The sequence below is a fragment of the Hyaena hyaena genome, unplaced genomic scaffold (genome assembly GCF_003009895.1).
Source record: "Hyaena hyaena isolate Hyena2069 unplaced genomic scaffold, ASM300989v1 scaffold_70, whole genome shotgun sequence".
In the NCBI taxonomy this organism is placed as follows: Eukaryota; Metazoa; Chordata; class Mammalia; order Carnivora; family Hyaenidae; genus Hyaena; species Hyaena hyaena.
The window spans coordinates 1,505,624-1,767,088 of record NW_024080701.1 but is presented as its reverse complement, the minus strand read 5'-3'; the positions used below and the strand labels follow the sequence as shown (position 1 = coordinate 1,767,088).

The 261,465-nt window shown below is 44.1% G+C and overlaps 6 protein-coding genes across 14 annotated transcripts in view; 2 read left to right on the top strand and 4 right to left on the bottom strand.

The window, feature by feature from the left end:
- Positions 1 to 18,454: 18,454 nt before the first annotated feature.
- Positions 18,455 to 149,980, top strand: INO80 (INO80 complex ATPase subunit). 4 transcript variants are annotated; one of them, XM_039232833.1, is made up of 37 exons: positions 18,455 to 18,675; positions 45,235 to 45,420; positions 45,656 to 45,825; positions 45,919 to 45,986; positions 47,894 to 48,076; positions 52,764 to 52,884; positions 53,973 to 54,187; positions 61,752 to 61,805; positions 62,622 to 62,825; positions 64,844 to 65,039; positions 66,148 to 66,215; positions 66,835 to 67,044; positions 67,562 to 67,642; positions 68,439 to 68,534; positions 74,659 to 74,718; positions 75,604 to 75,746; positions 77,305 to 77,389; positions 78,412 to 78,529; positions 79,462 to 79,547; positions 82,703 to 82,870; positions 83,090 to 83,223; positions 84,452 to 84,519; positions 85,212 to 85,305; positions 86,068 to 86,239; positions 103,397 to 103,537; positions 109,950 to 110,175; positions 114,205 to 114,332; positions 126,318 to 126,412; positions 133,186 to 133,258; positions 141,059 to 141,217; positions 141,841 to 141,943; positions 142,740 to 142,828; positions 144,967 to 145,119; positions 145,421 to 145,580; positions 146,262 to 146,477; positions 148,380 to 148,593; positions 149,227 to 149,980. In XM_039232833.1, exons 2-37 carry the CDS (start codon positions 45,278 to 45,280, stop codon positions 149,288 to 149,290), a joined length of 4,758 nt encoding a protein of 1,585 aa, XP_039088764.1. In that variant the 5' UTR covers positions 18,455 to 18,675; positions 45,235 to 45,277; the 3' UTR covers positions 149,291 to 149,980. The 4 variants fall into 4 exon arrangements, with proteins under 4 accessions (XP_039088764.1, XP_039088762.1, XP_039088765.1 ...); XM_039232831.1 differs by having other exon boundaries at positions 144,964 to 145,119; XM_039232834.1 differs by having other exon boundaries at positions 144,964 to 145,119; positions 148,380 to 149,980.
- A 19,293-nt stretch (positions 149,981 to 169,273) lies between these two features.
- CHAC1 (ChaC glutathione specific gamma-glutamylcyclotransferase 1) lies at positions 169,274 to 171,562 on the bottom strand. The gene is made up of 3 exons (XM_039232859.1): positions 171,209 to 171,562; positions 170,779 to 170,814; positions 169,274 to 170,326 (listed from the first exon to the last, which is right to left on the bottom strand). Exons 1-3 carry the CDS (start codon positions 171,449 to 171,451, stop codon positions 169,925 to 169,927), a joined length of 681 nt encoding a protein of 226 aa, XP_039088790.1. The 5' UTR covers positions 171,452 to 171,562; the 3' UTR covers positions 169,274 to 169,924.
- A 10,743-nt stretch (positions 171,563 to 182,305) lies between these two features.
- DLL4 (delta like canonical Notch ligand 4) lies at positions 182,306 to 192,996 on the bottom strand. The gene is made up of 11 exons (XM_039232702.1): positions 191,970 to 192,996; positions 191,589 to 191,858; positions 191,031 to 191,088; positions 189,936 to 190,199; positions 189,461 to 189,521; positions 189,244 to 189,374; positions 187,556 to 187,725; positions 187,163 to 187,382; positions 185,261 to 185,963; positions 184,639 to 184,747; positions 182,306 to 184,139 (listed from the first exon to the last, which is right to left on the bottom strand). The coding sequence occupies exons 1-11, from the start codon at positions 192,033 to 192,035 to the stop codon at positions 184,134 to 184,136; spliced, it is 2,058 nt and encodes a 685-aa protein (XP_039088633.1). The 5' UTR covers positions 192,036 to 192,996; the 3' UTR covers positions 182,306 to 184,133.
- Positions 192,997 to 215,375: 22,379 nt separating this feature from the next.
- On the bottom strand, positions 215,376 to 223,950 carry VPS18 (VPS18 core subunit of CORVET and HOPS complexes). Its single transcript, XM_039232906.1, has 5 exons — positions 223,532 to 223,950; positions 222,401 to 222,542; positions 219,714 to 219,805; positions 217,678 to 219,548; positions 215,376 to 216,653 (listed from the first exon to the last, which is right to left on the bottom strand). Exons 1-5 carry the CDS (start codon positions 223,620 to 223,622, stop codon positions 215,928 to 215,930), a joined length of 2,922 nt encoding a protein of 973 aa, XP_039088837.1. The 5' UTR covers positions 223,623 to 223,950; the 3' UTR covers positions 215,376 to 215,927.
- A 21,016-nt stretch (positions 223,951 to 244,966) lies between these two features.
- Positions 244,967 to 246,880, top strand: RHOV (ras homolog family member V). Its single transcript, XM_039232881.1, has 3 exons — positions 244,967 to 245,189; positions 245,386 to 245,444; positions 245,611 to 246,880. The coding sequence occupies exons 1-3, from the start codon at positions 244,982 to 244,984 to the stop codon at positions 246,052 to 246,054; spliced, it is 711 nt and encodes a 236-aa protein (XP_039088812.1). The 5' UTR covers positions 244,967 to 244,981; the 3' UTR covers positions 246,055 to 246,880.
- Positions 246,881 to 259,541: 12,661 nt separating this feature from the next.
- SPINT1 (serine peptidase inhibitor, Kunitz type 1) overlaps positions 259,542 to 261,465 on the bottom strand; it is a 12,601-nt gene continuing 10,677 nt past the window's right edge. For all 6 annotated transcript variants that reach the window (XM_039232895.1, XM_039232894.1, XM_039232896.1 and 3 more), the window contains 3 exons: positions 261,038 to 261,208; positions 260,765 to 260,812; positions 259,542 to 260,402 (listed from right to left, as the gene is read on the bottom strand). In XM_039232895.1, the coding sequence (XP_039088826.1) occupies positions 260,191 to 260,402; positions 260,765 to 260,812; positions 261,038 to 261,208 (431 nt within the window). In that variant the 3' untranslated portion in view covers positions 259,542 to 260,190. The remainder of the gene's footprint in view (positions 260,403 to 260,764; positions 260,813 to 261,037; positions 261,209 to 261,465) is intronic.

Genomic DNA, 261,465 nt, shown 5'->3' with positions numbered 1-261,465 from the left:
AAAAATAAAAAAAAAAAAAAAAGTTTTCATTTTATTTTTGAGAGAATGAGAGTATGATCGGGGGGGGGGGAGGGGGGAGGTCAGAGAGAAAGGGAGACACAGAATCTGAAACCGGTTCCAGACTCTTGAGCTGTCAGCACAGAGCCCAACATGGAGCTTGAATTCACAGACCATAGGATCATGACCTGAGCCAAAGTAGGATGCTTAACCGACTGAGCCACCCAGACACCCCCAAATTTCCAACTTTTCAAGGCAAACTGTTCCCCCTTTTAGATAGTTCTGTTTATTTAATTGTTCTTCCTATTTTGAGTTGAAATTCATTGTACTGCATTTTCTATCTGTTGATCCTCCCATGGTACAATGGAGAATAAATCCTTTCCTTTCCCAAGTGGTAGCTCTTTATTCCTCCAGCCTAGGTGTAGATGAGCATTCTTGCTGTTGATAATCTCTGGACCACCTCACCATCCACTGTTAAATTCCTCTCTCCTCCATCAGCTGTGTAATTAATTTGCGGTGTTAAATTTCCTCTGTTCCAAATACTTAAGAGTGTTTTCTGTATACCAGTTAATACTCACTGATATAGGGGTATACCACATAATTTTTGAGATCTGTCATAAGAGGGTACCTGCAGGGCTTGCCGCAAGCATGTGTGATTTCTCCCAGAAACAGGAAATGTATCATATGGATATACGTTGTATTATCTGTGCTCTGCCAGCCATGTCATGGCTGAGGATATAAAGAAACCTTATTTTCAGAGATGCAGTTGGAATTCAATGAGGAAAGCTTGAAATGATGATGTATTAGAAAATGGTATATTAGTGAGTTCTAACTGTTGGAAATGAAGTGGTCTTTGGAATGATATCCTATAAATGAGATTAGAAGAAACTTGGTAACTGGAGAGAAATTACAAAGTGAAATTCAAGTAGATGACTGAAAAGCTGAATGTACTTTGAAACTCTCCCTTCAGTAAGAAGAAAAAAGGGCCCAGTCATGATGGAAGGCAAACACTAATAATATTATATGACTTATTGCTTATATTTAAAGAACAACAGAGAAATCAAACATCGTCCATTTGTAGCACTTCTTATCATATGATATCAGTTAAATATAAAATTATAATTTTGGGGGGCAGCTGGGTGGCTCAGTTGTTTAAGCATCCTACTTTGGCTCAGGTCATGATCTTATAGTTCATGGGTTCCATGAACCCGCGTTTGAGCTCTGTGCTGACAGCTCAGAGCCTGGAACCTGCTTTGGATTCTGTGTCTCCCTCTCTCTCTGCTCCTCCTCTGCTCATACTCTGTCTCTGTCTGTGTCTCAAAAATGAAATAACATTTAAAAAGTTAAAAAAAAATAAAAAGTTGTAATTTTTCTAAAATCTTAACAATATATCATTTTTAATTTCATTCATCTCTATACTGCAGGTGCTGAATGAAAAATAGGAATCAGGGAAAAATGAGGAATAAATACATGAATTTCAAAAAATGTTTCTGGAAATTACCATCATGCAACTATGATCTCAACACTCCATAAAATAGTGGAATAAATATTTTAAAAGAAAAATATGTAGCCTCTAAAGGATGAAGGAATTCTGACTAATCAACAACAGTGATGAATTATAAATAGTGGACCTTGCCAGATTGGTGTGAGTGGTTTTCTGGGGGGTTTTTGGATTATGAATTCCAGGAACAAGAGAAGAGAAGTGTTAGATAGTCTAGATTGGGCTATCAGAAAAGCATTTTGATCTAGTGTCTTGTGAAATCTCAATTACGAAATTAACTTATAGTGATTTCCAGGTGAGAGGGGTAACTGGAAAATTTCAAAGAAGACTTAGAGGAACAAATGAGCAATGACAGGGAATTTTTAAAAACTTTTTTGTTGTGAAATATACATAGAAGTTTACATAATGAAAACTCACCATTTAAAGTAAAACCTAAAATGAACACCCAGTTTGAGAACTAGAACATTTTCAGGACCATAGAATCTTACGTTGTAACTGTTTTCTATCACAATGCCCTTTACAAACCCACCCCCAGAGGTAACCATTATCCTGACTTTTATGGCAATCACATCCTTGTTTTTCTTTACAGGTTCACTATCTGCCTATGAGTTCTCCAATAGGCAAGTAGCTTTGCCTGGTTTTGAATTTATATGCATAGAATCATAAAGTATATGTTCTTTTGTATTGGCCTCTTTTCATGCAATATTCTTCTGTTATATGTTGTCAGTGGCTATGTCTCATTAATTTTCACTGCTGTACAATAGTTCATTTTTGGTGTATACCACAGTTTATCTATTGTTGTATCTGTGATGATACCAGTCAGGAGGGAATGACAGGAATTTCTATGGGTGAAAAGATGATTTCTCAAGTCTGTGTTTTTCAGAGTCTGTCCCAGACCTGCCAGCATCACAACCACTATGTGCCAATTTATAATCCAGATTCTGGGGTTCCTCTCAAGCCCTTCTGAATCAGTCTCTGGAGCTGAGCTCAAGGAATCTGCCCTTGAAAAGCTAACGTAAGCCTTTTGTAGCAATTTGCTCCACAATCAGTTTAGGGTGAATCCTGAGAATATATGTAGTTATAAGGTAGGTGCAAGTCCAACAAGCACAGTGTATATTTGGACATACCACGTTGTCCAGTGTGACTGGCAATGAGAACTTTTTTCCCAAGCAATTTATGAAGATATTCATGGAACCCTCTCATTTATTCTATATTTGACTAGTCTATTATTTATTTATGCTATGCAAATAGTATGCTAAGTATTATAAGAAGTGGGAAGATAAATTAGACATAGCTTTCATGTTTAAGGCTTAAATTTTTAATTAATTAAGTAGTTAATTAATTATTAAATCTCTGTACCCGACTTGAGGCTTGAACTCACAACTTTAAGATCAAGAGTTGCATGCTCTTCCAAGTGGGCCAGCCAGGTGCCCCTATGTTTATGGCTTTTACAATTGGAAAGATAAGATGTGTGGAAATAATTGTAATGAAATGGCTTTCAGATTCACATGTTGGGACCTTGTAGGAAGGACCTTAGAATAGGGGAGACCAGGATGAAACATGGTGGGCTAGGATGAAGTTCCACCATTGAGTGAGTCCAAATAAAATCATTTTGAGGTCAGTCTCTGAAGGTCCCAAAGTGAAGGTTTCAGGACATGGTTACAGGATTTCTCATCAGCAGATACTGGCCAACAAGTAGAAGAGAAGGAATCATATGAGTCAGTGTAAGTAATGCTGCATCAAGGGATAGTTAGAAACTTTGTAAGGGGTCAGAGCGTGACTGAAAAATATGTTGCTGGGGCAGGATGCAACCCTGGAAGGAAACTGGAATGAGAACCAGGGACCCATTCCAGAGTCTTTGTCTAGACTGGTCATGCACATTGGAGGGGTAAACAGGAAGACTCAATTCAGTGTTCCTGCAGACATCCAACACTATTCACACCAGGTCAAGGGCATTAGACTATATCCTTACTAGAGGAAAAGGAAGAGGAATCATGCCAAGAAAGGTCCTCATTAGTTTGGGGCTGATGGTGCCGAATTTGTAGGTAGCAGACTCTGAGTGCCTACAAATATGTGGGACAGGGTCTGGAATAAGCAAGAAGCAGTTCATAAGAATTTTTGATTTGATCTAGTTTGGCTAGAGTTAACAAGAGAGAAGAAGGATTTAGGAAAATTTCATGGAAGAGTGAGAATTTGAAAAGAGCTTGAGAAATCAATGCTAAGAGGGAAAATGAAATTTACTGGTCAGAATTAACGAGGTCACTTCTGGAGCCCTTCTCAGGATTAGGAATTATGTAGCAATTCATCAAAATCTTGGCTCGGTGACAAAGTTAAATATTTTTAATATTTGTATGCAGTTGAATCCTAGAATTTTTTTCAGAAATCTGGAACGTATGCCATTTGATTCCTGTGACTTTTTTCCCGGTATCTTATTATAAACATGTCAAACATACACACAAAGTATTTTACAGTGAACACTACATCCACCATCTAGATTCTACAATTGCTATCTTATTGTTTGATGTTTTTTAGAGTAAGTTAGAGACAGTAGAACACTTTGCCTAAACATTTGAGCATACATAATATTAAATAGCATTCAGTATTTATGGGTTTTTTAAAGATAAAATTTACATATCATGAAATGTATAATCATAAATGTACCATTTATGTCATACAGTGAGTTATGACAAATGTTCATAATTGTATAACATCAAACCTCAGTGAAGTTTCAGAAGATCCTGAACAAGCTAGAAAAGTTCTCTATGCCTTTTCTAAGACATATTGCCCCACCTTCCAGAGGCAAACTCTGTTCTGATTTTTTCCATCATAGATTAATTTCGCCTATCCTAGAACATCATACAAACATATTGTACAACATGTACTCTTTTGAGTATGTCTTCTTTCATTTATGTAATGTTTTTGAGATTTATCCATATTGTTCCATGTAATTCTTTTTTGTTGAAGAATAGCATTTCATTGTATGGTTATACCATAGTTTGTTTATGTTTTTTTATTTGAATGGTTTTTGACATAATTTTAGATTATAGAAAACTTAGAAGAATAGCAAAGAGAGTTCTGGTGAACCTTCACACAAGTTCTCCAAATGTTAACATTTACCTACACTTGCTTTCTCTCTTTTCCCCTCTCTACTTTTTTTCTGAATTATGTCAAGTAGCATACTTGATGCCCCTTTCGTCCTTAATACTTCAGTGTATATTACGTAAAACAAACAAGAAATTCTCTCATATTACCAGAGTATATTTAACAAAATCAAGAGCTGAAAAAGATACAATACTATTTATAATATTCAGGCTTTGTTCAGATTTTCCTAATTGTCTCAGTAATATCCTTTTTTTTTAAATATTTATTTCTGAGAGAGAGAGAGAGAGAGAGACAGTGTGAGCGGGGGAGAGGGGCAGAGAGAGAGGGAGACACAGAATCTGAAGCAGGCTCCAGGCTCTGAGCTAGCTGTCAGCACAGAGCCCGACGCGGGGCTTGAACCCACGAACCGCGAGATCATGACCTAAGCGAAAGTCAGACGCTTAATCGACTGAGCCACCCAGGCACCCCCATGTCTCAGTAATATCCTTGATAGCAAAAGAAAATCCAAAAATATGAGTTGTCATGTCTTCTTTATTCTAGATTAGCTCCTAAAACTTTATATATATATATATATATACATACATTTATTTATATATATATATATATATTTTTTTTTTTTTTTTAACCTGTTCATTCACAGGGGACCTGGGTGGTTTAGTCAGTTAAGCCGCCAACTTCAGCTCAGGTCAGGTCATGATCTCTGTGGGTTTGAGCCCTGCATCAGGCTCTGTGCTGACAGCTCAGAGCCTGGATCCTGCTTCGGATTCTGTGTCTCCCTCCCTCTCTATTGCTGTCCCACTTGCGTGCTCTCTCTCTTCCTCTCAAAAAAGGAATAAACATTAAAAAAAATAATAAAATAAAACATCCATTCATTTAATCCATAACAACCTGGTAGATCGAGCACAATTTTATTATTATTATTATTAAGTTTATATACTTATTTTTTTTAGTAATCTCTAAACCCAACGTGGGGCTCAGACCCATGAGCCTGAGATCAAGAGCTTCATGCTCTTTTGATTTTTTTTTTAAAATATTTTGTTTATTTCTAGGAGAGAGAGAGAGAGACAGCGTGAGCAGGGGAGGGTCAGAGAGAGAGGGGGTCACAGACTCTGAAACAGGCTCCAGGCTCTGAGCTGGCAGTCAGCACAGAGCCCGACGCGGGGCTCGAACCCACGAACCGCGAGATCATGACCTAAGCGAAAGTCGGACGCTTAACCGACTAAGCCACCCAGGCGCCCCAAGAGCTTCAGGCTCTTTTGACTGAGCCAGCCTGGAATCCCTGTTTATATTGCATGACATTGACATTTCTTTAAGAATATGGGCAAGTGGGGCACCTGGGTGGCTCAGTTGGTTAACCCTCCGACTTTGGCCGAGGTCATGATGTCACAGTTTGTGGGTTTGAGCCCTGCGTCAAGCTCTGTTCTGTCAGCTAGCTCAGAGCCTGGAGCCTGCTTCTGATTCTGTGTCTCCCTCTCTCACTGGCCCTCCCCTGCTCATGCTATCTCTCTCTCTTAGAAATAAATAAAAAACATTAAAAATTTTTAAAAAAGAATATGAGCAAGTTATTTGTTTATATATATATTTTTTAATATTTTATTTTTAAGTATTCTCTATACCCAACATAGGGCTCGAACTCACAACTCTGAGATCAAGAGTTGCATGCTTTACTGAAATTGCCAGCCAGGCATCTTTTTTTTTTTTTTTAAGTTTTTTTTAAGTTTTTAGGTTCAATGGCCAATGGGGATTTGAACTCATGACCCCAAGATCAAGAGTCACATACTCTAACAACAGAGCCAGCCAGATGCCCTTAGGCAAGTTAATATTTTTTTAAGTTTAGTTATTTATTTTGAGAGAGAGAGAGAGAGTGTGTGTGTGTGTGTGTGTGTGTGTGTATGGGAACTCATGTGAGTGGGGGAGGGGCAGAGAGAGACAGAGAGACAGAGACAGAATCCCAAGCAGGCCTTGTCCTATCAGTGCAGAGCCCGATGTGGGGCTTGAACTCATAAACCTGATATGATCTGAGCCAAAGTCAGACATTTAATTTATTGAGCCACCCATACACCCCCTAGGCAAGTTATTTTTTAATTAAGCTTTTAATGTGAGGCAATTGTAGAGTTACATGCAGTTGTAAGGACTACTACAGAGAAATCTCGCATACTCTTTACCCAGTTTGTCCCATTGGTAATATCTTGCAAAACTATAGCAAAATATCAAAACCAGGATGTTGATATTGATACAGTCAAGATAAGGAACATTTCCATCACCAGAAAGATCCTTCATGTTGCCCTCTTATAGCCACCTTAATTTCACTCCCACCCCTATATTTTCCTTAGCCCTGGAAAGCAGTACTCTGTTCTCTATTTCTATAATTTTGTTATGTCAAGAAATTATATAAATAGAACCATACAGCATGTAACCTTTTGGATTAGCTTTTTTCTCACTCAACACAATTCTCTGGAGATTCATGTAGGTTGTTGCATGCAGCTATAGTTCCTTCTTGCTGAATAATATTTCATGGTATGGATCTGATGAAAGACATCTGGGTTGTCTTCAATTTTTTACAGTTATGCATAAAGCCATTATAAACATTTGTATACAGTTTTCCTGTGATTGTAAATCTTTATTTCTCTGGGAGAAATGCCCAGGAGTGCAATTGCTGGGTCTTATGATAGTTCCCTGTTTAGTTTTTAAAGAAACTGTCATAGTATTTTTGAAAGTGGCTATACCATTTTGCATTCCTAGCAGCAATGTTATGAGTAAACTATTTTCTTCAAATCTTCAGTAACACTTGGTATTGTATTTTTTTATTTTAGCAGTGTGAGTTGGGTGAGGTGGCATCTCATTATGATTTTATTTTGCATTTCCCTAATGGCTAACGATGCTGAGTATCTTTTCATGTGCTTGTTTGCTATTGGTATATCTTCCTTGTAGAAATGTCTCTTCATGTCTTTTGTCCATGGATTCTTTGCTTTTGGATTGCTTGCTATTTATATTGTTTCTTATTGAGGGGCGCCTGGCTGGCTCAGTTAGAAGAGCATGCCACTTGTGATCTTGGGGTCATGAGTTCAAGCCCTATGGTGGGTGTAGATATTACTTAAATAAACTTTAAAAAAAAGATTATTTCCTATTTACTGTTTAGTTTGTTGTTCTTGTTGTCTCTGTTGTTTAAAGTATGAAGAGCTGGCATTGTTTCTCTGTTCATTTGTTTTGTCACTAGATGTCTTGGATGAGGCATTCAAGGAATATTCCTTAGTCAAACTTGATGTAGCCTATCCTTTTGCGTGCTGATGCAAACATTGGTGACACTTAACTGAGACCTTATTTCCAGACCGCATCATGCAGATTTGAGCAAAGGGGGCAAGAGTAAGAACTTTGGCTGAATTTTCATGAGTGGCTTCAATAGAACTGCTGGTGAGCCATCTTGCTTTCATAGACGCAACAAGGCAAAAGGCTACTAATGAGCTTTGAGAATTGTTAATATATTTTAGATACCTGTCCTTTGTCAGATACGTGGTTTGCGAATATATTCTTCTAGTCTGTAGTGTCTTTTCATCCTCTTAACATGGTGTTTCAGAGCTTATTTAATCAATTTGGTTTTTTTTTCCATGTTTATTTAATTTTTAGAGAGATAGAGTGAGCAGGACTGGGGCAGAGAGTGGGGAGACAGAGAATCCAAAGCAGGCTCCACGATGTCATTGCAGAGTCTGATGCAGGGCTCAAACCCAAGCACCATAAGATCAAGACCTGAGACAAAGTCAGATGCCTAACCAAATGAGCCACCTAGGCACCCCTCATCAGTTTATTTTTATGGATAATGCTTTTGGTTTCAAGTCTAAAAACTCTTTGCCCAGTCCTATATCCCAAAGATTTTCTGCTATAGTTTTCCCTGAGAGTTTTGTAGTTTTACCATTTACATTTAAGTCCACGATCCACTTTGAGTTATTTCATTATGTAGTGTGAGACTTAGGTCAAGGTTCATTTTTCTGCCTATGGACATCTAGTTACTCTAGCACCATTGGTTGAAAAGGTTACTTTCTTATATTGATTTGCTTTTGTAGTTCAGCTGTTCATTGTGACCTTGGATTAAGCAGTGGTTGCCTAGATATCACATCAAAAGCACAAATCACAGAAGAAAAAATATATATGAACTGGACTTCATCAAAATTAAAACTTTTTGTGCTTTATAGGACATAATGCTAGATTTATACCTAAGTATTTTTTTCTTGAGTGATTTAAATGGTAGTGTATTTTAAATTTTTAAAAATGTTTATTTATTTAAAAAGTTTTTATAATGTTTATTCTTGAGAGAGACAAAGTGTGAGTGGGGGGAGGGGCAGAGAGAGAAGGAGACAGAATTTGAAGTAGGCTCCAGGCTCTGAGCTGTCAGCACAGAGCCTGACGTGGGCCAACTCATGAACATGAGATCATGAGCAGAGCTCAAGTCGGATGGTCAACCAGCTGAACTGCCCAGGTGCCCCTGTTTATTTATTTTTGAGAGAGAGACACATACGGAGTGTGAACAGGGGAGGGGAGAGAGAGAGAGAGAGACAAAGAATTCGAAGCAGGTACCAGGCTCTGAGCTGTCAGCACAGAGAGTGACCTGGGGCTTGAATCCACAAACTGTGAGATCATGACCTGAGCCCGAGTCAGAAGCTTAACCGACTGAGCCATCCAGGCCCCACTAAGTGGTATTGTATTTTAATTTCAGTGTCTACATGGTCAATGCTAGTATATAAAAGTGCCATTTATTTATTTATTTATTTAAATGTTTTTTATTAATTTGTGAGAGAGAGATTTTCTCTTTCTATTTCTCTCTCTCTGTCACTCCCCTGCTGATGTTCTCTCTCTGTCTTTCAAAATAAATAAATTAATAAACTTAAAAAATTAAAAAAGATAAAAAACATTGGAAAAAACACGTAATAGTATGTAAAGTGGTATAATAAACTCCCAGGTACCTATAATTATACGTGCAGAATTGTTAACATTCTATAATTCTTGTTTCATATTTTTATTTTTTACTGAATAATTTTTTAAAATTTATTTTTTGAGAGAGACAGAGAGAGTGCAGGGGAGGGGCAAAGAGAGAAGGAGAGAGAGAATCAAATCGTCAGCATGGAGCCCGATGCAGGGCTCAAACTCACGAACCGTGAGATCATGACCTGAGCTGAAACCAAGAGTTGGACGCTTAACCGATTGAACCACCCAGCTGCCCCTGAATAATTTTAAAACAAATCCTAGGTCATATAATTTCTCCCATAAATATTTCAGTATATATCTCTAACAAATAAGGACTTAAAAATAATCACCCAAATTCTTTCATAGAATGAAGACACAAATCATTTTCTGAAGCCAACATTACCTTGATATGAAAATCTGAAAAGGACATTGCAAGAAAAGAAAAATACAGACTGATATTCCAAGCTCACCAATCCGCCTATTCTTTGAGAGAGTAGCCTGGTATTTTATCAGCAGCAGTAATCAGAACAGCAATGTCAGCCTGATATGTTCCTTAATGATGTTTTCTATGAGGATCTTGTCACCTGGGTTATTAAATAAAGTCCTCAAATTTCATGAGGGAGATATTGATGATTGTGTCATGTTCATGCTCAGCCTTCAGTTTCTACACCAAGGTGTCTCCACATCACCAGCCTCCTTCTCCAGCTCTCAATGGTTCCCTCCTTTCACCACATTTGTAACCGAAGAGGTGGTTGCCCTATCTAAATCTACTTCCCTAATGACTTTGATATTGATGTGGTTCTCATTTCCCACTTGGTTTTTTGGGTGGCAAACCCATGGCAAAAAAATCACTCCTCTTCTGTAATGAATCAGCTCAATTATCTCCTCTGAAAACTCTTCTGATAAGTCTGTTGGCAATTACTGATGCCTCCTCTCAGCTTCCCAAGAACAAACTTCTTTTCCTCTATTAGCCATGTATTGCTGTGATTATTTAATCTGATGTTCCCCTTATTAGACTATATAGCCAGTGTTTGGCACGTTGCTTGGCAAAAAGCAGTTAGCTCAGTAAACATGAATGAAGAAGAATACAAAGCTAGAGGGATGGATACCTGTGTGGCTCAGTTGGTTAAGCCTCTGACTTTGGCTCAGGTCATGATCTCGCAGTTCAAGAGTTCGAGCCCTGTGTTGGGCTCTGTGCTGACAGCTTAGAGCCTGGAGCCTGCTTCTGATTCTGTGTTTCCCTCTCTACCCTTCCTCTGCTCATGCCCTGTCTCTCTCTTTCTGAAAAATAAACAAACATTAAAGAAATATAGTAAATTAGGCATAGTAAGAGATTAACAACAATAAAAAAATAGAACAATTATAATAATATACTGTAATAAAAGTTATATGGATTTGGTCTCTCTCTAAATACTATACTGTCCTCACCCTCTTGTGATGATGTGAGATGATAAATTGCCTACCTAATGAAATAAAGTGAAGTGAATGATGTAGGCATTGTGAAATCCATAGTTAGGCTTACTATTATAGACCTTCTGAAAATGTGTCAGGAAGATCTTCGGCTTCTGGATTGCAGTTGACCTTGGGTAACTAAAACAATAGAAAGTGGGGGGCGCCTGGATGGCTCAGTTGGTTAAGCAGCTGACTTTGGCTCAGGTCATGATCTCACGGTTCATGGGTTTGAGCCCCGCATCGGGCTCTATGCTGACAGCTAGCTCAGAGCCTGGAGCCTTCTTCAGATTCTGTGTTTCCCTCTCTCTCTGACCCACCCCTGCTCATGCTCTCTCTCTCTCTCTCTCTCTCAGAAATAAATAAAACATTAAAAAAATTTTTTTAAAAAGTGAAATTGTGGACAAAAGGGGACTATTGTATAATTGTTTTTTAAATTATAAAGTGTAGTAATAGATACTTAAGAAAACCTCAAACACACCAGATATGTTAAAGTAATAAATAAGAGTCCTTTAAAAAGATGCTGCCAAGAGGAACCTGGATGGCTCAGTCGGTTGACTTATGATCTGGGTCATGATCTCTTGGTTTGTGAGTTTGAGCCCTTCATTTAGCTCCCTGTTGATGGTGTGGAGCCTGCTTAACATAATCTCTCTCCCTCTCTCTTTGTTCCTCCACTGCTTGTGCTCTCTGTCTCTCTCAAAAAAATAAATGATGCTTCCAATTTAGACTTTTTAGTGTATAGTTGTGCCTATATCCCCTCAGCCTTAATCTTTGGTTATTAGTTAAGTGAAAAATAGTATTTCAATTTTTTTTATTTTTTTTTATTTTTTTTATTTTTTATTTATTTATTTTTTTTTTAATTTTTTTTTTAATGTTTTATTTATTTCTAGGAGAGAGAGAGAGAGAGAGAGAGAGAGAGACAGCGTGAGCAGGGGAGGGTCAGAGAGAGAGGGAGTTACAGACTCTGAAACAAGCTCCAGGCTCTGAGCTGGCAGTCAGCACAGAGCCTGACGCGGGGCTCAAACCCACGAACCGCGAGATCATGACCTAAGAGAAAGTCGGACGCTTAACCGACTAAGCCACCCAGGCGCCCCAGTATTTCAATTTTTTAAAAAGTATTTGCTTGCTTTTAAGTGAGGTTGAGAATCTTTTGATATATTTATCAACCTTTGATATTTTCTTTGTTGTTGTTTTAATTTTTTTAACATTTATTATTGAAAGAGAGAGAGAGACAGAGCATGAGCAGGGGATGGGCAGAGAGAGGGGGAGACACAGAATCTGAAGCAGGCTCCAGGCTCTGAGATGTTAGTACAGAGCCTGACGCAGGGCTTGAACTCACAAACCACGAGATCATGACCTGAGCTGAAGTCAAACGCTTAACCAACTGAGCCACCCAGGTGCCCCTAAAGATTTTATTTTTAAGTAATCTCTATACCCATTGTGGTCCTTGAACTCACAACCCCAAGATCAAGCGTTGCATGCTCTACCAACTGAGCCAGTCAGGCCCCCCTTCTTTTTCTTTTTTAGTTACTTTTTAAAAAAGTTTATTCATTTATTTTAAGAGAGCGAGAGAGCTAGTGTGTGAGGGAGGTGCAGATAGAGAGGGAGAGAGAGAATCCCAAGCAGGCTCTGCACGGTCAGCATAGAGCGTGAAGTGGGGCTTGATCTCATGAACTGCGAGAACATAACCTGAGCTGAAATCAAGAGTTGGATGCTTAACTGACTGAGCCACCCAGACACTCCTTTAATTACTATTTTTTAAATTATATATGTATATTTTTAAGTGGACTCCACACTAGGTATGGAGGCTTGAACCAACATGGGGCTTGAAACAGGTTCCTGAGATCAAGACCTACACTGAGATCTAAAGATAGATGCTTACTGACTGAACCACCCAGATACCCCATTAATTATTTTTTTAAAATTGCGTGTGTGTGTGTGTGTGTGTGTGTGTGTGTGTGTGTGTGTGAAGTAGGATCTATACCCAGTGTGAAGCTTGAACTCAGGACCCTGAGATCAAGATTTGCATGCTCTAAGGACTGAGCCAGTCAGGCACTCCTTTTTGTTGTTTTTTGCAAAGCCACATCTCCAGTGCCTAGAACCATGCCTTGCAAACATTCAGCATTCAGCAAACACTCAACAAATGAATGAATGGTTTTCTTCTTTGTCTCCTCTCCTATTAGGCTGTTACTTTCTAAAATTTGGTATGAAAATGCTCCTTGTATATTAAAGAAATGGTCTTCTTTACATGACTCATTGTGATTTTTAGGTTGGGTTATATTGTTTGTTATATTTATCAGCATTTTTATTTTATGACTTCTTTATGTCATGCTTTTATGGCAGGCTTAAAAGGAATCCTTCACTTTAAGGTTAAAAAACTTAATCAGTGCTTTCTTCTAGCACCTTTATGGTTTTATTTCGCCATTTGACACTTATTGTTTTGGCTACCTAGAGGAGCACCCCACACCTTTGGATACTTGTTTTTCCCCTCTACAATTTGATGGTTCTGGTAGTGCCTGTCTGTTGTAACCACTGCTCCTTGTACATGTATAGGAATCTTACCCGGCATACTGTATGTTTTATTATTGATGTTTAGCTTGATCACTTGGTTAAGGTGGTTCTGCCAAGTTTCACCATTGTAAATTTACCACCTTTCTCGTTTGTGCTAAAAATGTATCTTGGGTGAGACACTCTGATTCTATGTAAATCCTTTAATTTTCACCCACTAATTTAGCATCCACCAGTGGATTTTGTCTGCAACAGTTACTACTGCAGTGTTTGCTTAATAGGAATCTTTGTTCTCTCTCTTACCATATACAGTTAGTAAATGGAATTCTTCTCTAAGAAACAGCTGGCTTGGGGTGGCTCACTGGTTCAGTCAGAAGACTGTGTGACCCTTGATCTCAAGCCCCACATTGGCTGTAGAAATTACTAAGTAAATATGAAAGAGCTACCTCTTTTCCCCTTATTCATTTAAGTAATCAGTTTTTGGGGTGCCTGGGTGGCTCAGTCGGTTGAGCATCTAAGACTTCATTTCAGCTCAGGATTGTGAAATCGGGCCCCATGTCATGCTCTGCAGTGAGTATGGAGCCTGCTTGAGCCTCTCTCTCTCTCTCTCTCTCTCTCTCCCCCTCTCTGTCCCTCTCCCTCAACACGCTCTCTCTTTAAAAATAATAAATAAAATAGGGGCACCTGGGTGGCTCAGTCTGTTAAGCAACCAATTTCGGCTCAGGTCATGATCTCATAGTTCGTGGGTTTGAGCCCTGAGTCTGGCTCTGTGTGGACAGATTGGAGCCTGGGGCCTGCTTCAGATTCTGTGTCTCCTTCTTTCTCTGCACCTCCCCTGCATGCACTCTGTCTCTCTCTCAAAAATAAACATTAGAAAAAAACCAAAATTTTAAAACCCCAATTATTTTCAGTTTGGATGCATGAATACTAAAAATAAATATCTATAGGACAGAATGCAATATTACTATGTATCTTCTGTTTTGGCGTTTAAGAGCTCTTTGAGATTGGCTCCTGTTTTTGTGATGTCCTTTTTTGAGCATTGTTTTCTGGTACAACAAGATATTCTAGGCTCATCTTGAATCAGTCATTTCTCTAAGGTTTTCCTTGTTCTTTTTATTGGAGAATGGTGTTTAGAAATCAGTAGCTGTGTACTAGGTATCCTTATTGCTTGTAGATACTCTCAGCAGACAGAACCAGCAAATGTATTTATTTAAACTTTTTCAAGTATATTTATATTAATCCATCCAAACCCACTAATCCATATTTCTGACCTTGTACATATATTAAAAAACATAAACTTGGGGCGCCTGGGTGGCTCAGTCAGTTAAGTGTACGACTTCGGCTCAGGTCATGATCTCACAGTCTGTGGATTCGAGCCCCGTGTCTGGCTCTGTGCTGACAGCTCAGAGCCTGGAGTCTGCTTCAGATTCTGTCTCCCTCTCTCTTTGCCCTTCCCCTGCTCGCTCTCTGTCTCTGTCGCTCAAAATGAAATAAAGACATTTAAAAAACAAAAACAAAAACACCCCCCCCAAAAAACATAAACTTATAGTAATAACTCAGATTCCAACTATCCACCACAGGCTTAATTTCAGTTTTGCCCTTTTTCTTACTTAATAACTTTTTCTCTAATATTGAGACATTCAGCTCATGATCTACACTATATTTAATTCTAACGCACACATTAGTTTCAAATTGCTTATCTACCTCCCACATCTCTGTGAAAAATACTATGTGGACCAGAGCATTTATGTACAGTTCATTTGGTCTTATTCTTTTTCTTTTTTAAATATTTTAAGTAATTTCTACACCCAACATGGGGCTTAAACTCATGACCCTGAGATCAAGAGTTGCATACTCTTCCAACTAAGCTAGCCAGGCACCCCCAACTTGGTCTTACTCTTTGGTATCCAGTCAAGATACTATTCACCTCCAGTACTTAGGCAAGTTCTTTTCTTCCCTATCTCCTGAGAATGGCTATGTTACTCATTTATAATACAGCTTATTTCTTAGTATATTTAGTTTGGGTCTCATCTTAAACCCACATTGATTTATTATCAGGAATAAAATATATATCCTAAATCACCTGCACAAAGTTTCCTGAGAATGATCATTTAAAAATATTTTGTATATTTTCAGGGGCCTGCCTAGCTCAGTTGGTAGAGCCTGTGACTCCTAACCTCAGGGTCATGAGTTCAAGCCCTACATTGGGCATGGAGCGTACTTAATTTAAAAAAATATTCTGTATGTTTTATTTTCTAATGTATTTTATTTTTTATTCATTTTATTTTTATAAGTTTTTTTAAACATTTATTTATTATTGAGAAACAGACAGAGACAGAGAATGAGCATGGGAGGTTAAGAGAGAGGGGGAGACACAGAATCCAAAGCAGGCTCAAGAACCCACAAGCGGTGAGATCATGACCTAAGCCAAAGTTGGACACTCAACCAACTGAGCCACTCAGGTGCCCCTCTAGTGTATTTTAACCATTACCCTAATAAAATTAAATACTGCATATTGAATGATTATGAAAAACATTAAAGCCAAAAGAGTCTTTTCTATTTGGATGGTAAATAAAATGTTACAATAAATAGTAACAGAAAATCAAGATATTTCTGGAAAATATTAAATCTCAATTCAAATCCAAATTACCAAGAAATCGTGGATTAAATTTTATACGATGTATTAAATTTGAGGCAAATAATGTACATACTTTTAATCAAGAATGTAAGACTGTAGGGGTGCCTGGTTGGCTCAGTTGGAAAAGCATGTGACTTTTGACGTTGGCATTGTGAGTTTGAGCCCCAGTTTGGGTGCAGAGATTACTAAAACAAACAAATAAAAAAAAACTATTAAAAAAAGAATGTAAGACTGTATTAGAGATTGGAAAAAGCTGGACTTTAGTGTGAAAATCACAGCTGAAAACAGAGTTGTACCTTCACAAATCTTAGGACAGATGCAGGGAACAGAATAATGTCCTCTCCTCAAGGATGTCCACAGAACCTGTGAATGTTAGGTTCCATTGCAAAGGGGAATTAAGGTTGCAGGTGAATTTACGGTTGTTAGTCATTTTATTTTAAAATAGGGAAGTTATCCTGGATTATCTGGGTGGGCCTGATATAATCACAAGGATCCTGAAAAAGGGTAAGAGTTGCCTGGATATGATGTGAGAAGGGCCTAACCTGCCATTGCTGGCTCGGTGAATGGAGGCTTTGGAACTGGAATCCAAAGAATGGGAGCAGCCTCTGGAATCTGGAAAAGGAAATAATTCTTCCATAGAGCTTCCAGGAATTAAGGCAGCCCTGCCAACATCTTGAGATTTTAGCCCAGTTTGAGACCTCTGTCAGTCTTCTGATCTATAGAACTGTAAGGAAGTTTGTGTTATTTTAGGCCACTGCATATGTGGTAATTAGCTCAGCAATAGAAACGAAATAAAAGTCAACCTACAGTTGAACTTTAAGACTCTTCTACCTACATCTTGGTCCCTCTAGGGGATTACTGACTTTATCCCCTTTTTCTTTTCCTTTTGGTCTATGCCAGGGTCAGCTTATTGTTAGTTGGTTTCAGGTGTTTGAGTTTTGGGGTATGTGAAACATAACTATGGTTTTAAGAATCAGTCCTTTACAACACTTGCCATGCCCTCCTCAATCCTGCTACCATGTTCCCATTCCTCCCTTATTCCTACCCTCCTCAGGTAAAACACCAATCACTTTAAGTTCTAGTTTATTAGCTCCACCTCCCATCCCCACCTCCAGCTGAGCAGATATGTTTCCTTGTGTCCCCTTTCTTACAAAAAGGGTACTATACTTTTGCCTTTAAGCAAAATTAACTTTTTTTTCAAAATTAACTTTTTAGAAGTGCAGTGAGTTTAGCACATGTAGAAGACTACTTAATGACTTTAAGGAAATGCTGTTCTGCTTAGACGCTAAGGGCCAGATCTAAAGGATCTAAAGCATTCAATGTAAAGGAACTTAAATACTGTAGGATAGTTCACTTTTAGGAAAACCTAATCCTTATCTTCAGTTAGGCTTTACTAGGTACTTCTAATCACAGATCCTGTTAACTGAATCTAACCTCAGTGAACGTGGCTAGCAGGGGGCTTGCACTGCGGAGTTCGCACAGACACATCAGGCTCATTGGGTGGATATGAGAACAGAAGGACATTTCCGACAGGTTTATGTGTTCCCAGGTCCTTTAATCCTAAAGCCCTCACTTAGGTATTTATCTAACTATGCCACAGCATCGTGGTCTTGGTGCCGAAGTCTTAAAGGGAAGCCCAAAACTGTACTGTATATAACGAGTGGCTCTACATAGCAGGCAATTTCCCAAGCCGCCTAAAGTGGCTACAAACAGGATTAAATATCACACCCGAGCCTAACCTTTCCCTCAAGTGATCTCAGTGTTCCGTGGCTTCTAACAAACTATCATAAGCACTTTGCCAACTCTTGCCTGCGGAAACAAACATTCCCAGGATCCCAAGCCGTTTCGATTGACGTTACTTCCGGGGAAAGTAACCTTTCTCCGGCGGTTGCTGGGCTGGAGAGGTCTCGCGACATTTGCTCCCGCGAGATCTGCTTGCTCACTCTACCGATGACATCCTCCTCCTCCTCCCCGCCGCCTTTCGGCAATCTTCGCCAGTCCCAGCCCCGACCAATCTGCACTCAGATGGCATGGATCAGGGTCTTCCCCCCGAACCCCAGTCCGCTCTGGGCGTCAGGCGGCAGCGGCGGGGTGCGAGCTGCACGAGGTCGACGGCAGCGGCACTGCGGGAAGCCACCGGCTGGAGAGGAACAGTGAGCGTGGGCGGGGCGGGGGTAAGCTAACTGAGTAGCGGCTCGATTGTTCTGGCCTGGCTATGGCGCCTCTCCTCCCCCCCGCCATGGCTCCCCGTGTCCCTGCTCCGCTCCTCTCAGTGAGTGAAAGTGGCCGCCGCCGCCGCCGGCCCAGCGCCCGCAGCCGCCTCAGCGCCGCCGCCATCTTGGGGTCCCAGGAGCCGCCGAGGGAGCGAGCTAGGAGCGTCCACGCCCAACGCAGTCACCGTCCCACAGCCTCAGAGAGCGAACCGCGGCTCCACCGTCGGCGGGGCGACCCCCCCCTTCGGACCCCGCCCGCACCCCGCCCCCCCCTCCGCCGCCGCCGCGGCGGCGGGGCCCGGCGGCCCGAGGTGAGGCGACTTGACGTGGGCGGGCGAACTGAGGGGGATGTGTGTAGGCCCCGTTGCGCCCCTCTCTGCGGGCGACGACTGGGCCGCGTCTTAAAGGGGCCGTCGCCCCCAGCCCTTGGATTTGTTGGGTTTAGTGGGGAGGATGGGTGTGGACACTCCCCATAGGGTTGGGACCTCAGGGACCTGGGCCTTATCCTTTCCCCTTTCATACCTCTAGAGACCTGGGGTCACACGGTGACCTCAGATAGCCGAGGAAGCCCGTGGGGCGCCCACACGTGGGGAGTGTGTTAGACCAGGTGCACGTGGGACCCGGTGGGGCGGTGTCGGGTGAACACGTGTGTGGGTTTGGGGGTGGGGTGGGTCATGGTGGGGGGCTGAGCTCGAGTGGGAACCCCGTGAGGGCTTTATTTGCTCTCTTAAACAACTGAGATCTGAGAGCTTGATAGTGTGTCAGCTTATGGGGAGCAAGTTGGGATATGGGGGAATGGTGTATGATGCTGTTGGTGTTAGGTGGGGACAGCTTAACACGTGCACATACTTAGGAGTGTGTAGGGGACACCTATTGTGATCTTTTAGGCTTTTGTAGGGCTTCTAGGCAAGTGTCATCTTATTTTGACATTGCTTCTTGAGCTCGCTGATGAAAACTACTACTTCCGTAATCAGCGAGGGTGGAAGCCCCCTACAGTTTAGGAGTGATAGAGCCTAAGAAGTCACTCACTATTTTAGTTTGCAGCCAACTGTACCCAGATTCTTTGATTCATATATACACTGCCTCGTTTCATGTTCCAGTACTTGTTGGTAGTAATGGGAGATGGGATTAGCGGGTTACTTGTTGAGAGAGGAATGGGAGGAAATTAGGAGGTTGATCTCACTAAAATTACAGGTAACCAGTTTGCCAGTCAGGGACTTTCATGATTTACTTTCCCAAGGAGATTTTCACTGTGGTTTGCTAGTAGTGGCGTTTTGTTTATTTTCAGGTAACAGCTTTATTCCAATGTAATTCACATACCAAAAGACTCCCCCTTTTTAAGGTACACTTCCGAGATTTTTAATACACTCAGAGTTAATTGTACAGATTTCAGCACTATGTAATTCATCACCCCAAAAAGCCATCTTAGCGGTACTCAGCCCCTAGGAACCACTAATCTATTTTCTGTCTTTGTAGATTTGTCTGTTCTGGATATTGAGTATAAAGGGAATCATACAATATGTGTCTTTTTGTGACCAACTTCTTTCACTTAACATGCTCTCAGGGGTCATCCATGTTGTAACATGTATCAGGACTTTGTTCCCTTTTGCTGTCAAATAATATTCCATTCCCTTTGTGTTTTATGCTTGAAATTCTCAATCTCTTCCTATAAATCAACAATTTGAGATTGAGACTACTAGATAATAAAATAAATTTGTGTTTTTAAGGGTTAAATTCTGTTATTTTAGTTACTGTATTTTCCTCTTTATTTTGTTTCGGAAGAATCCAAACTAATTTTCAGAGATCTGTGTCTTTTAATAGGAAATAACTGTAAAGAGCACAAATGTGATTAGATGAACTTATGACTAATAAAAAACAATTTTGAGTATATCAAGGTGGATATTTGATTAAGTCTAAGCAAAGACCATAAACTATGGTGTTATGATTTCATGTAATAAGAGTTTGTCATTATACTACCAAGAAAAGGTATCATAGCAGCTTTTGACTGTTGTTGCTTGTGTAGACATAGGGCTAGAGGGAATAATAGACACCTCCTTGCTGCCCTCAAGAAGATTAAAATGGGCTTGGAGATTTAAGTTGTCAACATACAAGTTCACACAAAATGTAAATGCTGGGGTGCAGGGAACTTTTGAGAGTTCAGAATGGGCTAGGGGTAATAGGAAACTGAACTTGTGTGGGAAAATAAGTGAAGCTGATGACAAATTTTAAAGTTGAATCTTAAGCATAGCCTTTTGATATGATACGCTGTAGCATACAGAAAATGAGAAAAGCATAGTTGCTAATGCTTACTAAACACTTATTATGGGTACTAATACTAATCTTAAGGGCTCTTGTCCCACCTAATACTATCATCTTTGGAGTTAGGATTTAAACATATGATGGTGGGGGGATGGTCACAAACATTCAGACTGTGGCTGTACATAAGTTAGAAATTCACTTATAGAAGCATTGGATTCGCTTGCTAATATGGTAGCTTTGTCAGGGTTGAAAAGATCACAAAGCTTAATGCCAGGATTTGATAAGTACATAAGAAAGATTTCCATATATGGTAGGTCAGAAGTAGGGGATCAGTAATTGTAAATGTAATTGACAAATTAGATATTAAAAAAATCATTGGAGGGGAGCCTGGGTGGCTCAGTCTGTTGAGCGTCAGACTTTGCTTCAGGTCATGACCTCACGGTTCATGGGTGAGCCCTGCATTGGGCTTACTGTTGTCAGCACAGAGCCCGCTTTAGATCCTCTGTCCCCATCTCTGTCCCTCCCCTCCTTGTGTGCATACTCGCGTTCTCTCTCTCTTTCTCTCAAAAACAAACATTAAAAAATAAATAAAAATAAATAATTCATTGGAACTAAATGCTGTCCTTTTTTTTTTTAATGCTGTCCATATTTTTAAGGGACTAAAAGACTGAATCAACTGTGACATGATTTTATAAACCTACACTACCAAGGATTGACAGCCTATGTGATGGTCTGTTGAGCAGGATACTTAACATTTTTTATGTGCTCTGGACCACTTTGCAGTCTAAAAAAGCCTGTGGACACTTTCTCAGAATATGACATTTAAATGTATAAAATATAGTTCACATATTTATGATGTAAGAAACACACTTTTTATTACTGAAATAAATAGTAAAAGTTGGGGTGTGCTGCTTACATTCAGAATTGAAGGAAATGCTATTTTCAGTTTAGCAAAAGTAGGAGTGTAATCTTTTCTCCATCCAAGTTTATGAATCCTAGTTTAAGAGCCTTTGCCCTAGAGAGGCCTGGTCGCATAGGTAAGTGATTTCATATGGGGCAAACCAGTGGATTCCATAACAAGAAGCAGGATGCAGACTCTTAAATTCATGTTCAGAGGAACATGACTTCTTATGGGAAGAGCAAGTGATAGTTTAGCTAAGGAGAAACCTGGTAGTGTGATGGAAAGAATCGTTTTTATACTAAAATAAGATTTGAGTTTGAGTCCCACTTAACCACTCAGTAAGCTACTCAACATTTTTGAGTGCCAGTTTTCCTTATCTGTAAAATGGGAATAATTTTCACTTCTGAGATTAAATGACATGTTAACTATAAGACAGCATATTGAGGAATGTTGGTTTATTTTTGACTTGAGGAAATAAATATATTTCTTAAAAAATTTTTTTAATGTTTATTTTTGAGAGAGAGAGAGACAGAGTGCGAGTGGTAGAAGGGCAGAAAGAAGGGGAGACACAGGGTCGGAAGCAGGATCCAGGCTCTGAGCTGTCAGCACAGAGCCTGATGTGTGACTAGAATTCATGAACCGTGAGATCATGACCTGAGCTGAAATTGGACGCTTAACCCACTGAGCCACCCAGGTACCCCATACATTTATTTAAAAAAAATTTTTTTAAAGGTTATTTATTTTGAGAGAGAGAGAGAGAGGGAGCCCATGAGCACGAGCAGGGAAGGGGCAGAGAGAAAGGGAGAGAGAGAATCCCAAGCAGGCTTCTCCATGCTATCATTGTGGAGCCTGACTTGGGGCTTGAATCATGAATCATGACCTTAGCCAAAATCAAGAGTCAAACACTCAACTGACTGAACCATGTTGACGTACCTATGACATACATTTAGTTTTGATTTGGGAGAAGGGAAACTATTTGTTATGTATTAGGAACAACCTATATGGTATATAGGATTATCTCTGGGTATTCAAGTACAGAGTCATTTTATGGTAATGGTACTAAGGTTATTCTTGTAAAAGAACAAATAAGGTGCCTTTGGGTTTGCACATGGCATATAGCTCTTCTTCTCTATGAGAGTTTAGTAGTTAAGTAGAATAAACTGGATAAATCTTTCATAGTTTTGTGTAAAACAGAAATGGCTAGTGAATATCAATATGGTAAGAGTGTTTAGGTGCTCAGTTTATTCCTGAGAATGTTGCCTGAGTGTTGTCAGAAAGGCCTACACAACGTTAGTCATTCCCTGGAAAGGCATGAAAAAAAAAATGGACTGCGTATCTTGGTACAAAACCACAGTACATCTACTCTTAGACTGTAGGATGGATTTCAGTTATTGTGCTTCAGGAAATAATAAAGAGGCACCTAACTGGCTCAGTTGGAGGAGCATGTGACTCTTGATCTCAGGGTTGTGAGTTCAAGTTCCACATTGGGTTTAGAGATTACTTAAAAATAAAATCTTAGAATAAGTTAAACAGGAGAGAAGTTTCCAGAAAATGGCAGTATAAATGGTGAATGCAATAGCAAGGCTTTCATGTGAAGATAAAGAAATTTGACTCCTTGGGGCGCCTGGGTGGCTTAGTCGGTTAAGCGTCCCACTTTCGCTTAGGTCATGATCTCACGGTTCGTGGGTTCGAGCCCCGCGTCGGGCTCTGTGCTGACTACCGGCCCAGAGCCTGGAGCCTGTTTCAGTCTGTGACTCCCTCTCTCTCTGACCCTCCCCTGCTCACGCTGTCTCTCTCTCTCCTAGAAATAAATAAAACATGAAAAAAAAATTTAAAAAAAAAAAAAAAGAAATTTGACTCCTTGATGAAATGATGAAGACTGGGATGGACTATGATTAAATTAAATTGAATTAGGTAAAAACATGAATTATAATCCTAGAAAATTAGTTTGAAGGATGAGTATTGTTTGACAGGGGTATAATGAGTGGTTTGTTTATGAAACTTATTAGCACAGAAGATGGTTAAGGCTTAAGAACACACCAGACACGATGTAATGGTTACAAAGCCAGAGACTTCTATGATCCAGTTCTAGTTCATTTCAGATCAACAAACGATTTAATAATGTGCACACTTAATGGTTTTTGAAAATCCTTATTTTGTTCATTCAATAAATATAATTGAAAAACATCTAATATGTGCTTTTTGACCCTCCCAGCAATTTGTTGAGCATCTGCCACACTCAAAGGACTATGGTAGATTCTGGGGATGTACAAGAGAATTAATCCAGTTGTATGTATATGTAGGGAGAGTACAGAGGGGCTCTGCCAAGATAAACACACAGTTATGCAAGCTCTTGGTGCCATAGAGTAGTATAAGCCTAAAGATTTCTTTTGAGTTGTTGATATGAATTAGTAGTACTTAGTTTTTGTCTTTTTAAAAAAATATATAGGGACATTCTTTTCTTATGTGTAAAGGCCCTGATCTCCTTTGATAACAGAAGCATTGTAATCCAGTGGCACTGTATTATAGCTGACTCTCTTCTAGATCGGTTAAGCGTCCGACTTCGGCTCAGGTCATGATCTCATGGTTCATGGGTTCGAGCCCCGCGTCAGGATCTGTGCTGACAGCTAGCTCAGAGCCTGGAGCCTGTTTCAGATTCTGTGTCTCCCTCTCTCTCCGACCCTCCCCTGCTCACGCTCGCGCTCTCTCTCTCTCTCTCTCTCTCTCTCTCAGGAAAAAAAAAAAAGAACAGTAGATCAGACTCTAGGGCAGGGCTAAGGAAAGTTTTTCTAAAGGGCCAAATAAATCATATGCTTTGCTGGTCATACTTTCTCTGTTGGAGCCATTCAACTCTGCCCTTCTGCAATGTGAAAGCAGGCACAGTCAATATGTAAGTGAATGAGTGAGGCTATGTTCCAATGAAACTTTTATTTATGGGCACTGAAATTTTAATTTCATAGAAATTTCATGTGTCATGAAATAATGATTTTCTTCCTCCACTTATTTAAAAGTGTAAAAAACATTCTCATCTATCAGGAAAAAAAAAATGGGTAGTGGGCTGGATTGGACATGCGAGCCATACTGCCCCAACTCCTGTTCTAGAGTCTTTACAACTCTCTGGCTAGGAGATCTTGTGCAAGTTAATATAAGATGGCAAGTTAATGCCATCTTATAAATGGGGATAAAAATAGTATCTACTTTATATGGTTGTTAGAAATAAATAAGATAACCTGTTAAGTGTTTAGCACCATCCTTGACTCATAGTGTTAATAAATGCTATATTTTATCATCTAAGCGAACTCCTTCGTTTTATAATGAAGCTGTTGGGACCCTGAGAAGATAACTGATAGTCCTAAAGTCTATCTGTTGCTTATTGATAGCATTAAACTTGCAGCTCTTGACTTCAGCTTCTCTACTTAACCATGCTGCTTCCTTAGAGGATTGCAGTACCTTGTAATTTATTTTTAAAGTAGGCTCCATGCCCTATGTGGGGCTTGAACCCACTACCCTGAGCTCAGGAGTTGCGTATTTTGCTGACAAAGCCAACCAGGCACCCCTGTAGTTAAAATGCTGTTTGATAAAACTATTATTTTGGATACTGTAATGGTAGATACAGGACATTATCCATTTTTCACATCCCATAGGGCTTTACAGCGCAAAGTAAACTTTATGTGTACAAATAAAACAAAAATCATTTTGGAGGTAGATAGATCCCAGGAAGGAGTGCAGACTGTGACAAGAGAATCTAATTGTGTTTTTTTTTTTTTTTAATGTTTTATTTATTTCTGAGAGAGACCGAGAGAGACACTGTGATCAGGGGAGGGTCAGAGAGAGAGGGAGATACAGAATCCAAAACAGGCTCCAGGCTCTGAGCTGGCTGTTAGCACAGAGCCCGATGCGGGGCTCGAACCCATGAACAGTGAGATCATGACCTGAACTGAAGTTGGACGCTTAACCTACTGAGCCACCCAGGCGCCCCAAGAGAATCTAATTGTGTTAGAAATGTATGAAACAGCCTTACTAAAAAGGGAAGAAGGGAGGTGCTGACCTAAATAACCTTGGAAATAAGTGGAATCTAAGACAAAACGGAATTACACATAAGCAATGTAGTTTAATTGATAAAGTTGTAACCCATGAAGGTGCAGGTTAATTCTGATACTGATATACGTTTATATTGCAGTTGAACAATTAAGTAAATGGATGGCAAGAGACAGGCTTCTTCTCACTGGTAGAGTGTGAATTTACAGATAAGCAAGGGGAGGAGGCTAGAATGATTCATGTGGTTATAGATTGGAGTTGAGAACATCAGCATGAACTTACATTTAGCTTAACACAGGTGGTTACATATTGAAATAGTCATATATGTGTGTGTATACATGCTTGGGTTTATACCCACATATATTTCTGTGCTGTGTCAGCTGAGAAGTTTGAAAGAAACTCACTAGTAACACCTAGTACCTAGATCTTCATTTCCTATACCATTTAAAAAAGTTTTTTATAGTTTATTTTGAGACAGAGACAGAGCACGAGTAGGGGAGGGTTAGAGAGAGAGGGAGACACAGAATCTGGAATAGGCTCCAGGCTCTGAGCTATCAGCACAGAACCCGATGCAGGGCTCGAACCCACAAACCATGAGATCATGACCTGAGCCTTGAACCCAGCAAACTGTGAGATCATGACCTGAGCCGAAGTTGGACGCTTAACTGACTGAACCTCCCAGGTGCCCCTCCAATACCATTTTTTAAAAAGATTTTTTTAAAAGTGTATTTCTGAGAGATAGGAAGAGGGAGAGGAAGGGAGAAAGGGAGAGAAAGAGAGAGAACAAGAGTGGGAGGGGCAGAGAGAGAGGGAAACAGGATCTGAAGCAGATTCTGTGATGACAACAGAGAACCTCATGTAGGGCTTCAACTCTCAAACCTTGAGATCATAACCTGAACTGAAGTCGGATGCTTCACTGACTGAGCTACCTAGGTGCCCTGAACCCCCACCCCCCTATAATTGAAATCTTAATTGAAATTGCATTGACTCCATAGATGAATTTTGAATAATATTATTATTTACTACAATAATAATAATATTGGGCAGGAAATATACAAGATGAGCCTGGAACATCTTTTAGTGCTAGTAAGTTAAGGAAGTACTCTAACAATCACCACCCCTTACCACAACAGCACAACTCCATGATGAGGAGGATATGTCAGAGGAGCATAGAAGTCTGCTTAAAAAGTTCTCAGTGTCCAAAACTGCAATGATTTGAGCAGCAAAATAAACTAAGCAGCATTGGATTATTACCCAATATTTCCAGGTCTATAATGTTCTAACTAAATGAATAAATGAATATTTTGTTTAGAATACTCCATTAGCATAGTTTTATACTCTAGAAGCAAAATTAAGTTTGCTTGACGTCCTTCTGACAATATTGGAGTTAAGGTATGTGGGACTTTGGAGTCAGAGTTCTTGGATTTCAGACCTGGCTCTGCCACTTTTGGCTGTGTGACCTCAGGAAGGTTACTTAAGCACACTTTATCTGTAAAATGGAAGTCATATAGTGCCTAGGTCGTAAAAGGATTAAATGAGTTGATGCATATATAAAGTGCATATGGTACAAAATATTTGGCACATAGCTCTCAATAGAATGTATATCTAGCCTCCTTATTATAGTAGTATTTGATACAATAAGATAAAAAAATTTGGAATCCCACTTGGAATTGTTCTTTTTTTTTTTTTTTTTAAATTAACGACTGTATTTTCATACAAAGTGTAAAATATAAGCGTTTGAAATCCACTGTATATTTGACACAGCACATCTCAATTCAGGCCAGTCTTATTCTAAAACTTAAAAGCTAGATGTGGCCAGTGGCTATAGCATTAGTGCAGGCCTTGATCTTGCCAAGGTCCCTGATGACCACACCCGGGCCTTTGAGGAATAGCCCTGCTGGTCTTACCTGGCTTTGGAATTGTTTTTAATTGAATCTCCCTCCCTACCCTTCAAGTTTCTACTGAATAGAGGAAAAAGTCTAACTTCAATTTAACAAGTGTTTATTGAGTAGTAGTTTGGTATAAACATCCCTGCCTTGTTTTAAGTGACTGTGTAGACTGTATAATGACTATAATGAAGGGGATGAGAGTAAACATAGTTAATGTTCATAAAATCATTACACACATAAATGACTTAAATGTTTAACGGTTGAAAAGCAAGATTAATTTAGTATACAGTTCATCTTGTGCTTATTTACAGATGTTTATCCTTAAGATGAATTACCTGAACTTGATTTCTCAGGCTGCTTTGGAGAACACAGTTCCACAGAACTTCTCTGTTAGTGTGTCACTTCCAAAATGAAAATTTACTTTTAGTTATCAGAAAACTAAATATTGTGAATTTTGGAATATTGGCTGTTGATGAATCTCTCTTACTTTTTATTCTCAATAACGACCTTTCACCATCTCTCCTATAATAATGGAAGATTAACTGTATGGAACTGATAGATAAAGTTTCCTATCGCTTTGTGAATGATCCCTCTTTTTCACGAGTAACTATTAAGGAAGCTAATGCTATCTTCCCTTTGCTGAGGAATGAACTGAGTTGCTTAAGATTTCTGGGTTGTTGATCTCTGTCCTTTAATTTCTGTCTCCTATGGGAGCATCTTTTTTTCAGCTATCTCATTTCTGGAAAAGGTTAAGTGTTTTCATGGATCTAACTATAAAACTTGTTGAAATTACTGGTTATTACCTTCAGTTATCTTCTCAAAAAAAATTTAAGTTTATTTTGAGAGGGAGGGAGAAAGAGAGCATGTGAGGGAGGGGCAAAGAGAGAGGGAGGGAGAGAACCTCAAGCAGGCTTTGTGCTGTCAGCCTGGAGCCTGACATAGGGCTCGAACACACAAACTGTGAGATCATGACCTGAGCCAAAATCAAGAGTCAGACACTCAGCTGACTCAGGCACCCAGGCACCTCTGTTTTCACATTTTTATTTTTATTTTTTTAATTTTTTAAAAATGTTTTATTTATTTCTAGGAGAGAGAGAGAGAGACAGCGTGAGCGGGGGAGGGTCAGAGAGAGAGGGAGTCACAGATTGAAACAGGCTCCAGGCTCTGAGCCGGCAGTCAGCACAGAGCCCGACGCGGGGCTCGAACCCACGAACCGCGAGATCATGACCTAAGCGTAAGTCGGACGCTTAACCAACTAAGCCACCCAGGCGCCCCTGTTTTCACATTTTTAATTTGATGAATTGTTATTAGTTCCAACTGGGTGTTTTTCACTAGAAGAAAAAAAAATGGGGTGCCTGATTGGCTCAGTTGGTTAAGCATCTGACTTCAGCTCAGTTCATGATCTTACAGTTCCTGAGTTTGAGCTCCATATTGGGCTCTCTGCTGTCAGTGTGGAGCCTGCTTTGGATCTTCTGTCTCCCTCTCTCTCTGCCCCTCCCCTGCTCACTCTCTCTCTTACTCTCAAAATAAACATTAGAAAATTTCTTTTTAAGTTACTATGTGGAAAGGTCCATTAGATACCTGAGGAAACATTTCTTCCCTTTTGGATTTTTTGATTTAGTAATATATAAACCCTAAATGCTTAATAAATAGGGAATAAACTTGTTTGACTAAAGTTTCTGTCTGTAGTGTATACTATGGAACTCTATAGAGGCAGTTGTGCTAGTAGGCTATGCTTTTTCATTCTGATAAGGTATTCCTTATCTTGGTGAAGATGCTCTTCATACTTTTCTCATACTTTGCTAGAAGAAATCAAATGCATTTTAATTATTTTATTTTTGTCTTTGTAACATACTTCATTTTGGTATAATAGTAGTCCAGTTTCATTAATGAAGAACAGTAGGAAAGGGAAAATGTGGGTAAGCATTTTTTTCTTACACTACACCTGTGGGGTAGACCAAACTATTTTCTCTTTGCCTTTTTAGGAATTTATGAAAGGGCTATCCTTTTCTGGCTAGGAGTTCTTCATTCTATTTAAAATGGAGGCGTTGGGACACTTGGGTGTTTCAGTTAGTTGAGTGTCTGATTCTTGATTTTGGCTCAGATTGTGATTCTGGGGTTGTAGGATTGAGTCCTACATTGGGCTCTATGCAGAGCGTGGAGCCTGCTTATGATTCTCTCTCTCTCTCTCTCTCTCTCTCTCTCTCTCTCTCTTGCTCTCTCGCTCTCTCGCTCTCTCGCTCTCTCGCCCTCTCTCGCCCTCTCTAGCTCTCCTCTCTCTCCCTTCTCCTCCCCCCCCTTCACGCTCACTCGTGCTCTCTCTGTCTTAAATTTTTTTTTTTAAATGCAGGTGTTAATTATTTCTGAAACTTTGTGCTTTGGACAAACTCTGGGCTTGTTAAATTGCTAGACTGTTTGCAGGCTGTTGTAGTGATCCCTTTGAGCAGATTATTTCTGGCCTGCTTGTAGACGGCTCTGTTAACCTCTGTTCCTTGAGGACAAGGTCTTCTCATTCACTTTCTGGTATATGATAACCTTTTAGTGAATATGAGATGGTCTGAAAGGAAAGTTTGGTTCAACTAGGATTTTTTTAAAAGTGCTTTGTGATTGAATTACTTCTCATTGCCATGTGTTAGGGTGACCAAAAATTTATTGTTCAAATTGGATACTTTTAAAAGTGAGAGGAGAGGAGGGACTATTAGTAATTTTGCTTAGGGATAAACAACAGGCATGAACTTGTACTGTCTTGGGCAAACCAACTAAGAAAGAGGTTTGGTCACCCAAATCACGCGGCTGCTTTTCTTTGTTTTTTGTTATTTCAGTCTGATGGTGAAGAGTTGGGAATTTGGTGTCACCAGTAGTAGATCTGAATTCTTATTCTAGCTTGGGAAAATTATTTGGCTTAACTAAAATAGGTTTGAGGGCACCTGGGTGGCTCAGTAAGCATCTGACTTTGGCTCAGGTCATAATCTCTCAGTTTGTGGGTTTGAGCCCGCAGTTGGGCTCTGTGCTGACAGTGTGGAGCCTGCCTGGGATTCTCTCTCTTCCTCTTTCTCTCTGCCCATCCCTCACTCATGCTTTCTCTGTCAAAATAAATAAACTTAAAATAAAAAATATTAAAATGAGACTAAGATTTGAATTATCGTGAAGATTAAACAGGCTAGAGTTATGAAAGCATCGGAGACAGAAAAGCCCCCTCCGTCGTCCTCTTCTCCCATCATGCTGTAACTAGAGGTTTTGCTTTCAACTGAGGCTGGTTTTGAGAGCTTTTTTAATGGTTAAGGTGAATTGAAACATTTCACTAAAACATTTTAGTGAATGCAGAAATGTTTCTCACTTGAGCCAGTGAGCTTATTTTTTGTTGAATTATATAATATTGTGGGCAGGAAATGACTACCCTACGAAACCTAATATGAAAAACTTTTTTTCCCAATTTTTTTTTTGCAGGATTGCTGAAAGATATTTTAATAGTTTTGATTTAGCAAAATAGTCACTTGCCACCTTTATTTCGGCTTAATGGATTGATACAAATTTTACTGGATCGGTAAAAAATGATTTAAATGAGAATTTCATCAAAAGTTTCTTATCAATATTTATACTGTGCAGAATTATGTTTTCTCTTTTGGTGTTTGAATTCTTTTTCCCCCATTTTGCTAATTTAGTCAAATTTAATTATTTGCGGCTTTTAAAAAAGGAAACCAAAGAGAAGCTGTTTTCATAAACTTTGTGCATTAGTACAGGTATCCACACATTTTAACTCTTAAAACTCAATAATAAAGTGGTAAGTAACCCAGATTAAAAAAAATTTTTTTAATGTTTATTTATTTTGAGAGAGAGAGAGCAAAAGCAGGGGAGAGGAAGAGAGAGAGGAAGACACAGAATCCGAAGCTGGCTCCAGGGTCTGAGCTGTTAGCACAGAGCTCGATGCAGGGCTCAAACACACAAGCCTTGAGATCGTGACCTGAGCCAAAGTTGGACGCTCAACTGACTGAGCAACCCAGGCACCCAAACAAGTAACCCAATTTAAGCGTGGAGCCTCTTTAAGATTGTCTCTCACCCTCTGCCCCTCTCCCACACTCTTTCTAAAATTAAAAAAAAAAAAAATATTGTCACCTTGGAGTTGGTAAAAATTTCTTAGGAAACAAAAAGCACTAACCATAAAAGAAAATATTGATAAAGTGACTTCATGAAAGTTCAGAACTTCTAAAATTGTTTAGTCATTTTTTGGTTTTATTGTTTATCAGTTTGCAAGAATATTTTTAAAAAAATCAGCCTTTAAAGGGCATTGCAATACTGTAATATGTAATCAGGTCTAAGGGCCCCATTTGCACCTCTGTACTAAATAAAAATACAAATTCCCTGTAACACAAGTGTTATAACCTTATTAGGATTCTCATGGAAGCCTGAGAAGTTCCAAGTCCACCCAGAATTACTCTAAAATATACTGGTACATGTTCTCTTGAAGCTCAGATTAGTATCCAGTGTCCAGCCATGGCCCTTAAAAGAATTTTATTGTACTCTTCCAGTACCAGTCTAAGGTAGATACTGAAAGCTCCCATAATGTATATAATGGCTAAATAGTATCTCTTACTGATAAAATAAACAAGAATGTTTTCCCTAACTCTCCAATATTTTACAGGAAGCAACAATTTAGTGTATTCTAAAAGGAGCAAACTAAGTAATCCCCATTTCTCTTAGTTGCATCTATATCATTGTGAATGTTCTTAACCCTAGATCTTTCTGCTTTATCTTATTTGTTTGGTAAGTAAGGAGTTACATGCAATACCAGAAGCAGCTGGAAGTCTTAGTACCAAACTACTTCCGTCTGGTTCACAGTGTGGATGCTTACACTAATGCACAGAGTGTATGAAAATACGTATTCGGGATATCATTCCCTCATCACATACATGATTTGGAAATCTTTCCTCCCATTTGTGGGTTTTCAGTTTCTTGATAGTTTTGTTTATAGCACTAAAGTTAATTTTGATGAAATCTAGTTTATCTTTTTTTCCTTTTGTTGTTTTTGCTATTTTAGAATATCTAAGAAACCATTACCTCATTCAGGGTTATGAAGATTTATCCCTGTTTTCCTTCCGTGACCTCTTCTAGGTTAATTTTTGTGTATAAAGAGATCCAGCTTTAATTTTTTTGCATGTGACTATTCTTGTCACAGCACCATTTGTTGAAAAGGCTGTTCTTTTCCCACTGAATTATCCTGACAGCCTTGTTGGTAATCAGTTAATTCTTATTGTAAGAGTTTATTTCTGGACTCTCAGTTCTGTTGCATTGACCTGTATGTCTAGCCATATGTCATCCCACACATCTTAAGTATTGCAGCTATGTAGTAAGTTTTGAAATTGGGAGTATGAACCCTCCAGTTTTGTTCTTCATTGTCAAGATTGTTTTAGCTGTCTTAGGTCCTTTGCACTTCCGTATGAATTTTAGGATCATCTTATCTAGTTGTGCAAAAAGGCCAGTTTGGATTTTGGTAGGTGTTATATTTAATCTAGATACATTACCATCTTCAAAATATTAAATCATTTGGTCCATGAACCATGAGATATCTTTTTGTTTCTGTAGTTCTTTAATTTTTTTCAATAATGTCTTGTTTTCAGTATATATAAGTCTTGCAGTACTTCGGTTACACTTAGTCCAAAGTATCTTGGCTATTTTGTTTTGCTTTTTTATGTTTGTTTTAGGTTTTTTTTTTTAAGATTTAAGTAATCTACATTGGGCTCAAACTCACAATCTTGAGATCAAGAGTTGGACAGTCTGCTTTATTGTCCAAGCCAACCAGGTGCTCCTGTATTTTGTTCTTTTTGATGCTGTTATAAATAGAATTATTTTCTTCTTTTTATTTTCAAATTGTTGAATGCTGGTATATAGAAATTACTGATTTTTGTATATTGATCTTGTACACTGCAAGATTACTGAGCTTGTTTGTTACAATAATTTTTTAGTGCATTTCTTAAGATTATCTATGTATATGTAAGATCAGGTCCTCTATATATTTCTTTATGTTTATTTTATTTTTGAAAGAGAGAGAGACAGAGTGTGAGTAGGGGAGGGGTAGAGAAAGAGGGAGACAGAATCCCAAGCAGGCTTCAGGCTGAGCTGTCAGCACAGAGCCCAATGCATGACCTGAACCCACAAACTGTGAGATCATGACTTGAGCCAAAGTCGTATGCCCAACTGACTGAGCCACCCAGGGGCCCCCAGGTCATCTCAAAATAATAGTTTTACTTTTTTCCAATCTGGATAATTGTTTTGTTTTGTTTTCATAATTGCTCTGGCTAGAACTTTAACTATATTTTAAAAAATTAATTTAATTTTTACTTTATTAAAAATTTTTAAATGTTTTATTTATATTTGACAGGCAGATAGAGACAGTGCAAATGGGGAAGGGTCAGAGAGAGGGAGAACCAGAATCTGAAGCAGGCTTCAGGCTCTGAGCTGTTAGCACAGAGCCCGATGTGGGGCTCGAACCCATGAACCATGAGATCATGATCTGAGCTGAAGTCGGCCACTTAACCGACTGAGCCACTCAGGCACCCTGGAAGCATTAAATTTTATATGATCATCAAATTACTCATTTTCTTGTTTTTTTTTCCATCAGTGACTTGATGGAAACCAGTACCATTTCAAATACATAGAAGGATCTTCCATATCTTTTTACAAAAATATTTTTTCATGTTTATTTATTTTTGAGAGAGAGAGAGACAGAGTGCGAGCGGCGGAGGGGCATAGAGAGAGGGAGACACAGACTCCGACGCAGGCTCTGAGCTGTCAGCAAAAAGCCGGATGCAGGGCTCGAACTTAGGAACTGTGAGATCATGACCTAAGCTGAAGTCAGATGCTTAACTGACTGAGCCACCTAGGTGCCCCAGGATCTTCCATATCTTAATCTGCTGTTTCCTCATCAGAGATATAGATATTTATAACTGATGCAGCCAGGAGTGACAAAGTCCTTTTTTTTTTTAAGTTTATTTATTTTGGGGGAGAGAGAGAGTAAGAGGGAGGGAGGGAGAGAGGGACAGGCAGAGAGAGAGGTAAAGAGAGAATCCCAGCCAGGCTCCATGCTGTCAGTGCCAGAGCCTGACACATGGCTTGAACTCAGTAACTGTGAGATCATGACCTGAGCTGAAATCAAGAGTCAGATGCTTAACTGATTGAGCCACCTAGGCATCCTCACTTTTTTTTTTTTTTTTAAAGAGCCACAATATCATGTATTTGTCGAACTCCTCCTTTCCTAAAGCTCTGGAGTTCCTGAAAATGTGTCCTCACAACACTCTTGGGGAGAGTTTAGGCAAGGACAAGTCTCCCCACCTTTGGAATAGGGAGCCTGAAACCTACCAAAGTGCATTTGCTGAGGTCACGACTGTGGGAAGGTAGGGCCCAGAAGTGAGCCTTTTCTTCCCACTTGTCAGAGGTCAGCAAGCTAAGCCAGTGGTTGGTTCCTAGCCATTTGGATTTCCTGGTCCAGTAGAATTTCCAAGTAATTTTGGAGGCTGACATAGGTATGCTGGCCATTTTTTTTTTTAATTAAGTAAGGACAGTAAAAAAAAAAAAAAAAAAAAAAAAAAACTACCACTAATATCACCATTATGGCTTACAATAAAGACATTTTAACTCCAAAATTTTTAGGAAAAGCTATCTACCTCAGAATAAAGAACTCTTCTTCCAAAGAAACGATAGTTGGAGACAAATTTATTATATGACATTTAACATGGTCCAGCACTCACAGATAATCATTTTTTCCTGAACTCCAATGGCACGTTTTCTGTACATCTTTTAAGTGACTTCCCAAGTGTACTTTTTATTGTTATTTATGTTTGAGTCTTACCTCTTCTACTAAATTGAATTCTCTACCTTTTCTATACTGCACTTTAGAGTTCAGCACTTGAATGCCTGAGTGAATGAAATGTTACTTTAATGTTCATGTGAAAATTACATCTCACTTCTTTTTAGTCTTATTTTCATTTATGAAAATAATACGGAGTTCATTTACTTGGCCTGGTTCTGTTGTTTGTGCTATAGTCCTGCAAACAGTATAAACTGTGGATCTGATACAGTAGATCACTTTCAGTCATAACTAATTTGGGCTACTGAGTGTCTGAGTTACAGGGGAACAGAGGTGGGAAATTCAATTATTTTGTTCTCTTAGTGTTTGGCCTTTCGTATAAGCTACAGTGCTTAACCTATAGGCTGTCTTTAGCTCTGCAAATGCTTCAAAGCTATAGTTCTGTTCCTAAGAGGTATACTTTTATTTGGCCTTTGGCCTTTTCTGTGTTAGTTTTGGTAAATTTAGGAATTCTTTCTTTTTTTTTTTTTTTTTTTTTACTTTTTTTTTTTTTTGAGAGACAGAGAGGGCATGAGCAGAGTGGGGGCAAAGAGAGGGAGAATCCCAGTCCGGCTCCCTGTGGTCAGCGCAGAGCGCATGCACTGCTCCAACCCAGGAACCAAGACATCATGACCTGAGCTAAAGTCAGACACTCAACTGACTCAGCCACTCAGACACCACTAAAGATTTTATTTTTAAGTGATTTCTAAACCCTCCTAGTGTGGCTCAAACTTCCAAGCCTGGATCCTAGTATTGAGAGAAGCAAACTTTGGAGGAAGGGCTTCTGCATATAATTGATGTGAAACCAAATTTGGGCAGTGTCTATAAAGAGGAAATCAGAGGTGAAAATAGAGTTAAGTATGCAAAGATTAAATGGGTAGGTCTTAGGAAAAATAATTGTCAGTGGCCATCATTGCAATTTGTAGTACTTTATGAGGTGGTCATTGTATATCACATTCTTTTTTTTTTTTTTTTTTTTTTTTTTTTTGTATATCACATTCTTAACCATTGCTGTTAGGCAAAAAGATTAAAAGTCAACCCTTCTCTCTTTAAAAATTAAAAGAAAGAAATTTTTAAACCAAACTAAAAGCTGTTTAGATTAGGCTGTCATTAGAACAGTGCTTCTTAGCTCATCTCCATCTAGAGATAGTGACTTTCTCTCCAAGTAGTTTATCTTTGTCAGGCTTTTCATTTGGAAGAAGATAAAAATCCTATCCTCAGGTTAGAATTGGCATTTGGTGCGGGTATCCTTCAGATTCTTGTCTAGCAGTAACATTTTGATCTCCTCTCACCTCCCAATATTTATCTAAAGCTTGATGATTTTTATGTGGAATTGCCTGAAAGATTTTTAGTACATGCATTCTCTCCTGTTCAACAAATGTGGATAATCAATGATTGAACCCATTCTGCTTAACTTTCTGTCACTTGACTACTTTTGATCTTTTCGTTTGTTTTATTCAGACTTTCATTCCCAAATCATGTGTTCAGTATGGAAGTAGAGGCCTAGTATGGGGATGGACTATAGATGATCTTTATGTAGAATGTAACTTTAACTAGAGTTTTGGGAGCTTCTGGTGGTTCAGTTGACTTAGCATCCAATTCTTGATTTCATCCCCAGTCATGATCAAACAGTTCTTGAGTGTGAGCCCTGTGTCAGACTCCGTGCTGACAGTGTAGAACCTGCTTAGGATTCTCTCTCCTTCTCTCTCTGCCCCTTCCCCACTCACACATGCTTGCCTGCCAAATAAATAAATTAATTAATTAATAACAACAAAAAGAACCAGAGTTTTGTAGCCTTGACCTTTGAGATTGCATTAAAAAGCAAATTAATGTGGTCATTTGTAAATATCAGAACCAGATAAATTCATGAGACAGGGACTATTTGCTCAAATAGTTTATAGTTTAGGAAGGGAGATAAGGCATGCATACATACCAAAAGTAGACTGTAAGATCAAGTGTCAGGCTTTCTATAAATAACTATTTAGAACTTCAAAGAAGAGAGAATAGTCTTACTTGGGAATAATCTATGAGTGTTTCCTGCAATGAGATACTTCTTTTGTCTTTGAAGGATTCTGGTTCAATTTAGTAAGACTTCCCTCAGAAACAGAATTCAAAGGACAAGGGCAAGGCAGCTTCCATAAAGACATTGTAGTAACTAGACAGTGAAAAGTAGTCAGTCTGGGATTACACACACAGATACACACGTAAGGAAATATGATGTATGTGAGTATGATTCAGAAGTAGACACTTTACCATGGATATCAAACTGTAGTCAGGGCCTCTGAAGTATAATCAGAGTCCACTTGGAAGATAACCAGGTTTAAAGAGCCAGAGTTCAGGATATGGAACAGGCCAATCATTGGTGAATTGCACTAACAACATATATTAATATTCCTTTCAGTCTTTGAAATGACAGTTTCTGGTTAGATGAATTTTAAAGAATTCCTCACTTGAAGATTAGGATGGGTCTAACAGCAAGTTAAGAGACATCTTCAGGGTATTCTTTTTCTTTTATTTATTTCTGAGAGAGAGACTCAGCATGAGCAGGGGAGGGTCAGAGAGAGAGGGAGACACAGAATCTGAAACAGCCTCCAGGCTCTGAGCTAGCTGTCAGCACAGAGCCTGACGTGGGGCTTGAGCCCACGAACAGTGAGGTCATGACCTGAACTGAAAGTCGGACGCTTAACCGACTGAGTCACCCAGGTGCCCCATCTTCAGGGTATTCTTAACTTGCCTGGAGTGTAGGAGGCTAGTAAAAGATTAAGTTGGAAAGGTGACTTGCAGCCAGATAATAAAGGTCTTTGAATTTCAGGCAGAGGAATTTAGACTTTATTGATTTTTGGAAAGTTGTTGAGGGTAACAGCATCATCAAAGCAATGTTTTGGGAATACTGATCTGGTAGTTACTGTGAGGATGGATCAGAGTGGGAAGAACCTGAGGTGGGAAGCCAAATTAGGAGCAGTAATCTCGGTGTGAGATGCTAACCTAAATGAAAACAAGGACAGATTCCAGACATCATCCCTAAAGAGGCATTAAGTAGACATGGAAATTGATTAGCTATAAAGAGAGAAGTAGAGAGTAACGTAAAAATGATTCACAGATTTTGAATCTGAATAGCTAACTGTTGTATAAATAGGAAAGACAGATGAACTAGCTGGTATAGGGGCAGATGAGAAGTTTTGAGTTTGAAAGGTTCAGTGGTATATCAAGGGTGGAATCCATCAAGCATATAGACATGTAGATTATGTAGGAGGCCAGAAAGTTGGCCATATACAGCAGTATTAATCCAAGTCTTGGAAGTAGATGAGAAGGGATAAGGATAGATGACCGAACTTTGGTGGACTCCACATATAGAATAAACTTTCCATTAAGGAGGTGAAGAAGGATTAGTCCAAGAAGTTGTCAGAGACACGGAGAATATCCAGAAGTGTTAGTCACCAATATTGACTTCTGTTTATCCATTTTGGTAAATAGTGCTTTATCAGAGAGTGGGTCTTTAACCTTTTCAGACGCAACTTTCCCTTTTTTTCTATCCTGAAATGAAATCTTAAGGTAATATTTTATATATAAGTATATATAAATTTAAAAAGCATTATGCTCCAATTATAATATATTGGAAAAAATAAAGTAACTTATTATAATATGTGTATTTTATATATTTTAAAATGTGACTGCATGGGCATGACCCATAGTGGATGACATAATGAAATAGTCCTGTCTGTTCACCAGTATGTAGAGTCACCTTGACTGAAGATTTAACAAATGTAGACTGATAAAGTCTACTTGTATTTGTGGCTCAAATACTACAAAGAATAAGTAAAGAAAAGAAAAGAATGAACTACAGTGGAATAGAAAAGAATTGAGAGGTTTGCTTCTCAAGCCCTTCCAAGAAAGAGGGAATGAGATCATAATTTTGAGGGAGAGGGAAACTGAAATAATCTTTGTAGAGAATGAAAAACACTTGGTAAGAAGTGGGTAAAAAGGTTGTTGAGAAATGTCATGTTTTCTGTTGAAATTGGATAAGAGCTGGTGGGTCAGGTTAGCATGGTCCTCTTGTTTCCTTGTCCAGACTCAGAGACAAATGTAGGAGATGAAAGTATAGGTTATTGGAGAAGCAGCTGCCTTTTTTTTTTTTTTTTTAAGATTTTAGTTTTAATCGCTACACCCAGTGTGGGGCTTGAACTTAATAACCCTGAGATCAAGAGTTGTAAGCTCTACTGACTGAGCCAGCCAGGTGCCTCAGAGAAGCCCTTTTTATTTTTATTTATTTATTTATTTATTTTTTAAATTTTTTGTTTATTTCTAGGAGAGAAAGAGAGAGTGTGAGCAGGGGAGGGTCAGAGAGAGAGGGAGTCACAGACTCTGAAACAGGCTCCAGGCTCTGAGCTGGCAGTCAGCACAGAGCCCGACGTGGGGCTCGAACCCACGGACCATGAGATCATGACCTAAGCGAAATCCCGATGCTTAACCAACTAAGCCACCCAGGCACCCCCAAGAAGCCCTTTTTAACAGACTGGCCACGGCATCTGCATTGAACAGAGAGGCTACCAATATTAAAGGCTATTAAAAAATAATTGAGAATGCTGTTGATGGATGATTGGCACCACTATGTGAATGTACTTAATGCCACTAAACTGTACACTTAAAAATTATTAAAATGGCAAATTTTAGGTTATGTATATTTTACCACAATAAGAAGAATTTCACTCTAATTGAACACTTTAAAAATATTCCCTTACTCTCCAGGTATCATCATAAGTCTACTACTTGTGGATATATGTCAGAAACTTCATACTTGTGGAAACTCCTCTTTTTAGTCTTGTGGAAATAAGAGTGAAATGTTTGACATTTCAGCCATCAGTGGTGATATGCTACAAAGTGATTCTGGGAAAATCAGACTACAGGATTGATGCATACTGAGAGTCACATGGGGCCACATATTGAGCATTGTAATAGAAGTAATGGTGGTCTTTCCTGGACAAATTGGTTTTGGCTTCGTGTTCATGTACAGCTCAGTTACTGAGGAATTATATTTGAAAATAGTTTTTTTTTTAAATGTTTTTTATTTATTTCTAGGAGAGAGAGAGACAGCGTGAGCAGGGGAGGGTCAGAGAGAGAGGGAGTCACACACTGAAACAGGCTCCAGGCTCTGAGCTGGCAGTCAGCACAGAACCCGACGCGGGGCTCGAACCCACAAACCGTGAGATCATGACCTAAGCGAAAGTCGGACGCTTAACCGACTAAGCCACCCAGGCGCCCCGATATTGAAAATAGTTCTTTTTGAATCCCCCAGTATTACTTTGAGTCATACCTGCTCACCTCCTTAATTATGACCATTTTCATTACCAGCCCAAATAAATACATGAGGTCAGTTTTTATTTTTTTTAAGATTTTGTTTTTAAGTTATCTCTGCACCCATTGTGGTGCTTAAACTCATAACCCCGAGATCAAGAGTCACATGCTCCTCTGACTGAGCTAGTCAGATGCCCCCAATATCACTTATTTTATTTTATTTTTTTTAATGTTTCATTTATTTCTAGGAGAGAGAGAGAGAGAGCGTGAGCAGGGGAGGGTCAGAGAGAGTCACAGACTCTGAAACAGGCTCCAGGCTCTGAGCTGGCAGTCAGCACAGAGCCCGATGCTGGGCTCGAACCCACAAACCACGAGATCACGACCTAAGCGAAAGTCTGACGCTTAACCGCCTAAGCCACCCAGGCACCCCAAGATCACTTATTTTTTAATAAAACATTAGGAGGGAGCCAATTAGCAATTTTTTATGCTTTCATTTATATGTGTGTACATCAAGATGAATTACGTTTATTCTCTTAGAGAATTTTGCTGTATTTCTGAAACAGTGTTGTGTCCTTGAAATCTTTTGCAGTGGGTACATATTAGGTCTCACAATGAAAAGTAGAACCTATTAAAGCCTTTAAAAAAGAATTTTTAACATTCTTTTCTCTTTATGTTACCAAAGACTGCTACTTCACATATCATGAAATTTACCTCATTTATATGTAGAATTCAGTGATTTAAAACAAACTTACAGAATTGTACAACCAACAATACGGCGTGTGTTTAACACATTTCCACTTTCCCTAAAAAAGATGTCTCATATCCATTTACAGTCAGTCTCATTTTGCATACCCAGCCAACTACTAATCTACTTCCAGACTCCATAGATTTCCTTTTCTGGATATTTCATGTAAGTGGAATTCTGTATGTGTCTTTTGTGTCTGACTTTTTTTTTTTTAACTCAGCATAACATTTTTGAGGTCCAGTCATATTATTGCATGTATCAATTGTTTATTCCTTTTTATTGCTGATAATATTCCATATATTCCATTGTGTGGTTATATATTTTGTTTATTCACTGGTTGATAAACATTTGGATTGCTTTGCTTTTTGACTATTAGGAATAATGCTGCTGTAAACATTCACATTAAAAGCTTTGGTTGAACACACAGTTCTATTTTTCTTGAGTAAATAACTAGGGGTAGAAGTGCTGGGTCATATGGTAGCTCTATATTTTAAAATTTTAAGAAAGTGCCAAACTGTTTTCTATAGTGGTTATAGTATTTTACATTAAAAAAATGTTTATTTATTTTAAGAGGGATAGAGAGCAAGTTGTGGAGGGACAGAGAGGGAAACAGAATCCCAAGCAGGCTCCACACTGTCAGCACAGAGCCCATTGTGGGGCTTGAACCCATGAACCATGAGATATGACCTGAGCCAAAATCAGGAGTCAGATGCTCAACTGACTGAGCCATCCAAGTGCCCCTTTAGTATTATCCATTTTAACCAGCAGTGTATGAAGACTTCAGTTTTTCCACATCTTCCCCGATAGTTGTTAGAATCTATCTTTTTTATTATAGCCATTCTGGTGAGTATAGAGTGGTATCTCACTGATAGTTTGACTTGCATTTTTTGTACATTGAGGATCTTTATGTGCCTGTTAGCCATTTGTATATCTTCCTTCATGAAATGTGTGTTCACAGTCTTTTGCCTATTTTTTAGTTGCGTTGTCTTCTTACTGAGTTGTTGTTAAGAGTTATTTTTTTATTAAAAAATTTTTTTATAGTTTATTTATTTTAGAGACAGAGACAGAGCATGAGTAGGGGAGGGGCAGAGAGAGAGAGGGAGACACAGAATCTGAAACAGGCTCCAGGCGGGGCTCCAACCCAGGAGCTGTGAGATTATGACCTGAGCCAAAGTTGGGCCCTTAACCTACTGAGCTACCCAGGTGCCCCTAGTGAGGTTCTGTTTTAAGTGAGCTTATAGTAGTTTCAACCTAGCATCCAAAAGGGTTTTCTTCCAACATGCAACACTGTAAACAAATTAATTTGTTGCCTATTTTATCTAAAAATTATGACTGCTTCTTTAATAATTCTGTCTAAATTTTAAAATCAATATTGAATTGAACTTTAGGCAAGACTATTCCACTGTTAACCTGTTACTCTGTGTTAGTGTCTTTGTAATGAAATCAGTTTTAAAAAAACGGTGTTTATTCACAGCTTATATTGGCCATTTATTGACCTTGAACTAAAGACTAATTTGTTTAGCTTAACATAGATCCTAGTTGTTAATGCTTTTACAGAACCCTGCACCTCAGTGAGCAAGAATGGTTTCTCGATGGGCGCCTGGGTGGCTTAGTCGGTTAAGCGTCTGGCTTTCGCTTAGGTCATGATCTCGCGGTTCGAGGGTTCGAGCCCCGCATCGGGCTCTGTGCTGACTGCCAGCTCAGAGCCTGGAGCCTGTTTCAGAGTCTGTGTCTCCCTCTCTCTCTGACCCTCCCCTGCTCATGCTGTGTCTCTCTCTCTCTCTCCTAGAAATAAAAAATAAAAAAACATTAAAAAAAAAAGAATGGTTTCTCGAAGAATATTTCAAATAATGCAAATAAAATTCTAAGTTACCTATAATCCTTGTGCATTTTCTTTAAATTGTCTTACTTTTTCAAAACATGTATATTTGTTTATACTCTGCAGAATTGGTGCTTTAAAAATACGTAAATATTTAAAATATTTAAAAATATTTGGTTCTTGGGTCAGGTCATGATTTCACGGTTCATGGGTTCAAGCCCCGTGTTGGGCTCTGTGCTGACAGCCAGCTCAGAGCCTGGAGCCTGTTTCAGATTCTGTGTCTCCCTCTCTCTCTGACCCTCCCCTGCTCACTCCATTCTCTCTCTCTCTCTCTCTCTCTGTCAGAAATAAATAAAACATTAAAAAAATAAAGATATTATTGACTATATTCTCTGTGTTGTGCTTTTCATTTCCATGATTTTTTTTTATAACTGGATATTTGTATATAAGTCTTTTATCAGATATACAACTTGCAGATAGTTTCTTCTGTGGCTTTTTTTCTTTTTGATAATATTGCTGAAAGTACCAAAGTTTAAAATTTTCAAGGCCTAATTATCTGGTTTTTGTAATGCATTGTGCTTTTTCTTCATCAAGATCATGAAGATTTTCTCCTGGGTTTTTTTGTTTGTTTGTTTAGAAGTTTTGCAGTTTGAGGTTTTATGTTTAGGTCTCTTCTCCATTTTGAGTTAATATTTTGCATAGTGTAAGATAAAGGTTTAAATTACTCTCTTTTGGCAAATGGATATCCATTTGAAAAGACTGTCTTTTCTCCTATTCAGTTGCCTTATCACCTTCAGTGAAAATTGACCATTATATATGGGTTTATTTCTGGATTCTCAGGTTTGTTCTGTTGGTCTGTGTGATTATCCTTATGCCACTATCGCACTGACCTGATTATTGTGGCTTTTTAATATATTTTAAAATTAGGAAGCATAAGTCATTCAGCCCAGTTCTTTTTCAAATTATTTTGGCTATTTTGGGTTTCGTTGCGTTTCTATATAAATTTAAGAATTTGCTTATCAGGGGTGCCTGGGTGGCTCAGTTGGTTAAACGTCCAACTTCGGCTCAGGTCATGATCTCACGGTTCGTGGGTTTGAGCCCCGCGTCAGGCTCTGTGCTGACTGCCAGCTCAGAGCCTGGAACATGTTTCAGATTCTGTATCTCCCTCTCTCTCTGACCCTCCCCCGCTCACGCTCTCTCTCTCTCTCAGAAATAAATAAAACATTTTAAAAAAGAATTAGCTTATCAGTTTCCGAAAAAAGAAATTCTCAGAAATAAGTAAAACATTAAAACCTTTTAAGAAAAAAAAGAATTAGCTTATCAGTTGCTGAAAAAAGAAAATTGTGATTTTGTTGAAGATTATGTTCAATCTATAGACCCAGCTGGGGGAAATTTTTTAACATTGCCTTAAGAAGAAAGATTATATTAGGAAACTCCTAAAAACTATAACTAAAAGAGAAGACAACTCAAAGATGTTATAGTTTTCTTTAACACTGTAAGGTAGCAAAAAAAAAAAAAAAAAGGCACAGGCTCTACCTTTGTTTGTTACTCTTCTATTTTCTTTGCTTCATTTTTCTAAATCATTTCTGTATCTTACACTTTAAAGAATGTTTATAAGTATGTAAAATGCTTTGCAAATGTATCTATTCTCTTGTAAATGGAATACCTCACACATATATACAGGGGCAAATAAAAAATAAAAGGAACAGCTGTTTTGAAGGTGATGCTGAAAACAAGTCTTTATGAGGAGTACAAGAGAGAGCTTGTGGTGTAGATTTAGATAATTGCAATGGTTAATTGTAGGACAAAAGTGAAGTGGATATAAATTTTAAGGTACTATTTCAAAGAAGTATATGAATTTTTGTTGTGACCTATGACAGTATTTCTATACTTTGATGTTCTCATTCTTTTAACTTCTGCCTTTACATTAGGAAACAATACCTACTGAGAACTTTAGTAAGATCTTTGTGTATACTACCTGTCGCCTTATCATGTGTTCTAGAAGGCCTGATTTCTCTTCACATTGATAGCATGCAGGCAAAATAAAGGGAGAATAAAGAGTATTCTATCTTTTATTGCTTCTGCAGCCGTGAAGTCGGAGACCCTTGTGCATGAAGACAGATTTGTTCTATGGCCTCGGAGTTGGGTGCCGGGGACGATGGCGGCTGCACTGAGCTGGCAAAGCCCCTCTATCTTCAGTATCTGGAGAGGGCCCTCCGGTTGGACCATTTCTTGCGACAGACATCAGCCATCTTCAACAGGAATATTTCTAGGTATGCCGTTACATATTCCCAATGTTTGACCACATTCCTGATTTCCGTCATCCCTTTAGTTTTAGTATTTATGTATTTTAAAGGTTTTGGTATGTATAATATTTTTTTCTTCCTTCTTTCAAATAGAACACAATTAACTTATTTAAAGGATCCATTTCTTCTGTCTACTAACCATAAGTGAAAATATTTTGCTGAGTCAGCTGTGATTGTAGATTTATCATTCTTCAATTTATAGTGATGAAAGTGAAGATGGACTGGATGACAGTAATCCTTTATTGCCCCAGTCTGGGGATCCCTTAATACAAGTTAAGGAAGAACCTCCAAATTCATTGCTTGGTGAATCTTCTGGAGCAGGCAATTCTGGAATGTTAAACACATACTCACTGAATGGAGTTCTGCAGTCAGGTCAGTGTGGTATGAGGTCCCTCTTTGGACTATCCGTTCTCTTGGGGCAGTCGTCCTTTCATTTTTTGTTGTTCTTTATGTTTCTTCACACAGAATCAAAATCTGACAAAGGGAATTTATATAACTTCTCTAAGTTGAAGAAAAGCAGAAAGTGGCTAAAGGTAAGAGATAAGGCAAATGTTTATAATTCAAATACCCTACTAAAATTACAAATAGAAGGGAAGGTTATTGACTCATTCTGGCACATTGGCAGAGATTTTTCCAGACTAGAGTCTACTGTTCTGGGTGTGGTGTTTTGAAGAGATCATGGAGAAAATTCTAGAGGCCTCAATGATGTTCACTTTAGCAAACATTTCTGAGTATAAAGCATTGTGAAGAGTAAAAAAACAGATGAGATCTTTGCTCTCACTGGCTCACATTGTAATAAGGGTTATTAATGTCCTTTTCTTTAGTTACTGAGTAGTTCAACAAATGTTGATTGAGTACATCCTATCTGCCTGATTCTATTGTAGACATAAAGCATTCCTGCCCTGTAGAACTTACATTCAGATTGGGGGAGGTAGTGAGTAGTAAGTCTGTAAACAAAGAAATAAAAATGGCTTTTTAAAAGAGGTAACATTTCAGCTGATTTCTGAATGACCGTAACTATGTGAATGTTTTACAGAAGAGCATTTTTAAAAATGTTTATTTTGAGAGCAGGTGGGAGAGAATGAGAATCCCAAGCAGGCTCCACATGGTCAGTACAGAACTTGACCTGGAGGCTCGAACTCATGAACTGTGAGATCATGACCTGAGCTGAATCAAGAGTCAGATACTTAACCAATTGAGCCACCCAGGCACCCCTCAGATAAGAGCGTTTCAGTCAGAAGGAACAGAACTGCAGACTTCCTGAGAAAGGACACAGCTCAGTATGTTGGAGCACATGAGAGAGGGGATGATAGAAGATGAGGTTCAAGAACCTGATTGTGTAGGGTCTTGTGCAACATGTTAAGGAATTTGTATTTTACTCTGATAAATTTCTGTGAGTGTTTATAGGCAAGGAAATGGTATAATCTTGTTTATACTCTTACAAGATAAATGTCATTGGCCCAACTGAGTTAAGGGTAGCATTTCTTCTGTTGAAACCAATTATTCCTCTATTGGTTAATTTTCCTGTGAAGAGCTCAAAGTAATTTAAAGGTACTCTTTCATTATTATCACTAGGTCCTTTAAAAAGCTCATGTGTAAAAGGCCTCATATACTTCATATCATTGTGGCTTTTGGGAATGCAGAAATCTCTGTTTAGCCATCACATTTGTAAAAATCGAGATATAATTGATATGCCATAAAATTTACCTGTTTAAAGTATGTAATTTAGTAATTTTTAGTATATTCTTAAAGTTTTATGCAGCCTGTACTACTAATTTCAGAACATTTTTATCACTTCAAAAAGAAGCTGTCCCATTGGCATTCACTTCCCATTCTCTACTCCCCATAGCCTCTGGCAGCCACTAATCTTCTATGGATTTGCCTTTTCTGGACATTTCATATAAGTGAGGTCATATCATATGTGGCCTTTTGCACCTGGCTTCTTTCACTTAGCATAGTTTTCAAGGTTCATTCGTGTGTGGCACAGATCAGTACTACTTTGCTTTTCATGGCTGAATAATATTTCATTGTCTGGATAATAACAAAATCAATTAATGATTTTTGGGTTGTTTCTTTTTTATTAGCCATCACCGCTTGCTTTCTGTATTCCTTTATACCCAATAGGTTGTTTCTTTGTGTTTAGGTTGTTTTTTTTTGCCTTGGTATTGGACAGTTAAAATATCTTCTGTAAGTGCTTAGTTATATCTAGCTTTGTTGCTGTTTATAGCATTTCTATGTATTATTTCTCTTGAATTCACGCCCACTAGGTTCAGTTGGTATGTTTTTCTTTTCCACTTGGATTGGTAACAAATAATGTAAAGGGAACTGAAATGAATGTCTTCCAGCTACTTCTGTCTTTGTGTTGGGGAAAAATGCTTGGGTTTTAAATGGAATTACTTCATAGTGAGAGATTTCCATTTCCATTTCCTCCCGTTTGCAGAGCATTCTGCTAAGCGATGAGTCCAGTGAGGCAGATTCTCAGAGTGAAGACAATGAAGAAGAAGAAGAAGAGGAAGAAGAAGAAGAGGAAGAGCTCAACCTCAGCAGAGAAGAACTTCATAACATGTTACGGCTGCATAAATATAAGAAACTTCACCAGAATAAGTATAGCAAAGACAAGGAGGTAAGAGTTTCAGTAGAAATCTCAGACCTTCATTCTGGGTATTTAACCTCTGGTTAACATTCATTGAAGATAACGTCATTTTACTTTTTTTTTTTTTAATGTTCATTTATTTTTGAGAGAGAGTAAGCAGGGGAAAGGCAGAGAGAAGGTTACAGAGCATCCCAAGCAGGCTCCATGCTGACAACAGAGAGAGCCCAGTATGGGGCTTGAACTGACAAACCATGAGATTGTGACTTGAGCCAAATACTTGACCATCTTAGCCACCCAGGCGCCCCATACATCATTTTACTTTTATATTTAGATTGATGGTGGTGGTTCTCATACAAGCTTAATTGAAATATATTTCACATTCCAAAAATATTTAGCCTTTTAAAGTGTACACTTCAGTGGTTTTTATAGTATATTCATAGAGATGTGTAACTATTTTCACTCTATAATTCCAGAATGTTTTCTCACTGCAGAAGGAAACCCCAGTCCCCTTAGCTATTGCCTCTCATTTTCTCCATTTCTCTAGCCCCAGGTAGCCACTTGTCACTGTAAATGTGCTTGTTACAGACATTGTATACAAATAGAACAATATATGATCCTTTGTGTCTAGCTTCTTACTTAGCATGTTTTCAGAGTTCATTCATGTTGTAGCATGTACCTGTATTTTATGGCCAAATAAGATTCCATTGTATGAACATACTGCATTTTACTTAATCCTTGTATCACTTAATGAATTAAGTGGATTGTTTCTACTTTTTGGCTTTTATGAATCATAGCTATGAGGAGTGAGTTGTTTCCACTTTCGACTGTTAGGAATAATGTTGCCAAGAAGATTTGTATATAAGTTTTCAGTGTGGACCTATGTTTTCATTTCTCTTGGGTATATACCTAGAAGAGGAATTGCTGGGTCATATGATAATTCTATGCTTACCCTTTTGAGGAACTGCCAGGCTGCTTTCCAAAGTGTCTGCTCCGTTTTAAGTTCTAGTAGTTCCTTTTTTAATGTAGTTGCTCTTTGGAAATGTTCCTATCTTGAAAAAACTCCCTTTCTTCACATACTAACATTAGATTAATGATAGTTTTAGTGGCAGCTATTTGAGTGCTGTTACTTCTGATTTTTGTCAGAAGTGTAGCACTTTGTACATAATGAGCAATAGCATATTTGAAGACCTGAAAACTTTCTAGCAATTAGTTACCATCAAAGTTAGTTCAGAAAACTTTGAATAATATGCTGAAGGAGTAATAAATAAACCTGTAGGAGTAATAAATAGTGAGGTATCTGGCTTTTTTGACTTAGAGTTCCTTTTTTTTTTTTTTTTTTTTTAATATTTTATTTATTTCTGAGAGAGAGAGAGAGAGAGACACAGTGCAAGCAGGGGAGGGGTCGGAGAGAGAGGGAAATACAGAATCCGAAGCAGGATCCAGGCTCTGAGCTAGCTGTCAGCACAGAGCCCAACGTGGGGCTTGAACCCAGGAACCGTGAGATCATGACCTGAGCCGAAGTCGGACACCCAACCAACTGAGCCACCCAGGGGCCCCTTAGAGTTCCTTCTAAAAGTACAATGCTAGGCATTTGGTCTTTGAGATATTTGGTCTTGTTTTGTTTTGTTGTGTTTTGTTTGTTGAGTATAACTGACACACAGTATTATATTCCAGGTGTATAACATCATGATTCAACATCTCTATACATTATATTATGCTCACAAGTGTAACTACCATCTGTTACTGGATAACGGTGTTACAATATCATTGAATGGTTCCCTGTGTTGGACCTGTTATTTCCATGACTTACTCATTCCATAACTGGAATCCATGCCTCCCACTCCCTTTCACCCATTTTGCCCAACCCCCATCATCCTCCCCTCTGACAACCATCAGTCTTTTCTCTTTATAGGTCTGATTCTGCTTTTTGTTTTTTAGATTCCAATTGCAAGTGAAATCCTGTGATATTTGTCTTTTTCAGTCTGATTTATTTCACTGAGCATAATACACTCTAGGTCCATTCACGTTGTCACAAATGGGAAGAGTTTATATATATATGTAGATATGCATACATACATATACACACACGTACACATACATATAAATATATATGCCACATTTTTATTTATTCACCTATCAGTGAACACTTAGGTTGTTTTTATATCTTGGCTACTGTAAATAATGCTGTAGTAAACATAAGAATGCATTTATTTTTTTGAATTAGTGTTTTTAGTTTCTTTGGGTAAATACCCAGTAGTAGAATTATTGAATCAAATGATATTTGTACTTGTAATTTTTTGGAGGAAGCTCCATACTCTTTTCCACAGTGGATGAACCAATTTTCATTCCCGTCAACAGTGCCCAAAGATTCCTTTTTATCCACATGCTTGCCAACACCTATTTCTTGTCTTTTTGATGCTAGCCATTCTGACAGGTGTAGGGTGATAATCTTATTGTAGTTTTGACTTTCATTTCCCTGATAAGTGAGGTTTATCATCTTTCTACATGTCTGTTGGCCATCTGTATGTTTTTGGGAAATTGTTCAAGTCTTCTGCCTATTTTTTTAATCATTTGATTGGTTTGTTTGGGTTGAGTTGTACAAGTTTTTTATACGTTTTGAATATTAACTCCTTATTGGATATATAATTTGAAAAAATCTTTTCTCATTCATTAGGTTGCCTTTTTGTTTTGTTGATGGTTTCCTTCACTGTGAAAAGGTTTTTATTTTTAGGTAGTCCCAATAGTTTATTTCTGCTTTTGTTTCCCTTACCTTGGGAGGCACATTGGGGAAAACGTTGCTGTGGCTGATGTCAGAGAAATTACTGTCTTATATTTTCTTCTAAAATTTTTATAGTTTTAGGTCTCAAATTTAGGGTTTTGAACCATTTTGAGTTTATTTTTGTTTGTAGTGGTAGAAAGCGGTCCACTTTCATTCTTGTGCATATAGCTGTCTAGTTTTCCCAGCACTGTTGAAGAGACTCTTTTCCCTATTTATATTCTTGCCTCCTTTGACATAGATTAATTGGCCACATAAGGATGAGTTTATTTCTGAGTTCTCTATTCTGTATTGTTGAAATTTTTTCTTTAAGTATGCTCTACACCCAACATGAGACTCTACCTCATGACCCTGAGATCAAAAGTCATGTGCTCTACCAAGTGAGCCAGCCAGGCACCCCTTATCTCTGGGTTTTCTATTCTATTCCATTCATCTATATGTCTTTATTTGTGCCAGTACCATACTGTTTTGATTACTAAAGCTTTGTAGTAGATCTTAAAATCTGGAATTGTGATACTTCCAACTTTGTTTTTCTTTCTCAAGATTGCTTTGGCTATTTGGGGTGGTTCCATACAAATTTTAGTGTTATTTTTTCAAAGTGCTATTGATATTTTAATAGGGATTGCAATACTTGGCCATTTTTAAAAATTTATTTATTTTGAGAGAGAGGGAGGGAGGAAGCAGGACAGGGGCAGAGAAACGGGGAAAGAGAGAATCCCAAGCAGGCTCCACACTATTCAGTTCAGAGCCACATGCAGGGCTTGAACTCATGAACTGGAAAATCAGGACCTGAGCTGAAGTCAGATGTTTATCCAACTGAACCATCCGGTGCCCCAGGTCTTTTTTTTTTTTTTAAACTGTAGTTAATTATTCTTGAGAGAGCACACAAGAGCATGAGCAAGGGAGGATCAGAGAGAGGGAGGGAGAAAGAGAGAATCCCAGGCAGGTTCTACACTATCAGTATGCTGGATGTGGGGTTTGAGCCCACAAACGACAAGATTGTGGCCTGAGCCAAAATCATGAGACAGATGCTCAACCAACTGAGCCACCAGACACCCCTACTTGGTCTTTTTTTAATTGAAGTAAAATATACATATGGGAAACTTTATAAGTTTTATTAACTGTGCAGCTCAATGAATGCTCATTCAATTTTGACCATTGACAGAGGACCTTGTTGTAGTTCTCCATGTCACTTTTTTGTCCTAATTTCAGTTCTCGGACTGGCTGCAAATTAGGAAAGAGAGTCAACAGTGGACTGCTTAATTTTAATTTATATTCATATTTATCCATTGGTAAATAGATAAGGCAAATGAATGTAAGCTTTGCAGATCAATTGAAATGCATTGTTTGAAAGAATCTCTTTCTGGACAGAAAGAAAAATTGATTATTCATGTGTTAGAATTCTGGCAACATAGGCATTATCCATAATGTTGGCAGTCTCTCTTAGTGGGAGATAAAGAGTGAACAAATAGGTGAATTGGGATGGTTGGTGACTCTCTGAACCAAAGAGAAGACTAAAAGTCAGAATAACAGGTATCAGACCTTAGTAAATCTGAGGACCTGTTGGTAATAGAAATATGATTTATTTCTTGTGGATGAATAACATGAGGAGCCCTTTCTGCAGTTAATTGCATCTTTCAAATATGTGTCAGGACCAAGTAAATATTCTGGTGGAAATTCAGAAGCATGAAGCATTTTCCTTTCTTAAGTTATTTTTAGCAACTTGCCATGTACACAGCTGATGAATCCATTTTGTTTTGAAGTAAAGAAATCATTCACTTTGAAGTACTACATCTTTGTGGGTCATTCTGTGGGAAGAACGCCGTGTTTAGGAATGATGGCTTTTCTTTGGCTCAACTTTTTGTAGTAAAGGTGATTTGAAGCAGGCTTTGAACACAGACCAGCCCTTCTAAGCCTCACCACTGTTTTTGCCTGCTTCAGTTACAGCAGTACCAGTACTACAGTGCAGGCCTGCTCTCTACATATGACCCTTTCTATGAGCAACAACGGCACCTGCTTGGACCCAAAAAAAAGAAATTTAAAGAGGAAAAGAAACTTAAAGGTGAGCATATTGACCTGCCTTCCACATTTACTCTTTTTAGTTTCAGGGTGGTGTGTAGCCTGTTAGTACATTTGGACTTTGAACATATGCATACAGTAGAAACTTTCTTTATCTGAAAAACCCTACTCTTCCCTATCTAAGTCGTATTATTAACCTTATTTCACATTTGGTTTATGATCTCTTCTAGAATTATAAAGGTGTAAAACTACAGATTCCTAGCCAAAGGTTTAAGTCAGTTACTTTATTCTTCTTTCTTCTTTGCACTCTTCCAAATGTTGAAAATGTTCTGGGAGAGGAAGAAGTTGGTTATGCACAGGGAAGTATGAAGAGCAACCAGAAGTGTGGGGAATAAGTTATGATTGTTGATATGTGTGGAAAATTAAAATAGATAATCTGTCTTGCATATGTTTATTTGCATGTTTGCCAGGAAATATGCTTTCCTCCCTTACTGAGCTCTAAGCAGCTGGAAATCAGGAAGGAAATAGGAAGGGAAAGTTTTAAACTCTGTGTACAAGTCAGATTTTGTTTATCTGAAGGTATACACTCTATTCAGAAATTCTCGTAAGCCTTTTCCCCTTTCTCCCACACCCTCCAAGTTTAAATTTGTATTTTCTCATCCTCTGCACCCCGTCCCCCACAGTTAGTTTTTTGTTCTATGTGTGATTTTCTCTTCACAGATCTTAATGTCCTATCAGTTAACACATTTTTTTCTTTTTTTGTTATTTTCTTTAATCACCTTACATTGCCGCCAAGTAGAAATATTTCCTTCCTTTTGGCCATTACTTGAGTTCCTGGTGCTTCATAAGTCTCCCTTCCTGTTGTTGGGTTCAACAGGAATTCAGTTTTTAGGTTTTATTCTGTGTTTCTCTTTCATGTAAACATAGGGAGTATCCAGTGTTCGTTTCCAAGGTAGTGAGATTTTCCTCTTGGAATATTCATTGGCCTGAATAGATAAAGAGATAAACATTGCCAGCCTCACCTGGAATGAGGAAGGAACCTTGAGTTTTCTTAAAGTGTTGAGGTTGTTTGTGGTTGTCTTCTGTGGAAAGGCAGAAATGCAACATTCTCAGAGTCTGTTCTCTTTGCAGCCAAGTTGAAAAAAGTGAAGAAAAAAAGGCGAAGGGATGAAGAACTTTCCTCTGAAGAATCTCCTCGTTGCCACCACCACCAGACCAAAGTCTTTGCCAAGTTCTCTCATGATGCACCACCTCCTGGCACCAAGAAGAAGCACTTATCCATTGAGCAGCTCAATGCTCGTCGCAGGAAAGTATGGCTCAGCATTGTGAAAAAGGAACTACCAAAGGTATGTGAGTGCCTCCAGCATAGATGGCATGTTGTATCTCCCTCCCCTCTAAAGAGGAGCCGTGGGAGCGAGATACCTTTACAGTGTTGAGAAGGAAAACTAACCTCATGGAATTAAGATAATGCTGAATAGTACTCTTGTCAGTTAACTATTTTTTCTAGATTTTGATCAGAACTCATAAGACACTTAGTTGTGTGGTGTTCCTTGTCCAAAAAATGGAGGGAGACCTCTCTGAGAAAGGATAGCAGTGTTCTTTCTTACAGCAGTAGAGATTGGACATCAAATTAATAGATGATAACAGAGGAAATGAAAATGAGATGGCGGAGTTATATTTTTTTAGAAAATTTACAACTATTTCAACGTTACTGAATAATCACAGGCATTGGAAGAAATGTGAATGATTCAAGAGAAAGATGTGTAAGCATTCTATTTGCTATTTTATTTTGATAAAATTTCAAACTTGAAAGTTTCATACAAGGAATGTCCTTATACCCTTCTCAGTTTGCATTTTATTTAGTTACTTGCCCTATAAATTGAGTGCAGCCTTAATAGAAATATGAATACGGTATTTTCTGAATTTAGAAAAATTGATACGAAACTCAAAAGAAAAAAAATCAGATTACAAGTATTGCTAGAGAACACTGAAAAAGCCACATGAAACATTAAAATATGCCATAAAATCTCTGTAATTAAAACAATGTAGTCCTGCCACATGCATAGGAAAACAAATCAGTGGAATAGACTAATAGATGTAAAATTTTTTTTTAATTAATTTATTTTTTGAGAGAGAGAGAGGGAGGGAGAACCTGCGGGCAGGGGAGGGGCAGAGAGAAAGAATCCCAAGCAGGCTCCACATTGTCAGCGGCAAGCCTGATGTGGGGCTCAAACTCACCAACTGTGAGATCATGACCTAAGACTGAAGTCAAGAGTCAGACGCTTAACTGACTGAGCCATCCAGGTGCCCCTAGACTAATAGACTTTTAATAAATGGGTGCTGGAACAACTAGGTAGCCATTTGGAAAAAGACAAAATTAGATCTGTTTCTTACACATACACTCCAAACGTATTAAGGTTCTTAGTATAAAAAATGAAACCATACAAAAACTAGAGGAAAAGGATTATGTTTCTATTTAACCTTGGCAAAGCAGAAGTGTGACTCAGCATATCCAGAGGCAATGAAAGAAAACATTGGTAAATTTGACTAAATACAAATAAATTTTTTTTAATGTTTTATTTATTTCTGAGAGAAAGAGAGGGAGACAGTGTGAGTAGGAGAGGGTCAGAGAGAGAGGGAGACACAGAATCTGAAACAGGCTCCAGGCTCTGAGCTGGCTGTCAGCACAGAGCCCAACGCAGGGCTCGAACCTATGATCTTTGAGATCATGACCTGAGCTTAAGTTGGATGCTTAACTGACCGAGCCACCCAGGTACCCCAGAAATAAATTTTTTCATGACAAAAGACAGCAGATAAAGTGGTAAAAATTATTTACATTGTATATGACAAAATGCTCTTATCTCTAGTATATAAAGAACTCTTGAAACTTGAGGGCCAAAGGACCACAAATATAGTAGACGAGTAAAATTATGGGAATAGACAATTCGTAAAGATACAAAAATGGCTCTTAAACATCAAAAAGGTTCAAAGACTCATAATTGGAGTAGTGTAAAATAACACCTACATACCAGTTTTCACTTATCATGATGGCAAACATTTGAAAGTATGATTACACATTCTTTTAAGGAGGCTATAGGGAAAGGAACACTTTCTTACATTGCTGCTAGAAATGCAAATCAGAGAGCATTATTCTGGAGGGCAAGTTGGCAGTACCTAACAATCTCCGTATGCACTTATCTTTCAGACCAGCTTCCACTTCTAGGAGTTATCCTGAGGCTAAACCTCCAACAGTACAAAATACATGTAACCAGTTACTCATTGCAGCATTATTTTTAATTAGAAAATAAACAACTTTAATGCCTTTACGTGGGGCTTGAATTGAATTCTGGTAGATAGATATACAAAATGGATTGTTCTCCCGCTGTTAAAAAGAAATAATGAGGACGACCTTTCTGAAGTGACATGGAGTAATTTCTAAGACATACTGTCAAGTGAGAAAAGCAGAACAAAAGGAAGCATCTATAGTATAAACCTTTCATATAAGCAAAACAGGAATATAAGAAAATACAGAAATTCTCACTCATGCAAGACATTCAAGAAGGATAAACCTGAAATTGAAGCGTTGATTTCTTATAGCGGGCAGGTGGGAAAAATGTAGAAAGGAAGGAATGGGAGCAGGTTAGCAGGATGAAGGTACAGTCTTTGAGTACATCTTTTTGTATGTAGGGCTGACTTTGAGAATCATAGTACTCTAACATACTCCTCATATATCCCCATAATAAAACAATTAAAACCATTCAGGGTGTGGGAAGGGAATTAGGTTGAGAGGATATGTGGGCAAAGTGGAATAAAAACAGAAACAAACGGGGTATCTGGGTGGCTCAGTTAGTTGAGTGTGTGACTCTTGATTTTGGCTCAGGTTATGGTCTTGCGGTTAAGGAGTTTAAGCCTCATATCCGGGCTCTGTACTGATCTTTTGGAGCCTGCTTTGGATCTTCTCTCTCCCAGCTCTCTCTGCCCCTCTCCCGCTTGTGCACACACATGCTGTCTCTCAAAATAAATAAACTTAAAAAAAAAATCAAGAACACATGTTAACTGTATTAGAAATGAGTAATGTATAATCAAGTTGCAGGGATCGGAAAAGAAAAGGACTCCCCGAAATAACTGAGGAAATCAATATTTTGACTTGATACCAAAAGAACTGTATATTGATGCTATGATTGATATAGTGTTTCTTACAAAATAATGGGTTAGAATTTGGAAACTACTCTGTATGTTTACTAGAATTGAACAAACAAGTAAATATGTTGTGGATGACGGCCAGTTTCTCACTATTGGAAACACTTAAAGTGAAGTCTTTGAAATTTCATTAGAGTCAGAGCTCTCAGTATAAATTCATGGTTTTTTTTTTAATGTATGTGTATATATATGTATATATACACAGTTAAATGTGTACAGAAATATAGTGTGTATGCATAGGTAAGTGTATATATATATATACGTATGCATGTATATATATATACATACATATATATATATACACACACACACACACTTAATTTCTAGCTAACTCTTTGCTGAGAATGCCTAGAAGCAGTGATAATCTAGTAACAATGAAGTTACCTAGTACCCAGATCTTGATTTCTCAACACCTTTTATTCTCTAATAAAGTTAAGGAAGTGCTTGAAGAAAGATGGGGAGTGTGAGATTGTCAGAACACAGGAGCCAATCTGAAGGAGCTCTTCATGGCTAAAGTTAGAACAATTGAGCAATGAAATCAATAATAATAATAATACTGAATTTTAACATATAGAATAAAAGAGGTATCAGTGAGGCCATACTGTTATAAATAAATAAGCAAACAGGTAAGTTAGAAGGAACCACACTCTTCCTTGCAGTAGAATTCCAGTTAATAGGAAAGAAGTTGTGAATCATCATTAACACAAGTACCATGGTAGTAATTGTTGCAGACTGGATCCATTGATAAAGGCTAATACCAGAGGATGAAAGAGGAGAACCAGAGCTTGCACAAAGTATCTACCCAGCATATACATCTTAGCACAAAAAGAAAGATAGTAATTATCATGGGTAGTTACTACCATGATAAGGTGATAGAATCTACCTTATCCAAATGATCTAAGTAATCACTAGTAGACATCATGAACGTAATGTGACACACTGAGAAGAACTTGTCATTTCTGGGGTATTCTTGCCAAAATGCATAATGTCATTCCAATCATGAGAAAACACCAAAAAAATCACAGACTTTGGGAAATTCTACAGAATAACTGGTTGGTGCCTTTCAGAAGTGTCAAGGACATAAGAGAAAGATTAAACTGTTACATACAGGAAGAAACTAAGGAGAAAAGCAACTAAATACGTTGTGGGATCCTGTTACAAAATCCTGGAACAGGAAAAGGATTTTAGTAGAGAAATTGTTGACATTCAGATAAGACTTGTAATTTAATTAATATTTACCAATGTTATTTTCCTTTCTTAATATAGTAAAACCTTGGTTTGTAAGCATAGTTTTTTCTGGAAACATGCTTGTAATCCAGAGCATCATACATCAAAGTGAATTTCCCCATAAGAAATAATGGTACATGTGCTGCTGAAGTGAGCACAGAAATAATGGAAACTCAGATGACTCATTTCATAATCAAAAAATATTCATATAAAATAATTATAATACTGTAATATAATATAAAATAAAATACAAAATACAAAGAAGAATAAATTAACCTGCACTTACCTTTGAAAGCCTTTGTGTCTGGTTTCAGGGAGACAAGAGAGGAGCATTATTGTGTAGGACAACTTTCACTATCACTAATAGAATCACTGCTGTCTATTGGCTCAATGGAGTCTTCTGCATAAGAGCCATCATATATGCTCGCATGGATATTGACTACAGTACAGTATTAAACTGTATTTAATGTAACTGGCAATAAGGCAGCAGAGGAAAGGGTCTTTATCTGCAGGAAGCCTGACCTTTAATGAAGCAAAGCATTCCTAACCTTATTCTTGTATGGAAAAGCAAAGGACTGTCTATAGGTGCTTTGAAATGACAAAAAATACATTAGTCCCAGTTGGAGCACCTTCCAGCATTCTGAAAAATCCGTGATTTCTGCCAAACACTGACATGTGACTGAGCATCCGAGTATAGGAGAAAATCACCCACAGTCCCACAAAGAGAGAGAGAGAAAGGTAGGAGAAGAACCCTTGGCGCAGTTATGATCATGTGACATTCCACATCATGTACTACTTGTATTATAAGACATCACTCGTTTATCAAAATTAATAGAAACGTTTGCTCATCTTGTGGAACACTCACAGAGCAAGTTACTCTTAATCCAAGGTTTTACTGTAATTGTATTCTGTGGGGTGCCTGAGTGGCTTCTTCAGTTAAGCATGGACTCTTGTTTGGCTCAGATCATGATCCCATGGTTTGTGTCGAACTCCTTGCTGACAGTGGGGAGCCTGCTTGGGATTCTCTCTGTCTCTCTGTCTCTCTCTCTCTCTCTCTCTCTCCCCCCCCTCCCCCAACCCCACTAGCTCTCTATCTCTTTCTCTCAAAATAAGTAAATAAACATTTATTATTTAAAAAAAATTTTTTTGTAAGGTTTATTTATTTTGAGAGAGAGAGACAGAGTGTGAGCAGGGGAGGGGCAGAGAGAGAGGGAGACACAGAATCCCAAGCAGGTTCCAGGCTCTGAGCTGTCAGCACAGGGCCTGATGTGGGGCTTGAACCCATGAGCATGATCATGACCTGAGCTGAAGTCAGAGGCTCAACCAACTGAGCCACCCAGGCACCCCAAATAAACACTTAAAATAATTGTATTCTAGTTAATGTAAGATGCTAAACTAGGGAAAGCAGCAGGAGGGATATAAGGGAACTCTATATTATTTTTTGCTACCTTTCTCTAAGTCTAAAATTACTTCAAAACAAAGTTTTATAATGCTATGGCAAGAATAATGCAAAGAACTACCATGTATCTTTCACTCATACTTAGCAATGTTTGCTTCCTTGGCTTTTGTTATATCAGTGCATACTTTTTTCTCACCCATTTTGAGGGATAGTTTGACACTTTGTACTGAACTTCCTTGTAGTAATTCAGTGTGTTTCCTAAGAAAAAGAGGATTCTATCATACAGAACCACAGTGCGGTTATAAAGATTATTATCTAATCCACAGACCATATTTAGATTCCATCAGTTGTCTCTGTAATATTCTTTATATGGCTTTTATTCCTTGATGGAATCCAGGATCCAATCTAGGACTACATATTTCATTTAGTTGTCACATCTGTTTAATCTCCTTTAAATCTGACAGTTTCTCAGCCTTCATTTCTCATTACATTTTTATTTTTTAAGAGTATAGGCCTGTTATTTTGTACAATGTTTCTGAATTTGAGTTTGTATGATTCCTCATGATTAGATTTGAGTTATTCGTTTTGGGCAGGATTACCAAACAAGTGATATATCCTTCTTGGTATGTCACATGAGGAGGCACATGACCCATTGTTCCAATTTGATGATATTAGCTTTGATCCCTTGATATGTTTATGCTTCTTTACAATTAGCATTTTCCCCCCATGCCAATAAAGTATTTTTGGAGAGAGAGTTTATAGAAGAACATTCTTGATGAAAGAAGATATGGGGAAACCATCTTTGTACCTGGTGAATAGAATTCAAAATGATGCCCTTCTGGGTGGCTCAGTAGGTAGAGCATGCAACTCTTAATCTTGGGTTCATGAGTTCAAGCCCTACATTGAGTGTAGAGATTACTTAAAAAGTAAATAAAAATAATTTTTTAAAAAAGATGCCCTTCTGATGATCAAGAATTCAGTAGGAATATTTGAGATTCTTTTTAAAAATTTTAACATTTTCATTTATTTTTTGAGAGACAGAAACAGAGCATGAGTGGAGGAAGGGCAGAGGGAGAGGGAGACACAGAATCTGAAACAGGTTCCAGGCTCTGAGCTGTCAGCCCAGAGCCTGACGTGGGGCTCAAACCTATGAACTGTGAGATTATGACCTGAGCCAAAATTGGCCACTTAAGCAACTGAGCCACCCAGGTGCCCCAAGACTTTTGTCCTTTAAGTGGTAGTAGCTGCTTAAGCATTTAGTAGGAGAAAGTTTTGATAAAAGGCCTAAAAATTCCCAAAAGCAGATCATCTGAGGTTGGAATTTTATAGAAATGGCTGTTAGGCTGTCTGTGTAACTTTGTACCCACTGTTTCTTCAGAATTGGGGGTGGGGAGCTCTTTAACAGTCAGAGTCACTCAGCTGTGCCTGTGCTGTGTCTTCTCTTATGTCAACTGGATCATCATAGGAAATCAGGTTTTTTTATTGAGGTTTTTTTATTTGTTTGTTTTAACTGAATTGGAAGACAAAATTGGCAGCTCATGACTGGTTTGTTGGCTGCTGAGTCATCTTGTGTTACGTCTGCCTTGGAATATTTTTGTTGGAGAAGATGAAGCTTAGTGAAGCTTAAGTGTTGGCAGAAATTAATAGTGGCAGCAGGTTTGTTCTGGTTGGAGGATAGAATCACCAACCAGAAGGCTATTTTACCCTTCTCCTAACAATTTGTGTATGTCAACGCCTGCTATCTCAGCCTCTTTACAGATGGGCTCTGCAAAGAGGTGTGTATGAGTCAGTGTTTAGGGTTAGTGCTAGGGTTTAGGGCATTTTGTTATATTTTCCTCGTCCACTTGAGGCCTGTAATATAACTTAAATTCTTTCTAAAATATACAGAAGACTGTTTAAGGTAAGCACAGCATTAGCTTATTCTTTTTCATGCTGCTTGAGTAGCTTTGTGTGTGGTTCTGAGTTGGTGCATTTGGATAACTTTATTTTTTAACCCTTGAGGAGTTGAATAAAAGACAGTGTCAGTCTACACAATCTTATTTCAAAAGACTCCTAAATGATATAATTGTTTTTAAATATTTTAGGCCAACAAACAGAAAGCTTCAGCTCGTAACCTGTTTCTCACCAATAGCAGAAAGGTAAATTGTAGTTTTATATTTCCCATTTTATGTTATGTTGAAATATGTCTATGGTTGCTGCTCTTGTTGTCTCTTGTGACCTGGTTGAATACCTTAGGTACTCTAGTAGTACTTAAGAGAATTTATAAATGTTTTCTATTTTATAAATAAAATTTCTCTTCCTCCCATTTCTGGTATTTGAACCTTTTTAGAAGAGACCATGGCCTGCTCTTATTCCTTAGGCAGATCATGGAAGCTTCATCTGTTCAGTCTCTTTATCAAAGAAATGATGATTATTAATATTAATACCTTCCTTTAGAAGGAAGTAACACAACTTCCTTTGAAATCTGTGAGATCAGATGAGATAATGTTATTGGTTCTGTTTTCCTGGGCTAGTCACTCATCCTCACTTTCTTCATCTGTAAAATGAGGATGTTGATACTACCAATGACGTAGAGTTTTTTTGAAAAAATAAATTAGTTTAATGATGTTAGGTGTAGAATGGTGCCTAGCATATAATGAGCATTAATTAGCTATTATTATCGATGTATATGATAGTACTTTGTAACTTCCCAACAAATCTCCGGACATTATACTTTTTTTCCATCTAAGGTGCCAGTATGTGTATAGATTTTTTCATTCCGTGTATTACCTCAGGGTCTGTGTCTGGATCTTAGTGCTGTGCAGGGAAATGAACCACACTGTGGGAGAAGGAGATGTGGCCATAGAAAGACTGTATACTGAACAGACTGAGGAATGCTGTGGTTTAGAGCTAAAGGAAAACTGGCTGTGGTGTTGGGTCCTTCTCCTTTGTGAGAGTACTTTTGTCATCTGCAGCTTGCCCACCAGTGCATGAAGGAGGTACGTCGAGCTGCCTTGCAGGCCCAAAAGAACTGTAAGGAGACCTTGCCTCGTGCCCGCCGCCTCACAAAGGAGATGCTTCTCTACTGGAAGAAATACGAGAAGGTGGAGAAGGAACACCGAAAGCGTGCAGAGAAGGAAGCCTTGGAGCAGCGCAAGTTGGATGAGGAAATGCGGGAGGTAGGTCAATGGTATAAAATTTTGAAAACTATGATTGCTCAGCCATAGCAAGAGATTAGTGTGTACTACATAAATTATAAGTTAATGAAATTGTTGGAAAAAAACATTTTAAGACATAATTTTAAGAATAGTAATTTTAGTCCAGTAAACCGATTCTGTTTTGATCACTCAGTAAGGCCCTCTCTTTGGCCTTCACCTCTCTTTGTATGCCAAGCTTTCCTTTCTTTTTTAGTCTTATTCCTCTTTATATCTCTGGAGGACCAAAAAAAAAAAAAAAGAAAAAAAAAGAAAAAGAAAAAGAAAAAAGAATAGGGATGAACAAAAGAAACAGAAAACAGCTTACAGCTTATCTTGCCTTGGTTCCAGGTGCTGGCTGCCATTTCTTCCTTGTTGGAGGAGTGGGGCTGGTTGCCAAATTTAGGCCAGATAGGAACAATAGACAACTGATCCGGTTTTGAGACCCATCCCCCCACTTCGACCTGCTTCACTGTTTTAATTTTCAGCCAGTACTCTTCGAAGCCTGATGTTAGCTAATATAGGTGAGTAGATTGTTCAGGGAAGCAAGAAGAGAGAGTAAGAGGACAAAGTCATTGTGTTGCCATTGGCAAACCAGTTGGATTGTGTGCGGGGGAAATGGAGGTCTGGAGAAAGAAGGCAGTCAGGGGATGAGAGGTGTTCTCTTTCAGGTATAGGTAGTAAGTACTCTTGTCAAAGCAGAGCTGTGGCCTCCTCTAAGCTCTTGATCCTCTATCTTTTATCTTGCCTTTGAGGGTAAATATGGATTTTGTCCAGTTTTAAGTCCCCTGGGTAACTTTTATCTTTACATGCAAGATAAACCTATTAGTGTGTTAGTAAACATTTGATGCTATCTGGAATACTTAACTGAATTTAGAGGCATTTGAGAGTTGCAGATCTTGAAGTTTTGCAAGCAGCCAGACATATAGTGTGGTATAGGTTTGTGAAATGTTCTCTCAATTTTGTTGATAATTAACCGAAGAGTTTCATTTACGTTTATGTTTTAAGTCTTTCTTGGAACCTTTGAAATAAAACTATTTGTGATGGAACTTTATTCTACCTTTAACATGTATTAGTTGACTTTTTTAAAATTAAAGGAAATGTTACTCTTTTTTTGTTTTAATTTAGAAAGGTTTTCTTGATAGTACTTTAGCTATGGAACATGAGTACCTATATCCATTATGAAAAATTATTCCCATTATCTCTTAAATTCACTTTTAGATATTCTTCTCATTTGAATCTGGCTCAGGTACTATAAAACCTTGAAGAGAAAGTATAGTTTTATATAGCATACCTTAGGACTAGTTTCCTTTCTTGGTTGAGTTCCTTGCTATATTTTTGTTTTTCGTTTGAGGAGGTAGATCAAGGATAAATCAACTCTATTTCATATGAATTTTATTATAAAATAATGCAAAGTAGTGACTATGTGTTTGTGTATGTGTATTTGATCTGTATTCATATTTTGTAGATCATCAAAGATGAACTATACATTGTTTTTGGAAGTGTTTTTCTTCCTTTGATTGTCATCTTCTTCTTTGACTTTCAGAATACGTTATAGACCCTAGTCACTTATTTTCATGTTTGATGATAAAGATCTTTTGACATGTTTACATATTTTAAAATACATGTATCTACCACCTAGGTTATGGAATAAAGTGCATTGGCTGAGTTTAGTTGGTGTCTCTGTGCCATTCTAGGAAAGTGATATAGTAAAGAAGTAAGCATTTTAGACAGAAGCCTAATGGACAAAAACTTTCATATTGTAAATAAGAGCAAAACATATGTTATCATTAAATATAAGTGAAGACTATTACTTGCTTTTAGTATCAGAGACTTGGTTATAATGAAACTGTGCATTAGCAATTCTTACCTTTTTAAAGGTAGAGAATTTGTAAAAGAATTATATGCAAACTATATATGGATTTTGGGAATTCTGTTAATTACCTCTTGTATGTGATTGATGACTTGACTCTGTTTTCTCTTTCAACTTTTTTCCCCTTTAGGCCAAGAGGCAACAACGAAAGCTGAACTTCCTGATAACCCAGACAGAGTTGTATGCCCATTTCATGAGTCGCAAACGAGACATGGGTCATGATGGAATCCAGGAAGAAATCTTAAGGAAACTGGAAGACAGTTCTACCCAAAGACAGATTGACATTGGTGGAGGGGTGGTAGTTAACATCACACAGGAGGATTATGGTGAGTCCTGAATCAGGAAGTAGAGGAAGTGGGTGCCCTCTCTTTTTCATACCTAAGGCTATTCACATTATTCTTGCAAGTTTTGTCTTGGATCAGTAGGTAATGATTAGTAAAGGGGAATTTATTGCACTGGAGTAGGGGAAGTATGAATAATATAAACAAATAAAATAATTTTTTAATTAAAGAATTTGAAAAGAAAAGGGTGTGTTTATATGATAAGCTTGGGAATGTTTTTATTTATTTATTTATTTATTTAATTTTTGAGATGAGAGAGAAAGCACGAGTGAGGGAGGGGCAGAGAGAGGGAGACACAGAATCTGAAAAAGGCTCCAGGCTCTGAGCTGTCAGCACAGAACCTGATGCGGGGCTTGAACCCACAAACCGTGTGATCATGACCTGAGCCAAAGTCGGACGCTTAACCAACTGAGCTACCCAGGTGCCCCTTAAGTTTTGGAATATCTTATATTGTTTGATTTGTTAGCAGGAATAGAGGCTATGGAATCAAAAGAATTCAATGTACATATCTCAGAAGAGAAAATCATGTCTCTCATAACAAGATTCTTGGTGATATAAGTCAAGCATTAGAAGGAGACTGTTCAGTTTTGGTATTTTTGTGTCCACAAGGGGATGGATGAATTGAGGTGAAGTTTGAGGGTAACTTCACAGAGAGTAGTGATAAAGATGTTGAGCTCAGAATAAAAAGAATGACCGTTCCTGCATGGGTCTTAGCGGTTACACGTGTCTTGATTTCTTCTTTTGGGATAGTTTCACCCAGCAGAAATCTCTCACAGTTTTTAATCCCTGTTGTTATGCTTTGCTTTGGCATTGCCTTGAGCAAGAAACCCAGGATTGAGAGACTGGAGCTCAGTCCTCTGGTGGTTTCTGTAAGCTGGGTTTGGCTACTAGAGACATGGCACCCCTCTGTCTTCATTGCCACGTCTAGGTCTTTATCTTTGTCAGATAATTTGAGCCTTTCTGCTCTCTCACCCTCTATGAATTTAGGGATGAGTTGGTTGGGGTAGTTAGAGATTGACATTGTTGATGTGAATTGCATCTTTGAAGGAGATCAGTTGATAACTTGTGATAATCTACACGTTTTCCTTTTCAGATAGTAACCATTTCAAAGCCCAGGCACTGAAGAATGCTGAAAATGCTTACCATATTCATCAAGCTCGGGTGAGTCTTACAATTGAAGAGATAGTTTACCTATTTTTTTATTCTCTTGAATAATCGTGGGTAATATAGTGTGAAATGCATTTTGGTTGTTTAGTGAAGGTGACCATATTGGTGCTTGTTAAGTGAGCTATATCATTGCCTTAAGAAAACTAAGTTAGGACTTTCTTTTAAACCTTAGTAATAGCTTGCTTATTCATGATGTAGTGATGTTTCATGAAATCAGGAGGAAACGGCAGTCGGATTGAATTAAAATAAGTAAAGAATATACTTCATAGGAACCCCATGTAACACGGTCCAGGTCAGGATAGATATAAACTTGACCTTCTCCCCACCAGCCCCAACCAAACAAATTTTATATCAGAGTTTTAACAAATTCCTTGATGAAATGAGTAATTATGTAATATGGCTTGGTGTCTGCTCATCCTAAGTGTATTTTAATATAATTGTTAAATTAATTTTAAAACATTAGTAATATTTCCTATATTATTTTACATATATATTACATAATATTATCAGAAATTTTGTTCCAGTTACCACACGATAGATATATTGTATGCATTTGATTTGAATTCCATTTTTCCCTCTTATATTTTTCTTCTAATATGTTTTTCTTTACCAGACAAGGTCATTTGATGAAGATGCGAAAGAAAGTCGAGCAGCTGCCCTCCGGGCAGCAAACAAGTCTGGCACCGGGTTTGGGGAGAGTTATAGCCTGGCAAACCCATCTATCCGAGCTGGTGAAGATATTCCACAACCTACAATTTTTAATGGCAAATTAAAAGGCTATCAGCTGAAAGGCATGAATTGGTTGGCAAATTTATATGAGCAGGTGAATTTTAGAACTGTCATACTCACTCCACTCCCTTTTGTTACCTGTTTTCTTAATGTCATTGGTTCAGAGTATTGTGAAATGGACACAAGATAATGTTTTAAATTTCATCCCTTTTAAAAAGTTATATCACCTCTGACAAGAGTCAGAAAGATCTCTCTGTATTTTTAACCTGAAATTTTGTTGGAGAATATTTGTGTCAAGTACATAGTTTGCCTTATGTCGTCTTGGTAACCCTGATTTTTTTTTTTTTTTGCCTAATTAAATTATCTGGAAAACTGGTTTTGGCCTGTTTTTCATCTCATGATGTCACCTCAAGATACCGTGATTCAGTTGTAGCTGTGGAATTGTCAAAAGGAATCATAATAGTGCTGAAATGATATTTCTAGTCGTTTTGTTTAGACTAGTTAGATAGTTTAGTTGGTTCGTTCAGACAGTATATTGAACCCCTGTGTGTTAGAATCTGAGAGGTACTGACTATCTGTTGTGTTTTTTATTTATTTATTTTTTTTTCCAGGGCATTAATGGCATTCTTGCAGATGAAATGGGCCTTGGTAAAACAGTACAGAGTATTGCCCTCCTGGCCCATCTGGCTGAGGTGGGTAGATGGAGTCTTTCTGTCTTCCGCACTCTTAGATTCCGAGATGAGAATCAGTTGTTATCAAGCATTATGCCAGGCTCTGTAGCACACCAGGACCTTAGGACTTACTCCTTCCCTTCAGGGTCATTACAAGGTGACACAGTGCAGTGGAGCATTTTGGTTTTCAAGACTAGAACAGTTTTTGAGAATGTGTGGTTGGACATTTTGCCCATCACCCTCTGTCCAGAACCATTAGTATAATGGCAAAGGAATGGTAGTTAGACCAGAAGACCCAAGTTCACATCTAACTCTTTGTTTACTGAGAATGTAAACTTGGGCATTCATCTCATCTTTTTTGCTTTGACTTCACTTTAATTTTTAGGTTTAGTTTCTACTTCTGCATCATGGGAGATCATATCTACTTAGAGGAATTCTGTGAGAATTAAATAAGAAAATAAGTATAGAAACATTTTGAATAAAGCAGAAAATCCTAGTAAAATTGTTATGATCATCTGATATAGGGGAAAGCAGCACATACAATTCAAGATGTCTTAAGTGCTTTGTGAATGATTTAAATAGGATCTTAAGTGGTGGGAGGTGGAAGTAATTACTTGGTATTTTTTACCGAGTTTTTTTCTGAGCCTGTCTTATTATTAACTTAGGATATTATTACTGAGTATGCAAATATGGGAGCTACCATTTCTCTTGTAATAAAGTATTCTGTATTCTTAAACTGCTCTTGTTGTTAATGATAATTCTGAACTAAATATCTTCAGTTTTTCTGCAGTTAGCTGACCCAGTTTTTCTCTTTCAGAGAGAAAACATCTGGGGACCTTTCTTAATAATTTCACCTGCTTCTACACTTAACAATTGGCACCAGGAGTTTACTAGATTTGTTCCTAAATTTAAGGTAAAAATTCAACAAAAATTTATTTTGCTCTTTAAACTCTGACTTTTCTTTTTCTGCCTTACTTAAACTGTTCATAAGAAATTTTAGTTTCTTGCTTTTTTTCCCAAAATGCTTTAGAATGCATACATTCCATCGTTCCATTTGAAAGTTACTGATGGGAGCAACAAGAGAGCTATTACAACCTTGTGTTTCATAAGTGAGAAAGCCAAAGTCCAGTTTAAATGATTTGTTGGATTAGCTACATAGATTGATGTTCCTGGTCAAACTGCCACAGTAGAAAATATCTACCTTGTTGGTTTAACATAGATTTTGACAAATCATATCATCAGGTCACATGTTCTGTAATTTATGGCATTGTAATACCCCCTCCCAATATATTCATAAATAATGCGTTTTCTCAATGGTCCAAAGTCAGATCTTTAGTCCAAGTTTAGATAGTAAGAAAGATAGTAAGATTGAAGTCAGAAGTGATCAATAGGGAACTATGTTGTATTAAGCTGGTTAAGATGTAAACAAGATTTATTAAACAGGCTTTAATTGTAGAAAGTTACTGGGATATAAGAAAGAATGGGTAGATGCGCCTGAGTGCTTCAGTTGGTTGAGCGTCGGACTTCAGCTCAGGTCACGATCTTAAGATTTGTGGGTTTGAGCCCCGCATCAGGCTCTGCTGTCCAGCTCAGAGCCTGGAGCCTGCTTTGGATTCTGTATCTCCCTCCCCCTCTGTCTCTGTCTCTCTCTCTTTCTCTGTCAAAACTAACCATTTAAAGAAAAAGAAGGGATAGGGTTTATTATAGTGTTTGCAAGTAAAAATAGGGAAATTAGTTAAATATATGTTCTGTCCCTAAAGTGACATAATGATAATGAAATTGCATGGTAAGGAGGATTTAATGGAGATTGTATTTATAGAATTATTGGGGCACCTGAGTGGCTCAGTCCGATAAGCCACAGACCCTTGATTTCAGCTCAAGTCATAATCTCGTGGTTCGTGAGATCAAGCCCCACACTGGGCTCCACACTGACAGTTTAGGGAGCCTGCTTCTGGTTCCCTCTCTCCCTCTCTGTCTCTGCTCCTCCCCTGCTTGCACTTGTATTCTCTCAAAATAAGTAAATAAACTTAAAATTTTCTTTAAAAAATTATTGATATCATTTGTCTGATTTGGGGTCTCCATAATCATGGGTTCCATTCAATTTAAAGGACACAGGATAAGGAGGGGGAGTCAAGGGACACCTGGGTGGCTCAGTTGGTTAAGCATCCGACTTCAGCTCAGGTCATGATCTCATGGTTCGTGGGTTCGAGCCCCGCATCGGGCTCTGTGCTGACAGCTAGTTCAGAGCTTGGAGCCTGTCTTCAGATTCTGTGACTCCCTCTTTCTCTGACCCTCCCCTGCTCACGCTGTCTCGATTTCTCCCTCAAAAATAAATAAAACATTAAAAAATTTTTTTAAAAAGAGGGGGAGTCAAATGTTTTTCTAGCTTAGGCTTTGTAAGGAATAAGGACATGTGTGGAATATTCCACTTTGGGATACCTTTGTGGCTGTGGCTCCACCTTATTGCCTCAATTGTGGATTTAAAAACTGTTTACAAGATATATTAAGTGTATAGCTTTTAACATGGTAGACTCATTTTTATTTATTTCATTTCATTTCACTTATTTTTTAGTTTATTTACTTAGCACATGAGCAAGAGAGTGGCAGAGAGAGAGAATCAAGCACTGAGAGTGCAGAACCCCGTGCCAGCCTTGATTTCACCAACCCCAAGATAATGACCTGAGCTGAGGTCAAGAGTAGGGTATCAACTGACTGACCACCTAGCCCCCCCATTGGCTGACTCGTTTTTAAATTTGTAAGAAGAGATCATTCTAAGGCAGTTTGTTGAATATCTTCTCTAGAGTTGTTTGCCATATGGAATATGGAGCTGCTGTGTTTTTCTTCAATTCTTCGTTTTTTTTTTTCTTTTCCAGTACATGTTGAACAGTCAAGAGTTGAAAATTTAAGTCTTAAAAATTTCCACCAAACCACTTAAGTTTTCAGTATTAACTTCACTGGCCATTAGATGGCAATGTCAAACTACTTATGTTATTGATATCTGTCCTTTGATTTTATGCCTCTGCCTGGAAATGAGCTTTCATGTGCATGTTGAGCTTCCTTTTGATTAGGCCTATGGGCCTATTCCAGTTGCCACTGTTTTTTTGTCTCAGTTTTTAAGAATTGTGATAAAATACACATGTGAGTGCACCTGGCTTGGCCAGCTAGATCTCAGGGTCATGAGTTTGAGCCCCATGTTGGGCATAAAGTATGCTGTTTTTTTGCGTTTTTTTTTTTTTTTAATGTTTGTTTATTTTTTAGAGAGAGAGAGCCACAGTGTGAGCAGGGGAGGGTCAGAGACAGAAGGAGACACAGAATCTGAGGCAGGATCAAGGCTCTTGAGTTGTCAGCACAGAGTGCGGTGTGAGGCTTGAACTCACGAACTGTGAGATCATGACCTGAGCTGAAGTTGGTCCTTCAACCAACTGACCCACCTAGGCGTTCTGGGCATAAAGTATACTTTAAAAAAAAAAAAAAAAGTGCATATAATATGTGCCAGTGTAAAGTATACAGTTCAGCAGTAGTAAGTACAGTGTATGGTACAATGATTGATGCTATCTGATTGCAGAATTTTTTTATCATCCCAAACAGAAACCTCTTCCCCGGTAAGCAGTCACTCCCTGTTCCCCTTTCCTTCCAACCACTGACTACCACAAATCCACTTTCTGTCTCTGAATTTGCTTATTCTGTATATTTTATGTAACTGGAATCATGTAACTGGTGGAGGTTTTTTGTTTTTAATCTGGCTTCTTTTCACTTAGCATAATATTTTCAAAGTTCATCAATATTATAACACATGTCAGCATGTCATTCCTTCTTATGACTGAATAGTATTTCATTATCTGAGGAAACAATATTTCGTTTATCCATTTGTCTCTGTGGATATTTGGGTTGTTTCTACCTTTGGATCTTGTGAATAGTATTGTTAGGAACATTCATTTACAAATGTTCATTGTTTCAGTTGCCATTACTTTAGATTGTCAGAAATGTGTTCATTTCCCTATAGAACATAGTTAAATTTAGACTCTACTCAGGTGTATAGTTAATTTACATCCAAAAGATATTTAGGTGTATGTTGATAATATCTGGAAGTTTATTTTAGGTGGCAGATACTTGATTAACACTTGTTTTCTGATTGTAGTGTGACCAGTGCTTCTGACTTCCTCTTTTTCCCCCTGAAATATGATTTACATTTTTTTATAATATACCATTTTCATTCCTGAAATTGGCTATTTTGTTTGATCCTATTTCACTTATTTCTGCACTTTTACTATTCTTGCATACTTTTTTGTGAACTTTTTTCCTTTTCTAACATCTTGAAATGGAGCTTAGATTGTTGATTTTCACCTTTTCTGTTAAGTGTCTTTAAGGGTATTAATTGCTTTCTATGCATGACAATAGCCATCCAAAGTTTTGTTGTGTCATATTTTCATTATTCTTTAATTCAGTATAATTTCTAGCTTCTATTGTAAGTTCTCTTTGATTCATGGCTTAATTAAAAGTGTGGTTCTTGGGGTGCCTGGGTGGCTCAGTCAGTTAAGCATCCAACTTCAGCTCAGGTCATGATTTCGTGGTTTGTGAGTTCGAGTCCTGAGTCATGCTCTGTGCTGACAGCTCAGAGTCTACAGCCTGCTTCGGATTCTGTCTCCTCTCTCTGCCCCTCCCTTTCTCGCATTCTATCTTTCTCAAAAAAATTTTTAGAAGTGTGGTTCCTAATTTCCAAACCAAAAAAATCTTTTTGTTACTAGATAATCTTTCTGTTACTAAGTAAGTACTTTTTGTTACTAATTTACAGCTTAAACCCACTGTGATAAGAAAATAGGCTTTGTATGGTTTTGATCCTTTTTTGAAATTTACTGAACTTTCCTTTCCCATCATATGGTCAGTGTTTATAAATGTCCTATATTTCTTTGAAAATATACTTCACAATGAAGTTTAAATATACAGAAAGAAATGAAGATCAATGAAAACACTGAATACATAATATGAATAAATCTAAATAAATTTAAAATGTATAGATGATAATAAAATGCTTTATACAACTTGAAAGATAAAATATATACAACAGCATGTATTTTTATTTTGTCTTACTGATCAATTGAGCCTTTTATTATGAAATCCCTCTCGTTAAGACTTTTTGCCATAAGTCTACTCTCTTTGGTATTAAATAGATTAACTTTCTTCTCGTTTTTACATGGTACCGCTTTTTTATTTAACCATTCCGTTTATGTTTTAGGTTTTTTCTTGCCTTTTATTTGGAGTATTTATGCTTACTTTTAATTTAGTTATTGATACATGGAGTTTAAATCTACCTTGCTGTTTGCTTTCTACTTCTACAGCTCTCCTTTTTCTTCTTTCTTGTGGCCTTTGGATTGATAAGATTTTACTGCTATTTGCATTCCTTCCTGGCTTACTAACTATATATTCATTTTATTCTTTAGTAAGTACCCAGGAGAATACCCAGGAATCAAGGAACATGTATCCTTGATTTTTTAAAAAGTAGTATAAATTAATACTGTTAGTGTTTTCCATATAGTAAAAGGGCTTTAGTTCCTCTTTTCTAGACTTACATGCTGTTGTATATATTTTATCTTTCAAGTTGTATAAAGCATTTTATTATCATCTATACATTTTAAATTTATTTAGATTTATTCATATTATGTATTCAGTGTTTTCATTGATCTTCATTTCTTTCTGTATATTTATATTTCATTGTGACTGAGAGTTTTCAAACCAACAAAGAACATCAACCTACAGATCCTAGAAGCACTTTGAAAGGAAATTGTACCTAGAGATATCACAGAAAAAGTACTGAATTTCATTCTTTTCTTTTTCCATGCTTTTGTCTAAATATTTCCTTCTGACCTATTATCTAGTTCACTAATTTTCTCAGCTGCATTTTAATCTGTTATTAAACCCATAATTGAATTCTTAGTTTTAGTTACTCTTTTTTCCAGTTGTTAAATTTCCCCTTTGTATTTTATAGTTTTAGTACACCACGGAAATTCTCTAGCTTGTCTTTTAGTTCCAGGAACAAATTAGCATCTTTTTAAAAAGTGTGTTTTAGGTAGTTCATTGTCAGGGTGTCTTCCAGGTTTATTTCTTGTATCTGTTTCATATATTGGTTTTCAGTCATGTGGTCTAGTCTTTCCATATATCTGGGTATTTTGTTGTGGATTTTGGGGGTTTTTGTGTGTTTTTATTGTATACCAGACATTATATAGGAAAGATTATAGAGGTAGTTGTGGGCTCTTTTTACTTTCAGATTGTGGATTTATAGGTGTTTAGGGTTGGGCCTTTTGTGTTTGTTTTGCCACTTGTAATTGGGGGGAGGGGCACTAATAATCCAAAAGTCTCCCCTTTATGTAGTCAGGAATTGAGATGATTCATAGCTGGGATTCAGTACTTGTTAAGGCAAGTCTATGTGTAATTACATTACTTGCTACCCATGGTTATGTATCCTATGATTCATATCTTAAGGCCAGGGAGGAGGGTGGTTATCAGAATACTTCTTCCTTGAACTACAGTTTTTGTTCTGTAGGCACTATATTGTTTAAAAAAATACTCTTTTCAATTTCTTAGCTTCACAACTGGAACTTTTGGAAACCATGAGCACCTTTAGGAAAGACATATACCACATTTTAGGCTTTCCTCTCTGGACTTTTCTTTCTTTCCTGGGTTTTGGCTCTGTTATTCTCCACTGCCTCAGTAGCTTTCTGATGCCTTCAAACCAATGTTTTGTATGTGTGTATTAATTCAGTCAGTAGGAAGAGGGCTAGTGGCAGTGACAGAAGAAGAACACCTATATTCATTATTTAGGTTCTTTTTAAATTGTTTGAGAGGGCCCAACTGGCTCAGTCAGAAGAACATAAGACTCTTGATCATGGGGTTGTGAGTTTGAGCCCAACATTTGGTGTAGAAATTACTTAATAAACTTTAAAAAGTAAAAAATAAAAAAAATTTATTCTGAATTAACATTTGTGATGAAAACTTTTAAGATTATAAATAGGAAATAATCTGTATAATGATCCTTTTTCCAGGTGCTACCATATTGGGGAAATCCTCATGATAGAAAAGTTATCAGGAGGTTCTGGAGTCAGGTAATTTTCAGCTTATGGTATATATACACATATATGTGCCCATATAGACCTACATATATGCAATCATTTCTCCAGTTGATTTGAGGAATTTCTCATGTAAAATCTTACATACATTTTTAGGCACTAAACCACTACTTTTTTCTTCTACAATACTTTTCCCATTATATAGACCATTAGCTGGACTTGCAGTCCAAGATTAAGTAAGAACTCTTTAATAAGCTGAAGACTAATTTTAACATGATCTATAATTTTTTTTTTATTCGCATTTTTTTTTTTTTTTTACAAATAGTTTATTGTCAAATTAGTTTCTACATAACACTCAGTGCTCATCCCCAAAGTGCCCTCCTCCATGCCCATCCCCTCTCCCCCCCACATCCATCAGTCCTCAGTTTTTGTCAGCATTCAAGAGTCTCTCATGGTTTGCCTCTCTCCCTTTCCCCCACCATTTCCGCCCTTCTTCTCCCCCTTGTTCCTCCGTCAAGTTCCTCCTAATCCTCCTATACGTGCAAACATATGATATTTGTCCTTCTCTGCCTGACTTATTTCGCTCAGCATAACACCCTCAAGGTCCATCCATGTTGCTACACATGGCCAGATTTCATTGTTTCTCATTGCCATGTAGTATTCCATGGTATAGATAAACCACATCTTCTTGATCCATTCATCTGTTGATGGACATTTAGGCTCTTTCCATAACATGATCTATAATTAAGGTGAAGACCTTAAAAAACAGTTATGGTTTCATTCACTGCACATCTACCATGTAGGAGAAGCATGTCTTTAGGACTGTCTTAAACTTCTTAGCCTTAAAAAATAAAGTCCATTCCTCATTATCGTAGGAATTAATAAGTATCTATTTTCATTCTTCCCTTCTTATATTTACAGAAGACCCTCTACACTCAGGATGCCCCCTTCCATGTGGTAATTACCAGCTACCAGCTGGTGGTGCAGGATGTAAAGTATTTCCAGCGGGTCAAGTGGCAGTACATGGTATTGGATGAGGCTCAGGCGCTCAAGAGTAGTTCCAGGTAACATGATTAATAGAAACCAAATTTATATCCTGAGGCTGTACAAATATACAGACATATGGTAGAGACATATGATATATACACACATAGGTGAATAAAGGTCAGAGAGGTTTCAGAACCTGGCACATTATGGTCTCTGCATACGCCATGTATCTGACCAGAAGACAAAAATTCTCTTTTGCGGTTTTCATAGAATACACATAGTAATGTTTAGAATACAAGCATTTTTCTTCTACTTCTGTACTTAATAATTACTATGTCTTAACAAGTCTTTATTCTTCAAGGAAGATTTTCTTAAGTTTATTAATTTATTATGAGAGAGAAAGAAGGCATGAGTCAGGGAGGTGCAAAGAGAGAGGGACAGAGAGAGAATGCAAAGCAGGCCTTGCACTGTCAGCATAGAGCCCATTGAGGGGCTCAAACCCACGAATTCTGAGATCATGACTTGAGTTGAAGTTGGACACCTAACTGACTGAGCCACCCAGGTGCCCATTCAAAGGAACATTTTTGTGGGAGAAGACTTGCCCGCCCTTTGATTCAGGGATTATTTCAGACAGGAGGTCTTAGTAGGAAGTAGACTATTTCATTATGTAGATTGTAGGCTCTTTCTGTTTTTTGCAGGTTGTCCTAGTCTCTGGATGGTTATTAGAGCCACAAGAATCTTTTTATTGGAAGTTACATGTTTAAAGTATTATAGGGGCGCCTGCATTGCTCAGTGGGTTAAGCATCAGGTCATGATCTCAAAGTTCATGAGTTTGAGCCCTGTGTCAGGCTTTGTGCTGACAGCTCAGAGTGCTTCCAGTTCTGTGTCTCTGCTTGTGCTCGCTTTCTCTCTCTCTCTCTCTCTCTCTCTCAGAAATAAGCATTAAAAATATTTTTTAAATATTTAAAAAAATAATATACTACCTTCAAAGTCACAAACTGAATAGTAATCCAGTGCTTGACTTCAAAATGTTACTCAGCAATATTACATGTTGCATTTCATGCATTCTTACTAACTCTTGGTGAGCTCATAATACTTTCTTAGAAATCCATTTTAAGTAACAGGATGGTATTTTGTATTCTCTGATGGCATTACTTTATATTATACTCTTTTGAAGTAGGACATGCTTACAGCCAGGAGTGGTAGACTCATTTTGCATTTTCTTCTCACACCCTTCCCTTTTTCCATTGATCTCTCTAAACTCAAACTGTGAGTCCCCAGATTAGTAATTATAAAGTTTTTTTACTATAGATAAGTACCTTATAATTAAATGGCTTGTGTCAATGAAACTGACCAAAGACACTACTAGAGCACTTGTCAAGCCAGAAAGGATCCTACTTTGCCTATTTGAGAGCTCTTTTTCCTAAACCCTGTACCATGTTTTCAGTATACAGGAATCCTGTCCTGTCTTCAGCTTTGTTAAATAATATTTTTTAGTTTGGTCTATGGTCGCATACTTGATTATTCTGGGTGTTTGTTATATATTTGGAAAGCGTTTTTAGAAATACAGGGTCTTTGTAGCGCAAAGAAAGATTTACTGCTCACTTGGAATTTGTACTTCACTTTATTGGACAGTGTTCGTTGGAAGATCCTCTTGCAGTTCCAGTGTCGGAATCGGCTTTTACTAACTGGGACCCCAATTCAGAACACCATGGCAGAGGTAAGCATTAGCAAAGGTTTCAGTTTTTATGTCTGTATTAAACAGAACAGTTCTAAGCACAGAATATAATTTTTCCCCATGCCCTCCTGGAGTGTTACTGCTCTGGACAAATTATAATCTCCACATAAAAGGAAGAATTTGATCATCACTTGCCCTGTGTGTGTTTTGGGGGCATCATACCTATTTTCTTATTCTGTGGCATAGGCAGATAATTTATTCCTCTGTATTTATGGAATAAATAATGAACACTTTAGGAATGCTACCCATCTAATGCAGAGATGTTTTTACGACGGAATCTTTTGAAAAGATGTTATTCTTTCTCACTGAGAGGAACTAAAATTCCTTATTTAGAAAAGACAATTGATTGTCTAGAACAGGGGTTAGAAAACTTTGTGTAAAGAGCCAGATAGTAAATATTTTAAACTTTACACAGGGCATATAGTTGCTGTTGCACCTACTTAACCTTGCTGTTATAATGTGAAAGCAGCCATGGACGATACAGAAATGAATAGGTGTGGCTATGTTCCAGTAAAACTATTTATAAAAATAGTTGGCAAGAAAAAAAAGTAGTTGGCAAACTAGCCTTGGCACCATAGGCCATTATTTACTGACCCCTGATTAAGAGTTATTTTAAGCAAATTATGCTACCTCAGATTGTGATCAATTGTGAAATGGATTCTTTAAATACATGAGACTGTTTAAAACTATCCCACTGCAAGATCTGAGCAGTACTTGTGCTTTCAGTCTTAGTGTGCAATTAGTTGAAAAATAATCTTGTTTTGCTATAGTGCTCTATAGAAATAGAGTTGGTTGATGAGGCATGTGTGTACACCTGCCTTCTTTCTTGCCCCTCACTCACAGTTGCGCGCGCACGCGTGTGCACACAGACACACACACAGACACACACACACACACACACACACACACACACACACCTGCAACTTTCACTCTCTCCAAACCCCCAATATATCCTCACCATCATTTTGTTGTCCTATAGTTATTTAACTTTTCTTTTTTTCCAGCTCTGGGCCCTGCTACATTTCATTATGCCAACATTATTTGATTCACATGAGGAATTTAATGAGTGGTTTTCCAAGGACATTGAGAGCCACGCTGAAAACAAATCCGCTATTGATGAAAGTGAGTGCTTTTATGAACGTTGTCTCTGTCAGTGTAGGAAACCACATAATTGAATATTTTCTTCTATGAGAAGAATTTTTCTTTCAGTATTCATAGAAGAATATGCAGAAAAGTTTTTTTTTTCTTATAAAGTAGTTATGTGCTTTGTTCATGTTTAAAAGAGCCAAAGGACTTAATACAGGTGAGATTGCTGTCCTATTGACCATTTAATCAAGGTAGAACAGGCAGAGTTTATAAATACCACATTTTGACTTAAAGAATCCTCATTTTCCATATAGATTCTGAAAAATTCATATCAGAATTATATTTATGGAATGGGGTAAGGTTTTTTATCTTGTAATAAAAATAGACATAATAGAAGGGTCGTTTTTGTTATTTTCTCTCTATATTACAATTTGTTTCTACTGTGAACATTTTAAACCTTACTTATCAATATTTTGACCTTGTTGAATAATAACTTCTAAGAGAGTTATGAGATGTTTATTACATAGATATGAACAGAAATCTACCAAGTATAGAGAAGTCCTAAGGTAATTTCTTATACTACTACTTGTTCATTTGCTGATATGCTTTGAAAAAACTATTTTGGGGAAATGCTGGAAGTCACAGATAGCTTATATTCCACCTATATGAGAACTCTCTTATTGATAAAATCCTAAAACACTTTAAAGATGAATTCTAGTAAAAATAAAGTATTCCTCGCTGGTCTGAGTAAATGATAAATGCTTTTGCCCCAGTGACTATGAGTAGATGCTGTGAAAGTTCAGACTCCTTGGTTTTTACTTAGGAAAAAGATTAAGTCTCAGTCTCCTTTTAGAGCTTCATCAAGCCAAAAGGTGTATGAACAGTTAAGTGAGAGATGATTGTCATATTTCTTTTGTTTTTGTTAAATCAGTTTAATGTATTATTTGTCTGATGTCCTGGCATTTCAGATCAGCTCTCTCGCTTACACATGATCTTGAAGCCATTTATGCTGAGGAGAATCAAGAAAGATGTGGAAAATGAATTGTCTGACAAGGTAAGAAAAGAAGACTTCATTAGTTTAAGCCTTGACAGGCAACCACTTTAGGGTTCCAGACCAAAACAAAAAAAAATTCCTTGGTAAATGTTTAGTTGAAGGTATGTAATTTGATTGAGAGAAGACCTTTACACTAGAATGGATCAAGGAATATTTAAAATGAGTCAGACAGCCAAGCCAGGTAATAATTTTTTTCTTCTTTTTGTTTCATCTTATATTATGTTGAATTTGAAACATTACAAAAGTAGAAAAAATAGTATAATGAACCTCTTGTAACCACCATACAGCTTCAACAATGATCAACTCATTGCCATCCCCATCCCTGTAAATTAGTCTGAAGCAAGCCCCAGATGTCTTTTATTTCATTTGCAAATATTTTCATATGTATGTCCAAAAAAATTTCTTTTTAAAAATATATAACCATAAGTTATCACCTTTGCTAAAAAATTTTAGACAATTATTCCATTATAGTGTCATATCCAGTCATTCCTCAGATATCCCCATTTGTCTTTGTGTGTGTGTTTCTCCCCCTCCTTCTCCCTCCAACATCTCCTGCTTCCTGCCTCCCGCTTTCTGTGGTAAAGAATTAATGGTTTTTGAAATAAGTTTCCAAGCAAGGCCCACACATAGCATTTGGGTGATATGTATCATAAGTATCTTTTAATCCCTCCCTACTTCTTTCCCTTTTTGAACAAACTGAGTTATTTATCCTATAGAGTTTTCCACATACGGGATTTTGCTGATTGCATTATTATGGTGTTGTCTGACATGTTCGGTCGTCTTCTCTATTTCTGCAACTTGAGAGATTTAGAAGTTTCATGTGCTTCAGTTTATAATATTTTTTCTCATATAAGCCAACACTTTTGACTTAATGGATCCCCTGGCTGGCTCAGTCGTTGAGCATGCAACTCTTGATCTTGGGGTTGTGAGTTTGAGCCCCACATTGGGTGTAGAGATTACTTAAAAAAAAATAACATATTAAATTTAAAAAGCCTTATGTTGGTTTATATCTTTTCTTGAATTCTTACCAGACATCTGTTTTTTAATTTTTTTTATTAGCCCCTGTGAATTCTTCCCATATTTTCCTTTTTTTTTCTCAATTCCCAGTCCCCATCTTTTACTCCCAGAGTTTTTCCCCATCTTTTACAGATCCCACCTATTCTCACAATTCTACTCTCTACCTACAAGGCATCTTTCAAAGTTCTTGATAACATCAGGTGGTTCTCTAGCACTGCCAGAAGTTAGGATTATTTTGAAATTAGTAATGCTCTTTGGAAGATTATAGGGGGGAGGGTATATACCTTTATTAATTTTTTTTTACAGATAAATAAAATGGTTTATTTTTGAGACAGAGCATGCGTGGGGGAGGGGCAGAGAGAGCCTGTGTCTCCAGGCTCCAGTCTCTGAGCTGCTCCTGGCTCTGAGATGCCAGCACAGAACCCAATGTGGGGCTCAAACCCACGAACCTCAAAATCATTACCTGAGCCAAAGTCGGAGGCTTAACCAACTGAGCCACCCAGGCGCCCCTAATTTTTTGGGGTTTATTTATTAATTTTAAGAGAGTGCAAGCAAGGGAGAGGAGAATCCTAAGCAGTCTCCGCACTGTCAGTGCAGAGCCCAAAGTGTTGCTTGAACTCACGAACTGTGAGATCGTAACATAAGCTGAAATCAAGAGTCAGATGCTTAACCAACTGAGCCACCCAGGTGCCCAGGATGTACACTTTAAAGAGATGTGTATCTTTGTACCTTTGTTTCATTTATTTTTAAGAAATCTGATGTTTGTTTTGTGAAACTAAATAGCAGTGTTGCACAGGTATACCTTATGGAAGGAAATTAAATACTTTATAAACAGTGAATCCTTTTATGTATCAGAAAGGGCTTAAAATACTTACATTAGTGTTGTAATTTCCATTATTTGGTGTTGAGTAGGGAGGTGATCAGAAGATGGTTCTTAACCACTGCGAATACTATTTTTTCAAAATTACTTAAATATCAGTAGTTTCTAATCAATTTTTAGATAATATATTCCTTTATTGAACTCTTAGTGCCTGCTAGCCACTGGTACATAATAGTCTTCAGGTTCCATTCAGATTTCCAGGGGAGGTGAATACATAAATAAGTAATATTATATCTTAAGAGAAACAATGATTGTCTATGTGAAGTATAATGGGAACACAGAAAAGGGACCAGTTCTATTAGGGAAAGTTAGAGAAGGAATCAAAACACAAATAACCTGTGAGCTAGGTCTAAAGTAATGAATTGGCATTTATCAGGAAAATATGGTAAGAAGGAAGGTGGTAGGCCACAGGAGCAATGTGAACAAAGGTAGAACAACATTCAGATATGCAACATGTTTAGCAAACATTATTCAGAGCATTGTTGCTAAGGAATATAGGAAGACATGGTGATGAGACTAGGACAATAGAGGGGTTAGGAATTTGGGAGACCTTCTCTGCTTACTGGCCACGGGAGAATTTTTAATATTTTAGTATAGTCAGTAATGTATATTGAAGAATATCTAGCAGTTGGAATTACCTTACAAGAATCATATGGAAAGTTTCTTAGAACCTGTAGAGAGTGTAGGCATGAAGATTAGATGTGATGAGATTATGCAGTAAGACAATGGGAGTGGTCAGAAAGGGTGATTAGAGGTTAATTTCCTGGTGGAGTAGAGGGACTTGGGAAATGACAGAACATGAGCATGAGAGAGGGAAAAATCAGAGCTGATTGAAGTTTCATTTTAGGCAGTTAAGTGAATGGTAATGCTGTTAATCAATTTAGCAAATTGTGGAAAAGATTTTCTTTTTCCCTGCTGACTCTCTGAGTGGTACTATTATAGTAGGTAGTTGAAAATATGGATTGGGAGTGTTTGGGAATATGCTTTTGCAAGGCACTACAGTGGACAGCATTTGGTGCTATTTGGAAATGGAAGAGATTTCCCAGGAACAGTATGTAAAATGAGTGACAGGGAAGAACATTAAGGAAAGAATATTTTTCCGGATAATTAGCCACATGACAGGCTTATAGAGAGATACGGAGTTTCTAGTGGTAGATGTATTGTCTGTTCACCCATAATCTGGCTTGCATGTGTTTTCAACTTTATGCTGATACTGAATTTTCTTACAGTTTTTCAATATATGTTTATTGATTTTCAGATTGAGATTCTAATGTATTGCCAACTAACCAGCCGACAGAAGCTGCTGTATCAGGCATTAAAGAACAAAATTTCTATTGAAGATTTATTGCAGTCTTCTATGGGCTCTACCCAGCAAGCACAGACCACCACCAGCAGCCTCATGAATCTGGTCATGCAGTTTAGGAAGGTAAGATTTTACGTCAGCTGCCTTGGAGTCATCTTCATTAACTCTTTTTAAGAAGAAGGCTCTAACCTTGATGCCAAATAAATAAAGCCCATTAAAAAAAGATGAAATGAGAAAGCATTTATTTATAAAGGTAAACATTCAGGATTTGGGATTCCCCATGATTTCCTAGAGTGATTTATACACTTGACAGTGCAGTCTTATCACTTCCCTTCCTCTTAGGTGTGTAATCACCCAGAGTTATTTGAACGACAAGAAACTTGGTCTCCATTTCATATTTCCCTAAAGCCATACCAGATTTCAAAGTTTATCTACCGTCATGGACAGATCAGGGTCTTCAACCATTCACGAGACAGGTGAGCAAAAATGCTATTAAGGGCGTTTAAGGGTGTTTTTGTAATTTGGGGTTTGAGTTCCCCAACAATGAGGTATTTAAGCAAAGGACGGACAGGTATTTATTGATGGATATTGTGGTAGGAATCTGTGCAATATCAAGGGTTTAACTGGATGACCTTAACGTCCCTAGCCACTTCCAGATGCCTTTCTGAATGAGGATATGCATTTGTGTGCAAATATGTATTTGTACCAAGAGAGGTCACCAAAGGTCTCTGCCTCACTACCGAGATTATTTTATGTGGCTTATTTTACACTTGGTGTGGGAGAACTGACTGGATTTCAGATTAATCAAATTTACCTCCCTCCCAGAATCAGCAATGACAGATGTGGTAAAGGTGAAGTGGTTGTTAATGTAATATGCCAGTTCTCTTTAGAAAATAGTTATGTAGATCCATTCTATGCCTGTGAGTGAGGATAGCCCTAGCTTCTGGATTTTTTAACAAGCTCCCAAAGGATGTTTAAGGACCCCCACATTTAAGAAGCATGGACTTAGAAAGTTCCTTCTGTAGAAAAACAATATAAACAGTGTTATCAAAATAATTATCAATAATTTTTAGCCTAATGAAACTGAAATTGAGACACATTTCTTGAGGTTAATATTTTTTTAATGTTTTTTTTATTTTTGAGAGACCATGAGTGGGGAGGGACATAGAAGGGAGGGTGACAGAGGGTCTGAAACGGGCTCTGAGCTGACAGCAGCAATCCCGTTTTGGGGCTCAAACCCATGATCCGCGGCTTGAATTCACGAACCGCAAGAACATGACCTGAACCGAAGTTGGACGCTCAACCGACTGAACCACCCAGACGCCCCATCTTGGGTTTAATTTTAAGAATTCTTTGTGTTAACTCCAGGTTTTTTATTCAACTCAATACATAGGGAGAAACAGGAATCATACCAGAACTTATAGCACTGTTTTGAGTAGTATGTGGTAACTTACAGCTTTGAATTGTGATTCTCTGGAATCAAATGAGACTACTTTGAACTTGTATTACCTTCATACATGTATATTAATTACTTAGTACTTTCTGACATTTATGCCGTGGTTTCTGTCTGGTAATACCACAACGAACCTCTTAAAAGTAGAAACAGTTTCAAATCTAAAAGATTCTCTCTAGTTTTGAACATTGAGTTAACTTCCCGATATTTATATTTGAGTTTGGATTCATTTTATTTTATTTACTTTACAGGTGGTTAAGGATTCTTCTTTCTCCATTTGCACCAGACTATATCCAACAATCTCTCTTTCACAGAAGAGGTAGGTATTTTGATTTTTGGGAAGGAAGTTATACCAGGGATTTCCCAGAATGCCCTTTGTTTTGCTGAGTGACTGATTTGCAACTAGTAATGGTTTTGCCTGCATCCTGGGGCTGTGTTTATGAAGTCTTGATAAGCTTTAAGTAAATTAGTTGTTTTCATCTGTAGTGCTATGATTTGTGGCTATAACAGGAAGCAATAAAAAATTATTACATTGACCTTCCATCTTTATTTTATACCTGCCTGTTAAAGAGTTTCTTCCACCCTTGAAACTTGACAGAGACAATGCCAGCCTATCATTAATGTGACTTAGTTCCTTCCTCCTTAGTCTAAGGGAAAGGAGCAGCTCAGCTTTGAGCATTGTCCAGAGTATTAAGGCAAAGGTTCAGAGTCTTCCAACTCTGTACTTTTCTTTTTCCTGCCATGAAAAAGGAGAAAAGCAGTTAGACAAGGATTCTAAAAGCCCAAACGTAGCCCATTAGCCAGCTCCATTCTACCCCATGTATGCCATATCTCATAGGTCTGCCTCTCCCACTTGTATTTGTAATACAAAAACATGGCACTGTGACTTCCATCGCAGTGGCTGAGTCAAAATCTTTAGATACCTTTCATTCTTAAAAAACACTCAGCAGTTCAGTAAGCTTTAGTTGGCTTGCTTGCTGATGGGTTTAACTTTGTCCTTTGATATTCCAGGTGTTAATGAAGAAAGTTGTTTCTCCTTCCTTCGCTTTATTGATGTATCGCCAGCAGAAATGGCAAACCTCATGCTTCAGGGACTTTTGGCCAGGTGAGAAGATTGCTTAATTTGATGAGAGAGCAGGTGGGGATAAATAGAGAGATTGGACTGTGAAATTAAACATTTAATATTGTATCATCTTATCGAGGCTTTTTTTTTCTTAAGAGTAAAAATCATTATAAGGAAATTGTAATTTTCTTTGATCATTTAATAATTGCATGACGCTTCATGATATACCTTAAATAAAAACTGTTGAGGCTTCCCCGCCCCCCCAAATGCTACCAGAAGGTCTTTAAGTCATCTTAATTTCTAGTTAGTCTAGTATGTTGTATTTGCTTCCACAAGGCAAATAATGGCCATCGAGTCCTTTAGTTAGTAGTGATTGCAGCATAGCCTTGCTTTAAGTGTTCTGGGAAACTTAGTTCTGTTTTTTTTGGCTTTGGAATAATGGCTTTCACTTAATGTTATTTTGTATTTGTATAATAAATAATGACCTTGTCAGAAAAGGCTATCTCCCTAATATGAGGATGTTTTTATAATAAAATTTTTGTGATAAGGTTAAATATTCCTTAACAGAGGAGCTTTACAGAGGATTTTCGTTTTCATAGTAGCAAACTACATTATGTCAAAGATAGAATTTACAGAAGAAAAGTATGAAATGGCTTTATCTGAAAGAAGGAAAGAACTGTTTCTAAAATGTTCAAGATTTACAAAAGAGACATGTGATTGAAAGACAAGGTTCCTAGCTGCTATAAACTACCCTTAGACCTCCATGGAGCACTGAATAAGCATGTCTGCTGTGGTTTGTTTCAGATGGTTAGCTCTTTTCCTGTCTCTGAAAGCCTCCTACAGGCTCCATCAGCTACGCTCCTGGGGAGAGCCAGAAGGGGAAAGCCAGCAGAGATATCTGAGAAACAAGGATTTCCTTCTTGGGGTTAATTTTCCACTCTCCTTTCCCAACCTTTGCAGCTGCCCTTTGTTAAAGGTAAGTAGTTATTTCACCATCACTTATCCATGTTAATACTCACTTCCCTTTTCTTTGCATCAATAAAAGTAATAATAAAGTAAGTGATGGCCTGAAAGAACCAAAAGTTCCCAGAGGAACTGAGTTACACCTTAATAGACATTTTGTGTGTGTGTGTGTGTGATGTGTTTATGTGTGTGTGTGTATTTAATACGTATTTTTTACATAATTTTATTGTCAAGCACACAGATCTTAAATGTACAACTATTTGAATTTATTCGTGCATATACACATGTGTAACTACTAGATTATACCTAGATTAAGGTATAGTACATTTCCAGTACCCAGAAGTCTCCCTTAGACGTCTTCCTATTTTATACCTCTAGTTCAGAACAAACCAATGATTCTTTCATAATAGGTTATTTTTGCCTGTGTTCTTGACCTTAATGTAAATGGAATTACCCAGTATGTGCACTTTCATGTCTAGCTGCTTTCCCTCAATATTATGTGATTCATCCATGTTGCATTATAGCATTCCTTTTTAATACCTTGAAATATTCCATTGTCTGAATAGACCACAATTTATTAACCTGTACTACTGTTGGTGGATATTTAGGTTGCTTCCATTTTGGGGCTATTGTAAATAAAGTGCAATGCATGTTCTTATACATGTCTTTTGATAAATGTAAGCACTCATTTCTTTGGGGTTTATATCCAGGAATGAGATCACTATTATCATCAGGTGTATGTAGGTTTAGATTTAGTAGCCACTGCCAAACATTTTTTAAAAATGGTTTTAGAATTTATACTCCCACTAGCAATGTGAGAAGTTTGCTGCTGTTCATTATCCTATCTTTACCTGATATTGTCAGTCTGTTTTGTTGAATTTACAGTGTTATCTTCTTATTGTGATTTTAAGTTCCATTTATGTGAAAAAGAGTGATGTTTTCTTTCTCATGTAATGGTTTTGGCCATTGTGGAGTAGGTACGGGAGACAATGATAGGAAATAAGGGTTTAGACGTAGGTCCATGTCATAAGGGACATCATCAGTTATTGCAAGGATTTAGATTTTATTTTGAATGAAATGGGTAACACTGGAGAATTTTTCAGAAGAGATTTATGTATTTATATGCTATAGTCCTTCAACAGAATTAAAAATTTAGAAGGCAGGGCATTATCTTTGTGTCCTCTAGAAAATTTAATGTGTCATTAGTCTTTTTTTTTTTTTAATGTTTTTTATTTATTTCTGAGAGAGAGAGACAGCATGAGCAAGGGAGGGTCAGAGAGAGAGGGAGACACAGAATCTGAAACAGGCTCCAGGCTGTGAGCTAGCTGTCAGCACAGAGCCTGACGCGGGGCTTGAACCCACGAACCGTGAGATCATGACCCGAGCTGAAGTCGGACGCCTAACCTACAGAGCCATCCAGGTGCCCCTAATGGGTCATTAGTCTTACAGTTAATTGCTGTTGAATGCTGGATGTTCTTTGGTTAGATATGGTATTTGCCTCCTGTACACTGAAGAACCCATATGATCTCCTTATGTTTCCCCAGTTGGTTTCTCAAGCATTGCTCCATGTGCTTTTTTGGACTCTGGAGATAAGACTGGTAGTGTAAAAGGGACAATAGAATTAGGTTCCAGTCCTATTGGAATAATGTAGTCATTGGTAGCAAGGTGACTTCTTAGTAGGGAGATACTGCTCTGTATGATAAAGAGTGCCTAACTTCCTGTTGACTGATTTCACCTACATTTGGTTAGTTGTTTTGTTTTTTTTTAATAGTTTATTGTCAAGTTGGTTTCCATATAACACCCACTGCTCATCCCAGCAAGTGCCCTCCTCCGTGCCCATCATCCCCCTTCCCCTACATTTGGTAGTTTATATTACTAGTTATAAATAGTTGCTGGTTCTAGTTTTGGTACAGAAAGCACCATTTTCCTAGGGATTATTATGTCTCTTACATAGATACTTGCATCTTACTTAACACTCACATATGCCTTCCGTTATTTGTATTCTTGTTTTCTGAAAATACAATAGTATGTTCAGTGAGGTTCTTGTATCAATTAATGAATTTCTTGAGGGGCATCTAGGTCTTTTAAGCATCTGAGTCTTGATTTAAGCTCAGGTCATGATCTCATGGTTTGTGAGTTCAAGTTCTGCATTGGGCTCAGTGCTGAGAATGTGGAATCTGCACATGTGCTTTCTCTCTCAAAAAAATTTAAACTTAAAAACAAAATGTATATCCTGAGATAATTAAAGTTAGATTTGCTTTCATTTCCGCTTTAATTTTATTTCTTGTTGTAAATGGACATTTGCTCTCATAGTGGCTTACCATGTATACTAAGTTGCTAAACTCCAGTAGGTTGCAGGTATTTGAAGGTTAATTTTTTATGTGTAGAAACACTGTTCTACAGTGTACAGTGCTTTCAGTCACATCATTTTTATCTCCAACATGTATGTGTTGGTAATATCAACCAGACAGTGTATTTTGCCAGATTGTTGGTCTGTTGTAAGAAATTGCTGCTTTCAACTAAGCAGAATTATCTTTACATGGCATCTAGCCTTAAAGGTTAACGTAACTTCTGAATAAAGAATTATTTTGTTGAGACTCCATATGTAACAATAAAAGTATAATAAAACCCATTATATATGTGGCTTTTGAAGTGTGATCATAACTCAGTATTTTTTCTTAATATTTTATATCACCACTTGGTAAGTATGTAGATATAAATATTGCATACGTAACTTTTTATAATGGTATTCACAAAACAGTATTAACTTTTATGTACAATATACTCTGATTTTTTTCTTTTTTTTTTTAATGTCAGTTGGACACTACTAAAAAATGACTTCATGACTCTCTACTCAGTTTGAAAAATATAGCATTATATGACTCCATAATATTAGAATAGCCAGAGGACTAAGTAAAGAGAGTTACCATGTAGAAGTTTCTGGATCATCCTTTTTAATAGTTAGAAAAGAAAGAAACTGGCATTTGGAGCTTATAGAGAGTCTCATTTTTGAATATTAAAGAGAAGATCATTATACTGTGCACATTATACTGTGCAGAGAGAGCAGTGTGCACATTATACTGTGTAGGTACCCTGACCTGTAGTTAGCAGTCAAGGTCCATCTCTTGGTATATTTTGGTATATACCTATTATATCTCTGGTATTCAAAGATTCTATAAATAAAGATAAGTAATTTTTTTTTTTAAGTTTTTAAAATTAAAATTTTTTAAATGTTTATTTTTGAGAGAAGTAGACAGGATCCCAAGCAGGCTCCACACTGTCAGCACGAAGCCTGTTGTGGGGCCAATCCCATGAAACCATGAGATCATGACCTGAGCTGAAATCAGTAGTCAGATGCTTAACTGACTGAGCCCCCTAGATGCCCCAAAGATAAGTAATTTTGAAAGAACCCAGCTGATTCATACTTGAGCAAACTAGGTTATTGTGGGAATTATCTCCCAAGAATGGCTTTGTTAGAATGTACCTATTAATACTACTTTCCTGTTTCTCACACTGGTTTCTGTGAACTGATTTTTTTTTTTTTTTAATTCAGGAAGCATTTATCTAGAGAACATTGGCTTTGTCTGATTTACAAAGAAGAGTAGAGAAGAAAATTTTGGACATCTAATCTTTTATTTTTTGTTTGTTTTTGAGAGAGAAAGAGAGACAGACAGAGTATGAATTGGGGAGGGGCAGAGAACGAAAGGGAGACACAGAATCCAAAGCAGGCTCCAGGCTGTGAACTGTCAGTATAGAGCCAGATGTGGGGCACAGATTCATGAATTGTGAGATCATGACCTGAGCTGAACCCAGACACTCAACCTACTAAGCCACCCAGGCTGGACACCTAAATTCATTAGTTAATATCAAAGTTAAAACTTAAGAGGCATGATATTTTAGCATACATACACACACTTACATATACCTTGATGGGCGTGTGGATGGCTCAGTCAGTTAAGTATCTAACTCTTGGTAGTTCAGGTCATGTCATGGTTCGTGGGATTGAGTCCTGCATTTGGCTCTGTACTAACAACATAGCTCCTGCTTAGGATTCTCTCTCTCTCTCTCTCTCTCTCTCTCTCTGCCTTTTCCTCGCTCACGCACATGCTCTCTTTAGGAAAAAAAGCACACATGGTCTACTCTGATCCTTTTTCCATTAAAAAAAAAAGATTGACAAAAATGAGTCTCTTCAAAAGGTAACTCATCAAATATTGGATAACTAATGAGGGTTAAATGTATTGATTATCTGTTGTGCAATGTTTGAATTTTTCAATTGATTTTTAAATACAGGTCTTGGGCTTTTTTGTGTGGGATAAATGCATTATGTGTGCTCTGTGCCTTTCAATCATGATATGACTTATTTGCTGTTTTTGAGGTCTTATAAAAATACTTCTGGCAAGGTGGATATAATTTACAAATCCTATAGACCACTGTAGAAGAGAATTTTTTGTTTTCACAGAAAAATAGACTTATAACCGTGCTTACTATTTTTAGTAAATATCCTAGTAGTATGACTTAAGGTATTTGTTATAATTCAAACAGTGAATTACAAACTTAGGAAGGACAAGAAAAAGCATGAAAGATTAGAAAAGGTCTGCCATAAATTTGGAGTCCATCTTTAAAACTCGGTGTGGGAGGAAGAAATTTGGGAGTGATAACAGTACCCTAAACAAAGCTATTAGGGAAGCTACACTTTTTTTTTTTTTTAAACAAAATTAATTAGTGACTATTTGAACTCAACAATTCTAAGAAAACCTAACTTGATTCTGAAAAGAGCATATGCTTTGCCTTAGTCTACTAAACAAGCCAAATAGAGAGACAGATGTAATAGGTATAGTATGAATATTAAACTTTTTATGTCTTCTTTTTGTTGCCTTGGCTGTCCTTCTAGAGATATTAAACTGCATATGGTGAAATGCACAAATCTTAAGCGTACGTACAGCTGGATTACTTCACAAAACACTACTGGAACTCTACTCCAGAAGTCCTTTGTACCTACTTCCATTCACTATCCCTCTCCACTGCCTTGCCCTCCCGACAAGAGTTACTGTAGGAAATATTGGATGGTTTCTAGTTTTTGTTATTACTCTTTCTGGGAATATTACTGTATGCACCTTTTAGCAAAAATTCATATGCATTTTGCGGGCTAGATATCTGATAGTCAAATTGCTAAGTCATAGAGTATGCATATGGTCATCTTTCATAGATAATGGCGAACAGTTTTCTAAATCAACACCAGTGTTTTCATTCCCATTAACATTATATGAGAGTTTGTAGTTGCTCAAATCCTTGCCAGAATGTATTGTTCATTTTAGCTCTTCTGTGTGGAGGCATCTCATTGTGGCTTTAAATTACATTTTTCTTGGGGCGCCTGGGTGGCTTAGTCGGTTAAGCGTCCGACTTTCGCTTAGGTCATGATCTCACGGTTCGTGGGTTCGAGCCCCGCGTCGGGCTCTGTGCTGACTGCCAGCTCAGAGCCTGGAGCCTGTTTCAGTCTGTGACTCTCTCTCTGACCCTCCCTTGCTCACGCTCTCTCTCTCTCTAGAAATAAATAATAAAAACCTTAAAAAAAATTACATTTTTCTTATGAATAATGATGTTGAATATTTTTTCTACTGCTTATTGGCCATTTGGATAACCTCGTTTATGAAATTCTTTTTCAAGATCTTGCTTATTTTCCTATTAGGTGGTCTGTATTTTCTTAGTGATTTGTAGTTCTTTATGTATTCGAGATTTTTTCTCTGCAGCTTACTTTTGCAAACTCAACAGTGTCTTTTGTTAAATAGTTAGCATTTTTGTGTCCTGTTGAAGAAATCTTTGCCTATACAAAGGTCATGAAGATAATCCTGTATGTTTTTCTCTAAAATTTTTTTGATGTACCTTTCACATTCAAATCTGTAAGGAATTTTGGTAGTTTTTTTTTAACATGTAGATATCCATATTCATTTGTCCCAAGTCTATTTATTGAAAAGACCATCCTTACTGCACTCAGCATTGCTTTTGCCAGATTGGTGGCTGTATCTGTATGGGTCAATATCATTAGTCCATTTGTCTGTCTTTGAACCAGTACCACTCTTTTTTTTCTCCCTTGGAACAATTGTTGCTTGTATTGTATTGAATTGTATTTATTAAAAATTTTTTTTAATTTATTTTTTTTTATTTATTTTTTAAATTTACATCCAAGTTAGTTAACATACATTGCAACAGTGATTTCAGGAATAGAATTCCTTAATGTCCCTTACCCATTTAGCTCATCCCCCCTCCCACAACCCCTCCAGTAACCCTCTATTTGTTCTCTATATTTAAGAGTCCCTTATGTTTTGTCTTCCTCCCTGTTTTTATATTATTTTTGATTCCCTTCCCTTATGTTCATCTGTTCTGTGTCTTAAAGCCCTCATATGAAGGAAGTCATATGATATTTGTCTTTCTCTGACTACTTTTGCTTAGCATAATACCCTCTAGCTCCATCCACATAGTTGCAAATGGCAAGATTTCATTCTTTTTGATTGCCGAGTAATACTCCATTGTATATACATACCACATCTTCTTTATCCATTCATCAGTTGATGGCCATTTGGACTCTTTCCGTACTTTGGCTATTGTTGATAGTGCTGCTGTAAACATTGGGGTGCCTTTGCCCCTTTGAAATACCATACCTGTATCCTTTAGATAAATAGCTAGTAGTGCAATTGCTGGGGTCATAGGGTAGTTCTATTTTTAAGTTTTTGAGGAACCTCCATACTGTTTACCAGAGTAGCTGCATCAGTTTGCATTCCCACCAACAGTGCAAAAGAGATCCTCTTTCTCCGCATCCTCACCAAAATCTGTTGTTGCCTCAGTTATTAATGTTAGCCATTCTGACGGGTGTGAGGTGGTATCTCATTGTGGGTTTGATTTATATTTCCCTGATGATAGGTGATGTTGCACATTTTTTCATGTGTCGGCCATCTGGATGTCTTCTTTGGAGAAGTGTTTATTCATGTCTTTTGGCCATTTCTTCACTGGATTATTTGTTTTTTGCGTGTTGAGTTTGATAAGTTCTTTATAGACTTGGGGTGCTAACCCTTTATCTGATACGTCATTTGCAAATATCTTCTCCCATTCCATTGGTTGCTTTTTAGTTTTGCTGATTGTTTCCTTCGCTGTGCAGAAGCTTTTAATTTTGATGAGGTCCAATAGGTCATTTTTGCTTTTGTTTCCCTTGCCTCTGGATACGTGTTGAGTAAGAAGTTGCTGCGGCTACGGTCAGAGAGGTTTTTGCCTGCTTTCTCCTCAAAGATTTTGATGGCATCCTGTCTTAGGTTTAAGCCTTTCATCCATTTTGAGTTTATTTTTGTGTATAGTATAAGAAAGTGGTCCCCGTTCAATCTTCTGCATGTTGCTGTCCAATTTTACCAGCATCACTACTTTCAGGCATGTAGTAAAAATATGCACAAACTTAAAGACTTTAAAAACAAAAATGATTCAAGATTAGAGTTGAAAGAAGACAATTAACTGCCAGATTAATGGTAGATGATTAGCAGTAAAGTTTAGAATGGGAAATCACCTTAGATTGAAATGGACAAAAAGTCTTTATAGAAATGGTATTGTTTTAGTTGGATTTTTAAGTGATAGGGATCTCAGTGGAAGGAAGAATATTCCAAGTTAAAGACTGGAGCTAAAATAAAAGTACTGCGAGAAAGGGCCAGACAGTTGTAGGAGTCTTTGAATGCCTGTCTATTGGGTTTAGGTATTAACCCAGAAACTCAGCCTTTTCTTGGCTTACTTTCTTGAACAGATGCTATAGTTATAGTCTAGGGGAAATTGACTTTTGGTGGCTACTGTCAAGCCATTGGAAGGAGTAATCTGGTAGCCAGTTTCATGAGGGCCACTTAATCACTCAAATCACTAAACACACCATTGGGGGACTCATTGGTATTGCTGAAAATTAATCTTAGAGTGTGATATCAAGAAGAAAGATTGGACACAGGTGTCCATGTTAAGGAGAATGTTGAACAAAAGTTGTGAATATGAAGTACTAAGGACTCAAAAGACATGGTTGTAACTAAAAGATTATAAAGCAAGGGTCAAGGGATTCTGATATATTTCAGTTTGGATGAGCAATGTCAGTGAAGGAATCACTTCCAAAACCCAGAGTTCAAGAGAAGATCCAGAGAGAATGATAAATTCTTTAAATTTAAAGTGAACACATAAGAATAAGATGAATAGTTCTTTGTTATGAGTGCATATAGAGTACAGAAGCTCAGGTGTAGGGATTTACAGAGAGAAAGATGCTGGTTAGAAATTGTGGAAAGTAGGCAATGAAGTGTGACAATCAAAAAGAAGAATAGGGAGGTAGTTCAGGAGGGACACTTGGGCTTAAGGCAGAGTTCAGTCTGTAGGAGAGAGGAGACTCAGATTTGAAGACTAAAATGGGAGAAGGCAGCAAGGAGGGAGATTGAACATACAAGAGAGACAATTGATGGGGATGCAGAGTAGTTAAGTATCCTTTTTATATGGTAGAAAACTCCAGTGAATACTGGTAGGAACTCTGTAGTTAATAGGAAGGTACTCTCTACCACAGAGAATGTTTTACTCTGAAACTAAGCTTAACGTGAAAAAAGAAAGTGTTGTTAAGCAGTCCTATCCTTTTATTTTTCATCATTCCTTTTTCTTGCCCAAGTGAGAATGCAGTTTAGCTGTTTGGACATTTTATATAGTCCCTCTTGTCTTCACACTTTATAAGTGGTCTTGCACTTATAAAGTTAAATGAATATTTCCTGAATGACTTAGTATTGGTGTGTTGTGTTTGTGTTGGTTTTACCTTTGGAACTTAGTGTGTATTCTCATCTAAGGAAATGTCCTCCAGCCTGAAATTAAGTATGTTCTTAACTTCAGTATTTAAAATAGAATTTTGTGAAGAGTTCTAACATTTCCTTGGAGGATGAGAAATGTGGTGGGATTGGTAACTTGTTTGATCATCCATTGATTTTAATGGATACATTGATAGTACATTAGTTATTTTCACCGTGCAGTTGTTTTGACCAGGAACTTAGGATCAACTGAGATCGGTGGTTTTGGCTCAGAAAATCTTAGAAAGTTGGAGTCAAGATGTCAGCTAAGGTTACAGTTACTTGAAAGATTGACTAGAGCCGTAGAAGCTGCTTCCAAGGTAGCTCACTTACATGCCTAGCAAGTTGGTGCTGGCTGTTGGCTGGAGGCCTCTGTTCCTTTCTGTGTGGACCTTTGCATGGGGCTGCTTGAGTATCCACATTCCAGGGGAAGTGATTCAAGAAAGAGTGCAAGAAGGAGCCACGGTGCCTTTTATGACTAAGTTTTGGGAGTTCTGCAAGGAGAGCAAAGTACGCTTTTCCTTTTGAAGAGAAAGATACTAAAGAATTTGTGGACATACCCTAAAATGATCAGAACCTCTTCACTGCTAGGCTGATGCCTTTATATTACTTATTTCATTCTAAAGTATGTTTTGGTATTCCCAGTTCTGAGATTTTAGCCTTGGGTTTGGATTGTGATGTGACAGCACATCACGAAAGTTCTCAAATTGTTTTGTTAAGGATGTTGGTATTTCTCCCTGCTCTCTGTATTACTCATCTTATTCACCTTTTTATTAGCCACATCAAATGTCAGCTGGGGAAAATACTAAATACAGGATGGTATCTGGCTTACATTTTCAGCAGGAATTCATTGCTCGAATGCCCTAAGTCCTTGTAAGCAAAATTGTTTCAATGCAAGCTCTGTTGTATTCTGTATGTAGCATTTTCATTTGATTTGCCAACTTAATTCTGATTATGGAAATTTGGTTATTTGTAAACATAATGGAAAGATGATATTTCTCCAACTCTTTGTTTTGCCTTTGTTTGTGGTACTAGAAAGTGGAATAAATAGCCTTGTTTTACTATACAAAGTAAACACAAATTATATTTTAAAATTTTGATGGAAGGCAGGTACCTGGTTGGCTCAGTCATTGGAGTATATGATCTTGATCTTGTGGGATTGTGAGTTCACGCTACACGTTGAGTGTAGAGATTACTTAAATAAATATTTAAATAAATAAATATTTAAAAACAACAACAATAAAGTTTTGATGGAAGAACATACAAGTTGAATGCAGCCAGATTCCACATTCAAGATCAGTTTTAAAGGCGAACCCACCGTGTGGTTCAGACTCATGACCCTGAAATCAAGAGTTGCATGCTCTACCAACTGAGCCAGCCAGGCACCCTTGGGATTAATCTTGAATGGACAGACCTAAGAGAAAAGACAAGGGAAAATGCTAACATTAGAAACAGGTGTCAGAATTATTTTTCTTGTGCAAGTAAAATTCCTTTGGAACTACCAGATTAGTTTTGAATTAATTTTCCCACATTCAGCTTTGTCCTCTTAATGCAGAACATTCTTCATTCTTTTTGGTGTCTTCATTTGTTTTATAAAAGTGATAATTATTGGTCCAGCAGCCTGTCCCCTGAATATAGCTTCTTGTTCTTATTCCTCTAAGGAGACAGATAATGAGTGTGGACTTAGCTACATGTTGTTATCTTGTTCTTGGTAAGCTACCTCATATTCCCATACAACTGAGTCATTTAGCAGTCTAACGCAGTCCTTGCCTCTGTCTTTTCCAACATGGATGTGAATGAATCTGGATAGTGAGAAGCTTTTTTCCTCCCAGCGTGCCTGTAAAACCCTTGTTCTTTTTTTTTTTTTTTTTTTGCTATTTTATTTTATTTTATTTATTTTTTTTTACAAATAGTTTATTGTCAAATTAGTTTCTACATAACACTCAGTGCTCATCCCCAAAGTGCCCTCCTCCATGCCCATCCCCCCCTCCCCCCCACATCCATCAGTCCTCAGTTTTTGTCAGCATTCAAGAGTCTCTCATGGTTTGCCTCTCTCCCTTTCCCCCACCATTTCCGCCCTTCTTCTCCCCCTTGTTCCTCCGTCAAGTTCCTCCTAATCCTCCTATACGTGCAAACATATGATATTTGTCCTTCTCTGCCTGACTTATTTCGCTCAGCATAACACCCTCAAGGTCCATCCATGTTGCTACACATGGCCAGATTTCATTGTTTCTCATTGCCATGTAGTATTCCATGGTATAGATAAACCACATCTTCTTGATCCATTCATCTGTTGATGGACACTTAGGCTCTTTCCATGTTTTGGCTATTGTTGAGAGTGCTGCTATGAACATTGGGGTACATGTGCTCCTAATCTGCGGTGAATGTTAAGTTTGAATTCTGTGTTTCAGAGTTCAAGGAAGTACCATTCTCATAATACTGGCTTTGGGATAATATATAAACATTAAGGAACTAAGAACGAGGCTACAGACACAGATCAGATGACACTTGGGGTGTTTTAAGCAAAGTTTAGAGCCTTTTAAACTAATCTCTCATTTGACGTGAATGCTTGTCTGGTATTTCTCTTGCAGTGCTTGTGCAGCAAAAGTCAGCATGGTTCACTATGTTCTACTTGATTTTATTGTGCTTCAACCACTTTACTGGTGAGAATTTTAAGGAGTAGTAAGTAGTTAGTTCAGATTTTTCATAAATTTGTTCTCACACATCTCCCTCCCCACCATTGGCTCTGGCCAGATCTCCTTTCTTATACAGGTTTGCAAGGGTTAAAGAATACAAGTCTCACACATGTGAATCTTCTTCTCTTTTTAGTATTGTTTTGCTTAGAAGAATAAGGACAAAAATCCAGAATCTGTAGGATATATGGCATTTAGTCATCCTTTGAGGGGGCAAAATTGATTTTATACTATATCCAGTTAAAAATGATGATTGGCAGAAATAGAGTACAGAGTCTCCCCAGCTTTTCAAAAACTCAAGCTTATGCCACTTGACTTTTAAGAAAGACCTTCATTTGTACCCATTACACTAACCAAGAGAGATCTGAAGAGGATTTTTGCTTTTACAAAAAAAGGGCAAAAAGTGAAAATCGCATTCAGCATTTGTTTCACAATGAACCATTATGGAGGTGGTGTCCACAGGAGCAGAGCGTGTCACCTCCAAGCTCCTTCCCTGGGAATGATACTCTGCATTAAGCCTCCATAGCTCTGGGCTGTGTCTGAGTATCTGGCTTTATCTCAATTTATTTTGTGCATCTGTTAGCAAGATGTGTTCTAAGGTAGCAGAAAAGTTATTTTTTGGGTCTATATGGGAAAAAAGTTTTCCATATAGGTTAATGATAATTGCTTCTTGACTTTATGCCATTTCAGCTTATGAAAGGTTTCACGGGAAGTCTCTTTCAGGTATCAGGGGAAAAAACCTGTACCAGCATTGATTCCATCTCCTGTTATCAGTTTCAGTGAAACTGTTGTCATGGTAATGGTCTACATAGGTATCATATGTGTCAGAAGCTTTACATACTCCACAGTTCTGGGTGAGCTAGCTCATAAAACTTAGGGCCATTTCAGATCTTGCAGTTCAAAATATGTAAAAAAAAAAAAAATATGCAAAAGGTTCTAAACATAAAAGAATTGTTTTTGACAAGACTGGTGTGTAAATTTTAAACACTTTTCTCTATTAAATGCTTGGAGAACTTTGACTGCCTATTGATGAAGAATCCCCCAAATAAGAAGTTTCCAAAAACTCATCTGCTAAGTATTAATTTGCAAGTACAGGTTTTATATCTGTCATTATTTCTTGAATCCTGAAAACTCCCAGTGCCTCTTGTGGAAAGTCCTGGGAAGCTGTTATATTCAGCATTCTTCTGTACTTTATTTTCTCCCTTTTTGTTTAGTCACTTAAAATATCTAAAAACCAAATCCATGTAGTCTAGCAATTGATCTATAAACACTACATCCTTTCATTTAAAGGAGAGCTTTTCTCACAGACTCTTCATTACAGAGAACAAACTGATGGTTACCAGAGGGGAGGGAGGTTGTGGGAAGGATGATGGGGATTAAGGAGTTCGCTTGTCATGATGAGCACCCAGTGATTTATGGAATTGTTGAACTACTGTATTGTATCCCTGGATCTAATATAACACTGTATGTTAACTAACTGGAATTAAAATAAAAACTTAAAAAACAAAAAATAAAGTGAGACCTTTTCCTCTATATCTCTGTTTGATGTATTCTTTAAGAACAAAAGCAGAAAATTAATTTCTGAGTCATGAAGACCCAATGTTAACATAAATGTTCCTTTTAACTTTAAACAAGACGTGGAGAATTAAGTATAGCCCCCTGTTAAATGGGAAAGTCTGTATCTGAAGGGAAAGCATCTCTATGTTTTGTGTGTTACACTGTGGCAAGAAGGGTACAGCTGTGGGGTCTTTCTGCCCTACTTGTCTCCACTTGAGACTTTTGCATGATACCAAACAACACTACAAAAGCCTGACTTCTCTGCTATGTGCATATTGTGCGTGGTTCTGTAGCAAGACACACACAGCTGCCATTACCCCTCCAGGGTAATGAAGACACTCAAGAGCAATAGGAAGAGACAACAGAACAGCAAACCCTGTGACCACATCATAACCAAATCCTATCTCCCATAGTGTGATATTCTGTTTCTTTTTTTCTAATTTGTTTTTGGCCAAAACAGACTAAAACAGAAATGAACCTTCTTTTCCATCCCCCTTACACTTATCCGCCCAAGCATCTTATGCAGTGGTGTTTAAGGTGTCCTTTGTGTTCTTCTCTGTTAAGCTTTAAGTTTTTTTTTTTGTTTTTTTTTTTGTAAGTGGCAGTGTCTAGCAGTTAATGTTGTTTTGTGACGGGAAAGTTGAGTAAGATATACTAAGAGTGGTCAGGGTTTCTCTAAGGCTAAGGCTGTGAACGAGCCTTTTGAGCTAGTGAATTTTTTTTAATGTAGAATCAAAAAGCTAAAAAAATCACCTTACGTTAGTGAATTGCAATGAGAGTACCATCTTAACCTAGTTCATATAAGACAAGTGGACATGTTCTAATAGGGGAATGAGCACTCCCAGGTGTAGAATTATCATTAGATTTTTTTCCAGAAACTTAATCACAGTTAACATACTGTGTTAAAAGGACTCCCTACAGTGAATGCCGTAACCCTTTCTTATTAATAACTGCAGTGTTGAAGAGAAAATAATTGAAGGAGATGTTCGTTCTTTCATCTTCTCCTTAAATATTCTAGGAATGCAGTAAGAAACAGGCTTTGGTGAATTTTGCCCTTTGAGAGTACTTCAAATGAGGGTGACTTTAAGAGATCTCTGACATTGGGTGTCTGGGTGGCTCAGTTGGTCAAGCACCTGACTTCAGGTCAGATCATGATCTCATAGTTGGTGAGTTTGAACCCCATGTCAGGCTCTGTACTGACAGCTGAGAACCTGGAACCTGCTTCAGATTCTGTGTCTCCCTATCTCTCCCTGCCCCTCTCCTGCTTGCTCTCTGTCTGTCTCAAAAATAAACATTAGAAATTTAAAGAGAGAGAGATCCCTAACAGATATTGTTTAGTTACTGCTCTTTATTTTTTTTTTAGTTTATTTATTTTAAGAGAGAGAATGTGCACACATGGGGAAGGGACAGAAAGAAGGAGATAGGCTCCATGCTGTCAGTGCAGATCCCGACACAGGGCTTGATCTCATAAACTCTGAGATGATGACCTGTGCCAAAATCAAGTCAGATGCTTAACCGACTGAGCCACCCAGATGCCTTTAGTTACTGGTCTTTAGAAGTTAGTAAACAATTCAGAAGTCTTTAGGTCAGCTACTGCTGCTACCTCAGCCACCTGGGTGGCAGTAGACACCATATCTGGCAACCCTGAACTACTACTCTTGTATCTTGTTGACATGAGCAGTAACCACATGAGACTCTTAACCACTTCTCTCCATCCCCTAGGAGGGACAAAAGGGCTTAATACCAATAATAAAAAATGTGCTTGCGAGAAACAAGAAAATTGAGTACCTTTATCTATGCATTAAGAATTGGGTTTTTTTAAGTGCATGTTCTTAGCTATCCAACATTCAATATTGGAAGAACAGGGAGATACTCAATCTAATAATCTTTGTAATGACCTTCACACTAGGTATTCAGAAAGTAATGGACATAAATATGTAGCAGGATGGATGAATTTAAAAGATGCCAGCCAACATAAAGCTGAGAACACAGATATTGTTGAAAAAACTATCAGAAGGTCAAAATTCGTTTCTGGGTAATGACAGGGACCTCAACATCTAGAGAAAAATACCAAATACATCAAAGCTGTGTTGGCCCAGTATTATAATAAAGTATTGTAAAGGCTTCCATACATTGTGGTTAGAAACCACTGGAGGTGGCCCAACTGTACTAAGAACAGTTAAAGCCTTTCAGTTTGTTCAGGACTGAAAGTTCTGAAGTTGCTGATTGGTTCATGGAAGCAGATTATGGTACACATATCCTGCTAGACAACTTGAGATAACTTCCCTCAAACTCTGGTCCTGAAGACTTCATTTATTTTGAGAAATATAATGAACAGACATAACCGAACAAGAAGCCTTGAAGAGATTTGTTTTGAAAGCTTTTAGTACCAGAATTGTAACTATTATTCTTCTTTAGAGGGTCCTAGATGCTGTTCATCTTGCAGTTTGTTTTTCTTGACCTTGTAACAATGTATAAATTTGACAACTTTGTATATGTATTATCTTCATCTATATGCATATTTAGGTTACCAACCTGCCTTATCTGAGAAACCTATAAAGAAAAAAATTGAAGTCATCAAGAATGAAGATCCAAAGATAAAATGTCTAACATTGCACTGAAGAAAGATTTGCATCTGTAATAAAAAACACTGAATCCCCCTGACACATTCTTTTATGTGAACATTACAGACTTTTAAAAAATCTCACAGGAATCGCTGTAAAATGAAACTTTAACATGAGCTTTTAGTCTGATTAAAATTTATTGATATAGTAATATAAATGAAGAATTTATAGTTTTTAAACACGATAACCTGGTAAAGGTAGTAAACCAATAATATTTCCTTTTCCTGACCACTTATATTGATGTCACCAAAGAAAACAGCTAAGCTTGCTGGAACTATAATTGACCCTTGAACAACACAGGGGTTAGGGTTGCTGAACTTCTGGAGTCAAAAATCCACATAAAACTTTGGACTCCCCCAAAACTTAACGACTAATAGCCTGTTGTTGACAGGACGCCTTACCAATAAAAAACAGCCAGTTAACACACAATTTGTATGTTATATGTATCCTTACAATAAACTAAGCTAAAGAAAAGAATGTTAAGAAAATCATAAGGAAGGGACATCTGGGTGATCCAGTCAGTTAAGTGTCCAGCTTGATGTCAATTCAAGTCATGATCTCAAGGTTCAGGAGATCGAGCCCCATATCGGGCTCCATGCTGACAGCGTAGAGCCTGCTTGGAATTCCTTCTCTCTGCCCTTCCCCAATGTGTGTGTGTGCTCGCTCGCTCTCTTTCTGTTTCTCAAAATAAATAAACCTATAAAAAAAAATCATAAGGAAGAGAAAATACATTTATAGTACTTTTCAGTTACTGTTGATAAAAAAATGCCATGTATAAGTGGACCCACACAGTTCAAGGGTCAGCTGTACACTGCGCTGTTACTATACATACATGATGCTGAGCAGGTATATCTTAAAATTTTGGAAGGAAACATTGTTGGTCGTCATGGGTTTTTAAAAAAATATATATTGTTTTTAATGTTTGTTTTTGAGAAAGGGAGCACGAGCTGTGAGGAGCACAGAGAGAGGGAGACAGGATTTGAAGCAGGCTCTGTGCTGAGAGCAGAGGGCCTGATGTGGAGCTTGAACTCACGAACCATGAGATTATGATCTGAGCTGAAGTCGGATGCTTAACGGCTTAGCCACCCAAGCACCTTCATCATGTTTTACCTTAAGACATGGGTTTGCATCCATGGTAGAACAAATAAACCAGACTTCCCCCTACATGTGCATGTCATCTGATGAAAGTTATGTTCTTAACTCTTTATGATTACTGTCTCTTCTAGAAAAAGGTGGAATCAGAAGTGCCACTTGCTTATGGTATATTAATAAAGCCATGTTTTAAAATTAGCATGGACCCTGACTATACTATACATTTGGTTCTAAATACTGGTTGTTTATTAGGATTAATAATGTTTACTAGAAGAATGTCTTTAAGTCAGATGTTTAATATATGACATTTTTTCCATTTTGGTTATATTAAGCGTAATTGCCAACAGCACTAATTTGCGTTTTTGTTTTGCAGTCTCTGGTTTTCAGCAGCCACTGCAAAGCAGTGAGTGGCTACTCAGACCAGGTCATCCATCAGCGGAGATCAGCTACCTCCTCGCTTCGTTGCTGCCTGCTCACTGAACTGCCATCTTTTTTGTGTGTGGCCAGTCCACGAGTAAGTGCCACAAGAGGGAAGAGACAAAATGGATGATACTTGAAGAAATAAGCCAACTTTTAAGAGATTCGTTTCTTCAACACAACTATATAAGCTGTTTGAGAAACATTAATCCGCAGTATTTAGAAAGCATACATGGTCCTGGGTTTGCCTAGAAAGCACTCTTCCCTTTAAATTGTGTCGGTTTGAGAACTGTTGTATGGTAGATTGGAATGGCTTCTTTGCCTGCCCACATCTCTCCTGTGTAATTCCTCTCATTTAGTCAGGAGCTCTGAACTACCATGGGAGCAAGCCATCTGTCAGGTCGATTATTCCAAACCGCAAGGTCAGAGACAGTGGAATATTTGAAAAGGAGAGGGAGCCATTTGTTACCTACATTGAGGTTTTTGAGGGTTTTTCAGGGGAGGGGGCCACATTGAAAGGGAGATTTGATCTGGCCTTACCGCTTCAGTGCAGTCTCCAAAAGGAAACATAACACTCCAGCATCAAGAAACTTCTTAGTCTGGTGTCCTCTCACTTTCCTTAGCAGTGCTCCCGAGGCTGTTTTCACAAGTATGTTCCCTCTAAAAAGTGACTGCTGTGCTGTCTTCACCAATCAACAGTCAGTCTCATGTGCAGATTGGGAGCAGTTTCTGTTACGGTTTCAATGTTGAACAGCTGTTCGATCCCTCAGAACACCCCATTTATCAAAACATGGCACCCTGGTAATTTCTGACAGCATCACTGCAAAGACTCCCCTTGGCCTAGTGCAATGTTTGACTCTGCTAACCTCTTGTACTCTTTATTGTCCTCATTGATCAGAGCCAGACAGAAGCTCTCTTACAACACCAGAAAAAGTATACGAAGAGAGAAGGGCAGAGTAGAGATGTGCTAGACTCAGGCTAGAGCAGAGAACAAGTATCTGACTTTCCTGCCTTCCTGCCTTCCTTTCTTCCAAGAGCACAAGTTGGGGAGGGGCAGAGGAGAGTATCCAAAGTGGGACAGCAGCAAGCCCACTGTGGGGCTCAAACTCTTGAACAATGAAACCATCACCTCTGTCGAAGTCAGACTCTCAACTGACTGAGCCACCCAGGCGCCCCAAGAGGCTGACATTTCTTACCCTGTTGTGTTTTCTCTTGTTTTCTGCAGTCATCCTAGAAGGCCTACTGTTTTCACAGTTCTCTGTAATGAAGGTGGAACCTTTGGAAACTTCCTTAGTGATACTTTACTGTCATTATTTAATTATTTATATCAGCTTGCATCCTTACTTTATTAAGTTATCAAAGTCAGAATCTGGCAGAGAGTCCCAAGAAAGTTGATGAGTGGAAATGAGATGGTAGTACTGAGTCCCATTGACTCCTGCCTGCCTTGACTTCTTTCTACTGTCGTGTACTACATGAACTTGATTCCTAGGCCACTGTTAACTTTGATTTATATTGGCTGTCTAAATAGAAAGTATTTAGATTTTATGTGTCTCCAGTACTTCCAAAGCATTTTTGGTCTTTGAAGCTTAAGTAGATGCAGGGAATTGTACTTTTTCTAGAAAACATCCAAAGTCTGGTGTTTCTGTAGACATCAGTCTTCGGACATCATAGTTGTGTGATTCGTTTCCTTCTCACTCTCCCAGTCTGATGTATATACTTAGAGGACTAATAAGAGAAAGTCTAGATTTCAGAGAGGGATGCCAGACATTTTTATTTCTCATATCCCCAGTGTTTGATAGAGCTAATTAAAAAGTGAAGTGCCTTGGACCGTCATTGCATTTATAGGCATGAAAATTCCTCATTTGTTCCACTCAGAGCTCTATAGCCAAACACTCTGAAGCACAACCCCACTCTCCTAACATACTCAGACATGCATACCCAAACTGTACTACTAGAGACTTGTTTTCTGAGGAGCCCAAACTCTAAACTGTCATGCCAGATGCTGCTGTTTCCCTAAAGAGCAAGAAATAGTGAGTAGCTTGAAGAAGACTATATAATAGCATAAAGGTGTGGTGGCAGATAGGGAGCAGGAGAAAACTTTATTATTATTTTTTTTAATCATTGGGCTGAAGGACTTCTCCCCAGCACCCTCCTTTCTTGCTCAGCCCCTCTATAATTGTGTGTAGTTTCTTTATACAGCATGTGCTAAACTTGAGAGTAAGTAACATCATGGTTATGAGGACAGGAAAAAGTTTTAAACATGTCTGAATATTTTATACAGTCATACACAAGCTTTTACCTTGATGAGGCCTGGAGTGTGAATAGTCATGAGATACTTCATTATCTTACATTGATTTCTAACCCATCTATGATGGGGACAGACTGATTTCCTTTGAAGTCTTAACCTTGGCTTTCAGCTACAACAAATTAATGTCCTTGGCATGTGCTGTGGAAACTTTAGGGTTGGTTCAGGAAGAAGTGTGCCATTAAGGAAGGAATTATAGGAGCTGTTTTCTCATTAGCTAAGGAAATAATTCTGCAGCGTTAATAAACTAAGACCCTGGAAATCCATCTTCCCCCCCAAAAAAACTGAAGCGCTTGGAGTGGTCACGCTTCCTAGAGCTAGAGCAGGAATATACACGTCCTCAGGAAGGACGCGCTAAATGCTTGAGGAGACAGCCCTTGAAGATCCTATAGTTTAGGAAGTTAATGAAGCAAGAAACAGAGGTTAGCGTTAGCTCAAGTGAGACTAAAGGGAGTATGCATTTCCATTTGTGGGGAGGGAAGAATGATATGTCATGCTTCATCTCCCCCTGTTTCTGAGCAGTCAGTAAGGCCACTTGGGGTTAGAATGGGTGGAGGCTCTCTAGGATAGAGCTGACTTGGGAAGCACAATTTAATTAGAAGTGGACTTGTTTGCCTCTTTTTGTACCTCATGAGTTCACTGCTTACGTACTTAATGACATGACATTCTGTGATTCTGCATATATCTTGATCCAGGGCTCCTGCCAAAGCAGCTTATTAAAATATTAAAAAATATTTCACTAAGAACTGGGCCCCAAAGTCCTCCTAGTTTTCAATCCTGAACTTGGAAAGATATCAGTAAGATGAAATTGGAAAATAGGTGAAAGTTTATAACTGGAAAAAGTTGTTTTGGTTTTAAACTTTAAGAGTGCTGGGTAACTTAGTGGCTCGGTCAGTTAAGCGTTTTGACTTCGGCTCAGGTCATGATCTCACGGTTTGTGGGTTCGAGCCCTGTATCGGGCTCTGTGCTGACAGCCAGCTCAGAGCCTGGAGCCTGTTTCAAATTCTGTGTCTCCCTCTCTCTCTTCTCTCTCTGACCCTCCCCTGCTCACACTGTCTGTCTATCTGCCTCTCTCTCTCTCAGAAATAAATAAAAAACGTTGGAAAAAATAATAAGCTCTAAGAGTGCCAGGGAGTGAGTTCTAGGCAGGAAAAACATTTTCCCTGTGTCACTGTTCTCCCCCTATTCCTTCATGCTGAGTGTCTAGCTTTTGATTTTTCATCTGGAGCATTTGGGCCCAAAGTCTTATTTATAATTCCAATGTAAGTTCTGCTTTTCTATGAAATAAACAATAGCGATAAAAACAGAGCAGTTATATTTGAGGGTAATATTGTTTTGTTTTGGTTTGGTTTTTTTTTTTTTTTTCAAATAGTTTATTGTCAAATTAGTTTCCACATAACACGCAGTGCTCATCCCCCCTCCCCCCCACATCCATCAGTCCTCAGTTTTTGTCAGCATTCAAGAGTCTCTCATGGTTTGCCTCTCTTCCTTTCCCCCACCATTTCCCCCCTTCTTCTCCCCCTTGTTCCTCAGTTACGTTCCTCCTAATCCTCCTATACGTGCAAACATATGATATTTGTCCTTCTCTGCCTGACTGACTTCGCTCAGCATAACACTGAGGGTAATATTGGATGGTATGAGTCTCTCATTAGAAAAGACTCAATATGCTTTACTCATCCAAGAGTGTATGTTGTATATAGAACTGGTCGTACTTCTGTAGTCCATCCACTGTTTCTTGTACTGTTGTCATGAAAGAACAGCTACTATTGATTGTGAGGTTCTAGCTCATACCCTAGATGTTAGATACTTACTCTAGTCCAGTATTTGCTGAGTTACTGCCAGGACAAGCCATCGTGGGAGAGATCCCATTTTTATCCACTTGCTTTTTTATCTCTGTCTTTATTTGCCTATGCTCAACTTTCACTGGGAAGAAGGAATAACTTGGAAGCAAAAGAACTCCTTTTATTTATTTATTTTTTAATGTTTTTTATTTATTTCTGAGAGAGAGACAGCATGAGCAGGGGAGGGTCAGAGAGAGAGGGAGACATAGAATCCTAAACAGGCTCCAGGCTCTGAGCTAGCTGTCAGCACAGAGCCCAACGCAGGGCTCAAACCCATGAATATGAGATCATGACCTGAGCCGAAGTTGGACACTTAACCGACTGAGCCGCCCAGGTGCCCCAAGAGAACTCCTTTTAGAGTGGGTGAAGGTAATATGAGATTATCAAAACGTGCTCCTAGTACTGTATGTGAAAGTTGTTTATGTGTGAACCTTTTTATGTTTTGGAGCATAGGGGCCCTGCTTGCTCTGACCCTCCCTGTAGTTTGGTATCTGGACTGTAGATGGCACTGCTCGCTAGCAAACTCAGTTCAGCTTCATCTATAAGCCAGAGTACTCTTGTGACTATTAGTAAATGATGCGCATTCTCTTGTTTTGGTATTCTGCAATCATCAGCAGAGGCACCTGTAACCCCATAGTCAGCTAGCTGACTGTTAATGTACCCCAAGACAGTATTTCTTTTTTTGGGGGGGAGGTTGTTTATTTATTTATTTATTTTTTTAAATATTTGTTTATTTTTGAGAGAGACAGAGCATGAGCAGGGGAGAGGCAGACAGAGCGGGAGACACAGAATCTGAAACAGGCTTCAGGCTCCCAGCTGTCAGCATAGAGCCCAAAGTGGGGCTTGAACTCATGAACTGCAAGATCCTGACCTGAGCCGAAGTCGGACACTTAACCAACGGAGCCACCCAGGCGCCCTAAAAAATTTTTTGATGTTTATTTTTGAGAGGGAGACACAGAGTGCAAGCTGAGGAAGGGCCGAGAGAGGGAGGGAAACATAGAATCTGAAGCAGGCTTCAGGCTCTGAGCTGTCAGCACAGACCCCGATGTGGGATTCGCACCCATGAACCATGAGATCATGACCTGAGCCGAAGTTGGACACTCAACTGACTGAGCCACCCAGACGCCCCGGCAGTATTTCTTAAGGCTTAGCCTCAGGTGCTATGGTGCTTGAGCTTTTGGCTTTTCCCTTAGACCTTCTGGATCAATATATGCGCTTTAGATAAGCCCCCCAGAAGTTTGTATACATACTAAAACTTGACAACCATTCCATTGCCCTAAAGATTGATGGGCATGAAAATAGAAAAGTTAATAGCAAGATATATTTTCCTAAATGTCTAACTTCTGGGAAATAATAGCACAATAAAACTACCTTCCTAGGTGTTTTATATTCTTATCTCTCTCATACTTCTGTCCTTGCTTCTTATACCCAGTTTCTCCCCATCTCTTGGTCTAGCTCCCAGGTTTTTCTGAGCAATTTACTGCATATAATGTGACTTTAGCATCTTTTTCAGCCTGAGCTTGCAGATAATCACAGCCTCCAAATTTTAACAGAAGGTAACTTGGGCTCCTAACACATAATTTCACAGCTATCTGAATACACAGATGATTATTAGCAGTGGGAATAGACTCATATCGCTAAAGGATTAAAAAGCCTGTTTCTAAATTAACAGGAGCCTTCTATTCCGTTGGGGGACAGCATTTCAGTGTTGTTGCATCTTGTGGTGAGATAAATTTGTGCATAGCCTCTGTCCTAGCCAAGAAATGAATCCACTACTCACTGGCAATTGCTTTCTCCACCTCCCTCCACCATGTCCTAGCTTATACCCTAAAAGAAAGGTTTTCTTATGTTCCATTAGGTTTGTCAGTTAGCAACCTGGTTGGGGAAGAGAAGTAGAGGTATTGATAAACCCAAGAGCTTTGCCACAAAAGCATTAAAGATAACCTCAAATGCACTGGGCCCATAACTCTTTAGTTCTTTACTAAAGACTGCAGAGCTCCTGCTCCCTTTTTGATTTCACCATTTTGTGGACGGCTAATAGAACTTTGCCAACAACACTATCCAGCAATGAGGGGAGGTGGCAGAGTAGTCAGATGTATATACTTCTGTGATAGACTCATTCCTGACCTGGTATCCCAGTTTTTCTGCAAACTCCAGCACTCTTTGGGTCTTTAGTTTGCTGCAGGTTCATGTTATAAGAGGTTGGCCTTAGTGGGCCAGCTCACTAAGTCATTATTAAGGGCAGCTTATTTGTCAGAACAAAGAAGTTCAAACCACTAGCCTAAAAATTATTCACATTTGTCTGATTTCAAAGTTGAGGTGAGGAAATGTGAAAGCTATCTCATGTGACTCTTTCACTGTAGGTTACCGCAGTGCCATTGGATTCTTACTGCAGTGACCGAAGTGCAGAATATGAGCGACGAGTGCTGAAGGAAGGAGGGAGTCTGGTAGCCAAGCAGTGTTTGTTAAATGGGGCCCCTGAACTGGCAGCAGATTGGGTAAATCGGCGATCCCAGTTCTTCCCAGAGCCAGCTGGAGGATTGTGGAGCATCAGGCCTCAGAATGGCTGGTCTTTCATCAGGATTCCAGGTAAGTTCTCTGTTCTCTTGGAATGTGCTCCCTGTTCTGGCGAGTGGGGGAACCAGGGATATACTCCATGTGGTAGTTTCAGATATTTGGAATTCATAGTTCTTGGGTTTGTTTCCTGTTTTCTTTTAGTAACTTTATAGGTAAAAATATTTAAGTAATTTATGACTAAAGAGAGAACTGTTTTTTAGATTTGTCCTTCTTTACTCTCCTTTGACAAGCTTACAGCTGAGAAAGGAATGCCACCTTTTAAAGGGGGGAGGAGAATAGAAATAAACTTGGTAGGAAAGGTTCCAGGCCGAGTGAGTACAGTTGTCTTGTGCTATTGCCAGTAGAGTGAATGAGAATGTCGTCACTCACAGAAAGCCTAGTTGAAGTAGCATAAACAGTGTCCTGCACGGAGTGCTAGAGATCTGAATGATAACCAGAAGAAAAACAGTGTGTTTTGTGCCAAAATGCTAGCAAATTCCCAGACCTCCTAGAGTCAAGGTCGAGGGTCGAAAGGAAACTAGGATTTCATCTTTGCTTTCATGAGACTCTTACTAAGGAAACTGAACACAGAGGTCATAGGCTTATGTTCTTTGCTTACACCTGCTGGCTGACTGGAGTGGTAATTGAGAGCTACCATGTTAGTTTGGGTTGTCCAGATTTCTCTGCTATTTTATCTGTATTCTTACTAGATACAGTGGAAATAAACTAGAGCTAAGCATTCAAAAGAGAGAATCTACCAAGTGTCAAGGGACTTTGGGTCAGCCTGGTAGGAGTGTAGGGGTGCTTTGAACTAGAAGATGCTGTTTTGAGCTTATGAGAGCAATATTATATGTGGCCTCATAGCAGTCTTAGAACCCCTGAAAGCAATGAGTGAAGGTGTACTGTAGGAAAACAAAGGGAAAGCCCAGTTGTAAAACAGGCCTGGTTTGTAGCAGGAATAGAGGAATAAATTCTACCAGGTCTGGAAACCATAGAATCCCAGGCAGAAGATGAGCACAGGTCTTGAAAGAAGCAAGACAATACGTTATTTCTTCTTTCTCCTTCCTTCACTGGGGCTCCTAAGTTCCCAGTACAGGAGTAGAAGACTTATTGCTGGCGCTGTGGGAATCTCTTGTGGCTTTTCCTGTTCTTTGAAAGAAAAATGGACCTTGTTTAAATAGCAGGAAGTGTCTGAGTTCTTTTCGCATCGATAAAAAGCGCCAGCCTCACTGGCTGTTTACTGTGAGAACCAACCAGCTCCTCACTGACCCCATTGTGCTCTGTAGACTGGCTGGGGCAGGGCAGCAAGGGATGGGGGTGTGGGGTCACTGGAACCTGTATTTTATCTCTTTTTTCTCTATACTTTTACATTTTCTGTTTCCCTAGAAAGGATTGGTCCCATTATAGTCCCTGAGAGACCAAAATCTTCTGGATTTCTTTCACACTAATTGCATCTACCTGTTTCACCAGGAGAAAGATGTACAGTCCTTTAAAAACTGTCTCTTTGGAAAAAGAGTTATTATTTCATCTGTCACCCTAATCTTACTGCCATGGGATATATTCATTTTCTGAGTAGGCTCTTACACAGCTGCGGTCAGTAAGAACTGTATTGTACAATTGTAGAAAATATTGCAGGAAAGTAGTATAAGTCTGTTCAGCATGTTTTGAGATCCTGTTTTAAGAGAGGTTTAACTTGGCACAGTCAGCCTAAGTTGTAGGGAGTTGTGCTGTTCTTGGCTCTGTGCCCTGCTTAGCAACAGGTTGTGCTGTTGTCCAGTACAACTTTGGTAGCTCCTAAAAAATTGGGTAATGGATGCCGGGCCCATAATATACCAGTGTGTGCATGGAAAGAAACCCATTTTTTTCTGCTTATCTTCTAAGGGGTCTGACTTCTCTGTCTAGGATGCTTAACAAAGAAGGAGAAATCCTGTTGGTTGCTTAAATATTTTGAGGCTCTTGCTGCAATCTCTTTCTTCTTAGGCCTTTTCTTATAGCATAGGCCAAAGAAATCCAGTCCATCCACATTCACTACCCACGTACACAGTAATAGCTAACAACAGGTGCCACTCTAGATTCTTTTGGGTGCATCAGAGTTCTGTCCTTCAGAATCTGTATACATCTTCATCTCTGAGACTTCTAACCTTCGCATCAGTTCGGTCTAGTTAGCAAAGTAAAGTAGACATAGGAAGCAGGAATCCGTGAGAACCATTGAATCATGATTTTGAGACGAAGCTTCTCAATATGCAGACATAAGAGATTTATATATGCTTAAATATTTGTGTTGAAGGAGTGGATGGAGAAGATAAGCAGGCTGCAGAAATCTGATGAGTTTAGCTTGCCCACTGTACTCAATGACTGAAAAATATATGGACTTTTTTTCCCACCTTCTTGTTCTTTTAGTGGAAAAAAAAAAGAAAGACACCTATTGTCTAAAGCTGATTGGTAGCTTTGTGGGGGATGTTTAGGAACTATCAAGATTAAGGGATCCAGGAAATCCCTGGGATTAAAGGAGAAAGGTGCTCGGGACAAGAAAACCTTGACATTGTTAGGAAAGCGTTGCTGCCTGGTCAGATTTGGAATTTGTACAGGCCTTCTTTTCTGGTGCCAAGGAGAAGGCTTAGCATTAGGCTCTGTCCCAGCTGCAGTTATTTGATTATGTTGGTAAAGACACCAGCAAAAAGAAGAGCACTTCAATAATCTAAACAGGACCAAACAAAGAGGCTGAACAAAGGTGTGTGCCATAGCATCGGGGTGGGGGCAGTGGAGGGAGAGATGTGGCCTGGCAGCATTCCGAAGGTGGGAAAAGGCAGGCTGCAGTGCTGAGGAGTAAACTTCCAGGGTCTGTGGCTTTGTAGCAAAAACAGAGTGGCTGATGATTTGTTATGGTGTTGTCAGCACATCCGTTCTTGTTTGGTTTATACAATAATTGTGCACTTGGCAAATAGTGGCGAGAACAGAGAAATCTCCATTCAGAACTCTTGGATTGCTCTCAACAATCAGCCTCTGCAGTTCTGAGAGGAAAAAAACCATGGGTTCAACCCGAGAAACTAGGGATAGACAACGTGTTTTTTTAATAGTTTCCTTTTTTACTTTTAGTGTTTAGTTGTCTATGTAATATTTCTATCCTTGATCTCTCTCTTGTTGCATCCCACAGCTGCTTCCACATGTACTCTTACCTCTCCCAGCCCCTTAAGCCTCATTTCTTCCCCTCTTATAGCAGCGATTGTTCAGGGCATGTTTATGGACCAGTCTGCAAACAGGAAATTCTACTTCCTGAAATGTGATGGGAGTTGAATGATACTGAATGGATAAGATGAATATTTGGGAGTTAAGTGTTCTGTAAAGATCTCTGGCTCAAATACTTTTTTTTTTCTTTAATGGGAAGAGGAAAGAGAAAGCGTAAGTTAGTGAGTAAAAGCAATTTCCATTTCACAGAAACCCAGTCAGTCTTTATTAAATTACAGTTTAGGATAATGACATTTACCAACCAGCCTATTTGAAATCATCCAGGAGAAGGAGTTTGGATTTAAACAAAGAGGCAGAAGTGGATCTGTTTATTTGCATTTCTCAGTACTTAATTGTCTCTGGGGACAAGCAAGAGTAGCCCTTGTTTCTCTACATTTTCATGCTTTTAGGAGGTATAAGCCATATATAGCCATAGAACTAGCAGAAACAGATATCTAGAGATAGGATGAACAAGGAAAACAGGTCACTTACAGCAGATATAACATGGTCCTCTTGGATGTCCATGTGTACCTGCTATCCCCTGAATAGGGACATGGAGCAGGGAAGCTTTCGAATACCTTAGCAGTAGATGTCTGATTGGGATTTGTCAGCTACAAGGGAACCTGCACCTCCCTCTTTCAGGATACTGCTTCCCAGAGCACTACTGGACCATGATTTAACAGTCCTTTGGATTCTTCTCTAGAGTACTTTCCTGCTCACATGATGATAAGCATCCTGGTTATAGTAATTTTATCTGCATACAGCTTTGCAGTGAGTGATTTTGCTGCCTCAATTAAATACAGTTTCCCCCTCCTCCCTCCCTTTTCTTCTCCCCAGGCAAGGAGAGCCTCATCACTGACAGTGGAAAGCTGTATGCCCTTGATGTCCTCCTGACTCGGCTCAAGTCTCAAGGACATAGGGTCCTTATCTACTCCCAGATGACCAGGATGATAGACCTGCTGGAGGTAGGAGAAGGAACCTTGGGGACCTAGGATACCTTGACATTTAACTGGCAGAAATTAGATGTCTGTGATTCATGTCAGTCCTGCCTAATGGGAACCTAGAACTTGTTTTTATGATTTTACTGCCTATAAAGGGAGAAGCAGCAACTCCTGGCAGATCTGAGAATATACAAAAGGACTTTTACCTCCTTCCGTACACAAGTGAAATAGAACACCCCCTACTCTTTTCTTTACTAGGGAAGAAATTTCCTAATGTTAAAGTAGATCAGAGCCTAGGAATTACTTAAAAAGTCCTCTGAAATTCTATATGGAAAACAAGATTTAGAATTAGTTCTCTAAGTAAAAAACCAGAGAACAGCTATTCAGTCTTGAGTTAATGTATTGGTCTCAACTGGACTATATACTGCATTCTCCTGGAGGAGCTTTAACAAATACTGATGTCTTGTCCTGTCCTCAGAGATTCTTATTTAATAAGTGTGGAATCAGGCCTAAGCATCAGGATATTTAAAAGCTTATATACAATCGAGAGTTGACAGCCACAGGGTTATGGTGAAAGATATAGCTTGTCTTACTGTACAGGGCAGCTTCTTTTCCTTTAGTTGCTTCTATGTTGCATTCCCTCTGCTTTTTTGTTGTCTCAGTGGAGACTAATTACTTGAGAGAGAGGAAATCATGGACATGAAAACAGGAGAGTGAAATGAAAGTGAGGACAAATAATCACAAACTAACCAGGGTTAATGTTTAGAATGAGAAAAGTTGGATAGCCACCAGTCAGAAGGCTAAAGCACCTGGATGTAAGTAGTGTATAAATTTTTGCGTGTTTTTCCATGGGCTTTATATTGCTAAGGCTTCACATTCTAATCCTGCTACCCCAGGAAGTATTGGACCATGATTATCCCAATCTAGGAATAAGGGAGTGGGGATCATATCAGCACAGATGGAATGAAGGATAGCATAGGGAAGAAGTTTTGGTTCTTTGGAAGCCAAACCTAGCTTGCTGAATTTTGCAGTATTTGGTAATTTGTTAGCAAGCTCTTTTTTTTTTTTTCCCTAATGCTTTGTTTATTTTTGAGAAAGAGGAGGAGACAGCGTGAGCAGGGGAGGGTTAGAGAGAGGGGAAGACACAGAATCCGAAGACAGGCTCCAAGCTCTGAGCTAGCTGTCAGCACAGAGCCCAACATGGGACTCGAACCCACGAACCATGAGATCATGACCTGAGTCGAAGTCAGAGACTTAACCGACTGAGCCACCCAGGCACCCCAGCAAGCTCTTTTTAATAATCTGACAGTTTCTTTTAGCAAGAGACATAACAGATGATATTCGATGTCACTTTAATCACTACGTCTGGCATTTAATGCAGTGTTCAGCCCCTTGAATGCTGTCAGCAGGTGAACTTTCTGGTTTGTCCTATGGAATAGGTCACCTATTTCTAAATGATAGAAAAACGTTGGTGGCTGTGAGTATAACAGAAGTAATTAAGCCGTTGTGTTTGCTGCAGATCTTTACTTTTGTTAAGGGCCCTAACAGCAATAATCCAAAATAAAAGGACTACCTGTGTTTTTAATGTTCTGTTCAAAGCAAAAGATGCCAACAGCCAAAACAAGATGAGTAACTTTACTTTAATGGGGCTCTTTTCAGAGGACTTGCCTTGTCCTGAAGAGTCAGGGAAACATAGATGAGGTGTAGTGATCTTGCACTGCTGTGATTTATAGCAAAAGCAATATGCTAAAGTTTTTGTAAGGGAAGTGATGATCTTGGGTTTTTTTGCCCCCAGGCTATGCCAGTATGTTATAGAGCCCTAAAAATTGCTTCATATTAAAGGGAAGTTCCAAGGATAAGTGGGGTAAACTACCAAAAAATAAGCTAGCTCTGGTAGATGAAGGTGAGTGTAGATGGTTTAAATTTGATACAGTCCTACATGGTAGTTCCTCATTCTGTATATTACACACTTCTAGGTATTCAGATATTACCAAAGTAAGTGATTCAAAGTATGATAGTTTTGTTCAGGATGAGTGCTGTAAACCCTACCAAATAGTGTCACTTATCTCTCTGTAATGAAGCAGGGATTTTGCAGAGGTTGGAGGGATGTGGATATTATGGATAGGTTTTGCAAACATGGCAGCTTGAGAACCTCCTCCAAATGTAGTTGCATCTCTCGTTGGGGAATTCTGAATTAGGGAAAACCGAATTCAAAGCCGGAGTTTCATAACTGCTAATATGCCTTAGCTGTATGGGTAATATGCATCTAGGATGATGAAGCCAGAAGGTGTTGTGACTGCTGATGTGTTTTACTGAAAAACTAAAATGAAACTCTTATTTGGTTCCCTTAATACTATACTATTCTTTTTTCTATTTATTTACTCAAATGAACCACATTCTGTATTTCAAGAGGTTAATCCTCAAAATTTTATTTTATGGGCATGGAATTAAAATGCCCACAAAGTTTAATATGTGTCTAAACATTTATTAAAATATAATTTTATTGTGAAAAAAATATATGATTCTGTTGTAGATCTTGGGATCATGCAGGATTAGGTCTATATTTAACTTTTCAGACAGTATCATGGGTTTTTTAGTCACTGTCATTCTAGAAGCTTTCACTGTAGGGTCACCTGGGTGGTTCAGCCAGTTAAACATCCAACTTTGGCTCAGATCATTATCTTACGGATTGTAGGTTTGAGCTCCACATCAGGCTCTGTGCTGACAGCTCAGAGCCTAGAGCCTGCTTTAGATTCTGTGTGTGTCTCTCTCTGTCCCTCCCCTGCTCACGCTCTGTCTCTCAAAAATAAATAAATAACTTCTAAAGAAGAAAAACCTTTTCACTGTAAACATTCATTAGAGTCACGTATCAGCTTTTTGTTTGTTTGTTTGTTTATATATTTTGGGAGAATGCGAATGGAGGAGGGCTAAAGAGAATCTCAAGTGGGCTCTGAATCATTACCACAGAGCCCAGTGGAGGCTTGAACCCATGAACATGAGATCATGACCTGAGCTGAAGTCAGTTGCTTAAACTTAACCAACTGAATCATCGAGTTGCCCCATAGCCTTGTATCAGCTTTAAAATCTGACCTGGCACATGAACCCTGAGGATCATGTTATAGAAAGGCCCTTCAGATGCTTTCCCTTGAGTACACTTGAGCTTTTCTTTTAAAAAAAAAAATCCTTGACCCTTGCCTTGCTACTTCATTCTCAATGTATTGTGGGTTTTGTTTGGTTGGTTAGTTTTAGATTAAAAAAAATCACCCCCCGCCCCCCACCAACCCTCCAGGATTCTCTTTTTACCATGGCTTGTTACACTGTATATATCAAAGAGGGAAAGAAAGCTTCCAGTAGAGCAGGAGTTAGAAACTCATATGGGGACAGTGAAGCTCTGTTGTGTAACTGTGGAGTGCATTCTTTCATCCAAAAGCCTTTTTGGGCTTTTTGTTCCATGCCTTATCCTTGGCTGTCTTTTTGATTGTTTCTAGGACTCATAAGAACCAAAAGACAGTAAAAATCGACATCCTTCTGTATGACCAGGTTTCCATTTTGTGAGAAATACTAGTTCTGGGCACTTAGTATTTGCTCAGTATTTTTTTTTTTTTTAATGTTTTATTTATTTCTAGGAGAGAGAGAGAGAGCGTGAGCAGGGGAGGATCAGAGAGAGAGGGAGTCACAGACTGAAACAGGCTCCAGGCTCTGAGCTGGCAGTCAGCACAGAGCCTGACGCGGGGCTCGAACCCATGAACCGCGAGATCATGACCTAAGCGAAAGTCGGACGCTTAACCGACTAAGCCACCCAGGTGCCCCTGCTCAGTATTTTTTGAAGTGATTGATAGACTCTTTCTCTTGGGCAAAAATCTGACTTTAAGTTTCTTGTGAATATATCAGATCTTATTCCAAATAGAATTCTGTATTCAGAAATATTTTATTCTTTCCCATGGTATCCAAATACCATTTCTGGATAGGGAATAAAAAGCAGGCTGCTAAACTTCCAGGGCCAGGAATTTTTAGTGTGTCACAGGCAGAAGTCAAAGCTGTGGATAGGGGAGAATATTTTAAATCACTAAATACTGTGTTAGGTATTTATTTTATATTTACTGAATCACCTATAGGTTCTTTGCTGGTGAAGACATGGCACCTGTGCAGTTAGGATGATGGCATCCACCCGGATGTGAAATAAAACTTTTCCTACCACCGCCGTTTTTACCCTAGTTTGGAAACTCCCCCATCACCACCACCATATTCTCATAGTTGCTGAAAGCTTTGAACTCACTACAGATGACTTACATCATTTCTTAGTTGTCTCATTTGAGGTTCATTCCTGTTACGTCCAGCAACAGAGTCTGTACTTTAAGGAAATAAGCCTCAGTATTTTCTGTGCAATACAAAAGTACTTGGAAAGAGTCAGCTGACTGGTGCTGTGTGTGATGTGATTATTAAGTACTGAAACCCAGACAAATCTTGAACTGCATCGGTACATTAAAATAGTGCAATACAGGGGTGCCTGGGTAGCTCAGTCAATTAAGCCTCTGACTTTGGTTCAGGTCATGACCTCACAGCCTGTGGGTTCAAGCCCTGCATCAGGCTCTGTGCTGACAGCTCAGAGCCTGGAGCCTGCTTCCAATTCTGTGTCTCCCTCTCTCTCTGACCCTCCCCTGCGCACACTGCCTCTCTCTCTCTCTCTCTCTCTCTCAGAAATAAATAAAACATTTAAAAAATAAAAAATAGTACAATACAGTATTAAACCCAGATAATGTATAGCTAATGATGACATTTGAGACACTAGGTTGTGTAACTTGCCCAGTCAGCAAGTACCTCACTAGAGAAGGATCATCCTGTATAGATGTTCTATCATTTATGAGCTGGCTTCTTTTAGAATTCCCAAGTTACCTTTGGGAGCTTTGATTCTGAACATATTAGGAAGCTGGGTATTCTGAAGCTGCCCCATGGAATGAAAAGCAAATTGGGATCACTGTTAACTAGCATTTTCATTAGGTTTTAAGAATGATGGAAGAGGTGCGCCTGGGTGGCTCAGTCAGTTGGGCGTCCGACTTCAGCTCAGGTCACAATCTCACAGTTCATGGGTTCGAGCCCTGTGTCGGACTCTGTGCTGACAGTTAGCTCAGAGCCTGGAGCCTGCTTCGGATTCTGTGTCTCCCTCTTTCTTTGACCCTCCTCTGCTCACACTGTATGTCTCTCTCAGAAATATATAGAACATTAAAAAAATAAAATAAAAAAAAGAATGATGGAAGGAAATGTGTCACTTACAACCACACTATATTCTGCTACATTCATTTCTTTTCCATGCTGACTAACTATGAGCAAGGCATAGTGCTAGGCAGATGTGAATGTAAGTTAAGTGTGGTCTTTGACTTCAAGGAGTGTATCTAGTGGAGGATATATACCACATACAACACACACACACACACACACACACACTCACACCTATGAAGTGTACCCTGATACCAGTGCCCAAAATGAAGTGTAAACAGAGCTGAAGATAATAAAAGGTATACATTTGTTTATTTTTTATTAATTATTATTTTTTAATGTTTTATTTCTTTTTGAGACAGATCATGAACAGGGACGAGGCAGAGAGAGGTGGGGATACAGAATCTGAAGCAGGCTGACAGCTCTGAGCTGTCAGCACAGAGCCTGATGCAGGGCTCAAACCCACCAGCTGTGAGATCATGACCTGAGCTGAGGTCAGACGCTCAACTGACTGAGCCACCCAGGCGCCCCAAGGGATACATTTATTTCTAACTGGGTCACTTGAAAAAGGGTTCACATAAATAGTGACATCTGAACTGAACTTAAGTAGAATTTCAACATCGGGGAAAGGGACATTCCAGACTAAGGAAGCCAGATATACAGAGGCACAAAGATGGAAGGTATAAGACATTTTGGGGGACTAGCTCAGTGTGACTGGATCATGTGTAGGAGAAAAGGGAATAATACAAATATTATGAAGGCATATTATGGTGGGCCTGTGTGTGCCTTGTGATTAGGTCTTGCTCCAGAGGACTCTTTGTATTAGATAAGGGAAAGATGGCTGCCATATTTCACTCATTTTGCAATTTGCTTGGACAACAGAGAGGTTCACTAGACATTGAGATGAGCCTCACTTTTTGCTGGTGATATGCCCCAAGATGGAAAGGGACGTGTTCAGGAAAATAAAGTTACACCAGGTCTGCAGTCCTTTCCCCCAGATTGTTTTGGGAAAGTGAAATGAACAGGAGAGGCAACTTTGAAATAGAAAAGACTCAGAATGGAAAGTTCATGTTAGGGATATATAAACATTTGCCTTTAGTTTTTCTCATGCCCAGTTATCCTTTCTTTATGATGATAATGGATGGAGGTTATGGACAACATGTTTAAGAACCATATAGGGTCACCTGAGTGGCTTAGTTGGTTAAGCATCTGGCTTTTTGTTTCAGTTCAGGTCATAATCTCATGGTTCCTGGGATTAAGCCCTGTGTCAGGCTCTCTGCTGAGAGGCTCTCCCTCTCTCAAAAAAAAAAAAAAACACTTAAAAAAAAAAAGGACCTTATATGCCTTCGCCCCAACACATCACCTTTTTTTCCCCTATTGGTGGTAAGCTTCTGTTCCATATGAGAAGCAGTACAGGAGTTAAGCCAAAGGCTCTGGCAGCAGTTAACTTGAGTTACATTACCCACTGCCTGTGTAACTTTAGAGACTTAACATCTGTAAAATGGGAGGGACAATAATAACACCCATGTTAAAGGCTACTATAGTGAGGGTTAGATACGCAAAACCAGGTAAAATGTACAGAATAGTGATTGTCACTTAGTAAACGCTCTGTAAATGCTAGCCATCATTATTACCACTACTGCTTCAGGATGAACCTAGTCCCTTTGTGATACATCTTTGGGTGTGTGAAAGTTTGCTTTTATTTAGTATACTTTAAAGGTGTGACAGGTACTTGCTGAAGCTATTTTGAGTTATGCTGATACTTCTGCAGCTACTGCTTTAAATGTGGCTTTATAGGGGCGCCTGGGTGGCTTAGTCGGTTAAGCGTCCGACTTTCGCTTAGGTCATGATCTCGCAGTTCGTGGGTTCGAGCCCCACGTCGGGCTCTGTGCTGACTGCCAGCTCAGAGCCTGGAGCCTGTTTCAGTCTGTGACTCCCTCTCTCTCTGACCCTCCCCTGCTCACGCTGTCTCTCTCTCTCCTAGAAATAAATTTAAAAATATTTAAAAAATAAAAAAATAAAAAAAAAATAAATGTGGCTTTATAGACCTGATCCAGAACTGACCTATCTTCTCAGTTTGTATTCTCAGAGTAGTTTTCAAACTGGTAGTCAGGTAGAGGACAGAAGACATAGGTAGAGATGAAGCAGGTGGGGCCCTGGACTTCGCCTTCTTCATCAGTCAGAATAATAATACTTTTTATCTATTTTATATTGGCTTTTCATATAAGATTTTGCTTGGTTAAAAATGTTCCAGGGTTTTTAAGATAGTGTAAGAATATGTTCTGCAACAGTATATAAGTGTACTTAAAAGTAACACATGTTAATTTTTTTGATGTTTATTTATTTTTGAGAGAGCAAGACAGAGTATAAGCAGGGGAGGGGCAGAGAGAGAGTGAGACACAGAATCGAACGTAGGTTCCAGGCTTTGAGCTGTCAGCACAGAGCCTGACAAGGAGCTCAGACTCAAAAACCGCGAGATCATGACCTAAGCCGAAATTGGATTTTTAACCAGCTGAGCCACCCAGTGCCCCAAGTAATACATGTTAAAGTACAGATTCTGATTGATTAGTTATGGGATGGATGCCACAATTCTGCATTTTTTTAAAAATTTTATTTATTTTTGAGAGAGGTTGGGGAGAGAGGGGCAGGGTGGAGGGGTGAGAGAGAACTCCAAGTAGATTCTGCATACAATAAGTAGAGTTGGCTGTAGGCCTCAAACTCACAAACCATGAGATCATGACCTGAGCCAAAATCAAGAGATTGGATGCTTAACTGACTGAACCACCCAGGCGCCCCCCCTCAATTTTGCATTTTTTGTTTGTTTTTCAATGCTTATGCATTTATTTGCGGGGCGAGGTGCAGAGAGATAGGAGAGAGAGAATCCCAAGCAGGCTGTGTACTGTCCATGCAGAACCTGACACAGGGCTTGATCTCACAAACCATGATACCACGATCTGAGCTGAAATCAAGAGTCAGACACTTAACTGACTGAACCAACGAGGCACACACCCCCCGCCAATTCTGCATTTTTAACAAACTGCAGGTGTTGCCAAATGCTGATTCTCTGAGGGCCATGCTGCATTAGCAAAATTCTAAGGGATCTTGTTCTGCTTTCTCTTTGTAGTGGTGGTTCTCAGCTGCAGATATAAGTTATCTATTGTACTCATCTTTGGAGTTTTAAAAAAAAAAAAAAAAAAACCACTCCGGGCCCTAGCTCAGACATACAGAGTCTGAATCCCTGGGTCCAGGCACATGTATTTTTAATCCTGGTTGAGGATCACTGCTTAGATACCAAGAGTACATCTTGTCCATAACCACTTTGGCTTCTTCAGTAGTTTTTTTTTTTTTTTTTTTAAATATTTTTATTTATTTCTAGGAGAGAGAGAGAGAGACAGCATGAGCAGGGGAGGGTCAGAGAGAGAGGGAGACACAGACTCTGAAATAGGCTCCAGGCTCTGAGCTGGCAGTCAGCACAGAGCCCGACGCGGGGCTCGAACCCACGAACCGCGAGATCATGACCTAAGCGAAAGTCGGACGCTTAACCGACTAAGCCACCCAGGCGCCCCTTTCTTCAGTAGTTTTTAAAACTAGTATCTACTAGAACTATATAGCTCTCAAGACTTCCTAAATGTTAAAAGCCATATTTTTTATTTTATTAGTTTAATCAGTATTAGAATTTACTTTGGTTAGTAGTTATCAATCCACAAGAAGCCACTTGAGAGTACAAATATTCATGTTTGTTTATAAAAGAGGATACTAAATTATGAGATCTCTGGAAGAGAAAGGTCTATATTTGGTTTCTCTCCTTTTTTCTTCTTTAAATGGAACAAAAAGAATTGCTTTACAAGGCTCTAGGAAATCCAATCATTCTGGTGGATCATTTTCTAAGTCTTTCCTAATACCAAAAGGGACTTGAGTGAGAGATATCCTTAGTGTCTACGGAGTACCAAGTATAAGGAAGGACTGGCTAATGGTTGGTCTTTCTGTCCCATAGCCCTTTTTAATGCACAGGAGTGCTAAGCATAACATAGTTCCTACAAACCACAGTAAAGTCATTCAGCAAGTAGAAGTCAGCCAGCAGTGGCCCTCAGACATGGGCATGAATGAAGTGCAAAGAGTTGGGGCATGACTGGGAATGTTTAAAATAGATCTTAGAAAACAATTTTATGGTCGTACCTAGGTGGCTCAGTCGGTTGAGCGTCTGACTCTTGATTTCAGCTTAGGTCATGATCCCAGGGTCATGGGATCAAGCCCCATGTCAGGCTCTACGTGTAGCCTGCTTAGATTCATTCATTTTCTCTTTCTCTCTCTCTCTCTTTCTTTCTCTCTCTCTTTTTGCCCCTCTCCCCTGCTTACATGCTGGATCTTTCTCTCTCTCTCTCTCTCTAATTAAAAAAGAAAAAGAAGAAAACATTTTGATATAGAGATTGTTAAATGGAAATAGATATATACCTACATATATTTTTTGGACATAGAATTTTTTTTCAAGTAGGCTCCATGCCCAGCATGGAGCCCAGTGTGGGGCTTGAACTCACAACTGTGAGATGAAGACTTGAGCTAAGGTCAGGGGTCGGTTGCTCAACTAACTGAGCCACCATAGTGCCCTTGGAGATCAATTTTTTAAATAAATTTTTGAAAGTGCTGGAGTTACTTAGCAAACCATTTGTTGTTAGAATTTGTATTTTGATTTAACAAAATAGAATTCAGTTTTATACTGAATCATTAGATGTTTTTAAGATCATAGAAAAACTGAACTAAGAATAGAAGTGGGCACAGGTCTTGAAATTAGTGGTTGGAAGAAATTAGGCATTTCTTTCCAGATTAATTAAGTATCTTTTCTAAACCACTTAGAATTTTAGATATTTAGAATGGCTTTGGTATAGCCAGAATTTTTGAATGAAGGAAATACTGATTTGCATTTTTATCTCTGTCTTTATCTTTTAGATTTTTTTCCTGTGGTGTAAAGATGTAGACTTTCCTCTTTTCTGCATTTAACTGCTTTATCCATGTCCATTTACTTGTTTTGAAGCTATTTACTGAAATCAGATCTAAACTCATCTAAGCCTTCTGAAATCCCACGGCTCCCCTGGGTGGGAGAGCAAAGGCTTAAAGCAGTAAACAGAAAAGATTCACTTCTGTTGCCTCTAACAAGCTCTCTGTCTGTAATCAGTGTTGGTTTGAATATGGTCTAGGATTTATATCTCTGTGTTGTACTGACCTTGATATCTAACTGATAGAAACAACAAGATCCACAAGAAGATTTCATTTATCAGTGCTCTCACTAAGGTTAGAAGTTCTGGTTCCACTAAGGTTAGAAGTTCTTGTTCAGAAGGCAAGAGTGCCTATGCAGAAAGCCCACCTTGTGGTTAAAGTCCACCCTATGGGATATCTGTGTGTATACTCTAGTTATTTGGTGGTTCTGGATGGCAGCATCCCGATTGTATTAGCTGCCAAGGTATAGCGAGCCTCTGAAGACTATCATCATGCTTTCATTTTTTCATCTTTTTTCCTGAATCCTTCCTTATCTAAAACACCCCCTACTCTTCTGCCATTAATCCAGTCCCAAATGGCCTATAGCACTAAATAGGAACTTGAAGCCCTTCTTTGACTGAATATATTCTACCCCTCTTTAATTATCAAAACCTTTGAAGAACTACTTGAGACAGAAATAGTAAAAATATATACAAAGCACAATGAAGATGTGTTCCTCAGTGAACTCGTCTACTTTGTTGACCAGCTTCACCTCATAGGTACCCTAGCCAGGGTCCTCTCCCAAGCCATTAAAGGGTTTTTGGTGTTCACTTGCTCTAAGAGTAGGCTGCTACGATCATTGCATCAACCGCACCCAACTCTAGCCACCTTGTGTGCTGCATACCCAGCCAGGTATGATATGAGCCATCTATGAGAATATTGCAATAAAAGAACACTTGGCCATAGGAAATTGATTAATACAGACATCTCCCAAATGTAGAAATAACTAGTCTTTTTCAGTAGGGAAAACTTATTTTAGAACTAGTAATTGTTTCATGGTGTTTCTTATAAATAGGCAGCTGTGTTGAGTTTTTCATAATGGTTCCTCTATAGATGGACTTTCTGAAATGTAATCCATATTATTAGAGGTAAAGAAAGAGGAAATCAGTGCTCATTTGGATATCATCTGTAAGAGGAATTGCAGCTTCTAAGAATGGCGATAAGTTCTCTCCATTGCATCTCTTGAAGTTTCTTCTCCGTTCTTAAAAGTTTTAATTCTTCTTCTAGATGATGTTAAGAACATTCTCTGCCATGGAAAGTTACCTTGTTCACTCTGATGCTTAGGCCTCTCTTAACAATGTTGCATGCTCTGCTGGGAGAAGGAAACTTAGGCTGTAAATTCAAGGATATTGGTCAGCAAGGATATGTTGGGGAGAAAAGCACGAGGGTGAGTGTTACTTTTGGAAAGAAAACTGGATATTCCATGGCTGTGAGAAACATCTGGTTGCTGACCAAAAGGCCATTTTTGTTTGGAAATTTCATTTTGTTTTGTTTGTTTTCACAAGACCTACTGAAATCTGCAGGAATAAGATTGGTTTCCAGATTGAAATTGAGGGCGGCTGTAATCTTCATGCTACCCTCGATTTTCACATCTTGGCTGTAAATTCATTTACAAATTAAATTCTTGTACTTTTAAGATTAGTCTCTCATTCTGGATATAATGACTTGCCCTCAGTATGGATGAGGTGGTAGGAAGGTAGATGTTGTGGGAATTAGAATATAGTAATTTGCATCAGACTTATATTTTTTTACTCTGATTGACAGGAATACATGGTTTATAAGAAGCATACCTACATGAGGCTTGATGGTTCATCCAAAATCTCAGAGAGGCGGGACATGGTTGCTGATTTTCAGAACAGGTAATATTAATGGGAATTATAGAAATTCTAATTTGATTTTCCTCTAGTGCTTAAGATGATGAGTTTAAAGGAAATGTCAACACATCTCAGGTTGTTAAGCAATCGGGATATAGTTTCTGCCATTTTAATGGGTAGCTAAATCTGTTTATAGTGTCTCAGATCTATGTGTGTGGGAGAGAGAAAAAATGAATACTTGATCATTCTTTTATTCAAAATATACCTTCTTGGAGGGGAGGGGGGATGGGCATAGAGGAGGACACTTATGGGGATGAGCACTGAGTGTTATGTGGAAACTAATTTGACAATAAACTATTTGTAAAAAAAAAAAAAAAAAAAAAAAAAAAAAATATACCTTCTTACCAAATCAGCGCCCTTTTCTTTGGACAATAAAAGAAATGATTTCTGAGTGTAATCCAGTATCCTCCTTTATGTGGAAAATATATGTGTAGAAAGAAGTCCACAACACTGTACTCCTAAATGTTAACAATGGCTATCTCTGGGTATTGACTTATAGTTGATTTTTACTTTGTTTTGATTACCTCTTTTGTGTAAATTTAAAGAAAAATACCTTCCCTTTCCCTGCTTTCCCTCTCGCACTGTAGTAATACAGTACAGTATGACAAATTGCTGTGGTGTGCAGTCTGTTCAGCTGGCAGCTCTCAGTTACAGTACTTCTCCCACCTGATAATGAGCCTATGAAATTTCAAATACTGCCTGCCGGATGCTGATGGCTTACAGAGCCATAATTATCCTAAGTGCAAGTTCTCATCTAATAAGCAGAGTCTGGTTACTGCTCCCTCCAAGGAGAAAGCGTAGCTCCACTAGCTACTAACAGGGCTGCTGAACTCCACCTTATATTTTCTTCCTTAGACCTAGAAAGCTAAAGAATAGAGTAGATCTTAATGTGCTGCTGTAAATCACAACAATTGCACATTTCTGGGCTTGAATTTTGTAGTCTGTTAATATTTAACTTTTGATTTCTTGGGAAGAAAATTAGGCATATAGCCATTTGTATTTAGGTTACTACTTTAATTTCTTTCATTTCACTTTTAAGGCATGGTTTACTTCAAATGTAAAACAGTTTACCATAAAACAAATTCATAGTTCAACATAGAGTGCCCTCTGACTGATAAATTTTGCTGTTGTATGATACTTTATGATGAAGCATACATAAGATAAACTCTTGGTTTATAGTCTATATTCTAGCCAGTAAATACTCCTAAGTTGGAATTAGACATCTGAATTCAAGTGACTGTTTGGCCAACAATGGAGGGGAAGATCTGCTTTGGACCTATTTCACTTTGTTACCTTGGAGCAACTGTGTGTGGCTGACCTAACCTACCTTCTTACCTAGCAGAAGCTGTGGGCAGATTCTTAATTGATTGAGACATATATATTCATAGTACAGTTGACCCTCAAATAACATGGGTTTGAACTGCATAGGTCCACTTATCCATGGATTTTTTGCGTAAATATAAATGTGTTTTCTCTAGCTTACTTTATTGTAAGATTATAATATATAATACATATAATGTACAAAATGTGTATTAATCAACTGCTTGTATTATTGATAAGCTTTAACATGGGTGTGTTTATATTCACATGTTGTTACCATATTGTAGATTATGATAGTGTTTCCTGATTTCTTCCCCTTAACATTATATCATAAACACCTTCACATATCACTTAAAATATCTTTGTAATAAATTTCAATGACTAATATTCCATTACAGTGGATATTTATACTGTATTTCTGTTGTTAAAATGTTGAGTGAATATTTTTGTTTACAAAGCTTTGTCACCATTTTAGTTTTCTTAACAGTAATTCAAACAAGGGAAATTACTGAGTGTAAAGTGATATGAACATTTAACACTTTGTAGATCGTCAGATTGCTTTGTATGGAGTTCTGATTTAGAGTCCAACCAGAGCTATAGTATATTAACATGTAATGGTTTAATGTCCTGAGTTGTAGAGGTACAGCTCTTCTTCTAATTGACCCATTTTGGACATGAGATCCCAAACTCCGTATATTTTACAGTGACCTTCTGGTGGAAAAAATCAGTAGATGTATCTAATTTATTACCTCTAAAATCTTTTATTTAACCAGTGGACAGTCATTTGGGCAATCTCAGTATCACATGATAGTTTTGGAAACCTTAGGTCTAAAAGAATGGTATTTTCACCATTAAATTTTACTATATCTGCTTAGTAAAAACACAGCTTTCTTGGGGAACCTTACTTGTGCTTCTAAACTCTACACCTGTCAGTCACTAGGGAGCAGTGAGTTTTATTTAGATTCAACATTTGAGCAACCATCATTTTAACACCTGCATCTAATATTAGGCAAAATGAAACCGACGAATGCCTCTTTCTCTGCCTACATTATGAACTAGACAGTTGACAGAGTTGGGATTGCAGCTAGAACATAATCTCCTCTTTCTTATACATGGAGTCCAAAGCTGATGAGAAGCTTATCAGGCAGACCCCCTCAAAATGGGAAAAAATTGTCAGCTTGTAAATGTGAGTGGCCAACGTAGCCCAATATAGAGAAAGACAGGTGTTTTTGAAAATGAAGAAGTCTGCCCTGCTAAATATTTTCATTATCATTAATGAAAAGACATCAAAAGAAAAAAATGGAATTTCAACTAGAGAGCCCTGTGGCTCAAAGGTCAGCCAGAGTAAACAAGAACTCCTATAAAAAGCCATTTACATTCCCTTCATACAAGATTTATTTATGAGGGATCCTTCCAGCAAAGAGTCTGACTGAGACTAAAGACTGTTTGGCCAGGATGTCCTGACTGGGCAACATTCAGAACATGTGATCAGTGCATGATCCTAGAAGCCATTCACAAGGTCTTTGCTCTGGAATGCCTTGGCCTTTGCTTCCCTTCCTCCTACCTCATGACATTTACCAGATACATCGATCCCCCCCACTACCATTATCTGATCACTTGGGGTGACCCTTTGGAAACCATAAGAAAAAAGTGAGTATAGCATCAATTTTTCTTGGTGAGAGTATTGTAGAGTTCCAGTGTTGTCTTTCATTCTGGCTCTTTTTCATTCAGCATGTCTTCACTGCAGTCAGTCAGGCTACATGTCTGGCACTCTGGGTATTTTGGTGCAAAGTAGCCTCAGTGGGTCATTAAACAAGAATAGGAGTGAGACCTGAGCATATCTTTGCTACATGATTTCAAAGGGTCCTTCACAGACCACCAGATGCCTGGTCTCTAAGGCATATTCCATCAGAAACCCTGAATTGAAATTCTTTTTCAGCCCCCTAGAGGGCATCCAAACCATCATGATGCTTCAGGGATTCTATTTTCTTCTGTTTAGTCAGAGTCCCCAAAACATTAATTCACATTGTCAATACTAGATTTATTAAGTTGAAAGGAACTTGATTTAGATGTTTTTGTTTATAAATGATCCAATACTGTTATCTAGAATGAACAGTAATTTATTTTAACAACCCAAGGTTTCCATAATCCTTATTTTTCCATTACAGTGTGATAAAATGATATTGAATACAGCCAAAAACTTACCATCTGTCTTTTTTTTTTTTTTTAATTTTTTTTTTAATGTTTTATTTATTTCTAGGAGAGAGAGAGAGAGAGAGAGACAGCGTGAGCAGGGGAGGGTCAGAGAGAGAGGGAGTCACAGACCGAAACAGGCTCCAGGCTCTGAGCTGGCAGTCAGCACAGAGCCCGACGCAGGGCTCGAACCCACGAACCGCGAGATCATGACCTAAGCGAAAGTCGGACGCTTAACCGACTAAGCCACCCAGGCGCCCCTCATCTGTCTTATTATTAAAAGGCGTCTTCTGTTTTTTTTTTTTTAAGGCATCTTCTCAGTACATAGTTAATATCCTCCCAAAAATTGTCTTCTACCATTGTATTTCTAAGTTTTGCTGCTGACTTATTTTTACCTAGATTTTCTTCACTTTTTTTGTTTTGTTTTGTTTTGTTTTCTATAAATAGTCCCTGTTTATAAGTCATTATCATATCTGGGGACTTATACCTCTGGCTGTCCGGATTATGGAAATGACCCATCTTTCTGCCTCTACCCTTTTTTCTTTTTTCTTTTTTAATATTTATTTATTTTTGAGAGAGAGAGCAAGCAGGTAGGGGCAGAGAGAGAAGGAGAGAAGAATCCCAAGCAGGCTCCTTGCCATCAGCACAGAGCCTGACACAGGGCTTGAGTTCATGAGCTGTGAGATTATGACCTGAGCCAGGACAGAATCAAGAGTCAGGACGTTTAACTGATTAAGGCACCCAGGTACCCCTTTGCTTCTCTCCTTTCTTATATTGCAGTTCCCAACTGCTTTCTACCTCCCTTCCTGTCTTATTCCTCTTGCCCTGCTCCTAGCCCTTGGGTGCTTCCTTTAGCTCTCACACAGGTGTTAGGAGAGAAGCCTCTGATCCTTGCTCCTGTATCCACCAAAGTAAGAGAGAGAAGAAGTATGTGGAAGAGCCGTCTTCTCAGGGCCAGAGATGGGAAGGATTTTTCTATAGAGATTAGTACAGCCCTGGAAAGTTCATTCAGTTTTTATTTGCAGCGTCGTTGTGGTTATTTTCCTGTGGGCTGTAAGGTATCAAGCTTCCATTTACATCATCTCATATCTGTAAGAAAATATGTTTGCAAACTAGCGTGTGCCTTTTAACTTTTTGATTTGCCCTGTATGTATTAACTATAAAAGAGAACTTTGGGGGCGCCTGGGTGGCACAGTTGGTTAAGCATCCAGCTTCAGCTCAGGTCATGATTTTGCAGTTTGTGGGTTCAAGCTCCACATTGGGCTCTGTGCTCACAGCTCAGAGCCTGCAGCCTGCTTCAGATTCCTTGTCTTCTCTCTCTCTCTCAAAAATAAATAAACATTTTTAAACATTTTTAAGAGGACTTTTGGGGCGCCTGGGTGGCTCAGTCAGTTAAGTGTCCGACTTTGGCTCAGGTCATGATCTCACAGTTTGTGGGTTCAAGCCCCGCATCGGGCTCTGTGCTGACAGCTCAGAGCCTATTTCAGATTCTGTTTCTCCCTCTCTCTCTGCCCGTCCCCTGCTCATGCTCTGTCTTTCTCTGTATCAAAAATAAATAAACATTTAAAAAATTTTTTTAACTTTTAAGACTTTTAGAAGTTAAATAAAATTATGAAATAACTTGATAATATAATTTAAGGATAAACTAGTAGAGCATTAGTGAGAGTATAGAACTTTTGGAATCCTGCCTTATAACAGGCCTGCAGACATACTTTATTATCATGCCTGCCTCTAGGAACCTTGTGTTTACCTAATTGCAAATAGTGGACAGATTTCTACTAGGACGAGCACAGGTTAGTGATTAACAAGGAGGCTTATTTCAAAATAATTCCTTCACTGATACTCATGTTTACTGTTGATATGTCATCACTTAGTCACTTCAGCTATATTCAGAGCGTCCTCATTTTATAGTCCAGGAAATAGACCTTCAGTAGTCAAATGACTTTATCAAGAATGAACAGCCCTTGAGAGCATCCTAATATCACTGTTTCCTTTTTTTTTTTTTTTTTTTTTTAACCAACAGAATAGAAATTCATTTTACATTGGGATTTAGTACCTCTATGCCATATCTGAAATTTGAGTTGCCTGCTCTTCGGACTGAGCCAGCCTGGCACCCCTATATTATAATATTTTTTAATCTTTTCTATTCCTTTTATTTATTTCTGTAATGCGGTCCGATCCACCAAACTGGTTTCATGATCAGTAATAGGTGTGACCTGCAATTTGAATAACACTGGTCTAAATGAATTTCTAGTTGCACTCTTCATTTTAGTCATAAAGAAAAGGGATTAGCAGCTTGATTGGAAGGACTGTAAAGTTTGCTTACCAGTATAATGCCATCCTTTTCCCTCAAATTTTCTAGAAAATAACCTCATGTGGCAGGAACATGAAAATGCAAGATAATCTTAAAATGTATGCAAGAATTGGGTTCAACCCGACCCCGAATTGTATGTGCATACATAGATAAATCTTGTGGCCCAGGTTTGCTCACTGTGATCTGGCACAGTCCTTGGTCCTAGAAGGTATTCAGTAAATATTTGTTGTCTGAATGAATGATAGTGGCACCTACTGGTTTATTTGCAATTCTGGATTTCATTAAAAGGATGAAAGATGTAAAGGAAAACTAAGACAACTACCTCTGATTATTTCTATGTAAGGGCTACATTGCCATTCGTTAAAAAGTACTTTAATTCTAGCCTATCTTTATAGATTGATAATAAGTTCAACTTAATAATAGAAGGTATGACCTGGGTCTTGATCTTGACCTCAGGTCATTTTTCTGGAACTGAGTTTATTCATCTGAAAATGAGTGCTTTGGGAATTATAATCATTAGTTCCCAAATTACTGGAAGTCATGATTTTGGGGGGAAGCACCAGGGAATATTGATTTATTTGTCCCCTCTTTATGAACCAGGAATGGTTTGACTTGTTTAAAATAGACTATTACATGACTGCTTCCATGATAACTTATATTTGTGTTATATTTCCTGTATGTTTATAAGTATATTACCTTTGAGTGTTAGTGGACAGCAGAAGTATATCTGCAAATTGGAAGATGACAACCATGGTTTTGATTTTTGTGTCATAGCACCTTGGTACAATGTGTCAGTAAATGTGGATCAGGCTTGGGTAACCCTTTCTAGCCCTAGATACTGTTCTGTATTCAGAACTCCCTGTCTTTTGTCACATGCCATTTTTCTTTTTTCAGTTTTCCCTCCTAACATGTCTACTTCCCTTTTCTGCAGGAATGACATCTTTGTGTTCCTGTTGAGCACACGAGCTGGAGGACTGGGTATCAATCTCACTGCTGCAGATACAGTAAGTAATGTGAGCACAGTATACCAGACATGCAGGTTCTCTACTATATATATGTTGTTCAGTCGGCGTTACCCTTTGCTTTATGTCACTTGTTTTTTGCCTCATTATGTTAAAAGACAGCAGTTGCGTTTTTTCTAGAACTAGGACATTCTAGCTTTCCTTCTGGACTTTTCTGTCCATTCTCTTAAAATAAATTTCTTACACGCTCATTCAACAGATACTTAGTGAATGCCAACTATGTGTCTAATACTGCCCTAAACACTTAGAGTACATCAGTGAATAAACTATATATATATATATCTGTCAATCCAACCAGATTGTTTTAGGACCTATAACTGAACAAATCAGAAATGATTTTTTTGTTATTCTTATGCCTTGGTTCTACCATGGGAAAAACTCATGCTTTATATCCCAAACTTTAAAAGGTGGTTGGAAAGTAATGAAATTGGTAATTTAAAAAATAAAGACGTTCTATCAAATTACCTATCCTTTCATACCCAGTCTTCTTGGAAGATACTTCAGTGACTGAAAGGGAAAAAAGTATTCCTTTTGAATCTCAGAATTATTCCTAGGATTCAAATATATATATATAATTTTTACTTATTTATTTTTTGAGAGAGAGAGAAAGAGAGTACAAGTGTGGGGGAGGGCCAGAGAGAGAGGAAAGAGAATCCCAAGCAGACTCTGTGCTATCAGTGCAGAGCCTGATATGGGGCTCAATCTTAGGAACCATGAGATCATGACCTAAGCTGAAATCAGGAGTCAGACACTTGACTGACTGAGCATCCAGGCACCCCCAAATGTATTTAATAACACTTTCATTAACCTTGAGACATAAAAATGAATAAATTGTTTTGTAGAAGGCATGACTGTAAAAATGTCATTTTATGTGGTTGTGGTGCCTCTCTGAAATACAGAACATGAATAGTCCCAGGAATAGAAGGAAGATGCAAACCCTGGAGAGTCCTGGAGAAATGAGGTGCGTGGAGGAAAGAGGCTTGAATAGACTCATAAGCTGCAGAACTAGAACCAGAGCCTGTGTTTCCTAGTGTCCACCCCTAGGCTGTGTCCGCTTTCTCCTTATTAACCATTATACCGTAAAACTGTCTGACCTTAAGAATGAAAAACTGATTCTGTAACAACACTAAATAGAATATCAACCATAGGACTCAGCTGTACCTTCCTTGGCATATAAACCTTAGCCACTTAACCAAGTTTGGACAAGGCTCCAGGACCAGAGGACCACTGAAAGCCTTGCTAGGTAGATGCTGTATCTAATCTGCAATTATCAGGCTTAGTTATCCTAAGGGAAGGCTGTCAGTAGTTGTAGTTGTGTTTTTGTGGGTTCCCTGAGGTGCTATCTCACTTGTGTCATATTAGATAGCAGAAATTTGGCTTTCTCTTTACTCTTTGGTTTTTCAGTGCTCTATTTTTCAAGCATTCCATACAACCCCAAGTGAATCATACTTCACTGTAAATGCAGGAGTCACCACTTTCTCCTAGTGGGTCTTTTGGACTCCAGTCTCAGCCTCTAGCCCCATATTTATTCTCTTGGTTTATTTATACCCTTCTTTATTAACCATGCCACTCCCTTTGCCTAAAACTCTTGAGGAAATCTTCATCATCTACAGGATAAAGGATAAACTCCTTTGCATGGCATACAAGACCCTTCATTTTGTGGCCTTTACCTTTCTTTCCAGTCTAATGGCTACATTAGTTCCCCCTTCCAAAATTGGTGTTCCATAAATAATGATTGACTTGTTTCCTGAACATACCATATTGTATCACACTGCTGCATGAACTGTTTCCTCAGCACCTCTTCTTCCACCTGGTAAACCTCAGTTTGTTCTTCAGAATCCCATTCATGATCAGGGATTGTTTTATATACACTGGTATAGTTTCTCTGATAAAGTGACACTTGAGCTGAGATCTGAAGAAAGTAAGGAAGCAAGCCAAGCATATATCTGGCAGAAGGAAGAGCATTCTAGGCAGAAGAGATAAGTGCAAAGCCCTGAGGTAAGAACATGCTTGACGTGATTAGGCAGTAGCAAACAGCTCTTTGTAGATGTGACAGAACGAATGAGGAGGAAAGGTTGTGAGATGGGTGTTGTGGAGCAGATCCTCTAAGGCTCAGTGGGCTCTAGTAAGAATTTTGAGATAGGAGGCCACTGGACGAATTTGAACAGAGGGGTAACATGATTTGGCTTGGGTTTTAAATGTGTCCCCTTGGCTTTGGGGGAGTGGGGTGGGAAGAGCTATAGGGAGAAAGGTAGCAGCAGGAAAGTCAGTTAGGAGTTAGACACAAGATGATGGTGACTTGGACAAGGATTGAAGCAGTGCAGATGGGGAGAAATAATAAGAATCTGCATTGGGGCGCCTGGGTGGCTTAGTCGGTTAAGCGTCCGACTTTCACTTGGGTCATGATCTCGCGGTTCGTGGGTTCGAGCCCCGCGTCGGGCTCTGTGCTGACTGCCAGCTCAGAGCCTGGAGCCTGTTTCGGTCTGTGACTCCCTCTCTCTCTCTGACCCTCCCCTGCTCACGCTGTCTCTCTCCCTCTCTCTCCTAGAAATAAATAAAACATTTAAAAAAAAGAAAAGAAAAGAAAATAATAAGAATCTGCATGTATTTTGAAGGCACTGCCATTGGGGTTGGCTATTACACTGGATGTGGGATGTATAGAAGGTGTCATGGAAAAACTCCAGGGGGTTTGACCTAGGCACCTGGAATGGTGGAGACACCAATTACTAATTAAGGAAAAGGTGAGGAGGAATGGGTTTAAGTGAGGAAGTCAAGAGTTTGGTTTGGGATATATTCAGGTCAAGATTTTTAGTAGACATTAAGGGACAAGGACACCCAGGCATCAGGGTCTGAAGTTCAGTAGAAAGATTGAGCCTAAAGATGTAGTTTTTAATCATCATGTCCTAGATGATATTTAAGATCATGAGGTTGGATGAGGTCATATAGGAAGTCTAGTATAAGTTTATGTGATTAAAATGCATTTCCCTTCTCAGCATGCTGATCTGAGGTTTGGTCTATGGTTTTTATAGTTCTAGTTGTTTATTTGCCTGGTCAAAAAAAAAAAAAAAAAGATTCGAGCAGGGAGATCTGTATTATGCTTCCAGTGTTTACAGTTTGCCCTGTGGAGGTAAAGAGATCCTGCCAGCCTCAAAGAACCAAAGTAGGCCTAACCCTGGGGCGCCTGGGTGGCTCAGCTGGTTAAGCATCTGACTTCAGCTTAGGTCTTGATCTCAGTGTCGGTGGGTTCAAGCCCCGCGTCAGGCTCTGTGCTGACAGCTAGCTCAGAACCTGGAGCTTCTTTCGGATTCTGTGTCTCCCTCTCTCTCTGACCCTCCCCTGCTCATGCTTTCTCTCTCTCTTTCTCTTTCTCTCTCTCTCTCTCTCTCAGATATTTAAAAAACAACAAAGTAGGCCTAGCCCATAGCTAGAGGAGCAGAAGTAGGAGTTCTCTTTTCATTCTAAGGGCTAGAGAAAAGCTCTGAATATTCTGAGTTCCCAATTCCAAAATAACTTACATTTAATTTTAAGAGGAGGGCTTGGGGACTCACATGTAAATTAGAACCTCCTGGAATACTTCTCAGTAAAATGAGACATTATTGAAATGAATTTCTGGTTATACTTGATGTGCAGTCAAGGGGTGTGTGTGTGTGTGTGTGTGTGTGTGTGCGCGCGCGCATGCACATTTGTGTGTTTGTGAGGGAGAGGGAGAGAGATTAGAGAAACAATAGGCTTAACTGCTTGCCTGGCATTCTTCCTTTGTGCTGAGATTTATTTAGCTTTGGAAGATCCCCCAGAACCATTTATGGACAAGGAAGAGGTTAGTCAGCCTAAAATGTCAGGAAAAACTTAATAATGTCTTATGATTGAGAATGCATATATAAACATGTTTTTGTCAACAGTGGGACTCTGGCCCGCTCTGTTAGTAAAAACATGATTTTAGCATGTGATTAATGGCCCCTTACTGTCTGTGTTGTTCTTTGTGTGTTCTTCCTGAAGTAGGCATCTCTTTGCATTTGACTGTCTTCAGTGAGGAGTTGTTATAAACCGTGCTATTTGTTTTGTTTCTGTGTAAGACCTGTTGTAAATGCTCACATGTAGAGAGAGAAGAGGGAGCTTTCCTTCCTTGGTAGCAGTGTGAGAATTCCTGTATGCCCTGAGACAACATGGGACAGCTTTCAGCCCTCTCATTCTGTTGGGTCAGAGTTTTACCCTCCAAGTGTTGGTCCAACTTTTTCTAGTTTCTCCTCTTGAATTTTTCCTGTTTTCTATTTCACTCCATCATCCCCTGAAACTCCCTGTCATTGACCTATAAAGTCAGGTGCCTCCACCCTCTCTCAGCTCTGACCTTGCCCCTCCCCCTATACCTGTCCAGCTTGGCATGTACAACTTCATGAAGGTGCTGTCCAGTGATGTATTTCCCCTTCGTCATTGCTGGGTCATGGGTTGTGGCCATGCATAGACTTGCTTTAATTTTACCTGGTAAGTTCTTACCCTTTAATTGTTAATTTGTTTTTCTCTGGAATGTCTCACTGAGCTCCATAAACCTGGTTACCAAATATAGGTGTCATCTCTTTCCCACTCTGGAGAGCATTGTCTCCCCCACCACCCCCACTTCATGTCATGGCTGATTCAGTGTTCATTTTATTGTCAGGTTAAGTAATAACCATATTATTTGCTTGGCTTTTCGTTCTCTCGTTCTTGTTTATGTTTTAACCTTAGAGCTTATACATACTTCATACTCTTTTTTTTCCTGGGTAAGTATTTTTCTTAATAGAACCTTACTTTGTTCCTGTCCTCCCAAATTCCCCACCTCTTTTAACTCACTTAAATGATAAATAGCCACTAAATGTGTAGGGGTGGTTTTGAAGTTAAATTGCAGACCTATCTCCTTAGCTTTAATCTTTTTACTATTTATGAGTTCAAAAAACCCCAAGTTGAATCATGTTTGGTTGCCACTGAGACTTCCAGGAAAAAATGTAGATGTTTGAGGAAGCACCTATAAAATGATTCATAATACAGAATTTCCCATTGTGAGTTGATGCTATACCATTGCCTCAGGCTTAGGTAACTAACTAAAGGTACTATCTTTTGGGTGTGACATCAGCTGTCATTTTCCACACGTGTAAATATTTTAGGTATGTTGGGCAAGTAGTGTTTCCTCCCAGTCCAGTTGGAGGCCTCCTTTTCATTAATTCTGTCTTCTCTTCCTTATTCTCTTTGAAAGTTTAAAGTAGATTTTCCAGAATTTTGCATATCCTATCAAATCTCCAAAATATCCTGTGGTCAGGTTTGCTATGCTCCTTTAAAAATGGCAAGCATTGTGTACTTTGAAATTTTAGGTCTGTGGACACTGTGGATTAACAGGAAAGTTTTCACACTGATTTTTTTTTTCCCTTTGGCAGGCAATTTGTATTTTTCTCCCCAAGGATTCTTAATGCTAAAAATTATGGGATTATACCTCATGTAAAACCAAGACAAAAGGAGTAGCATAAGAAAGAGCCACAGGAGATTTTATTATTATAAGCAAGAGCGTTGAAAATGCCAGTGCCTTTTGTTTATCTTCACTCAAAGTCTGAATTCTGCAGAGAATGTCAGAACTGCCTCCAATTTTAAAGGAGAGAACAAATAAATTACTTTGGAGTGAATCACTCTTCAGTTTAAATTTTTAGGTTTAACCTAGTGTTGATTAATCCCCTTACAGATTATAGTATCAGTTGACTAGTATTTATGGAATTCTACTTGGCAGCGATGGGTAGTATCTGTTCTACAGTAAGACTAGATAGGAAGTTTGTTTGTTTGTTTGTTTGTTTGTTTTCAAAAATAGGCTCCATACCCAGTGAGAGGCTTGAATTCATGACCCTGGATGGTATCAACAGTCAGGTGCTCTACCCACTGATCCAGCCAGATGCCACTAGATAGGGAGATTTTGAAAATAATACATGTGAAATAATTGGTTACCCGTGGAAGATAGTAATTAAGTGGGAACTTGGACCAGGATAGACAGTGCAAGGTAGTGTTAATAATGCAAGTTGTGGAGGCAGACTGTTAGGACTGTGAGCTCAGGCTAGTCTTTTCCTGATTTACAAGATGAAGGAAACACAGGTTTTTGTGAGAATTTAGTGAAATATGTATGCACACTAGTGCCAGATACATTGTAAGTGCTAAACAGATTGTAGTCATTATTATGTCTACTCGGAATCCATGAGGAATGGGCAAAAGGGACATTTTTATAAGCAAGAGAAATCAGGGAGGCTGGGGTGTCTGGCTGTCTCATTTGGTAGAGCATGAAACTCTTGATCTCAGGGTTGTGAGTTTAAGCCCCACAGGTGGGCATGGGGCCTACGAAAGAAAGAGAGAGAGAGGGAGGGAGGGAGGAAAGAAGGAAAGGGAGGAAAGAAAGAAAGAAAATAAATCAGGCCTTCCTGAAAGTGGGAAAATTGAACTGAACCTTTAAAGGACCAACACAGAAGAAGCGAGGGATTCCAGGCCAGAAAATCTGCTTGAGCAGAAAGTGGTGCAAACAAACATAAGTGAGGAATGCTGAGGAGACTTGTCTGACAAAAGGGAAGGGGCCCATTTATTTTAGAAAAGAAATAAGATGAAGTTAGTTGGCTCAGTATAGCAGAGTCTGAGTATTGAGGGGTATTTGGACTTGGTGTGTTACTACATAACTGGCACAGAGATGGAGTGGCCTACAGTGGTACCCAAAGTAGACTGAAGAAGTGAGAGACTGAGCTCTAGAAAGCCTGCTGGTCTGACGGCCACAGTGAGCAAGTAGTAGGTGGTAAGGGCCATTCCACAATAGGGACAGTGGACTGCAAAAAGGATTAGTTCATTTCTGAAGCAATGGATAGCTTTGGTGACTTTCTTCAATATAGGTGAGGGCACATGGGAGAGACCATTAAGGACCATTTGGAACTGGCTTTCTTTCAGGAGGTCCCCTGTATTCAATAGTAGCCTCAGGGCTGAGGACTTAGGAGTCTGGTAATTGTAGGATCACTTGTGGGATAGAGGAGAGGGGAGTACATTTTGTTGTCTGTTGTTTAGCAAACTAAAAGCAGCCAGAGTTCCCTTTGTAAACATTTCTTTGCTGAATTCAAGGGACAGGAAATAGGAGCTAGAGAATGCCAAGAAATCCATGCCTATCTCTCTTACCAAGGCAGGCTTAGTGTTAGAAAGAATACTTTCAGGAGCATCTGGCTGGCTCAGTTGGAAGAACGTGTGACTCTTAATCTCAGGGTTGTGAGTTTGAGCCCCACGTTAGGATTGGAGATTACTTAAAACTATTTTAAAAGGGGGTTGAGCAGAGAGAGAAGGCTTCCATATCCCTCACTTCCCAAGCCTACCACTTACTTAGGCTATGTGATCTTGGATAAATTCTGTAATTCCTATGTGCCTCAGTTTCCTCATCCATAAAATGGGGGTCTTAGTAGTGCCTAAGTTGTAGTGATTATGGGGTTTAAATGAGTTAATACACATAATGCACCTAGAATGGTGACTGGCAAATGGTAAGCACTAAGGGTTAACTATTAATAGTATCGCTGGTCCCTCTTTTTAAATGTGAAAACCCTGAGAAAAAGCTATAGAGTATATCTATTTTTCCCAGGGCAAGTGAAGAGATGGCTTGGTTTTATGACTGGATACTGGTGCATCTTAACTATCATAGAAAAAAATCTGGCATCAGACTATTGCAGAGGACAAGCAGCTGGGTTGCTCTCAGAATTCATGGTATTTCTGTGAGAGCGCCTCAGTCTTTGCTGTATTCTTGTCCTGCCTGTGCAGGTGATTTTTTATGATAGCGACTGGAACCCCACTGTGGACCAGCAGGCCATGGACAGGGCCCATCGCTTGGGGCAAACAAAGCAGGTTACTGTGTACCGGCTCATCTGTAAAGGCACCATTGAAGAACGCATTCTACAGCGAGCCAAGGAGAAGAGTGAGGTAAGCATAAGGCAGAGGGAGTACTGTACTGGTGAAGAAATTGCCAAGTCCAGCCACATTTACTGGGCTAAGATGCTTGCCTTTTGTTGGTCAGGAAGGAGCTGAAATTTCTTCTGAATAGAAAATAAAATCAGGGCCTGTATTGGCCTGGCTATTCATTCCTAATTCCTTTTCTATCTAAATGGCTTCTATAGCCTCTTTTGGGCTCTTGTTCATGTGGAAGTGACACCAGTCATAGCCCTAATGTTTCACATTCTTTTCACATTCAGGGGAAGAAGGAACTCTCATCATAGGACTCCCGATTTGACCAGTCTCTAATTTTTATGCCACATTTGCCAGTTTCGAAAGAAATGATTATTTAGGGTTTGTTTGTGTATTTTTTTTTTTTAATCTTGATTTCAGTATTGGATCTTCCAGCTCTCAATTAACAGTCCCAAGCAAAAGAATTTCTCATTGTTCTTTCTGTGGGACAAATAGTCTGGATGATCCAGTGAGATGAATGAAAAGAAATGGGGAATCTAAGTGCCAGAGGAGTGGATTGAGAAAGATGTTGCCTTCTCTCTGGATATTTGCCATAAGGGAATGGGTGCCTGGTAGTGACATTTCGATGTGCTTTGCTATAGATTCAGCGGATGGTGATTTCTGGTGGAAACTTCAAACCAGATACCTTGAAACCCAAAGAGGTGGTTAGTCTTCTTCTGGATGATGAAGAGCTGGAGAAGAAATGTACGTACTCTAAACTAAAGCTCTCTCCTCCCTACAAAAGATGTTTCTCTGGCTCCACACATCTGAAAATGGTAGAGGCCCTTGGCTGTGTGCCATGGGTAGACAAAGCCAAAGACTGTATTTGGGGAGAAACATTTTTTATGTTAATAACTTCTACTCCATACAAGAATGTGTTATGGAGTAGAAGGCAAAATTTGCATGTGTTTTAAAAGTAATATGACTCTGAATAAATTCATATCAGGGAAGCTATGTCCGTAGACTCCTCAGCAGTGACGAATTTACTCTGTTCTGCCCAAAGAAATGTTTTTATGGAGAAGTTGGAGAAGCATACTTCTGTAACACTTCTTCCCATGTATTTCTGGCTTTTGAGAACAATTGGTTTCAGAATTACCGTATGAGCCCTTGAGGATTTCATAGCATCTTATCAGAAAGTCTGATGAAGTTCCTTTCTTATATTGTTCAAATTTGTCACCATCTTCTCTAAAAGCCTTTCAGGACTCTCCAACCATACTTGATCTTTACAGTGCAGAGATATTAAAAGGCTGAAAAGAAAAATAATAAAGGCAAGGAGGGGCCCACAACAGTTTAACCAAATAATAGTTTGAATCCAAAAAACTGCTAAGACTCCAAGAACTCTGTTCCTTCTCCAAATTAAAAAATAACACCAGTTATCTGCCTTAGACAGAAATCATACCTTGGAAACCAAATATCAGAGGGTATGGCCACTGTAATTTCAGAGAATGAGGATTACAGATAACACAGGTACTTCATCAGATCTTTTTAATTTTCTTGATAGTGAGGCTGCGGCAAGAAGAGAAACGGCAGCAGGAGGAAACCAACCGAGTCAAAGAGCGCAAGCGCAAGCGGGAAAAGTACGCAGAGAAGGTATCTCAAGCTTGAGATGGCCAACAGGGACCGGCACGGGGCAGGGTGATGCTTACAAAAAGGCTTTGGGTACATGGCTTGTCATCTTGGTTACTGGTTTGTATCCAGCTCCAGCTGTATGTGATAAGTAACAGTTCTGTGCTGATTGACATTTGGTCTGCAGAAATGAAGCCTTGATAGACCAGTACCCCCCACATAGACCTGCCCTGTCTGTGGTCACATGTATTCATGGAAATCATTTGTTGGGGCTGTTACAAAGCATAAGGCTAAATGTGGGTAAGATGGATCGATCTTAGATTACCAGATTCCATAGAATCTTAGGGCCTAAGTTGTCATTATGTCCAATCCTATCATAATTCTGCTAGTGTTCCATTCAGTGTCATCTCCTGTTAGCAAAATAAATCATTGCCCAGTCTGTTCATCTCTTTTCCTCCAGTTTATGCCAAAGATTCAAACTGTTTTTTGTTTCCCTTCTGACATTTCCCACCTGAGCCCACCAGGCTAGCTGCTAAGTGAGATGTACATTTCTTCCAATCTTAATACCAGAGTATGATTTCAGTGATCTTTTTTTTTTAATAGCTATTTTTTGAGAGAGAGAGCAGGCAGAGGATACAAAGCAGGCTCTGCACTGACAGGCTGACAGCTGCAAGCTCATTGTGGGGCTCAGACTCAAGAGCCATGAGATCATTACCTGAGCTGAAATTGAATGCTCAACCAACTGAGCCACCAGGCGCCCCTGTTTCAGTGATCTTTATTCCTAGTCTTTATTGACAAGTAAATTGAAGTGAGGCCTTTAGGATTTATTCTTGTTTCAGAAGTCAGGCTGTTGGTTCTGACTAGGTTCCCAGAATTACACCAAGGATTGTTGGTTTGAAACCATTTTACTACCTTCCAGAAAATGCTTCCTAATTTTTTCTGGTGGGCCTGCCTTACCATTGGGTAAGACCTTCATCAGCCCTCATTGAGTCCCTTGTCTTGAACAAGATAGCTACCATGAGCTTCAGACATCTTGATAGCTCTGGGCCTTCAAGTCCAACAGTGTCCATGCTTCATTCCCCTTGACTATTTGGTTTGTCTGAAGCATATTATCTGGCCACATGTTTAAATTTGTTTATTCTTAAGTGAAAATTGACTTCTTCCCCTTATCCAGGCTTGTGTTGGGCCTTCTGTCCCTTGTCCCTTTTTTTGTAAAGTCTACACCCACAGTTGTACCCTCCGCTAAGCAGAACTATTTCTAACCTAAAGGTTAGGAAATACTCACTAAGTATAGTACTCACTGTATTTACAAAGTTGAAATATCTAAGAACTGTCTAACCCATTACTTACTACTGTTTAGAACTTAAATAGCTTTAACATTCAGGAGCAACAAGAAGAAAAGGTGACTTTCTAATACAAGACATAGGGTTTTCTGAGTTTGCATCAGAAGCCATCCCCACTCTGAGCACAAAGTTTGAGATAAACACCAAGTGATAGTATAAACTACACAAAAACATTAACCCTAATATAGGTGTAGATACAAATACAGTTAGATCCAGAATTTTCCAAGCACATTCTGTGATTTCAGGTCCCTAATCTGTGACAGCACCCTACTGAACTTGGTTGTAGAACTGCTTCATGTAGCTCAACCCATAAACAATCACATGTAAACTAAGAAAATAATGACCAAAAAACGTATCTTGGGTATGACAAGAACTTTCATTCCCCTTATGCATTTTTAAAAAGAAGGCAGAGTAAAAACAGATGTGTAGAAAATATACTAAAGGCACTGACCTCCCTCTTGTAGGACTGAATCAGTTCAACCCCTGTTAAGTGCTGCAGCTTGTACATGCTAGAAGCTGACCGTGTAGCTCACCCCCATAGGTCAGGCTTGGTGCGGCTCTGATTCAGTGTGACTGGCCTACCTCTCAACTCCACATTATTGGGGTAGAATATACATAAACTCTTCTTGAGCTATTCTTTCCTCCTGCTGTAGGAGTTTTTCTTTCCTTAAAAGTATGGTAATTGAAAACAAAAAACAAAAGCCTGGAAGTTTACAGAGAGTCAGGTTTCTGTCATCACTTTCTTTTCCAACTCAAGTCTTCTTTTGGTGCCTATCTTCATGCTTTTTCCATATGTCTTGATTTGTGTATTCCCAGAAGAAAAAGGAAGATGAACTGGATGGGAAAAGGAGAAAAGAAGGTGTGAACCTAGTGATCCCATTTGTTCCCTCGGCTGATAACTCCAACCTTTCTGCTGACGGGGATGACTCCTTCATTAGCGTGGACTCGGCCATGCCCAGCCCTTTCAGTGAGGTGAGGCTCCTTTTAGATGCCTTCATCACAGCAGTGGAGACTGCATCCTGATCTTGTATACAGCATTTGCTTCTCCTGGAGTTTTCCTGCCTTGGGGAAGGGGTCTACACATGGAATCCATAAGGAGAAAAGGCAATGAGGACAAACTGGCTTCTCTGGAGCCAGAGCAGGGGATCTCACCCTCAGGAGAGAAGCCAGGCAGGAGAGAAAAATAGCCTGAGAATCACATCCTCACATGGGTACAAGGCCGTGGGCTGTGGGTACCAGGAATGGTAGTGATCCTCGATCCTTCTTCCTCCAGATCTCCATCAGCAGTGAACTGCACACTGGCTCTATCCCCCCTGATGAGAGCAGCAGTGATATGCTGGTCATCGTGGATGACCCAGCCTCCTCAGCCCCCCAGTCTCGAGCCACCAACTCTCCTGCTTCTATAACGGGCTCTGTTTCAGACACTGTGAATGGTGAGTGATCCTGTTGTCTTATACAGCTTGGGCCTGGTCCTCTGCCTCAGGAGAAGCATTGGTTTGGTGCTGGCTAAAGTCTCAGCTTTGTCTAAGATCATGGCATTTTCTACTGTCTGTAAAGAAGAGTCAAATGGAGTAAAAAGAATTTATGGACTCATTCTTTCAGTAGCCCTGTCAACTGAAAGGGAGGAAGAACTTTATAAAGATTTCAAACTTCTTTATAAAGATTTCAAACTTCTTTGTTTTCTAGTCAGCCCTATCTTTCATATTTCACCTTCATTTTTGTTAGCTTTTAATTAAAGTTTGCTTTTCTGGGGCTTTCCATTGTTTGTTCCGTGGGGCCCAGTGTTGTTGCTATTTCTCCAGGAGCTCTAGATTTAAATCTTGGGAGTAAAAGTTGACTCTCCAGGGCAGGATCACCTTGAGGTATGCAAGTGAATCACAGAGAGCATGCTCCTGGGGTTCATTTAGTAATAAACTAGTTTTAGCTATTTAGAATTCTTACTAATTCTGTGGCTCCTTGGCCCCGCCATTAAATGGGGACAGAGACCTCCCTGGAAGTCCTGAGATTCCTGAGAGCCAGCCCTCCCTGTTAGGGGAAGATTCTATTAACATGTGAAGAGATTGACTTTTTTTTTTTTTTTTTTTTTTTACCACTTGGTCCATTTGTTCCCATAGGAATATCCATTCAGGAAATGCCAGCTGTGGGACGTGGTCACTCAGCGCGAAGCCGAGGCCGCCCCAAAGGTTCAGGAAGCACAGCCAAAGGAGCAGGGAAAGGCCGGAGCCGGAAGTCCACCGCAGGCAGTGCTGCCGCTATGGCAGGAGCCAAAGCAGGGGCTGCGGCGGCATCCGCAGCTGCCTATGCTGCATACGGGTACAACGTGTCCAAAGGTGCGGAGGCCTCAGGGGGCGAGGGTGAGCTGCAGGCTCCTTTCTAGTGAGGGCCAGTCTGGAGGGTCTACTGAGCATTCTGCCGGGAGAGCAGCTAGGGCACCCCCAGGCCAGGAAGCGCATTCTCAAAGGCCACTTTGGGTTCTGCTTCTGCACTGAGCAGTATTGACTCTGCCCTTGCCCTTGTGACTTTGTACAGTTTCACCTTTGACGTGGAAGTCACTATGAAAGGAGAGAGCTGAATTTCTGGACTGTATTATTTTAAACCATCAGAATTCTTCCTGCTTTGAGAACTTGTTTTTTTCCCCCCAAGACCTGCATTTCAGTAATAACGTTTCAGTAGTCCAGGCTAGCATAGTTAACATTTACCCAGCTACGTGTGCTCCATCACCCGTGCTTCGTGTGCATGGACCCGTCTTCGGAGTGTATGGTAGAAATGAGAAGGGGAAGCTTTCCATGGAATACCTTTAACAGCAGTGCACAGCAGTATACTTGTACTGAGTGACAAAAGAGGAGAAGCCTTCTTTGTAGTTGTAGCCTGGGAAAAGGAGGAACCATGGACCTGAATATGAAGTTGCCAGGCTGTAATTCAGAAAGAAGGAGGATGACAAAGGATTGGGCCTATCAGGGGGCCTGACCTATCAGCAGGTCAGTCAGGCTGTGCTCAAGAGGAGCAGTAGCAGTCAAGAGTAGAAAAATAGGGCAAGACCTAGCGGGCACAGGCTTATGAAGCATGTGATGAGGGGCTCTGGAATGAGTGAGAAGGGAAATGGCTGTGGTGAGCATGACACTTGGAGGATGATTATAACCATTGCTGGTAGGACATCTACGATTGACTGAGTGACATCTCTCCCCATTCACAACCTGGGCTTCGTGTTTAGCTGATAGTGTTGTAGCAGGTATAGGTATTAGCTTATTAGTAAGTGTTAGCTGCCCTCCCCCGCCCCTTCCTCCTCCTGTAGGACTCTCTCCTTTCATGTATTTTTTTCATTCAACAAATATGAAGTATAATAGCTTAGGCCAGCATTTCTTAACCTTTTGCCAGTTCATCACATCCTTGAAAAACAACAGTCATACCAGCAGCCAAGGCTGCCATGGTAGAGTCTCACCCACAGATGGACAGAGCATGACACCCATCAGGGTTTCTTTTGGACACCTGGTCTGAGAAGTGGCAGGAGGGGTAAAGAAGGCAACAGGGGTGGAGTGTCACAAGAAAGACAAGAATGCTTGGTAACTGGGAATGGACTGATTCAGAGATCTCTTGCAGCTCTGCTGTGGATAGGAAGAGACAGCGGTCTGCCCACTAAGCACTTAGTATACTGTTTTTAGGAAAGTAAAACCAGTCCACAAAGAAACAATTGATGCATATTAGACAGTGTGGTATCAGGTGTAAGTGGATTTGGCTCATATGAAAGAAAAAGAGTTGTCACCCAGGGAACCCTCACTGAAGATGAGCAGTTTTAACTGGGTCCTTGAAGCTGCAGGTCTTGGGGAGTAGAGGACATCTTGTGAAGTTAAGAAGGAAGCAGCAATTACAAGTGGTGTCCCAAGAAGGAAGAAAGAATGTGTAAGAATACATTAGTGCCTATGAAGTTACACACCATCCTGAAGCCTTGGCTTCCCCACATTGTGTAATGTGTTCCCTGTCCTTGAGCACCAAGGAACCATCTTATCCTTGTGGATGAGGTGGTGTAGAGAAGGCTGGGTAGGTATCATTTTTCCCTTAAAAACACATCCCTCTTACTGAAAAGACAGTTGACAGGAAAGGAGGAGGTTTGCAAGGAGTGGCAGAGACGGGGGTTCTCCGCAGCCTCACCTCCATCCCAGACTAACCAAGGCACCAGGGCAGCTCAGACAGGCCTGCTGCCTACACTCTTCTTGTCTCTTTCTCCATTCCCACAGGAATCTCAGCCAGCAGTCCTCTGCAGACGTCCCTTGTTCGGCCTGCTGGCCTTGCTGACTTTGGACCTTCAAGCGCCTCTTCTCCCTTGAGTTCCCCTTTAAGCAAAGGAAATAACGTTCCCGGGACTCCCAAGAGCCTCCACTTGACCAGCAGCCTAGCCCCAGATTCCCTGGCCCGGAAACAGGGCAAAGGCACCAACCCCTCTGGAGGACGGTAACTACCTGAACCCTCTAGTTTCCTTCAACCAAACTAGGGGCTAGAGTCCTGGCCCTCAAGTGGTCTTTGGATGGCTTGCCCAGTGCAGCGTCTTACATCCCAGGTCACAGGGCAGAGGTGACCAGTTGCAGCAAGGGAAGGACAGGCAGGTGGTTGATGTGAGCACTTTTCTCACCTGTGTCTCAAGAGAAGTGCTCTGGGGTGGCCTATAGGAAGAAGGCCCAAGGACAGAGGTCGGCCCCACAACATCTCAAATGAACTTTACAGCCACGTCTTAAACCTCGCACTGGGGAAGGGCCTGACATAGATCCCCTTTAGATGCTCAGGCACACAGTCTCCATCCCCATTCCACTCTCGGGCACTGGCCATGTCCCTTGCAAAAGCTGTGCAAGTGCTGTGAAGAACCTTCCACAGTGGAGACCTCTCTTAGGGCTGTGATTTCCTGTAGGGCTAAGAAGGGAGGAAATCCTGTATCTGGCATCCTCAGTCTTTGGGCAGCTCCCCATATCTCCAGACCCCATTTGCCAGAGTGTCAGCTCTGAGGAGAACAGTGAGTGCGAGAAGGTAGTGGCTTGTGAGGGTGACAGAGGCTAGAGGAAGCATGCCTGGAGCCACTTGTTTTCTTCCCAGCATTTCCTCCCCTGTCCTGCATGGTTCACGCCAGAGAACCTTCAGGTCCCACCAGCAACCGTAGCAGCAGCTTCCACCCCGGGACTCCCAGAAGCCAGTAAAGAGACCAGGAGCCACCTCAATCAGCAGGACATCCTCACTGCCCCTCTAGCAGCTCCTCTTGCCCTTCCTGAATGCACAGTCTCCCCACCCCTGCCCTTCAGCCCCCTGCTTGGCTGTATGCACTGTCTGTATTGCACTGAGAAAGGAAGGGACAGCAGGAGTGAGGCGGAGAGGATGGAGAAAGGGCAAAGCTCAGCACCAACCCTCCCGGCCCTAGCCCCACCCGCCTGAGCTTGCTTCCCCTGCAGAGAGGCAAAGGGGTGGTGTTTGTATGGGAGGTGTTTCTGCCTGCTCCCCAGCCTGATGTCCCTGGTGGAGCGGGTGCTTCCGGGCGGGCCAGCCTCTAATTTGCACACCTGAAAATCGCGGAATTGAGTTTAGACAGATTGATTTTTAAAACTTTTTTTTGGAGTAGGGGTGGTAGGGGAATCATTTAATTTAAATCATTAAGATTCCCCTGCCTAAACCCAGACTCTTGTGTACAGATGCTATTTAGAGGGAATCAGAAAAATGCCAAGCCTTTTTTCTCTTTGAATGTGCTGTCTATTTTTATAACTGAACTTGTATATATGTATAAAGAGAGACACATCTTTCTTTTACTAACTGGAGAAAAAAATCTTAAATAAAATGGAGTGAGATAATTTTATGTAAATCAGGATGTCTGTGGTCTTTGCAGCTGCCTCGGGGCACAGTAGGGTTTGTGGAGGAATATAACAGGGTAAAAGGGATACAGAGCCCCAACATCATTCCCATGGCCGGAGAGGACAGCTCGTCTTTGGAACAAGGAGTGCTCTGTGGACATTTCCTCAGTGGCATTTTTCTTTTTTTTTTCTTTTCTTTTTTTTTTTTTTGTTAATGTTTTATTTATTTCTGAGAGAGAGACAGCGTGAGCAGGGGAGGGTCAGAGAGAGAGGGAGACACACAGCCTGACGTGGGGCTCGAACCCACAAACCATAAGATCATGACCTGAGCCAAAGTTAGACGTTTAACCTAACCAACTGAGCCACCCAGGCACCCCTCCTTAGTGGCATTTTTAATCAGGCTTAGGAATTTGCCTCCAGCCATCTAGAGAGGAGGTTGACCAGTGCCTGGCATGCCAAGGCCCTTGGAGTGCGAACTCATTATGACTCAGGACCTAAGACTCAGGTGTGGACAGCTTGGCCTGGTCCACTATCAGGTAGTTTCATGATGGCAGTCTTAATTACCAACAGGTTCTTTCTCAGAAAACCACAAGTGAGAGCTGATCCTGGCAGTGTGTAATGTGTAAAATTACAACTAATACGAACAAGTTTTTGGTCCCAATTTCTAAAACCGTGGTGTGTGTACAAAAATATGTATAGAAACCCCAGAAGCCAGCCTATTGGCAGTTCCGATACACACTGTCTGTGGATCTGTTAGCGGAAATACTAACAGACTGTGAATACTGACAAACTGTGAACGGAATTTAGTGTTCTCAAAGTTAGCCGTGTTTGTAAGAATCATGAAAGAAAATAAGAGTGAAATATGTTACAATGATTCCAGAGACATTCAGGCTTTGAAAACTTAACTATCTCATCAGTTGGTAAAAGAACAAGTTCCCAGCCTAGACTGGCAGTTGGTGTGTCTCTGATTGAGCTAAAACAGATACGCTCTTGCGTCACCTCTGAGCAGGGCTCGTGCTGTTCCCAAGTGTGCTGGCCGTGTGGCGTCCCGAGCGCTGGCTCACCCTGCACACCTCACATCAGAGAGGGCTGCTACTGAGCAGCTGCCGCTCACCCAGTCACAGGGTCAGCCTTTTCTCCGTTTTGTTGATCTCAAGTAGCACTGTTGTGTATGCCGGCTCTTGTTTCCCTGCTGGTACATTTGACCAATGCTTCACACAGAACAAACTATCAGTTTCCTAATTAACCAGTGCTCTCTTGTCACTGCGTGGCTTCTGGTCAACAAGCCCACTAGGATGGGTCCTCTCCAGTTCTCAGCAAGACCCCCAATGATATTCCTGCTGGAACCTTGCCAAGGTTGGCAGTGGCCACCTCTCCCGAGACGTGACAACTCAGATTCTCTCACAGCTTCATCCAGATGTGGTAGGCTAGTGCCCTTGCCTGAAAAATGTGTAAGTTTTGGATCAGAGACCTCTAGTCTTCTCAATCCCCCAACATGCTACCATATTCCTCTTTTACCCCTTTCTAATCTAGTCCCTAAAGAAACACAGCATTTCATAATGAGAAACACTCACAGCCTTAATGTTCCTCCTCATCTGTCTCTCCCTTCCCTGAGGATAGATGGATGAGACTTGAACCATAAAAGTGAAGACACCACGCTCATTAACCAGTCCCCAGGTTATGACTCATGCTCTTGTCTACCCACTTTCTGAAGACTTGTACACCTTCCATGTGAGAGAGCCCAGCTCTCAGGAACCCAGGGAGGCAGTCCCCTAAAAACGGATGAAGCCTGGGGGAGGGCTCTTGCCTGCTAAAAGAAGAATCCCTCAGGAAGCCTAAAAGCCCAGGCCTTAGAGTGCAGATCTGGCATGGATAACAGTGAGGGCTGTCTCGTTAGCCAGGGTCACCTTGCCACATGAGCCAGCTCTGGGACCTCAGGTAAGTGAATTTTAAGATGGTGAGTCTGTATGCGCAGCCTTGGAAATGCAGGGTGTGCAGTGGGCTTACTATCCCTGTTTGTGTGTGTAGGGGCTTGTTGAGGCACCCAGGACTCTGGAGACGTACCCAGGGCTTGTTTGGGATGGGCAGGAGGCAGGGCAGTGCGGACTGAGCAGTGAGCTGAGTTCTTGCCCTAGTGTCTGCCAGCATGTTCCATCAATACAGCCTTGCTGGCTTGCAAACAGTCCACGTGCCCTCACCTGTGCCCCTCGCAACAGACCATCTGTCATTAGAAACCTGTCTCCTTAGCTCCTATTAATGCCAAACAGGGAGCTGAGGTGAGATAGTAGGTTTTAGTGGTCTCAAAGTTTTAAAGATCTTCAGATGTGCCTCAAGGGCTGCTGTGCATGAGGAGTAAAGCGTCACGGCCACCCAAATTAGCCAGCACAGCTCTGCTTTTACTGCCAAAGATTTTGTGTGGTGTTCAACTGTAAGGAAGGAAAAGGATCTGAAACCTGAATCATCCCTTAAGGCAATATTTCTCAAACTTAATATGCATGAGTCACCTTAGGATCTTGAGATGCAGATTGAGTTTTAGAAAGTCCAAGGTGAGACCTGAGACTGCATTTCTACCACATCCCAGGTGATGGCCATGCAGCCAGTCCTTGGTCCACACCTGGAATAACGGGGCCTTAGAGCACGTTCCAGTTCTGCCAGTCCGAGGAAACTATCTCTGTGTGTCACCACCCCAGCCAGGAAACCCTATGCAGGAAATAACAGCTTTGTTTTTTCTCTTACTCCGCTTCATCCACCTGATGACAGAAAATGAAATCCTAATATTTCCAGGAAAATGCCGTCTACTATGAGTTTTCTCAGGTGTTTTTTTTTGTTTGTTTTTAACTGTTACTTCATGATCTTCTCCAACACCCTTCTCCTCTGGGTAGCACCCCTGTTAAACACACTAGGTATGAGAGGTCTGGTTTGCTACTGTCCCTCTGTCCAGTGTGGCTTCCAGCAACAGGTAGCTAGCCTCTTTCGTTGCTATCAGTCACTGGAGAGTCTGTGATCTCTAGACTCACTATTCTGCCTGTCTTCTTATCATGGCCACTAGACTCCTCGGGGTCGGTTAGCTTTCTTAGCTCATTGCTAAACCCTTTTCAAGGGTGTGGGGAAATTTGGCCACTCCTCCATGCTTCTTAGAGACCCCTGGCTTGTGGTGAAGGCCTACGCAAAGTTTGGGAGGTAGCTGTGGTCAGTGCTGCCCACAGGTATCTTCACAATGTTCTTTCCTACCACTTAGATGGGGAAGGTGTGTGGAGGGCAGAGTCTGTTCTAGAAAATTCAGGGCCTCTGGCTGTCTTGAAACTGTGCGCCCGGGTACTTGCTCTATGGTGGCAAATGGTGCTGGGAAAGGCCCCTGTGTGGAGGCTTCTGAGGACTGGGAGTGGCAGGAGCTTGGACTGCTTTGGCCCTCATGGAAACGACCCACCCATTGTCACCCTGCAAGCATTTGGGCCATATAGTGCCAGGCCTGGACTATGGAAATGCCACTCTCAGGTGACAGTCACCGGGGATGGGTATAAATGGTGGAAGGAAAGGGGAGGAGGAGAGAGGACATGCCTGAGGCCCACTTCCTGGGTGTTGAGGGCTGGATGTCTCACTAGGCTCCCAGCCTCTTCCTATGCTTCCATTTCTACCTTGCTTCAGGTCCAGACTTGGTGGTTCCCCTTTCTTCTCTGAAACTGCCACCAGGGGGTGCCTGGCTGGCTCAGTCAGTAGAGCATGCGACTCTTCTCTTGGGATTGTTGAGTTTGAGCCCCATGTTGTATTTGGAAATTAAAATTCCAAATTTTAAACTGCCACCACCCACTGTCTCATTCCACGACCACCCACTCCCCATTATGGCAAGCTTCTGGAGAATGTATCCCTGGTTCCTCCTAGCTACTGCCAAAAATGAACCTCTTGCTTTTTTCTATGTTAAGGGTTTTCTTGCTCATCAAAACAAGGACACCAGGTAAAAGCAGAACTGGACATAGGAATTCACAAAGCTCAAGACGTCTCTCACAGTTCTCACGGAGCCTTTGGTTCCTAGTTCCTGGCATCTGGGGGAGAGAGAGCAGGATTCCAGAAAGAGGCTCCCCAACTCTTTCCCTCCTTAGGTAAGAGTTTCTTCCCAAAAGGCAGGAGAATGTGCTCCTGTGAGCACCCCTACAAGGCCCATGCCTCTGCTCTCTTCCCATGGGACTGCTGTGTCTTGGGGCCCAAAGCTCTCTGGGTCCGATCTGGACTGGGGATTGGGCCGTAGCAGCCTCCCAAGGCAGAAAGGAAGCTCCTGTGAAAGTCACAGGAGACCCTGGCAGTTTTTCTGAGCTCTGCCATTCCCAGCTGGTGATCCCCCAGAGAGCAGCTCTGTGAGAGAATAGCCAGGAGCATTCCAAATGTTTTACCTCCTCTGCCACGATCACACAACCACAAACCTCTCCCTAAATCATGTCTACCTGTGGCTGTTCCTTCTACCAGAGAAGAGAGAAGGGGCTTCCTTCCCATTTCCCAGGTGTGGGAAGCACCTTGTTCTAAACAAGATAAAATGTTTTAATGTTTATTTATTTTAATGTTTATTTTTAAGAGACAAAAAAAGAGCATGAGAGGGGGAGGGGCAGTACACTGGCACAATTCTTAAGTCTACCAAAGGAACTTAAGGCCTGTGCCACCTCACTGTTTTTGTGCCTATATATGGTAGGCCTGTCTCTTCTAACTTCCAAATTCTGGAAGGGATTGGAAACCATTTTACCTGGTTTGGAACTTCTGAACCAATGAAAAGTATTCTGAAGGAGGAATTGTGGGGTCTCCTAGGAATCATATAATTGAACTTTCAGTACATGCCTCCCGTTTGGCCTGTTTTCTGGCCCTCCGGGGGCCTCCAGCAGCTGAGCTCTGGATAAGCCAGGTGTCTTAGATAAGCATGTTCTGGTTTTTAACCAGTTCACTGAAGCTTGCTGTCTGTACTTTTTTCTCTCCTTTTTTTTTATTAATCCTTTTTTTTTGTTGTTGTTGTTTATTTTGAGAGAGAGAGAGGGAAAGAGAGAATCCCATGCAGGCTCCGTGCTGTCAGTGCAGAGCCCGACCCTGGGGATCAATCTCATGATGAACCTTGAGATCATGATCTGAGCTGAGGTTAAGAGTCAGATGCTTAACCAACTGAGCCACCCAGGTGATCCCCCCCATTTTTTAATTACCCGTAAAAACCGAAAGTACTGATTAACTTAAATGACTAGGAACAGCGCTGCCAAGAGGTCTAGGCAATAGATTGGTGCAGCTCACTCTCAGAAGGCAACCTGAAGGCAATGTAAGCAAATGTAGTCTGTCATCCTAGGTTAGGGAGCAGGGAAAATGAAATGGGTGATCTCAAAGGCCAGTGTCCTTGAACTTGATCTGATCTCTCCCTCTCCCCTGTGCCTCATCTCTATGGGAACAGGCTGGTCATCTCTAGGGACTAACTGCAGATGTCCACTGGTTTGGCCATAAATCCTCTGGCCAAATAATAGCATTGCTTATATTAGGGTAGCACACACTCCTGGAACAGAGACCCCAAAATGCAATTGTTCAAGTAAGTTATAGTCCATAGTTCTCTCATGTAAGAGTTTGAATTCATATCTGCTCTACACACTGATTTAAGGTCCCACGTTCCTTTCATCCTGTTTCTTGCCATCTCCATGCATTGTCCTCATCCGCATGATCAATCAGTGCTGATTTGCAAAAACCTAAGAAAGGAGAAAGACTGGGGAGGAGGTTAGCCTTCTGTCTTCAGGGTTACACCAGTAAGTAGTTTCTAACACTTTGGCTCACATTCTCAGAACAAGCTTTAGACCCGAAGGCCCACCTAACTTAAGGGAGGCTGCCATATAATTCAAGAAGAAAAGAACAGATTTGAATGGACAGCTGTTAGTCTTAGACACAACACTCCAAAGGAAAATGGGCAAAACCATTTATTCAAGATTTGTGGGCTTTGTTACAAATCCTGGTAGAATCAGAAGCTCATTTACTGTGAGATTCTGTAGTTTAAGCTTCAGGACACCTCACTTGGTATGGGCCTCCTTTGCACAGATGGTGCAGGGCACTGCTTCAGCCTAGGAGAACCCCTCCGCCTTGGAAAAGGGAGTCCTGAGGCTGTTCTTCAACCTCCCCTGAAACTGCTATTGGCCTTCATCTAGTGTTCTGATCCCATTAACCCCAAGGAGAATGATCTGAACAAGACTTTTCCACCTTGATCTGAGCTTCTCAGCCAACAAGCTCCCTTAGGACAGGCATGGTGGGTGGCACCAGAACAGTAAGGCCCTGGCTAACTGAACCGTGGGAAACCATGTTTACTGAGATCAGTGAGCAATGCCTAGACTGAACACGCATCTCTGAGGAAGTTAGAGAGGTACCAGTAGGACACCCAAACTATCAATAAGAAAATGTCTATTAAACATGCTATAAAAAAGACATTTCCTTCCTATTTTTTCTATAGAAACTGCAATTGCAATATTATTGCAAGAAAAGGCAAATATTCAAAGAATATGCAGCCCTTCACACTCAATGACTATAATTAAACTGATAATAACAGGTGATGAGGATATGGAGAAATCGGAATCATTCATTGCTGGTGGTAAAGTAAAATGCTGCAGGTACCTTGGAAAAGTTTGGGAGTTCCTGAAAATAGTTAAACATACAGTTCCTATGATGGTTGATTTTATGTATCAATTTGACTAGGCCACAGAGTACCCTGACATTTGGTCGAACATTATTCTGGGTGTTTCTGTGAGGGTGTTTTGAATGAGATTAACATTTAAGTCAATAGACTGTGTAAAGTAGACTGCCCTTGCTCAGTAGGTGGGCCTCGTTCAATCAGCTGCAGGCCTGGATAGAATAAGGCTCACCCTCCCTCCGGTAAGAGAGAATTCACCCTGATTTTGAACTGGAATGTTGGATTTCTCCTGCCTTCAGACTGGAACTGAAATGTTAACTCTTCCCACTAGCTCTTGCACCTAATTCCACCATGGACTCTCCGGGGTGTCCAGCTTGCTGGCTCATCCTGCAGATCTTGGGACTTGTCAGCTTCCATATAATCCCATGAACCAATTGTGCTCAGTCTATCTTACCTGTCTCTGTATGTTAGTCAATTAGATCGACGGACAGACCTATTTATTGGTTCTGTATCTCTGGAGAGCCCTGACTAATAATATGACTTGGGAATTCCATTCCCAGGTATAAACCCGAGAAAGGAAATCACATTCACACAAAACCTATACACAAAGGTTCACAGCAGCATTATTCTTAAATAGCAAAAAAGTAGAAGCAACCCAAATGTCCATCAACTGATGGTGATCATTGGGTAAATACAAGGTGGTATGTCCATACAGTGCATTATTACCCAGCAATAAAAAAGAGTGAAGTACTGACACATGCTACAACACAGATGAAGCTTGAAAACATTATGTTAAGTGAAAGAACCTAAAGACCAAAGATCATGTATTATATGATTATGAAATTTCCAGAATAGGAAAATCTATAGAGACATATTTAGCAGTTGCCTAGAGCTGGGGGTTGGGTGGTAACAGGTAAGGGGTGTAAGGTTTCTTTTTGGGCTAATGAAAGTGTTCCAAAGTTGACTGTGATGGTAATTGCATACCTCTGTGAGCCACTGAATTATACACTTTAAACGGTGAGTTGTATGCTATGTGAATTACATTTCAATAAAGCTGTAAAGTAGGGCAAGGTATTGGGGGAGAGGGGTGCAGCCAAAAATATAGGGGGAAAAGGTTGAACAACATGAAATTGCTTGTTAACCATATGTGACTTTTTTACCTACAAATATGGCAGTTTCATATGTTTCAAGCTATTGGTAATTTTAAATATAATTTTTGAGGTATTTTTCAGCCTTTTTTATATTTGTTTTTGTACTCAATTTCATATTTTTTTTCTAATGTTTATTTTTGAGAGAGAGAGAGAGTGCAAGCGGGGTGGGGGCGGGGGGTTGGAATGCAGAGAGAGGGAGACGCAGAATCTGAAGCGGGCTCCAGGCTCTGAGCTGTCAGCACAGAGCCCTAGGTGGGGCTCAAATTCTCAAAACTGTGAGATCATGACCTGAACCAGAGTCAGACACCTAACCCAAGTGAGCCACCCAGGTGCCCCTATATTCTTTTTCTTAAAGAGAGGTTTTCCCAGATTGCTTGTGCTTTAAGCCTCACACACCCAGATCCCAGGATAGGAATGTGAAGTGATAGAGCCTTATTTATATGGGACAGTTTGACCATGTGTACCATGATTTTTAGAAATATCCACACCCTTTGACCCAGTCATCCCACTTACAGGGATCTATTTTCAGGGGATAATCAAGTTTGCTGTAGGGCAGGTCACCTCAGTTTTAATGAGCTGTCTCCTGAGTGGGGCTCTTATTAAAATACAGACTGCAATTCAGTAGGTGTGGGGAGTTCCCTAATATTTCTGTGTTTCCAAGTAGTTGCAGATGATGTGGAGGCTGCTGGTTCACAGACCCCAACCTGAGTAGCCAGACTGCAGAGGACATTTTTTTGGCTGTCTAGCCAGGATTTTCCCTTCTTGCTTTTGTGCAAAAAAACACAGGGGTAGGCCTAACCCCCCACACACCCTGCCACCATAAGCTAGACAAGGATGGCCCAAAGCCCAGCCCCAGGGCAATCAGCCTACTCTCCCTCCTGCCTAGCAATCTTGTCATGAATTGGCCAGAGGGAGATAGGCCCTGAGCCCTCTCTCCCTCTCTCCCACCCTCTTAGGTGTGAACTTTAAAGCCTGTTGCCCCAGGGACTAAGAAGAAGCCAGCCTGAGGGGGAGACAAAACAATGAAGCAGAAACCCTGAGGGAGCCTTGCCTGAAGCTCTGTTCCTTTTTAACTTTTGGGTTTTTCCAGTAACTCCTCTTAGGTTTAATTAAGCCCACTTGCCTGGATTTTGTTATATGCAACTAACATAAGAGGTTCATAGCAGCATAATCAAACCTTGCAAAAGATTGGAAACAGCCCAAACGGAAACTAGGCTTGGTTATATACATTTTTGTACATTGATATGGTGGAATATTAGGTACTTTCCCTCCTGCCTAGCAATCTTTTCAAAAATATTTGAGGACATAGGAAAAAAACTCACAATTTAACCTTAATTAGGCAAAAAGGTAGGGTACAAGGTAGTAAAGTGTGATCAATTTTGTCTTTTCATTTACCAATGTATATAATGAAGGTTTTTAATAGAGTAGTAAAAGATTAGACTAGAAGGAAGTAAACTTTCCTGTATGGCAGAATTATAAATGAATTTTTAATGCTTCTTACCATCTTATATTTTCTAAACTCCCAGGGTATTCTTTTTATATATAATTATAATTATATATATGTATACGTAATAATATATACATATATATAATATCTATATATATTATCTATATATATCTTTATATAATCTTTTTATATATAATTATAATAAGTGCTATTAATAAAAGAAGGAAATGTTCCTTAGGGAAACTCAGGGAAAAAACTCAGAAGCAATAAGAAATACTTCCTAGGAATGAAAGCTTTCTTACAAGGTGTCTCCCTGTTTCATTCAGTTCACGTGATAAAACCATAACATGGTAACCCCCCCTGCACACATAAAAGAATTTTTTCAAGGGGACTTTAGAGAAGCTGTACTTCAGACAAAGGCATGGGCTGCCTTTTCACATACCATGGGGAGATAGTTGAAGGCAGGTATGTCCTTTTTCATCCCTCAAATTAGATTCTGAGCATTGATAGGGCTCCTACTTCTGTTTGCAAGGCTGATGTCTGGTTTATGTGGGCATAGGGCCAGCTTTTCCTCTGGGTAGGAGAGGAAGCCCCCTGCGAGGCCCAGCATCCAGACAAGCGCTCTTAACCTCTCAGGGCTGTTTCCACCACATCTTTATGCATAGCTGACCCCCCCTCCCCCCCCCGGCCTTTTTTTTTCAAATCTGCTTTTTATTATATATTTGAGTTATTTACTTATGAATAAGTAATGAATTTGCATCATTCAAAATCAAAAACATACAAAAGGGCATAAGAAGAATTCTCTCTCTCATCTCCTCCCCTTGCCTCCAGTTCCCCTCCTGGGACGCAAACTATGTTGATGGGGTTCTGGTGATTCCTTCCAGACATTTCTATGCTTTTTAAAAGGCATGATTGTATTCATACTATCTAACTTTGTATGCTTTTTTCCTCACTTCACATTATAGGGTAATGTTGAGAGAGTAGTGTAAAGAAAGTAACAGTAGTAGATACTCTTCCTAGATATTCACAGTGACTGCAAATATGCCACCCAAGGGGGTGAGCCATCTGGTTGTCCTACTGCTGGACAGTTAGGGATCCCCCCCGCCAAAGTTCTCTGATTCCATCCACATGAAACTACCCTCATGGATTCAGCCTCAATTGGTTTGGACACTGATTGGCTGTTGGCTCCCCTGGGACACAGGGCTCCCGGGTGAGGAGGAGACCCAGGGCCCAACCCAAAGGGATGAGCGGGTGGTCCCTGACCTTCAGAGGCTGGCTGTGTGGTCCTGGCCAGCAGAGGAGATATATTTAGCTGGGTCAGAAACTGCTGGCTGTGTCATGACCCAAGAGGACTGTGCTGTTGGTAAACAAACCAGAATGGAGTGACCTCAGCCAGCCCTCCTTCCTCCTTCCTCTCCCCAACTTGCTGGCAGGGGAGGGCCTGAGAGAGATAGAGGGCCCTGACCAGGGTGAGGGCTTACACAGGGGGGCCTCCTGCCAGGCACCCAGCAGCGAAGCAGCCTGTCTCACTGCCCCAAGTTTGTTTTTGTCCTTTCCCCTCTTGCCCTTCTTCACCTGCCCTCCGCAGCTTGGCAGAGCCTGGACCGCCCCAGGAGCACTCCCGTCCTCCTCTGCCTCCTCACCCGTTTCCCTTTCTCTCTCCACCTGGTCAGCCTGATTTGTCCTCAGTGCTCTGCGAAGTAGCGAAGTAGCAGAGTTCATTCATATTGTCATTCATCCAAGTCAACTGATTTATCTGTTTATTTGTCCAGCAACTATTTTAAAGGCCTGAGAATCAGCCAGGCTCTGTCCTGGGTACCGAGGATGTAGCAACAAACAGGAAGGTGCCAGCAGTGGCCCTTATGGAGCATACACTCCAGTGAGGTTAGAGACAATCCGGTACCTAATTAGGTGTTGGTGAAAAATAATAGCGTCAAATAGTAAATTTGTTTAACACTAATAATAGTATTAAATAAAGTAACATTCACAGAGTGCTTTGAAGTGTGCAGTTTTTCACCAATAGCACACATCTGGTTGCAAAAATGTGAGAGGTAGTTAGATTCTCCATCTCACTTCAGAGATGAAGAAATGGCAGCCCAGAGATATTCAATAACCTGTCAGGGACTCACAGGATACATGGAGCCTGGTTCTTGAAACCAGTCCCTCTGACCCCAAGCCCATGTCTGTCCTGAAAAAGGGGAGCCACTGGAACTGGATGGGAATTGTCAGCTTTCGATTTTGCATTTGCTAAGACGGAGGCCCAGAGAGAGGGAAAATAACTTGGCTAAGACACAGCTTGAAACAGGGATTAGAGGGGTGCCTGACTTAACTCTGTCACTTAAGTGCTGGACTTCAGCTCAGATTGTGATCTTGCACTTCATGGGTTCAAGCCCCGCACTGGGCTGTCTGCTGTCGGTACAGTCTGCTTCAGATCTTCTGGACCCCTCTGTCTCTGCCTCTCCCCTGCTTGTGCTGTCTCTCAAAAAAAAAATAAGCTTTCAAAAAATAAAATAAGGGGTGCCTGGATGGCTCTTCAGCTCAGGTCATGATCTTGCAGTTACTGAGTTTGAGCCCTACATTGGGCTCTGTGCTGACAGCTGTGAGCCGTGAGCCCGGAGCCTGCTTCAGATTCTGTGTCTCTCTCTCTCTTTTTGCCCATCCCCCACTTGTGTGCTTGTTCTCCCCCTCCCCCCTCAGAAATAATAAATGAATAAACTTAATAAAACAAAACAGACACTAGAACCTCTGGATCTCAGGTCAAGGCTTGCTCTTTGCCTCTGAACAGCTCTTCAATGCCCTGACCAAGCCCTGGCATTTTCGGGGGGGAAGGGGGGGTGGGGAGTGTCATAAGAGGTCTGTTCCCTCCCCTCCCCTGCAGTCGTACCCAGCTCACCCCCTCTTGTGAGGAGACAGCCCAGAGTGCCTCCCCCAGCCCCATCCTCCCCTCACCAGTGCCTGCCTCTCCAAGGCTTTCACTTAACAAATGCAACATGAGCACCTACTGTGTGCAGGCTCTGTGGGGTGCTGGAAGGCAAGCAAGAAACAGTGCTATCAAAGCTGCAGGAGAAGAAGTATCTCTGACACCTGACAGGGCCTCGCAGTCGGGTAGAGGAGGGTCAGAAAGGGCTTCCCAGAGAAAGTGACATCTCTTGAGCCCTGAAGTCTGAGTGAGAAATTCCCCAGGCTAGAGCTCGCAGTGCAGGGTGAGGGAACAGAGAGCGCAGGGCAAGGTAAGAAATCACCCCTCATGTCACAGGCATGCTGCAGGTTTCTGTCAGGTCATCTCCCATCTGTTCAGTGTGTGTTGTGCTCCCAGGGCTGCATGTGGCATGTGAGCAGGAACTGGGGCTCCCTTCCTGTGGAAACCCCCATGGGCAAGGGCCTGCTCCTGCGGACAGATGACTCAGGCACCCCACGTAAGCAGCTCATCATCAGCTTTCATCCCTAAGGACTCACCGCCCCTCCAGCCAGTGCCATCAACCCGTCTGACATTCCCCTGTCCTGCACTCTCCTGACCTGGCGCTGGAACATGACTGGGCCCAGGAGGGGTTGTGCTAGGCAGGAGGCTTTGACTGCAGAGGGGGGGAAGCCACAGGTGGATATAGTACTGTCTGATTTCTCACCACCCACACCCATCACCAGTACCCTCGGGCTCTGCCTGCAAAGGCCAAGCTCCCCCTCCTGTAGGGACTGGGAACAGCACCCCAGGGGTAGCACAAATAGTCCTCTGGCTTAGTGCCCAGAGTAGGGAAGAGGAAGCAAGGGCATAGAAGTTGTCCCCTACGATGCATGCCAAACGCTAGCCCTTCTCCTCTAGGGCTGTTTGTGTGTTTAGGGCCTGGCCTCTCTCACAGGAAGGGAGAGGGAGAATGGCCAGGTGAGTATGGCAGCCGCCAGCACGGGTCAGCCCTGCCCCAGTCAGGTGTGTGCTGGGCTGACCATGCCTGGCTGGTCTGTCCTTGTGGTTCCCTGTCCCACATTCCTGGGCTGTGCACATAAATATTCAGATGGAATATTAGCAAGGAGAGGCAGCTTGGCACTTACTCTTGGCTATGACTGAGGTTTTCACGGGGTCTTTCCTTCCAAAGGGACATGCTGACATTGCTTTCAGAAGAGTCTCATTAAACCCCCTTCCCCATAGGTCCCCTGAGTGCCATGGGGCTGTGTGCAGTGCTGTGTGCTGGGATGCACACAGTTAGTAGGGGCAAACCTGTGAGCAGAGCACGCCAATACATGCTGGGTGCAAAACGGGTTGGGGTGGGGAGCCGAGAAGGGACACCAGCCAGTGGGGTCAGCAGCAGCTTCTGGAGGCATGATGCTGGGCCTGAGTTCTGAAGGATTCAAGAGGCATGGGCCAAGTTGTCAGGCAAGGAAAGCAGCGAGAGCAAAGCCTTCATGGCCAGAAATAGCGTGAGGTGGGGGTGAGGATGCGGGGGCAGCACCGAGACTGCAGGGAAGTTTATCCTGACGGCCAGGAAGCACTGCTGAAGTTTGTTAGTGCAGAGGGTTGTGGCCAGAGTTGCATGTTACATTATGGAAAATGAATATCCAGGGAGAAGGTGGGAAGGTGGGTCAGTTTGGACGTAAAACAATCGTCCAGGGAAGGAGGGCACACGTTAGGGCAGAGGTGGTGGGGCGGACATAGGAAGCCCTTAGATCCTGAAACGTGGGAAGGTTTGAGGAAGAAAGCTGGCCCCCACATTTAAGCTTGAGTGAGAGAAGGTTCACCCTGGGCTATACCTTACTGTTGAGCCGGTGGCCCACGGAGGGACTGAGCAAAGGATCCACAACAGCCCAAGAGGGACTGAAGCACCAGGGGAAGAAGCAGAGCTTGAGAGGTGAGCATGCGGTGCTGGGGCCAGGACTAAGGAAGGGAGATGTGCACAGGAGGAAGAGGGCGTGTGGGTGCAAAGGTGCCCCCTCCCTCTCGCAGGGGAAGGACTGGTGACCAGGGAACAGCTCTGTGGCTGAACCTTCAGGATGTGTCAAGTTCTCTCTCACACCCCAGGAAATGGCCAGGCCGAGGGTAAGGGCAGGGGCAGACCTAAACCAGGAAGGGCAGGCCTGGTGGGGACTCTCCAAGGGCAAACCAGGAAAGGGCATAGCAGAGAGGCCATCCCGGGCTGCCGGGTGAGAGGCGAAGGTCTAGGAGTAGGATGAGAAGGGCAGAGGGAAGGCAAGGACTTTGGTCAGTCCCCTCTGACAGCCACCCAGTAGAGCAAAACTGCTCAGTCCCAGTTTCCACAGCTACCATGCAATTTATTGTCCAAACCTGGACGCTTTTGAGAGTGAAAGTAGTAATTATTCCAGGATAATAGGAAGTAGGCCTATCCTTGGCAGTGGGATGTGTGGTCACCTTAGCCTGGAGCACAAGTCTGATCCTCATGCTCCAACTCTGGCCCACAGGGGCGCCCCACACCTCCTCAGAGCCAGGCTTGTGGAAAGGCAGGGTCTCCCCCTTTCAAGGCCCTTCCCACACCCTCTCTTTTTCTGATGACTCATATGGGTACCACCACTGTCTTCAGAGAAATAGCAACCTCCCAGAGGAACGTGGTCCTTCCTGGTACCCAGTGGGACTCCTGGAGAACTGCTAGGAGCCTGTCCACCCTAGAAGGGTGAACAGAGAGGCCAGATTGGGGTTCACCCATGTCCCCCTGCCTGTCCATGACCCCCTGGCAAAGCCCTGGGATCCCCAGCCTCCTCCCTCTTGCTTGCCCCCATTTCCAACGGCTGCCGGGAGGTGTCCCCACATTCCTGGTTCCGGGTTCGAGCTCAGCCCTCCCCAGCCCCTGCCTGGGTACATGGCAACAAGTACACACCAGGTCTTGCAGCCTTCAAACCATCTTCCCTGACACAACATTTAAACCCAAGCCTGAACACAATACGGCAAGTAGACCAAACAAAAAGAACAAAAACAAAGACCCCTTCCGTGGGAGAAAAAACACATGAAAAACAAAAACATCACTATAGAAGTCAACTTCCCTGCAAACCTAACACTTCCTCTATGAACTGACTGCAAAGTAGCTCTCGGCCTTGTCCCCAACACCGCAAGGCTTCTAGCATGTGGCCACCTACCAGCAGCTCTGTGTCCCTTTCCCGTTTCCTTGTGCCATCACCACACACCCGAATGCCTCCTCTGCCTGCTGGATTCCTGCGGCTTCTTTAAGGCCCTCCTAGACCTGACCACCTCTGCCCCAACCCCTGAGCTCCCGGAGTTGCCCTTACCCAGACCAGGTGTGAGGGTACTTCTGTGCCTCCTGTCTGCCACAGCGGGAGCTTGGCCTACTGTAGACTCTGTAACACAGTTGAACTAGCTGATCCTTCCCACTCACTCCTGATTCTCCAGAAGGGTGCCCTTGAGGATGGACAAGTTGATTCCTGAGTTCCCTGCTAACTCTGAAATCCCTTAGTGCTGCAGCCTAGGCCTCAGGACTCAGCCATCACTCTGAAACCCGCCAACAAAAAATAAATACTTTTTTTAATGCTGCTATACCAGAAGTCTTAAGGAATGGACCAGGGATGCCTGTGGATCCCCAAAACCCTCTCAGGGGGACTGCAAGGTCCGAATTACTTTCATGGTCAAACTAAGAGGTTATTTGCCTTTTTGCTCACATTTCCTCACAAGCGTACAGTGGAGTTTACCATAACTTTATGATGGGTGGATTTGCAACAGAATGAATGCAGAAACAAATGAGAACCCAGCTGCTTTAAAAACATAAAACAACGCTGTTCTTTTCACTAAATTTGCTTGTTTTGGAACATAGAGCCATTTTTCTTTAAAAATGTTAAGGTTTATTTTGAGAGAGAGCATGCACAAGAGAGGGAGGAACAGAGAGGGAGAGAGAATCCCAGGCAGCACCACGTGGAGCTCCAGTTCCACAAACTGTGAGATCATGACCTGAGCTGAAATCAAGAGTCAGACCCTTAACTGACTAAGCCACCCAGGTGCCCCTAAAAATACATTCACGTGTAATGGATTATTTTTACTTTTAATTTAATAATACACTTTAAACTTCTCCTTTTTAATCTCTAATAGACTAAATGTTGCCAATTGTTATGTCTCTTATAAACAACAACCCCTGGGATCCTCAGTTTTTAATTTGTAAAGAAGTCCTGAGACCCCTACATCTTCCTCATACCTTCCATCACCTCTCTGCTGCATCTCACAGCATTTTTTTTTTAAATGTTTATCTATTTGAGAGAGACAGGCAGAACATGAGCAGGGGAAGAACAGAGAGAGGGAAACACAGAATCCAAAGCAGGCTCCAGGCTCCAAGCTGTCAGCACAGAGCCCGATGCAGGGCTCCCACTCCCAGACTGCGAGATTATGACCTGAGCTGAAGTTGGCTGCTTAACCAACTGAGCCACCCAGCTGCCTCTTTATTAAATTTAGTTTTGAGAGACAGACAGAGATAGAGAGCAAGCAGAGGAGGGTCAGAGAGAGAGGGAGACACAGAATCGGAAGCAGGCTCCAGGCTCAGAGCTGTCAGTGCAGAGCCCAACACAGTGCTCGAACTCAAAAACTGCAAGACCATGACCAGAGCCAAGTTGGATGCTTAACCAACTGAGGCACCCAGACACTCCCACCCCTCTTTTTTAATGTTTATTTTTGAGAGAGAAAGAGAGCGAGTGGGGGAAGGGAGGGGACAGAGGGAGGGAGAATATCTGAAGTAGGCTTTGTACTGACAGCCCAGAGCCCAGTGTGGGGCTCAAACTGAGTGGAAGTCAGATGCTTAACCTTAACCGAGGGAGCCACCCAGGCACCCCAGCAGTCAATTTCATGAGAGTGAAACTCCCCTCCTACAGGCTCCCCAGCTCTGACCTGTGGCTTCCTGCCACTCTTCCTGAAATTCTCTCACTGAGGCCACAGAGGACGCCCTGGCATTTCATCTAATGGACGTTCCTCTCTCCTTATTGCCCTGACCATTCAGCAGCATTTCCCTGGTTTTCCTCCTGTCTCTCCAGCTGCTTGCTCTCCACTCTTCTTCATTCAAGCCACCAGGGCTGAGCACAGCCCTGTTCTCTTTCTCTCTCTACTTCCAAGGATTTCAACTACTGTCTCCCTGTGTGTGGCCCCCAGATCTCTTACTCCAGACCACATTTCTCTCTGAATTGCAGACCCACATCCTCAACTGCCTCCTGAACATCCATGTGGATGCCACTGCCCTACACAGACAACCCCAGATCATATACTGCTGCAGAGCTCATCTGTACCCCTGCCCTTCCAGACCTACAACTATACCAACAGCCCTGGCCCTCTACCCTTCCCTCCCTTCCCCTTCAGCCAGCCACATCCAACCCTGCCAGCCTCATGCCCTGAATCACTCTCAGATCCATCCTCCCTCCCGTTCCCACTGCCTCACCTCAGCTGGAGCCACCTCCACCCCTCCCTAGCCTGTCTTTGGCCTTCCTGCTCCAACCTGATACAGAAGTCAGGGCTCCTCTTAAGCAGTCTCTTCTCCACTCAGAATTCATAAGAGGCCCCCACCGACCCAGGAGGGAAGCCACCTCCGTAGCACAGCTAATCAAGCCCAGCCACAGGATGTGGTCCTGCCACCTGTCCAGTCCCGTGTCCCATCCCCCATGCCACTATGTCCCAGCTGGTCTGAACTTGCTTCCTCCTCTGCCACAAGCTGTTCCCTGCCTCTGTTCAACAAAGACCCCTTCTCAGGCTCAGGGCTCAGCCTTGTCATTCTCTCCCCGAGAAAACCTTCCCTGACCCCCTCCTTCATGTCAGGACCCCACTCTTGGCCTCCCCTCACAGCACATTTCATGCTAAATGGTTACCATTCAGAATCTCTTAGTTCTCTAAGGAGGAAGATTGCTTCACTGCTGCATCCACAGTGCCAGGTCAGCGTCTGGCATATAACAGTTTGGTAAATACTTGAATGGATTGAAGAATGGGAGCCTATCTACAGCTGGCAGGCAGCCCTCCCTACCCCTGCTCAACAGAGAGCAGGGCTCTGCTCTGAGCACCCAAATTGGGTGTCTTGCCCTGCCCTGACCCATGAGATGCTCCCTAAGCCTCCCTCGCCCCACCCCCCACCACTGCCTCCTCCTGCTGTGTTGCCCTGACAAACTTCCAGAAGAACTTGGCTGGACTCCACACTTCTCCCCATCATCGGCACATACCAGAGGCACAACAGATGCCCAACTTGGTCAGAGCTGACCCTGCTGGGGACACCCAGACCAATCCAGGGCACCAGCCACAACAACAGCAGCAGCAGCAAAACATACCACAGTGTCCCAGTGTAAACTGATGCTCAGTGGACTGAAGGCCACTGGGCCTTTGGAGGTCACTGGGCCAGTGAGACTGGGGTACAAGCAGGCTCTTCTGCTACAAACAGGCTGTCACCTGGGCCCTATATCGATTCTGCAGGCCCAGGACTAGAGGCTGAGCCCACTGAGGGGTCATTCTGAGATCCTGGGGCTGAGATTTGCACTCATGGGCCAGGGTGGGGAGGAGCAGCCAGGGGCAGACAGAGTGAGTAAGCAGCAGCCAAGAAGGCACCCTGGCAACTCATTCTGTTGTGAGCGAGACTCCTGACAGGTCAGGATAACAGAGAAGCAGCCCCAGGAGACAACAGTAAACAGCTGGATCTCAAAGTCACAGGGCCTCTTAGCTCCGCCAGGCCACAGGTCTCTGCTGTCAGCACTACTGAAGTCCTATCGCCACCCTACTCTAACCCACATGCTCCTTTAGCAGAAAGCCAGGGGGCTGATCATGCTGTCACCAAGAGGCAGCAGCTAGAGGAAGACCTGGTGTGACTTCCAAGCCAGCCAGTCTATTCAAGGCAGCTGAGAGCAGGCACAGGGCACCAGGTCCGTGGGAGGAGCACTGCCTACAGGACTGCCCCGTAGAGCCACACGGGTTGAATTCTGCACGACACTGAGATGTGAATGGTGCCCAGAGTGCGGTGCCCTGGTCGCCGGTCCTGCCTGCTCAGCTGCCCCCTCCGTGGGAGAGGAATGGAGATAAGGAGGGAGTCCCTGACCCTCTCATGAGCCTTCCAGGGCTTTACCATCTTGCTTGTCCCAATGCCCCATCTGAAGAAAAAACCACATTGCAGCACAACACAGATAATAAGGGATCAGTTTATGGGTAACAGTATGGGTCAGACTGAGAAGGTACCAGGCCTACAGTGAGGAGCTTCCCAGGAGTAGACCAACTGACAAGTAAACAGACAGTGGAACAGGGAAACGAAGCCAAATGGCCAAGAGACCCAGGCAGCTGTACCTGGCTCCAGATCCAGTTCTGCCCTGGGAATGTGGGAGGAAGAGCCAGACCCATAGGTGCCTCAGTTCTTCTAAGGCCCCCTTCTCTTCAATCCCTGCTGTCCCTTACAAGCAGGCTGGGACTTTTCACAGGTGGCATATTTCCAGGGCTAGAGAACAGTTGGTCTGGGGGTGGGGAAGCAGTGGCCTGGGTGGGATGGGGTTAGCAGCAGCACTGGGGGGAATCTCATCAGGCACCGCTCAGCAGGGCCCATATGTCCAGGGCAGGCCCCCCACCCTGCACACCACACCAACATGGTGCAATAAATAGTTTCAAGTAGTAAGTCAGTGTCAGGCAGGAGAGCTGGAGACTGCTGGGACAGGCAGGGGCTTAGGGAGAGAAGCTCCCCACCACCCACCAAATCCCTTCAGTGAGCTGTATCAAGTCTGCTGTGTGCCACAGGAGTAGGCACGTGGCCCCATGTCTATTGGGCACTCCCTGCAGGGGCTCAACCCCTCAGACCAGCGCCCAAGCCTGTTCAGTGGGGCAGAAGCAGGGCAGCATGGTGCCCACAGCGTCCACGATGGCTGCCAGGTGCTCGTCCTGTGCCTGGGGCCCACAGAGCTGCATGAAGTCGGCCAGGCGTAGCAAGTACTCGAGGTTGTGGCCAGAGAAGCCACGGCAGGCCAGGATCTGGGTTGCAATGGCCTCTTCAGGTGCAGGGCCCAGGTAACCAGGATTTTGTGGGGTAGCCACGTAAGCCAATGCCTTGAGTGGTTGGTCAGGGGTATCTTGGGGGTAGAAGGTGACTTCCTTGGTATCATAGCCACCGAGCACTGCCTCCCGCACGTTCAGGTACTTCAGGGCCTCGCTCACCTGCTCACCTTGAACCTGGTATGCCACACCCCAAGTGCAGCCCTAGGGGGAAACACGGACACCGGGGGTCAGTCAAAACAGCTCCTGGCTGGTCCCACCTCAGGTCTGTGCTCTATAAGGAAAGTGGGCAGAGGACTGATGAGTCGTATGGTAGCAATACATCAAGCTCATTCTCCCTTTCTTAACAAGGGCTGACAAGGTGGTCTGGCCCCAAGGCAGAAGAAGAGGATTCCTACTCAGAGTGTGGTTTGAGAACCAGTGGCATCATCTGAACACTTAAGGAATGGGAGTTTCAGGCCCCACCCTAATCTGCTTAAATAGAAATCTGCATTTAACAAGGTCCTCAGGTGGTTCTTGTGAGAAGCCCTGAGCTAGACCACCCTTCCACTCTGCCAGAGAGGCATTACATCTAGCCTGCAGCCAAGGACCCATGAGCTCTGTCTTAGACCCTCCATGCTAAGCCCTCTGGGATCTCTCTTGACTCAGGCACTTACCTCACGATCTTCAAGGAGGGTCACCACACGGCCAGGCTGAGGAAGGAAAAATTTTGAAAAAGACAAGTTAGGAATCAGCTCTGCCCCCAGTACTGAAGGAAACCCTTATTAACCCTGCTGGCTCAGGCCTCAGACAACCCCACTCATCCAAGGGGAAGTGGAGAGAGGGATGCATGACTGCAGGAGAAATAGATACATGGCAGTGGCGCAAATTGATATTCATCAATTGCATGGTGTTCCACAGGATCACAGATTCCAGCCATCACGATGATCTGCTGGGCACAGAAATTTAAGCCACAAACCCAGGCACAGGTTTATACACTTCCCCCACCAGCACGGAGTCACCGTCTGCCCAGAGAGCCCCAGGACACTCGTGCCCACTACCCTGCCCCCACCCTCTGCATTCTCCTGGGCATGGTCAGATGCTCACCATCTTGTCGCTGCCCCGATGGAAGGTGTCTCCCTGCCAGAAGCGGCGGCTATAGCCGCGCACGAAACCCACACGGCTGTCACTGTAGGCGAAGTCGGGCCTCCAAACCAGGGAGCCGTACCCGAAAATCCACAGAGCTTGGGGGTCGCCGTCATCCCGAGGATGCTGCACCGCTGGCGAGGGAGGTGGTGAAGGGGGTGGCGAGGCGGGAGGAGTGTTCTGGACTGTGGACTCCTGCTTCATGGTGCCGGGCACAGGGACGAGCCCGGCGGCCTCCGGGGGCTGGTCTCCGGCGCGGGCACGGAAGGACCAACGGACGCGCACACCTGGCCTGGCACCGCTTGGTTGGTCCAGCTGCGCGGCCCCCTCGGAGGCGCCTTTTAAACCCTCCGGCCAGGAGGGCCCCCGCCCACCGCGCCAGCCGCCACGGTGATTGGGGCGGGGCAAATCCCCTTTTGACCAATGAATTTCGTGTCTTACTTCCCGGTTAACCGCGCCGCCCTCTGAGTGGGTAACTGAGCGGCCTGCCCCGGACCGAGCTCGCCCGCTGATTGGCTAGGTTCCACCTCTGTAGCAAATCTGGCAGGAGTGATGCAACCGCGGGGGAGGTTTCCCCAGCTCGGGCATGCAGCAAGGGCACCTCCGATTGCGTCAGGCGGCGGGTAGTGGGCACCGACGCGGGCACTGGTCGTCTCTCCGGCAGCCACTCCATGGCCTAGGCCCTTCAGGAACCAGGACCGGCGGGTCCCAGATGGGCATCCCCCCAGCTGCCCTGCGAGTGCACCTGGGCGGGTCACGGACACCCCAGGTAGCACGGACTCTTTACCAAGGCCAGTGCAGGGCACGTCCCGCATGAACTCTATGGGAAGCGTAAGCGCCCATCACTGGGGTTCCGCCTGGGAGCACGTACTCTAGAGAAGCAGTCGGAGACACCTGCATTCCACATAGGTGCCTCACGCGGTTGGAACGCGTGAGCAAATGGAGAAACTGAGTCACGGGGCTGGCAAGTGGTTCTGCAGAAGCTGTGAAGCTGAGTCAGACCGGGTGCCGGGAGTTTGCGGGCCTCACGTGAGAGCTACGCCCAGGGCCAGATGTGGAACCCCATGAGCCCAGGTAGGCTTGGGGTGCAGCGCTTGCAACCACCGCTGTCACTTTGACGGTGCTGTCGACCTGAGGAGAGAGGCCATACAGACAGACCAGTTCTGCCCATAGGCGAGAAGTTTAGTTCTGCTCAGACCTGAAACCTTTGCAACAATGATTGGGTTCATCCTTAGGCACGAAATTCCAGGACCTTCAGTGAGCTGCAGGCAAGGAGGCCAAACTGAGGCTCCCAGACGACTGTGAGCAGCTACCGGCTTTCTCTCTTGGCTGTTGGCCTCCTGACCTAGGAAGGCCTGCAGGCTGTCTGGGTTGAGCCCCCCTCAGCAGGGGCAAAAGTCTGCCCCCTGGGGATGTCTCTGGCTGGAAAGGGGGAACAGAGGCAGCAGCAGGCCTGCCCCCAGGACTACAGAACAGGCTCGGGGACACTGCTATCGAGGTCTGACATGAGCCCTCTGGCAGGCAAAATGGGCAGTATTGCTTCTGATTAGATTCTAATTAGATATTTAAACTAAAAAGTACCTGCACACTTGAAGTAGTCATTCCAAAAGTGTGTAAGATACACACAAAAGTGTATAAGTTGCACGACAGTGTGTATAGCATGAAGCTAGTTCTGTAAAAACAAAATCAGTTATACATTAATATTTGTAAAAGAAGTAATCTCAAAAAGTCTATCTAAACTGTTAACAGAGCCTGTCACCAGAGAAGAACTTGCAATATTAAATGTAAATGGTTATGGGGAAGTTTGTTGGTTTTTGTTGTTGTTGTTTCTTCTTGTTTTGTTTCTTGTAAGGAGCATGAATTACTTTTCCAACTGGAAAAAATATATAGGCAAAGTGGTTGCTTCTGGTCATTTCTTTCCCTCCATTCTCGCTCTCCCTTCTTCTCCTCTACCCCCATCCTATCCCCTTTAGTCCATATGGTTGCCTCCTTTGCTACCAGCTTCTTCAGGAGAATATCCCCACTTCCATCTACCACCTTTCGGTAGTGGGATAGCAGGCAGGAAACTGGTACCAACATATTCCTGGAAGTACCTAAATTTGCACAAACAGTGCTTTGAAAAAGCAGCTTAGTGGTACAAATCAAAAATCAAAATGTCCCTGGCCTTTGACCCAATACTTCCACTCCAGGAAATTATTCAAAATATGGGAAAAGTCCTATGCCTAAAGGACTTTTCAATGCATTGTTATTTATCATAGCAAAACAAAAGAAGAGAAACTACCTAAATATCCCAAAATAGCTAAACGTTTAAGTAATTTATGTGATCAGTCCACATGGTGGAGAAATACACACAAAGAGAATAACTTAAATATGTAGTAATAGATGATTAAATTTGTTTTTTTTTAATTTTTTCAATGTTGTATTATTTCTAAGAGAGAGAGAGAGAGAGAGACAGCGTGAGCAGGGGAGGGTCAGAGAGAGAGGGAGTCACAGACTCTGAAACAGGCTCCAGGCTCTGAGTTGGCAGTCAGCACAGAGCCCGACGCGGGGCTCGAACCCACGAACCACGAGATCATGACCCAAGCGAAAGTCGGACGCTTAACCGACTAAGCCACCCAGGCGCCCCTGATTAAATTTGGTATAGACATAATATTAAAGCTGTGTGGTCATTAGAACAGATGTATGCCTATACTTAAAAAGTCTAGTGTGTATTTGCATAGAAAACAATCCGGAAGAACACATAAAAGTTTCCGTGATTACCTCTGAGTGGTAGGACTACATGAGCTTTGCACTTTCATTTTTATGCCAAGTCAGATGGTCTGGGATTGTTTAAGAGAATGTAAACCACTTCTATTTAGAAAAGAAAAAGTCAAAATAAAAATCCACTATGAGGGGTACCTGAGTGGCTCAGTCAGTTCTCATGGTTGTGAGTTCAAGCCCCATGTTGGGCTCCCTGCTGGGTGTGAAGCCTACTTTTAAAAAAAAATCCATCGAGAAAACAATGCAGTAAAAATGCCTAGGACTGCATAGTCAGGCAAAAATGCATAATAACTATCACATGCGCTATGATTAAAACTATTAAAACAACAATAACAGGATACATGAGGAAAAAGATGGGGGCATCATATACTAGTGATGGATGTGTTGTGGGTGATTCTTTGTTTTTCAAGGCTTATGAAGTGTAATTTTTAATAATAAAAGTTTACTTTTAAAGAGTAGGTAATGGTTTTCTGGTGGCTAAGAGGCAGAGAGTGTATCGGAATTACCTGGGGAAGATTTTCAAGATCACACCTCCTCCCAACGGAACAAAGCCGGTTGGTGAGGTCATCAGTAAGGAACCCTTGCTCCAAGTAAGTTAGGCACTTCCTCCTCCGGGCTCCCACAAACTCTTACCTCGCTTCTGTTTATCTGTCCCCTCTACCTCTTGCCTATAACAGAAACAATCATTTAGTGAATGCTTACCCTGAGCTAGGTAGTTTGCTAAGGGCTTTACATTCCTTTTAATTACAAACTTCTCCCCTGCTTTGTGAGGTAAATATCATTTCACAGGTGAACAAACTGAGCATAGGGAAGTTAGGTAACCCACTCATGGTGTTGCCACAGCAAGGCAAGTCGTGGAGCCTAGATCCAAAAGCAGGTAGACCCACCCCAGAGCCTCCTTGCTGGTAAGCTTTGGATATCCTGTTTCCTGAGAACCTGAGAGCTCCCTGAAAGCAGACTTCATCTTTTAAGTCCCCGGGGGACCCACAAAGGGCTGGCTCATGGAAGGTTCTCCACAAAAGTAGGTAGAAGAAATGGAACTTTTACTTCGAAAAGCCAGGGCACCCTGGAGATCAGAGGAGGAAGGATCCTGCAAGACACAGGTTGAGCCTTGACCCTCTCAAAACAGGAATCCCCACAAAAGTTGACCCAGGGCTCTTGGCCACCTTCCTGGGAACATGTCTTGCCTGTTCCCATTTCTCACTTATCCTTGCCAGCATGTGTGTCCTTTCCTTCCAGTGGGACGCTCCCAGGCAGTAACCCATCCCACTCAACGTCTGCAGCAGCCATCCCAACTTTCTTCTAAAATCTCCTCAGGAAGGGGCTGCAGATGTTATACCCACAAAAGTACCGGCTCAGGGATCACCTCCACCTCAAAGAGCGGCACATGATGCGCACATGGTGGCTTCTTTTTTTGGACCTTTTCCAACTTAATTTTTTCTTAATGTTCCCCTTCAGGCAATCACTTCTCATTTCCTTATAATCTGTTCCTTCTCACTTCTCCTTCCAGTCACTGCAATCAACTTCTGGTATCCGTGGGCACAATTATCTGAAACAAGGGAAGGGTGTGTTGAGAAGTTAGGAGCTCATACTAATTCACTATGCTAACTGATGAGGTTGCTTTAGAAAGCAGATTCCCAAGGGATGAAAACCCCTCCTAGATGTGTGCTCTAAACCCAGCTTGCCCAGACTTGAGCCCTGCTCCATCATTTATCATCAGGCTCACTGTCTCTGGTTCTCCATTTTCTCAACTGTGAAATGGGGAATAATAGTATCCATTTTGTAGGTTCTGATGAGGATAGAAAGAAATGACACCTCAGGGGCGCCTGGGTGGTTCAGTCGGTTAAGCATCCAACTTCGGCTCAGGTCATGATCTCACAGTTTGTGAGTTCAAGCCCTGCGTCGGGCTGTGTGCTGACAGCTCAGAGCCTGTAGCCTGTTTCGGATTCGGTGTCTCCCTCTCTTTCTGCCCCTCCCCTACACCCACTCTGTCTCTCTCTCTCTCTTAAATATATATAATATATATTTTAAAAAAAAAAGAACACCTCAGCCAGCACCTGGCATATGGAAGTACTCAATATAGTTGGCTCCTTATTATTTTTCCTGCAGACTTCACACTTTCCATTTTATCTAGGATAAAGCCATAGTCTACTATTGTGATTTACAATAAGAAATATATATTTGGTCTTCATCCCGTTCCTGACACAGAGCTCCAAAACCCTTGGAATTTCCTAAGTGATAAGAGTGATAAAGATGATAAACAAGCTCTTATCCACCACACCTGAGTTTAGTTAACGTGGGGGCCTTCTGGAAAGTCCCTAAGGATTGGGGAGGGGCTGGTTGCCAGGGAAATCAACCACGTGGTTAGAAGGTTGGCACTCTCAGCCTCAACTTTCATCCTCCTGGTAAAGGAGAGAAGGGCTAGAGATTGAGTTCAATCACCGGTGGCCAATGATATCATCAATCAACGGTTTGATCAATCACACCTACGTACTGAAGCCTCCATAAAAACCCCAAAGGACAGGGGTGTGGCCACCTTCTGGGTTGTTAAATTCAGGGAGCTGCTAGGGGGGTGGCCCACTGGAAGAGGACACGAAAGCTCCAGGTCCCTTCCCACACACCTTGCCTCATGCATCTCTTCTGTCTGACCGTTCCTGAGTTATCTCTCTTTATAATAAGCCAGTAATCTAGTAATCTGAGTTCTGTGATCTACTTTAGCAAAGTAATCAAACCTAAGGAAGGGGTTGTAGGAACCTCTGCCCTGTAGTGGTTACAAGCACAAGTAACCTGTCTGGCATTGAGGCGGGGGCAGTCTTGGGGGGCTGATGCTGTCTCCAGGCAGATGGTATCAGGACTCAGGTAAATTGCAGCATGTCGGCTGGTGTGGCAGAATTGCTGGATATGTGGAAAACCTACAAGTCTGGTGTTAGAAGTGAAGTAGTGTCGTAGCAGAGTACTGAGAATGGATGAGAAGCACAGGAAGGTTTTTCTTTACCCTACCTCTCGCTCTGACACCATGCAGAAGAACTGAGCAGGTCAGGAAAGTGAACACCATATTTTTGATTGAATGGAGGGAACCTCCAGTTATCTCACCCTTGATTCTTGCCATGCAATTCACAGATTGTTCTAGCAAATAGGGTGCTAAAGAAGTGTTTTTAAAAGGCAGAACAGGTGACGGTCTGCCCCAATCCCATTATTAACAGAACAGTTGCTTGAGCTAAGAGATTTTCTGTGTATGCCTGGAGGATGCTAAAATAAATGAGAGGCACCTGAGTGGCTCGGCTGGTTAAGCATCTGACTCTTGGTTTTGGGCTCAGGTCATGATCTCACAGCTCCTATGTTGGAGCCCTGCATCAAGCTCCACACTAACAACGCAGGGCTTACTTGAGATTCTCTCTCCATTTCTTTCTCTCCCCTGCTGGTGTGTTAGCGCACACTCGGTCTCTCAAACTTTAAAAATAAATAAATAGGGTCACTTGGGTGGCTCAGTCAGTGAAGCATCTGACTTCAGCTCGGGTCATGAACTCACGGTTTGTGCACTCAAGCCCTGTGTTGGGCTCTGTGCTGACAGCTCCAAGTCTACAACCTGCTTCAGATTCTGTCTTCCTTTCTTTCTGCCCCTCCCCACTCACACTCCCTCTCAAAAACAAACATTAAAAAAGTTTTAGGGGCGCCTAGGTGGCTTAGTCGGTTAAGCGTCCGATTTTCGCTTTGGTCATGATCTCGTGGTTCGTGGGTTTGTTCCCCGTTTCGGGCTCTGTGCTGACTGCCAGCTCAGAGCCTGGAGCCTGTTTCAGAGTCTGTGACTCCCTCTCTCTCTGACCCTCCCTTGCTCACACTGTCTCTCTCTCTCTCTCTCCTAGAAATAAATAAAAAACATTAAAAAAATGTTTTAAATAAGTGAAAAAAATAATCCACAATCTATAAGGGGATACACCTCCCACAGACTTCTGGGAGATAAGGGTGTCCTTACTTCCTTGGCCCATATGCAAGGACACAGGTCTTGTCAACACTGGCAAAAGGATGGGAAGAAGGAATCGCTATATCCCTCAAAACAGTCTGCCTCAGATGAGGGAGAAAAAACAGTTGTTGTGCTGGTTATGCCAGCTGGATCCAGGGCCAAGCAGGGAAACCTACTTGGTCCCCTGTCTACAAAAGCAGGGACTGAAAGGATTCCCCCTTCCTGTGTCCTGATAGAAATGTGCATGGGATGGTGGGAAAACCTGGCTTCATGTCTAGCTTCTGAGGAGGAGGGAGGAAGACACAGCTGAAAAGGCACCCAGGTGTGGCCAGCATTGGAATTCTTCAGACCACTGCCCTAGAGCACCCGGAAGGGGAGGGACCGGGGCTCCAGCAGAGGTCTGGGATGGTGGAGACTCTTTCCCTCATTCCAAGGAGTGAGGAAGTTGCCTTTTGTGGCAGCAGGAAGTGGCTGGATGCAAGGCCGAGGAGACCAGCAGTGAGGAGCATTTCAGGGGCGTGGCCTCGATGCTGACTGAGGAGGCCCAAGGGGTCAGACCCCGCAGAAACGCTGCAGTGTGGTAGGACCTGGTTTAAGAGAACTCTAAAACAAAACAAAACAAAACAAAAGAACAGTTTATGTGGAGAAGTATATGACTCAGGCCCACAGAGAGCCAAGGAAGCAAAGACCCTTAAATGAGAGCAGCTGGGACACCGTCCTCCATTAGCCTATTGCAAATGGGAAGGAGATTCCAGAACCTTTTATTTTATTTTTTTATTTTTATTTTTTTTTACTTATTTCTAGGAGAGAGAGAGAGACAGCGTGAGCAGGGGAGGGTCAGAGAGAGAAGGAGTCACAGACTGAAACAGGCTCCAGGCTCTGAGCTGGCAGTCAGCACAGAGCCCGACGCGGGGCTCGAACCCACGAACCGCGAGATCATGACCTAAGCGAAAGTCGGACGCCTAACCGACTGAGCCACCCAGGCGCCCCCAGAACCTTTTAGATAGAGGAGGAAGCAGAGAGTGAACAGAGTCACTGGTGGAGAGGATACTGAACAGGCTGGGCCTAGGAGGACGGGCCTGGCCTGGTGTCTGCCGGTGTGGGCAAGGGACAGCAATTCTGGGACAAGCCAAGTGGCAGGCGCCTGTCTGCTAATTCCCACGGCTTACTTTGCCCCCAAACTGAGCAAGGAAGCAGGAGCGCGGGACATGCCTGGCAGGGCTTTGGCTCTGCCCTGCAGGGGGTGCCATGACACAGGACAGGCTCCTGCCCAAAGCTGACTTGTTGCTAAATCCAGACTCTGGAGATGCTAGTTACCTTGTGTCTGCTTTAACTTTGGCTGTCTTTCTGGACCCTGAATTGTGGACTCAGAGGATGTCTGGGCATGAAGGGAACAGGCTGAGTCTGCCCTCGGCCAGAGTGTTAGAAGGGTGCAGGGTCCCAGAGGTCAGGGAAAAGGCAGCAAAAGACACTTGTGACACATCTCCAAGAGAAAGGACTATTGAGGACTTGGGGTCCTGCCATTCCTTCTCAGAGCCAGGGTCCCCGTTGCCCTATTCCCACCTTAGAGGCTGACCTAAACCAGTAGTGTTCCTTAAAGACAGGGGCACATCAGGAAGTAATGGTGCAGATAACCTGGGATTTCAGTCGCCTTCTTGGTCCTAAGGCTACTGCTGGGACTACACAGTCAGGCTCTAAGCTCCTTTCTAGCCCACTGCCTATCCCATGGGCTGGCAGAGTGGAAGCTCCAGAAAATGGTTTGTTGGCCATAAGCTTGAGAAGGATTAACCAACCACTGGGGGACTCGTTGCTGACAAATATTTTCATACACCAACTCATCCCAACCTCATAGTAATGTGCAAGAGGTATTAGCATCCTCTGAGAGGTTAGAGATAATTAACTGGATGGCTAGTCTCTTTGGGCAGAGACGATGTTTTATCGCCAATAACTGCCGTATAAAAGGTGCTTGATCAGTGTGGAATGAATGCAGAAAGAGATGGAGTTGTGTCCCAGGTCACCTGACAATGAGAGGTGCTGCTGCATAAGAGCTTCAGCCTCCCAACTCGGACCGGCGCCCTTTCCAGCCTGTCCCTATTCCCTAGCATTCAGGGTGCCTGCGGGGCGGGGGTGGCTGGAGGACTGAGGACTGGGGGGAGGTGGTCAGGGGAGCTGGCTGTACACTAAAGAGTCTTGCTTCTCTGGATACGCTGAGGCGTATTTGGGACGGCATTGCGTTGAGCTCTCTTCGGCTTACTCCCTCGGGGTCGGGGCTTGTAGGGAGCTCCACGCCACAGCGACGAAAACTAAACTCGTGGCCGCCGACCCGTCCCGGGTTCGTCCCGTCGGGCCCCAGGACGGAGATGGGCTGACCCCAAGCCCCGGCGGGCGACCGCGGCTCCCAACCGTGCGCAGCCCTGCTGGCCGCGCAGCGCCCTCTGGTGCCGAGCAGCGGGGACCCGGCCGTCCCGCCCGCTGGCCCGCCGGCGACACCGGCTTCCCGCGGCCGCGGCCGCGGCCGCGGCCCCGGCCTCGCACGGGTTTCCAGGCCGGGGGCGGGATTCGGGGCGGCAGGAGGAGGAGCCCAGCGGGTGGGGGCGTCTCCGAGAAACTCGCGGCCTTCGGCTGCTTCCCGGCCCGGGAAGTGAGCCGGGGTCGGGAGGCCGCAAACAGGAAGTCGGGCTGTAACAAAGAACGGGGGGGGGGGGGGCAGGGGGGGCAAGGGGGGCCGCGGGGCCGCGGGACCTCCTGGGCGCCCGGCGGCTGCGGCAGGTGGAAGGCCGACCCAGCGAGAGCGCCGCACCTGCCTTTTCCGCCGCGCGGGTCTCCGGGTCCGCCAGGATCCGGCGGGGCCACGGGGCCACGGGGCCGAATGGTGCACCGTGGGCGCGGCCACCCGGAGAAGTCGCATCCTCTCCCCGGGAAGGGACAGTCACAGTTCCCTGAGTGAATCACTTCCATCCCCTTCCCGGAATGCGGCAGGCCACGTGGGACGGAGGGCTGGGTTCGCGGATCCTGCGAGACCCACGAGGAAAGTCTGGGAGAGATGCAGGGCAGGAGAGCCTTGTGTGTGGGTCCCCATCAGAGATGGAGCATCCATCCATACTGCCTGAGTGTGGTGGCCTTATCTAGCCTGAGATGGAGGGGGCGGATAGGAGCCACTGTCTTTTTTGCCCTACCCCCTAACCAGTCTGACCTTGGCACTAAGGCAGGAGAGGGGGCCCTGGTTGAACAAATAGGATAAAGGCATTCCTTCCTTCACAGCCTCTTCCTGACTCATCTCCCCACAGAGAAACGCAGGTGGTTAGCAGCCAGTGGGCCCTGGAAAAGCAGCTGTCCCCAGAGCTGGAGGTCACCATGGGGCCAGATTAGCCTTTAGGCTGGGCACTGCCTCCAGGCTATTAAGGAACCACTAAACTCTGCATTCTCTTATGAAACACTCATAGGAATGAAACGGGCATTTGCTAAACCATGGAGAGGGTTTCCCAGTGCTTCGTTTGGCTTTGTTTCTACCTAGCCTCGCACCTCTCCTGTATACCTGGACGCTCGATCCGGAGAGTCTTAGGTACCTTACCTATGAGAGGGGGCTGGACCCTCAGGGCTTGACCTCCAGGCTAGGGATCGGAGGGCTTCTGCTGTGGCCTGTTCACACCCCAACTGCTTTGCCCAGCTTCTGCCATTGCCACTAGAAGTGAAGACACAGGTTGGAGCTGCCTAATCCAAACCTGTGCTGAGATCCTCTCTTTCCCCAGAAAGCCTACGTGGTGGGCTCTTCCCGCTTCCCCACTAGGGCATCAGAGTCGGTGAGGGGGTTTGGCTAACCAGCTCCCCTCCAAGGCTCTTCTCAGAGGGACTGGCAGCTGGTGAAGCCTCCGCACAGCCTGGCCGTGTGGACGTGCAGGCTCGCGGGTGTCCTACCTGTCCCCCACATGGGAGCTTCGTCATCAGCCTTGTGTCCCAGCCCAGTTTCCCCAGCCCCCAGGGCCCGGGAGCTGCTTTCCTGTTTCATTTTGGGCAGGAAGAGTGAGGTCGTGTTGTTCTTCCCCCTGCTGCCGGCTCAGGCTGTGGGAACGGTTCCCTGAATGTTTTCCTGTTTGATACCCTGTGTGTGCAATAAGGGGAGCAGGGAGCAAGAGCAAGGCGTGGAGCGTGTGTGTGGGGGTGAGCCAGGGTCCCTTGCTCCCAAGTCTCTGGCATAAGCTACCAGGTCAGGGAGGGCAAGAGCCCACTGCAAGAGGGCACTGCACATTCTTGGACTCTATAGGGAGCATCTGGTGGGTCTATTTTGCTTTATTGTGATAGACTGAGATCTGGGAGCATCTGCTTGGCTTTTTGTCAGTAGCTCAATTTTTTCATCATTTACTTCCCATGTCATATGCCTGTGGCTGTAGAGAGAGGACTGTGGCCCCCTAGGGACCATCCTGCACCTTAGAGGAGGATAGACATGAAGTAGAGACTAAAACTCCCTCATTAGTGCCTCAGCCAGAGAAACCTGGCCCCAGGGAAGGCTACCTCCTCCTCCTCCTCTCCCTGCAGTCTTCAAAAAATTCCTGCAGCTCTGGGCGGACCAGGAGCCCGGACTCAGCGCCCTTGCCCAGCTGCAAGGAATGCAGACCTAAGGTAAGGCCCTCCCCACCCCCAAGATCAGTGCCCCACTGGGACTGAGAAAAGAGTATGTAGGTGCCAGTCCATCTAAAACCCTGCAATGGCAGGAGGAGGGGCCCAGATGTCATTATGGTTCAGAGACCCCATTGTCCAATAAGTGAATCCTTTTGAAAAAAGGAAAACAGGATAATCCCTTGCCCCAGTTCCTGTATCTCCTAGGCTGACTAGGGAGGCCCAAAACTTTCAGGCTTAAGGAGAGAAAGGGGGATAGATCCAGGTCAGGGAGCATATCCCCCAACTTATGGTGGAAGCACAGGGGGGAAAGCCAGCAGGCGGGGAAGGCTGGCGTAGGCCTGGGAGAAGATGGCGAGACGGGGCTCTGCAAGGACTGGAAGGAGCCTGGCAGGCAAAGGTCAAGTGCATGCACAGGTCCCGGGGGTCCTGGCAGGGAGGCCAGCAGCAATATGAGAAGGGGACTCAGAGAGGATAGAGAGAGGATTCCCACTCTGCCATCACAAAGACAGGACCCAAGATGTAATAAACTCCTGTACACGTCTGTTCCATATTATAAATACACATTATATACAAAATAATGTTATAAAATGTAGAAAGGTCAGTGCTTCTGATTCTTAAATTATCGAAATACTAGATTCCAAAATAAACTACAAAAAAAAAAAAAACTCATATTATTGATTTCTGAAGATCGGCTTCCAGGGTGGTCTTGGGGCAGTAGTGGGTGTAGGCTCAAGGCTGGAGGAATGGTTTGAGGGAGGAAAGGGCCTAGGCGGTAACAGCACCTCACTTGTCCCTCACTGGAATTTCCATCACTGCCCTGAGCTCCCCAGTTAGGCCTGGTGCCCCCAGCTGACAGATAGGGCATGCCCTCCACCTGTCTGCTCACAGGAACCCAGAGGCACGCAAGGCCGGAGGCTGTGGAAGCCAAGTAAGTCTTACCAACAGCCCTTCCCAGAGGGCCCTGGCCAATAGGAGAAGCTGGAGCCGTGTTATGAGCAAGGCCCACATGCAGTGGCTGGAGACATGGGGTTCTCGGCTCACCTGCAGGGCAACTCCTGCCAAGAGCCGCGCCCGGTGGTACTCTGGCCCACAGATGGCCCTGCCCATACTGGCCTCCTCTCTCCTTTCCACAGCTGTCACCATGGAGCCCAGGCCAAAGGCACTTTTGGAAACACAGATGCCAGTGGAGGCCACAGCAGCTCCAGGCCCCAAGGGGCCACTGCCTCTCCCTCTAGAAAACAGGCCAGATTCCCAGAGGAGCCCCTCTGAAAGCCACTGCCAGCAGGGCAGGTCCCAGTTGCACCTCTCCTCTCTGTTCCTCTGGCTGGCACGGCTGCCAAGCTGATGCCAGACAGACACCCCAAGGCGTGGAAGGGTACTGCATCTCTTGGCAAGTTCACAGTCTGTCCAGGTCATGCCATTCCCTCTTCCTCCTGAGAGCAGCACGTTGCATATTAAAAATGTCCCATCCAGGATGCAATGTAAACAATGCAGAAGGAAGATCCAGCTGCTGGGGCAAAGCTGGGATGTCCTGGGAAGGCTCCTGCCTTATACCTGGGGAGCATGCAAAAAGCAGGGAGGGAGGTTACCCTGGAGCCCTGGCACTACCTCCAGGGCTGCCCTGGGCCTCCCTGGGAGAAGCCACTCAGCCAGGTGGGGTAAAGAGAAGAAGGTGGGGCAGCCCTCCCCAGACTTCTGTCCTAATATGTGCACTGCCTGGGAGCCCGTGTTCATGGAGTGGGCCAGCGGAGGAAGCAGCGAGAAGGGGCAGGAAGGTGCACTCTCACCCACCAGCAGCTGGGAAGCAGTGCTGGGGAGCTGGCCCGGTGCCGTGGCCACGCAGCCCAGCAAGAACACAGCAGGAGGAGCTAGGCCCAGCTCCTGTTTCACACCCTCTGTGGCAATGAGGCCAGCCGGGACCTAAGAGCCACTGAACCTGGCCTGCCAAGGACAGGTTCTGACCCACCCTGGGGTTGAAAGTAACCAGGCCTCTTTCCCATCCCCGAATAGCAGGTGGGGACACGCTGGAAGGGAAAGTGAGCCCCACACTCACCTCTGTGGCAATGACACATTCGTTCCTCTCTTCTGATATCAAACACACAGACTGGTACATGGAGTCCCTGGGGGAGCATATCGCTGATATCCGACACTCTGGCTTTTCACTGAGGGAACACAAGACAGGCTGGTGAGGGGGGGATGGGGAGAGGGGTGGGGGGGCAGGTGACGCGCTAACCTGGATGATGGAGAGCCAAAGGGCCCTGGCAGGTGTGGCTCTGAGAGGACAAAGGGACCCAGGATGCCCAATGCTAGCCTGGGGGAGCAGTTAGGAACAGCCCCTTAGGAGAGCCACAAAACCCTCGACCTTACCAAGGTCTCAGGCCTGGAAAAAAGCCAGCAGTGCCTCTACAGGCAAGCCATGCCATGGAAAGATGGAAGCCAAGAGACCCAATGTGGACACTTGACATTTGTGAATGAATGGGTGGATGAATGCATGAGGAGGAGGGATGAAGGACCCCTACAGAAATCTTGTTGGAGGGGCTTCCTGTCAGTAGCAAAACCCCGTTTGTTTAAAAGCAATCAGGGGCCTGGTGCCAGCCTTCTCCCTGCCCTGGGGAGCCTGGGAAGTACCATGCGGGGCTCTGTGGCCAGGCCCTGGGCCTCCAGGAGCTACTCACCTGTGTAACCTCAGTGGCGCCTTCTCCCCTAAGCTCTTATCACTGTGGGAATATTTCCCCATCATGGTCCCTCGCCCCAGAAGCCCTGGGGTCAGATTATAGTCCAGTGTGTGGTTCTGCTGTTTGCCACAGTTGGACTTGTCCAGGCCACAGTCCACTTCCAGCTCCTTCTTCTGGTTTGTATTCTTAAGCTGGGCGGCAGGGATCAGGTTGTCCTTCTGGAAGTCTGACAAGTTGTTCATGGCCTCCCTGCCACCATCGTCAGGCCGCCGAAGCCGCAGCTGCCGCACTGCGACTGCCACCATGCCCAGCAACACCAGCACCACCACCAGTCCCACGCCTAGAGAGACAGCCACCCAGGGGAAGCTGGGTGGCATACTCATAGGGAACTCGCAGCGGCTGCCCGCGAAGCCATAGGGACAGTTGCAGACGAAGCTGTCCGGGGAGAGGCCAGGGTAGCAGGTGGCCCCGTTGAAGCAGGGTCCCGAGTCACAGGCATCATTAGGAATCCGCACCTCGCAGCGCCGGCCGGAGAAGCCAGCCGGGCAGGTGCACACAAGCCCATTCTCTAGATCATGGCAAGTGCCGCCATGGGCACAAGGGCTGCGGGCACAGTTGCTGATGTGGAGTTCACAGTGAAGGCCTGTGAATCCAGGACGGCAGCGGCACATGCGGTTAGGACCACGGTTCACGCACTGGCCCCCTGTGGGTACATATGGGGCACAAGTCAGCAGTCACCTGGGAACCCCCCTGGTGCAGCGGGTGAGTGCCCCAGCACAGATCGCACTACAAAGAGCACTGTACCAAGGGTCGGGAGACCTGGGCTTTGAGGGTGCCTCTGGCCCCATATGCTTCAGTGAGCTCATGTATAAAAACTACTAGCATCGTACAAAGCCTCACAGCAGGATCGAACAGCTACGCTTGGGTTTGAATCTCAGCTGTCTCCCTCAAGCTGAAGGGAGTCTGGCACCTGTTGCTTTGCCTTATTCTAAGCCTCAGTTTCCTCACTTGTTAAAGTATAATGCTATCCCTCCGCCACCCTCCCCCCCACCATAGGAGCTCTCTGAAGACTAGGTAGAATGACACATGAAGGGAGGAGCACATGCTGCTATATAGTAAATGCTCAAATGTAATTATCAGTTAACAGAATGAACACAGTGATTAGCTAGAGAACAGACTTCATCTCAGCCCTTCCATCTCTTCTCCACCTCCTGAGGCTTCTCTCCCACACAGAGCTGTCTGCCTGCCTCATGGAAGGTCACCAGGAGGCCAAGGAGATCATGATTTGCCAACCATCATGATTTGTACCCCTAAAAGATGCTGAAGATTTTATTTTAACATTTTTTAAAGATTTGATTTTTAAGTAATCTCTACACCCAAATGCGGGGCTCAAACTCACAACCCTGAGATCGAGAGTTGCATGCTCTACTGACTTGAGCCAGCCATGTGCCCCAAGATGCTGAACATCTTAGATGCCTTGTGCCATGCCAAGTTCCGTGTGGCCACAGGGCAAGGTGAGACCTTCAAAAGTGGGGCCCTGACTGAGCCAGCCTCCCTCTAGGAGGGACACAAGACCTCACACATCTGTCTCTCCAGCCCACGACTTCCTGGGGAGGGCCAGAGACCACCCAGAGCCACGAGGGGGCTCTGATGTGGGGACAGGAAGTGAAGCAGGGTACCCACCACTCTGCCTCCTAAGGCCTGCAGCCACTGCCAACCTGCCCCTCTTCCAGAGCCCCCCAGCTGATTATATAGGCTCTTCACCATCCAGAGCAGGGTGGGACCGTCTCAGCCTGCCTTGAGGGACAGAGCTGGCCTCTCTCCTCTCCTGACCCTCCCTCACCAGAAGGCTCTCTCAGCCCTAAGATTGGCCGACCAGGTTAGCAAGGCAACGAGACTCACCATTGGCACACGGGTTGCTGGTACACCTGTCCACCTTCTTCTCACAGTTGGAGCCCATGAAGTTGGGGGGGCATTCACAGGCATAGCTGGCCCCCTGGTTGCGCTCCCTGCAGGAGCCCCCATTGAAGCAGGGGGAGTCTGCACAGCTCAAAGTGCTGTGTTCGCAGTGCAGGCCATAGTAGCCTGGAGGACACAGGCAGTGGTAGCCATCTTCCTGGTCCTGGAGAGACACCAAAAAGGGGCAAGAGTCAGACCCTGGGGGGTAGGGATGCACGGCTAGGGGCTAGATCCCACCTACCCACGATGTCTGCCCATGGCTGCACACCCACTGGCCACCTGGGGTAGGGATGCCTGGGCACTACCTGGCCAGACCTCCGCCAGCCTGAGGCTCACCTTACAGCTGCCTCCATTGCGACAGGGGTTGCTGTCACACTCGCTGAGTTCCAGTTCACAGTCCACGCCAGTGTAGCCTGGGCGACAGGTGCAGGTGTAGCTCCGCTGCCCACTGTTGGAGCACGTTGCCCCATTCTTGCATGGAGAGTGGTGGGTGCAGTAATTGAGATCTGTGGAGACAGAAACAGCCAGCTGAGGAGGGCTGTAGAGAGTTCCCTACCTCCAGACTCCATGTAGTGCAAGTTCCCTGTCCGTGTCTGGCCCAGAGGCTTCAGCTCAAAGTCGTCCTGACCCAACTACCTTCCCTCCTCCTCCAGTCATGTATATCATGGCACCTTGAACCACATCTGACCAGCGCAATCAGCCAAAGTTGAAAAAACCCACAGATGGGACAACTGCCTGCTAGGTAAGCTTACAACCACTGGCCACCAGGGTAGAATGAAGGGAAGGAAGAGGAGTGTATGGCAAGGCCACATGTTGAGGGGGAAGTCAGAAAAGGTTTCATGGAGGAGGGGCAGCTGAGATAAACTTGGAAGGAGGGATAAAATTTTAACAGGTGGAAAGGGCAGAGAGGAGCCAAAAGACACCGTAAATAATGGCTGGGCATTTTAAAAAGGGAAATGTGTTACGAGGGTATTTTGAAATAGAAGTATTTGTTTTCTTATTTGGGAAGTTCAGGGAGGGAGCAAACGTAGAGCAAATATAGAGACTGTAAGGGCTATGTTTACATATGATGAGTATACGACCGTGTCACCGGGGAGCAAACGTGGGGAGAGGAAAGAGAACGGGCAGGAACCAGGTGCGGATGCGTGTTTGGGGTAGAGGAGGGGGAAAGCAACACACACACACACACACACACACACACACACACACACACAGAATACAGGGGCTGAATTCCAAGCCCCTCGCTGCCAGCAAGTCAGGGCCTAGACAAGTTCTTTCTATACTGGCAAGCCCCCTGCCCACCCTCCCAAGCCTGTTGCTGGTGTCTCCATGGCAGCAGCCACCCTATTTGACCCTGAAAATGGGAGACACATGCTGCAGCTGGCTCCCAGGATGAAGGAGAAGAGGCTCCCTCCCCCCATGGTTGGGGCTGGCAGACTCCTGTATAGCCAGAAGAGTGACCAGCCGCCCTCCCAAACCCAGAACTTGACTGTGGGCTCAGGCAGCTGCCTGGCAAGCACAAATGGGGAAGAACAAGGGAGGCTGTTTCTGCCCACAGCAAGAAGTCGGTTAGATGTCACTCCGCCCAGAGGCACAGCTCACCCACAGCCTCAGGGCAGCTGGTGGGCACACCCCACCGGACAGCTGTGTGAGGGAGAGCTGCTCAAACAGGGCTTGCAGGTAAGCAAACACTTCGGGGGTTAATAGGTAACTACAAGGTAGAAAGAGGAACTGAGCCCAGCATCCCCCCTCTTTAGCCTTGCTGGAATTTGAGTACAACTTCCAGGCTGCCAACTTGTCAACCACCTGGCTTCATCAGCCACCCTGCCTCCCCAGCACCGAAGCAAGAAGGACCCACAGTCTCATTCAAGGCCAAATGTAAGGACCCTTAAAGGCCCCAAACTCCTTAAAGGATAGTAGGAAAGCCAAGTCGGTGGTGGCCAAGTAAGAAGTGTGACGCCTCTGGCTCCCACCCCCCGCCCATCTCCCCGATGCCCTCTGCAGCTCTCTTTGTCCTGACTCACCTTGGTCACAGAATAGGCCTCCCCAGCCCTCATCACACGTGCATTGCCAGGGGATGCTGCAGGTGCCATGGCGACAGCCATTGTGGGGGATGCACTCGTTGCACAGGCGTCCCTGCCAGCCTGGGCGGCAGCTGTTGAGCAAAAGGAAAGCTGAGGGTGAGGTGAGGGCTTGGCCAGGAGACAGCTCCCTCCTCACCGCTTCCTGTCCCCTACTCACATGCACTCTGCGGGCTTGCTGCAGTATCCATTCTGTTCATGACAGCCAGAAAGACAGACAGCTGAGGAAAGAAAACAGAGCTGGGTGAGGCTGGAATGCCAAGGACTCTGAAGCCCCTCTCTCCCTCTCCTGGGCCTGGGGCTGCCCCCCAAGATCTACTGGGCACGCTTCCCACTCCTGGCCTCCCAGAGGAGCCATGGGTGCCTAAAGGGAAACGGTGTCACAGGGAATGAGAATCCAGGCTAGATGGAAGCAATAACAGGGTCATTTGGGCTCTGGCAAGATGGGGTGGGGGAGCACTAAGAAGAGAGAGGTCAGAGTCCACACCTGTCCTAAGCATCCCCACCTGTTCCTGCGGCCCAGCTAGTGGGCAGCCCAGACCTGCACAGTGAGGGAGGAAGGCTGTGGCCGCAAAGAGGCCACTGTGTTTGCTCCAGGGACCCCCCGCCAGGTAGGCAGGAGCTTGGCTGCTTACGCTGTTCGCAGTACTCGCCAGTCCAGCCGGGCAAGCAGGACAAGCTGCCATCTGGCTGGCACACGTAGTGGCCGAAGTGGTCATTGCGCTTCTTGCACAGGCGTGAGCAGCTGTCCCCATAGTAGTTGTCACTGCAGATGACCCGGTAAGAGTAGCGCAGCCTTGTGGGAGGGCTGGTCTGCTCATCCAGTAACCAGTTCTTGCCCACAGCTAGGGAGCCCTGGATGGCGATCTTGCTGATGAGCGCATCTGGTGGCAAGGCCTCTGAAGGGGCAGAGGGCCAGGTCAAGGAAGGGCAGCCAGTCCCTGAGAGTGCCAGCAACTGCTGGATCAAACCAACTGTCCAGATGATCCCCACCTGCCAGCAAGCACAGGCCAAAGGAACCCAAGCGACCCACTGCTTAGCTTCTATGTGTGTGCGGGCGGGTGTGTGTGTGTGCGTGCGCGCTCTTCTGGGCTCCGAATGCCTGATACCATTCAAAAAAGGGACAATAGAAGGATGTTAAGATATCCCAGTGTTCTGGAGGCAGATAGACCAGGAAAGAGGAAAAGAGGTTAAAATGAGGAAGAAAAAAAGAGAGAGAGAGAAAGAAAGGAAAAGGAAAAAGAAAGAAAAGAAAGCCAGTCCTGGGAGGACACTGTGAGCAAAGGGTCCTCTGGTGCCCATTCACGGGTTTTGCCCTCAGAGATGGGTAATGCTTTTCTTTTTCCTTTTCAAAGTGAGAATTGTTGTGCTGCTGAAATATCCTTTTCCTCTGTGTCAGAACAACATCCCAAAGCCATTATTCCCTTTCCAAAGGAGCGGAATTCGCAAAAGGTGTAAAATACAGGAAGGGGCCCGTCAGCGGCGCTGGCAGCTTCAGCCTTTCTCACCGCCGTGCTCCCCGCGTTCCCACGCCAAAAATAACCCGCAGGAAACGCAATTGTGCTCAGAGTCCAGGCAGCGGGCGGAATCCGAGCGTCCAGCGCGGGGCGCAGCTCCAGGCCGAGCTTAGCGTCCTGCCCCCCACCCCGCACTTCCCCCGCCTATTACAGGTTAACTCTTTAGGCGCTGCGCTGTGTCGCCCCCCTGTGGTGGCGGAGCGAGCTACTCACCTGGCCTCAGGTCGTCTCCTGGCGCGTGCCAAGCTTCGATGATGAGTGAGAAGGTACCCTGGAGGCCAAAGGAGGGGGCGGGGGAAGACAGAGCAAGATGAGCAGGGAAGGCGGTAGGGGTGCCTTGCGGCAGCGGGTTTAATTAATCTAATTGCAGGATACAGTTACGGCTCCCGGGTCAACATAATGTGTCTGCGCACAGCATCGCGCGAGCAGGGAAGGTGAGAGGAGAACCCCGAGTGGGACAAAGGTTAGGAGATGGGGGAATGTAAGCGAGGGTCATTCGAAGGTGGGAAACGCGCCGGGGTAGTAGGTGATAAAAATCATATCCCCAGAGTAGGGAGAAGAGAGGCCTTAGAACTGGGAGGAGGGAGCCTGGTGAGAACCTTCCTGAGGATGAGGTCCCAGGAGAGAGTCGCAATAAAGTATCAAAAGAGAGCGCCCTTTGTTTTTTGTTTTGCTTAGTTGGAAGCGAGGAAATCTGGGGAGAGGTCTTTGGTCCCAGGGAGCCCCCTTCTCGTCTTTCGTGACCTCCCAGTGCGCCCAGGCTGTGCTCACCGGCCAGGTGAAATTGAAAGGCAGTTGAAGAGGGTTGCGTCCACCGCCGCTACTATCGTCCCCGACGGCGAAGGAGTTGGTGCCCAACACAGGCGTCGAGACGCTGCCGAAAGTGCAGGGCCCGGGAGAGACGACCGCCTGGAAGTGCTTAAGGCAGACGCGGAAGAAGGTCCTGCAGCCGGGTTCGCACGGCCGCCCGCTGGCCAGTACCCCGCGCTCGTTGGCAAACTCCTGCAGCTGCAGCTGGAAGACTCCGGAGCCGGCTGCGCGCTATTGCACGGGGACGGAGGGAAGGAAGGAGGGGAGCGGTCAGCTCGGCAGACGCCCAGGGCTCAGGCTCAGGGAGCGGCGGGAGGGGGTGGAGGGGGCGCGGGACGTTACCTGCTGCCAAAGTGCCACCAGCAGCAGTAGCGCCCAGCCAGAGGCGCTACGGGACCCGGCTGCCATCCCCTGGAGCGTCGCTCTTTCCCCGAGCCCGCCCTGTAGCTGGCTTCGTTTGGGACGCCGCTTTCCCGCGCGTCTATCCGCCAGAAGGGTCCCTAAAAAGCCAGGCTCTTCTGGGGCTTTCCTCCCGCTTCGCCTTCTCGCTAGCTCTGCTCCAACTGCGGCCGTAGGTAATCCAGGTGAGGGCGGCTGGGCGGTGGCCGGACTGAGGATGTGTCCTCGGGCTAATCCTGAGGCTGCAAGCGGGCTAGTGCCCGGGTACAGTGCACTGAGGCGGCTCGAGCTGCGGCTCTTGGCCTCGTGTTCCCAGCTTGCGCTCTGCGCCGCTACTGAAACCTGCGCGCTCTGGAGCCTTCCTTATATATATTGGCTCCTCTCTTCGCCGCCTGTCACTCAGAACCCATGGTCACTCTCCCCTCCCCTCCGGGCCTCTAGCGCTACAGCCCCAGCGCGGCCTGGAGGGGGCCTCCGCCCCCGCCATCCCCCGTCTCCGTCAGCCAGTCAAGCACAGGTCCCCGCCCCTCCGTGGCGCTCTCAACCCTTAGGTCCCCTAAGTCTGCGCGTGCCAAAGTGACCAGTTCTCTGCGACCAAGGGGTTACGGGTCGAGACCCCGGCGATGGGAGGAGGGGGAGGGCCTCGGGGGATGGGGCGGGAGGTGAGAGGAGTGGTTCCCGGATGGTCGTGGAGGCGGAGACACTGGGGAGTCCCCGTGGGCTGTCTGTCCGCAGTCGGCGCTGGTTACCTTCAGCCTTTGAGCAGGTAAAATAAACTTAAGCTCGGAAAGAGAAAGCAGCACGGAAGGACTCGGATCTCCTTCCCGGAGCCTCAGAAGCTGTACTCTCCTCGGCCCGCAACCTGTGAGCGCCCACCCACCTCGCGTCCCCCACGCAGCGGGGAAGCCAGCGGACGCTTTAACCTCTCAGTGGCCACACTGGGCAAGGCGAGGGACTTGAGTCCAAGACTCTAGGGCTTTCGGCGGCTCCCACCCTCCACCTGGCGGGCGTCTCCCTCCCTACTTGCTGGGGATGTGCCCAGCGCGTGCCTTCTCCCTTCTGAACCCAGCCTGGGCTCCACTGATGCCAGCCCCTAGATGCGTGGTCCGCGAGATGAGGGAAGGGGGCGTGGTCCCCGAGGTTGGAGAAGGGGGGCGCGTCCTCAGCTGTATGGTAATAAGGGTCTGGCCCCGCCTCCAGCGCCTCCCCTCACCTGGGTTCTGCTTCAATTCCACTGCCCGCCGTCTCCCCCCTACCCCAGCAGCCCCAAGCCCCCTCCAGCGTCCTGTCGCTCCGCTGGGGCAGGGAGGAACTCCCCCGGCTCCAGCGTTGGCTCAAGCCACTGGAGAGTTCTGGTGAGGGGCTGAGGTCGGGCAGACCCGGGTCCTCTGCACATAGGGGCAAGATGAAGGGTGGAACTGAAAGCGCGCGTACTAATTTGAGTTTCAGGCAGATTCACCCGTCTCGCCTTCGCCGCTCCCCTGGGTGGCCCCACTTCTCCGAGCGGCGGCAGTGCAGCTGCTTTCCCGGAACCCGGCATGATCCCCGGAGGCCTTAGACTGGGGAGGGCCGGCTTCTCCCAGTCTCGGGGGTGCCGGGGATCTCTCTCTCCGCGACGCTGAGGGCAGCGGGGGCCCGGTGGCTTCAGCTGTCAGACCGCCCGCACAGCCATGGCTGTCGTAGAGCGATAAGATCGGCGCGGGGCGGGGGTGCGGGGGGTGTGTGGGGAGGCGGTGGGCAGGGACGCGGCGCGGGCCCGGGGGAAGGCCGTGGGGGGGGGGGCGGGCAGTGGAGCACAACAGCTGCCTATGCCTAGCACAGTCTGATTTTTTTTGACTTGCGGGTGGTGGTGGAGGGGGGGGGGGAAGGATGAGAAACAAGGGGGGGGGGGGGGGGGGGGCGTGGGGGGGGGGGCGCGGCAGTGGAGCACAACAGCTGCCTATGCCTAGCACAGTCTGATTTTTTTTGACTTGCGGGTGGTGGTGGAGGATTGGGGGGAAGGATGAGAAACAAGAGGTTGGGAGCGTGGGTTGGGGGAGGGGCGAGATGAGGAGATGGGCTCCGGGGTCCCCCACGCACGGCCACCCCTCCCAGCCACCATCTGGCGCGAGCGGGTTGGCGTGGGGAACCGAGGTGGGGCGGGGGCCGGCAGATGGGCCCAGGCTGCGCTCCAGAGTTAATGTAGGTTATGGGCAGGCGGAGTCCCCAGGCCCGAGGGAGGGGGAGCCCAGGGCTTGCCTCCCAGCGATCCTGACAAGTGGGTTCCCCACCCTCTCTCCGCCCATACTCTATGATCCCTAGACCTGCCTAGGATGCCAAAGAGTGTTCCTCCCTCTCCTCGGAGCTGGCATCCATCCCTGCCTAGTTCTGTCTGCTTCCAACTCCAAATCCTAGCCTAGGAGTTCAGAAGAACTCACTCCTTTTCTGACTCTGGCACTTGCCTGACCCTCAACGGACACATCCAGCTCTATGGGATGCATCTTGCTCAATACTGGTAGATCTGGAACATTCTCTACCCCTGTTACACATCCTGACTAATGTGCCCAAAACTACTTTGCAAACAGTTAAGGACCAAACAGAAGTATCATTAGCCTCACAGACACAAAATGCAAGGGACCCCCAAGACCTAGAAATCCTCTTTGAGGAGGAAAGGGTTAAATTCTCTTCACCATCAAAAGGCTTTTTATGAAGCATCTATTTGCCACAGTGGGAACAAAAAAACTTCTGCTGTCCCAGAAGTTCATTGTCCTGCTAAGATGCCACCCTTGGCCCTGAAAAGCCATCAGCGCTCCAGTCTGCTGGAGTCCCTCTTTGCCCACATTTGCTGAGCAAGAGAGTCTTGCTGCAGGCGCAGAACTGAAATGCAAGTGCCCACAGCTGGGACTCCTCCCTTTTTCTTCCACTGAGACCAGAAGAACCCAGCATGTGTCCTGGGGACCGCCAGGAGCAGGAGGCTGTGAGGCCACCAGAGACTGCAAATCACATGGGGTTGGACCCACCTAGGCATCTACTGCCCCTGCCCCTATGCTGACGCTTGCGGCACGGATGCATGTCTCAACTGACATAGGCTCCCCTGGACTGACTGGTCCTCATCTCGACTGGCACTGACGATGTCAGGAGCCGGAGCCCGATCCAGGCCTGGCATCGCACAAGGCCCACAGCCTCCACCGCAGGGCCCTTCTGCTTCTGTTATCCTCTCCTTTTGGTCACTGCACATAGCTCCCCAGCAGGCACAGCCCGCACCTGGGGCTTTGAAGCGCCAAGGTTGTCTTCCAGCCGTGCCCCTAAGCTGACCCCGGGTTATTGGGGTACAACGGGGACTACACAGAGCCTCGGGATCCCTCCCCCACTAAGTAGCCTGCTCACCCCCTCCACCCCCACCCCCAGCCCGCGAGCCGAGAGCGCAGCTCCGAGGCTTCCAGCGACGTTTCGCCCACCCCCTACTCGGGTCCTCTGCAGGGCAAACTGCGGCCAGGTAGGAGCACGGCCGAGGCCCGGCCTCGGAGCCCGCTGGGCAGGCCAGGGGCGGGGGAGCGGGCCTGGCGTGGGCGGGGCGCTTAAGCCTTGAGGGGCGCCGCTGCGGTCGCCGCAGAGAAGGGGCCACGTGCAGGGAGCGGCGGCCGGGGAGCTGCACAGAAGGCGGGGAGATTTGCAAACTGTTGCTGCCACATGGCTGCTCCTTTCGATCCATTCACATTGAAATGAGGCCGGCGCGTGCCTCATCTGCCGCAGGGCGCTGCCACGCGTCAGCCCGGCCCGCCGCGTGCCAACTGGGGCAGTGGGGCTGGCAGGGCCTGCCAGCCGTGGGGGCGCAGCCCGAGCCCTGAGGCCAGGAGAGGGGAGGGAAAGGGAGCCGAGCTATCCTAGCCGCTCAGGCGCAGCAGTTTTTCGCGGACCTTGGCCCTGCAATTGGGAGCGAGCCTAGGAGAAAGGACCAGGACCGACGGGGTTCGGAGGAGGGCCAGGATCGATGCCGCCGCTCCCCGCAGATGCGCCCCGGCAGCGCTACTCTCCATCTGCCGCTGCTCGCACCTGCCGGTCAATAAATCGATTTTACAATTTAATGCAGCAGCTTCCCGCCCGCCTGGGACAGATGCCGCCGCAGAACCACCTCCGCCCTCACCCCTCCCCTCGAGGGGCGCCAGCGGTTAGGGCAGGGATTCCCGCTCGGCAGGCGGTGCCCCGCGGGGCCTCCTTCACCTTTCTCAAGTCCCTACAAGGAACTGCCTGCTCAGGGTCTTTCCCGCGGAACAGAGTGGGTTTCCCATAGGACAGGCCTGAGGCTGATGGAGGAGAAAAGATGATGACTTAGCAGTGGCCTCGAGGACTCATTTGGGGGCTTCATAGGGGAACAGGATGCAGTGGCTGATGATAAGATGTGAGAGACCCTGTGAGGAGTAAGGGGTAGGACCTGGGGCATGGGCGTTGAGAGACACTGAGTCCTGAAGGCTCTCCCTGATAGCGATGGGGGGGGGGGGGGGGAGGACTGAGCTGGAATGGGACCTCTCCCCAGTGCCAGCTCTGGCTGAGTCTGGTGAATAAGCATAACATGGACCTGGCTTTTGGCACTTCTCAACCACGTGTTCTTGGGGCTTGTAATTTATTTTATTTTAATTTTTTAATGTTTATTTTATCTTTGAGAGGAGGGGAATGGCAGAGAGAGAGTAGACACAGAATCTGAAGCAGCTCGAGGCTCTGAGCTGTCAGCACAGAGCCCAAACCGGGCCTTGAACCCATGAACTGCAAGATCATGACCTGAGCAGAAGTTGGCCACTTAACTGACTCAGCCACCCAGGTGCCCCTTACTTTATTTGTTAATGTTTATTTATTTATTTTTGAGAGAGAGAGAGAGAGAAACTGTGAACAGGGAAAGGTCAGAGACAGAGGGAGAGAGAATCCCAAGGAGGCTCCACAGTCAACACAGAGCCCAACCTGGGTCTCGAACTCCCCAACTGTGAGATCATAACCTGAACCGAAATCAAGAATCCAATGCTTAACTTAATAAACTACCCAGGGGCCCTATTTTTATTTTATTTTTAAATGTTATTTTTAAGTAATCTCTACATCCAACAATGGCTCAAACTCACAATGCCAAGATCAGGAGTCACATGCTCTGCTGATTGAGCCAGACAGATGCCCCTCTTGGGGCCTGTAATTTAACTCTGATTCTACCCCTCAGTTTTCTCATCTGTGCAATAGGGATAATAATAATAGTGACTAGAGAGGGTGACTGAGGGACTATATCTGATTACACACTTGCAGGGAACAATAAACATTAATTTCCTTTCCCTCAGGTGACATCCTGACAGTCAAGGACAGACTTAGAGCAGAAAGGAGATCCCTGACATCAATGAGATCCAAGAGGAAGGGAAGAAAAAGGGATAGGTGAAGGCGAACAGTCATAAGGGATGAGGCAAGAAAGCAGAGGACAGAAAAAATGCAAGGAAAGCCAGGTGGGGCATGGAAAGGAGGTGGACCTTGTGGAAAACCTTGACTGTAAGGGCCTTTTGTGGGAAGAGGATATGATAAAGTTTTTGGCTGGAGGGAGAAGACTGAAGCTTGGAGAATGGATTTGGAGGAGAGATGAAGGTTGGAAGAACCAACTGCCCATGGGCTTGACCTTCCAGAGATGATTCTCCTGCCAGGGCCAAGTGTGAGTCTTAAGATGGCAGCCCTCCTCCTTCATCGTGGTGTTTCAGAGCAGAAATCTGTAGGAGGAAGGAGAAGTCAACCTCTGAATTGCCCTGGTCATTGAGGCTCCTGGCACCTCAGGGGACTCAGCCCTCCCCACATCACCAGGAAGGCTGGGTGGTCCACAGATGGGGCTGAACTGTCCACTGGATGGTGGCTCATGACTGATGACCCAGTGTTTCAAAGAATGGCTGTCCAAGTGGGTAAGATCATTTAGCATGAGGCAGCGTGCCTGCTCTGGCTCCTCGTGAGACCAGGAGGGCCTCCCACCTTCAATCTCCCTGGTTCCCAGGAACCCAAGGGCTGAGGCTACCCCCACATTCTGTCTCCTTTGCCTTCTTGGAAGACTAGGGCTGGTGGCACCTGGAGCTGGAGTAATTGGTGTGGACAGGGCCCTCTCCTTCTCAAGGAGAACACTTTAGCATGCAGAGACAATGGGCTCAAGAGAGGAGAAGCTGAAGGCCCCTGACCTGAGAATCCCCTCTTAATTGTATAAGAAGGAAGCTCTCCCCAGGCCTCCTGTGTGCTGATCAAGAGAAAAGGAGAGAGAAAGGAGGAACAGGGTGGAAACCTCCTAGCTGAAAGCAAGGGTCTTCACTGGTGGTGATCCAGCAGCTGCCCCAGCTTCATTTGCCAAACCCAGGGGATGCCTGGAAAGCTAGGGTCAGGAGCCATGCAGCGGGTATTTCCAGACACAGAGGAGTCCGGGGTTTATGGTAGCCTCCACGGCAACTTTCCCAGAGCCCCTGGCTTCCCCTTCCCTACCTCCTTCCTGTCCCCACCCTAGCGAATGAACAGGGAGGCTCAGGGGAAGAGAAGGAAGGCTCAGGGAGGCCTCTTCATGGAGACCCTCAGGCTGCAGGCCGAGCCCCAGCCTACCCTTGACTCCTGCCCAGATCCCTCAGGGTGCGGAGGACCCTGAGAGGTGGTTTACAGGGCTAGAGAACAGAGGGTACAGGACAAAGACATTGCTAGGCATGATGGGACTGAGAGAGAACCTTCTGCCAACTTGTGCTGAAGGATGGAGGAGATTGGGGCAGAGCCTGACAGCAAAGGTTCAGGTACCCGCTGGGGCCTAGATCTTGGATAGGCTTCTCTAGCTGAGTTTTTCTTCCTTTGTCCTCACGCACTCATCCCCTCTCCCCTGGCTGGCCTGTCTCCACTCTGCTCGCCTTTTGCCCCTCCGCAGCATACAGACCACTTATCTCTGAAACCTCTCTTCTCTGAAAACTGACACGTAGGAAGCTCTCCCCAGCCCCACTCTCCTGTTTGGCCCTCATTCCCCTCTTCTGGCCCTGGCCTTCCATTACGATCCAGGCTCAGCGTTGTCCCTGAGCCCTTGCTGTCCCCAGGTCTTGTGTGCTCTTCACCTTCCTCCACCGAGCAACAACTCATCTCCTGGAAGGAACTCTGACCTCTCATTTCTCCACACAGCCTTTGATCTCTGATCCCAGCTGCTACTCAGGACTTGAAGCAAGCAAGAGATAGGGGATGGGCAGCCCTGAGCACCCAGGAGTGGGGGCTACTCAGACAGCCTCCCTATAAGGAAGAGTCAGGCCTGAACCAGGAAGTGCTGTGTTTCAAATACTCTCATAGAGAGAGAAAGACATGAGGGACAGGTGCCAACTCTGAACAGCTGCCTGAGCGGGCAGGGCACAGCTCCCTGGAGAAGGCTGAGGAGGAATCTGACTGCCGTGGTCAAGTAGGTGATGGGTCGTTAGCAAAGGATGGTGACTGGCTGTCTCCTTCTCCCCCCCATGGTCAGAATGAGAGGAAATGGGCTTCAATTGTGGCAGGAAGGACTTAGGTTAGACATATGGGAGAACTTCCTATGACAGTGTCTACACTATGTATCTCAGTTGTTCATCCAGGTTGAACTCTCCCCTGGAGTTGATGAGAATTGCATGTTGATGTTTGCTAATGAGTAACTTGCCTTACCTGTAATTAGCAAAGAACCTCCAGGCCAGAGAATTCTTGTATCTAGATTGTCCCCAGGGAAGAAGTCCAGAGATGCCTGGGAGGCATCTGGATCAGAGCATCATCTCAGCCCCAAGCAGTTTTTTGGACAGTCTTAGGCCACTGTGAGCCAATGCCACTTTGCCTCCCCTCCCCCCAGCCCTCTGGCCACCACTCTTATAAAACAAGCCTTATGGAGCTGTCCAGCCACACGAATTTTGCAGCAAGGTGGCTGGCTGGATTTAAGGTCTGAGAGCTCATAGAGAATTTCCAGAGCAATGGTGAATACTCAGGGTCTCCAATAGCAGGGCTTTCAGTAACAGCCTCAGTTAACTCTATACATTTAGAAACAGGCTTTGATTCTCTATTGTGCCCACTCACCCCAGTCTCCTGAGTCCTGCTTGAACAGCATGAATTCTCCTATCATTGGAACCATTCTGCCACCAAGATCCTTGTGTTGCCTTGTGGCCAACTCCCCCCCTCTTACTTCCCCTCTTCTCCTAAGTGGCTTGATCCCCTACCACCATTACCATAGCCCTTCTCCAGGTAAAGAGGAAGCTAGGGCAGCCAAGGACAAATCTATCAAACTACCATAAAAGAAGAGAATGCAGGGATGCCTAGGTGGCTCAGTCAGTTAAGTATCTGACTCTTGATCTTCACTCAGGTGTTGATCTCAGAGTTGTGAGTCCAGGCCCCATGTTGGGCTCCATGCTGGGTGTGGAGCTTACTTAACAATAAAATAAAACAGAAGAAAAAGAGAAGAAAGTGCAGGCAAAAGATGTATGCTCCCCAAAGCTGGCTTTCTCAGGGGCACACGTGTATGTGAGTTTGGGTCTATCAGTCGGCTGGTTTTGGGAGGTCTACCACATGCCTAGCACTAGGTTAAGGTCAGCAAGGCCAAAAGGAACATGGGATGTGGAGACGAAATCAAGGCGGCCTAGAGCAGGGAGATACAAAGGGAAGGCTAGAGGCAGCTAGGAGACTATCTACCTCTGGCCGGTAGTGAGGTATGCACTGATGCTTGGGTCCTGCCCCTGAGATGGCTGGGCACCTGAGAAGGCTAGACCCCTGATGACCTGCTGGGCTAGACACCCTACTTTTCTTGCCAGCATCTGCTTCCTCCTCTCAGCCTTCTCTTTCAATCCAGATAGAGCCCTGCAAACATGATCAGCATCAGGGCTTCCCAGCTCCAATACTGAGGGTTGGGGCCACGCTGGCCATGCCACTTTCCCTGAAAGTTCTCCTCCCCTTCCTCCTTTTTCTCTCAGAGGCTTGAGGCTCTGTCCAGATTTGCCTGGAAGAGAATAAAGGGTTGTATCAAGCCTGGGTTCATCCAACCTCCAGCCTGGAACCCACGAAGGGAATCCATAGTTGTCTCAAGAAGCTCAGGGTGAGGTGAGTTCTCAAGGACATCTAGACCAATCCCATATTCTGTGGCCAAGAGCTTGAATACCTCCAGGGATAGGATCCTCAACCCCTCCCCAGGCTGAACCTACTCTTTAGATAGTTCTAGTTATAGAAAGTACATCCACTTATTGACCCAAAAGTCCTGCTGTGGTCAGGGTGGGCTGGTGGTGTGGGAGGGCTCTGTTTGGGCTGGGCCTCCCTGAGGAAGGAAGGCACTGCCACAGGGAGGGTCCACCAGCCTCTTGGATTGGGGGTGGCTCTGCTGTGTCCTGTGAGTCCCCTGCTGCGCCTGCTCGGTGCCATGGGCTGGAGCAGTTTAAGCGTGAGAAGCCCTGGTCAGTTCCCAGCTCGGCCCAGGGGTGAGGCAGCCAGGGTGAGGCCAGCCCTGGTCAGCCCTTCTCAGCCTCACCGGAGAGGCCAGGCTCAGGTCAGCCTGTCGCAAGGGCTGTCCCTCCCCAAGCTGAGATCATCGCCCTCAGGCCTCCACGGCAGCCCCCACCCCCAGCTGAGCTCACTGCCCTGGCCCGCTGAGGGACATTGTTGTCTCCCGGGCCCCTCCCCCGGGCTCAATGAGCTGTTTGTTGGCATGTCCGGCGCGGGCAAGGGGAGGGCGGGCACAGGGCGCCCGCACACAATGGGGATTCCGTCCATTCTGAGGTGGCTGCGGGAACCAGGCTGGCTTTGTCCCTGGGACCCTCATTCCCACCATTTAGCGGAGCCGGAACTCCAGGCGGAAGGCCCCGTATAAGAACAACAATGTCGTCACCCTGTCTGTGGGGGAGGGTGCTGCAGGCCACGGCTCCTGGGACCCAGAGGATCCACAGTCTGGGGCAGCCTGAGGGGCACTTGGGACAGGTCTTAGGGCTGAGGCTGTGCCTCAGATCTGAGGGAGACTGAGACAGATGGGTACTCCCCTACTGGCCCTGCCAGTCCAAGCATGGAAGGGGTCTCCCGGGCACCTCCAGTCATGCTCAGCTTCTCCATGTGCAAAGATGAGCCCTAAGGTGCAGAAGGTACTAATGCAGCTGTAAGCCCTGTTCTGTGGTGTGCCATGGAGGGGCTGAGTTAGGGGCAGCCTGACCTGCAGACCTTTGTGCATCCAGCTTTGCTCAAAGCCGGGCTTAGGCCCATTTCTGGGCCACTAGCTTGGCTAGCCTGCCCCTTCGGAAGTGGCGCTGGCCACTCAGACAACAAGTGTTTATTTTGTAGTTGGAGGGGGGGCGGGTGGACAGGACGTCATGGCGTTTCCCTCCTGCCTAGTTCTGCAGTGGTTCTCACAGTCTGGGCACTGGTGACATCATCAGCCTTTCCTCCTCTGCCCTGGCCTCCTTGCCTCCCCCTCCCACCCTACCCCATGGTCTGGCCAAGCTATACAGTTCTGGAACTCCTGCTTCCTGTGCGGGCACTTCTGAGTGGGTCTCCATGAAGGGTGTGAGTAGCCAGGAAGTATCAGACCATCCCCTTGTCACTGCCCTTGGCATTCAGGCTGAGCCTAGAGATAGCCCCTCTGTGCTCACCCTCAACCGAATGGTCGGTGTCCCACCCGGGCACGCTCCTAGTGTGATGCTGGCCCTTTAAGGGTCTTGGGAAGCCAGAACAACAGGAAATCCAAACGGCCTCATTAGGCAGCTCGGAGCTCAGCACAGTAATTAGTGCCCTGAAAACAAAACAAGGAAAAGCAGGTGGTGGTGCCCCCCCTCAATCTCGGCTGCCCCCGGCATGGCCTGTTAGTACCCAGAGCTAGGCAGCTGGGATTGGAGCCCCTCCCTGCTAAGCCCCCTCACCCCAAGCTCCTGAAGCCTGCTGCCCACTGCCCAGGCCAAGGGTCAGAGCCTAAGCTTCTGGGGAGCAGGCAGTGGCTTCTCAGCTAACAGTTTCCCCTGGGGAGACTGAAGCCCCAAGGGCATGTGGGGCTTCCCCTCTCCCTCAGCCAGGTGGCCACTTGTCCACAGCATCCTCCACCTGTTTGAAAAATGCTGTGGTGGGGGCTGGGAGCTGGGTTGGGCTCCTCCATCGGGAAAGGGGAGACCCCTGGGAATCCCAGGCCAAGAAGGCCCCCTTAGGAGAAGAGAAAAGCCTGCTCTGTGGTCCTGCCTCTCAGCATCTCTGGTGATTCTCCAGGTGGGCAAGAGCACTTAGGCAGAGGGGATGGTAACCCACAGGCCCTCTGGACAGACCCTGGAGACTTCCAACCCCCCCCCCCCCCAGTTGGTAAAAGCCTGGCCAGGAGCACAAAGCAACCCTAGCGAGTTCTCTTGAGCCAGGCTGCAGGCCCTGGCTCATTTTGTCTCTTCCCCACCCTATCTGATGCAACTGAAGCCTCACACTGTCCCTGACCCCTGAGATATCTCCCTTTATTTGTACAGCTAGGGGAGGGACATACAATGCTCCATTTCAGGAACAGATATTCATTCAACAAACACTTATGGAGTAGTTGCTATACTCCCTACACTATACTGGTAGGGTGTTCCTGAGGTTTCAGAGAACTCATTGTGATAGCTCATTATAGTCCTTCCCTATCTCCCTCTCTTTTTTAGTAATTTTTATGCCTAACATGGAGCTTGAACTGACAACCCTGAGATCAGGAGTTATGTTCTTGGGGCCCCTGGGTGGCTCAGTCGGTTAAGCATCCGACTCTTTTGTTTCAGCTCAGGTCATGATCTCACAGTTCAATTCAAGGGTGAGCCCCACATCAGACTCTCTGCTATCAGTGCAGGTCAGGCTTTCAGGTCCTCTAGCTCCCTTTCTTTGCCCCTCCCCACTCATTCTCTCCCTCTCTCTCTCAAAAATAAACATTTAAAAAGTTTTTTAAAAAGTTTCTGCTTAAAGAAAAAGGGTCACATGCTCTACTGACTGAGCCAGCCAGGCACCCCAGTCCTTCCCTTTCTTGAGAAGCGCCTTTGAGAAGGGGGACCGTGGCTCTCTCCAGGTGTGTCTCTCCTCATAGACCTAGCACTTAGGTGATTGGTACATGTTTATGAACAATCAAAAATGAACCAGGAATGGTTTCTCACTTCAAAGGGTTTACCATGTAAGCCCAGTATTTGGCATGGCACAACAGCTGTGCCCTGGCAAGGCCCCCAGCCCTTGTTGATAATTACAGCTCCTGTGTTCACAGCCCAGACCTCCAGGAGAGCCCTAGGCTTTGTGCAGAGCAAGGGCTGAGGGCATATGGAGGAAGGAACCTCTGGTCCTCCTAAGAATAAAGCTGGCCCTGACCCTGGGATGCAGGGAGGAGTTGCCCGGGCTGCAGGCTATGTTGGGTCCGGGATGCTGAGCGCAGGTGGAGTGTGGAAGGTAGTCAGCCTACGGCCAGTGAATGGGGCCATAATTAAGCTGTGGGTAGGTTTCTGGTCACACTGCTGTTGGCTGAGAACAAAGGCCCCAGGCATCATTGCCCAAGGGGGAAGAGAAGGAGCAGAGGGAAGGGGCTGGTAACCCAGAACCTCCTGTTGGGTTAGGCAGCTGGCCTCCAGCTGGTCAGGGAACTTGGCAGGTACCTCTGGAGGCCATCAGCTAGGTGATAATTTCTGAGGAGCTTCAATCTGGAACCAAAGGGGCAGTGCTGATGGCAGAGGTGGAGGGAACCAGCCAGCAAGCGGATCAAAGAGTCACAGTGTCATGGAACAAGGGTTCTCAGCCCTGACTACACACAAGAATCCCCTGAGCACCTCCCTAGAGATTTTGATATGATCGTTCAGAAATGAGGCCAAGGAGGCACTGGTGTTTTCTAAAATGAACCCACGTGCATCGCATCCAGGGTTGAAAACCGCCTCTCACAGGGAACACAAAGCCCTGCTTTAAACCCTGTAGCCTTATTTGCCCCTCCCCAGAGCCCCCTGTGCACAGAGGCCACACCCACCGGACCAAACAACTCATGTGCCTTGGGAAGTGGGCAACAGAATCCTGTATGCTTGGGGGTGGAGCCGTTGGAGAAGCCTTCCCCTTTTTGGACCCCCAACCCTGGCGGATAGTTATCCTGGGAAGCAGCTGCGGGTGGATAAGGTGAGAAGCCTGGGGGAGGGGTGCCCATGAGGTGCACATGGCCTCTCCAGGCCACCTAGCAGACAGCCACCTGCCTAACCCTCTAGTCCCCCAGGCCTAGGACAGCGCCGGGGGTGGGGAGGGTGGGAGGGGAGGGAAGAACAGGCTGGGGATGACAGGGAGGGAAGAGAGGTAGACTCTAAGCACCTGCGCTGATGGGGCCTGATCCCGTTTGGGACGTGAGCACTCCTGAATCATTTCCCGGATATAGCTCAACAGCCCAGACTTCAAGGTTTTTTTTGGGGGGGGGATCTTTTTTCCAAGTTCCTCGATCTGTCATCCCCCTCCCCCGCTGGCCGGATAGGCCTGGACCAGTGTCCTCTCTCAGCTCCCCCTCAGCCTCCCAGCTCGGGCTTCTCCACTGAACTCCCTGGACATTGTTTCCCGCCTCAGGAAGTCTCTGATGCCCTGCGCTGGATTTTGTTTTCCTTGTTATCGGGACAACTAATATTTTTTCCTGTGCGGAAAAAAAAAAAAAAAAAGAGAGCAAGAGAGAGATTTTCCCAAGCAGATTACAGCTGTCAGGGAGGGGGAGGGGGCTGGAGGTTGAGCCCTCTTTCACCCTCCCCTTCTGCCACAGGGCTGAGCTCTTGAATGAAGGAGGAAGGCTCCTTGGAGCAGGAGGCAACTCTGGCCTTGGCAGAAAAGTCAGACCGCGATCCCCTGCCTGTGGGGCCCCTGCTCCATGCTAAGAGTGTTGACCCATGGCTGGGCCTCATTTCCAAGGCCAGGGCAAGGGTCCTGGGCTCACCTTCTCTCTAGGGGACAGAGAACAGCAGCAGCTGCAGCGTGGCAGGACTTGAAAAGAGAGAACCTGGGAGGAGTGGGAGCACACAGGAGACCCGGCTCTGTCAAACTGTGACTTTGGGCAGTTCCCTTTTCTCCCTGTGCCTTAGGCTCCTCCGCTCAAACAGGGAACCATTGATAGCCCGGCTCACCTGTCTAAACGGTTGTGTTGTGAGAATGCAGATGAGGTGAGATAAAGTATATGATTCAGTATCAGAGGTTCTTATAACTCTGGTCAGGAGGGTCAATGGCAGGTGTCTCAGTACCTGTGTGATCTGCACGAGGTCCTAACAGCCAGCAGACCAGAAAACAGAGGCTGTCCCTGATAAATTAGGCTTCATTAATATTTCACACGTGTTTTGACCAGAGTGTATAATTTTTTTTTTAATTTTTTTTATGTTTTATTTATTTCTAGGAGAGAGAGACAGCATGAGCAGGGGAGGGTCAGAGAGAGAGGGAGTCACAGACCGAAAGAGGCTCCAGGCTCTGAGCTGGCAGTCAGCACAGAGCCCGACGCGGGGCTCGAACCCACGAACCGCGAGATCATGACCTAAGCGAAAGTCGGACGCTTAACCGACTAAGCCACCCAGGCGCCCCCAGAGTGTATAATTTAGACATAAATATTCATAATCAAAACATTTGGAAACCACCACCATGGGAGACCAAAGCCCCGCGAAGTCTTCCAATCTTATCAAAAGCGTATTTCAGATTAGGTACTGGGTGAGGGAAGGGAGCTGTGGGGGAGGCGCTGGGCAGCTCCAGGTACAGAATCTCTTGGGCTTTGTCAGATTACTGGATGCCACCAGCAGTGTGGACCTTCCTGGCCACCCTGTGGCCTCCCTTCTCCCTGCCCATCCTTTCAGGCCAATTTAAACCCCCGAAGGGCTCTAGGACTTTTCGCTGCTGTGCTTTCTGCAAGGGTCCTGTGTGATACTCCCCTCACCCCCACGGCTGGCTGAAATGTGCCTGGGGTCCCTGTAACTGCCCTGGATGCTGTGTCACCCCCAGGAGAAAAGTCCCTGGCGGGAGGCGGCCTTTTGCCGGGAGGCGGCCTTTTGCCGGGAGGCTGTTTCCTCAACCAGCCAAGGTAAGAAGTGGGGGATTTCCAGCCCTGTCCACGGGGTTGACTTTAGTACTGGGGGCTCCTCTCCTTGCTCATGCAGCCCAGACCAGGGTGAGGACAGAAACTCCAGAGTTCAGCCCGCTTGTTGGCAGGTGGGCGTGAGGGCAGCCGAGTCAGCTAAGCCCACAAGCCTCCAGCTCCTGAGGAATGGAGCCCAGGATGGAACCCCAGGGCTGCACCTGGGACCAACAGGAAGTCAGCCCTGGGAGACCCGAAAGGCGCCTTGCTGGGGAGGGGGTGCTGGAAATCCAGACCCGCACTTACTCATGGGCCTGTGGGGAATGACTCAAATTGATGAATGCCCCTGCCTAACCCCAGCCTGCCCTGGTTCTGCTGGTAAGGGGAATGACAGGTCTCAATCTCACCCGTTCAGTCTTCCTTAACTGGCCGGTACTTCCAAGGATGCTCGAGTCAGAGGAGGCAATACGAGCCCCTCAGGAGCTGGGGGCCAGAAGCCTCATATTCCAGACATCCTGCCCTGAAAGCTTGGCCCTTAGGAATGGGGAATGGGGAGCCATACCCTAGCAGCATCCCCTATATTCCTGACAGTAGTCAGCTGGGCCCGGTGGATGGGTGCAATCCTGGAGGCTGACTGGAGGGAGAGGAAGGCACCTGTGATAACCTGGTGGTGGTGGGACAATGTCCCAGCTCCAACGCTGGCCTGCTCACGCCCAGATACGGGCTTAAGAAACTAGACTCCGGGTGTGTAGCTGGATCCACTGGTGGAACGTACAACTCTTAATCTCTGGGTTGTAAGTTTAAGTCTAAAGTTGGGTATAGGGATTACTTAAAAAATAAAATCTTAAAAAAAAAAAAGGAAAGAAACAACTAGACTGTAACTCGCCTTCATGGAGATTCTCCTACACCTCAGACACTTGCAAGTTTCAGTTCATTACTTGGCTTGTATGTGTTTGCTGTGTGCTCAGGTGTATATGCTTTGTGCACACATGCACATGCTTGCAGCTTGTGTGATTGAAGCGTGCCAGGTTGGAGAAATAGGCTGGGACTCATGCAAAGTCCCTGAGCAGAATATCTGAGGGGTGAAATAATAAATCCAACTGCCACCATTGCAGGCTAGCGGCACATCCACGATAATGTACCTACATTATCACCAGTCTACACAGCAACTGATCTGAGGAAGGCATTATCATTTCCATTTTACAAATCAATAAACTGAGTGAAGCTTCAAGAAGTTAAACAACCAGACTGAGGTCATACAATGAGCATATCCAGGCCAGGATTTGAACGCAGGTCAGTCTAAAGCCAAACCAGAGATCTCACTACTAGGCTCTCTTGGCCTGGTTCTCCTTAATTACACTCCATCTCTCCTTGTCTTTAAGGTCCTGGCTGTGGTCTGAGGTAACAGGTCTTCCCCTCCCCTTCTCTCCTCCCCTCCAGTCCGACTGGCAAAACAGAGGCTGTTCAAGGCCACTTGGAGCCCAGGACGCTGTGCCCGGACCTTCACAGCCATCCTGTCCCCGGTTCAGAGAGGGTCTGGCTGGCCCTGTGTGGGATCAGCCAGGGCTGAGCAAGGGCAGCTGTTTACAGTAAACAGAAAGCTCCTGAGGAAGGAAGGAGGGGAGGGGCTGGGGTCGCCATGGAGACATGGCAAGGAGCAGCAGGGCCTCAGGCCTGATCCACTAGCATTGGTAAGGCATCCCTTTCCCTTCTAGAGCCAGGGGAGGTGCCACAGAAGGTCCAGACGGGGCAGTTTGAGCAGGAGGGGCAGGGGCAGACGGGCTAGGCCTCAGAGCTTTGCCCGCTGAGGACACATTCCCACCTCTTTATGTATTTCTACTTATTATTAACAACTAATGTTTATTGAGCTTTTAAAGCATGGCTGAAGCTAGGCTCTATAGAACATGTTTTCTTATTTAACCCTAGCAACAACCAGGAGGTAGGTACAACAATAGTGTCTAATTTATAGATGAGGAAATTAAAGTTCAGAAAGATTAAGCCATTTGTCAAGGTCACAGAGCTTATAAGTGACTGAGCAAAAATCGTGGATCAAAAGCTCTTTTTACCAAGGCAGGTAGGAGAGGAGCTAGCTGGTAACACTCTGAGTCCCTCAGCAGATGGGGAAACTGAGTCCCTTGGATGCCAAGGGGACTTTCCCAGGCTTCTGGCGTTAGTCAAAGAGATTGCTGGGGACAGAACTGATGTGTTCAGCCCTAACCACTAGACCACACGGCTTCTCCATGGCTTGAGCTGGGAAGGTCCAAAGAGAAACTCCCTTTCCAGCCCCAGCCTGGAGTGTAGACTCTTCCCCAGCTGACAGGCTGCCCCTGTGGAGGCCAGGCTGGGCCAGGGTGCTGTGGGGGATGCTGGGGGGTTTCTGCCCACACATATGGTTTCCAGATTCTAGGGGATGAAAAGGAGGCCCTTAGAGGCGGAAATGGGGGATGTGTGATGACAAATTTAGACTGATTGCTTTAAAAAAAAAAAAGGCCAAGAAACCCTAAAAAATAAAAGCAAAAATTCCGCTAGAAAACCAAAGGGAATTATTTGATTGTGAAACTGAGCGCCGTGAGGTGCCGCATGGTTTAATGTGGAACAGTATCAAGGATCCTTTCAACTCTGCCCTGAGGATGGCGGTGAGAGAAGGAGGTTCTGTCTGCTGTTCTTGGCTTGGCCCACTGAGTTTCGGGACAGGGATGCAGTTGAGCAAGATGCCTGGGAGGATGTCTGGAGTTCAGGAGTACCCGTGGGGGTGCTCTCCTGTAAGGCTTGGGCCCTTCAGGTAGCCAGACTCCAAGGGTCCTGCTGGCTTATGGCCCAGGGTCCCCACCCTTCAAGTAGGGAGCTACCCCAGGGGCCGATCCAGGTAGTCCGCACCAGAGAGCACGTGAAAGGGTGAGCTGTAAGGTGGGGGGTTGGGGGTGTCTCTGAGTTCCAGCCTTAAAGGGAAATGGTCAGGAACAGAAGGTAAAAGAGAGGACAGCTGCCTGGAATTCTGGCCTGCAGCAGGCCCAAGGGGTCAAAGGTCAAGGGGGGGACAAGGGGGACTTCCTGAGGTTCCCAGGGGAGTGCCAGCCAGCCAGCCAGCCAGCCAGCCAGCCAGGCTGTTGTGCAAGCTCTGGGCTGGGCTATGAGGGCAGGCTGGCAGAGGAGCCCCGCCTGACCCAGCCCCCTCAGCCTATCCTATCGGTCCCCTGGAGAGAGAGTAGCAGAGTAGCATCCTCTCTCCTCCAGGAAACCAGGACCCCATCCCCCAAGGCAGCCCTCCTGTCCCATTGCAGTGGCCATATTCTAAATGCCTATATTCCTTTCTCATGATCATCCCGAACCTCTTCCCCAGAATCGCCATCTTTTGAGAAACCAGAAAAGCCTTCTGAAGCAAGCCTCTTTCTTTTAATTCCACTCTGATTCCCAAAGAAGAGATCAGAGGATTTTTTTGAGGGAAGAGCCAAGATAGGGCTTACAGGGTCCCAGCTGCAGAGGAATGAGGCACAGAATGAGGTGGAAGGGAAACAAGGCAACGGGGTCCGGCCCTGGGCTAACCCTGCAGATGTGCCACACTGGTGCTCGCTTCTTACCTAAGCTACACTCCTTCAAGTGCTGTTATATGTTTATTTATCTATTTTGAGAGAGAGAGAAAGAGCTCAAGCAGGAGAGGGGCAGAGAGAGAGAATCCCAAGCAGGCCCCACACTGCCAGCACAGAGGTTGATTCGGGGCTCGAACTCACATACTGTGGGATCATGACCTGAACCAAAATCAAGTGTTGACGCTGAACTGACTGAGCCACCCAGGCGCCCCACGTTCTGTTGTATTTATTCACATTTGACAGTGAAGAAATTGCAGTTCTGAGGGCATGATTAAACAGACAGCTGTTAATGGTAGAGCAGAGACTTACACCTGAATCTTTCCAGATCACCTCCATGTCCCTCAGCTCAACACACTTTTTTTTTTTTTTTTAATTTCTAGGAGAAAGAGAGAGAAACAGCATGAGCAGGGGAGGGTCAGAGAGAGAGGGAGTCACAGACTGAAACAGGCTCCAGGCTCTGAGCTGGCCGTCAGCACAGAGCCCGACGCGGGGCTCGAACCCAAGAACCGCGAGATCATGACCTAAGTGAAAGTCGGACGCTTAACCGACTAAGCCACCCAAGCGCGCCAGCTCAACACACTTTGGCTGGAGATGGAGAGTGAGCAGAGTGAAGGCTGGAAGCTCCCAATGGGCACAGGATCTCTGTTGACTGATATGGAATCTCATGGAGAAGAAACAGAAGGCTGGCTGGAGCCTCAAGTCAGCCACCAATTTCTCCTCTTAGATTCACCATCTGTAATATCAGGAGGTGGGAATGGCAGCTCAATGGTTTTCAAACTGGGTTCCTCAGCATCCTGGCACCCCGTAGAGATTGGGGTGGGGGAGGAAAGGACGATAAATCGAGGCATGGGCTTCCCAGCTCAGCTTCTACCAGGCCTATCAATTTCAGGCACTGGACATCCGTGAAGACTTTTATTTGAACAAGAGCATCTGAGGTCTCTGCAGCTTTCACCTTCTAGGACGCATGGTCTAGGTTATTCAGGCCCTCGGCTGGTGCCAAGCCAGAGGATCTGGTAAGGGAAGTGGGGTAGACCACGTATGGGTTTCTAGCCCTGTGGGAGGAAGCAGGTTGAAGTCAGATCTGTGAGATTAGGCAGAGGAGGTGAGCTGCAGGGATACACAGCACCTGCCTCCACACCTGGGAAACACAAACACACTTGTGGCCATGGCAGACTGGGAGCCAAAAGCAGCACCCGTTTTCCTGGGGCCACAGACCAATGCCCCTTTCTGTTCTTCTGCTGGGCCTGCCTGAGCTTGTTCTCAGTGGACACCAGTTGCTGGTCACCAACCTAGGGCCACCCTAACCTCCCGGTGACCTCATGGCTTCTGACTACTCAGCTCAAGAGCTACTTCAAGGCAAAAGCTGATAGAAGGTAAAGCAGCTCAGGGAGAGGAAAGCACCCAATCAGAGGGCATTCGTCGAGAAGGGCTAATCCCCTTAAGAGAAGAAACCTACTTTGTGTCTCCTTTATCAGCCATCTGAGACCAAAGTTTGCCCCTCTGCCTCAGTTTTCCCTTTTGGAAACCAGGCATAAGAATGGTGTCCGTCTCCTGGTGGCGTCAGCAAGTATAGCTCCCTGAGTATCATCATCTCCGTACTCCAGGTGGAGGAGAAAGCCGAGGGCAAGGGCTGCCCACTGGCTAGACCTGCCTCACATCCTCCATCTATCCCACTGCCCACCGCAGGCCTGCCTCTGACCAACACTCACCCTCAACCTGCCGCGGGGCCCAGCCTTACTCCACATAATCAAAGCTGCCAGCAGGGTCCTTTGTGGTGCTGCTCCCGTGTGGCACTGCCTAGGGGCCCCACCATGGGGCAACAGATGGACCTATGGTCTCTACAGAACAATGGTGGGGGAGGGGCTCTGGCATCGCCTGCCCCAAACAGGAAGCACTGCATGAGCTTCAAAGAACTGGCAGAGCCAGGGGGCTGAGTGGCTGGAGCCAGTGCCAGGACTGGCGGCTGCCTGAAGAGATGCCTGCCAGCCTCAGGATGCCCAGCCTGCAGTGGGGGTGGGGCTGCAGTGGCGAGGGCAGCTGGGTCTTGGACAGAGGATGCCTTGCACCCTCCTGGCAGCAGCCTCTGCCCTAGGAGCTTGTTGAGAGAAGGGGGCTCCGACGCTAGGCTGTTTCCCGGCGCTGCTGCCACTCACCGGCAGGGCTACAGGTTTTCCCAGGCCGCAGCGACTCTGGCCCTCCAGCAAGCAACCGTGAGGGGCAGGGCTGGCACCAAGCCTGCCGCCCACTCCCTGCCTCCTGCTCCCAGCTGCTCTGCTCAGAGCCTTTTCCTCTCCACTTCCTGTTCACACAGGGGGGGGCGGGAAGTGGAGGGAGGAAGCTGGGGGGAGGCGTGTAGGGGGGACCCATTGAATAAAAGGAATTAACCGTTTCCCTCCTCTGACCTCTGGGAATTTCCGCCTGTGAAAGTGTCTCGAAGAATCTGCAGAGCTGGGTGAGTGGGGAGGAGGTATGCCCCTCTTGGCCCCCTCCCTCTCCCCCTCCCCCGGCGGTGGGGCCAGATAACTCCTTCTGGGCCCCCTAACCTTTTGTTTCCCTGGCGCCAGGGGGGCAGCGCCAAGGGCAGCCTGGAGCCTGGTGGCCTCCGAGCCCCCTCCCAACCAACAGCGTTGATGAGGGCCCAGCCTGAAACCTGAGCCCTGGGGTGAGAGAAGGGGGAGATTAAAGACTTGGTGGTCACAGGGCAATAAGGTCACACCCATGCCGGCCAGACTTGGAGCCCTGTGCCCTCCCTGCCAGTGCTGGTGCTCTTGGCCAGTCTGCGCTAGGACAGGAGAAGGGAGGGCTGCCTGGTGGGAAAGCCAGGCCTCAGATGCTGGGCTGTCACACCCTCCTACGGCCACTCCCCATGGAGCTGAGGAAAGGAGCGGTGGTTTCAGGAAGCCAGTCGACAGCGCCCCCTCGTGCCAGCTGACCACTTGGCCAGACAGCCCCCCAGAGCTCTCTCAAGGGCGGGCCTCAGGAAGCACCTGCTCCCCAGGACCAGAGACCGCCCTGAGTCTCCCCCAGGTGGCTTCCTTGTTTACAGGCCTCCTGCCCTGATCTCAGCGTCACTGCCGGTGGCCACTCCTCCTATTTCCAGTGACAGCTCCAGGAGCAGCTCATTCATCTTGGCCCCTACCCGCGCAGCTGCTCCCCCACACCACCCCCTTCTGGCCCTCCCCAGGCTTAGGGCCAAGGCCCTGAGGGCCTCCTCTCTCCCCTCCATTCCAGGCCTCGCTTGGTTTCCAAGGATCTAAGGGCTGTGGCTTCCCGTTGCCCTGACTCAACGGAACCCCATTCTGTCAGTGCCAGGGAAGCCTGGGGCCTTTTTTTCCAGGAAAGAGGAAGCAGCTTAGGACCAGATGGGCAGGCTCAGAAGAAGACAGAAGGGGGCAGGGGCATCCCAGGCTGTCTTAGCCAAGTTCACTGGGAGGAGGGCGCAATAGGGCAGTGTTTGTTTAACTAATGTGTATTAGGCACCCATTGTGTGCAGAGACAGAAGACCCAAGCTGTTCTAAGCAAGCAAGTGACCACGCAAGTGGCAGGTCAAAATTTAGACCTAATATTCACTGACGGTGGGGGATGGTAGGCCACATGGGGAGTGGAAGGGAGCAGGAGCCTCCAGATCTCGGGACAGACAGAACAGGATTCGGATGCTCTCTATCCATCCATGATTACCAACTCCGTCACATTTGCTCCCTCTTGCTTTTGGGAGAGGACAGGGAGTCTGAGGCTCGTCAAAGATGGGCATTTTCTAGCCTGTCCATTGGCAAAGGCCAGGAGGAGACAGGGCTGTTCTAGTGGCTGGGGGAACTCGGCAGGGCACGACTCCACCAGCACTGCAGGAGATAAGTCTTGGAAAAGGGTTAGGCTTCAGGAGAGAGAAAAGTATGTAGTCACCAGCCAGGTGGCTTGACCCCAGCCTGATTCCGGGAACACACACTTGTTATTTTGTTTCAGTCTGAGCAGCTGATAGACCACACCTATAGAGCTGAGCAGTAGACTGTGAACCCCAGTCCACAGGGCAAAGGGTGCTTGCTAATGTCACGGGAAGGCCCTGATCCAGGACTCCTTAGGGTAGCCACAACTAAGAGTATATGTAATCTGGAGGGGGAGGGCAGGTCATCAGAGGAGGAAAAAAATTATCTGCCAAATGCCATGGATGGTGGCAGTGGCAGTCTTACCTTCACACTGGATCTGAACATTATGGCTAAATGCCAGACAGTGGTAGGGCAGTATCAAAGCTGAGAAGCTGGGAATGTGAGGATCCAGGCTGGCAAAGAGAAGGGCAAGCAAAACCTAGCATGTATAAGGGCTAGTGAAGGGAGGAAGAATGAAGGCCTAGATTCATGGTTAGGCAGTGCAGACTTCCAGAATGTACTAAGGAGGAACAGACGGAGGAAGCACTAGTAGAGAAAGGGACAAGAAATCAGTGCCCTCAGCTGCCTGAGTGAAGGATTCTGTGGGGAGCAGCACCACCTGCTGGCCAAAGGGAAGAACAGTCGTTGGTCTGAGAGGGCCATCATTCCCAGCTGGAGCCTGGAGTCAGAGGATGGAGCAGAGGGACAAGGAACAGATAACAAAACTGTCAAAATCAATCAGTCACATCACCAGGTGAAGAAGCGAGGGCCAAGGCTGGAAAGGGTGCAGGGGCCCAGCAGCCTCCTGTGGCATCCTATGCCCCCGGGAGATCACTCACATGCCACTCAGGCCAGTGTCAACAAAGCCATCAACTCCAGGGCCATCAGTGCAGCGCAGGTAGTTTAATGCTCCCCACCCCATCATCACCTCCCACTGTCCTCCATGAGGCCCTCTCCCCCAGGGTACCCCTCCACACCAGAGCCCCAGAAGGTGTATACAAGACACGCCTACCACCAGCACCACCTTTCCCACCCCCCATGTCCAGGACCTGAAGGGGCTGCCTTTTCTTTTGGGATCTAGAGGCATACACGGGAGAGGCCTTCCTCCGAAGGGGAAGCACCACACAGTGAAAAGGGAGAATGGTACTTGCTCTAGAAGGTGAACAGGATGTCTGTGGGGAGTAAAAAGGAAAACAGGACTATTAGAGGGGAGATGGTGATCGGGTCAGAACTCGACTTCTCCAGGCTAAGGCCCGCTGCTGGGAGGCAGGCAGATGGCCTGGCATAACAGCAGCCCTCAGGCAGCTCTGAAGAACAGCATGGATAGCGGCAGAACGCACTCGCAGATGACGCCTCCCGGCCACAGATATAATTCCACTCTCCCCAACACTGGGGAGAGTCTCCAGACGACTGAGCACAGCCCACAATGTCGCCTTCCCAAGAAGGGGCGACTGCCCCCAACAGCCTGCCCACCCAGCACAACATCCTCCTACAGCCAACTAAGGTGCTCCTCCTCGTAGCGCTGGGGGTCAATGAAGGGCCGGTCAATAGAGCGGATCATCAGCTCCCCACAGTACACGCATTCAGCAGCCACCAGTTCATCCAGGTCTGCCTTGAGCTGTTCCCGACTGGGGCCCCCAGCGGCAGCCCCACCCTCGGCCTCCTTTGCGCGGGCAGAGCCCTTGGTAGGGGCTGGTGCAGCCCCCAACTTGCGCTGAAGCTCCTCGAGCCGGGCCTGCTTGTAGGCTGGCAGGCCAGGCCGCACGGCCTGCAGCAAGCAGTCAGCATGGAACATGTGGCCACAGAGGAAAAGGTAAAAAGGGCGGTTGAGCAGGGGGAAGTCGCAGGTAGCACATTTGTCCTGGGGCTCCACTGTGCCGTAGCGGCCCCGCAGCTCCTGCAGGTCTCGCCGGATGCGCTGGGCGCTGGCTGTGGCCTCTTCCATCTCCCGCTGCAGCTCCTGGATGTGGTGGTTGTAGGCCTTGAGTGAGCTGCAGATCGCCTCTTTGAAGTGGTCGATAGTGACAAAGTCAGGAAAGAAGGGCAGGACATCCTCAATCTTGAGCAAGGGGCAGCTAGCCAGGCAGGCCATGGCTGTCTGCACATCTTCTTCCTCCTGCACCACGTGCCGTGCAATCTTCAGCCACAGTTTCTTGCGCAATTCCTCGTCTTCCTCAGGCAAGTCAGCACACTGTTTGGCCAGGTCCACATCCACCTGTGGGGAGATGATGAGTGTTGGGGTCAAGCCCCCTGCCCTCTACAATAGAGACTGTGGGAGAGACAGGTGCCTCACTCCCGAGGCCCAAGGAGAGGGCCCAAGGCAGGATTCCCAGCACTCCTGGAATCAAGCAAGGGGAGCGCTTCTGGAGGCCAGGTCAGGAACCTGTCTCAGTAACGGGCCTGTCCCTGTCACAGCTTTGTAAAAGCTAATCACGATGATGGGGCTTTGATTTTAGGAAATTTAAAAATCACCCGGGGAGTATATTCAAAATACAGATTTTTGGGGGGCACCTGGGTGGCTCAGTTGGTTAAGCATCTGACTCTTGATCTCAGCTCAGGTCATGATCTCATGGTTCATGGGACTGAGCCCCGAGTCGGGGTCTGTGCTGACAGCACGGAACCTGCTTGGGATTTTCTCTCCCTCTCTACCCCACCTCTGTTTTCTCTCTCTCTCTCTCTCTCTCTTTCTCTTTCTCTGAAAGAAATGATCTTAAAAAAAATTTTTTTTTAAATACAGATTTTTGGGCCTCACTTCAGACTTTCTGATTCATTAAGTCCTGGGTCTGGACCCAGGAACTTGCATTTTAAATAGCACTTCGTGTGATCGTTAAGGTAAATGGTCACTCAGGATTGAGATGTGTAACTCAGTACCTTCCCCTTCTGCAGTTGTGGCTGTAACGCAACAGCTAGCACGTATGTAGAACTTACTGTAGAGCAGGCACTGTTCTCAGTGCTTTCCATAAACACTGTTTTAATCAACCCTAGGAGCAAGTGGCCCAATCATTTGAGGCAAAAAGCAGGTCAGAAATCAGCCTGAGGTCACACAGCTTGATAAGTGGCAGAACCAGATTTCAAACCTTGATCTCAGAGTCCACGTTCTTAACCTCTACACTACAGGCATCTCTCTGCAAGAGATACCAGCGCCCTCTAGCCACAGCCCTCCACTCCAAACCCTCAGCAGCTGAAACGATTGCTCTCCAGGCCCCTCTCCTGGATGGGGTCAAAACTCATTGGCTCACCTGCAGGGCCAGGTCCACAGCCTCCTCGTACAGCTCTAGGACCTTGTAGACATGGACACAAGCACGGTGGTGGCCATGCTCAGCACAGAGCCGCAGCGCATACTTGAGGTCGTAATGCACACGGTGTGGGCTGGCCCCGGCCTGCTCAAGGTAGGCCAGCAGTGAGGCGGGCTGGCCTCGGGCATACAGCGACAGCAGATAGTTGTGAATGGCCTGTTCAGTCTCGCCCAGCTCATTCACGCAGAACTCCATGTAGCGAATGGCCTGGCTTACCTGCTGGGCCTCGCCACCCTGGCTATAATTCACCAGGGCGGGAATGAGCTGCCGGGCATCTAGCCGGCTGCCCAGCTCAATCCAAGCATCTACCAGCTGGCGGGGGATGTGACGAATGAGGATGGGTGAGAACTTATAGAAAAGCTGAGGGTCACGGTGACGAGCAAGCACGGCCAGGGCCTCCTCATAGGCCTCATGCTGGCAGTGGTACGCCACCACCCGCTCATAGTCCTGCATGATGACGGCAAAGTACACCATGTGCTCCGTGTCCCCGTGGCTGGCAAGCAGTTCATGGATGGAGGCCCGGCTGGCAAAGAGCCACTCCTTGTGGCGGGGGCTGCTGAGGAAGGCCCGGAAACGCTCCCGTGTTTCCCGGTAGAAGTTCAGGGCCTCAGGATCACCCTGTAGAGCCCCAAGGCGGCTCAGGTAAAGCTCTGTCAGCCAGGTGGTAAGCAAGGTGGCCTGGGTACGCTCGGCTGGCTTCAAACCGGCCAATTTTCGCTGCAGGAACTCAGCCAGAGCCTCCTCCTGTCGGGCCTCCAAGAACTTGAGGGCAATCTCCTCAAAGTAGCTCTGGGTCAGGGCGTAGCAGCGGGCGCTCTCCAGGTAACGACGCTGGCGAAAGCAGAAATCAGCCTCCCGGGCCAGGACCGTGTCCAGGCAGTCAGGCCTCTCTCGACAGTACTCTTTGGCCAGATCAAAGCGGTTCATGTCCAGGTAGGTGCGCCAGACATCCCGGGCCTCCCGCTGCACATGGTAGCGGAAGACGGCCCGCTCAGTGTAGGCCCACAGATGGCCGGTGGAAGAGTCCTTCACCATGTGCTTCAGTGGCCCAAACTTCTCCAGGAAGTGATCCCGCAGCACCACCTGCCCCGTCAGTGTGCACACTGCCTCTACCCGGTCCGCCAACAGCAGCAGGAAGTGGAACTGGGTCAGGACCACAGCCAGGGGTGGGCTGGCCCCAGGACCTACCCCCTCTGGGTACTCCCAGACTCGCTCCTCACTCAGCAGGGAATCGGGGCGTCCACAGTCCAATGCTCCATACAACACGCCATCCCCCATCATCCAGGCGAAGGCCCGAGGTGCAGAGCGCAACTTGGGGGTATAGAAGGCCAACTCGCTGTAGCCCAAACTGCTGGGGAACTCACGGAATGGGGGTGGGTGGTCAGTGTAGGCAGCGAAGAGCCCTGAGAAGCCCTGGGCTTCAGCCCCCTCAGCTGGTCGACCTATGAACTGGAAGAGGCGCTGCCGAGTTGTGGCGATAACAAAGCCACGCCCCTCGGGACCCCGCTCGGCCTCAAGGGAGCACACAGGCGCCGGACCCCCTTCTTCATTTAGTACGTACAATGGGCGGAAGTAAAGATCTGGTGCAGGGCCGAAAAGCCCACCCTCGCTGGCTGAGAGCTCTGCTTCGAAGATCTGGCCTTGGGCAGTGCCGACCAAGATGGGGCCTGTGCTGCTCTCGGTGCCCAGTGCCTTGTTCCAGCCTACACTCTCCACCAGCTGCCCTTTCCAGCGTGCCAGTGGCCGAACCTTCTGTCCATTACGGTTCACGTAGAGGACCTCAGTGCTGCTCAGAGCAATCAGCAGGTGACAGCCTGGAGTAGGGGAGAGGATGGCACTCTACAGAATGGCACCATTCCCAACCTCAGCCTCCTCCTTACCCCCAACGCTCTCATATCCCACCCACCCAGGCAATGACTTACCCTCCACTCAACCCCCCTATCCCCCCGCACCAACCTCAGACCTCCGCCACCAGTTACCAGTATGGTCCAGAAACATCTTGTGAACTCTGGCGTCATCCTTGCGTCCTAGCTCCACATGGTTGGGTTCACTGGCCTTGCCCAAATCAATGCTGTCAGGACAAGAGTCACAGCCTCACTCCAGAGAAGGGCAGATCCATTTTTGGAATCACAGGCCTCTTTATAAGCCACAGGCTTTCTTCCCTGAAATCTATATACACATATAAAATTCTGCACAAAATCTCAAGGGAACTCTGAAATATATACAGGATCCTACTTAAGAACCTTCAACTCTGAGAATTCCCCTACCTCATTTTGAGAAGTCACTAAATAAAAGTCTTTTCCCTTTGCTCAGAAGATCTACAGTGCATCTGGGAAGACAGGCAGGGGTATCCCAGATTGCTGGGGTAAAAAAAGAACAAATAGTAGCTAATGGTTACCAAGCACTTTCTATATACCAAACACCGTGCCAAGAGCTTAATCTAGTATATCTCAATCTTCACAATAACCTTGAGGGGTGCTCCTGTTTAAATTATATTTCCCTTATTAAAATTATTTTCAAGTTACATGTCCATTCTAACTAAAGAATCAAAGCAAAGATGTATTAAGAGTTAATGATTTTCTTCTTAAACCTATCATTCTCTATAGACAAAACTGATTTCAAGGTCTTTCTCCATCCTTACAACATAGACTTGTTTTGTCACCATCTTTATATTTTTACAAAAATCTCTTCACATTATGTACGTGTGTGTGTGTATAAATTTATAACTTGTTTTTCTCACTTAATGATACTTCATGAGCATTCATTCCACAGTGTCAGTAGATATAGTTCTAACTCACTGTTTCAATAACTGTATCATTTTCCCCTTCATGGCTCGACCATAATTTTATTATCATTTTCCTGTTGATGGGCATTCAGTTTGGGTCCAGTTTTTCCTACCATAAATAATTCTGCAGTCAACATCCTTATATCTATACCCTTGCAAAGTGGTACTTTTCTTTCTATGATTATGTATTCTCCAAAGTGGGATTGTTGGATCAATCTTAGAGATATCTTAAACTTTAACAGATATTTCCAGAATACTTTTCCAAAAGATGGTGGCAAGTTATACTCTCATCAGCAATGTGTGACAGTCTATTTCTGTGTATCTTCACCAGCACCATATATTACTGTTTTTAATTTTTGTCAATCCGATAGGTTAAAAAAAAAAGGTACCTTACTGTTATTTCCCAAAGGTTGAAAATATTTTTAGACATTTACTGGAAATGTACAGTTCCTCTTCTGTAAACTGCTTGTTTATAGTCTTTGCCCTCCCCTTTCTACTAAAGTGTCTTTTTCTTTTATTTAAAAAGAAACTTTTTGAGTTTATTTATTTTTTGAGAGAGACAGAGATAGTGCAAGTGAGGGAGAGGCAGAGAGAGAGCGGGAGACAGAATCCCAAGTAGACTCCGCACTGTCAGCTTGGAGCCTGATGTGATGCTCGAACTCATGCAACTGTGAGATCATGACCTGCGCCAAAACCAAGAGTCAGACGCTTAACCAACTGAGCCACCCAGGTGTCCCTGAAGTGTCTTTTTCTTATTAATTTGTAAGGGCTTTTTAAAGAATAGGGATGTAAATCCCTAGTCATATGTAGAAAAACATAAATTTCCCACCATCTTTGGTTATGACAGATTCAAATGCTTTTTTTCTTTATTATTATTATTTTTTAAAATAAACTCCACGCCCAATGTGGGGCTAGAACTTAAAACCCCAAGATCAGGAGTCACATGCTCTACCAACTGAGCCAGTCAAGCACCCCTCAAATGCTTTTTTGTTTTTATTTGTCATTACTATGTAGTCAAATATACCTATCCTTTTCTTAGTGGATTTTCTAGCTTGAGTAAGAAGGTCTCCTTTCTGCCCAAGAACACAGATATTTATTAAATATTCTTTTAATGTTCAGTTTATTTTTCATATTTGAATAATTATCCCACCCAGAATTTATTTTTGTGATACAGAGGCTTAGCTCTGTTTTATTCTAGGTGGTTATTCTAAGTAAGCATTTTTTCTGACACCCTTGTTATATAGTATTCCCACTCACGTTTGTATGTATGTGTTTATTTCCAATTTTATTGAGATATATTATTTCCATTTATAGTGGAGTTACTTTAAGACTCTAGACAGTTCCCCTGATCAATGTGACTAACTTGTGGGTTAATACTATCTTTAAAAGGATAGGACACATTTACTTTTTTTTTTTTTAATGTTTTATTCATTTCTAGGAGAGAGAGAGAGAGACAGCATGAGCAGGGGAGGGTCAGAGAGAGAGGGAGTCACAGACTGAAACAGGCTCCAGGCTCTGAGCTGGCAGTCAGCACAGAGCCCGACGCGGGGCTCGAACCCACGAACCGTGAGATCATGACCTAAGCGAAAGTCGGACGCTTAACCGACTAAGCCACCCAGGCGCCCCAGGATGGGACACATTTAGAGAGACTGGGTGACTTGCTCAACATTCCCTAGCGGATACATAGGAGTGCTGAGCTTGGATCCAGATCCACCTGATTTTAACTACTATACTACATTAGTGCTCTTTGGGAATGTGTATTTCCTGAAAATTCGAAATCTACTGTTTCACCAGCACAGAGTGAAAGGCCCCAGTCAGTTAACAGTCCCCAAATAACACTAATCCACTCCCTACTCCCAAGCCTTTCGAGCCCTCACTTACCGGAGCAGTGTGTCCTTGCCCAGGCTCATGCAGAGCTGATTGCAGGAGACGACAAGACTGGTGATACGCTCAGAAGGGGTAAAGTCAATGCGCTGCTTTGTGAAGATGGGCACTTCCTTCTCTAGCTGGGCATTCACATACCCTACAGCAAAGGAGGAAGTCAAAGGTTAGCTATGGAAGAGACAGAGGAAGGACAGAGAGAGGCAACAAAAAAATTGTTTTTCCTCTTTACCTTCCTAGCCCAAGCCCTCAGTTAAAAGTTTAATATCAACATATCAAGTAGTTTGCTAATCATCTCTATATTAGGGCTCTGGGCTCCTTCTGACAGCTGTGAGGGGTGGGTTCTTTGAACCCTTGTAATGCTGTTGCACCCTCATGTATCTTTCCCAGTGGAAAGGGTTGGACATTCTCCCTTATCAACCTTGGGCCCAGCAATCCCAGCTCAACTAAAGTAGTCTAGATCCACTCTCTCCCCTCCTCCTCACCCATGCAGTAATACTCTCAGTGAGTCTCCAGAATGAAGGCAGAGGAAGCCCTGGGGAACAGTTCCAACTAAGCTGTAGCTTCTTTCTCTCTAGTCTTTATTCTCATTTCTTTACCATGGCACACCTAGCACTTCAGACTCCTTTGCCAACTCTGTCCCACTTTCTACAAAAATTTCCCCTCAAGTCCAGCCTGCACCCAGATCCACCAAAGGCCTAAAATAACTTCATTTTCCCTGTTCAGTGACAAAGTTCCCTCGAGGACAAGCCCTCCTATCCCTACACCATTCCCCTTCCATTTTCTTTGCCCACCCTCATCCTTCCACCTCCAGAAGGGGCCTGGCAGGAAGAGCACAGGCTCTGGCTGAAGCCTGGAGCCTATTCTCAGTTCTCTCAACTGGGACCCTGGAGGCAAGTCACTTCCTTATCTGGGTCCCAGTTTCCTCTTAGGACCCGAGTGGCAGGGCCTAGATCACGAGGCTGCTCTTTTAAACTTCGACCATCCACCAGCTGGGGGCCAAGAAAGCCTGAGGAGAATCAAGGGCCTGGGCCTGGACTGTGAACCGGCCTCTTGGAGCTTCTCTCCCCGATCCTCCCCCGCAGGTGCCAGGTGTGCGGGCAGTATGAGCGGCGCCCTCCCCTCCCTTACCCGAATGGGGGATGCCCACGCTGGGGCAGCCGGGCTGCAAGACGGCTGAGCGGGACAGAGAGTCCTCATATTCATCCAGGATGGACGCCATGGTGCCCGGCCTCTGGGCCCTCCGTCCCGGGCCCGGGGATTACAACAGCGCTCCCTCCCAGAGATCCTCGTCGCCTTAGATTGGAAACGGCGTCTCCCCAGCCTAGACAAGACTCTGACAGATCCTGGCAATCCGCCGCCCACTTCTCTTTAAAATCCTAAAGGGTTTTCTCGCTCTCGCCTTATAATGAGCGAGAAGACTGAGGAGTCCTCCCCCTTGAAACTGGTGCAGTCCGGCACTCCACTCCCACCCCTCCTCCCCAAAACGATCACTGGCTTCCTTTTGCAGACCCCAGAAGACCTCAACCTCGCCCCAGCGGCTCAGCAGACTCCCGCCCCCGAGACGCGAGCCTACAACGTAACTTCCGGGTTCTCAGAAACCCGGGTTTGTTCGCGTAGGAACTTTTCCCGGCCGGCCACTGGGAGGCGCCGCGAGGGCTACCGGGGCGGAGGCGGGGCCAAGGCGGGGGGCGGGACAGGGGCAGGGACCTTGAGGGCGGGAACCGGAAGTGTTGTGGCAGTTTTCGGCTAGGGGCGGAGCCCTCGACGCGTGAGAGCTGCCGTCCAGCTGAGAGGGGAGCTGGTGCTGCAGAACACAGGCCCTTCTCTCCAGGACCCTGCTGCAGTTCTGAGTTTTAACACAAGGAGGCAATCCCGGCGCTTTTAGGCTTTTCCCCACCCGCGCAGCGCATTCCAGTCCCAGACTCGGAGCCAGTCCTCAGCTCTTCTTGCCCAGGCTTTCCTCTCTCAGACGACCGCTCAGCCTCCGTGTCCAGCTCTCGCTCCGACTTCTCCAAACAGGCCGCTATCCTAGGATCTCAGGGGAACCTCCCGTTCCTCAGTCGAATCGCTCTCTTGATCCTACCTTCACAAGGCATAAGCAAGCAGTCCTAGCCTCTCTTCTCCCACATTTAGGGGACCACTAACTTTCAGGAAATGACAGAGCTGGTGACGTGGCCGAGGGAAGCCAAGTGCTACCTAACCTGCCTCTAACCGGTTCCGTAATGGCTCCTCGGTATAGGGAGAGACAGAAGGGGTGGCAGAATGACCAAGCACCGCTGAGGGGTGTCGGACTACTTCCATTCACTCATTCAGAATACTGTTGAGCACTTACTTTGTGCCTAGCCTTGGACTAGGTGCTGGAGTCACAGAGATAAGTACGATTCCGTCCTTTAAGATCATAACCGGCATAGGCAATGGACCAGTAAATATATAATTGTTAGAAAAGCGATGGATGGATTTGTTCAGAAGCTTACTTATTCCACAAGGGAGCGCACACTCTCTGCCAGACACTTTTCCAGGCTCTCGGTGCACTACAAACGGACAAAAAGTCCCAGCCGTCGTGACATGGACACAGCGCTGTGGGAGCACAGAGGAGCAAATACCTGCAAACCCTGGCAAGAACGTGGGACAAGTGACCTTGAAGGCCGGTGGGGAATCCAAAGCGACGGAACTTCCGAGGCTAAGAGTGCGGCTCCATTTCAGTTTCCCTCTTCTACCCGCCTAGCCCACCCAGTCGGAGTCTGTTCCCCTCTGGGGCACAAGGACGCTGTCTTGTTAAAGTGGAAGGCTATTGGCCAGGATCACCACCATCCTGGCTTTAATGGGTAGCCTGTGCAAAATGACTAAAAGCGCTCCCTTTCCTGTCGAAAATGTCCCGGTTTGCAGGGTATATTGTGTGGTCGCGCTACTCTGGCCGAACTTCCCTGCCAAGCGCAGAGGACTGAACCTTCACCAGCTTTCACAGAGGGCTCTCTGGACCTGGAGTGGGCCCCGCCCAGGAGGGGGCGACAAATTACCCGGTTCGAAATAACTTTCTGAGTCCAGCTTCTCCTGTCCCGAACCTGCAGGAGCGATACCGCTCTCCCAGCCAGGGGCACTGCCCTTCAGGCTAGGTCCGAGGAGGGAACGTGTCAGAGCTGAGTCGCGGACTAGACGTTACGGCTCTGGGAAATGTGAGTCCAGCTAGGTGCATGAGGCTCCACCCCAGATCCCCTGCCCCCTGCCGAGTGCATTAGGGAAATGCAAATAGGTCCAGCCAAAGGTCAGATAATAATAAAAGGTACGTTTACTGAGTATCAACAATGTGCCAAGAACTACACTAAGATCATAACAGTCATTGTTATTTCATTTTACCCTTCCCTTAATGCTATGAAGCAGGCACTGCTCACTCTTCCTTGTTACAAAGCAGAAACTGACATTCAGAAGGGTGAAGCAATTTGTCCGGGATGCATGGCCAGGAAATGGGGGAACCAGGAGGCAGTATTCAAATAAGAGCAGATGCTGAGGAGTTAACCAGCACGCTGTCTATTTCTCCAATGTAAGCTGAAGGGGAGAAGGAATAGCTGATTCCCCAGGTCCGAACTGTGCAGAGGAAGTGTCTCCCTTGCACAGAGCCAGCCAGGGTAGGAGGGGTGTGTCAGGGACACAGAGTTCATCCAGCCACCTCCTTCCTCACTGTCCCCAAAGCCTCCCTCCTGAGTTTCACTGCTCTCTGGGATATATAGAGCGGGGCCTGAGTGGGCTTTGCTTACTACAGACTCAGTACACGCTCCCTATTGAGTTGATTATAGCAGTATTCATTCTCCCATCTTATGTTGAACTTTGGAGTTAGAGCAAGACCAGCATTCTTTTTTTTTTTTTTTTTACAAATAGTTTATTGTCAAATTAGTTTCCACATAACACTCAGTGCTCATCCCCAAAGTGCCCTCCTCCATGCCCATCCCCCCCTCCCCCCCCCCCACAGCAAGACCAGCATTCTTATCTCTGTCCAATCACTCATTAGTTGGACCCTATGCGCAGGTGATGCACGTAGCTTCGGTTTCCTCATCTACAGAAATACTGTAGATATAATAATACTTACCTGGTAGGTCTGTGTTGAAAAGTAAATGAGGTGATCTAGGTGAAAGCTCATTGCTAATAGCATAGCATGATGTCCAACAAAGGAAATATGCTCAGGAAACTAAAAACGTGGCTTTAATCTGACACCTCCTCCATGAAGCCTCCCTGGCTTTAATCTGACTGTCACTCTTAAGTCCACCTCCTCCATAAAGCCTCCCTGGACCACAACTTCCCCATCAGAACTGCTATGGCTTTTCTTGTCCTGGCCATTTACTGGCCCTTAACTAAAAGGCATGGGCATTTTGCTTAAATATAACAGAAGCTGATTATGGAGAATAACCCAAACAAACCTGAGCACAGGAATACTGAGGTGTCTTAGGGAACTCACGACTGGGGATACAGATCCACCAGTTCCTACCCATCACAAGCTGTGTGCTAGGTGGCCCAAGATAGGTAAGGGCTGACTGCTGGGCCAGGGGGAGGGAGGAATAGTGTATGAAAGCAGGTGAATTTGAGCTAAGACCTGAAGTACACGTATGATTTCCAAGGGCAATAAAGAGTAGGCATGAGGCAGACGTCAAGAAAACCAAGAGAATGGACCTGTACACATTGTCAAGTTTGCAGGATCATCAGGGAATAGAGCAGCACAGGGAATGAGACCAGTTGTGGCCAGATTTTGAAAGCTATTGAATGGGCCATCAGAAGGCTTTGGTTGGAGATGAGATCATCTGATGTGGGTTCTAGAAAAATGGGTGGTGGCTTGGGTGGAGTCCACATCAGAAGAATGAGACCTGAGGCAGAAGCAGGCTGGTGAGGTCCCAGCCTGGAGAGAGAGTAGACTGGGGAGACATTTTTGAGGAAGAGCCCAGTGGACTTAGTGATGTTAGATGTGGGGATGAAGGAAGGGTGCAGGACAGCTCCTGGGGAGACCTGGCCGGCGGTGCAGTGGCACCACTGTCCAGGAGGAAGAAGGGCTGGATGGAGGTGTGGCAGAGGTCGCATGATTGTGCTACCTCTGGTCAGTTGCACATGTGGCCCCTGCAGGGCATCCACTTGAAGAGGCCCAGCATCAGGAGGCAGTCAGGCAGTTGTAACTTACTAATAAATATTCATTAAACACTTCCATGCATGACCTTTCTCATGCTTCGGTTTCTACATTTGTAAAATGAGAAAAATCTACCTTATGGCACTGTGATTATAGGATATTATGCAAATCACTCAGCACTGTGCCTATACGCAGAAAATGCTCAAGTTCACTATTAGTAGTAATTACTGACTGACTGAAGACCCAAACCAAAAAAGAGTGATAGAACTGACTTAAGTGAGTAATTTTTAAAAAATTTTTAATGTTTGTTTATTTTTGAGAGAGTGAGAGAGACAAAGTATGAGCAGGGAGGAGCAGAGAGAGAAGGAGACACAGAATCCAAAGCAAGCTCCAGGCTCTGAGTTGTCATCACAGAGCCCGACGTGGGACTCGAACTCATGAGCTATGAGATCATGACCTGAGCCAAAGTCGGATGCTTTACCGACTGAGCCCTCCAGGTGCCCAAATTTGTTTTTTTTTAAGTTTATTTATTTATTTATTTTTTAGTACTCTATGCCCAATGTGGGGTTCGAACTCACAGGTGTCAACTGTCACATGCTCTTCCTATTGAGCCAGCAACCTGCCCCCAATTTTTTTTTAATACACATTCTTTTTTAGAAGCTTTAGATTGATGGAAAAAGTAAGAAGATATCAGAGGGTTTCCCTGTACTTCATATCCAGTTTCCCTTACTATGAATGTCTTACATTAATAGTTGTTAAAATTAGTAAATCAATATTGACACATAAGTATTAACTAAAGTCCATACTTTATTCAGATTTCCTCATTTTTTCCCTACTGTCCTCTTTCTGTTTCGGGATTCCATCCAGAATAACACCTTACATTTAATTCTAATGTCTCTTTAGGCACCTCTTGACTGTGGCAGTTTTTCAGATTTCCCTTGGTTATTTTATTTTATTATTTATTTTTTCACTTTAAGTAGTCTCCATGGCCAGGATGGGGCTTGAACTCATGGCCCCAAGATGAAGAGTCACATGCTCTACTGACTGAACCAGCCAGGCACCCCCAGACTTTACTTGTTTTTGATGACTTTTACAATTTTGAGGAGTATTGAGCAGGTATTTTGTAGGATGTTCTCTATTAGAATTTGTCTGATATCTTGTTTTGTAATTAGATTGGGGTTATGAGCTTAGGGGAGGTAAAGTACCATTATCATCACATCATATCAAGGGTATATACCATCAGCATGACTCATCACTGTTGATGTTGACCTTGGTCACCTGGCTGAGTTGGCGCTTGTTAGGCTTCTCCACTGTAAAGTTACTCTTCCTCCTCACCTTTCAATACTGTCTTCTTTGGAAGGAAGTCGCTACACAGAGCTTACACTTAAGGTATGGGGGTTTATGTTTCCGTAAGGGTGAAGTATAAGTCATTTGGAATTCTGCATGGGAGATTTAGGAATTTGTTTTTAGGGGCGCCTGGGTGGCTTAGTCGGTTAAGCGTCCAACTTCAGCTCAGGTCATGATCTCACTGTTCATGGATTCGAGCCCCGCGTCGGACTCTGTGCTGACAGCTAGCTCAGAGCCTGGGGCCTACTTCAGATTCTGTATCTCCCTCTCTCTCTGATCCTCCCCTGCTCATGCTGTCTCTCTCTCTCTCTCAGAAATAAAACATTAAAAATTTTTTAAAAAAGGAATTTGTTTTTAAATTTAATTTTTATTTTAATCATCATAATATATGTATACATTTTATTTATTTATTTTTTAAATTTTTGATGTTTATTTAGTTTTGGGAGAGAGAGAGAGAAAGAGTTGGGGAGGGACAGAGAGAGGAGGACAGAGGATCAGAACCAGGCTCTGCAATGACAGCACAGAGAGCCCAACGTGGGGCTCGAACTCACGAACGGAAAATCATGACCAGAGCTGAAGTTAAATGCTCAACCGACTGAGCCACCCAAACACTTCTAGGTAGACATTTTATTTTATTTTATTTTTTATTTTAAATATTTATTTATTTTGAGAGAGAGAGAGAGAGCACAAGAACTTGCTGCAGAGGGGCAGAGAGAGAGAAGGAGAGAAAGAATCCCAAGCAGGCTCTGCAGTCAGGAAGAGCCCGATGTGGGGCTAGAACTCACAAACTGTGAAATCATGACCTGAGCTGAAGCTGACGCTTAACCGACTGAGCCACCCAGATGCCCCCTGTGTATACATTTTAAAACAGAGCCTTAAACTTATTAAGGAAACCCATAAGTCCTTTCTCATACCCACCTAAACTCCATCTAGTCTGTCTACTCATTTCTCAGGGCTCCAGATGTGCTGATCTAAGGATGTTCCCAGAATATACCAGGGCTCTGCAGACATTTGAGTGTCTGGTCTTGGGGTTTGATCCCTCTGGAAAGAATGCTGATATTTTTCCCCCTGCCAGGATCAGGGCCCCTCCTACGTGCTCTTCCAGCCCCCTGTACTGATTGCCCATTTTATGTCTCCCTGCATTACAATTGTCTCATAGTCTCTCTCTCTCTCTCTCTCCTCTCCAGCCCCTTCACTCCCTCTTGCCCTTCCCTTCCTCCCCTCCACTTTCCCTTTCTCTCTCCTTCCTCCTCTCCCTCCTCTACTTCTCACCTCTCCCTCTCCAGCCTCTCCCTCTCCTTCCCGGGGGTGAGTCTCTATAAGCTCCCCAAGGCCAGGGACAGGTGTCATACACATCTTCTAGGGTGTGGCCTAGCACATTGTTAAAATATGTTGAAGGAAAAAGTGCCCTAGCTGGGGCGCCTGGGTGGCTCAGTAGGTAAAGCATCTGACTCTTGATTTTGGCTCAGGTCATGATCTCACAGTTGTGAGTCTCGCCTTGGGCTCGTACTGACAGCAAGGAGCCTGCTTGGGATTTTCTCCCTTTCTCTCTGCCCCTCCTCCCACTGGCATGCTTGTATTCTCTCTCTCTCTCTCAAACTAAATAAATAAATACATAAATAAACATTTAAAAATAAAAAAGGCCCCAGGCACCTGGGTGGTTCAGTTAGTTAAGCTCCCACTTTTGGTTTCCGCGCAGGTCATGATCTCACAGTTCGTGAATTCGAGTCCTGCTTTGGGCTCTGCACTGGCAGTATAGAGCCTGCTTGGGATATTCTCTCTCTCTGCCCCTCCCCTGCTTGTGCTCTCTCTCAAAATAAACAAACATAAAATTTTCTTAAATAAATAAATAATTAAATTTTTTTTTTAAAGGTCCTAGCTAATGCAGAACACCTCTTCTCAACCCTTTACAAGAGATTGTAAATCGCTTCTTCCTATTTGGTTCCCTTCCAGATGCTTCCAAACCTATCTGAATGGCTCCAGTTTTCAAATAGCCTTCTCCCCTCCCTGCTACTGTCATCCCTTCTTTCACCGAATGAATCTCAAAGCTCTACCCAAGAGATGTATGGATCCAACCTGCCTTCTTTATTTCCTGCCTCCTTCTAGGATTATAGGTTCAGTGGTCCCAGAGAAGACATGGGAGGGAAGGGAATTGAGACACTTTTTCCACTTGTCTAGGTAGGAAATGGAAGCATCGTCAGGTCATTGGTTCTCAAACTGGGGTTCACATGTCCCAAGAGGGCAGGGCACTGAATAGTTTTAAGGACGTCACTGTCTTCAGCTTTCCTCATCTTTCCTAAAAATGATGAGCAGAAGGAGGTACCCGGGAGGAAGAGCTAGGTACTTCTCTTCTCTCTGTCAAAGAAGAGCACACCACTCACTCACTGGGACGGTAAAAACCAAAACCCTCCACATCATGGTGCTTCCTTCAGGGCATTAAAATCTTTGCTGGGAGCCCAGCAGAGACCTGTGGAATTATTGTTGATATTCCTACAAAGAACAGGTAACAAGTCCTTTGCATTATCAAATGGTTTCTAGTTCTTTAATCTGAATATAATTTGAGAACCTAGTCAGGTTTTGGGTTATTGAAAACTAAAATCACTCACATTTTTGCCATTTAATTTGGAAAGGAGTCACATAATCCAGTGACATTGCTATTTCAAACCTCCTTCCATTCCCATCTAACATTTATGTAAACAAGCTTTTGCTGTATTTAGATCAACACAAACCAAAAAAATATAGGAAGATAATTGATGCTGAACTTTATCTCATTCAAACATTCTATCTACAAATACATGAAGTAATTGAAACCAAAGACAAAAGGGGCGCCTGGGTGGCTTAGTCAGTTGAGCGTCCGACTTTCGCTTAGGTCATGATCTCGCGGTTTGTGGGTTCAAGCCCCGCGTCGGGCTCTGTGCTGACTGCCAGCTCTGAGCCTGGAGCCTTTTTCAGTCTGTGTCTCCCTCTCTCTCTGACCCTCCCCTGTTCGCGCTGTCTCTCTCTCTCCTAGAAATAAATAAATTAAAAAAAAAAAAAAAGAAAACAAAGACAAAAAAAGCCTTATGCATCTCATGAAGGGATGTATTCCCAATATAATTTTACTTTTTTAAAAAATGTTTTATTCATTTCTGAGAGAGAGAGAGAGAGAGAGAGCATGAGCAAGGGAGGGTCAGAGAGAGAGGGAGACACAGAATCTGAAACAGGCTCCAGGCTCTGAGCTGGCTGTCAGCACAGAGCCTGACGCAAGGCTTGAACCCACGAACCGCGAGATAATGACCTGAGCCAAAGTCAGACGCTTAACTGACTGAGCCACCCAGGGGCCCTGATGTGTATTTTTATCAAAATGTATAATATATTTATGTTTTGATCAGTTGAATAATAATTTTAATGATAATTTCATTCAAAAGAAAATAATGTAAGACCTAGAGCTTTCCAGTAACAAAAAATATATAACATTATAATGTTCAAAAACACGTATATACTAATTAAAAATAGTAGAGCACACACCTCTTGATCTTGGGGTTGTGAGTTTGAGCCCCATGTTGGGTGTAGTGATTACTTAAAAATAAAATATTTTTTTTTTGATGTTTGTTTATTTCAAAAATAAAGAGAAAGCATGGGCTGGGAAGGGGTGGAGAGAGAGGGACAGAGGATCTGAAGCAGGCTCCACACTGACAGCAGTGAGCACTATGCAGGTCTTGAACTCACAAACTTACCAACCATGAGATCATGACTGGAGCCGAAGTCGGATGCTCAACCAACGGAGCCACCCAGGCGCCCCAAAACTAAAATCATTTTTTTAAGTTTATTTATTTATTTTGAGAGAGAGAGAGAGAGAGTGAGCAAGCTCATGGGGGAGGGACAGAGAGAGGGAGAGAGAATCTTAAGCAGACTCCACACTGTCAGTGCAGAGCCCAATGTGGGGCTCAAACTCATGAACCGTGAGTTTATGAGCTGAGCCGAAACCAAGAGTCGGACTCTTGTCCACCTGAGCCAGGCACCCCAAAAGGATGTGTTTTTTAATATTGCTTTAGTAGTTAGATTTCATGCATACATATAAAAAATGAGGTGATTGTTTCCTTTAAATGTCAGTATTCACCGTGTGCTAGCGGTGACATCCTTTGCAACTTTTTGGTCTTAGGATGAAAAGTTTTAGTAATCAGTATAGTTTTATAAACTTCTTTTAAGGGGTATTGGAGTCTTGATATGGCCCATGGTTTGTCTCAGCACCACTTCTGTTGGGATCCCTTCCCAGGCTGGCTTTTGCTCTCCCAACACCACCCTGCTGTTTCTCCAGGCACCCCTTCTTTTCAGGATATGGAACTTAACTCAGCCAGATGCTGCTGGACAAGTTGCCCACTCCCACCCCCCTCGACCGAGCACCTTTCCTTTACTCAGCTGTAAACTATGAAGGTAGAACTGGACCATCTCTAACATTGTGATTCTCTGAGAGCTAAACCTCTGCCACAGTCCATTTAGGGAGAGTCCCCAGAGTATAATACTTTTCAGGGCACTGTTTCAGAGCCGGCTGCCATGCTTCTTATCTATCCTTTAGTCTAGGAGATATTTCAAAAGATGCCACAGCTAGTGAAACCCAGTAAAATCTAACAACCAGCCCTCACCCTGCCTCCAACTTTTTAGATCACTAACACCCTGTGAGTACTTGGGAGGTGCCTGTTGAATTAATGAATGACTTGACATGTTAGTGTGCATTTATGTGTCTACACTACCTCACACTGCATGTTTCTGAGTTAAACTTGCCTATAGACTCACCCAGATGGCCTCTTACAGAAATTAAAAATAGCAACCACACCACAACAACTATTCATCCAAAGTGTGTGAAAAGACCACTGATGCTTGGTGTTATGAGGTTGTGAAGCAACTGGAACTCACTGGTGGTGGGAATATAAAGTGTTGCCACCATTTACAGCTGCTTGACAAGCACTTACTCTATGACCTGGGTCATATTTACTCAAGAGAAAGAAAACGCCAGTCCACACAAAAATTTACACACAAATATTTATAGCCAAATTATTCATAATAGCCCCAAACTGGAAACAACTCAATATCTATGAACAAGAGAATAAACAAATAGCGGCACATCCATACAATAGAATACTATTCAGCAATAAAAAAGAACAAATTGCCCTGACTCACAACCACATGAATGAGTCTCAAAAACAGGCTTAGCACAGGAAGCCAGACATAAAAAGAGTCCACAGAGGTTGCTTCTATTTATTTGCAGCTCTGAAACAGGCAAACATTAAGCTTTAGCAACAGAAAAGCTGATCAGTGTTTTCCTGGGACCTGGTATGGGGTGTGGAGGATTGACTAGAAAGGAACATGAAGGAACTTTTCAGGGGAGATGGAAATATTCCCTATCTTGATTATGCAGGTGGTGGTGACTATAGAGGTGGACACACTGGTCAAAAAGCATTGAACTATACCCTTAAAATGGGTGCATCTTCTATGTAATAATATCTAAATAAAATTGATCACAACACAAAATTTTTAAAAGACCTCTGACCAAATGTCAGAATGTAATTATTGTCGCTTTCTCTGCCCCTCCCCTGCTCGCTCGCTCTCAAAATAAAGAAATAAATATTTTAAATTTAAAAAAAGAATGCATTCAGTGTTTATATGGCAAAAGATAATAAAACAATAGATAACCTGTTTGTAGCCCATAATTCTTTTCTATAATTAAAATAATTTTTTAAGTTTATTTATTTTGAGAGAGACAGAGACAGCATGAGTAGGGGAGGGGTAGAGTGAATCCCAAGCAGGCTCCGCACTGTCATTTCAGAGCCCAGTGTGGGGTTCAAACTCACAAAACCTGAGGTCATAAACTGAGCTGAAACTGAGAGACCAGCACTTAACCGACTGAGCCACCCAGGTGCCCCAAGTAGCCCATAATTCTTAAGGAGAGGACTGAAAAGAGGGTGATGTTGGAGTGCAGACCTGGGCTCCACAGACCTGGCTTTCTCTTAGCCTTGAGGCCATGGGCAAGTCACTTCACCGCTATGGAGACTCAATTTCCTCATGTGTAAGATAAAAGTAATAACAATACCAGTATATTAGGATGATGACTTTAATAAAAGCTAATTTCTTTTTGTGTTCCCCATCTGGGTCACAGAAGATAAAATTGTGAACCTCACCTTACCTGACAAATCTGTGTTGTTCATTCTCAGGCAGGGCCATGACTTCATCCGAAAAAACTGCCCTACCTAGGGAGAAGATAATTATAATAATAAAGCACCCTTGCAGAGCACTCTCTATGGGCACTATTCTAAGAATTCTCCATAATTCATTTAATCCTCACAATATTCTGTGAGTTAGGTACTATTCTAATCCCATTTTACAGACAAGGAAACTGAGGCCCAGAGAAGACAACATCTAGTAAGTAACACAAACTGGATACTAATCCAGGTGCTGTGGCCCAGAGTCCATGCTCTGGACCATCAAGCAAATTTGTCTCTTGTTGACAAAATTGTAATTTGAGATAAAAGAGGGGAAAGGACATTGATTTGCAAATACTAGCATTATATGAATTTATTTTTTTAATTAAAACAATTTTTTTATTCATTTTTTGAGAGAGAGAGCACAGCAGGGTAGTGGCAGAGAGAGAGGGAGACACAGAATCTGAAGCAGGCACAGAACCTGACGCGGGGCTCAAATTCACGAACTGCAAGATCATGCCCTGAGCTGAAGTCAGACACTTAACCGACTGAGCTACCCAGGTGCCCCTGTACGAATTTAAATGTGAAGAAAACCCCATACCTTTCATATTAGTACTGTCACAAAATAGTGACTGCTGATTTCACGTTGGTCTGGAAAAGCCTGCTCTGTTTCTAGTTTCAGGCACTGCGGTCTTTCTGAAGAACATGCTGGATCTGCTAACAGATCCAGAACAGATCCGGTTGGGGTGACTGGCCCTCCCAATTTTAGCACTCAAAGTTCGGCACCCCCAAGACACCCCTTAGTCCTGGTCATTCTAGGCCTAGCTGCTCCCCCTCGAAATAAATCCACAGGACGGGAGCAGCTGCAGTGCGACCTGACTGGGCTCCTGCTTCTCTTGCCAGTTCCTTGCTCCTCAGTCTCCTCCCCAGCCAGGCTAAGCTAGTTTTAGTTCCAAAATGGACCACGGCTTTTTCTCCCCAGGACTGATTCCTGCTGTTTCTTCAGGCTGTCTCCAAGCCCTCTTTGCTTGATTTACGCTCATTCCAAATCCAACCGGACCCATGAAGCTCAGCAGGTACACCCCAGTATGACCACACCAGTCGTTAAAATACCCACTTCCCTGAGTGTGTCCCGCCCTGTCACGCCTGTCCAGGATCCAGCCACTAAGGGGTTAATGTCGGGCATAACCAAGTCTTCTAAAAAGCTGTTAAAGCACAAGGGCTAGCATCTTTCTGAGACTATAGCAGCTGCTAAATGATTTAAATATCCCTATTTACAAGTGTGTAAAATGCTAGTTTATATAAGCTTGGGAAAGTTGCTGATGTTTATCATCATCATCATCATCAAAGGATAACACATGCTCTAGGGTTAACCACAGCAACGTGAGTAGACCTCATTGATACCAGGCCCCAGCTTCAGTTCAAGAAGAGGCTTTGGGCAGCAGAGCCAGTCTTTGGGGAGAAGAAACCAAGGACTTGGAGAAGTATGGTGGCCTTGGGGAAGGAAGGCCGTGCTGCCCACCAGTCTTTTTATCATTTGGCAAGCCATGCCTCACCATCCATTTATTCATTCCGCAAATAGGTAATAAGGTCCTACTATGGGGGTGCCACTGCACTGGGGCAGTAAGAGCCAGACATTGTATAAGACCTTCCCTGTCTTCTAGGTGCTTGAAGTGTGAGACAGACACAGAGGAAACATGGAGTGTTCTCAAAAGTAGTGGAACAGACAACGGCTTCAGGGAAGGTGGGTAGTTAGTGTCAGGTAGAGCAAAGTGGGGAAACAGAGAAGCCCTGTTTTGCTCACTGCTGTGCACTCAGCATTTTCACAGTGCCCAGCCCACTGTGGGTTCTCAAATAACCTTATGGAACAAAAGAATGAAGAGAACAGACTATTCATCATGCTGCCATTCAGAGGTAATCATTGTTTACTTGTTGGCACATTTCCTCTTTTTTCCCCCCTAAATACACAATAAATATATTTTTTTAATTTCAATACCTTTTTCTGTGCCAAAGTAACATGTTCATTGCAGAAAAAGGAGCAGATGCTGATAAGCAACATAATATTATTCATAGCTGACATGTGCTTGGTGCTTACTATATGTCAGGCAAAATAAGCTTCCCGCCTAGTGGTAATGACTCCATACTTTAACATACATCCTTCATATAGGACTCTCTTTTTTCAAAATTTCTATCTATCTATCTATGAGAGAGAAAGAGAGTGAGCAGGGAAGGGGCAGAGGGAGAGACAGAGAATCTTAAGCAGGCTCCACGCTCAATGCAGAGCCCAACGTAGGGCTTGATCCCCTGACCTAGAATCATGAGCTGAGCCAAAATCAAGAGATGGACACTCAACTGACTGAGCCACCCAGGCACCCCAGGACTCCCTTCTATTCTAACTGCTTTCTTTTTTTGAATACTTGGGCTCAAACTGTTTATATAATTCTGTTTCATTTAATATTATCTTTTAACATTTCCCCATGTTAATGAAAATTCTTTTAAGGACCATTGCTGGGGGCTGGGGGTGTACTCTAACTGGAGGGTGTGGGGTGCCAGGTCAAGACTCAGACACTATCCAGTGGCTAACAGGGATTCATTGTAGGATTTGAGTAGGAGACTGACAGAGTAAACTTGTCTTAGGAAGCTTGGCTGCACTAGAAATGAACAAAGCAAAGATGGGAGGCAAGCAGGAGGTGATTATTATGGCAAAAAGGATGCCAGAAGGAAGAGAGGAGTCCAGTACTGCAAAAAGAAGACTAAGGACTGGAGATGAAGGAGAGAAAGAAGTCCAAGTGTGTTGTTAGGTTTGGAGACTATTTAGTTCTAACTCCTTCCAATTCATTAGCTTGAGAGAATCATGCTGCCATTGTCAGAAATAAGGAAGTTAGGAGGGGAGTCCTTTTACTTTTTTATTTTTATTTGTTTTTTTTTTTTTTGAGTTATTATTTTTTTAAATAATCTCTACACCCGCCTGGGGCTCGAACTCAGGATCCTGGAATCAAGAGTCTCATGCTCTTCCAACCGAGCAAGCCAGATGCCCCAAGAGGGGTGTCCTTTTAAATAAACTTTTTAGGTGGCAACTCCTGCAGGCCTTTAAAACATACTGGGCACTGGGGCACCTCAGTGGCTCAGTCAGATAAGTGTCCAACTCTTGGTTTCTGCCAAGAAATCTCACGGTTCGTGGGTTCGAGCCCCATGTCTGGCTCTGTGCTGATCAGTGCAGAGCCTGCTTGGGATTCTCTCTCTCCCTCCCTCTGCCCCTCCCCTGCTTGCGCTGTCTCTGTCTCTCTCAAAATAAATAAATAAACTTAAAAAAAAAAATTCCAGCCAGGGCTTCAGTGCAAGGACTGGGCAGGAAAGAGACATTTGAGGGTGGCAGTAGCAGTTGGGATTAGCTAGATGGAGAGGATGTGGAGAGAAAGACAAGGAGAAGCAGGAGCTAAGGCTGAGTTAGGGGGAGGATGCAGGGCAAGGAGGAAGCCCCGGAGGCAGCCTGAGCCTTGGGACACAGATGACATGGGTGACATGAACAACATAGATGGGGTTGGTCTGGAGGGTTGGCTAGCAAGATCCAGTCCCAGGGGGACACCATGAGGCCAGCTCAGCCCAGGCTGCTAGTTTGCCACCAACTCCATCCCAGGACACAAGCACACCAAGAGAGAAACCAGTAACCCAATTAACTGGAGAGCTCAGATAGTGTGCAGTCTACTTATTGTAGCAGCAGCAGCAGCAGCAGCAGCAGCAGCAGCAGCAGCAGCATGTTGGTAAATAAGTGATGTTTTTCCCAGCTCTACTAAGATACGATTGACAAAGAAATCAAGTGTTAAATATGCGATTCTTGAGGCGCCTGGGTGGCTCAGTCGCTTAAGCGTCCGACTTTCGCTTAGGTCATGATCTCGCGCCTCATGGGTTCGAGCCCCGCGTCGGGCTCTGTGCTGACTGCCAGCTCAGAGCCTGGAGCCTGTTTCAGTCTGTGACTCCCTCTCTCTCTGACCCTCCCCTGGTCACGCTGTCTCTCTCTCTCTCTCTCCTAGAAATAAATAAAACGTTAAAAAAATTTTTTTAAAAATATGCGATTCTTTTTCTGGGTTTCTTCTCAGTGGGAGGCCTGACATGGGGGCCTTGGAGCAGAGTGGGCAGCAGAAATGGAGAAAGGCTGCATGAGGTGTGTTTCTCTCACAAAGAGCCTGAACACTGACCTTGTTGAGCAAATGCTGCCTCACAACCAGTGGTGGTGGTGGTTGTTGTTGTTGTTAACCCCCTTTTCAGCAGTAGGTGGGGTAGGGATAGATTTATTTTGGTTTCTTCTTGTTGAGGTTCTGCTATAGGTATCCCAGTGTATTCAGTAATTAAAAAAATTTTTTTAATGTTTATTTTTTGAGAGAGAGAGAGAGAGACAGAACGGGAGTGGGGAAGGGGCAGAGACAGAGGGACACAGAATCTGAAGCAGGTTCTAGGCTCTGAGAACTCACGAACTGCGAGATCACGACCTGAACTGAAGTCAGAGGCTTAACCAACTGAGCCACCCAGGCACCCTAGTAATTTTAAATAAGACAAGGAAATAACAGAAATGCTTAAGAACTTGACCACAGCTGAGGGCGAACCTGTGAAGCTTATTTTTTTTTCCAGAATCAAGTTTCTTTTTTTTTTTTTTTTAAATATTTATTTATTTTTGAGAGAAGTGGGCTCTGCACTGACAGTAAAGAGCACAATGTGGGGCTCGACCTCACAAACCACGAGATCATGACCTGAGCAGAAATCAGACACTTAACTGACTGAGCCACCCAGGAGCCCACTAGCTTCTTTAATGTTGGGCGAGTCCCCTAGCTCCTCTGGCCCCAGTATACTCACCCTCTCCCCCAGCAGGCTCACTTGTCTTCCTATGAGACAGGGAAACGAAAGGACTTTTACAAGTCTAAAGCCCCATACAACTGTGTTGTACATTTTGGAAACAAAATGTTATTACTGCCATGACTCAATGTCAGGACCACGTTTTAGCTTTTGGGGTGTTTTCTTTCTTTTTTAAATTTTGTTTTTATTTTATTTATTTATTTATTTATTTATTTATTTATTTATTTATTTCTGAGAGACTAAGAGAGACAGCCCACGAGTGGGTGAAGGGCAGAGAGAGAGGGAGACACAGAATCCGAAGCAGGCTCCAGGCTCTGAGCTCCCAGCACAGAGCCCGACGCGGGGATCCACCTCACCAGCAATGAGATCATGACCTGAGCCAAAGTCGGACACCCAACCAACTGAGCCACCCAGGCGCCCCTCTTTTTTAAATTTTAGAACAGTTTAAATTTACAGAAAAATTGAGAAGAGAGTTTCCATATACCTCCAACCCAGGTTCCACCATTATGAACATTTTACATTACATGGTACATTTGTCACAATCAATGAACCAGCACTGATTCATTATTATTAACTAAATTCATATTTTATTCAGAAATCCTTAGTTTTTCCATAATGTCGTCTTTAGTTCCAGAACCCCATCCACCTACATTCTGGACCCCAACCACGTTACATTCAGTTGCCATTCTCCTTAGGCTCCTCTTGACTGTGGCAGTTTTTCAGATTTTCCTTGTTCCTGATGACCTTGAGAGTTTGGAGGAGTACTGGACAGGCAATTTGTAGAATGCCTCCCAGATGGAAATTTTCAGATGTTTTTCCCATGATTAGACTGGGGTTTCTTGTAAGGAAGACCAGAGAGGAAAAAATGTTGTTCTCATTACACCATATCAAGGGTACATACTATCACCTTGACTTATCGATGTTGATCTTAATCTTGATCACCTGGTTGAGGGAGTGTTTTGTCAGGATTCTCCAATGCGAAGTTACTCCCCCCCCACACACCTTTTTTCTTTGGAAGGAGGTCACTGTGCATAGCCCACACCTAGGGAGTAGAGGGGTTATGTTCCTCCTCAAGATTTGAGGATCTAGATACATTTTTTTGGAATTCTCCACAGGAGATTTGTCTATTACTGCCTATTTATTTATGTATTCAATCATTTATTTTATATCAGAATAGACTTGTGTATATTTATTTTATACTTTGGGTTATAATCTAATACTTTTTTATTTTGTTGCTCAAATTGTCCCAGATTTGCCCTTTGGAAGCTCTTTCAATTGGCTCTGTGTCCATTTGATGTACCTCTATCTTCCTGTTTTGTTTGTTTGGGACTTCCTTACTTTCTTTACTAAGAGATCCAGGCTCATCTTGCATATTTCCTGCCCCGAGCCTCAAATCAGTCATTTCTCTAAAGAGAATGTTAGAGCCAAGTTTTGTTTTGTTTTGTTTTTTTAAATTTTTTTAATGTTTTATTTATTTCTAAGAGAGAGAGACAGCGTGAGCAGGGGAGGGTCAGAGAGAGAGGGAGACACAGACTCCGAAATAGGCTCCAGGCTCCGAGCTGGCAGTCAGCACAGAGCCCGACGCGGGGCTTGAACCCATGAGGCGCGAGATCATGACCTAAGCGAAAGTCGGACCCTTAACTGACTAAGCCACCCAGGCTCCCCTTTAAGTTTATTTTTGAGGGAGAGAGAGAGAGCACAAGCAGGGGAGGGACTGAGAGAAAGGGAGACACAGAATCCGAAACAGACTCCAGGCTCTGAGCTGTCAGCACAGAGCCCAGTTCGGGGCTGGAACCCATGAACTACAAGATCATGACCTGAGGTGAAGTCAGATGCTTAAGTTTTTTTTTTTTTTTTAATGTTTATTTTTGAGGGGTCGGGGGAGAGGGAGCAGGGAAGGGGCAGAGAAAGAGGGACAGAGGATCCGAAGGGGGCTCGGTGCTCACAGCAGAGAGCCTGACATGGAGCTTGAACCCTTGAACCCACGAACCCACAAACCCACGAACTCTAAGATCATGACCTGAGTGAAGTTAGACACTTAACTGACTACGCTTCTCAGGCAACCCAATGTTAGAGCCAACATTTAATCTTAGTAAATGTCTGTCTAACTGGAAGCTGGGACAGATGATCTGTCATGTGGACAGGAATAAGACACAACCCACCAATAGGAGGGGACTTTCCCAGCAGTAGCAGCTACAATTGCAAGTCCTTCGCTGAGAAACAGGTGACTCACCAGCTCTCAGGGTTGTCTCCACCCTCCCCCTCTTGCTGGCAAGACTGTCCCTAAACCAGCTCAGACAGAGGGACCTAGGTCAGAAAGTGTCCCCACCCATGGGGCCTGTCGCAGACCAAGTCAGGGCTTTTCTCCATGCCAGACAGACTCCTCTCCCCATTTGTGTATTATTTATATATATCCTTCCTATCTGCAGAAAGGATTGAACAGGATTATCATCAAACTTACAGCTATAATAAAACTATTATTAAAACTTGGGTAAAAGGATAAGACCTCTGTGAAGAAGAGCCTGTATGTGTGTAGTAATTTTGTCCCAGACACTTGGTTCCCTGAATCACAGATTGTGAACGCCAGAGCACTTTCAGAAATAAACATGCTTCACCTGTCATTTTATAACTCCGAGATGGATCAAGTAATTTCTTGGGAGTCACACAGCTAATGAGCTGAAGAACTGGGACTACAAGGACAGGTCTCCTGATGTACATGTGTTTTCAAATCTTCATTCTTGCCTCCCGTTCCAGGAGAGCAAAAAAGAACAGCTTTTGGACCTCCTGGGGGATATGATGGCAAGACAAAATTTTGGGGCCTCTTTCACTTGGTAGATGAATAAACTTATTCTTTGGGGCTATAATTAGGTATTATTAGCATCCCCAGATATTTAATCTTAGGGAATGTAGAATGTAGACTTTGGGATATAGAAGTGGATATTGGGGAGGATCCTACCATTTCCCACACAGTCAAGATTTTTTTTTTTTTTTTTTTTTGAGAAAGACAGACAGCAGGAGCAGGGGAGGGACAGAGAGAGGGAAACACAGAATCTGAAGTAGGCTCCAGGCTCTGAGCTCTCTGCACAGAGCTGGATGTGAGGCTCAGACTCATCAGCTGTGAGATTATGAACTGAGCCAAAGCTGGACATTTAACCGACTAAGCCACCCAGGCGCCCTGAACTACACTTAAGATTTTACTTAAAAACAATTTTTTTAATGTTTTATTTATTTTTGAGAGAGAGAGAGAGAGTGAGAGTCAGGGAGAGAGGGAGACAGAATCCAAAGACAGGCTCCAGGCTCTGAGCTAGCTGTCAGCACAGAGCCCGACACGGGGCTCAAACGCACAAACTGTGAGATCACGACCTGAGCAGAAGTCCAATATTTAACCGATTGAGCCATCCAGGTGCCCCAAGATTTTAATGGTTAAATCAGTAACTTCCTGGCTGTTGCCCTTAACTTTTTTTTTAAGCTTATTTACTTATTTTCAGAGAGAGAGAGAGAGTACTCATGCTAAAGGGGCAGAGGGAGAGAGAGAATCCTAAGCAGGCTCCACACTGTCAGCAGAAAGCCCAACGTGGGCTCGATCCCAGGAACTGTGAGATTGTGACCTGAGCCAAAATCAAGAGTAGGACATTTCACCTGAGTAACCCAGGTGCCCCTTCCTCAACTTTTGACAAGGAAGGGAGGAAGGGGGAAAAAAACAAGAAAGGGAGCCAGGAAGGAAGGAAAAAGGAACAAAGGAAAAATAAAAATCCTCAAGGATCCTGAGATTTGTTTTCAAGAATTTTAGAGATTTGAATTTATGGATTTTTATACTACCAACTATTTAAGAAACAGTATTATCTCTTTTCTTTAATATTCACTGCCCCCTCCCCTCTCAATACTCTCCCTGCAATAACTCACGAATGAGGTGTTTTCAATGATCTTTGTACACAGGATGAGATGAAAGACTGCCTTGGAATTCATAGAAAGGATTCTGGGCCTGGTGTCCTTGTGTGGCTGAAATAAAGAGATGAAATTAGCTCTCTTGGTGACCTTCCTAGAGCTACCTGGGATATCTTGTCTCAATCTGTAAACTCCTTCTGGGGTAAGGACAGTGGGTGGCCCAGAACAGCATTCAGCAAATAGGTAATTACTATGTGCTTTTTTGATGATGATGATGATGATGAAGATAATATTCGGCACTTTGGAGATTTAGAAAATATTCAAATGTTGAATTGCCCTTGGAGATCTTCCCCAGCTAGCTTCTCCATTACCCTGAATTCCTTTAGCAGAGCCCAGTGAAGATGTTTAAAGCCTGCCTTCAAGCCCAATCTAAAGGAAGTTTCTCCCTGAGAGAACAGTAAATTCCTGTCTGGTGTGTTCTTGTTTGAGTTTATCTTCTGGCTTTTCATGGTCTGTATGGTTGGGGTTTTTTTTGTTTTGTTTTCTTTTGTTATTCTGTTAAGATTTTTTTTTTTAATTCTTTTAAGATTTTATTTTTTAAGTAATCTCCTACACGGAATGTGGAGCTAGAATTTACAACTCTGAGATTAACAGTCTCGGGCTTCAGGGACTGAACCAGACAGGCACTCCCATGATCTGTATATTTTTAAACATCATTCTTTAATTAAGAAAAGTATTATCCAGACTTTTATACTCGTGCAAACATATATCTACGTTTTTGTTTTAATTTGAACGAAGCTTTAATTTGAACATGTTGTATTATGTGTTCTGCAACTGGCTTCTTCCTCCTAACAATAAATTCTGGATATTTTTCTCTGCCAAGATAACTTAGATCTGCCTCATTTTGGCGATTCTTTGTCCTTGTACCTGCGTGATTCCCGGAGCGCCAGTTTTCGGCTTGGCTCTCTTGCTTCCTGGGGTATGTTCTTGCCAGACCTCATGGGGTTCGCTGCCCCGCGAGGCCTGGGACAGGGCATGGCGAGTGGGCGGGGTCCCGGGCCGCACGGGACATGCAGATGAAGTGGGCGGAGCCCCCACATATACCCAGGGTTAGCGGCTGGCCGGCGCGCCGGGCTTTGGGAGACTCAGAGGCACCCTGTGGAACTTGCTTTCCCGAGCGCAGCGGAGCCTGATCCCGGGCTGTCCCCGGAGCGGGCCATGCCCCCGCGGGAGCTGAGCGAGGCCGAGTCGTCCCCGCTCCGGGCCCCGACCCCTCCCCCGCGGCGGGGCAGCGCGTCCCCGGAGCTGGGCATCAAGTGCGTGCTGGTGGGCGACGGCGCCGTGGGCAAGAGTAGCCTCATCGTCAGCTACACCTGCAATGGGTACCCCGCGCGCTACCGGCCCACAGCGCTGGACACCTTCTCCGGTACGTTCAAAGGCCCCGGCGGCCGCGTGGCTGGGCGTGGGGTTGTGCACCCGGGGGCTGCGGCAGGCGCGGGGACTGGAGGGCAAGGAAGCTTCCCGGGAGGGGGAAGGGAGCAGGCCCTGAGGTGGCGCTGGTGAGGTCTGGTGGGGCCCAAGGCGCCCTTCCTGACTTGTATTCTCCCTCTCTGACCCTGCAGTGCAAGTCCTGGTGGATGGAGCCCCGGTGCGCATTGAGCTCTGGGACACAGCGGGACAGGTGAGAAGCTGGGAGCGGCCTCTAATGGTCTGGGAGAAGGTGGGTTGGGAAATGGAGAAGGTCTTGGGCCCTTGAAGTCTCAGGTCTGCAACCCCAGGTGAAAAGCAGATTACTGTTCCCTGTGGCAGGGAATAATCTTACTAAAAATCTGGTCTTCCCCTCGTAGGAAGATTTTGACCGCCTTCGCTCCCTCTGCTACCCGGATACCGATGTCTTCCTGGCCTGCTTCAGCGTGGTGCAGCCCAGCTCTTTCCAGAACATCACAGAGAAATGGCTGCCCGAGATCCGCACTCACAACCCCCAAGCTCCCGTGCTGCTGGTAGGCACCCAGGCCGACCTGAGGGACGATGTCAATGTACTGATTCAGCTGGACCAGGGGGGCCGGGAGGGCCCAGTGCCCCAACCCCAGGCTCAGGGTCTAGCCGAGAAGATACGGGCCTCCTGCTACCTTGAGTGTTCTGCCTTGACGCAGAAGAACCTGAAGGAGGTATTTGACTCAGCTATTCTCAGTGCCATTGAACACAAAGCCCGACTGGAGAAGAAATTGAACGCCAAAGGTGTGCGAACCCTCTCGCGCTGCCGATGGAAGAAGTTCTTTTGCTTTGTTTGAACAGCCACAGCAGCTAGGGAGTAGTAGGCATAAGACCACAGACTTCTGGAAACTGGGGTACTGGGGCCTTTGAGGGGGATACTGGCAGGACCAGCCCTCCTCATGGGACTTAGTTCCATCTGAACACTGTGAGGACATGGGCCTCTAATTACCCACTGTAATATGCAAGGATGGGCCCAGGGCCTGGAGGAGGCGAGGCTCTGAGTTGGATTTCTGTGGTCAAGGATCACAGAGAAATGCCAGCACTTTGATTTTCGTGGGGGTGGTCCTAACAGTGTCATCCACCGCTAAGCAGTTTAGGATCCAGTTCCCAGTTTCTTACCATGAGCCCTCAGGTCAGCCTGGCGGAATTAGGACCCCTTGTGGTGGTCCCCACCTCTTCCTTGGCATAGGGGTGAGAAAGAGCCTGGCAACAGCAGGAAGATGGAGAAGTTACAGAGAGGTTTGGGATGGACTGGGTAAGACAGAGGTCAATGAGAGATTGAAAGGGAGCAGAAAGTGAGGCCTTGGAGCCTTGGGACTGGAGGGAGGCTGGTGACGAGGCAGGTCAGAGGGCTAAGCTTGGAGAAAGAGCAAGGGGAGCAGAGAAGTGGGGCAGCTGAGGAGCAAGGCTGACACCTGGGCTGCCCTCAGCCCCAGGGCCACGGTGGGCGGGGCTGCTGGTCCCTGGGAAGAACTGGGTCTCAGGGCTCCCTAGGCACTGCCCAAACTGGCTGGGCCAGGAGCAGGGCAGGAAGTGAGAGGCAAGGCCCAGCAAGAGGAGGGGGAGGAGTTGCAAACTAGAGCCTGAAGGAAGAAGGGGCTGGGGTCGCCCCTTTCTCCAAGGCCACAGCCTAGAAGGTAGAGCAGTAGAGTCTGCAAATAAAGCCTTAAGTTTCTGAAGCTGCTGTCTCTGTGTCATTTCCTGGAGCTGTCTGCCCATTGCTCTACGAGAGTCCTCTTCAAGGCCCAACAGCCAGGATAGATGGGTTGGGCACTGAAGGACTGAGGCTAGACTGAGAGGTGGGGGCTGGACAAGATGAGACAGTGTGATGGGAACTGGACTGGGGTGGGGGGGCAGGTCTGGGGCTCCCCGCTTGGAGCTTAGCTGGTTCCCAGGAGAGCTAGCGTGGGAAGCAGCCTAGGAACGGGTTTCCCCAGGTGTCAGCGCCAGAGCTGCTTTCCCATGACCTCACCAGGCGGGTGGAGCCCCTCCCCTCTTCCCCTCCTTTCTAGAGCACCTCGCTCAGCACTGGGGTTCTGGGCAGTGCTAGGCCCTCCCTCTTACCTTCCTGCTCTGATCCTTCTTTTTATTTAATTATTTTTAATTCTTTTTTTAATGTTCTATTTATTTCTGAGAGAGAGAGAGAGACATCGTGAACAGGGGAGGGTCAGAGAGAGAGGAAGTCACAGAATCCGAAGCAGGCTCCAGGCTCTGAGCTAGCTGTCAGCACAGAGCCCGGCACGGGGCTCGAACCCACGAACCAAGAGATCATGACCTGAGCCGAAGTTGGATGCTTAACTGAGTGAGCCACCCAGGCGCCCCTGATTCTTCTAACTGTCCCCAGGGTCTTGAGGTAGGGGGTCACTTGGCTTAGAGCCTGAGTATGACAGAACTCCATACAGCCTAAACCTCAGCCACTGGCAAACTTCTGGGTCAAGTTGGTTGAACCTAGTCTTCAGTCTTGTCACTCAAAATCTACATGAGGACTGACTGAAGGTCAAGGTGCCGGTTTTCAGTAATTTAAATAGCAGTTTGGTCCCAGAAATCCTGTGGAGTGTGGATTTATTGGCTGATGACTTGGAGAGGAACAGGGATCTAGAGAACATTCCCTGGAAGTGGAGCTAGAAGAAACTTGACCGGGCACCTTGGGGGAAAACACACTCTTTTTACCCACAAAGAAAGTGAGACCTGGAGAAAAAAGGTAATACCTCAAGTGAGATATTATTAGCAAGTAGCTGTAAGAGCACTTTGCAAACTAGAGTTCCATACGTGGGTAAGTGTGATTTCTATGGAGAGGTATTTCTAAGGCACACCTGGGGCACCTGCTGGGTCTGGTGAGTGCACACCCTTGTCACAGCCTAGCTCCCTCTGCAGGAAGTTACAGCTGCCTGTGTATGGGAAAGAGCAGGGCTGAAGGACAGAAATCCTAGCCAAGTGAAATCTTAGATAATCCCCAAATTTAGTTTTAGTCCAGACTGTCCAGCTTCTGTCCCCCCAGGGCCCATCCCCAAGAGCTCCAGCCATCCTGTCTGCCCTTGTCCCTGCCCCTCAGGTGGAGGTGCTGGAGCTGCACTACTGCAGCCAGGTTCTGAGGGGTCTCACACCCCAGCTCCACAGCCTCTGTTACCTGGGTTCAAGTTCAGGCTGTGACATCAACCATGACCCTAAGCAAATCATTTCCCTTCTGTGTGCCTCAGTGTCCTCATTTGCAAAATGAAAGACTCCGGATTCTGGGGATGCCTGAATGGCTGTCAGGAGAGCATGCAATTCTCAATCTTAAGGTTGTGAGTTCAAGCTTCATGTTGGCCAAGGAGTCCACTTAAAAAAATAAAATAAAATAAAATAGAATAAAAGAAAATACCCAGGATTCTGGATTAAAGGTTTTCAAACTGCTCCAAGGGGTCTTAGAGGTGCCATGAGATGGGGGAGTAAGCCTAATCAGGTGATCTCGGGGGCCCCTCACCTCCAGCTTCTTCCGTAATTCTCTGTTGGTACCAGCACATCCATGGCACCCTGTCTCTTCTGCTAGGTCACTGAGCCTGGTCGGCACCTCTGTCAGCCTTGCCTTCTCCATCCCTGCCATTGCTGCTCTCCATCTAGGGTCTCCAGTGCTGCTGCCTTCACTTTGGCACCTCTCTGGCTCAGGACTCTTACCAGCTCTCATTGCCTGCAGTGAACTCCCAGGCCCTCATTTAGCATTCAAGGCCTTTTTTTTTTTTCCTTTTTTCTTTTTTAATTTTTTTTTAATGTTTTTTTTTTTAAATTTATTTCTAGGAGAGAGAGAGAGAGACAGCATGAGCAGGGGAGGGTCAGAGAGAGAGGGAGTCACAGACTGAAACAGGCTCCAGGCTCTGAGCTGGCAGTCAGCACAGAGCCCGACGTGGGGCACGAACCCACGAACCGCGAGATCATGACCTAAGTGAAAGTTGGACGCTTAACCGACTAAGCCACCCAGGCGCCCCTCTTTTTAAATTTTTTAAATGTTTATTTTTGAGACAGAGAGAGAGACAGAGCATGAACGGGGGAGGGGCAGAGAGAAAGGGAGACACAGAATCTGAAACCGGCTCCAGGCTCTGAGCTGTCAGCACAGAGCCCTATGAGGGGCTCAAACCCAGGAACTGTGAGATCATGACCTGAGCCAAAGTCGGATGCTTAACCAACTGAGCCACCCGGGTGCCTCTCAAGGCCTTTTCAAATCCAACACCAACCTGGACCAGGCCAGCTGGCCCCAGTGATCCCATTCCTTGATCCCCAATTGTTTTTTGACTTCTGACTCCCAAGTCTTTGCTTTTGCCAAATCCCTTAGTTTGCAAAGTGTGCCCACCCCCCACCCCCCGCAATGTGTCTTGTTTCTCTTCTAATCATCCTTCAATACCCCCCTTTTCCAGGAAGCATCTTACTTATATCAGTGTCTGTACTGCTCTCTTGGCATTTCAAGGGCACTCTGAATTTGATTACTTACTCAGGCTGCATCTCTCCAATGAAATAGAAAGTCCTCTTCAGGCCCCTGTGCTCCCACAGGGTCTTGGGCTCAGGCAATGTTTGCTGCCGGCCCTTAAGTGCTTAAGATAAAAAGCCAACCAGAGAGCCATGGAAGGGACCCTGGGAATCAAGCTCAGCTCCAGATACATGTTACTGAAGCCAGCAGGCAGGCCTGAGAACAATGGGCCCTCTGAGACGGAGGGCCCAACCTCATGCAGGACAGGAAGCATTTACCTCTGGTTCCAAACCCACTGACCCATTCTGCTTCTGTTTCTCTCTATAATATCTGTTTTTGTCTCTTTATCTTTCCTTTGCCCTTTTTCCCTTTCTTTCCAGTCTTGAATCTAAATTTAAAAGTATTGATTTTATTAATCAGATAAAATCGTATATTACATCTACATTTTTCCATGGCCTTATGGATTAAATTGTTTGTTTTTTTTAAGTTTATTTATTTATTTTGAGAAAGCCAGAGACAGTGTGAGGTGAGGGACAGAGACAGAGGGAGACAGAATCCTTAGCAGGCTCTGTGTTGCCAGCACAGAGAGTGATGCATGGCTCAGACCCGTGAACCATGAGATCATGACCTGAGCTGAAACCAAGAGTCAGTCGCTTAACCGATTGAGCTACCCAGGTGCCCCGGATGTAAATTGTTTTTTAATGTCTATATAACCAACCCTTAGCTGATTTTTTAAATGTTTATTTTCCCATAATACATACTCATAGGAAAATTAGAAAATTCAAAGAACTAGAATATTAAAACCTTAGTAATAGTCTTAATTCCCAAAGATCACCAGTAGTACCATTTTGAAGTACTTCCTTCCAGCCTGCTCTTCTGCATATTTTTGAAATACTTATTTCTGGTCATATTGTATACACAATTTTGTATTTTTGGGGTTTTTTTTTTCATTTAAAAATTTAACAGGGGTGCCAGACTGGCTCAATCAGTGGAGCATGAAACTCTTGGTCTCAGAGTCATGAGTTCAAGCTCCACACTGGGGTTGGAGCCTACTTAAAAGAACAATAGGGACACCTGGGTGGCTCAGTCGGTTAAGCATCCAACTTCAGTTCAGGTCATGAGTTCACAGCCTATGAGTCTGAGCCCCAAATCGGGCTCTCAGCTGTAGAGCTGAGAGCCTGGAGCCTTCTGATTCTGTGTCTCCCTCTCTCTCTGCGGGCCCCCCCCCCCCACACTTGCACTCTGTCTCTGTCTCTCAAAAATGAATAAACATTAAATAAAAAATTGGGTGGCTGGTTGGCTCAGTTGGTGGAGTTGTGAGTTTGAGTCCCACACTGGGTTACAAATTACTTTAAAAAATATTTTTTAAAAAATAAAAATTTTCTAATACTTAAGTATTTTATTAAGTATTCTAATACTTAAAAACATATATATACCCACAGCCTGGAACTCACAGCTGCAAGACCAAGAGTTGCATGCTCCACCAACTGAGCCATCTAGGTGCTCCACATATAGAATTTTAACAGTGTTTTTCATGTTATAAACTGTGACCAGAGGCTGTACCCATATTTGTATATTTGCTTACTATTACACCCTGACCATAATTTCTTTAACTGGATCCCAGTTTGGGAACACTTAGGTTGTTTTCCTTTCATTTTTTTTTTCTATTATAAACGATACTCCGTCGACATTTGATTTTTTTTTCCACCTAGGGTTGGTGACCATCTACAGAAAAAAAGTTTGTCTTTGGTTTGGAGACTGGATCCATCCCAAGTGACTCTTAAGAGAGAGCTTGGGTTTCTGTGTACATATGACTCTTCTGGGGGGGTGTGCTCTTTATGTTGGAGCATGACTAGCAGATTGTGGGTGTTCAATAAATACTAAATGATGACAAGGTGCATGTACATTATGTATTTGTGTTCACATATATTTCTCTGTGTCCCTGTTTTTGTTCTTGCATATTTAAAGTGGGTATTGTCTTTGTGCAAACCTCAGAATAATTCCATGTATATGCAAGTCTGTGTATCTGTGTCTGTGAATGTGGTGTCTCTCTCTAGGCAAGATATGTACAGCCCTGCACGTGTATGTCTCTGTGCCTACATGAAGTCTGCCCTTAGATGAGTGTGTATCATACACCAGTCTGTGTGTCTAGGTATGTATGTTGGTCTCAGCGCCTGTGTGTGCACATCTACGTTGGGCCTAGTTTCTTGGGGGCCATGCGTCTACGTGTTCGTGTGTGCCTAGGCTCAGTTCTGTGTGGATCTGTGAAGGGGGTCCCTCTCCACGGGCATCCTTGCGCTGGGTGTGTGTGCACACCCAAAGGAGCTGTGCCTCTCTTGCTTTCCCTCTGGGAGCAGAGCGGTGCCCAGGGCAGGCTTGACGCACCCTCCCTGAGTTCCCCATTCTCCTGGGAACCAGCTTGGGAGAGTGAGCGAGACCGAGAGCAGACTGCGTCAGGAGCACCAGCCCCTTTTGCAATCAGCCCAGGCCCCAGGCGGTAACCACGGCTCTCACAGGTCAGACCTGCCCACTGTACCTGGCTGCCAGGAACCCAGCTCCCACAGGGCTGCACCGTCAGCTCCCTCCTTGGGCCTGTGCCAGATCCTCCAGGGTGAGCAGGACTCAGCCAGCCGAGGGGCCACATTAGTCACCCTGTGACAACAGCAGGGAGTGACTTCCTGGGCCTGGGCAATGCTGGCTGTCCCAGGGAATCACTGCTTTCGGCCCTGATTGCAACAACGATGAGGCAGCCTTATCTCCTCCATTATCGCCTTCTGTTCTTACAACTGAACTTTAAGGATAGGCCTGGCGGCTCTCATCAGCTCCAATTTTTAGACAAAAAGACCGAAGCGCAGAGGTCCCTGACCAAGGTGAAGGCCGAGCTGGGTCTTGGATGTAGGTTTCCTGACTCTGGGTCCAGGCCTCTTTCTGGTGATCTGCCCAGAACTCTAGGTTTCTTGCCCCCTAGAAATGATTCTCTTGGCAGTGCTGGGAGTCATGGTTTGTGGGACAGATTCGGTTTTTCTAGCCTGGGGAGTGGGGCAGAGAGAGACAGGGCTGGAGGTGGGATGTGGGGAGAGACGTCGGCACTAAACTAGGACTGCCTTCCTAGTGGAAGATTTTCAAGGCTTTCTCCACTGAACAAGAGGATTTGTCTTACAACTGGGATGACCATGAAATTCATTGTCAGGTTCAGGATTTTATATATAGTTTCAATGAACTTCTTTATTTTGAGAGAGAGAAAGAGAGACAGAGTGCAAGTGGAGGAGGGACAGAGAGGGAGAGAGACACAGAATCTGAAGCAGGCTCCAGGCTCTGAGCTGTCAGCACAGAGTTGGATGGAGGGCCTGAACTTGTCAACCATGTGATCATGACTTGAGCCAAAGTCCGATGCTCAACTGACTGGGCCACCCAGGTGCCCCAAGGACAGGTATTAATAGAGGTCTTATTGAATCTTAAAAATATCCTGACTCTGGGGAGCTTGGGTGGCTCAGGAGGTTAAGCATCTGACTTTCGCTCAGGTCATGATCTCGAGGTTTGTAGCTTTGAGCCCCACATCATGCTCACTGCTGTCAGCTCAGAGCCTTCTTCAGATCTTCTGCCCCCACTCTGCCCCTCCCCTGCTCATACTCTCTCTTCCAAAAATAAATAAACACTTAAAAAAAATTACTGTCCTATGTTCACCCTACTTGCAACCCTGTTCGAAGACAGAGCCAGTCATTGTCACCAGCAATATAGCCTCCTTGACCCTCACCTATGCCAATCTGCCTCTCTCCCCAGGTGTCCAGATGACTCACTGGCACCTTGGCAGTGAAGGGCAGTAGGGGAGCCTTTGGGTCTAGTGGGGGCATAGAGGTCCCCTCGGACCCTTGAAGCTGGGAGAAAATCAGGCAGCACAGGTCCCACCCAGGGACACCTGACCCATGATGGCTTCCTGCCTCAGACCTGTGGCCATGTTCTGCTGCGTTGCCCCTGTGCACCCCCTCTCCAGTACCCTGCATCAGTTGGGGAGCAAGCATAGCCTGTCCCCAGAGGTCTCCCTCCAGGTACAGCAAGATCACTGTCCTGGTGAGACAGGGGATCCTTCATTCCTGGGGCACCACTCTACCCCTGCCCAATAGGCCATGTGCTATGCTGACCACCCCATCTCCCGTGGGGCCCTCCTGTTTCAGCCCCATCCCTGACTTGCTGGGCGACTTTGGGCAAATTACCACCTTCCTCCTTGTCGGAGTTTCTCTCAGTTGTGAAGTGGGGCTTATACTTTCTGCCCCTCCCTGGCTCCCAGGGGACCTGTAGGGATAAGCAAGATAATAGCGGGAAACTGATTTAGAGGAAGCTATTGAGAGCCAAGTAAAAGGTATCAGTGCTGGCCTGTGTTTACATGGGTGTGGACCTTGGGTTCCCAGCATTCTGGGGCTTGGGACCAGCCCTGACAGCTTCTTGGCCTGGCACCTGGCTCCTTTGTCCCACTTCCAGAGAAAGGACCAAAACCAAAGCCAGGAGTCTAGTCTACTAGAGAAGATGATGTCAGAGCAAAAAGTTTGGGGCTCAGGAATACTGGCCTAGCTCTGTCCCCAACCACTGGCTATTTGACCTTGGGCCGGTCACTGTCCCTCTCTGGTCCTCAACAGTTTGACTCTGACAGCCTCCCTCAGCTCTGCACTCAGGGATCGCAAGTCTGTACTCAGAGGCAAACATCATGGTTTAGGAAAAGAAAGGACCTTGTCCTCTAGCCCTTTACTTTTCATAAACTACAATGTACCTCTCTCTGAGGGCCACAGGTTAACCCTGGTCATCTTGGCTAACCCAAGTCCTATATTGGTTGCAAAAGCGATCATTTGGGAGAATGCTTAAAACCTGGCACAGGCCTCTCCTCCACCCACAGCTGTCCATGGAGAGGGTGCTGGCCCTTGTCCCCTCCCCCACTACACCTGCAACTGCCTCCACCCCCGCCTCCACTCCCCGCCTTCACCAGGTTTCCACCTGGCTCCTCTCCTTAACTGGCTCCTTCCTGACCTTGGCAGGCTTCGAAACTCTTCACCTTTGAACTGCTCTCTTCCAGGCCTCCAGCCACCACTCCAAGTGCTCCTCCTCTGGGTCCTCTCCCTCCAAGTAGAGTCTCTGTTTCAAGGTCCGTGTTTCTCTCTCCCAGCAATCTCCCACCTCTCCACTTCCCCCTACCCAGCCTACTCCTGAATCCAGGCACTCGACCCTCTCCACCAAGCCCAGAGCCTCACTGCTAGGGTGTTAGGGCCTCACCAGGACGCACCTGTAGTGGGAACACACAGTGCTGACTGTATGGCCCAAAGACCGCAAAACTCCTACGTTTTTGCCTTGTTTCTGGCTTTTCTAAACGTTCCTTCTTGTTCTTATCTTCTTTCTACTTTCTACTCATATTATCTCATACTTTATAGATCCTTTTAAGTTGCCTTTAAATTCTTCCTCAGGAAGGCAAGGCATAAGCAAACAAAAACTAAGTAATCAACAATAAAATCAACGAAACCAGTCTCCAGCTGGTACCTGGGGCCTGGTTCTCTTGAAGCTGCCCCTCCCACTAGGCTCTTTGCGGGTGGCACTGCCACCCGTCCAGTCTCCCAAGACAGAAAACCTGAAGGCTCTGCTGACTCAGATTCTCCCTCTGCACACTCCAGGTACCAGGCTTTCTGGCTTCCCCTTTCCCCAGATCTCAGAAACTTGCTCTTCTTTTCCTTCCCCTTTGTCTCTGTCCCCGTCACAAAGCTGCACGGTGTGATGATTTGTTTCTTTCTGGAATATAAATATTTTTTCAAAAGAATAACTTTCTTATTACAAAAGCAATAGACATTTATTGTAGAAAATGCAGAAAATGCCGGCTGACAAAAAGAAGAAAGCGAAAACCACCTGTAATTTTATCAAAATGAGAGGTAACACTGTGGACATTTGGGTAAATATCCTTTTCCAGTTTTGTTTTAAGTTGCTTTATTTTTTAATTTATTTTGAGAGAGAGTGAGAGCACAAGCAGGGAAGGAACAGAGAGAGAGGGAGACACAGAATCTGAAGCAGGCTCCAGGCTCCAAGCTGTCAGCACAGAGCCCCACACGGGGCTTAACTCATGAACCACGAGATCATGACCTGAGCCGAAGTCAAGAGTTGGATGCTTAACCAACTGAGCCACCCTGTTTTGTTGTTTTAAACATACAGCCTTTTTTTTTTTTTTTTTTTAAACCCTGCAACAAGGAGCCTCTCCATTTCCTTCCTGGTTTATTGTCTTGGTCCTTCTGGCTTCCCTGATAGAAGCCCCAGGAGCCACTGTAGTTTGGGGGAAGAAAAAGAGCTCTGGGGGAGCCTGTGGGAGAGTCTGGGCCACCTCTCCTCCACCCCCCACTGAAGCTGGCCTTCTGGGTTTGGGGCTCTCAGGTGGTGCTATTGACAACAACCCCTCCCTAGGGGACCCGAAAAGTGCCTTCCCAGCCTTTAGTCAAGGGGTTGGGTGGGGAAAGGAGTGGTCTTGTGCAATAGGGCAAATCACTCCTCATTCAGGGCTGTTTTTTTAAGTGGGCAGGGATGAGTTTGGGAGAAAACCCAGTTTTTGTCAGTGCTTATCTGAACTGTTGGGACCAACAGGTTTTGGAGAAAACTCCCCAGTATGGGAAGATAGGTTGGGTTGTAAGTGAGAAGACGATGGGGGTCCCCAAGTTGAGCCTGGAGCGGCAGGCCTAGTGGGGGCGTTGGATGGGTTAGTGCCTGCCCAGCTCAAGAGGACCCAAACTCAGTGCCTGGATTGCTGCAGGAATGGGGGCTCCAGATTGCCAGTCTCCCAGGTTTTCACTTAAAGCTAAAAAAGTGGATTTTTTTTTTAAAAAAAGAAGTTTCTTGACTGTTTAAATGTTGGTAAATAATCAGAGAAATGAAACCATTGTTTGTGTCAAAGCCTGATTGGCTGCCAGCATGTGACTTTTCGACTAGACTTAACTGCACATCTATTGTGTACCTTACACAGGTTACCCTAATTTACTCTGTGTGGCTTCCTCCCTCTTTCCCTCTCCTGTGGTCCGGCCTCCTGGGATATGGCCTGCTTACCTAACCATTCCTTAAAGCAGAGTCTAAATCGCTCCTTCCCCTGCTCAAAACTGTCTTCACTAATGTTTTCATCAACAATGCCTCTACCCACCAAACTCCCGGCTTTCACTCTCAGTGCTTGCGCCAAACTGAGTAGCTTGTGGATCCCCATCAAAACGAGACCTGTGATATTCACTGCCTTGTTTTTACTGATTTTGTTATGCCTAGAACACCCACAGCCACCTGCTCATCTTTTTATACCTCCTCCATGAAGGTATTTCTCAACCTCCCTGTTGATTTTCATGGCTTGACCAGCCTCTGCTTTATTCAACAGCCATTTGTTGGACACCTTGTATCCACAAGCAGGGCCTGGCATGGCTAATACTGAGATAAGTAAAATCCCATCCCCAGGGTGCTCGGCTGGCTCAGTCCGAGGGGCATGCAACTCTTGATCTTGGGGTCATGGGTTCGAGACCCATGTTAAGTGTAGAGATTACTTTAAAAAAAAAAAAAAAGACCCATCCCTATCCCTGCCCTGAGGAGCTTCCTCCAGATGAGGGTAGGCACATAGTACCATGGGCCGTGTGTGTGCAGCAGAAAGGACAGCGATGGGCTTTGGCTGAAGAAACAAGGAAGGCTTCTTGGGCTTCATCACAGGGTGTGTAGAGATTTTCTGGGGGCAAAGAGGCATTTGAGGTAGATGCTACTGGCTGTAAAAAGGAATGGAAGTGTGAAAGTTCTAAGAAAGGGAGTCACTTGGGTGGGGGTGGCTGGGAAAGTCACAGAAACAGTTTAGGGATTTTTTTTTTTTTTTTTTTTTTACAATATTTGCATTCCTTCTGCCTGCACTCCACAGTGTAAGCTCCAGACAAGCAGGGGCTGTGTCTTTGCTTTCAATGCTTCACACCAGCCACCTGTCTGGGACTATGTACCCTTTTCTCAAACCTTTGCAGCAAAACACAGCACCAGGTGGGTGGCGACAGTGCCCCCTAGCGGCCCCTGTGCCATCCTTCCTCCCAGTACCACAGCTGACCAGGCTGACTCCTCCCTCCATCCCAGATCTTACTGGGGATGGCGCTTTGCCGGGCATTGTCTCACTTCATCTCCACCCCTCCTCAGAGGAGGATGTTCCTTTCTATCCAACACTTATTAAGCATTTATTTTGGGTTGATCACTGTTCTAGGGACTGAGATACAACATTTAATGAGTCATTAATCACCTCAGCTTTGGAAGTGCTTCAGAGATCCAAGGGATAATGGGGGTTGTCCCCAGTGCTTAGGGGGACCAGAAGGACCAAATCCATGTTGAGGCTTGAAGGATGGATGAATGGCTGGCCTGTGAAATGGGAGCAGCCAAAGCACAGTAGCAAGCCCCGCCCCTGCCATCTATCCATTAACATAGACTAAGGGCAAGGAGGGATGTAGGGTGATGGAGACCCAGGGAAGGCCGTGACACCATCTGTTGTCTCCAGGAACTCACAGCCCTGAGGGAAGACACCTAAGTAAACAGAAAGGAGAAAGGGGCACTCCATGCTCAGGGTTCTGTTAGTAGATGCCAAGGTGTTGCCTCCCACCTGGATGTGTGCAGGAGCATTTGGGGAGGAAGGATCAGGCTGAAAGATGAGAAAGGAGGATGTGGTCCAGGCTGAGTACAACAGGTACAAAAACACAGAAGTGTCAGAGTTAGCCATCAAAAGGATGCTAGAAAGGTTCTGCTTCTTGATCTGGGTGCTTGCCTTCTGGGTGTGTGCAGTGATAGAAATTGATTGAGCTGTACACTTGCATGAGTCAAGTGTGTACATTCACCCTCAGTCACTTAAAAGTAGCCTCCAACCTCTCACATTCCCATGTTATTTTCCTGTACAGTAATTATTACAACCTAAAAGTCTCTCTTTGGTTAACACTAGACTTGGGAGCCATGTTCATAGTGGGGTTTGAACCTGGCTCTCCATTACCAGCTCTAGGACCCTGGAAATTCGGCTTTGCTGAGTCAGCTTCCTGTAAACTGGGGATAATACCTTCATCATAGGGCTGTGTGCTGAGACGACTTGAGATACATAAAGCACTTACATAGGTGCTTCCTATGTGCTTTATCTTGACAAATATCAGATTGGCAGGACCTGGCACACAGAAGCTCAGTATGTAATTTGTTGAAGAAATGGATTAAAGGGGGCGCCTGAGTGGCCTAGTGGGTGAAGTGTCAGACTTGTGATTCCAGCACAGCTCATAATCTCAAGGTTTGTGAGACTGAGGCCCTGCACTAACAGTGCAGAGCCTGCTTGGGATTCTTTCTCTCCCTCTCTCCCTGCCCCTCCCCCACTCACGTGCACAAGCTCTTTCTCTCTTTTTTAATAACCTTAAAAAAGATGCAGCTATACTCCTGTGAAGAAGCCAAAGCTTCTGTGGGTGAGCAGGGGAGATGGGGTGACCTGGGCCCTCACACCGGAGTAGGGAGAAGAACCGGGGTTTAAAACTGTCTCCCTCCCTTCCCTGAGCCCTCCACTACACACTGCAGTTAGGATCTGCCCAAGCCACGGAGCAGGCTTGTTGACAGGCCCAAACCAGGAAGAAATGCTAGGCAGCAGCACCTCAGCCTCCCTGGGCCCCCTTCTTGCACGGCCTCTCACCCCTCCCCTCTGGTGGTCAAATTTGGCAGTTCTTTCTGCCCTCAGGGGCTGGGGCAGTTTCGGGAAGGGTGGGAAAACCTGCTCAACAGGGTGGCCAAAGCCTGAACCGGTTGTACAGGGCAGTCCCATCTCCCCCACAGCAGCCCTGTCCCTCTCCTGGCCCACAGAGCAGAGGCAGCAGCCTCACAGAACCAACTATTTTATTACATTGTGGGTGGACTGGGGCCTGTGGAGGGCAGGGGGATGGGTGGGGGTGTGATGCCTGAGAGCCCTGGGGCATGTGGGGAGGATACAGAGCATCAGGCTCTGTAGGCTGGGCCTGTGCACTCTTGGGGGAAGGGAAGAGGTGGCTCCTTCCCACTCCTCTCACCCATCCCCACGGCATTAAATAAACAAACAGGAACTCTATACAGCACAAAATATACAGGGAGGTCCTACCCCCCAGCCCTCGACAGCTCTGAAGGGCAGGGCTGGGACCTCCAGCTTCTGACATGGCAGCTTTGAATAGGAAACAAAACTCCAACTTCTTTGGAAATCCCAGGCAGACAGGTCCATCTGTGTGTGGGACTCCGGGTTCAAAGGTTTTCTGCTCCTCCCAGGCCCTGGAGCTTTCTCAGGAATGAGAGGCCTAAGCTTAGCTGAGACATCTTCCAGAGGGGCTGGAGCCCTGGGCTCAGAAGCAAAGTGGGCCTGGGAAACAGGCTAGAGGAGTCTGGTCCCAAAGTCTTCCTCAGCCCAGGCTTCCATCTTGGCAGAAAGGAAGGAGGGCCAGGCGAGAGCTGAACAGAACCTGCGAGAGCCCTAGACTGAAGGGCCAAGGCAGCCCCAGGCTCAGAGGGGCCGGGTCGTGTGGTTATAGACCAGGTGCTCCGTGTCCTCTGTGGTGGAGACCATGGAGCTGGAGGGGGTAGGGGGTTGCGGGTGACGGTGGGGGTGTCTGTGGAAGTCCTTTCTCTGGTTCTTGAAGAAGCAGTAACCCAGTATGGCTACCACCACCACGATGCAGATGACCAGGAGTACTGCAATGGCCACCTCCACGGAGCCTGGGGGAAAGAAGAGGCCTAATGGAGGAGCTCCCAGGGCCTGATCAGCTCTGATGGTCACCCCCCTATTCTGTGTAGAGGGGACCAAGTCAGATGGATGCCAGGTGTGGAAAGGCCTCCAGCGTAGGAGCAGTTGGGCTCCATTAGGAGCTGAAGGAAGGGCCTGGGGCTCTGACAGCAAACATCTGATATGCACTTTACTGTGCTTCCCTCCTCTGCCCATGGCAGGTATCACTACTGACTATGACTCTCTGTCCCTTTAGCCAACCTCAGGATCCTTCTGAACACGGATTTAGGCAATCATGTGGAGGTGATTCTTGAGATGATACCTACTCGTTGGTGAGAGGGCAGACAGGACTTACCTACATTAGGAATGAGGCTTTCCCGCCGCAGACCAAAAACATCCTTCTCTACAAAATGATGAGGAGAGAGACAAATGAGTACTAAAGGCTCTGAGACTCAGCTGCCCCTTGGTGCCCCCAACTGTCCACTGCCATCCTCCCCTACCCCCACTCCAGCATTTTGATGATGTGCTGTGACCAGCCTGGGCCCCTGGGACAGAGAAGAGTACTCTAGCTCAGTGTTTCCCCTCCCCATCTTCCGTCCCCCTGCTGCCCCCCCACTGCCCAGCTTACTGGAGATGCCACGACAAGACTCAAGACACTGCTGCTCCTCCTCAAAATTGTTCTTGTTGCCATAACAACCACCATAGGTAAAGCGGGCACAGCGTTCACTGAAGGGGTTGTAGTACCAGCGTGGGATGTTCTCCAGGCAGTGGCCTGTGTCTGGCAGGTCCACACAGTGCCCTGGGAGGTAAGGAACAGGCCAAAGGGGAAGTGAATCCATGTGGAGCCTCCCTGCCACCATCCACCAGGCTGAACTTGGATGCTGAGAGCCACCTCCTGACCTGCCTCATGTTGAGGAAGGTGAGAGTCAGTGAGGGCCTTTGGGGCCCCAGAAACACACAAATCCTGGACAACAATCTTAGGCACAGAAATAGCCCACATTGACTCCTGTAACAGTTGTTTTCAATTTTCTTTCAGCTTTTCTGATTGTGTCAAAG

Excerpts from the sequence above, each read along its gene's own strand:
- INO80 (XM_039232831.1), top strand. The coding sequence starts at position 45,278 with ATGGCCTCGGAGTTGGGTGCCGGGGACGATGGCGGCTGCACTGAGCTG. Across the intron at positions 62,826-64,843 it reads TGGATGAGGAAATGCGGGAG|GCCAAGAGGCAACAACGAAA; the intron begins GTAGGTCAATGG and ends TTTCCCCTTTAG. Across the intron at positions 79,548-82,702 it reads AAAATGAATTGTCTGACAAG|ATTGAGATTCTAATGTATTG; the intron begins GTAAGAAAAGAA and ends ATTGATTTTCAG.
- CHAC1 (XM_039232859.1), bottom strand. The coding sequence starts at position 171,451 with ATGAAGCAGGAGTCCACAGTCCAGAACACTCCTCCCGCCTCGCCACCC. Across the intron at positions 170,815-171,208 it reads ATCGGGGCAGCGACAAGATG|CCTGGCCGTGTGGTGACCCT; the intron begins GTGAGCATCTGA and ends TTCCTTCCTCAG. Across the intron at positions 170,327-170,778 it reads CCCTCCTTGAAGATCGTGAG|GGCTGCACTTGGGGTGTGGC; the intron begins GTAAGTGCCTGA and ends GTTTCCCCCTAG.
- DLL4 (XM_039232702.1), bottom strand. The coding sequence starts at position 192,035 with ATGGCAGCCGGGTCCCGTAGCGCCTCTGGCTGGGCGCTACTGCTGCTG. Across the intron at positions 191,859-191,969 it reads TGGTGGCACTTTGGCAGCAG|CGCGCAGCCGGCTCCGGAGT; the intron begins GTAACGTCCCGC and ends CCCGTGCAATAG. Across the intron at positions 191,089-191,588 it reads CTTTCAATTTCACCTGGCCG|GGTACCTTCTCACTCATCAT; the intron begins GTGAGCACAGCC and ends TTTGGCCTCCAG.
- VPS18 (XM_039232906.1), bottom strand. The coding sequence starts at position 223,622 with ATGGCGTCCATCCTGGATGAATATGAGGACTCTCTGTCCCGCTCAGCC. Across the intron at positions 219,549-219,713 it reads GATGTTTCTGGACCATACTG|GCTGTCACCTGCTGATTGCT; the intron begins GTAACTGGTGGC and ends CCCCTACTCCAG. Across the intron at positions 216,654-217,677 it reads CTGTGGACCTGGCCCTGCAG|GTGGATGTGGACCTGGCCAA; the intron begins GTGAGCCAATGA and ends ATCTCCCCACAG.
- RHOV (XM_039232881.1), top strand. The coding sequence starts at position 244,982 with ATGCCCCCGCGGGAGCTGAGCGAGGCCGAGTCGTCCCCGCTCCGGGCC. Across the intron at positions 245,190-245,385 it reads AGCGCTGGACACCTTCTCCG|TGCAAGTCCTGGTGGATGGA; the intron begins GTACGTTCAAAG and ends CTGACCCTGCAG. Across the intron at positions 245,445-245,610 it reads TCTGGGACACAGCGGGACAG|GAAGATTTTGACCGCCTTCG; the intron begins GTGAGAAGCTGG and ends TTCCCCTCGTAG.